The sequence below is a fragment of the Eptesicus fuscus genome, chromosome 6, assembly GCF_027574615.1.
Source record: "Eptesicus fuscus isolate TK198812 chromosome 6, DD_ASM_mEF_20220401, whole genome shotgun sequence".
Lineage (NCBI taxonomy): Eukaryota > Metazoa > Chordata > Mammalia > Chiroptera > Vespertilionidae > Eptesicus > Eptesicus fuscus.
In genome coordinates this window covers 82,833,667-83,122,024 of record NC_072478.1, presented here as the reverse complement: position 1 = coordinate 83,122,024, position 288,358 = coordinate 82,833,667, and the positions used below count along the sequence as shown (strand labels likewise).

The following is a 288,358-nucleotide window of genomic DNA, read 5'->3' as shown; positions in this document are numbered from 1 at the left end:
GTAAGGTAGCCACAGGAAGACAGGGGATTATAAAAGTGAGGAGGGACTTCATCAGGCAGAAGAAACAAGCCTGTGAACGTAAGCATGGCAATCCTGAACCTGTTGCATTTAGGAAGGTGCTCCTTCTCTCGTATTCCCTGTTTCCATGAATGGCTTCATTACCCACCGAAGGTAATGAAGCCATTCATGGAAACAGGGAATACGAGAGAAGGAGCAAGTTCAGAGAAAGGTGAGAGACTTAAATATAAAGTGTTCAGTATTGATAAATATCGTTTAGCAATAAGATCTACATATGAAACTTCTTTTCTGAGGCAAAGCTTGATATTCCATTAGTTCTATGGAAAAACCATATGTTTTCCTTGGACCTGCTGTTGTTTTGGACACCTAAAAAGTATTAAATTCACTGAAAAGTGTAAGTACAGCATGGACGTGTTATTGTAAATTCCCTGTTCTACTTATACATCTTGGCAAACTGTTTTGCAACCATGTTGACTTTAGAAATAATTATGGACTGTTCCCCCAGTTTGTTAACTGAATTTTTGAATGGCCCTGCAGACAAAGGTCAAAGCTAAGGTTTTCTGTACATCACATATACTACTTTCCACTGCTTGGGCGGGACAGAATTATTTAGGGTGCCCATTTCTGCAAAAAGGAACTAAATTTTTTTAATAAAAATAAATAATAATTCATTCAGGTCAATAGAGCTGTAATTTGATCATCTTATCCACATTTTCCAGACACAAAAACCTACAGAGAAGAAAGGTAATTTTGTTGAAAATATGGAACACAGAGAGAATGTGGGGCAAAATCAACATCTCCAGAGTTTGTCTTGGTGCACTGAATTCCATAAGAAATGGGAGAGTAACACAACCCGTATAATAAACCTTTGTTTATAGTTCAATGAACATATAGTTCAGAGAGACCACATGTCTCTCTGTATCCAGAGCAATTACATGTCATGAATAAAACGAAGGTCAAATGTGCAGATTTCATGCTAATCAAAGTCCTGTACGAGATCATTTTGCATAGTTTTTGAAGGGAAATTTATCTCAATTTGTCAGGCTTTTAACAATGTTAAGCTGCACATGTTTTTGAGTTTATCTTAAATTTGTCTGAATAAAAGATTCCCTCCAACATATTTGCAGCATTTTGCAATGTCAGATGTTGCTTCCAGCTGCAAGAAAATATATCCTTTATTCTTCTTTATGCTCTAAGCTACTTAGAATGTTTACATCTGTAGCTCCATGTGGAGTCCAGCACCCACGAGGTGGTTGTTTCTATACACCATTTGACTATATCAAACACAGCATTGTCAAATACATAATGGTTGGCTTTTCATGTGGGGCCCAACACTTCAACAGAACCTTTATTATTCATACCAATCTGGCTTTAGTTCATCTTCCATAGACACTCCAGATTAAATTGTCTTCATTATCATTACAGAACAAGATGAATAAGTGCCACATCTGCTCATGAAGTGGTTTATTATCTGTTCAGATGAGGTTTGGGATGAATAGCAAAATAACTATGGAGCAGACAAAAGCACCCAGGTTTATGCCCATTGTGAAATGCAGGACCAGCTATGCTAGCTCTCAAAATCCATTGGTCTCCCCCTTCCACTGAATGGGGAATTATTATTCAATGAGTTGATACAAGTTAACATGGGGAATAATGCAAAGCAAACAGGAATCCAACCCAAACAAATGAACAGAAAGCTGGCATGTGATGGGAGCCTAATGAAGACCTTATATTGTTCAATTCAATTTCTAGCCCATCCTTCTGAAAGAAAATTTGAAGATCTGTAAATATTTTACCAACAATCCCATATCAGATATTTCTCATGCAAAACAAGACTGTTCAAATAAATCTGTTGATTGGGAAGACATCAACACATTACAGCTGTGCCATCTACAATCGATCCTTTCTATTTCTGATAATCCATTTCAGGACTAGCACCAGGCCTATATAGTATGAAGAGCCTGTGCCATTCCTGGACTAGCTCCAAGTGTTTATCTGCAATATAACTTGATTGTGTCTCAAATCTTCCATCGGCCAGCCATGTAACTTAGTGTGGCTGAGGTCATAGACATGAATGGTTTGTTTCTGCCGATACCAAAATAATAAAAATAATAAAAAAGTAATAGCTTCTCTAGATTGTAATGTACAAATAAATCACCTGGGAATCTTGTTAACATGCAGATTCTGACTCAGTAGGTCTGGAGTGGGGCCTAACAATTCATTTCAAATAAGCTCCCTAATTAGCTGATGCTGCTGGCACTTGGAAGATACCAATGTGGAGGTAAACTCATGATATCAGCAGCCTGTGGCTACTACCCATGCAAACCTAGTCCCCAAATAGGCATGTGCTATGAGTACGAAATCCACATCAGATTTCAAAGATTTTGTACAAATATTGAAAAAATAACTATTAATAATTTTATATAAAGTAAATATTTAGAAGGTATTTTAGATATATTGAGTTAAATAAGATATAATATCAAAATGAATTTCATCTGCTTATTTTCACATTTTAAATGTGACAATTATAACTTTTTAAATTACATATGTGACATGCATATTTCTACAGCACCGAGATAATGTATGAGATTGCCTATGTTTTGTTCTTTAACATATGTCAAAAATGGTACTAGTATATATGTGAGTACATGTGTGTATGTATTATGTAGATAGATATGATATATATCTATATCTATATCTATATATATAGTATGTGACATCTCCATGTCTGATAAAGAACCTCTTTGACATGCCTGCATGGATGTGAAATAACTCTATTCTTCATTCTAACCAGTAAATGCTATCAACTATAAGAAAATCAACCTGTTTATTTACCTACTAGAGGCCCAGTGCACGAAATTCATGCACAGGCAGGTTCCCTAGGCCTGGCTGGCGATCAGGATTTCCTGCCTCCCTGCCTCCCTGCCTCGTCCTTCCCTCGCCACCCACTCACCACCACCATATGGTTCCCCTGCCTCCCCAACTCCTCCTTCCCTTGCTCCCTCAGGGCCCTGCCACCACCACTGGTCACCGGCCATGTTCCACGCCACCCCTGGTAGTCAGTACACATCATAGCAAGCAATTGAACTCCTGTTCTCCCAATTGAACTCCCAAGGGGACACTTTGCATATTAGCCTTTTATATATATAGACTAGATGCCCAGTGCATGAAATTCGTGCATGGGGGGGACGGGTCCCTCAGCCTGGCCTGCACCCTCTCCAATCTGGGACCCCTCGGGGGATGTCCAACTGCCAGGCCTAAACAGGCAATTGGACATCTCTCTCACAATCTAGGACCGCTGGCTCCTAACCGCTCACCTGTCTACTGGCCTGATCCCCCTAACTGCTCTCCCCTGCCAGCCTGATCCCCTAACTGCTCTCCCCTGCTGGCCTGATTGCCTCTGCCTCGGCCCCGCCACCATGGCTTTGTCTGAAAGGACGTCCGGAAGGTCGTCCAGAAGATGTCCAGTCTAATTAGTGTATTACCCTTTTATTAGTATAGATAGAAAAATTATTTTCTTGGGAAAAGGAGTAAAATAAGATTCTATAATGTGTAACTTAGGGTATCTTACTCCATTTATTTTCAGTTCTCTTTGCTCTGATTCAATGCTCAGGCCCATTGACAACTGAAAAAACAAATCCAGAGAAAAAAAGAGACAATCCCCTCCCCACTAAGTCTCTATTTAAAGAGCAAGGAAACTTTTCTAGAAACCACCAGTGAACCTTACTTCCATCTCAATGTTCCAAACAGACACATTCCCAGTCTTGACCCAGTCCCTGTGGCCTGAAAATTTGTCATGTTCTTATTATCTTGGACACCATTTCCTGAATCAATCACTGGTTAAAGCAAGGCATTAACAAAATGGGCTTGGACTAACCATGGCCCACTCCCCAGGGAGTGAAGTTGATCCTCTAAAGTTCAAGGCTGTCACCCAATGGGACAAAAAAGTAGGATGGAGGAAAATAAATTCAATGCCAACAACAGTAGGTGGGAACCCACTCCTGTTTTAATATGTATAGGGTTATTATCTTGAAAAAAAATATACCTATTAATGGTGAACATTTTAAACCCCCAAAATATATAGAAAAATTTATAATAGTACCCAGAATTGTATCACTCAGTAATAAAATAGTAGTAACTCTTCCTCTCATAGGAAGTTTTCTTTAGGCATGCACATATGCATAAGTTGTATAAACTATAAATACTCAATGCTAACCTTTTCTTTTTCTCCTTTTTAGCCTGCTGTTTATCTTATATCATTATTTTTTTCTAGCTACAAATATTCTATTGGGCATATATATCATAATTCTGGACTTCTCATGTGCCACGAGTAAGTTTCAGATATACCTCCAGATGTGAAAACACTCAGAATACAGCTGTGTTAGAGCATGGTGCTGATGGGACCCCTCAATGATACAGTGTCATAAGCACAGCCATTCACTCTCACTGTTTTTAGTGATTTATGCTATTTCCAAGCTTGTTATCAGAAACAAATCATTATAAACATTGTTAGACACATATATTTTCTGTGAGAGATCTGGTGGTAGAATTTTAGACACTTGTATCTCCAGCAGGTTTTTAAAGACTGTAAGAAAAATGGAGATGCAAGAATGTCATGGTTATAACCCCATCAGCTGCACTGTCATCCTTCCTAGGCCTACAAATTCACCACCCAGCAAGAATCATAAAGAACAGTCGTGTTCATTTGACACCCCTGGGGGTAATAATTAGAACTGAAGTGACCTCTTTCACTAGACTTGCTGGTAGTAAAATAGTGTTATTGTCAAAACAAGACAGAGGAGGCTGGCTTCCCTAATGTTTAGCTCACATATTGTTGCTTCAAGCCAGTATTTGATCCATGGATAGTACAGGAGGTTTTGTTCAAATTTCCCTGTGTGAAGAGGGGTGTGTGTGTGTGTGTGTGTGTATGTGTGTGTGTGTGTGTGTGTGTCTGCATGTGTGTGTGTTTGCATGTACTCATATAACAGAGGAAGAGAAAGGCAGATAGGCAGACAAAAAAACAACACACAGACATACAAGCAGCATTTTAAAAATGAATTTGGCTTTAGTTAGAAAAGTTTTTGTTAAAAACCTAAAGCAGCATTCTTCCCAAAGCAGCTATTATTAACCCCATTTGACAAAGAAGGTAAAGGCTCAGAGAGTAATAAAACTAGACAGTCTTCAGCGCAATCTTTGACTCAAAATCTCTTGCTCCTATTTCGAAGTCAGCACTACCTTCCAGAAAGAACTGCTAGCATGGTCTGATTACGGTCCATTTGGGAAATACATCGTAAAAAAAATACATGTTGATATGAATGAAAGTTGATCTTGATAAAGCAGGACAATTTGGTAAGTTCTCTCTATTCAGGAGCTGTGTGATAAAGGTGTCAGATCCACGTTAGCATCGCACAAGCACACTGGCTGGTAAGACAGCCCTCTTTTTAAACGGCAACATTAATCATTGCCCACAGACTTTGGGAATGATGTGCCAGCAATGTCCCCAAGATGCCCATGTGCTCAGCACTAGGTACTGCACAGCTTGGTTATTTTGCGGTACTTATCATTGCCTTATACATTTAAACCATGGGAAGATTACCAATAACCAGACATAGAATCAGCTGAGCCAATGATACCTTGATATTAAATTCTGTAGAAATTGATAAATAAGCTATGAAGTTGTAACGACTTATTGGGATGATTAAAAGCATAATTTTATACATCCTTGGTCTGATGCTGCTTCTGAAAGAAGCCGCCAGATCAGGAACTGGAGTCCCATTGGTCAACGGGAGCCAGAGCCCCAGTGGGGAATGTTCAGGAAACACTTCTACACACTCACCCACACCCCGACATCTCTGAGTCATATCTCTGGTGGGACCCACTCCAGTACCTCTCTCTTAGCATTGGATTCATTCTCTTTCAGTGCCTTTAGCTGCCCGCTTTTTAACTCCCTCTGTGTCCCTCTATACTTTTTCCTGCTTCTGGATAAAAATAAAAATAAAACTACAAAGCAAACTCCATTTGCATCTTTGCTACAAAGATGGGGACATACTGTAATTGCCAAAGCAAAATATTTGCTCACGCACCACCTAAAATCACCACACCCCGCACACTTCAGAAATCTCTGCCATAAGGAATTCTGTCCTAAAATATAGGCAAAAAGACTCAAAGACAAACAAGAAGTGAACAGCTGAAGCCCCAGTCCTCAGACACTGAGAAAGCAACACCTCTCCAAGCAGCCAAGGCTGATGACCAAGGACAAAGCTGTTTTTCCTATGGCAAGTCTTTCCACGAGTGATGATTGATGACCTTGCAGAATACACAATGTCCCAATAACGTGTGTACACATGCCTAGCACATTTGGCTTTCCGTATTTATTTGCCAGATTGTATATGTCAAGGCAGCCCTCGAAATGATCTTAATAAAGAAATGTGATTCATACCTGGATGGCTGCAGAGAACATTCAAAATATAAAATCCATTTAGTACCAATTAGTCTCAGAACATTATTTATGTAATCTGTCACAACGGCAGATATTAGCGAGAACATTTTTCTCTTTCCTTTGGAACAGTTTATCAATCACCCTTGCTCCTGACAAGCCCTGAGGAGGAGAGCATTTTTCAGGGTGCATTAGGAGACTCTAAAAATAAAAGGTGAAACTAGTGTTTATGAGAAGAATATGGGCTGATTGCAACGACTAGAGAAAAGACTATTTATTCTCCAGGTCACCTTAGTCAAGGGGAGCAGTCGAGCTTGCTCAGGCACTGGTAGTGCTCTGAGGCAAGGGGACAAATCTTCCAGGGGATTCTTAAACTTGTGATGTGCAGACAAGAAGGGGCTACACAACACTGTGATTAATACCTGGATTCCAACCAGCAATGTACAATGTATTGATAATTCGGTGCTTTTCAAATTTGCAAAGATCATAGGATTCAGGTTACCCAATGGAGTCAAACAAGCAATAAAATCCTTGTATGAGAAGTGATAATATTTCGTACTTACATAAGGTTGTGCTATTTTCATCTTGAAAGTGGGAAGTGAGCCGCATTTGGTCCTGAGAGCAGTGATTTTGAAAGTCCGGGACTCCCGTCACAGTGTTCTCTTGGCGAGTCATTCAATGCCACCAAGGCCTCCATTCCACTTCGGGAAAACAGTTTCCAGGCGTCACGTGGCCTCCAGGAGCTGAAAAGCAGAGTTTCCCAGGGCATATTACAATTACTTAGGAGGCTTTTCAATAGGCTGACTAACCTCCACCCAAAACAGATCAAATAATACTGTCAGAAGAGGTTAAAAGCAGCCCATACAGGAAGGGAGAGGAGAGACGGAAGATGGGTGAAGACTGCTCCATATCTGTTGGTAGCAGGTTTTTAACAAGGGCACTTCTTCAACAAGCTTGTCTTGGGCTCCCGCAAGCCAAGTAGCTCTCCGCACCCGCCTAACGAACCTTAAAAGTTTACATGGAGCCTAAACAGGGTTGAGTCACAGACACCGTCCAGCGGATCTCGACAACACGTTACCATCTCAAGGCCACGTCTTTGGAAGTAGCTCAGGCTGTCCCCATTGCTAATGAAGTAGCCATTGTTGGATGATTCCAGTGGAGGGACCTCTAAGGGACCCACACCATGTTCCAAGAAGGAAGAGTTAAGTTTCCAAAGCACAGAGGACTCTCAATGTTGGAATAAAACTACAGCAACCACCGAGTGGCCTAGATCCTGTGACACCCCATTAGCAATAAGCATACTAAGTGCCCAGATTCTGGTGTCTAATACTGTCCCCCTGCAATAGATATCAGGGCTCCTTGGATAAATGGCTAATTTTCAGGCCACGGCAGGAAAAACACAAGTTGAGCCTAGAGGATCTCTCAGTGTGTAAAAGTAAAGAATGCTAAAAAAATCAAAAGGATAGGGCTTGTCAAAGGGACACAAGAGCGCATCTGAAAAATATGCCAATGGCCAAAAGTAGAACAATTGAGTAAGTAAATAATGAATGCAATATTATATTACAAAATATAATACATATGTATGTATAAATATGAGTCCATCCTATCTAATAAAGGAGTAATATGCAAATTGACCATCACTCCAACACACAAGATGGCTGCCCCATGTGGTCAAAGATGGCTGCCCCAATGTGGACACAAGATGGCCAGCAGGGGAGGGCAGTTGGGAGGGACCAGGCCTGCAAGGGAGGGCAGTTGTGGATGATCAGGCCAGGAGGGGAGGGCAGTTGGAAGGGACCAGGCTTACAAGGGAGGGCAGTTGGGGGCAATCAAGCCTGCAGGGGAGGGCAGTTAGGGGTGACCAGGCCGGCAGAGGAGGGAAGTTGGGGGTGACTGGGTCTGCAGGGGAGGGCAGTTAGGGGCAATCAGGCTGGCAGGAGATCAGTTAGGCATCAATCAGGCTGGCAGGGGAGTGGTTAGGAGGTGATCAGGCTGGCAGGCAGAAGTGGTTAGGGGCAATCAGGAAGGCAGGCAAGCGAGCAGTTGGAAGCCAGCAGTCCTGGATTGTGAGAGGGATGTCTAACTGCCCGTTTATGCCCGATCCTACTGGGATTGGGCCAAAACAGGCAGCCGGACATCCCTCGAGGGGTCCCAGATTGGAGAGGGTGCAGGCTGGGCTGAGGGACAACCACTCCCCCCCCCCCCCTGCATGAATTTTGTGCACTGGGCCTCTAGTACTTATATAAATGGATGAAGAGAGGAATGGAGAGAGAGAGAGAAAAGAAACAAATCTTCACAAAATTTGAATTTCAAATTATTTATGTACTAGAGATTCATGCAAGAATGGCTGCCAGCACTGCCTTCGCTCTGGCACGAGCCACCTTTCCACCTTCCCACGCTGCCCAGAGGCCCAAAGTAGCTGGGACGGTGCGGAATGACTGCGTTGTCGCCATGGCAATGACACAAGTGTCCCGCCCTGCCCCCGGCCACTCAGCGCCTGTGCATGCAAATTAACCTTCCATCTTTGTTGGGTTAATTTGCATATTCACTCCTGATTGGCTGGTGGGCATCACGAAGGTACAGTCAATTTGCATCTTACTCTTTTATTAGTGTAGATATACACCAGGAAGTGAAACTTAGAACCTGCTCCCACCTTTTTGAGTATGGCTAGACTTAGTTACTTCCAAAGCATAGAGCATGGAAAGAAGGGAAACGCAACTTTACAATGCAGAAACTGGTGAATGTTACCTTGGCCAGATAATCAAGGTTAGCTTCAGTAATAAGTTATATTCATAGCACCTACCCTGAGATGATATAATGAGAGGGCATTTCATCTCTGTGGTCTTTTCAAAAAATTTTATAATTATGAGAAAAATATGAGACTAATTATGAGAAAAATATCTGACAAACCCAAATTGAGAGAGATTATGCAAATACCTGGCCAGTACTCCTTAAAACTGTTAAGGTTATGAATAACCTTAAGAAAGACTAAAAAATTTCACAGATCAGAGGAGATTAAGGATCTATGACAACTAAATGTAAGTAGTATCTTGGATATGAACCTAAAACAGAAAATGAACATTAGTGGGAAAACATATAAAATCTGAATAGAGTGTGAAGTTTGGTTAATAGCAATATAACAGTGATAGTTTCTTAGTTGTGACAAATGTACAATATGGAAATGTAAGATATTAAACTAGAGAAAATATTGGAATGAGGAGTATATGAGAACTCTCTGTATTATCTTTACAACTTTTCTTTAAATACAAAGCTATTTTATAAAATATGTTTTTTTCTGATTTTGAGAGAGGAAGGGAGAAAAAGAAACATTGATTGGCTGCCTCCTGCAATACTGGGGATCGAGCCTACAATGTGGGCCATATGCCCTTATGGGGAATCAAACTTTTGTTGCATGGGACAACACTAAACCATCTGAACAGCACCAGTCATGGCAAATATAAAGCTATTTTAAAATCTAAAGTTTATTTATTTTAAAAAAGGCATACCATCCATGTAGGAAACTACTTTTTCCCTTATTAGCTGCCTCCACATCTTGAGTCTGACCCTGAAGCACATAAAAAATGTGAAAGGAGCCCTAACCAGTTTGGCTCAGTGGATAAAGCATCGGCCTGCGGACTGAAGGGTCCCAGGTTCAATTCCGGTCGAGGGCATGTACCTTGGTTTCGGGCACATCCCCAGTAGGGGGTGTGCAGGAGGAAGCTGATCGATGTTTCTCTCTCATCGATGTTTCTAACTCTCTATCCCTCTCCCTTCCTCTCTGTAAAAAATCAATAAAATATATCTTTTTTAAATGTGAAAGGAGCTGGAAGCAAACAGAGAACAGGTTTCTAGCTACACAGAGCCTGGCACACAGAAGTTACTAAAATTTTTATTAAAGAAAGAAAAAAAATATGTTGACAGAAGGTTACTTGACTTTGGGTGATGGGAACACAATGCAATATACAGATTATATGTCATAGATATGTACACTTGAAACATATATGATCCTGTTAACCAGTGTCACCCCAATAAATTTAATTTTAAAAATAGATTATAGAAACAGAAAAAGGAAGAAGAACAATTCAAAATAATGCAAGGAGATGTGGAAGGAAGGTGTAGAGATGGAATAGAGATATTCTTAAACTGCTGTCACCGGTAGTCTGACAGAGAAGGTAGAGGGATGAAAGAGGGATGCAGAGAAAATGTGAGTTGTGCCATCAGCTCTCTGTGAAAATGTGGAGACATTTATTATTCTAACTGGAGGGTTCATTCATTATTTTAATAGTCTCATAAGAGTTCCTGGACAGATGTGAATATTTCCATTTCATAGTTGAGGACATTCAGACACAGGGAGGTAAAAAGCTGCACTTGAGGTATCCTTGTATACCTGAATAAAGATGCTAGTGGACTGCAATGAAGGTGAATTTGTTCTAGGCTTGTAACTCTTATGGAATCTAAATGACATGAGATTTCCCACCTCTATCACCTAAGGATGTATTAATTAACAAGTGGAGAAGCCGCCAGATTGTGTTGCTCTAAATGACATTTGGCAGGATGTATGAGTTATGACAGCAGAGAATGCTAAGCCAATCCAGGCTTTGGAAGTTTGGGAATTCATAAACAACTTGTGTAAATGTTAACAGGATTACCGAACAAGGCAGTCTGAATGCCCAGACTAATATCCATCCATTGAGCCAAAATTCCTAAGCCTTCTCTAGATCACAACACAAACTCAAGCGTTAATGTCACTGTCTTCTTTCCCATTAGCATCTCACTGATAGGCTGTCAGGTTCTCCCACAAGGATGATTCACCTCCTTTGAAGGAAGAAGGGCAGGGAAGGGGTGGGAGAGAAGCTCCCTTTTACAGGGTGAATGTCAATTCTTCAAACCTGCTGCTCCATAAACCAGTGCTGGATCTCCACATCACCCCCGTGTCTCTCCAGAAGGTACACCCCTGGCCAAGGACGTGCCAAGATGATGCCATAAAGGGGGCTTGTGCAATAGTGGTCACCAGCCTTGAAACTTCTTCAGTTTAACTGGCGATATATTTTAACCTATTTTTAAAATCTCTTTAGAGACCAGGTATACTTCCCTTATGAAAGAACCCTGGGTCCTAAAATTAAGCACTGTCTGGTCTGCCTCAGGTCCTCCTCTTCTCTTTGGTTTAAAAGGTCGCCCTCTTTATTGTCGTAATCTTGGTCTAAACCCTCTCATCATCATATCACCACAAGCAATCATAGCAATCTTCTGAGTTTTTACTCTGTATGAGGTGCTGTATTAAGTAGTCTATGTGCATGATCTCCTTCAGTCTCCATTATTATTAACCTCATTTTTCAGAGGGAAAAACACCGCCAGGAAAAAGCAGGACCTAATTCAAAGCCATATTCAGAACCTATGCTCTAACCACTAGGTAAATGTGCCTTCAAAGTTTAGGAGAAAATTCGTATGGTCAGTTCTCCACCTGGATTGGGTTAGATTGGACTGGATTGGATTAGATTAGATTAGATTAGATTAGATTAGATTAGATTCACTCTCAGGGCTTTTCTTACTCAAGCATGTAACATAAACTCCATGAGAACAGAATTTTCTCTTCTTTTTCTGTTTTTTACTGCTGTGTCTCAGTGCTGGGCTAATGGCTGGCACAGAATTTGATATGTAATCACTCTTTATTGAATGAACAATCACAACACTCTTTGGAGATAGTAGAATATATTAGAAAAATTTGAAATTTGGAGTTAGGAAAACTTTTATACTTACCAAGTAAATTGATGTTTGTCAGATTGCACAATATCTCCGAGCCAGGAAAATGAGCACAGTGATTCCTTCCTTATAGGCAACTCTCGAGGACAAATGAGAAAACCCACACAGAGCACCACAGAGCTGGCACATCCTGAGATTTGACTCTTGGTATATGCCAATGGATGTTTCATTTTATGGCCTCTTTCTGTCTTCTGACTAGTTTTCTTACTAGAAGTTATGTGTGTAAATTCAAATTAGCCCCTTGATGAAGTCTGGCTTCCTCATTCATTGGCCAAACCCCATCTGTGAATGTTCTAAAGACACTTTTGGATTCTGCTTTCATAAACAAAAATAGCCTTGCCAGAATCATCCACGGGATCTGTCTGAATGCAGATGACAAGCCTGAGTGCTGACTGATCAGTGGAGAGGAGAGATGGGCTGGCTTTCATTTTAGGCAAGAGGGGACAAGTGCATTCATGGGAAACAGAAGTTATTGGTTTAGAGAAAAGAGCTATTGCAACAAAAGAGGCTATTATGGTTGACGACATGCTTCTACTGTAAAGTGCCTCAGAGGGTCTGCTCCCTTTTTTATTCCTTGAAAATGAAGCAAGATGTGCTAGTTGGAGCTCTCCTCAGAAATGTGTATGTGTGTATGTTCCAATCCAAGCTTTTGCCAAATGAAAAAAAAAAAAAGTTTCAGCACCAATATTCTCTAAGGAGGGAATAGAAAGCTAAATTTTCCACCAAGATTTCTTTTTATGGCCAAGCACATCCAAAACCATTTGCCTTCCCCTGCACCAGTGTTCTCGGCACCAGCCCAGTAGACCTGGAAACCAGTTCCCAGTGGTCAGGAGCTGGCACTGAGTCTACCAGTGTAATCCAGGCGGCTCATCACCAGGCAGTTTGTTGACTTTCAACAGATGTTGCAAAAGGCAGTCAGATCTGCCCTCCTTTCCCTGGCAGCTTTCCTGTTCTCTCTTCTGAGGGCTGATGTTTCCTTGCAGCACACAGTCTGCCTGATGTGTTGGGGAGGGCTATTTTTCTAAGCTAATCCTCCGCTACCATTTGCTGATTAAATCCCAGGTAGTTTCTGAAGAGGCTTCTCACAGAGAGGAGGGAACAGGATTTATTCAAAGCTGACTGACATCCCACAATTTGAAATTACGCGTTTTCTTTCCAGGGGGGAAAAATAATAAAAGCATTTTGTTTTGCAGCTAAAGTTATTCTGCTGATAATGCAGTAAGGGGCCCAAAATATGATTTATCTTTGGCTGAAAATACTGAAATTGGTCTGAACTACATTTAAAGGTAATTTTGGGTGCCTACAAAACATGCTAGATATGCTACATACAAAAAAACAACCAACCAACCAACCACAAACAAAACTCTGCCCTGTCTGGTGTAGCTCAGTTGGTTGAACCTCCTCCTATGCACCAAAGGTCACTGGTTCGATTCCTGGTCAGGGCACATGCCCAGGTTGCAGGTTGGATCCCATCCCTGGTCCAATGCATATGGGAGACAACAGACCAATGTTTCTCTCTCACACTGATATTTCCTCTCTCTCCCCCTCTCCCTTCCTCTCTCTCAAATCAATAAAAACATATTAAAAAAAAAAAACTGGCAGATGACACTACTTTGTCTATCTCTCAAGATTACTCTTCTCTCTGCATGACTCCTCCACTTCCTCCCTCTGCTGGATTTTCCCCATTCTCTGTCCTGGAGCCAAATTATGCCTGGCTTTATCTTATGCATATTCATCTCTCAGTGCTTCACACATCCGCACAGAAGTGAGCATAGGATGGGTATTTTGAAACTGCTCTTCTCTCAGTCAGTTTCAGTTTCCAGGTGCCGCCCATGCCGTGATGAACTCACAGCAGCAAGTGCAATTCTAGTATTTAAAGAGCCATATTTTCAGTAAAACATGGCTCCTAAATGCAAGCCAACTGCTTCATCTGATGCTCTATCAAAGAAGCAGTGATATTTTTCAAAGCTCCAAAGCTATAGAAAAAATGATGCTATGTTGAGCTTATCAGGAAGCAATATGCTGGCTCCCCAAGTGGTATCTTCATAAGGGGTTTCAGAGTAAATGTGACTGCCTATAGCACCAGCTGGCTTTAGGGGCCAGCCTCTAGGACATGACTCCACTGTGCAGCTTTTATGCATTCTTATACCTCTGGGCCCTGATGCACTCCCACAGTCTCATTTGGCCTTCCAAATAACATCTCAGCCTCACAGTTCTCAATTCCAAATTCTGAAGGAGAATCAGATTGGCTTACCTCATATTATTATTCCAGATAATAGACTATAGTTTACTGACCAGCATCAAGATTGCTTGTCAAAAAGTTAAATATGGAACTGCCATTTGACTCAGTGATCCTTCTTCTAGGAATATATACTAATAAACCCAAAACACCAATCAGAAAGAATGTATGCACCCCTATGTTCATAGCAGCATTATTTACAATAGCTAAGATCTGGAAATAGTCCAAGTGCCCATCAGTAGATGAGTGGATAAAAAAGCTGTGGTACATCTACACCATGGAATACTATGCAGCTGTAAAAAAGAAGGATCTCTTACCCTTTGATACAGTCTGGAGGGACCTGGAAAGTATTATGATAAGTGAAATAAGCCCAGTCAGAGAAAGACAAGTATCACATGACCTCACTCATATGTGGAACCTAATGAACAAAATAAACTGAGGAACAAAATAGATACAGAGACATAGAAGCATGGAACAGACTGTCAAATCTCAGTGGGAAGGCAGGGGTGGGTGGGAAGAGATCAACCAAAGAACCTGTATGCATATATGCATAACCCACGGACACAGACAATAGTGTGATGAAGGCCTGGGGCAGGGGACTGGGTGGGCTAGAAGAGGTCAATGGAGGGAAAAATGGGGGACATATGTAATACTTTCAACAATAAAGATTTTTTTAAAATATATTTTTATAGATTTCAGAGAGGAAGGAAGAGGGAGAGACATAGAAACATCAATGATAGAAACATCAATGATGAGAAAGAATCATTGACCGGCTGCCTCCTGCACGCCCTGCACTGGGGACCAAGCGCACAACCCGGGCATGTGCCCTTGGCTGGAATCGAACCCAGGACCCTTCAGTCCACAGGCCAATGCCCTATCCACTGAGCCAAACCAGCTAGGGCCAATAAATATTTTTTTAAAAGAAATAAACTATTAAATAAAGATTGCTTGTCCTATATCAAGGATTCACCTCCAGTCCAATCTCCTGGGACATAGGAATAGAGGCACGGATATGGTTGCCTGAGGTGAGGAATTATAAACAGGGGCATTTTCTATAAAACCTGTGTGAAAGGCACATGTGATATCATCAGCCAAAATATATCAGTTTTTAGAAGTTTTTAGTACATCACCAATAAAGTGGCAATAAGACCACCTCTAAAGGTAGAAATGTGTTTATTTCATAGAAAGGTTGGCAGCTCAAATTATTGTGTTCAATGGTTCCATCTATGTAGAGAAAGAAGCTCAGGGAAATGGCAAAATGGTCTTCATATTTAAATGCAAATTAATTTATAAAATAACTACTTAATTTGCAAGCCAATACTAGATTCCACAGGGAATATAAGAAATATTAGAGATGTAACATGCCCATGAGGATTTTCTTTTCCCACCTTTACCCTTCTTTTGTTTTTCGGGATTTCCAGAGAATGATGAAGCATGTATTAGAGATGTATCAGTGCTAGTACAACATAGGACCTGAGAGCTGTGCAAACAGAGATACAGATCGATGGGATATCAAACATCTAAACATTTAAAAGAAAATTCTATCAATTAGCCAGATGTTTCCAAATGCTTAACTACTTGGCATTGTATGTACAGCTGGTTCCAGAGCAATCTAATTGATTGATAGAGCCTTTTTACTTTTCATCCACATGTTGGGTGTCAGGTAAATACATCAACCTTCACTGTAATACCTTTACTAGTTCTATGCATGTAATCAAACAAGTGAAAACTAAAGCTTTGGATTAAACAATGCAGGGCTGGTTGTAAGTAATCACAGATGTTACTTTAAGCCCATTAACTCACAGATCTAGTGAAAGAACAGATTTTTCTAGAAAATAAATCTAATTATCAGCTGCACTGTTTGTTTGTTTTTGTGGTGTATGTTTTTTTATATTGATATTATCATAGTGTTACCAAGTCTGCATTCAGATTTTGAATCTTTTATTTATGATGTTGTCCGTTGGCCAAGTGACAGTAACAATTTCATTAACTGTGCTAAGTTCCAGCCTAAATTTGTCCATATAACACACATGTAGTGGTTGCACTGGAGTAAACTAAATACATAACACAGAATGAGGGATCTAGTGCTTCCACTACAGTAGATTACAATTCAGTTGACCTATAGAGCTAGCTATAGTCTTCACATTGGAGTAGATTTCAACAAAGATAAAAGAATTAGATAGTATGTGACAAAACATAAGCCTGCCTGTAAATATATAGCACAATTCATATATAAGAATTGAACCAATGCAAAGTATATTAGTCAGGGTTCTCCAGAGAAACCGAACCAATAGGCAATATCTATATCTATATCTATATCTATATCTATATATCTATATCTATATCTGTGTCTGTGTCTGTGTCTGTGTCTGTGTCTGTGTCTGTGTCTGTGTCTGTGTCTGTGTCTGTGTCTATGTCTAATCTATCTATGAGAAGATTTATGGTAGGGATTGGCTCATGCAATTATGAAGGCTAAGAAGCCCCACAGTCTGCAAGCTGGTTGGTGGTGTAATTCTGTCTGAATCCGAAGGCCTGAGAAGCAGGGGAATGATGGTATAAGTCCCAAACTGTATCCTGTGGGGGCTAACAATATTAATACTTCTCCTTCCACCTTCTAAGTTTTTCTAGCTGGGCTAATAATCGAATTATCAGAGGTAGGTTAACAGGTAAAAATCAAATTTTAATACATGCACATGGGGAATTCACATAAGCATGAAAATTCCAAAGACAATCAAAAACTAGGAATGGAATTAGTGTTTATTTGTTTAAAGGCTGATTTTAGCTTTTAGGGCTCATGGTACACCTTTGTACTGCATCTTTCTTGGTAAATCAAAGACACTGGGTCTGAGCACTAGCCCTGACCCCTTCACACCTTTATTCCACTGCAGCTTCTGGGCCCCTAGGTTCCAGTTTCTTAATTTCTACAACTTGAAATTCATTTTGACCAATAAAATTTTGCTGCCCTTTCTGGTGTCTACTGCTACAGTCTGGCCTGGATAGGTCAACTGAAAGAACCATTGTATTAGGATGCCCAAGAAATTGAGGGTCACTGCCTGCCCCAGTGTTCTGACCTATGGGCATGTTAATGGTAGCATTAGATTTATTTTTATGGAGGTACTATCTGCAGTGACAGTAGAGTCCACCTATAGAAGCAGGAGCATCTGAAATAAACTTAAGTTTAGTCCATCCCTGGTGACTGAGCCTCCTGGGCTAGCCAAACCAGCAAAATTAGGAGCAGCTACAAAGAGCAGTGAGCCAACACCCTCCTCAGATGGGACACAGTATGGAAGACAAGTCATTAGCAGCATAACATACTCCAGGAGAGCAGAAACCAGTCTTCTTACAAGGAGTGACCATGACATTGTGATGCATTGAGCAGATTCTACCATTGAAACAATCATGCTTTTGTGCAAAGCACAGATACAGCTCAAAGTTATGAATATGGCTCTTCCCAGGTGACTACAGCTGCTGGTTGGTGGGAAAGTCTCATCCTCTAGGAACCACTCTAGTGGAGAGAAGAGAATTATCCTTTCAATGTGTATAATCCTCTTCTGAACTCAGGGTCAGCCCTCTCTTAGAACAGAACATCCTATCCCTGAATGTTCGCTTAATAAAAGCTGACAACTTTAAGAAAAACTCAAGGGCAAAGGTAAACATAGATTGATGGAACAGTCATGGGAGGCCCTGAAAAAAGAACATATATGTAAAAATAAAATAACTAATTTTTGAGCTCTTGGCATGTGCCAAGCACTGTGCAAAATGCTTTCCATAAAACATACCATTTAAGTTTAAAATAATGCAGCAGAGTAAGTATAATTATTTCCTCTACAGAAGAAAAACCAATGCTCAGACAGTTTAAGGAATTTATCTAAAGTTGCACAGAAAATTGGTTTTGTACTGTGTCAATTTAGCTATGCTGGGACTACATTTCCCACAATTCCCTTCCTTGTATGAGTTCTGGTTAGGGTTGTCCACAGGAAGCATTAGCTATAATTTTGGCAACAAAATGACAGCAGCCATTTTACTTTAGAGGTCCCTGTTGGTTAGAGTAAGAGGCTGAGGGTTCCTGTTTGTCCGTACTCTTCTCCAATCTGAGCCCAAACCCTCCTGATTGGGGTCCAACATCAACTCCAGGGGCATCACCTGATGTTTCACTGACATCTCACAGAAGCTGTACCCACAAAGAGGCAACAATCTCTCCTAGTCTCCTACCATCCTGTCACAGTCCTCTCCAGCATCTGGATATGCCTGCAGGCTCCAACTCACCCACTTGACCCACACTAGTTCCCCTGTGCCAGAGACCTCTCTCTGATTTTTTTGGACCTTTTGTTCCCATATCCTCCCACCGCTGAGTAAGGTAAACTTCCTATTCCCTAAAACTTATGGCGGTGCTGTGTCTCTAATTAAGCAGTGACTGACTTAGCAAGTGGTGGAGCCACGGGGTTGAGCTCCAGGAGCACCAGTTAGGGACATGCCGCCATCTAAGGCAATATTAGGACTGGTTAGAATTCCTCTTTATTTTACTAAGAAGAAAAAGAAAGTATTTATAGCAATTTTCTCCCATGACTATCTGGTCACACACAAACCTTCCTAATGTTTCTTTAAGACCTAAGGGTAAGAGCAATATTTTGGTAAATAAGGTTATAAAATATACAAGCAAGGTGCCATGAGTGAACCGCACCTAAAGATTAAACCTTCCTGAGGTGATATAAATGGAAATGCAGTGCCCATAGCGGAGCACGCATATATGATTCTATTGGTATAAATCAGGTTTCTCTTACCCCAAAGCATGCACAAAGGCGTCATGCCTGCAGTTATAATGCCAAATGCTCTTATGCACAGAGGATTCTCCTGTGCATTGCACAAGTCCCTGCGAGTACTAGAGCTTGATGGGGGCTGGTAGGCAGAAACAATGCAAGAAAATTTGCTCGTCACTTGCAGAAGGCCTACATTCTCTCCCATTCACAACCATTTCTGTGATTGCAAAAGCCCATTTTTCTGATAACGTGGCATTTCTTATATGCATTACCTTCTCCTCTTCCCTGCGTCTGAATCATGAAGAATGAACCTTGAATCAAGTCTTCTTGTGTTCCAGGAACACACCCTGCCTGGCAATTGTGTTTTAAGCACACATTTTTGGTAATTATCGTTATCCCTAAAAATATCAAAGCCATAAATATTAAAAAAAAAAAAAAGACAGAGCTAGCAAACTATATTGCCTCTCCAGTCGATCATAGGTGTTATTAGAGGAAATAAGAGAAAGCATTGGAATATGGTACAAGATAGAGGAATATTTTGATGTGAGACGTGGTTGGACCCTCACTCATCTTCCTAGGGACTGACTTCCTTGTTGAGTATGTCTGGCCAGGTAGACATAGTCAGAATAATCCCAAAAGACAACTGGTGGACATAGAATTCTTGCATCCATAGCATAAAGCCAATCTCGGAGACCTGGACAAGAGGACTTAATATAAAGCTTGGTGTTCCAGGCTTAAAAGAGACTTTTCAGATCCATCAGGGGAACTCTTATGTTTTGAATCATAATAGCAGCTGTCATTTATGTGATTCCAGTCATTTACTACACGCCACGGTAGGTACTGGACACTGTCTACAGTCTGAGTGGTTGATAATTTTGAAAACTGCAGATGTGTCCAACTTAACAAAATAGCTGTAAGAATATGTTTCCATAGCATCCTCCTGAGAAGCATGTGACCATCTGAGAAGACAGGCAGTGCCATTGTTATTTTTAAGACTTTACAGGTAAGGAAACTGAAACTGAAGCTCAGAGCCATTTACCTCATGTCTGCTAGGGTGCCATAGCTCAGCAAAAGACATCTGTCTCAGACCCAGCTTCTTAGACTACAAGTTCCACACCCTTCAACACTCCTCCTCTATGTTGCTAGAAATGCTCTTATTCGTTTGGATTCTCAAAGATTCGAGCATTAGATAAAATGCATTATTTGACAATTAAAATTTGCAAGCTATTGTCAGTTTCACTTAATACTCTGTACCCTGTTGGTGATTCTACATTCAAAGCTACAGAGGAAGAGATAGCTCTTGTGCTTATGACACCCCTAAAAGAGAATATTTACACACAAGGTTGAACACATAATCGCTACAATAATAAGAATATTAAGGAATTATCTGTGCAAACAATGTCATGATTCCTCTGCTTTTCGAAACTCCCTTCCTTATTATCCGATGCAGTCCACGTTAGCTAACCATTCCATTTTGATGAGCTGTTCTGGTGAAAACCATGACAACTATCACACTAGGTTATTACACTAATAACTATGTAAATATTTCTTCAGACAAATAATAAAAATCTCATGAAGATTTAGGATAGAACTTTTATAAAATAAAATGTGGATAGAATAGAGATCATTTAACTTCAATGTGGTGAAGCAATAGGTTCTATCATCTAAATATCTGATCTGGGACTTGCAAAGGTATACCATAGACAAGGTTATTAGTCATATGTCAACAATGACATCAAAAGCACAGAATAACATTGCAGGATTCTTCAAAAATATAACGATGACAAGCTTTGACCTATAGAATTTATAACAAGGCATGTCAGTGAGCTATGAGACTTGACTGCAACTCCCATGTCTTATTGCTGTATCCTCAGACATATGATGACTATTTTATAAATATTTGATAAACAAAGTGAATGGGATTTTAAACAAAGTTTGTAAAATCTGGGAAACAAGGAAACATTTAAGGTTCAAAAAACTACATTTCACCATATAAATTAAATAAAACATTAGATATAAATGAGTTCCTTATTTGTGTCATAGGAAGTCAGAATACTATAACGAGGGATGGGGGGAAAGGTTTAAACTTTGGAGTCTGAAAGACCTGGATTCAAACCCTAACACCACCACTTACTACATGTAAGATTTTAGACAAGTTATTATGTCTGAACTTCATCTAAAAAAAAAAAAAAAAGGAATTGATTTGCAAGACAAAAGGGCCACACCACTAACATCGTACACGAAAGAACCATAAAAAAAAAAAAATTAGAAAACTGAACTACGGACTTTCAGACAAGCTGGAGAAAAAGGATTCCCATAAATTCAGTAAAATATCTTCCTGCTTCTATTAGATCTATTAGAGAGAAAGAGTGTTCCCTGCAGGATCCCAGAAAATAGTGGCTATAAACAAGGAGATAGAGCAGATTGAAATTGGGTCTGTGGAAATTCATTTAATGATACTTGGAGTTATTTTCAGTAAATTGGCAGATGTGTAGGTTCAATCAATCCTTAACAGGGGACCCAATCAAATAGGAAATACCAGTGTCTTGACTTTCATTAGTAACTCATGAGATAGTGTTTTAATAAAACATACTACTTCCAAGTCTTTGCCCTACTGACAGATCTTTATTCTGCCATTTCCTTTTCATACACTAACAACTAGCATTTGTTGAGCCAGAGGTACTCCCTCGAACTAAGCTACTCCCAGAAGAAGAAGGGCATCCTGGGATGCTGCCAAGGAGGCAGTCAGATGGTCCAGCTGATTCCAAGCTAGTGATGACCATGGTACCCAGACTGGCTGTGGTTCCTGTGGCTTCGTTCACCCTGCAATGAGAACTATAGAATGCCTTAGAACGGCTCAGTTGGGTTGCATACTGTGTACACAGCTTATGGGGGAATGTCTACAGTTAGCTGTCTGGGTTTGTATCCCAATTCTACTCCTTAGGTACGTGCTGGAAGTGGAATTAATTTCCTAGAGCATGCCTCCATTTTATCATCTATGAAATGAGAGATTGTCATATTACCCACATGGGGTTGTTGTGAGAATTAAGTGAGATGATATAGTCTATGGCTTAGCACAGTTCCTGGCACACTGTAAGGGCCCAACCAAGGTAAGATGCTTATAGAAGTGGTCGTGGTGCTGGGGGTGGAGGTAGTCATGGTGGACGCCATGGCAGAGGTGATGGTGAGGGTGGTAGGGATACGTTATTGAAATGCTATGATATAGTATTAAATATAATGAAAAGAGTAAGGTTCTGATCAGTTAGATGAGGATTCAAAGCCCATTCCTTCAGCCTTTTGACAACACTAAGATTTTTAAGTAAGTTGTATAGTGTCTGATCGCCTCAGACTTAGCATAATGGTACTTAATACCCATCTCAGAAGATTATGAAGAATTAATGAATTGATTGATTATCTCTGCCATATATTTTAAGTGTACTAGCTCATTTAACCATTTTTATGCCATAATCATCTATAGAGGTAAGCGGCGGACCTTTTTAAATTAAATTCAAAATACCGTGGCAGTTAACTGGTTAACTTTTACTATGGTCCAGCAAGGTATTGTCTCCACTTTGTGATGAGAAAACTGAGGCTCAGAGAGTTTAAGTGATTTTCCCTGAGTCACAGTAGGGGGATATGGTAGGTTTTAAACTCAAGATAATCTGACTTCAAATCCTGAATTCTTCCCATGAAACTACTACTCAAAAGCCTTAATATACATAAGAGTGCCTAGTACAGTGCTTGCTCCTAGTAGCTTCTGAATAATAAACACAAACTCTCTTCCCTAAACCTACCTTACCTTGGGCCTATGGAGGATTTGGGGAACACACACACATGCCCAACACAGCTCACTGTTACCCGTGAGGACTTCCTGGCTGCATGTAGTAGAAATCCATTTCAAACTACCTTTGTCTCTGGCTTGTTACTTCTTACAGCTTGAAGTTCTAGTCACTTAATTTACTTTATATTTATTTTTCTTGTCTTTCTCTCAAAGTAAAACATAAGGGCAAGGACTTGCCTCTTGCTCTCATCTACACCCCTACATAGTGCATGGCACACAGTAGGTACTCAATAACTCTTGAACAAGTGAATACTTTGTTTGAAACGGCATTAATAGATCAAGGGCAATCTTTTTTCCAGGTAACTTATACAAAACACGCTAGCTTGACAGAAGGTGCACCACAACTTAAGCATCTTCGTGGTGAGGAAATGGTGAGGGGAGCCTATAATGTGCTTACAAACTATGCTTAACTGTGCTTAAAACCCCTCCACCTTGAGCATCTCCCTAACATGTTGGAATATTTCCCCCCTCGACGTTGTACACCAGCAGCTTCTCAGGCTCACTTTTTAAGGTCAGTAAGCAGGACAGATTTACATAAACCCCACTCCCAGTTTGCTCATTGCTCTTTCCTATTATTGACATGACTGACGTTCAGTCTGGGCCTTACAGAGAGAAAACTATTCCTTTTTCATCAGTAAAAACCTGGCCTGTGACTTTACAGAGATTATCTATTGTCTTGTGGGTACTATCTTCCCGAGGATCCATTTTGACTCCCAGCAGTCCGTTTACTGTATATTTCACTCAACTTGATGGAGTGCAAGTAGGTGAGTATTTACAGATGATTTGTCAATATCAACTGATGTTTTCCTGTCACAGATAAACAGCCTGTGCCATGAATCAATAGTGTGTCGGCAATGCTGTCACAATCCCCGCTAATGTGTGTGCGGCATGTTGACAGCCGATATATGACCGTGAACGTCTGCAAATGTTAAACAGCTAAGCTATTTGTGTGTCACCACTCCGTGCCTCTAAGAAGCAGAGCTTTTGTTTCAGGGGTGGCCAGGGAACGTGACAGAGGCTCGTCTGCCAGCACCAGGGCAGACGGCTCCATTCCATCCCATTCCAGCTGCGAGTTTCTGCTGAACGAATGAGCTGAAATCCATCTAGGCTGTGTGGCTTTGATTACACAGCTGTGCTCAAGACAAATGCGGATGTTTTCATTGACAGCAAAGTTTTACAGTATCCTGAGCCACGGCCCTCAGAATCGGCACTCACTCTGTATCTCCCAGCACAACTGGCAACATGCAAGTCAGGCCAGGCTGCTCCCTACACAGACTTCTGGGTCAGACAGTTTCTTTAAGGGCTCCAGACCCAAGAGCTATCAAGACAACATCACTAATTCCAGCAGAGAAGTCAAGAGCAGGCGAGTCCAACCTGGAATCCAGGTGACTGACATCTTCAACAATCTCTATAGCAGACAGTACTTTGCAGTCATGTAACAGGGGTGGGGCACATCCAGCCCTCAGGCCACATAGGGCCTGTGAAATCATTCGGTCTGGCCCTGCCGAGGCATTGGGGGTGAGTCCATTAAATGTTAGACCAAATATAGCAGGCTAATTTTGAAGCTGATAATTTTGTATGGGTCACGGATATATTATAAATATCCAAATGGCCCTTGGCAGAAAAAAGGTTCCTCTCCCCTGATTTGGAACTTGAGCTTCGAAATTAGACTAACCTTGTTTCCAGTCCTTTCACTCAGATGCAGAGCAAAAACATTTAGTTTGTTTTCCTATTTTAGAATTGTGGGTGGGGGAAGGGTTCATAATGATAGGACCTGATTATTATGACGACTTAATGAGATGCTGCATCTAAAAGTTTAGCCTAGGGTCTGGCACTAAGTATGTATTCAAAACATGGAAAGTATTAGAAAAAATGAGCACGATAAAGAAATGACAAGGCAAGATTTCAATGAAGGGTCTGTCCCAATGAAAGATGGACGTGATAATGTTTTCATCATGTGCCAATGAGCAGCCAAACAGTCATGACTTGACTTTATGGGATAAATGTCACCTCTGTTTTACTTTGTACAGATATTAGAATTCTTAATGTGCTTTAGGATATCAGTAAGGCACAGAATAAAACCCACCCTCCTAGAATCCTATGAATCAAGGCCTGTCTTAATAGAAATTGCTAGGTGATTAACACACTATGTGGTGATAATATCTACTTACTTCACTGCTTCCTTTGTTCATACAAACACACACAAAAAAAACACAAAAATCCAGCCAAACTAACTCTTCCTGTGTAACAGTTTATGCTCCTTCAATGCCAAGTTTTTAACAAAATTATAAATAGAGTTTAGGTATAATTCATACATAAAAAGAGCACGAAAAGCACTCCTTTCTCAAGAACACTATTAGATAAGTAGATCAGCAGGTAATGTTCCCATTTCTCAAGTGAGAGGAGCAATGCTCAGAAAAGTACTTGCCCCAAATCCTGTACATAATAAACACACACAAAACAGATTTAAGAGTGCATAGGCACTTTAACACTCACAATCCAGCACCCACACCTGGCAAGGTGTGACTGAATCCTAAATATCCCTTCTCCTGATTAATACTGCTCAGGCCAAAGAAACATTTCTCCGTCTCTCTTGCCCTATTTGCTCTAAAAAGGCAATTATGTCCCAAAGCTGTGAGCGTCTGTGGTTGTCCGCTGCTGGTGTTGGAGACAGACACTGCTTCAGAGAGAGTGCAGGATTTGAGCAGGAGGGGCGCTTAGGTGAAAAGAAAAGCAAATTAATTAACTTGTCAAATCCTCTCTCTCAGGTAGTATGAAAGCAATAGATCCTTGCACAATGAAGTATTCTTTCCCTAGAGTGTGTCCGTTTTCTCACTTCTGTTTTCCAGCTCATAGTTCTAGAGGTACTTTAGAAATTTCATAGTTCAATATTTGTCCCTTGGTGGCTGAGAAATATTTTGCAATATTAAACAGCTCATGTCATTCTTAAATTCCCATTGCTGCTGCTGACTCTTTACATGTCAACCAGACGATTGAATGCTGGAATTGTAAATAGGGTGTAATTAACATTAAACTACTTCATAAGCGGTAATGAAATTTTCAATTAAAATTAAATTACAAGTTTTTAAATAACTATATTTAAGTGTTAATGTTCATTATTAATAATTTGAGATGTTCCTTTTAATTTTTTTAATTTTGCCTAATTTACAAAAAATGACTGAAAACACACCTAAAATATTTTCCTTATTTCATGACTTATTACATTTATTATAATTTACTTTTTTGAGGAAACTGTAATCAAATTATGGACATTTGGATACAATGATATTTTTAACCTTTAAAGATTTACTGTTAAAAGGCAAATTGTGTAGGAAATTTTAGGTATTGTTAGTACTTGACTGAATTAAATCAAGGGAAAACTTGAGGGAATGAGTATTAAGCATTTGTTAGTTATGCATGTTTTTGTTTTATTACTCATTCAAATATTGCTGGCCTATTGAAAAACACTCAGATGTATGCAATCACAGTGAAATCCAGACTCTTTGGTATTTTGAAGACTTCCGGTCATATAAAAGACAAAGCTGTACACATTTTCATTGTGTCATTATGAAGGTGAAGCTAGGATGACAGGATATACTTAATGCAGTGGTCGGCAAACTCATTAGTCAACAGAGCCAAATATCAACAGTGCAACGATTGAAATTTCTTTTGAGAGCCAAATTTTTTAACCCTTTGCACTCGCTTGCTTTTTTCTCGATTCCTTTATTCTACTCGGGATTTAATTTTTTAAATACCCCAGATTTTACAAAGCACGGCAGTAGAATAAAAAACTGGAGTTTCTTTTCATACAAACTTATTTATTTGGATTTTTTTATATTTCAAATTATTGATACATTCAAAGAGTAATTTGCACTCGACATCCGAGTGCAAAAGGTTAAACTTAAACTTCTTCTAACGCCACTTCTTCAAAATAGACTCGCCCAGGCCGTGGTATTGTGTGGAAGAGCCACACTCAAGGGGCCAAAGAGCCACATGTGGCTCGCGAGCCGCAGTTTGCCGACCACAGACTTAATGTAACGGTTTTTAAGCTTCGTTTATTCTCTTTAAACATTGGAACATATGGTGTGCTGACTTCCATGTGTCCCCTTGCCCAGGTCTTACAAATATTAGGGGAGGCCTGAGACCACATAACTGCCTGAATGAAGTTTCAAAACCATTAAATTTGAATCTGAGTCCAGGTCCTTTTTCTAGCAATTCAGTACCTACTATGTGCTGGGCCCCTCATGGAAGATGTTGTTTATTTTTCAATTACAGTTTACAACCAATATTACTTTGTATTGGTTTCAGGTGTACAGCACCGTGGTTGGACAATCAAATATTTTACAAAGTGTTCCCCCTGATAATTCCAGTACCCACCTGGCAACATACATAGTTATTATAATATTACTATGTTCCCTATGCTGTATTTTATATCTCATGACTACTTTGAGACTACCAATCTGTACTTCTGAATCCCTTCACCTTTTTCAATGCCCTTCCCATCTGGCAGCCATCAGTCTGGTCTCGGTATCTATGAGTCTGTTTCTGTTGTTTGTTCTTTAGATTCCACATATAGGTGGAATCATATGGTATTTGTCTCTCTCTGTCTGACCCACTTCACCCAGCGATTCCACTTCTGGATGTGTACCTGAAGAAACCTAAAACACTAATCTGAAAGAACATATGCACACCTATGTTCATTGCAGCATTATTTACAATAGCCAAGATATGACAAAACCCAGGTGGTACATATGTACAATGGACTATTACCCAGACGGTATTATGCTAGTTAGGTGCTTTTTAGATTGTTACACAAAAGAAAGTCACAGTCATATAGGGTCTAGGCAAGAGTCCAAGAGGTGGCAAATCTCCTCTAAGGCCAGTCTCACCCTTCCCCTGCCTTTGAGGGAGAGGATGGGGCCAAAGGCAAGGGGTTCCCCCTTTGCAAAGGACCAGGAGCCCACACTCAAGGCATATTGCTTCTTTCCAAGTGGCAGTCAAGTCACAGCGGGTTCTGGATCCAGGACCACCTCACAGCTTGGCCCCTCCCCTCCCACCTCACTCTGAACTATGCATGCGTTCCCACCTTATACCTATCTCCTTTGAATGAAGGCAAAGTAGCTTGTCCTCTTAAACTCAAACCTTGTCAAACCCCAATCTTCTAGTTCAAGTACCGAAGTCCACGCTTTTCTTCTCCGTGCCTATTGCACACCCTGCCTTCCTACTAACAAGCTACTGAGCTCCTGGCATGGAATTTAGACCCAGAACGTCCAGCTTTCAGTAGGGCCTGCTCCTTCCTAGTCCTGTGACCTGGGACCAGTTCCTAACCTCTCTGGGCCTGGCTTCTCGCCAAGCCAGGAGCAAGTGTGTAAAAATTGAAGGATGTCTTAACACATCTCTCTTAAGCTCCAAGTAGAGACCCAACCTGGCTGAGTGGTCCTTCTGGACATGGATGCAAATGCAAAATAGCTTCCAATCCCCTGGGATCTGCTCTTTGAAGGACAGCTACACAGATAAACTAACAGTGGTAATATGTGCTAATATAGTCATGCATTTATTGCTCCCCAAGTAATGTTTGCCTTCTAAGGAGAGCCTTGGAGGCCTGGACAGGAGGTGTGATTCTCAGGTGGGAGGTGGGTGGGTGCTGATGGGATGGGGTGCCTGTGGAGTACAGGAGTCTAAAATCACAGACAGGTTGCGGGGGAGGAGAACTTGCCTCTGAGCACCACTGTCCCAGAGCGTCTCTCCCACACTTAACTGTTTCCCCCAAATTTACTGCTAACACTGAATTATTCATCCTCCCTAATGGGGATTATTTATTCTAATAGTTAAGAATCCCTGGAGAATATTTTGAGAGAAAAATATATCTCCTAATAACCAAGGAGAGTGGCAACTCCTGAGCTCTTGGTGGAGGTGCTTAGCTTAATGGCTTTATTGTGGTTTCATTTACCCCACCTGCTTGCCAAGGGGCAGGTGAGGCCCTGCTGGGTGAGAGGGGCACTCAAGGACAAGCCTGATGTCTGCCTCTAGGCCAGGATTGCAGTCCCAAGACTCTTGGTTCAGCCAAAAACGAGAAATCAGGCGAGTTTTCATTCCAGTGGAACTTCGTACATTTCCTTCGTAACTGGTATCTAATGAGTGAATTTCATTTCTAAGCAGCTGTTTCTTACAAACGAAAGGATGTTTTTGGAACAGGAGCTTCAAAATAATAACAATAATGATATAAAAATAATCCTTGGCATATACTAAAGGTCTACTGCTCTTCCGAGGCTGTGCACATTAAACCCATACATCTTCACACAAAAATTCATGCATCATGTTTTACAGGTCGAGGAAACAGGCTCAGTGGAAAGATGGAAACTAAAGGCCATCATGACTCTTAAGTTGAAACCTGAGGCCCTACGACTTTCTAACTGGGTGATACTGGGCAGGCAACTTGACCTCTCTGGGCCTCATATGTAACATGGAAATACTAATGTATATTTCATCAAGTCCTGGTGAAGGTTCAATGAAAGTTAGGAAGGTACCTAGCATGTAGAGTCATAATAAATATTTATTTTCTTCCCCTCTCCTCTGTTTTACAAATAGAGGAGAAAGGTGTAGAGCTCTTAACTGACCTGCCTGGAGTTCCCCAGTGAGTCCTGTGTGCAGCAAAGAGAATCTGGGTTTCCTGGCCCTCAGCACCTTTCCCGGTGCACCACCTGTCCCTGTCTGCTCCGACCTCAGTGTCATCTCGGCTGAGCGGCTCTTTCTCCCGGGTTCTTTCGTCTGACCTTACAAGGAGCATAGGTGGTGTCTGCCCGTCTCTGTGGGATAATCAATTCATTTGTTTCCCACAAGACTGCCTTGGTTGACATTTTTTGACTAACTTTGGCCGACTCTGAATATATGTGTGTGCTCCCACTCTGCAACACAGTGCCAACTGATTCCACTAATGTGAGTTTTGTGCCCCAAATTATTGTGGAATGAACCGAACCATTACCTGCACTCTCCATCAAGGAAATTTCCTTAGGAGTGAAGAAAACTGGTCAATGGCTGTTTATTTACACACCTGTTTGGAGGCCTGAGCTGAAACTAACCCCTGGAACACACACACTTATCCACTTGTAGCAACATCTCAACCTCGGCACTTCTGGCATTTTGGACTGGACAGTTTTTGTTGGGGGCTGTCTCATGCATTGTAGGATGTCCAATAGTAAACCTGGCACCCACCCAGTAGGTATCAGTAGCAAGACCTCCCTCACTCCGGCTGATGGGCAACTTTGCACCCAGTTGAGAACCACTGACTCTCAAGATTTCTAAGGGCCTTTTGTGCATTGTTTTTCTGGGAGGGTCCATCTCCACCAGAGCAGAGTGGAACACAGAGTGGAAGAGGGAAGATGCCCCTTGCATGCTTCTGTTTCGGTTGGCATTTATATAAGAATGGAAGAATAACACAAACTATGGGAAACAGCTGCGCTGAACATGTTTCTATGCCGTCCCCTTCACTGGTATGCTGCTTTTTCCCAGCATTTCCTCAAGTCTCAGAAATATCAATGCTAGGCACCCGGTCGCTATCAGACCCACGCAAAGTTGGTTCAAAGGATGGCTCTGAGAGGAAAAGGATGCGACCCTTCCCTCACCCTGCCCTTTTGCTTCTCCCCTTGGACACTTCGGGGGAACAGGCATACTCACTGTGAACCTCAGGTGCCAGCTCTCAGTGGGCTTCGTCCCAAGGTGATGTGGAAACTGGGCTCTGCATGGTGACCTTCATTCAGGTAGCTGCCCGCTGAGGAGGAGCTCAAGAGAATTGTGACACAATTCACTTTCTCCAGCAGGAAAAAAGTTCTCTCACCCTCAGGTACACAGACCTGCCCTTAACATCTCTATCCATCCTCATGGTAATGGCAGGAGCGGAGCAAGGACCATCAGCCAGGTACAGAAGGGTCACCAGGGCTGAAGGCCATGCAAGAGGCAAAACTGGGAAAACAAGGACCTTGCCCTCAGGGTAACCTATCCTCCTTTAGTATATTGATGGTCACGTGTTTAAACCCCCTGACCTTTTCCACCTGAGAGATAACATCTAGGCCTCATTTGTATTTCAGCTCCAGGCAAGCAGTGAACCCTGATGCCTCAGGACCAGCTGCATTCACTAATGACCCTGCCCTGGGGCTGACCAATCAGTGAATACCATACAAGGACCCTGAAAGCTCACACCTGGAAAACTGAGAAACATTCTTTTGAGACCCTCCCCTAAGACCTCCCCTAAGATTCCCACATGCAAGAGAGGTAAATACCCTCAGACAAAGGATCCAGCTTGGGCTCTCCCTCCCCCAGGGGAGCACCCCACGCCATTCTCTTCCCCCCTTCAACCCCACAAGTCTTGCAACCAGGGAACCAATGGGCAGGGGTTAACCCAGGACAAGCAGCCTAGGCTCTCCTGTTGCTTCTTCTTACAAAGTAAATTATTACTTGTTTTGCTGCACTTTGTCTCTTGATTGAAATATTTCCTTCAAGAAGACAAGAATCAAGGTCTTGTCATCTCACTGGTAACACTCATACCCTCTGGTGTATATATACTAATTAGAGGCCAGGTGCACAAAATTCAAGCACTGAGGGGGTCCCTCAGCCTGGCCTGTGCCCTCTCACAGTCTGGGAGCCGTCGGGGCAATTCTCAGAGGCGGGAGAGGCTCCCACCACTGCCACTGTGCTCGCCCACCATGAGTCCGGCTCAGGACTTCTGACTGAGCGGCACTCCCCCTGTGGGAGCGCACTGACCACCAGGGGGCAGCTCCTGCGTTGTGTGTCTGCCCCCTAGTGGTCAGTGCATGTCATAGCGACATTCAGTTGATTTCCATATCAGCCTTTTATTATATAGGATGTCACGTGGCAGAGAGAGTAGAGCATTCATCTCCTTATAAAAAACCTTGACAGTTTATTTCCTGGCACCGAGGGACACTCTTTACAGGGGGCAGGGAAAGGAAGAACACTCTGCAGTGGGCCTAGATGTTATCTTTCAGGTGGAAAAGGTCAGGGGGTTTAAACACGTGACCATCAATATGCTAAAGGAGGAAAGGTTACCCTGATGGGCCCTTCCATCCCCAACTCTAATTATTTCACTATTTGTCCACCCTGGCAATCCCTTCCCATCTCTCCATGTGGAAGACAACATGGGAACTCACACTGGGCTGGCTGAAACACAAGCTGTGTCAGGCAGGGGATCAGGCAGGGGGTGAGTCCCTAATCTGGGCTCTGTGGAAAATGAAATAAAATAGGCTTGGCATTCACATCACCCCCTGGGAGTCCATTGTCAGAGGGAAGAGTGAGGACTTATCCATTCACAGTAACTTTGGAACAACACAATTCAAAAGGATCCACCAGCCAGCACCCAACTAACCTCCTTCTTGCCCTTTGTTCTCTCTTAGGTAGACCAGCTGTTCTTTCTCAGACAATCAGAAATGGTCAACCTGTGGGAGCCACCAAAGCCTCCCTGCCCCTCCCCCCATACTCCTACTTGGGAGACCAGGCAGAGCCAAGGTGAATATTAGCAGTGAAGAGGGATGGCCAAATGATGCATAGAAGCCTGTCCTCCAAGTCCTTGATTACAGATCAGGAAACTGAGGCTTAGAGAGAAGTGTGGGGTGGGACTGGGTGTCAGATAAGGGTTTATTAAACATGTTTACTCTGAATATCAGATATACAATAAGTAAACAGAATAAAAAGAGAGAAACAGAAACACAAAGATGCACACAAAACTGGAGAGGCCAGGAGTGGAGAGAAGAAATGCTTTATCCGTGTCAGAGGTGCATGTGGCTTTGTGATTCTCAGAGGTGTCACATACACTAGGGGGGACCCAGGTTCAGAGAACACGTTGGAGCCTAAGTCTGCTCTCAGAAAACAGCAGTCCCACTCAACGTACCAGCTCCCTTTGCCTTGTATAGTGTTTTAGTGCCTGTTACCCTAAGGACAGGGATATGGTGAGCCAGCAGAAAGGGGAAGCAAGCCGAAGACTGAGTTTGTTGCCTAGACTTCCTTTCTGACGCTTTCATGGCAAGGTTTCTGAGTCTCAGCTACAGCCCCTGGTGTTCCTGAAGCTCTTGGAGCATTTGGAGAAGCTGCCCTCCTGGGCCTTTGCTGCTGACACATTGTGGTGTTATGCCTTGCAAAGTGAGTCTGGCCTAGGTGAAGCTGAAGGTGCTCTTCCCAGCTAGGAGTTGTCACCTGCCCCTACTGGGTTAAACAGCTACGGTGACTATTCTCAGAAGAAGCTGCCACTGGGGCCAAGATTGAAGGGTGCTGCATGTTCTGTAGGCATGGGAGGGAAGGTTGCCTTGGGGTTGAAATGAAAGGAGGGAGAAGTATTATCTGAGAAGGTGGTATTTTCCCCTATTTCATTACCCTCCTTCCAAAAGCTATGATTCTTCTGATCAAGTCCTGTTCGACTCACTTTGTCAGACAGATGAGTTGTGGGATGATGGTTGTGGGCAGTCACTGGTTCTTTGGACCTATGGTGCTGAGATGGAGAAATAGACCATACACGTCTCTCCAAAGCACTTAAAGGGGAGTCTTTCTCCCAATCCACCAACAGTATATTCCTGGATAGGGCCCACACACAACTTCTTCTCCATCCAGGCTCTCAGGTAAGTAGAGAGAGCAGCCTTGGGTCCTCACCACGTACATGACAGAGGTTCTAGGGAATGTCCTTGGGTCCTTTGGTTTGTGGAGAATTTACTGCAGAACAAAGGGGATAAATTCCTCGCTGTCGCTCATCCTTTAAAGCTGTAGCCTGGAATCCTGCAGCCGACTTTCCTCCTGATGTTGACCCTCATGGTCCCTATTATTCTGGGATAGTGGAGGCAGAGCCTTTCCCTGTGGTCTGCATTTGATGTCATTTCGGCTCTCCTCAAACAATTTATCAGCACGGGGGGTTTCTCTCTAAGTTTTGGGGAGGAAAGTCCAGTTTCCTACATAAGAATCCAGAAGAAAATTCTCCTCCAAACCCCTCTCCCACTTTGGTCTACCTAAGCTCTTATTTTTCTGGTGGCTGAGAGACACCATGGTCCAGCATCTGTGTCACCATAACGACCATCTCTAATAATAGCTCAGGGAGCCCCAAGCAGGCATCCCATCTTTGCCTGAGCAATCTCAGGGATAACTGAGTCTAGGGAAAGATTCCTTACCCTGGGTCCTCACCTTGCTCCTGGTTGGCCTTTGGTACCTCCTGGGACTCTTACCTTGGGTCTGTGCCAGACAGATGTGAACTTAGAAGAGTTTTTCAGAGCAATGACATTGTCATTGTCAGTCATCTACACGAGAGTGGCTTAGGAGGAAGTGTCCTAGCCTGGGTGAGAGATGGGGCTCTAGACTCAGGGCCACACACCTTCAACACATCCCTTCCCCCTATCTGTGTCTCAAGGAGGAGATTGGGCTAAATTTCCCAAAATGTATATCTCAAAACTAGAAGAATCCTTGGTGAGGGGAGTTCTGGGAGATTGTGGGTTAAATAAAGTCTGAAATCACCTTTACTGCATAAATCCCAGGGCTTTAAATATGATAAGGTGCATTTTAAAATTACAAAGTGGAGGGTGTAAAAAGGTCATCGTTCCCAAATTGTACTCATCCAATTCCCTTCCTGTTTTCAGAGTGTAGCTTGAAATAAGTGTTCTGCCAAATATACCCCACAGCAGCGGAAGCTAAATTATTTCTAAAGCTCACCCAAGCTGTAGAATTCTCTTTTTTTCTCTGCAGAATTTTCCCTTTTGATTAAAAAAAAATACTGAATACTTAGCTCTATAGGCAATGCCCCAAAAGGCTAAAGAGAAAAATGATATACATATATTAAGATAGTCCAAGTATTGAAGCCAAATTCCTCTTTTAAATGTGCATTTTGGATAATAGTAAAAAGAATGGATAGGGCATCATTGAACATTTATTTAATATACTAGCTACTGTTCTAAATGCTTTACTTTGGGTTATGTAATTTAATTCTCACAGGAACCTTATGAGGTATCTATTATTTATATTTCCTATTTACAAATGGGGGAACGGAGGTTTAAAGAGGCTTGATAGCATAAAGCCACCCAATTAAGAAAAGACAGAGGCAAAGCCTCAACTCCCTGAAATTTCATTCTAAGAATTTTAAATAACCAACTTATTAAGTCTTTCTTATACCCAATCCAGTAAGCTGCCACAGCAAACCAGAAATAAACTAAATGATGTGGTAATTACCTTTCATCTGAAATTCTTGAGTTAGCATGAAATAATGTTGAATCATCAGTCTCTTATGTATACTGAAAATAGATATAGATATATAACAACTAAATGTTACCAAATTATTTATTATGATCAGTGCTAAATTACAATGTATATGAAATGGAGTCATTTATGGAAACACATAAAAATAGTTACCTATGTCTGTAATTATTATATTCACACAAGAATCTGAAATATAGTTTCTTGTCTGCCTTTTAAAATATATCCACAGAATGACTTTTGCAGTGTTCACCACACAATTTTACAATACTGATACCGCACCTGTATCATTTACCATATTATAACAACTGAACATAATATGAAAGCAGTTAATAGCAAATTAATTTTTTATATCCATCAATGAGTCCAAATAAAAGAGTAGTTTGTGCCACTGGCAGTGAGAATAGACAGTAGTAATTGGCATTGTCGATATTGCATACATAGATATGTATGTATATATGTATACATTGCTCAGGGCCATTGCTCCATCAGAAGGCAGTTAGTTGCCTTTTGGGTGGACCAATGATCACCAAAAATGTGTGCAATTCCATTGGGACAATTAGTAGTACTATCATTTACCATGTTTCTCTCGCAAAAACAAGTAGGCAAGGAAGAAATACAGCAGGCTAAAATCTACAGTGTTACATACCAAGGTAATAACAGTTACTGAGTTATCAGAGTCACGTAGTTTATGCATACTTGCTATTCACAGACTTTTTGCTGAATAACCGAGCTGCTGGGAATTGACGACGGGTAGACATGCATTCATGTGAGTCCATAATTAATGATGTTTATATTGTAATAAGCACATTCATTTTAACACCATTCATTGAACAGATTCTTTTAAAGTCTGAGCTAAATCTGCTATAACAACTACACACAAAGAGAACCTGTAAACAATTTGACATTACACTTATGTACAAGTGAACTGCATTGTAAAGGAGAAGAGGTAATTTCAGTGGGTGTCACTTGGTATACATCAATGTGCCACTAACTGACCCAAGTCGTCAAGCACTTGAATGAGGTCAGGAAAAAGGAACATGAGCTCAATTCCGATTCTTCTAGCAAAAGAGGAGCCTGAGAATCCCTGACAAATTCATTGGAGATCTCTATGCAACCTAAGCAACAGGGTCTTTATAAATGCCCAGGGTGGTGCTGATAATATTTAAACATGTCGACTTAATTTGGACCAATTATTTTGTTAGGTTTGACCCAATGCTCAACTGGTTCTGACAGATGAGGGGAACAGGAATTCAACTGAGATCATTAGTTCAATTCCTTCAGGCAACACAAAGATTCTTGATTTTACTAAGTTCCTATAAGAGAAACAGCCGAATGCCATCACTCATCTAAGTGGTGACCCATTTACAGCAGCCCCCATGGACAGCCTGCAGTGGGACTCAGACATTCAGCTCCCCACCCTGTGTTTGTGTTTTAAGTATGATACTATTCCAGTAATTCACGAATCCACTTCCTTAGATCAGAAACATGGTAATGAGGGGTTGGTACCCCCTTTCTACACCTATTCCCCCCCCCCATGTGAGTTACAAAAATATGAGAATCTGTCCTTTTCTAAACTAAGCAGAATATTTTAAGAAAAATTCTCCTGATTCAACATTCTCCTTTGGATTAAAAATAAATAAATGACAGAAAATGACAGAGGAACTTGAAGCCAGGGATACTGTGAAAACTTCCCCTTTGCTCCAAAATTTATGGGGGGGGGGGGGAAATCACTCCTTCTTCAAGAGTCCTTAAACCCAATTAGAACATTTAATTGCTACAAGGTTGATTTTCTTCATGTGTGCTTTTAAGATCACATCTGCAGGGAGCTTATGGCAAAAAATGATGACCATACTGGATTAGTTTGCAAATGCTTCTGATTGTATGAGCAACTCTGACAGGCCAGGCCCCTAGGAGACGGACTCTGTGCTTGGACTTTGAGCTGAGCCCTGGACTGGGAGCCAGGCTGAGTGTCTGATAGTTTGGGCTTGTGCACAGACATACTGGTCCCAAGGAGCACTAAGGAAGCTCTATTTGCATAGGTTGACTAAAAACATTTTTCACATTCTTCAAAATACGCAAAGCACATGGCTATGACTACAAACATAACTTACTGTGTCCTTAAGAGTACCCAAATTTTAGTCATTTGGTTATTACGTCTACAGGATGCCAAAACAGATCATTAATATTTTCTTTTATTTCATTATGTTGTTCCTTCTTCAAGCAACCATTATGGTATCTATAACACAAGCTTAAAGTGTTATTTGCAGGAGTCTAGAAAGTGACTGGTTATTATTACAATGTGCCCTTGAGCTTTAGTATATATTTACAATGTACATATAAATTATTTACTATAGTTTTAAAATGATTAAACAGATAATGAGCTCCACCTCCAATTTGTGTAGGGCCACAGGAACCCCATGATTGATGAAGTGAAAATCAGTGAGTAGATAGTAAATTAACCAATGTGTTGGTGAAGTACCATTAGCGTGATAACCATTGGATTTGTGTTATCATAGACTTATGCGTTCTTATTTTTTTCCCTAAACATCTGCATGTTCATTTGGTGAGGGTGTGTGTGTGTGTGTGTGTGTGTGTGTGTGTGTGTGTTTGGGTATTGTTGTTTTTTTAATGAACATGTTTAAAAACACATAGTTTGAAATTCCAACAAATGGTTTAAATAAGAAAGCCAGTTTATAAAAGTTTGGCTTTTCTTCAAATGCACCTTTGTTTGATTTTGTATCCACAGGTGTTAAACCAAGGTATTTTAATCATATTTTCTCTACCATAAATAAATACATACACTCATAGTTAAAGATAATTTTGGAAAATATAACTATATTAAATTATCTAGAAAACCAAATCTAAATAATCATTATTATCATTAGCATCATCCCTCAAACTCAAAATTTCAAAGTTTCAAATTATGAAATTTGTTTATATGTGTATACATATGTATAGATATAGATATATACATTTAGATAGATGTACAAACATATATACATATATATATACAAAATTTTATACATAAACACACATATGCAACACACATACACACAATTACACACACACACACACACACACACACACACACACACCTCTCTCCCACATATATTTCAGTGCAGTTTCTTTTTTGTAGCTGCCTCTCATTTTTCCAACTTAGAACAGTTATGATGAGATGCTGGGAGCAGCCAGTCATATTGGGATTTCTGACCTGTCTTGAACAAAGTCCAAGGTTGTTTAAAAAGCCAAAAAGGTTAAAACAGAAGATAGATGTGTGCACACATACACACAGGCACACACACCTATCTACTCCCATGAAGTTTGCCCTGGTGACCTGGAAACAGCACAACAAGCAGCTGCAGGCGCAGTCCTCCTGGCATGGGAACTATCTTGCCACATTGGAGTCCATGCATAACAGCACGTACCAGATACTTGGTCCACAATATTACTGCCCCTTGGAAAGGCTTGTGCCATAAGGCACAGTCTGTGGGAGGCAAAACTACTCCTCCGGATCTGTCTCTCCTTTATCTCCTAGAGCAGTGGTCGGCAAACTCATTAGTCAACAGAGCCAAATATCAACAGTACAACGATTGAAATTTCTTTTGAGAGCCAAATTTTTTAAACTTAAAACTTCTTCTAATGCCACTTCTTCAAAATAGACTCGCCAAGGCCGTGGTATTTTGTAGAAGAGCCACACTCAAGGGGCCAAAGAGCTGCATGTGGCTCGAGAGCCGCAGTTTGCTGACCACGGTCCTAGGGCGATGCCTCCTCTAACGGAATTGGCAGTATAAAATAGCTAATAACTTAATAACTTTCATGAGGGCATTGGCTGGATTCTTCCTTGCTACCTTTTGCTTGGAGTAGAAGAAAGAGAAGCAGAGAACAGAGGGAAAAGGTTATATAGTGAGGTGGGTAAGCCAGCAGCCTTTAGATGTTGCTTTTATAATAAACATATTTAGCTGTTAAGGTTTACGACTTCACTGAAGTATCCTTTTCAGAAGGAGAATGAGACTGAAGCAGAAGACAGAGATGTAAACCCCAGGCCTGCCCATCACTACTGAAACCCTGGAAAACATTACACATTTCTCCCTATAAATCTCAATGTTCACATCTGCATAAAGAGATCATTGTTTTTAGCTTCAAATAAACCCTATGCAGATTTAAGGTGGTAATAATCATTCTTCTATTTCATCCTATCTTTTGTCCAAGAGGTCTTCATCTATGGGGTAAGAATTCCTTAAAATTTTGAGCCAACCCTTAACTCAAGGTACCCAACCTCAGTACTATTGACCTTTGGGGCTGAACAGTTCTTTCTTGCAGGGACTCTCCTGTGCATTGTGAGACCTTTGGCAGCATCCCTGGTTTTTATTCATTGGATGCCTGTAGCACCTCTCAAGTCATGACAATAAAAAAGGTCCCCAGGCGTTGCCAAAAGTTCCCTGGGATGCACCCCCTGTGAGAATCACTGCCTTAAATGCACAAAACCCACTCAAATCAGAGAAGAGTACTATCTCCTGAAATTGTTTCCCTCAGATACAGGGATAAACCACTGACCACTGGCACACTGAGAAAAACTGTGATGATCAGGGTTAATCCTCAGTATGGTTTAGACTTCAAGGCATTGTGGGGGGTTTTCCTTCCTTCCTTCCTTCCTTCCTTCCTTCCTTCCTTCCTTCCCTTCCTTCCTTCCTTCCTTCCTTCCTTCCTTCCTTCCTTCCTTCCTTCCTTCCTTCCTTCCTTCCTTCTTTCTCCCTTCCTTCCTTCCTTCTTTTCTTCCTTCTTTCCTTCCTTCCTTCCTTCCTTCCTTCCTTCCTTCCTTCCTTCCTTCCTTCCTTCCTTCCTTCCTTCCTCTTTCTTTTTTCTTTTTTTGAGTTGACTATATGAATGAACATGAGTTTGATTTTTACCCAGAAATCTGGATTGTTTGAATGTCACACCAGGAGATAAGCTTCCCTAGACATTCTCAAAGACTGACACCCTCCTTACAGACCACTGTGCTGAATTAAAAGCTGTTAAACTTTGTAACCAAAAACTTTTTCCAGGCTCTTGGATATTATTACCATGGACATTAGCCACTGACTCAACACAAATCTAAAAACTGCACATGTGTATACACACACACACTCACACAATTATAAAGCAATCCTTCTCCACTACTTGTGCATCAATCCTGATTCCTCTCGATGAATGGAGCCCACATTAGCACGGAGGCAGTCTGAAGTAATGTGGATTTTTATTGTGCAAATGCAGGGAAATTAGCTTAAAGATCAACATTAAGAATAAACTGACAAGATGGAAGAGGTTGCTGGAGGAAGGAGACTTATTAAATCCTCCAGTTGGCCTGGAAGAGCATTTAGAAGGCTGATTAAAAGGAAAATCACCGCCCCCTGCCCTAGGACAAACCCCTTGATAGTTGCTAGGCCTGGGCACATTTTTCTTTATCCTTTTCACTGTAAATAAAGCAAGGGTGACAGTTAAGGAACTAACTATTTTTTAGCCAATAAACAAAGCACTTTGTTCACAAACAAGAGGAACATTGTTTTTAAAGGTTAGGAAGCAGGGGCATTAAAGGGATTGACTTGGGAAGTAGAAGAAGGAAGGCAAGCAGAATCAAATTTAACATTTAAAAAGAATTGTGGCCCGATCACCTTAATTAGCAGCTCAAGTTCATTAGTGTCATTAACCATTGTCCACTTTCCTTTAGCAGCAGCCGTACTTAAATACTCACTGATGATCCTGACAAGCATGAATTTAAGCCATTCATTTATTTCTTACAGTGAATGGATGTGGGGAAATGGTACCTCTCTAGTTATTCGGTGATAAGGACAGAACCAACTGGACCGTTGAAACCTTCCAAAATTTTTCTATCTGAATAATTAGAGTACTACCATCTCCCCTGGTTAGAGTGACTGGAAAGTTACAGAACTTTGTGCCATGTCACATGGAATATGACCACTTATGAACTCACTTCTTTATTTTTCTTTTCTATTTATTCATTCTCAAAGGTTTTGCTTGAAGTGTGTAGTTAATGTTGGGGATCAGGATCTTCAGCTCTCTGAGAGCTTCATAGTCCTGCTTGAGTCAAATTGGACAATGACTCAGGATTTCATTGAGGAAATACAGTTCAATTCACTGATCATTTTATATTAATTTTGGTGATGTTAGTATGTGAAGTTAATGCACCCACCCTAGGGGCCTTACACGTAGTTAAATTATAGTTCACTCTCAAGTTCCTCTGGCTCCAACTGCATAAGGGCCTGGAGATGAACAACTCTCCTTGGGTGAGGTCACTATTTTTATTTCCTGTTGGGCATCATTAGGATATATCTCACTCAGAGATGTGTTCCCCTCTACCCAGAAACAAAATTATATTAATGCAAGTTTTTAGTTTGGTAAAAAATAAATAAATAATAAATAAATAAATAAATAAATAAATGGCACAAGCACATGCAAAATGGAGAAGAGGTTATGGACGACAGACAGATGAAAGGACAAAAGAATCATGGAACCTACTCTACCCTGGTCCTGGGATGGTCTTCTTTGGGCCTTTTCTCTTAAGATAATACACACTGCATACTTTGAATTATTTGCAGTGAAAAGGAAGTGCCACTAGGAAGTGAGAGAAAAGTTGACCCCTGTATGGTCTCTAAAATAGCAGAGTTTCTCAAAGGAAGGCCACAGATCATCCCATCCAACTCATTAAGAATATTAGCCCCAAACAGACTCCTCGGCCCTACTTAAAGTTTCTGAATCAGACTTTCTGGGGCTAGGGTGAATGACTCTCCACTTTAACAAGTGCTACACATGACTTTAGTTTTAGTACACACTGAGTATTGAAAAAAAAACAACTGCTAAACAGTTTGCAATGGATCAAAAAAGAATCTCCATTCAATGTGTACAGCAAGATGAGAAAAACAGACATTTAAAACAAATAAGCTCTGTGGTCGCATCACAACGCTGTGATTATTAAAGTTTAAGACTCTTTTCTTTTAGCATGGGTGGAGAGCAATAACCATTTCATCAAAACCCAGAATGAGGAAAGCAATATCAATCAAACTCATTCCAGTAGGTTCCATTTGGTCTAATTTCTCTGCAGATATTAATCATTGCACAGTCCTGTGCAAATGACCTCTAACTCCATCATGACTCAGAACACAAAATGCTCATTCTGATTCTTCCTCCAGTGTGTTATTTTGACAATATAAACGAAAATAAATAAATTGAAACAGTGGGCCATCGAGATTGCAAGATCCAACAATATCAACACATTAAAGAGAGAAATGGTCCATGCTAAACCTATAACCCAGCATGCAAATTGGAAAAAAAAAAAACCACCACAAAACACATTTATCTGCCACAGAGTCCTGGAGGGAAGGTGGGGAGAGGAAGTAACTGCCTTCATTTTTCCTTTGAAAATTGCTATGTTTGGTGGAGGTAGCTAAGAATTCCACCTAAAAGTTTACAGAAAGCCTTATTAATTCTACTAAAGGTCACCTAGAAGATCAAGGTTAGTTAGAGTCCACGGCATGGTATCTTCCAGGGCATGGCAGAAATACCAGCACTCAAGTAGGAACCACAGAGTTGGAAAGTTGAAATTGTAGCGAAGGAAAATGTATGAGAATCAAAGTTTGGCTCCCATTATGGGAGCTGGCATCAAGCAATTTTGCAAAATGCCAGATATGCCTTTCATTTTCTCACTGGAGCATGTTTTGCTTGGCACAGACAAAGGATAATCAGAGAGGAATTTAAAACCCAGAGAAGCAAAAGTAATCCAGAAGCTCAATCAGTGGTAACTAAGAGGACCCAGAATGAACAACACACATCTGTGCCTATGGACAAAGCTGCCTCAGAATCACATCAGGCCAATCGAAAAGTGAAAAACACCATGGTGACTCCCCTTTATTCAATATGCCTCCCCCCAAATGATTCATTTGGGGGGAAGCATAGCTATGGAGGAATGAAGAGTGAAGGGAACGCTTAGGATTTGTACATTGTTCCCCTTTTATTTTAATTCACCATGCATGTGTTCCCAGTAAGGTAAGTATGCCTACATACAAAGGACAACATCACTGCACATTCTGGAAGCCACTTTACTTTCTTGTTTTATGGCCAATCTCCATGCAATTTCTTCCCAGCAGGGGGAGAGCACACAGCCTTCATGATCTAACAGTTTAATTTTCATGTATTCCGCTCTTTTTTGATGAATGCAGATCACTCCCTTTTTGATGGTGGGTAAGAATACTTTATGAATGTGTTTCTGACTTCAGGAGAGCCACATACTTGTAGGGAGTGGCCTCCTCAATTACCCTGGATTTTAGAACTGCAGGATTTCCCAGGAAACAACTCAAGTTGGGGCTCTATACATTGGACTCCTGATTCAATTGACCCACTGGATGCTATTAGTTTCTTCATATCAGCAAGTTTTGGCCCTTGTCATAACCAATATTCAAGAAGCAAACCACAATGTTCTGTCCAGAATTGAGATAAAAGTTCTTAAAACAATTTTAAGTTCAGGAAACGGGCCTGAATCACAGTGACTGCCAGGGCTACTAGAGAATTTAATCTCATAACTCCCTTACCCAGAACTCATGTCCAGTATTGCAGGCTGCATAGACATCACTTGATAACTCCACTCAAACCAGGACTGAAGATTTCCATTTACTCGGTACCTCCTTGGAGGTTTTCCCTGACCACGTCTACATCCATCTCTCTACCAAGAGTCAAGCAAATGAACACATTGTTGTCTTAGTTATTTGGACCATATGGGGTAGGCATCAGTCTAGAGCTGACCCAGATGAAATGTTGTTTTCTAAAATAAATTTCCTACCATTAGTTTTGTTCACTGGGGTATAAAGAGTGCCTAAGCAGAAAAAAACAAAACAAAACAACAACAAAAAACACTTCATGACAGGTCAATGGACAGAAATAATGCCATGAACATATTCTTTGAAGTGTTTAATATACTATTTAAAGTATGTAGTCAAAGTAGTGGGTTGACCACCGTCCTTACTCATGTGTCTCTATCTGGATGCCATTAGAATCAGCTCTGAAATTTAAGAAAATTGGGACTTTGGCCATTTTATTTAAGCCCCAACTCTTTGAAAGCATTTCCAGTAGGATCATAAGGGTCATTTGACCTAAGTAAGTTTGAGGTTATCTTCATTCAATTCAACTTGTTCTTCACCTATTAAGTTCTGTGACTTTTTGAAGGATCTTCTATTATTAGTAGGATGGTGTTTTGATGTGGTAAGAAATATTGAAAAGAATGAAGATATATTGGTAGGCTTTACAAAGCTATGTTGCAGTTAAGATAGAATGTATGCTACTATATAAATACATAAAAGAAAAGCAATTAACTTCATAAATTATAATTCTCTTGATAACTCAACTCCCCAATAAACTTTCTTTTTCAGTTAAGTAAAACTTTAAACTCTATTCAAATCATCACAACAAGGAAACATTGGCTGAGTCTGTCGCACTGGTATAAAGGCAAGAATTTCAAAAATTCAGAAAGATATCCATATACTAATGGACACTAATAACAGGAATTAAGACAGAACCTCTTACAGAACAAAGATGTATCAGTGAAATATTTCAAAAAGAAGCAATTGGTCATTGTGTTCCCTCCTACAGACACCATCCAGTTGCCTTTATTACCTGTGATGATACATATAGATACACACAAACACACAATAAAAAATTAGGAGTACTTGGCACAAAAATAATGACTGACAAATTATTTTTCAGTTCCCACCGAAATGCATGAGGAATGCTAAAAATAAAACCTGGATTCTTAATCTTCATTTACCACAAGTCTATGAAAGAGCTATTGGTACATTAATAGAATACAGTCACATGGCTGGGTGGCTAGTAACAGTTTCTTTTTGGCTGTGTCTACAAAGGTCAAGGATGTAATCAAGAAAGATAGTTAGAAAGCCAAAACCTCCGTTTTGGAGCTCCAGTTGTCTAGTTGGGTTGTTCAGAGATGAGAGAAATGACAGCCAATCCTAGTATGGACACAGCCAAATCCCAAAGGTAAACACAACTGGCTACCAGAAAGTGACAATGTATCGCTGTAGGTGTGAAAAGCTGTGAGTAATTATTAAGGAGGTGTTTAGAATAAAATCCCCTCAGAAATAAAAAGCTGGACGCTGATTCAGCTGTGAACTGTGTGGTGTTCTTACTTCCATGACCACGTGGGAACGCAGAGAATCCAATGTGGATTTTGTGGCAAGGCCACACCATTAAAGCCTGGGCAGTAAGAACTTGGGAAGCATTGAGAGAAGGAATGCTCAGCTCAGAGTGGAGAAGGCTGAGTGTGGGGCCATTTATTAGTGATTTTTGTGGATATGAATGTTTATTTAAAGTCAAAAAATGTCTGACTATCTCCTCTCACCCTCTCTGATTGCAGAGAAAGAGCAACACAGTAAAATGGAGCCTGAGGGTGTTAATTTTGAAAAAAGGGAAGACAGTTTCTTGATGACGAGGGTTATTTGACATTAGAAAGTGTTGCCAAGAGAGGCTGGGAAATCTTCCCAGAAGGGTTTTCAGAAAACAGCAGAGGCCCTCTGCCTGAGCCAGTGCTGTGGGAGCAGGCAACCCCGTGGCTGTGCAGGCCCTGGGGTCACGTGCACTGTGTGTGCACACACTCCCTTGTATTTGTGTCCCACAAATCCTCACGCATGTGGAGACAAAATAAACTGGCACATAATAGATTTGAGTGAAAAGTCATATAAATCTGCCACCACCACCCCCTTTCCCCATAAACAAGCAGAAAAGGAAAATTAAAAAAAAAATCAAACATATGCCATTCAACCAGATGTCTTTCTACCATATTCTGGTTCACAGGAGGGAGGTAGAAGATGAGAGAAAAACCAGTTTGGGATAAATGACTCTCAAGGCCTCTCAGCTCCTCTCACAGAGCTGGCTCTCATTATATCTAAGGTACTCAGCATATGGGACCAAGTGAACAAACTAACACATAAGAAAAAAAGGTGTTCTTATACTTCCCCACCTGGAAAGAAATCTACCCTGTGGATGTGCGTGTTAAGGTGAATTAGGTAAATAGGCAGTAGTATATCGATGGGCACTGTGTTCTGACAAATGTGTACTTGTTGTTTTTCTTAGCGAATATGAGTTTCTCTTAGGAGGTCAATTGCAAAATGCTCAGCGTTTGTTTCTCCTCCCACCCCCGCCCTGCCCTATAGACGGTACTTCCGTAACAGTTCCGACTGCCAAGGGTGTTTCCTCTCGGGGAACCGGTCTGGAATTTTGATCTTGAGGAAATCCTGGATGCATTTCTCCAGCTCTTCCTCAATTGAGAGCTTTTCCTTAACAGCTTTTTTTTTGCTGCTCATGTTCGACTCCCTGGAGCCGGAAGTCAGAGTCCGGAGCAGGTCGCTCTTCCTCCGCATCTCCGACTGCTGGATCAGCTGCACCGGGCCCTTCTTGATGGGACGGTCCAGAGTCTGGATGTTGGTCTGGCGTGTCACCGGCCCGCAGATGACCGTCTCCTGGGGAGAGCTGCCCTCGGACTGGCTGTCACAGCTGGAGGTGGAGAGGTCGTTGCAAGACGTGCCGCTCTCCCCTTCTTTGTCACCCTTGCCGTTCTTGCAGCAGCAATCACAATGCGAGGATGACCACCTAGAAGGCTCACCTGCAAGGAAGCACAGGACCCAAGCGATTAATGCCCAGAGTAGCAGCGTAGCCCTAAACACACACACACACACACACACACACACACACACACACACACACAGAGCCATGTGTTTAGATGTGGTGTGGCACTCAGAATGGGCTGCAACAATGCACCCAGAAGCCAGGCCCGTGGAGGGAAAGGTTAATAATGGCCCGCTGTGTAAGAGGAAATACAGTGTAATTAATGCTCACGTCCACAGCACTGGAGTCAGATAGCCCTGGGTAAGGCTACTCGGCTATGGCATTTACTAACCTGGGTACATTGGCAGACCCCTTCAATTCTCAAAGCTTCAATTTCCTCATCTGTTGGATGAAGATGATTTTCCTACTATCTGGAGTTGTAGGGAGGATTTAGATAAGTCAAATGACGTTCTGAATGAAGTATGTGGTATACAGTAAGCACTCAATAAATGCTAGTTGGTTTTACTGTGGCTGATGTTAAACCCTAATTCGAAGCTCTACATGAGAGCAGTCTATGAGTGGAATGACAGCTGTCAGTCAGGGAGGAATTCCTCATGATAACTATAAACGTAGTACCTCCATACAAGGAAACTAAGACCCTGAGGGTTTAAGCAACTTCCCATAGTTTGCACAATTAGTAGGTGGCAGGGCTAGTATTCAAATACAGATCTCCCAGATACCATATTGAAAGTAACTAGCCTTTTTTTTCTTTAATTTGCCTGTCTGTAAAATACCTGCTTCTCCTTCCAAACAATGTTTAAGATTTCACTTCACCCTGAAGTCCTTGTTTACCTCTCCCCAGAAGTATTTGTCAACGTTTCCTCTGAATTATGGTTTATATTTTGTGTCTCTATTTTTGCCCTTAACACATTCATTAGAATTATTTTTTACTTTCTGCATCTAGGCTCCTATATCATGAGCACTCTTAGGTGGGTACAGTGACGTGTCCATTGTTGTAATCCTAAGGAACAGTGTAGGAATTCAATAAAAGACTGTATCTACATAGTAACTTTTAAGAACCTGGATCTAGCCATACCTGAAGCTAGTCCTATCTGGACTTTTCATTGAAGCCAGTGTGAGTCCTTCTCTCCCTATTCCCCTGAGTCTTGACTCCCAGCACTGAATTTGGAGATATGGAGGCACAGCCATTTTTCAGATACACAGTTGGTGGTTCCCTGAACTAGAAAATTCAAGATTATGGCACAAAGCAATTTCCTAAACATATCAGTAACTGTCCCAACCTTGCACTCTAAACAGCCAGTCTTCTTGGAGTCATGAACCTGATACTATTGCTGATCATATACTATCACTAGGCACTTCATATAGTTCATTGCACTTACGCCATAAAAAACAAAGGCCCTTTCTGATACTAGTATTGGGGACAAGGATAATGTGGCAACTTTCTGTGTTTTATAGGAGACCTAGTTTTGATGTGTACCATATCTTATTCTCATATACAATGGGTTACTCTGTAATAAGATTCCACTTCATTGCCATTTTCAAATATGGTCAAAGTAGAAGAAACCCAGAATGGAAATTATAAGGGAAGTTATGTCCTGTCTTCTGGGACAATGCCTGTTCTCTACATACCTAAATAATTTAATTATTTATAGCAACACATGTTGATTCAGTTTTCCAGAGGGAGTAAAACAAAAAAAGTCCCCATAATCACAACTCTAAGAGTCTCTTCTAATGTGAACTCGCTCTTTCAAACAACTTTTTAAAATGTGGCTGAGTAATCGTTGTATTTACTAGCATATACCCATTAAATGAACTGCAACAATCCAATTAGGCATAAGGAATGGCGGCAGAACAAATGTCCTAGCTGTCCTGGGCTATTACAAATAAATGCCTTCCGTGCAGCAGAGAGCATCCCACATGTACCCGCCGGTGACGTGGGAAATGGCTAATGTCTGCCAGCCGGGATTCTGAGATCGTCTCTCTCCTCAGAGAGAGAATCTGCCTCAGCCCCTGCCTCTCCAGACCTGGGCATCCCAGACTGACATTACTCGATGGAGAGATGGCTACAATGATTTGGGTCAAGAATAAGTAATCACATCAATCCAGAGTTGATCTACTTTGATCCCTTTTGAGAAAAGTTCAGAAATTGAACTTAACCTTGAAAGAAAGAAAGAAAGAAAGAAAGAAAGAAAGAAAGAAAGAAAAAAAGGAAGGAAGGAAGGAAGGAAGGAAGGGAGAGAAGGAAGGAAGGGAGAGAAGGAAGGAAGGAAGGAGGGAAGGAAAGAAGGAAGGAAGGAAGGAAGGAAGGAAGGAAGGAAGGGAGGGAAGGAGGGAGGGAGGGAGGGAGGGAGGGAGGGAGGGAGGGAGGGAGGGAGGGAGGGAGGAAGGAGGGAAAGAAGGAAGGAAGGAAGGAAGGAAGGAGAGAAAGAGAGAAGAGGAAGAGAGGCAAGACATAAAGGAGCAGAAATATATGCTGTGATATGCCTGCCTATTATGTTAGAACAAGACAAACTATTTTGAATGTAAACCTGCTGAACCAATAGAAATGCAAGCCCTGGGTTTTTCTGCCCCAGAGATGCCTTCCCCATGGAAACGTCATTCCAGGCAGTGGACTCGGAGGGGAACCTGAAGCTCTCCTAAAAGCCGCTTGACAACACCAACGCCCTCATGTGAGGAAGCCCTGTGTGTTCCCCTGGGAAACTGCACGCAGCCCTCCAGTGTGCCCAAGCCAGGAGCCTGGCACCGATGCAGCTACTTCTCCCTGAACAGCTGAGATGATCATGGATTTAAATGTCAGATGGGATCCTCCAGCTTCCAGGCAACTGGAAGTATTACTTTCCACTTATCTAGGCACTAGCACTATTAAAGGGAAATTGAACAACTTCATTTTAGTGAAGCCTGTTAAAGCACCACATGCTTCAATATTTTATGAGAACATTTGAATGTTTTAGCATTTTGGCAAGATAATTCATAGGATGGCTTCTGGAGTCTATATATTATGTTGAAATCAAGGAAGAAGATGGGATTAATACAGTCTGGCTGGAGGTACTGTGTGTGAGTTATAGTGAAATTTGAAAAAAAATGAACTGTGAGGAGATAACTACCTATATCTTTTCTGGAAGCACTGTCTGTCTGACTTTACCAAAAACTTAACCATGGGCTGAGGTTTTAACCGGAATGCAGAAATACCATGCATGTGGGTCCTGGACACTTCGTCCCTGCAGTTCCGCTGACATGTGCTCACCAGTCCTGGAAGGTGTGGAAATTGAAACACACTTTTGCTCTCAATTTTCTGAGGTTTCAACACTGACTATAATAACTCTCTCCATTTGAGGAGAAAATAGGATATAATTGATTAGCCAGATGTAGGGAGAGCACCATTTCATTCCAAGAAAAGTCTGATTTATTAATATCAAGAAAGCAAATAATTTATTGCCTTTTGGGATTTATTAAGTAGTTGCTCATCAAAGGAACTCATAGTTCTACCTTATTTGAAAACAAAATACTGCTGAATCTGTTGGTATCTGGCACACGATTTCCTAAAATGCTTGATGTATGAATGAATGAATGAATGAATGAGCCAAACACAGATGTTGAATTGCATCAGGTTGATCACATAGCAGGGCAGAGTTCAGGCTCCAGAGTTAGGACTCACAATTTGTCATCTTTGATAAACTACTCAGTTTCCTCATCTGAAAAATAAGATTAATAGTATCTTCCTCATAAGGAGTTTTAGGAAAATGAGATGAGATAGTTAATGTGAAGGTGTTTCCTGATTTGTGGTACCCAATAAGCATTCCATTCTTTCGTCCCTATTTGTTCTACCATAAGCCAGACACTGCTCTACATAAAACAAATCAAAAGCTTTTAGATGTAATTATTACGTTTCCACAACCAACTCTTCGTTCTGGTTGGAGCATCTTGTTAGGAAGGACACTGACGGGCATTTAGTAATATCTGACTTTGGTGTGGGAGTGACAATAACCATAAGCAGGTACAGTGTCTGGCACACAGTGTGTGACAGGGGACAGTTTTGGAAGGAGGTGCCTTTGCAGGACAATGTTCACAAGTTCACAAACAGATGAGTCTTCCAGAATAAAATTTTACTTGAAGACACATCAATTCAATTTGAACCCAGAGCCCGGAGGAATTGGTAGGTTGGATTAAATGGGGAAGGGCAGGAAACCCAATTGCCCCAAGTCCTTAAAGCCCAAATCTTCCAACATTTTACAACTTGGAAAAACTAAGGACCAATCAAGCAGACTATCTGACTGGATTTGGCCCCTTTCCATGATCTCCTCAAATGTGGGTATCCTTATTGATAAAGAAGAAATAAAAGAGGAAGGACGACAGAATATTTCTCCCCTATGAAAAATTCAAACCGAGCTGAGCGAAACACGACTTAGCAAACTCACAAAGTGCTTATGCATTTTTAAAAGAGGCAGCTCTGCATTCTCCCCACACCTCAAACTCCCCACCTGCTAATGGCTGGGAACACAATGTGCATCATTTACAGCGACATCTGGGAAAACTCTTTCCCTGTCTCCTCTGTCAATGATGTAGGAGCCTGCCCGTCTGGGAGCGAGGTGGCCAGATTTAATTTATTGGGGCTGCTAAAAGACTTTCTTAGTATCCCAGCTGAAAAGTCAATAATGGCCAAATTGATGTTTTTATAATGCTGCTAACCTTGGGAAAGATATTGCAGAGTGCAGATTGGAAGCAGGCAGGCTGTGCAAGCTTCTGAGAAAAATGAATCTTCAAGCTTGACAATCGTCATTTCTTGCTTGTGGTTGACCTTTTCCCCTTGTGGACATTTGGCCTTGGATGGGCCCGGCTGGGGCTCCTCATTAAGAGGAGGCAAGTTTGGGTAAGTTTGAGACAGTTAAACCATCCATGCACCAGTAAGGGCCTCGGTGGACACTGCCTGCTGGTGTTGCCATCTCTGAAGGGGCCTGGCTCTGGGATTACAGAAGAAAAAAAAAGTTGGAAACTGGGGCCAACTACTTCTGGGGTAAATAAGAGTTTGTTTGAAGCTGATGAGCCGAGAGCAGACAAGGAGCCCTCCTCTAGCACACTCCCTCATGGATAGAACCCAACAGGAAGCCACCTGACCAATGAAAAGTGTGGTTCGCTGAACCCCACCCCAGCAGCACAGTAGAGGTGAGAGGCGGCAGCTTACTGACAGCACACTTACCCTGCCTGAGATGCAAAAGACAAGGAAGACACAACTCGACCTGCTGGAACTCATGCTCAAATGGAGGATTTGGAAAATAGAAACAAAAGAAAACCATCACCTCGTTCCTGCCCTACCGCCCTATTTTATACCTTAGGGCGGTGGTTCTCAACCTTTCTAATGCCGCGACCCTTTAATACAGTTCCTCATGTTGTGGTGACCCCCCCCAACCATAAAATTATTTTCGCTGTTATTTCATAACTGTAATTTTGCTACTGTTTATGAATCATAATGTAAATATCTGTGTTTTCCGGTGGTCTTAGGCTCGACAGCAGTGTGGAAACAGACACTAAACAAATAAACCATAGTTACACTTGGTGGTTGTGAAAGACATGGGCGACCCACAGGTTGAGAACCGCTGCTGTAGAGCCTAAGACCATCGGAAAACACAGATATTTACATTAAGATTTATTAACAGTAGCAAAATTACAGTTATGAAGTAGCAACGAAAATAATTTTATGGTTGGGGGTCACCACAACATGAGGAGCTGTATTAAAGGGTCTCGGCATTAGAAAGGTTGAGAACCACTGCCTTAGGGCTTTGCATTTGTTCTTCTTCCTGCCAACAGCATTTATTCTTCTGATTTCCACCTCTTTAGCTCTTTTTTTTTTTTTTGTCCTCAACAGCTGGCCTTCAATGTCACTTTCTCAGAGGGGCCTTACCTATCTATTTCCAACCCCACTCAAGCCAGTCCCAACCTCTAGCCCATATCTTTCACAACCACCAAGTGTAACTATGGTTTATTTGGTTAGTGTCTGTTTCCACACTAGACTGTAAGGCCTGTGTTTGTCCCCTTCTGAATTCCAATGTGCATGCCAGGGCAAATAAATGCCAGGGTTCCAGGGCACATAGGAACTATCTTCAGGATAAATGAAAGGGAGACAAACAAATGATGTGTATAGGCAGTGAATTTTGGTTTAGAGTGTGTGTGAAAGCGTGCCCTGCCCACCGGGAAAGCCCAGCCAGGATGACTGCAGAGCGGCACTGTGAGCAGGCCAGACTGAACCATGCTATGAGACTTGGAAGAACCTCGGAGGCCACTGAGCACCCTAGTTCACAATGAGGAGAGAGAAAGGGGCCTAAGAGAGTCAGAGCCCAACCCTGGGTCTGCAGCCCTGTCTGGCACCATGCCAGGGACACAGATGAGAAGCTGCAGAGCCATGTGGGCAGAAGGTGGATAAATCAAACCCAACCAGAAAAGGTTTCACTTATGAAAAGTCCAACATCTGGGGGAAATAAAAGTTCTCAGGAAGAGTCCACTGTGGAGGACAGTGAAGATAAACATAAAACAGAGCAGTTTGGAGAAAGCAGATTCTGCCAATATGATGTGGCTAATAGAGAGAGGGAGGGAGAGAGAGAGAGAGAGAGAGAGAGAGAGAGAGAGAGAGAGAGAGAGAGAATACAAGTGGCCACAATGATGATAACACTGACCTGCATTTGCATTAACAGGATGCCGACACAGGACTGGGCATTTTACCTGCATCATCTTATTAAACTTTCATAACCAGTGAAGAGAGGTAAGAAATTATAACATCTAATTCCTACCTCCTAGGGTGAATAGAGGCCTAGAGAGGCCCAAACTTCCCCGGGTGCCAGGCAGACTGACATTCCATTAGAGATAACTCAGAATCAACATCTAAAAGGCCTTCCTTTAAACAGCATATGCCCATAAAGGAAGAATAAGCGTGGCATCTCAGCGTGAATTAAAGTGCTTGGGCTGACAGAGAAAGCCAGAGAACTCACATCAGTGGCCAAAGCCTAGCAAATGACATCAATGAAGTATGATTAACTTAACCATGTGTCATGTGTCTGCTAAGTGCTTTACAAACATTTTTCATTCTAACAGTAACACTCTACGGCAGAATTTCTCAATGTTGGTGCAATGACATTTGGGCTGAGTAATCCTTTGTTGTGGGGACTGTCCTGTGCTTTGTAGGATGTGTAGCAGTGACCCTGGCTTCTAGCCAAGTAGTTGCCATAGCACCTCCCCTCCTCCAACAAGGCAACTAAAACTGTCTCTGGATATTGCCAAATGTCCCTGGGGGCAACATCGCCTCTAGTTGAGAACCACTACTCTAAGGTAAATATTATTCCTATTTTGCTGATGAGGAAATTAAATTTCTTAATATTTTTTACTAATTTTTCCATGAGCCACAAGATTAGTAAAAGATGAAATTAGGATTTGATTTTAGGTAGATCTGACCCCAGGATAAATGCCTGTTTCATCACTATACTGTGATGTTCCAGGACAATGATGCCTTTTTGGAAGGAGCTTATAGGGCAGAGACCCAACCATTTCATTCATGGTAAGTTTCATGAAAAGGCCAATGAAAGGAGATAAAGGAAATTGAGTTGCCCTTTCACTTTTTATAAAATACAAAGAATGCCTCACTTTCACCGGGCTATGTTCAGATGATAACATAATAGATTTACAGAATTTAGCAGCTCTGCCTGAATCTCTGCTAACTGGTCAACAACAAATTACTATTCTTTTTCATTAGGTTTTCAAAATGAGACAAAGGTGACTCTAATTGAGGATGTTTCCCACATAGCCACAACTTCTATAAATACCACTTAATAATAATAGGCAGCAATAAATAGAGTGTTTAGGTGTTATTCTGCAGTTGCCTTGCAGAATCTCATTTGAGATCTACAACATCCCTACAAAGTGATTCTATTGTCATTCACATTTTACAGAAGAGCAAACTAAGGAACAGAGAGGTTAAGGGAGGGGCTAGCTGTAATGCAAACTGGGGCAGTTGACCCCAGAATTCCTACAAGTAGGGCAGTCTGCCTATTGGTTCAAAACTTGAGGTTTAGAGGCAAAGAAACAAGAATAGGACTCAGATCTGTGAATGATTTTCAATTTCTTCACCTGAAAGTGTTAGAAATAACAATATTTCTCAGGTAGGAAGATGAGAATTAAGTGATATTGATCCCCAGCATGATCCAAGTGCCTAGAATACATCCAATACCATTGAATAATGGTTTTTAAAAGAGAGTGATTACTTTTGATATCCAAATGACAACATTAATATTAATCACAGTGTGTGAAATGTTTATAAGGCAATCTCAATATGGGTAGTTCCTTGTCTCCTTTGCTTTTCTTTCAATAGAGAGTCGACCCAAAGCCCACCTTTATATTACTTAACCAATATCTCTACTTTCTACTCTCATTGGCTGTCTACCAAAGAATTGATCCCAATTGTATAAATTAATAATATTTTGAAAAACATCACTGATGAACAAATCAATTAATATAGGGTGCTCCAAAAATGTTTTCACACACTTTGAATAATTATAAAGGCAGTGTTTATTAAAATACATTTCATTTTCAAAATTGAGTTTTCAAACTGTTACAGTGTATATACATTTTTGGAGGACACCCTGTATAGTATATGTCTTCCTCCTCCTGGCTCAGGCATACTGGACCAGCAATGATTTTAAGAGCAACAAAAATGGCTCAAAGAGGGACAAACTATGCGATGTGATGATAGTTCATTGTTAATCCTTTATATATGATTTGCCTTCTTCTGTTAAATCCCATTAACTACACACAAATGCACAACCTCATAAGATTGCCCAACTCACCCTTCTCTTATGGGAAGAAATATCCTTCACTATGAAGACTACCATTACACCTCCAAGGTTAATTCACTGGACATAGTCATTCAAATTGGTTGACAGATGTATCACAGAAATAGGGAAAAAATCCTGAAATTTATATGGAACCACAAAGGGGCACTACCATCAGAAATTAGCACTAGTGTTTCCAGACCCCAGGCGATGGAAAACAAAAGTATGATCCCTGTGATAACCATGGGGAAGTTAAACTGGGAGATACTTGAGTTCTACATATTTTGGTCTCTGGTTATTAAATATATCCTTCTCTCTGCATTGGTTAGACCACTAGTAACACACTCTTCATTGTTAATATTTGGAAACAAATAGGAACGAGTTTTTATCAAAAAGAACTAAAGGAGTGATATAAGGGTCCAATTCATTCTTCTGCATGTGGTTATCCAGGTTCTCCAACACCATTTATTGAAGAGACTATCCTTTCCCCATTGAGTATTCTTGGCTCCCTTGTTAACTATTAATTGACCATATATGCAAAGGTTTATTTCTGTGCTCTTCATTCTGACCTTGGCCTGCATGCCGATTTTCATGCCAGCACCATAATGTTTTGATTACTATCACTTTGTAGTATAGTTTGAAGTTAGGGTGCCTCCAGTTTTGTTCTTTCTCAGGAATGCTTTGGCTATTCAGAGTCTTTTGTGGTTCCATATAAATTTTAGGATTTTTTTCCTATTTCTATGAAAAATAACATTGGCATTTTGATATAGATTATATTCATTTAAAATGCATGAAAGTCTTAAACATACGTGAAACTGTAAAACTCCCAGAAGAAAACATAGGGGGAACTCCTTGACAATTGGTCTTAGCAACAATTTTTAGATATGACATCAAAAGCACAAGAAACAAAAACAAAAATCAATGAACTGGTACTACATATAACTAAAAAGCTTTTAAACAGCAAAAGAAATAACAAAATGAAAAAGCAACCTACAGAATGAGAGAAGATATTTGCAAATCAGGTATCTGATAAGGGGTTAATATCCAAAATATATAAAGAACTTATATAACTCAATAGCAAACAAAACAAAACAAAACAAAAAACTGGTTTAAAAGTGGGCAGAAGAAGTGCGGACGGGGTTGCGCGCCTCTGGGCTCGGGAGTGGTCGCGCGCCTCCGGGTATGGGTGGGGCCTCGCGTCCCTGGGTCTGGGTGGGGCCGCGTGCCCCTGGGTCCAGGTGAGGCCGGATTCCGGGTCCGGGTGAGGCCAAGTGCCCCTGGACCTGGATGACGCTGGGTCCCATGCCCGGGTGAGGCCAAGCGCCCCTGGGTCTGGGAGAGGCCAAGCGCCCCTGGGTCCGGGTGAGACCATGTGTCCCTGGATCCGGGTGAGGCCTCGTGCACCTAGGCCCGGGTGAGGCCACGTGCCCCTGGGTCTGGGAGAGGCCAAGCGTCCCTGGGTCCGGGTGAGACCATGTGTCCCTGGATCCAGGTGAGGCCTCGTACACCCAGGCCCGGGTGAGGCCACGTGCCCCTGGGGCTGGGAGAGGCCAAGCGTCCCTGGGTCCGGGTGAGACCATGTGTCCCTGGATCTGGGTGAGGCCTCGTGCACCTAGGCCCGGGTGAGGCCACGTGCCCCTGGGTCTGGGAGAGGCCAAGCGTCCCTGGGTCCGGGTGAGACCATGTGTCCCTGGATCTGGGTGAGGCCTCGTGCACCTAGGCCCGGGTGAGGCCACGTGCCCCTGGGTCTGGGAGAGGCCAAGCGTCCCTGGGTCCGGGTGAGACCATGTGTCCCTGGATCCGGGTGAGGCCTCGTGCACCTAGGTCCAGGTGAGACCACGTGCCCCTGGGTCTGGGAGAGGCCAAGCGTCCCTGGGTCCGGGTGAGACCATATGTCCCTGGATCCGGGTGAGGCCTCGTGCACCTAGGTCCAGGTGAGACCACGTGCCCCTGGGTCTGAGAGAGGCCACGCACCCCTGGGTCCGGGCGAGACCATGTGTCCCTGGATCAGGGTGAGGCCTCGTGCACCTAGGCCCGGGTGAGGCCACGTGCCCCTGGGTCTGGGAGAGCCCAAGCGTCCCTGGGTCCGGGCGAGACCATGTGTCCCTAGATCCAGGTGAGGCCACGTGCCCCTTAGTCCGGGTGAAGCCGTGCCCCTGGGTCCGGCCGAGACCAAACCAGAGGGAGTCGGACCTCCGTTACCACCATTTGTCCACCATCCAGAGCTGAGGGGTCAGTGCTGACATGTACACATAAGGAACTGGTGGACATTGAAATTGGGTCTCAATAGAATTGTTGGTCCAGAAAGAAACTCACTACAGACTGATCCATCTGCCTGTCAGCATAACTATTATTGCCCGTCTCACATTCAGTTCTCATAAGTATATATCTAGTGACATATGATCTCACTCATCTAGGGGAAATGATGAACAACATAGACTGAGGAACAAGAACAGAACCAGAAGCAAGGAGGCATCGATCGGGCTATCGGGCCTCAGAGGGAGGATAGGGGAGGGTGGGGGGAGGGGGAGAGTTCAACCAAAGGACTTGTGTGCATGCATATGAGCCTATCCAACGGTTAAGTTCAACAGGGGGTTGGGGCATGCGTGGGGAGGGGGGGGGGATGGGAATGGGGGGATGAGGACAAATATGTGACACCTTAATCAATAAAGAAATTTAAAAAAAAAAAAAAAGTGGGCAGAAGAAGTGAATATACACTTTGTCTAGAAAAGACATATAAATGGATAATAGATATCTAAAAAGGTGCCAGGAGAGGAAGAGGTTATGGAGGGAGTGGAGGGAGATGAGGATGAAGAAAATGAGTTAAATTTGGGAATTCTATAAGCTTATAGAATATCCAAATTCATAAACCTTGTCTCTCTCCTCATAAACACTATTTCAAATTCCTTTTTTCTACACTTCTCCTCTAATTCTATAAAAATACTGTTGTTTCAATAATTCTATGTGACATTCATGCACCCATACGATTGCATAGAGTTGCACAGCACAAAACATGAAACTGACCTTAGCAAAATGAATACAGAATGCCTTAAAATTTTTCATAAAAAGTTTTATATACTCCTTTTGCTCATTTTGTCTTTCATTAAATTATGTTTCTGAAAAGTAAGTTGCCATTTGAAAGAGTCATTGGCTGAAAATGGTACTCATTCCAGTTTGACAAAGACTTGAGAAGAGTCATGACTTATTAGGGGAGAAGAAATTATGAAACCTAGTATTTGTACAATACTTAATAGAGTATAGAACCACCTCCATTCATTATGCCTCATTTGATCCTCCCATTTACTTACTCAGCCCTAAAATAATATTTGATTGCTCTCTGCTTGATACTCTCTAGGCTAGGCGTCCTCAAACTACGGCCCGCGGGCCACATGCGGGTGTTTTTGCCATTTTGTTTTTTTTACTTCAAAATAAGATATGTGCAATGTGCAAAGGAATTTGTTCATAGTTTTTTTTAAACTATAGTCTGGCCCTCCAACGGTCTGAGGGACATTGAACTGGCCCCCTGTTTAAAAAGTTTGAGGACCCCTGCTCTAGGCAATGGTTACATTGCTGACCACAGGGATCTTACATTCCAGTAATAAAGATAAACAATAAACAAGTAAAAGATAATAATGTTTTAGGTAGTGATGATGACTGCAAAGAAAATAAAACAGGATGATATGATGGAGTGAGCTGTGGTGAGAAGGTTGCAATCAATAGATAGAGTGGTCAGATAGCACTTATAAAGACATTGACATTTGAGTAAGAATCTAATATCCAAAAGGAGCCAGCCTGTGAAGATCAGGAAGAAGTCATTACAAGCAATAGAAACATCACATGCAAATGTCCTGAGGTAGGAATAAGATGGCATGTGCAAGGAACAGAATGAAGAACTTTATGGCTTGAATGTGCTAAGGGAGGAGGAATAGCAGATGATGATGTTGGAGAGAGAGGCAGGGGCCAAATCTTATAGGGCCTTAAAGCCTACACTCAGGGGTTATTTTTATACCAGAGCATTAAGAAGGATGATTTTAACTGGGGCATTACATGGCTTAATTAGTCTTTATTGCAAGCTTACTCTGGCTGTTCTCCAGAAAACAGATTATAGATGAGGGAGAATAGAAGCAGGGAGGCCAGTTAGGAGGCTACTCCAGCATCAGGCAGGAGATGATGGGAACTTCTAGGAGTGAAGGTAGAGAGCAGGGACTCTGGGGTAGCTTTTCTTATTCTCAATTAACAAATAAGAAAAGTGAGGCTCAGGAAAGCAAAAAGATTTGTCTAAGCTCAGTATTAGAGAAGATAATTTTTCTGTTTATAAGTCCAGTTCTTTTCCATTATGCCATGGTTATGTCAATGATTAAGGCATTGGAAAATACTAATTTTTTTCAAATCCTCAACAGTCCAACAGTTTTTGACAGAAGATGCTCTCTCTGTCTCTGGTTCTATCCTGTGCATCAGAACTCTTACTAGGTTAGTCCTTCTGCTGATCTGCACCTGCTGGGATTGTGCGATTTACTTCACAAAGTAGGGGCCTGGAATTGAATTCTACAATCAGGAATCATTATATTGTTTGTAAACAATGACAGACGACGATAAATATGCATTCCGGTTAATTACAGCCTTCCCATGTGCCGACTTCACTCTCTCATCTCCATCATCCTGTCACATCTTAATACCTGACTGCGTGCTCTCTACAACAGCAAGAGAGAACCTAACTGCACACACATTGAAATAAAGACGCTAGCTCTGTACTCTGTTGGGTTCTTAGGAACAGGAGCCCAACCTAAAGTTCAAACACTATTGAAAATTAACAGGCTTGCAGTATGTTCAGCTTATGTCATTCCTTTGGTTTATACATTAAGTTTTTATTCAAGGGACAGAGTTCCTAATAGAGTTCCATTATAGCCCAGGCCCTAAGCCGAATTAGTGAAAACAGAGTAAGTCAAGTTTGATTAGAACCTAAAGCATTTGGCCTCTCTCTCTCTCTCTCTCTCTCTCTCTCTCTCTCTCTCTCTCTCTCTCCCCTCCCCCTTTCCCCCTCCCCTGTCCTCTCCGCCTTACTCTCCCTCCCTCTCCTCTCTCCCTCCCCCACACTCTCCTTCCCCCTCTCCCACTTCCTCTCCCCCTTCACCCTCTCCCCCTCCCCTTTTCCCTCCTCCTCCCTCCCTTTTCTCTCCCCCTCCCCCTACTTCTCCCTCTCCCTCTCAACAGCATGACCAAGAATTTGCCATATGTTCCATTTCAGGATTATGCTAGACCAATACTCCTCAGGACATCTTTGAGGGTGAAAGGAATAATGTGTCTAAATGTGGAAACTGTACATCTTTCCACTCACTCTGCCCAATGGGGAAATATGTAGAACCAGCTAAGGGCTTATATGAGAGATAAGAGGGAAATGTCCATCCATAGTACCAAAGAGGATGGACCAAGAGAAATTAATGTGCTGCAACTCATACAGTTTCACTCCCAAGCATAACGTTTCCCTTGCTCCCTCCCTTCGAATATCCACACTGATAAGGGAGCTGTCTGGGTCCTTCTAACAGTTAATGAGCAAAGATGCTCAACAGAAGTTTCTCAGAAAACCTGCTTCCAAGCCAGGGCACTGAGGTGAGGAAACCCCGGGAAATGCAATGCCTCTGTGTCCCAGTACAAAGCCCCTCAAACTCGCTTTGAACGTTTGCTTACAGTCTAAATAAATCAAACCGAAAGACTTAATTATGAAATCCTAGAGCTGGCCATGAAGATAATAAAGTGCCCAAGTTTCTGTTTCAATAGATGTGTTAATATTTTAGCAGCTCCTAACTGCCTGTTCTATTTCACAATCTGTGATTAAAGTTTGATTTTAATAGAGTTTCCAAAAAAAAAAGCAAGACTGAGGTTTCAGTTCCTTGTTATTGCACAGGTTGGTCTGTCCTTTCTACCATGTAATTAGTATCTCCCTCTTAGCCATTCTCTCTTGGTGGGCAGAACCAGCACAGTCACAGCTGAGTTCCCTGGGTGACCTGATCCATACCCCCCAAAACCAGACACAGACTCGGCGCCTTTCCTGTCTCCTGAGCCGTCTATCACAGCCATGGGCTGGAGAGTAAAATTTAAATACATTTAATTTAATTTTAATAAATTGACTATTCTGCTCAAAAACTTCTCTTTCCTTTAATTGGGTGTTGTAACTTGAGACCTCCACAGAGCTGAGTGAAAAGAAGCAGCTAAGATTCTTTAAGAGACTCTTTAGTTTCTGCTATTCAGATGAAAAATATATAAAGAGTAATAGAGTCTACCGGCCCCCCAAATAGTCTTGAAAAAGGCAACCTCCACTATATCAGAGGAAAACACTCTAACTACATTAAACTTCTTTCAATGTATATATACATACAGATATTATAAGAAAATAAAAAAAATTATATTAAAACAATTAAAGGAAGGAAAACACCTATAATTCCACCACAAGGTAATTATTTTTACTATTTTGGTGTGAATGATTCCAGACTCTATACCATCATCTTTCCAAATGATGAAGATGAACCTATGACATTTTTTTAACAGCCTCGCAGTGGTTCACTGGTTGTACCAAAAGTTTATCTTATTTCAAACCAAGATGAGTTGTTTGGTGTCTACTGGGACCTAATGTGATACCATAGAAGCCATTAGGAAGAAGTGGTTTCTCATTTTTCCTAAGGATGGGAGCATTAAGAAAAGGAGATTTGATTAAGAGAATATGGGGACAAATCAGAATCTTTAATCCAGGGCTTAGCCTTTGGGGATCATGATTTAATCTAAAACAGGAAGGCTTCTTAGAGCTGTCATTTAAAAAATACGCTTGCTCTTGTCTCTGATGCCATTTTAATGCAACCGCTGATAAGAATCCACTCCTCACAACAACCGAGCCAAACCAAACATATTTTAAAGTGGCAGGTCTAATTTCCAACTTCAGCCTCAGTGTTATGAATATAAATCATCACCCAGAGGAGCAAATACCCTACAGAGGTCCTTGTCAGCAACTCATCCTTCTCAATAAACTTTCCAAAGACCAAAGCTTAATCTCCAGAAATTCACAGAGATAACCAGAGATTGCTGAAGGCTCACCTTCAAGAACTGGCTCATATTCTCACACAGTTAGTGTTCAACTTGGAACAGTTTAGAGGGGGAAAAAAAACCCAAATCTATAACATAATTGGTTATTTCATTTGCTGTGTTTAAACCAGATACTTGTAATACTCTCTAGATCTGCTACCTACAAGTTATATGCTGATTACCAGGTGACTAGTCATGTTAGGGGAAGGAGTAATTCTAGGCATAGACAACATATATGCAAAGAACATATATGCAAAGAGAAACAATAGGGTAATGCATTTTAGGACTACAGCAGTTTGATATGACTGAAGCATAGTTTACTGGTGGGCTTGTCAGAGGACATCAACATGGAAAGATGAAGAAATAGACAAGAGCCAAACCAGATTGTAAAGAGCTGAATTTACCAGACATTTAACCAAGGCTTAAAAATGTATGAATAATGTACTCGTAGGCCACATCTTTATGAGAAACAACTCCTCAATGAGTTAATTGCAAAATATACTTCTAAGTAATGGAAAGAGTTGGCTTGCTATCTTTTGGAAGATACCTATAAAAAATACCTTTTGTTTCAAAAAAGTCAAACTATATGTTAACTGTTTCCCAGTGTCACCAAGGAAGTAGTTGGCGGAGTGGGATTTGGACCCAATTCTGAGAGGAAAATCTAGGTCTCCTGACCCAAAGATCAGTTTTCTTCCCATGATGCCATTTCCCTAGGCCAGTGGTCAGCAAACCGTGGCTCACGAGCTACATGCGGCTCTTTGGCCCCTTGAGTGTTCTAACACCACTTCTTCAAAATAGACTCGCCCAGGCCGAAAACTGACTTCTGCGCATGGGCCACGAAGTTTCAATCGTACTGTACGTGCATGCCCGCACGTGGTATTTTGTGGAAAAGCCACACTCGCGAGCCCCAGGCCACAAACAATAGCCTTTTAAAATGAGGACAAAGGGTTTAAATAAAGTGCACAGTTTTCATATGGTCCCTAAAAATTAAATCCTAAGAGTAAAATGTTGGCGGAGCAGTATGAGATCCAGATCATCCTAATAGATGGCTGCTAGTCAAGTCCACATCAGGACTGCCTGTCCCAGAGTGCAAATAATTCATGAAAGCCCCACAGGGCTTTAGCTGTAGCCAACCAAGAGGAAGACAAGAGCCAAGACTCGGACAGCTTCTACTCTGGAGTCACATCTGCAGGACAGGTCATCTGGTTAAAATCAAAGAGGTTTCCCTGGGGAGCTAGATAGAGTAGCTCTATAAAGATGCTCCTGAAAACACAGATGCTTCTTGCCTTTTGGCTGTGTGATTGGCTGAAAGCTATGTGCCAGAGAGTGGAATCAGAATGAAACTATAACACACACACCTTACAGAGTACTCATGAGCGCATAATTACACAAAGCAACAGCCACAACCCAACAAAATCACCTCCACTGATGCTGGCAAAAGAGTGGGTGAAGGGAACTCTCAGATACTACTAACACAAGTGTAAATCAACTCAGCTGTTTTGAAAGACACTCGGCAATATTTGTAAAAGCTAAATACATAGATCCTTTGATCTAGCAATCCCATTTCTAATAATATGGAGGGGTATATGTATAAGGCAGTTCTATATGTGAGTTCTATATATGAAATGATATTCATGATAAATTGGTGCTGGGAAAAGCAAATGAGGAATGATATCATGATAGATATGTTAGATCAATAGACACGTAGATACATTAATCTGAAGTGACATTGCTATAAACTCTTTCCATACATTAATTCATTTACCAGTAAACCTCACAACAAACCTAGGACGAGGATACTATTGTTATCTTTGACTTACAGATAAAGAAATTAAGCTGGTTACAGAGGGTTAAATATATTAACCAAAGTTGGGTCTGCTCAGTAGGATAGAAAGGGTGAGGGGCAAACTATCAGTTTTTCCTTTATACAGTTCTATATGATTTTATTTCTCTTCAATGAACTATCATTTTTTTTAAGCTAAAATAAAGAAGAAGAAAAAACACTATGAAAATCTGTTTAAGAAATCCAAAACACTATAGACCCACGAATTCTCTTAGACTGACCTCAGGCCACCTCCCTCCTAAGCCCCACAGTATATTTCCACGTTCTGTCTTTGTGTGCTTCCCTGTCCCACTTTGAAAGGACAGAATGAACCTGGCTCCCCTTGTTACCCAGAGAGATGGTCCCACCAGCCTTCATCATGAGGAAATGTGTACTGATATTCAGACTAAAGGCTCCTTTGCTCAGCTGCATTCCACAATGTGTGCTACGGTAAAAATGCAGAACAAGGTATTTTATGTGACCCATTGAATAGTAACCACCACTATGATGCAACTGTGTTATGACATGTGTTATAGGTACTGTTTAAGCTAATATTCTAATCACTTCAACTAGAATGAAGAAGTTGGCTTTGGTGATTCTTTCAAAACATGATCCAGTTGCAATCAACATCCTGTACCATATCCCAAAGGGTGCAATGTATAGCATTACATCAAAACTTGAAAAGCATGGTTTAAAAATAAATGAGATGAAGCATGAGGCCAACGGGGCTTAATCTTTCCTCCCTCTGGCCTTTTAAGAGGATTACCATAATTCATTTCAGCATTATTATTTCATGGGCTGCACATCCTTCCCTCATTTAACATCCAGGTGCTGAATATTATGTTTATGAATATTGCCGTGTCCCCCGCGAAATACATTTAACTATCAGTTCCTGTGTCAACCATAAATACATAACTACTAATATCAAGTAACAGGAAGTCACTTATTAGCTAGGGAGTGGATTTCAGGTTTTAAAATAAGAGACAAAGATCACCCATAAAGTTAGAGCTGCCCATATGGTGAGCATTCACTCTTTAAGGTTTATTTTGTCCAAACAGTAAGCATTTCTTTAACAACCCCAGCGATAAGCTGACTGTCACAGGTGAGTAACCTCCCAGCTCAACAAACTGGCTCAGTGGACAGCTTTGTTTCATTGAAGAAAGCAATTAGGTTTTAGTGTGCTGGAAAGTGGGAAACAATTTCACAGATTAGTAGAGCTGAGGGCTCTGTGTGCCGGTGATGATGTGTGGCAAGAACCACTTTCCCCATTCTTTCTGGGCCAGCATATCAACAGATGACAGCATGCACGACATAGAGGCAGCCGCTTCCACTGACAGGCTCTTCACAACGATAGCAACTATTAACCCACACCTCCACTCTGTTCTTCATAAGCAAACAGCGTGAGGCAGTATGTAGAGCAGGAAAGACAAAGTTTTAAGAACTTCAAACAGCATTGTTGTAGACAAGCTAACTCTCCCGGGCACACAGGCAGAACAGGGGGTATAAGAAAGCAGGAGGAAAAGGAGGGTATCACAGCCCACGTGGGAAATCGGGAAAGCTGGATGCTACTTCATAAGTTAATTTTCTACTTATTTTAAAATGTCGAATACGTAATCATGACAGAAAGAGAAAACAAGTGGTCTAGAACCTACATTTGGCCTGCAAGCATATTTTTTTCAGCTGACACTTCAAAATAAAAAATAATTTAAAAAACATAGCTGATTTAAAAAAATTAGATGTTACATAAAAATCTAGAGTCCCAACTTGTCTTGAAAACTCAGAAAATCTGGTGCCTCTGGACCACTACCTTCCATGCAGCAGGTGGCTTCAGAGGAGTCTCTGAGCTGCTCCGATCAAAGACCCAGTTCTCTACAGTCCGCAATTGCAACACCCCTATTGCTTTTCAACACCAGGGATGAACATCGGTTGCACTTTATCACTGCACTTGACCTATCATTTTATAATAGCAGAGGAACATTTCTCTGTCCCCTGGTCCCTATACCAAGTGGGAAATCAGAAGAGTGGAAAGAGAGCCAAGACATTTCCTTTTTGACTCCTGACCTGCTACACTCACTGTCATGTCTGGTCTGGCTTCTGTGGGCCCCTGCTGTAGATGGTAAGTAGCTAGGAGAATGGGCTTTCAAAGTCAGGCAGATATGGGAACAAATCCTGGTTCTTCCACTTAATACTGTTTGGCCTTGAATGAATCATTTGATCTCTCTATAAATCTGTTTTTCTATGAGTAAAATAGGAATACTTATGGCTCTGGCTATCTCCCATGACAAATTATTAAGATTAACTGTAGGCATGCATGCACACACATATTAGCATATAATGAGAAGATAAAATGTATTAGGAAAAGAAAGCTGTGGTAATTCAAGAAAAATCGGGCTTGGCTGAAAATATATAATAAAATTAGATTAGCAGAGGAGAACAATTTGTTTGGATAAACTGAAGAGTCTTATCAGTAATCTAGTTCTTTCTCCAAAATATCCAGGAGGTTTATATATATTTATATAATCAGGCTTTTAGTCTTTGCTACTGGAGTATAAATCTGATCCAACAGAAATCATTCTCTCTGGCCCACATGGATCACTGAAAAATTATAGTCATCGATATTTCAAGTTTTTTCCCAAAGGAATTATTTGAGTAAGTCCTAATAATATGTGTGCTGGAAAGGGGTCATTAAAATGTTAGGTAAAAACAATTTCTAGTCCTACTGACTACTAGCTAGAGGACTTTAAACAATCAATCACCTTTACTTCTCTGATCTGTGTCTTCATCTGTTAAAGGGTCAATTACTTCATTTTTAATTGAATTTATTGGGGTGACATTAGTTAATAAAACATATAGATTTCAAGTGTAAAACTCAATAAAACATATCCAAAGTCAAGTCTCTTTCTGTTCCCATTTATCCCCTCTTTGCACACTTCCACCTCCCCCTACCCTTCCTTCCCCTCTGGCTATCACCATACTGTTGTCTGTGTCATCCTATCTAATAATAGACAAATATGCAAATTGGCCATACCTCCGACACACCCACAAGCCACTCCCACAAGCCACACCCACCATCAAATCAGAGTGGGTATGCAAATTAACCCAAACCAAGATGGCTACAGCCACAGAGAGCAAGGTTTCCTAGGGAACAGAGGAAGCCAAGCTTTCTGCCAGCCGTTGCAGGCCTAAGCCTCCACTCAAGCTACAAAGTTTCAATTATAGAAGGTAAACAAATTCAAACAAATGGCGGCAGAATGGAGCTTGAGAGAGCAGGCCAGGGTTGCCACCGGCAACAGGGGAAGCAAAGCTTTCTGCACACCCTGGCCGGGCCCACCCGCTTAAGGCAACAAAGTTTCAATTATAACCCCAACACAAATGGCTGCCAGCCTCGGAGGGAGCCCCAGGCTTGGCTCTGCTCCAGACTACAAAGTTTCAATTGTAGAAGATAAATAAATTCCAGATACCAGGGCCTCCGCTTGGGTTGCCAGGGGGCGTGGCCCGCCTGCAAACCACCACAGGCCCCTCGCTCAGGCTGCCCCACGCCCCAAGGGAACCCCACCCTGATCAGGGACACCCTTCAGGGCAAACCAGCTGGCCCCCACCCATGCACCAGGCCTCTATCCTATCTAATAAAAGAGTACTATGCAGATTGATCATCACTGCAACACACAATATAGCTGCCCCTATGTGGTCAAAGATCCTGCTCCCATGTGGACACAAGATGGCCACCACAAGATGGCCAGCAGGAGAGGGCAGTTGGGAGGCACCCAGCCTGCAAGGGAGGGCAGTTGAGAAGGACCAGGCCTGCAAGGGAGGGCAGCTGGAGGTGATCAATCCTGCAGGAGAGGGCAGTTAGGGGTAACCAGGCCGGCAGAGGAGGGAAGTTGGGGACAAACAGGCTGGCAGCAGAGTGGTTAGGGGGTGATCAGGCTGGCAGGCAGAAGCAGTTAGGGGCAATCAGGAAGGCAGGCAGGCAAGCAGTTGGGAGCCAGCAGTCCTGGATTGTGAGAGGGATGTCCGACTGCCCGTTTAGGCCCGATCCCTCGAGGGATCCCAGATTGGAGAGGGTACAGGCTGGGCTGAGGGACAACCCCCCCCTCTGTGCACGAATTTCGTGCACCGGGCCTCTAGTATATATATATGTGTGTGTGTGTGTGTGTGTGTGTGTGTGTGTGTAATTCATTTATTTATTTTATATATATGTTATATGTATATATAAATATTTATTTAATTTATTTATTTATTTATTTTGCTTAATCTCTTCACCTTTTTCACCCTCCCCTCTAACAGTTGTCAGTCTGTTCTATGTATCTATGCTTCTGTTTCAATTTTGCTTGTTAAATTACATGGATGGACCTGGAAATTATTATGCTAAGTTAAATAAGCCAGTCAGGGAAAGACAAATACCATATGATTTTACTTATACGTGGAATCTAATCAGCAATAGCTTCTTAAAGGGGTTGTGGGGAGGCTAAGGCGGCATGATGTCTGTGAAGCACATCTATGTTGCCAGCACAGAAAAGAAACAGAACACGTGGTGATTTCATTCACCTTTATTCTGGGATTCATTTGAAAACCTTCCCACTCAGATTTTAAAAAGAACAAAAAAGGTGACATTGGTTTTGCTTTTGAATAAAAACCAAAGTAATTTCAAACACTGATGAAATGGCACTAAGATGATCTAAATGTACATATTATCAAAAGCACCTATTTGCAAGATGCATTAGAATAATAATAAAAAAAGAAGTTACCACATCATCGATTTCATTTGTATAGAACGTACATGCCTCCTTACACAGGATTAGAAAATGAGCAGCTTAAAATGATCAACATATTGAAAAAACATCATAAAGAAAATTTCGTTGTGATTCCTAAGACATATGGCGTGGTGTTAACATTTTTCATTACTTCATATATTATGGTGTGTGATGCGCTGCAAAATGCTTCCAAGCTCAGGCAATTTTCCCAATGATTCACTAAAGCAGGAATAATTCAAGTTAATGAGTGCGTATTAAGTATCTATTTTGTGCAAGGTATTGTGTCAGATAAAAACAATATCGGATCCTTGCCGCACACTACATGTCTGCAGTGCAATGTTCCTGGGAGTGTGATCCTGGGACCTTCTGCATCTGAATCACCAGGAGAATGGTTTAAAACTGCATTGTTTTGGGTTTTTTTTGCCTCCTCTCATAGATTCAGGAATTCAAAATTTTACAGCCTGGCCCTGGCATCTGCATTTTAACATGCCAGATGATTTGTGTGCCCTAAGGTTGAAGAGCCGCCACCTACTAACACCAACTGAGTTAAAGAACTAAACTCGATTCCATAAGTAAATGGTGCACCAGTGAATAATCTAACTATATCCTAACCGTGGTCGGCAAACTGCAGCTCGAGAGCCACATGCGGCTCTTTGCCCCCGTGAGTGTGGCTCTTCCACAAAATACCACGGCCTGGGCAAGTCTATTTTGAAGAAGTGGTGTTAGAAGAAGTTTAAGTTTAAAAAATTTGGCTCTCAAAAGAAATTTCAATTGTTGTACTGTTGATATTTGGCTCTGTTGACTAATGAGTTTGCCCACCACTGTCCTAGAACATTGAAAGTATTAGAACAGACACAGACCTTAAGAAGTCATTCACCCAACCACTCCATTGTACTTGTGGAGAAATTAAAGCAAGTAGCTGTCAGAGGGAAGGGGTTGTGGGGCTGGGTGAGAAAAGTGAAAGTATTAAGCAAAGAAGAAAAAAAAAGACTCACGGACACATGGTGATTGCCAGAGGGAAGGGGAGGTAGGGGGAAGTGGAAGGTAAAGGGGGGATAAATGGTGATGAAAGGAGACAACTTGGGGTGGTAAACACACAGTACAATATACAGATGATATATTACAGAATTGTATATCTGAAACCTATATAATTCATTAACCAATGTTGCCCTAATAAATTTAATTAAAAATAAATAAAGTCCCTTCATTTCTCTAAAGTGACTACCTAACTTAATTGCTATCATACTTAAATGAAACAACCAGTCATCTGGAAAAGCAAATTCTGATTTTCTTTCTAATGAATGAACTAGCTATGCTATATGTATATGAAGGTGGGTTGCTACTTAGTTTTGACAGAGGCAACTTCATTTAAATACAGAGTGCCTTGAAAGGTGTGTATTGTGAACAGAGTGGTGCACTCCGGAGCATGAGAAGGGTTGGGTGGGTGGTGATTGTTTATTATTACTATTATTATTATTATTATTACTTTCTTTTAGTATTGATTTCAGAGAGGAAGGGAGAGGGAGAGAGAGAGAGAAACATCAATGATGAAAGAGAGTCATTGATCGGCTGCCTCCTGCAGCCACCTACTGGGGATTGAGCCCTCAAACCCATAATGTGCCCTGATCGAGAATCGAACTGTGACCTCCTGGTTCTTGTGTGGACTCTCAACCACTGAGCTCAACTACTGAGCAACACCAGCCTGGCTGACCAGAAGTTCTTGACAAATACACTCCTTGCCCCAAATAAGTGCTCAATAAAGATTTATGAAATTTATTTACTTTTAAATAAAAACCAAAGTAATTTCTAGGAAGGGTCTAGCAATTACTTGTTTTTTCCTTCCAAGTCAGTCTACTCCATTTTTTCACATCTCTGCTTCCTTAGATTTTAGCTTCCTTCCTGTCCAACCTTCTTGTCTTCTTTTCTGTTTCCTCTTTCGGGAGAAGCTCGTTTACTGCCCCTGCTGCAGATGTTTTCATGCAAGGTGTCACTGGCAGGTAGCACACAGCAAAATACCCAACCCTGAAAAGACATCTCAGGAAAAGAGAAATATTATCTTTTTCAACTGATATTGGCAGAAAACAAAAGTTGGGAGAGAGGAGGGAAAAGACATTGTGTTAAGCTTAAGAACAGCCAAAACAATCATTTAGGAAGCAGCATCTGCTCTTCCAGCTGGCCCCACCTCTACTTCCAAAGTGTAACGGGTGCTCCTTCAACTTGCCACTGTGCTCATGTCCCTGGCGCACTGCTTCCAACCCCCCCAGCACCTTGGGAGAGCATCTCCCTTTGGGAGATAATCACCTTTTGGCTTCAGCCTCTTTGACTTGGTATTTCCCCAGCTGTATCCTAACAACAGAGTAGTGAGGCTTGAAAACAAAATTGCTTATTATTCATAGAGGATATAAAGAATGGCTTGCCTTGAAATTTTGAGCTAAGGCAATCCTTGTAAAATGCCAGTTTGATTTAAGTCATTCACTCAGGCAAACATGGTTCTGAGAACACCCCACTGAAACCACCCAAGAATTAAAGGTCTTGTGATGGATGAGGGAGCAGGATATAATTGGTGTTTTAATAAATGCATTCTGACTTGGTAATCTACCTAGATTTATCACCAGAAAATGCCCCTGTCTAAATAAAATTACTAAGCTATGGTATAAAAACAATGACAAATGCCTTGTAATTGGCTGTTATACAAGTGCTGGCACCAGGAAGACAAGCAGGATATTGGGGTCTAGAACTGTTTTCAAAATGCTGAGTGACAGACAAGCAACAGAAAAGGATGGTTGACCATTATGTATCTACTTCACGTGGTCTTGAGTCAAAATAGGTAGCAAATCAAGCTCTCATTGAGGAAGCTGTACCTGGGGTACAGAACTTTGGGGGATATGGACAACTAAGTCAGCATCCTTCCATATGGTCTAAGGAAGAGAAAAAGACCTACCCTACCTGTAAATGAAGTATAGACAGCCTTAATGCCACCACATACAAAGGACTGGGAACATCACATATGGATATATGTATTCATTTATGTAACTAGCTTTTCACTTAGCATGACACTATGAGTATCTTCCCATGTCATTAGATATTCTTTTAAAACATGTCTTCATTTTAAATGGTATTCTTCTATAAAATACCATAGCCTGCTTAATAAATCCCCTGTTATTGGCTATTAGCTTGTTTTCTTTTATCTCTCCATTATGTTGTTTATCATTCATTGAGTAGATAAAGATGATGGGGGATTTGACTTTTGTTGTTCAATAATATCACTCATTTCCTCAACCAGACATTAAAGTTGAACACATAGGGCTGTACTATTTGGACACAGGGCTGAGATGGACCTGTGCCAAGCAATAAGAATAAATAGCACTTGCTAAAATTTTCCAGTGCAGCCTGTTGTATTTTTCATGGAAATAGGTGAACATAAATCTATTGTGGATCTATTTGAGATCATTAAAATATGGATGTTCTAACTTTCAAGCTGCCTAAGTAAGTGTGAAGATGAGTACATGGCACACCACATAAATTCCCAAGTCAACACACAACCAAACCAAAACATTTAGATGGAAATCAACAGCTCAGAGAGCCTGGTCCTGGATTCTTTCACAAACATTAGCTCACAGCCTTGATGATTATCAGCTTAGTCAAGTTAATGGCACTTGTGGATTTTATATAAAAAGCAGCCCAGAGTTTAGTCAGACAATTTGTTTCTAGTCGCACACTCTCTGCTTTGTTCCTCAGAAAGCAGAGATTTTTAGATGACTTTTAAGAGTCAGAGAATGTGATAAGTAGACAAGGGACATTGATTGAAATTCTATCAGGGGACTCACACCAGGTTTTTTATTAAAGTTCTACCGAGCATGTATACATATGTTTTCCTGCCCAGGGCTTTTATGGCTAACTCAATATCCTAGGCCTCACATGCTTTTCACTTCAAATAAGGTAAGATTACCCAATCCCTATTCACATTTTGTCCACTTATTTTAGGAGACTTTAGGTCCTGCTATCAGAGTCTCTCTCAGTCACTTCTGGGGGATGCCCAGAGTTTACTCAGCTATGCTCAAGAACAAGTATACTCATATTTCTCATCTGTAAAATTTTTACAATCAATGTCCATGCTTTGTTTGGACATGTATGTTTGCTCCCAAAGTTGATAGTTGTAAGAGTAATATCTGTTCAATGATAGAGACAGTGACCATCTCTGTGTCTCTCTGTCCTACTCTCACTTAAGTCTTTGAAAATAAATCCTTTAGCTCCCACTCACCCTCTTACTCCATTAGCATTCAAATACAGTCTAAGAAGCCAGGTAGAGTACTCATGGCATATGATTCTGTCTTGTTCCAGGCCATAGGCACCTAAAATCCTTCCTACTCCTTTAGCCAACACACAGCAAACCCCTTATAAGTCAACCCATTAAAATAGATGCCTGATTTACTCCCCAGGCCAACAGATTCACACACAGCTCAAGTATAAATACAAGTTTGGGTTAAGAGGAACAACATCCTCTCAATACATGTCATAAATCACATCCTTTCAGGGAGAAGCAGAGTTTGGGAGAATCATTTGATTTCACTTTGATATCAAATGGTTTGTCTGATTTTGAGAACCTAAGTCAGGAAACATCCACATTAAATCATTTGGAGTTAACAACAAAAATTTCTTTATGAATATGCTGAATAAGATTTTCCAATTAAAAATAAGTGACCAAGACTAGCCTAGACTTGCACTTGTGGCTTGCCTCACCACAGCTGGGAAATGGTCTGAGAAACAAAAATAATGAAGTGGAGCTTAAATTCACTGAGGAGGAGAAGGAGCAGAGAGATGCTTGAGATGATAGAACAGAACAGAAGCTAAAGCAGATTACACAAATCTCATTTCCTCTGTCCAGATCCCTTCCATTGATTTTGAGATGACTTGCACCAAGCATAAAAATCGTATTCAGAGGGGAATCTAAATCAATGAATTAAGTTACCTGGAAGGTTATCAGTGAGCACAAGACAGCGATTTTGCCCCAATGTCTCTCTTTTGATAAGGTCCCCAAGGAATCCCCTTCCAGGATATTATGAGGCTTCTATAAGTAAGTCATTTTCTCTTTGGATTTTTATCAATCTTCAAGCATCAGCCATAGATATACCCATATAGGATGCATCAGACTCCTAAAGTGCAGTGTTTCCCCATGATAAAAATTAAAGGCAGTTCCTCCTCCTCCTCAGGACACCCAAATATGGATTCAGTTCTCAGTCCCCACAAAAAAACTACAGCTGCCCTGTTAACCATGGTATCTGGAGGAGGACACACACACACACACACACACACACACACACACACACACTTACTTTGGTGCCATCTTTGATTCCTTCTTTTCCCTTATGCCCCAGATCCAATCAGTGTTCTCAATGCCACTTCCTAAGTATCACCATAATCTTTTTTCTCTATCGCATTTACTTTTGTAAATAGTAAATATATTAGTCTTTCACTAAGTTATTGCAGTAGCCTCTTTTTTTTTCCAAAATTTTTTATTAAGCTATTATATGTGTACATATCTTACCATTGCCCCCCCCCCCACTCCCATATATGCCCTCACCCCCCAGGGTTTTGCGTCCATTGGTTATACTTATATGCATGCATACAAGTCCTTTGATTGATCTCTTATCTTCCCCACCTCTCCCTAACCTTCCTGCTGTAATTTGACAGACTGTTTGATGTTTTACTGCCTCTGTATCTAACTTTTTGTTCAAGTTTATAATGTTCTTTATTATCCATAAATGAGTGAGATCATGTGGTATTTTTCTTTCATTGACTGGCTTATTTCACTTAACATAATGTTCTCCAATTCCATCCAGGTTGCTGCAAATGGTAAGAATTCCTTCTTTTTTATGGCAGCATAGTATTCCATTGTGTAGATGTACCACAATTTTCTGATCCAGTCATCTGCTGATGGGCACCTAGGCTGTTTCCAGTTCTTAGCTATTGTAAATTGTGCTGCTATGAACATAGGGGTGTATATATCCTTTCTTATTGGTGTTCCCAGTTTCTTAGGATATATTCCCAGGAGTGGGATTACTGGGTCAAATGGGAGTTCCATTTTCAGTTTTTTTAGGAAACTCCATACTGTTCTCCACAGTGGCTGCATTCCCACCAGCAGTGCATGAGGGTTCCTTTTTCTCCGCATCTCAAAATGGATACAGGACTTAAACATAAGACGGGAAACCATAAAAATATTAGAGGAATCCACAGGCAGCAAAATCTCAGACTTATGCCAAAAGAACTCCTTCACCGATACTGCCCCTAGGGCAATGGAAGCTAAAGAGAAAATAAACAAATGGGACTACATCAAAATAAAAAGCTTTTTTACAGCAAAAGAAATTATCAACAAAACAACAAGAAAGCCCACTGTATAGGAGAACATATTTGCAAATGGCATCACTGATAAAGGTTTAATCTACAGGCAGCTTATAGAACTTAATAAAAGGAAGATAAATGATCCAATAAAAAAAATGGGCAATGGACTTAAATAGAATCTTTTCAAAAGAAGACAGAAGGAAAGCCAAGAGACACATGAAAACATGCTCAAAGTCACTAATTATCCGAGAGATGCAAATCAAAACAACAATGCGGTACCATCTCACACCTGTCAGAATGGCTATCATCAACAAATCAACAAACGACAAGTGTTGGCGAGGATGCGAAGTTATTGCAGTAGCCTCTTAACCAAGCATGCCCTCTCCAGCCCATCCTCCACTTGTAACTAGATATTAAGCTTCAAATCTGATCAATATATTGTTCTGCTTAAAACCTTTAAGAGGCTCCTCATGTCTATAGAATGGAGTCTGTAATTCTTAGAATAAAATACCAGATCATGACTTGGCCTCTGGCCTGCAACCAAGCCACAGCTCTGACCACTTCTCTCCTCTCGCTGCTCAATCCAGCCAGCTTGGGCACTAAAATTCCTGAAACACCATGTTTCTTGCTACAATCAAGTCTGTGCATATATGGTACCCTCTAACTGGAATGCCCTTGTCACCTCATTGAATCCTACTCATAACTGTCAAAATTTTAATAGCTAACAGCAGTAGAAGAGTTTTACATTTTACAACAAACTCAAAAATATATTTCCTTTTTAAGAAATATTAATTGATTTGAGAGATTATAGAGAGAGATTTTGTTCCACTTATTTTTTTTCATTCATTGGTTGATTCTTGTATGTGCCCTGACTGGGGATTGAATCCACAACCTTGGTGTATTGGGACAACACTCTAACTGAGCTTACACAGCCAGGGCCAAAAACATATATTCAAGTTTGATCTTAATAAGCATGAGATATAGACAATCTAGTATAACTTTCACCATTCTCAGAGGGGTACTTGCCCATAATTAAACAGTTAAGAATTTGTCCATGGGCCAGGATTCTTTCCACTGCTCCTGAAAGTTTGCTCTGGGCCTATTTTTATAGCCATGTTTTCTGTTGCAAGTGACAGAAAATGCAACCCCAAATATCTTAAAGAACAATGAAATTTATTGATTCATCAAATTGGTAAGTCTAAAGAAAGGGCTAACTTTAGGAGTGTCTCAAACAATACCACCAGGTCCAAGTCCCTCCACATCCCTTGGCTCTGCTCTCCTCCACAATGACTGCATCCTTAAGCTCCATTGATGGTAATATGGTTGCCAACAGCTTGGGACCAATCAACATTCAGATCTAAGACCAACTAAAAAGCAATGTGTGCCTCTGTCCCTCAGCAGTGTCTGAACATAGCTATTCACACGTCTATACCTGAACCAGTTACTGTGGCCACAAGATACGATGCTCTAATTGGCCAGGCCTAAGTTACTTACCCATTCAATGACTAAGAAGACACTGTCCCTGGCCAAGTGAAGCCTATAAAATGAAAATTTCAGTTGGATACTTCCTATCTTTACACCATTACTGGCTCCAGCTTTCCCACTGTAAAAATAACATGAAACAGTTTGCAGGGACACACTGGGCATGTACTCTGAGTACACTAGGCAGGATAGAAAATGCCATCGGTTGCCATGACAACCCATTTGGATTCTGAGAGTATGTAGCATTTTTTATACTATCAATCAGAAGACAGATTTACTTTACAATGCTATACAACATTGACCCCATGGAGAGGAAAATATGGATGAAATAACTAGAGATGACATTGAAGAAACACAGTTTATATTGCCACTACTAACACCATAAAAGTTGGAAGCAGAGCTAAATTATTTTTACAAATTGAATTCTATAATTATAACTAGATGAATTCCTTTAAATCTACCAAAAAAAATGATTATGTGTAAAATGTTCATCAACCACATTTACCCACTGGAGACACATACTTTCATTGCATGTTGAGGATAGAATGGGCCTACAAGGTCATCTAGGACAATCCCATGAGCTCACAGATGAAGACCGTGAGAGTCACAGAGCACAAGTAGAGTGCCCAAGGTTTCACAGACCTCATGACAGACCTCACACCAGAACCTGGCTCTCTAGGTACCTATAGCAGTGCTCATTTAACAACACCAACTAGTTAAACCACTGATGCTAGGCCATTCACAAGAGTATTTACACATTTTGTAATCTATAAAGTATATTTTCATTCCAAAGCCTATGCTATAAATTCAGCTAAGAGTTCTCCATCTTGACCATGCCCCAAAGATGAGATGACTGACTAGTGTTATTATAATAGATACCACAATATAGTAAATACCTGATAATTTATTCCCTTCTTTGTATATGCCCTTATTTCCTACCCCAAAAGGTCTTGTAGACTTATCAGTAGAAGCTGATAACATTCTTTTTTTAAAATTTTTTTTTATTGATTTCAGAGAGGAAAGGAGAGGGAGAGAGAGAGAGAGAAGCATCAATGATGAGAGAAAATCATTGATCAGCTGCCCGTGCATGCCCCATACTGGGAATCCAGCCTGCAACCCAGGCATTGTGCCCTGACCAGGAATCAAACTATGACCTCCTGATAGGTCAAGGGTCAACCACTGAACAACACCAGCTCGGCAGAAACCTGATAACATTCTTGACAGCAAACACTAATACTGCATTCCTGAAAAAATACATGTACATATTTCCCCCAAAATCAATAAAAGATATACCAGGCCTAGTTCATAAATGAATGGATTACATATAATCTTCAATATATTTATTTGAAAAATGGGATAGAGCTTATATTAGGTTTTGAGGACTGTTGTAACCAAGTACCACAGTCTGGGTGGCTTAAACAACAGAAATGTATTTCCTCATGGTTCTAGAGGCTAAAGTCCAAGATCATGATGTCAGCAGGATTGTTTCTTCTGAGGCCTCTTTCCTTGGCTTGTAGTGGCTGTCTTCTCCCTTTGTCTTCTCACAGGGTTTCCTCTGTGGATGTCTGTACCCTACTCTCCTCTTCTTTTAAGGGCACTAGTTATATAGGATAAAGGTCCAGCCACATGACCTCATTTAACCTTAACCACCTCTTTAAAGACTATCTCCAAATACAGTCATGTTATATGAGGTAGTATAACACATGGGGAGGAGGGTGCAGCCTCCAAATGTTCCGTCCAGAGCAAAGCTGTACTTACAACTTAAGAACAAACATTTGTTATTAGAATTTACAAATTAGAACAAGATAACTTCTTTTGTTTTCATAGGCACAATCAAATTTCTTCAGAGAAAAAATATCTCAAAAATGCTATTTTCCCAAAAGTATATTGCCTAGTACCCAACCGCTGGCACCATGATAATGTGGGCTGAGAATCTGGGGAACTTGACACATCAGACCAAGCAGGATAATGACTAAATGTCACAAAACTAATGAATACACACATAAGGTTGTTATTGGGAATTGGCAAAGTTTGAAAATGCACTGTATTACCTAGTATAATTTTATATAGTCCATGGCAGGTGGGGGGAGGGGGGTTGATGGACATTCCCAGCAAATAGTCCTGTGGAATTATCCCAGGTAAGTAAGAAGATAAGAAGCTACGTGTAGGGTATTACCATGAGAGTCAAATGAAATGGCAAGGCAATACTAATCTTCTCTCTATCTTCTATAGAAATAGATTTAATATGCTAATGTCAAGCTTAAACCAAACAACTGGTCCTATTTTGGACCTTGTGTTTGAGAAAACACTAATGAAGGCTTCCTTCTTTAGGAACCAGAGCCCAGCAACCTAAGATGATCTCGCCTTTGCTTTGCCTAAGCCTTGTGCACAGCGATGCTCAGCTTACATTTCTCAGTCATCTTGCAACCTCTGCTCCTGCCAGCCTCACTGCAAAGCTTACTGGAAACATGTCATGCTCTCTTTCCCCTAGAGACATTCACACAAGTTAGCGCCTCTCCATGGAACACCCTCTGCATCCTCACCTGGGAAACACTACCCTTCTACCTTGTCAGAGCATCATAGAAATCTGCCTATTATAATTGTTGTCTTCTTGAGAATGTAAGAACCTTGAAAACAGAGAAGATCTCACTCATCGCTGTATTCCCAAAGCCTAATAATACTGTGCCTGAATCTCAAAGAATGCTTATTGAATGAATGATGGGTGACATAGTTGTTCCAAAACTATGTCAGAGACACAGTCAATGGGAACTATTTACAGATGTAAATATTATACACGTTTATGGAAATAGTCTTTTATGCCCATAAAGTGATATAGGATTCATTCAGTGAAGCACAATGTGAAAATGTCAAGTCAGATGTGAAGCTAACCTAAGAAATCTGGTTCACTTTTTTTCATTTTACAACAGTAAATTATGGAACACAACATAGATCTTTGACTCCTAGTTCATTCAACTATTCAGCAGTATTGATTAAGCATGTATATTTGCCCATCATTGGGAATCCAAGGGTGAATAAGAAAAGTAAGGACCCATCCTCATAAAGAATATATTCTGGTGAGGGAAGACAAGTAGTAAACAGGTAAAAAAGGAATTACCAAAAAAAGATATCATAGAGAGATTGATGCTATATAAATTAGTTAGGGAAGGCTTCTCAGAAGAGGTGGCATTTGACCTGAAGTTCAAGAAAGTGTCAGCCATGTGACAACCTCGTTGCAAAAAATGGAAGAAGGTTGGAGCACTGGTGTGAAAGAAAAGAGGTGAGAATGTTGGGAATGCAAGGAGTAACGAGAAAAATCACAGAAGATGAGGCTGGAGCCATAGGCAGTGGTTACTCAGGCAGGGCCTGGAAGGCCGGGGTAGGCAGTGTGGATTTATTCTGAATAATAAATCAGTGGGAAGCTCTGAGGTGGAGTGATATCACTGATATATCTTTAGCTCCAAGACCTTTTTCTCAAAGCACAGTGTCTTTGATTTACCCAGGCATTATTGTTAAACTGATAAATGAACAGGGTGAAAATTTTCAGAATTGACATAGCAAATGGCCAAGGATTCATTTCTAATTTATTTTCCAGGAACATTAGAAGTTTTGTAAAAAAAAAATATATACACACACACACACACACACACATATATATATATATATATATATATATATATATATATATATATACATATATATATATATACACATATATATATGTGTATATATATATATATATATATATATATATATATATATGATAATGCTTTCTGAGAGCAATCTCACTAGATCCTAAGTGCTTAAATCATTTAGTGAGCGAGGCCTTACAAATTAAACCAAATTATAGTCTCCAAAATGGGGTTCTAGTGAGGATTCTCTCTGACAGCAATATACAGAGACAGTGATGGTTTACAAAGATTATTCAGCTATCAGCCATTCTTCTCCTGGCTTGGTGTTTTATCCAAGCAAGTCCATAGACCAAAGAGCAATGATGAGAAATCATAGCTGTGATATTAATACCTTCCCTTAAACATACCCGGTTACTCAAGGTCCCCAACTTCCAGTTTATATTAAACATGAATTTAATGAGTTTAAGTGATAAATTTCTAAGGAAGCCCTAAGTGAAAATATATTCTGCTTTATCTATTCTAATATTTTCAACCCCAAATTTGGTTGGCAGAATAGAAAAAAAATAGGAGAAACAAGATGAAGTGTTTAGAAAGTCTAATAACCCTACACATGCCATTTTTCCAACTGCCTCCCTCCTCCCACACTTTCTATCAAAGACATGGACTTAACAGTGAAATGCCTACTTAAAGGCCCCTCATCAACTTTGCCAAAAGCCTTCCTAACCCCAGGGCCAAGGAAACCAAGTTCTCCTTTTAAAGATCAGCTAAAAATCCTGTCCTCGTGCCTGTGGGAGACAGTCAAATAGTGTCTAATAATAGTGATTGGTCACTTGAAAGTGGATCGGGAATAAGATCAGATCCTGATTAACCTCAAGTTTGAGAATGACCAATCAGTTTCTCTGCCATATAGTTTCATAGCAAGGTAGGTGGCAGGTAAAAGAAAGATTCCAGGGGCTTGTGTTGGCACATTACTGGCTGAGCTGGACTCGCCCTGGCTAAATCCTCTGCCTTTTACTCTCTCTAATAGCTTTCATCCTCCATCACCATCCACTGGTTGCTGCTGAATGAGTGTTGTTGGCCAGCTTTTGTGAAACAGGTGCCTGCTTGATTATTTGCACCAATGTAATGTGTTATTATGAAATGAGATGAGCCATAACTATTGCACCTGGACCCAGGATAATAAGAAGGGGTGGGGGGAATCTTGCCTTTTGACAACTAGGGTAAAAATCTGTCACTTATAAATGGACATTTTTAGAACAGATCATCGGAAAGGTATTCAAAAGATGCCCTATTATGGAGTTGATTTTTTACTTCTTTCCTCAGTTCAAGTCGTAAATAACTATCTGACCTTTAGGGACTTATTTTTTTCCTTCTTGGCATATCATAACAAACTAATGTCCTTCAGAGGCAATAAATTTGAGACAAAGTATGAAACTAACCAACTGTGCCTTGTGATGGGAAAACATCAATCACTGCCTCTCAGCCACTGCTTAGGGCTAGAACAACCTTTGTCCAAACTAAAACACTGTGTGCTTGGTGTGGGTTTCCTTTTATCAGGCTGAAATAGCGCTGGGAATTCTCAGGGTGCTTTCTCCTTACTTAAGTGAGTCCCACTGTGGTTAGGCAACAAGGTCTAGGATAGTGCAAGTACCCTGCAAATAGCCTTGTTTGCAGGGTACTTGCAATATCTTTAGGTACAACCAGCTCCCATAGTTCACCAGAATGAAATAGAATATCAATAATTTTCTGACTTTTCAGCAAATCCACCCAATAAGAAGAATCCAGATCAGCTTTGTTTTTCATCCACTCCCTCAGAAACTCAGATTTAAATAGGATTTCCCATGGAGCTTAGTACCACCAGTAGCTTCCAAATGGCTATTAGGGAGAAATAAGACTCACAGCCTGAGCAGGGAGCCCAGTCCTTCTACTAGAGATCCCCACTGACCCCTTCCATCCCAATCCATTGTGTGAAAATCAGAGCTGCCAACAAATATGGTGAGCTGCCAACAAAAGGCCAACAAAACCAGCAGCATCAGGGAAGCAACTCCCTACAGATGTGGTGCAGCTAGAATGGTTGGTCCTGGAGCTTGGAGTTCAGAGCTACCGATGAGCTGTGAAAAGCAGGGAATCTAAGTCCTCGCCTTAGCAGGATGAGGTTTCTCATGTGTTATGTAGAAAGGAAACTAAGACAGAGGTCCAAAGAAGTGCCTTCAGGCACAATGAAGGCTCATTTTGTGGAAATAGTTCCTGGCAGGTCTCCATCCCTACTGAGGATACAGAGGAATGAGGTTCGTGCTGTGACAGCAGGGATTAAGGCATCCTAGAAAGTAATTTTCTAAACATCACAGGGTCCTAGGAAGGTCTTTTCAGCTCATGACATTCTCATTGGCCTTAATCTACCCCAATATCCAGCAAAATATGGTGTGTAGGAAACCATGCTTAAACTTTTTGTTGATTTTACTATAATTTCCAAACTACATTTTATAAAGGCAATACCCAAACCAAATGGGTGTTATTTAACACTAGTAGCCCATCGCGCGATATCGTGCACTGTAGGCCGCCCGCCACTTCCACGGGAGCCTAAGGCCGACCGCCGTTTCCGCGGGAGCCAGCGGGAACCCCAGCACACTGCCAGGAGCCGTGCAGCTTCCGCTGGAGGTGGAAGCGAGCCGCAGGCGCCCACGGGAGCTGGGAGGGAGCTGCGCTGCTTCTATAGGAGGCGGGACTGCCGGCTCTTCTCCGGGCCTGCGCTAGGCCGCAGAGGCTGCAGGCTGGCCCCCTGGCCCTGTCTGTGTCCACTCCGGCACTAGGGGGCTGGCCCAAGCTGGAGAATGGCGTCTCGCCAGCCCCTCTGTCTCTGTCTCCATCTCCGCTCCAGGCCTCACCTGCACATGCAACCACCTCCTGTCCGGTAGTGACCTGTTACGGCATCCCAGCCTAATTTGCATATTTCCTCTTTTGATATATATATATATATATATACTAGAGGCCCGGTGCACAAAATTCGTGCATGGGAGGGGGTGTGTGTCCCTCAGCCCAGCCTGCACCCTCTCCAATATGGGACCCCTCAAGGGATGTCCGACTGCCTGTTTAGGCCCGATCCCGGTGGGCAGTCGGACATCCCTCTCACAATCCAGGACTGCTGGCTCCCAACTGTTCGCCTGCCTGCCTTCCTGATTGCTCCTAACCGCTTCTGCCTGCCAGCCTGATCACCCCCTAACCACTCCCCTGCCAGCCTGATTGATGCCTAACTGCTCCCTGCCAGCCTGTTTGCCCCTAACTACCCTACCCTGCAGGCCTGGTCACCCCTAACTGCCCTCCCCTGCAGGCCTGGTCACCCCTGACTGCCCTCCCCTGAAGGCCTGGTCCCCCGCAAGTGCTCTCCCCTGCAGGCCCGGCTCCCCCCCAACTGCCCTTCCCTGCAGGCCCGGTCACCCCCAACTTCCCTCCTCAGCCGGCCTGGTCACCCCTAACTGCCCTCCTCTGCAGGCTTGATTGCCCCCAACTGCCCTCCCTTGCAGGTCTGGTCCCTCCCAACTGCCCTCCCCTGCTGGTCATCTTGTGGTGGCCATCTTGTGTCCACATGGGGGCAGGATCTTTGACCACATGGGGGCAGCCACCTTGTGTGTTGGAGTGATGGTCGATCTGCATATTACTCTTTTATTAGATAGGATAGAGGCCTGGTGCATGGGTGGGGGCCAGCTGGTTTGCCCTAAAGGGTGTCCCAGATCAGGGTGGGGGTTCCCCTGGGGTGTGGGGCAGCCTGGGCAAGGGGCCTGTGGTGGTTTGCAGGCTGGCCATGCCCCCCGGAGACCCAAGTGGAGGCCCTGGTATCTGGGATTTATTTATCTTCTACAATTGAAACTTTGTAGCCTAGAGCGGAGTCAAGCCTTCTGCTCCCTCCGTGGCAGCAGCCATTTTTGTTGGGATTTATTTATCTTCTATCATTGAAACTTTGTAGCATTAAGTGGAGGCCTAGGCCAGCAAGGGCAGGTGGAAAGCTTGGCTTCCTCCATTGCCGGGGAAACCCAAGCCTCCCTCCTGCTCTCCGTGGCCGCAGCCATCTTGGTTGGGTTTATTTGCATATTTGCTCTTGATTGGCTTTGTGGGCATGGCTTGTGGGTGTAGCAGATGTATGGTCAATTTGCATATCACTCTTTTATTAGATAGGATATATATATATATATATATATATATATATATATATATATTTTTTTTTTTACTAATTTCCAGAGGCAATTAGAGTAAGATGGTTTAAACTTGGCCTTTGGAGTTAGAAAGTCTCAGGTTCAAATCCTGACTTTAGTATTTTATATCTGATGATCATGGCAATTTAAGCAAATTACTTAACCTCAGGTTCCCCATGCAAAAATTAAAGTGCTTAAGAGAGCACTCTTACCCTCAAGTACTTAATAAATATATACTAAGTATTGTTATTATTAGTACTGTCCATTTCTGAACTCTACTCATAATACAGGAAAGATCTGGCATAATTTGTTTCTGACATAAAATAGAAGCCAACTGGCTGAGTGTGTTGACAGCACTCTGTGCTCTGGCCAGCTCTGCATCTGCTAAAGGGGAGGGTAATTCAGCCAGTCCACATCCAGCTGTGTTGACCGAATCCAGGGACCAGGAAAACCTCCCTACCTTTGTCTCTAGTGTAAGTTTCTCCACCCTCCACCAACATAATGAATATCAAGCAAACCTGCCCCGTCTTTGCCACAGTGAGTTTCTGTAATAGAACACTCCCATCACACCATGATAATAAATTCCTTGTCCTGGCTTCTCAACAAAGATGAACACCTATGGGTTTTGCCTACTGAATTTTCCTCTGTAATAGTGCATTTCTGCTTTTCTCTCTCCAAAGCATGTCCATACCTGCCAACTCAGATATATTATGGTCTTAGTACCCCTGTGACACAGACAGAAAAGGAGATGCCATGCACAAAAGATGGTTGATGGATATTCTCCATCATCAGAATATTCACCAACCAGATCATATACATCTCCAATGTAGGAAATGGAGGATGACCAGATACTCAAACAACCAGAGTGTGGGGAAAGATAAAATATAGCTGTGAATATGATGATAATAATATCAATATTAGTTGATATTTATCTATTAGATGGTTATTACTATTGGTGGAAGTGGGGGCTTCTCCCCATTTCACTCTATGTTTCCATGTCAGTCCATAGAGAATAGCAGTTTTCTCTTCTTCCCCCGTCACCATTAACTAAGGAGGTTGTTATATAGAAAGTTTTGAAACTCTTTCCCCATCCTCCTACTCTCATTTCCCATAAAGAAGTGTTTTACTACATGGATCCAGTAGACCTGAGACATTTTTCAGGCTCTGTGTTCAAATGGTGAGAGTGCTGTGTGTTAGAGATTTGGTTCTATGCTCTGCACTCCAGGGTACACCCATGTGGTAAGGCCCCCAGGAATGCACAAGGCCTGCCTCCCAGGCCTAGCCCCTGCCTTTCATACTATTTGAGTTCATTGCGCAGGCACTTACCAAATCAGAATCAGAGGAGAATTTAGGAAGCCTCTCACACCCTTATTTCTACAACTGCAACTTAGCATTTGGTACATCTTACCAGAGAGCCCCGCATTGGAAGGGAAGGGAAAAAGATGAAGCAATATGTGTGGTAATTGCTGAATAATGTCCCCCAGGGATGTCTATGTCCTAATCCTCAGAATCTGTGAATATGTTATTTTACAGAGAATATTAATTTCCTAGGCCACCATATCAAACTACCACAAACTGGTAGCTTAAGACAGCAGACATTTATTTTCCTAGTCGTGGAGGTAAGACGTCCAAAATCAAGGTGTCAGCAGGATGAGCCCTTCTTGGAGGCTCAGTGGAAGACTCTCTTCTATGCCTCTCTCTCAGCTTCTGATGGTTGCTGATAATACAGTCCTTGCCCTTCCCTGGTTTGTAGATACATTACTCCAATGTCTGCCGGTGTTATCACAAGGTGCTCTCCCAGTATGTCACTTCTGTCTCTGTGTCCTCACATGGTGCTCTCTTCTGTGTGTCTGTGTCAAAATTTCTGTTGTACACCAGGCATTGGATTAGGGCCCACCCTCATCTAATGGGACCTCATTTCAACTTGATCCCATCTGTAAAGACCCTATGTCCAAATTAGGTAACATTCTCTGGTATTAGGGATTAGGCATTTGGCATATCTTTAAAGGGGCACAGTTTAACCCACAGTACAGAGTAAAAAAGACTTTGCAGATGTGATTAGGGATCTTGCAATAGGGAAATTATCTTGGATTATCCCAATGTAATGACAACGGTTTTTATAAAAGGCAGACGGGAAGGTCAGAAGTCAAAGAGAAGAAGACTATTTGACCATAAAGGCAGATATTGGAGTGATGCAAGCATGAGCCAAGAAATGCGGGCAGCCTAAAAGGCTGGAAGAGGCAAGGAATGGATTCTTCCCGGGAGACTCCAGAAAAACTCAGCTCTGCTGCTACCTTGATTTTAACATCTTAAGCTGCATGTAAGATTTGTGACCTCCAGAATTATAATATAATAAATTTGTGTTATTTTAAGCCACTAAATTGGTGGTAATTTGTTACAGCAGGAATAGGAAAAAGATAGGCTAGGTAATTTTAAAAATTAGAATTTTATATTTTGTTTTCCTCTAATACTTGGGGACACAGTTCCATTAACAAGGGGGAAATGAGTGATTGGTAGAATTTGAACCCCCAACTCATGGCACAAACCTGTACCAACTAGGGTACACTACTCAGCAAAGCCCTCTTGTGGGATGATCTCATGAACTCTTCAAAACAACCCCTTGCAGTAGGTACTCTTATTAGTCCTAATAGAAATCTGAGGCAATTGAAGTCAAGGGACATTAAATAATTTGTAGTCAGTAAATAGTGGAGTCAGAACTTGATCCCAGATCAATCTGACTCCAAGATATATTTTACTTTATCACTGAGCTATACTCTTCTCATCCATCTGTAGTTAGATCAATGACCTCCCTGAAAACAAGAACTAAAGCCTGGCCTACAAATGCTGCAAAAGTGCCACATTTGTCATTTCCTATTGCTCATCTAGCCAACTAAAGGGATGTGGTGAAAGAGAGGCCAAGTACACATCTTCCTGCCACAGACACTATTGTGAGATAATCAGTCCATCAGAGCCTCGTCAAAAGCCAATGGACAGTTAATGGTGCCAGTTTTCCAACTGGCAGAAGGAGAGTAACAGCCTTGGGCACCTCATATGCCAGGGAATTCTGGCTTGTGCACCAAGATGAACTGTCCTTCCAAACACTGAATAAGAGGAAAATCACCCTCTCTTCCCATTTCTTTGGGCTGTTTCTGAGACACTGGAAGACTGTCCATCAAAGACTGCAAGCTCCATGAGGCACCATGTCTGATGTCTCACTTCTGCTTTCAGGACCTAACACAGTCTCTGGGATATAAATGTTCTAGAAATACTTGGTAAGTGAATGAAACAAGAGTCAGATATGCTTAGATCCAGCATATGTTTAGATATCAGCTATGCTAAGCTCATTTCCACATCTGTGACACACAGATTTAAAATCTGGGCAGCAGTGATTTTGCCTTGTGCAGCATAACAGAGCTTAGTCAGATGTTCTGGACAGAAGTTATTTCTTAATAAGCATCCATGATTGAGTAGATGAATAGATGGATGAATGGTAAAGGTCAGCTGGAAACATTTTTGTTGAACTTGAGTGATGCTAATAGGGAAAACATTTACTGTCTGCAGAGGGCCCAGGAAGTCCTGCCTGCTCCCACTCCTCACTGCTGTTGATGGACTAAGGGTCACAGGTTCCCCAGGAACTACAAGCTAGGTCAGAGGTAGGTGGAAACAATTAAAAGTATGATTGGGATGATTTTACCTCCTTTCATGCACATTAGTTTGTGTGTTTGTGTTTGTATCTGTGTGTTCTTTATGTGTTTTGGTCTAACATAGGAATATGTATAATCCCACACCATGTAGAAGTAAGAAAATGATGCAAGTTTGCAGTATTTCCCCCTCCTCTGCGAGTGCTCTCATTTCTTTTATTTCTTAGGAATATTCCTGTTAAAAATTTCATATGATTGGTGCTATATCCCCCTATTATGACAGGAGAATCAGTGTTATATACAAGAATAAGTGAATGTACCTGTGGCAAGGGTGTGAGTGTGACACAGAGGTCAGAGCAGCCACGAGAGCCCAATCTGTCACTAATGACCTTGGTCAGGGCATTTTGCCTCTTTGAACTTGAGCTTCTTAATCTTTAAATAGGACGGATTCACACTTGATTTTTACCTTGGCCTATAAGTTCTGATGATATGGCTCCTACCCCCGTTTCCAAACTTTGGCCAAGCACTATTCCCTTCACTCACTCTGCCCCGATCACACTAGCCTTCTCTCTCTCTCTCTCTCTCTCTCTCTCTCTCTCTCTCTCTCTCTCTCTCTCTCTGTGTGTGTGTGTGTGTGTGTGTGTGTGTGTGTGTGTGTGTTTTTCCACAACTTATGGCCTTGCACTTATTCCCTCTGTCTGGAAATACTCTTCCCTCAAATCACTGGTGTGATGTTCTATATCATGTTAAAATCTGCTGCTACTCATTTTATATCTCTATTTGCCTGAAGTACTGTGACCAATAATGAAACTAGACAAACACATGATGTGTTACATGACGGTTCATGTGGTGGGAGGTTCCCTGCAGCTCTGCCTTGGACAAGAGGTTCTGGTACAAGTATTGGGCTTTGGAACTCTGCCTAATTGGCTGCTACAGAGTTCCAGCTGGCCACCTCCTCCCTCCCTCTCAGGCTCTGGATCCCTTCCTTGTTCCAAAGTAGTGGGAATATCACACCTATGTGAGGCCAGTGTGTGTGAGCTTCTCCCAGGGAGGCTGATCCATGTTCTCCCTTGATCCATGTGAGGCCCTCACCCTGTCCAGTGGGTACCTATTCCCATGAGAACTCTAGCTAAATCGCCTTCCCCTGCTTGAAATAGAGCTGAGAGAAGCTCTTCTTGTTATAAACCAAGGGTGAGTTTGTATCATACACAGAAAAAAATCAATATATTTATGAAGTAAAAATATTGAAAGTGGTGAAACACTGAGATCACAGCTGAAACAATAAAGGATTTGAACTAAAATTTACAGATTCTCAAAGCAGAAGTTCTGGCACCCAAAATTCCTTAGTTCTCCTCTCTGCTATTAGAGGTCAGAGTAAATAAATCTTAGAATAAATCTTGGATTTTGTCCTATGTTGAGTTTACAACACACAGAAGTACACCCCTTGACCCTTTGGGCTAGAAGAAGGATGGAGGATGAGGAAACAAGGTGAGCATAAGAACACCATAATAATTGCTGTTCTCTTCATGAGAAACTCATTTCTATGTATGAAATGCTGTTTGTTCATCTGAGTTATCAATCAGACTAGTGCAAATTACAATGAATATATTTCTAGAACTGGAATGGCTATCAATGAACTATACTTCAACAGTTCAATAAGATTTCTAGAATGAGGGAAAGCATTTATATGTTTTCACTATTCAAATGCATTTCAACAAATGTACTAGTAATTGATATAGCAGTCCCTACAAAAGGTAAAATGCAACTAACTTGCTTACTGAAAACTAATTCTATTTAGAAATGATTAGAAAGAACAAAGTACAAAAGCCAGAAAAGCTTAATTACTATCTGTTAAAAAAGTGATTTTCTGACTTTGCACTAAAGCTAGATCCTACAAAATTAAACACACACACACACACACACACACACACACACACACAAAAAAGAAAGAAAGAAAAATCTAGGATAATAATTCCCAGTTAATGGCAATTCAAGGAATGGAGAAAATAGCAATGACTGAGATAACATGGGGGCACAACGTAATTTCATGTGACTCATCTGTGTTAGATAACTTCGATAAAACAGTACATCTAATTCGTGAGTATTCCGCAGGCTCACTATGCAGAGCAATCATATGGTTTTAATCGTCACATCGCCCCGGGCACCAGGCATCATGCTTCACACATAGTAGGAGTTCAGTCAACCTTTACTTCAAGAGAACACAAATTGGCACCCACCCCTTTGCATTAGCAAACTTGCTGCCATTTCTCTCTGGTGCCCACAGATGCACATGGTGATTTTAGATCAGAGGAACCAACTGAGAATCTTTTATTTTCCTCTCCCAGCAAAGGTTTTAAAATTTTATGGTGTATAGAATATAAATGCAAGGAAATACTGAAATAAAACAACAAAAACATGGTTTTTTTATATTGTAGACCTTTCCTAAGTCTTGAAGAAATAAAAATATTCTGAAAAAAAATAGTACAAATACATAGTTAAAACATGTAATTCTATATAAGAATCTATCTCTGGAGTGAATTTGTATAAGTCAGTCTCTCTCTCTCCTCTCTCTCTCTCTCTCTCTCTCTCTCTCTCTCTCTCTCTCTCTCTGTGTCTGTGTGTGTGTGTGTGTGTGTGTGTGTGTGTGTGTGTAAGTAATATATCCGAAAGTATTTCTACTGGGAGCTCATTTATATTAGCTACTCTAAATCTTTTTATAGAAGGAGGCATTTTCACATCTAGTCAAGCTTCAAAACTTGCGAATAAATTTTAAAAACAACTCAGGGTTATAAGATAACTAATATTTTTAGAGCCCATGCTGAAGGAACTTAATGGGGAATTAGTCATGAAGTAAAGAACATTCTCACTTTCTCTTAACAATCTGCCTTGTACTCTGGCTATTTAAATTAACATGAGCTCATAATCATCTCAGGCTAAAATAAATCAGACTGGACAAAGACATAAGAAGACTGAGGAAAAATCAGGATTTAATAAAAATGTTAAAATATATATAATGGATGCAGGCAGTTCTCTTTACCACCTGATATTCTACCAACATTCCATTGTAAATATGAAAAATACTAGTAAACACATTACTGAATATTTTTAGAACAACAATGAGCAACAACTGAATCTATAAAACAAAATAAATAAACCAGGAAAAACAGACTTATAGATACAGATAACATTTTTTACAGTACCAGAAATCTAAAACAAAGGTTGGCAAATATTTTCTTGCAGATCCAGATTGTAAATATTTTAGGTTTTGTGATACATACAGTCTCTTTCATGTCATAGTGCAAAGGCAACCACAGACATACATAAACAAATGCACGTGGCTGTGTTTCAATAGAACTTTATTTGAAAAAACAGGCAGCAGGTCAGAGTTGGCCATGGGCCATAGTTTACCAGCATCAGATCTAGAAGCTGATAGAGCCTGACCTAGAGACTGACACACATCTCAGGCAGCAGACACACTCAAGACTGGCTGCTGCATTTTCAGTCAGTCTGCTTGATGGTTGCTCTTAGACAAAGACGCTTGAAGATTTCTCATATCCAGATTAGGACCATGTTGGGAAGAGAAAGCCAACCAGGAACTGCTTAAATTCTGCCTCAGAGGGCCACTGTGAGAGGACACTAGAACCTCAACAGGGAGATTATTGTGTAAGGGATTTTCAGAATGTAAAAATGTAAAAAGGGGATGCAAGCGCTGAGTCAAGAGGCTGTGAGAGAGGAAGAAAAAAATTACTTATTAGAGGTTTCCACTGCAGCCAGCCCAGCAGGTCTGAACAGAGGACCTAACAGCTGCATTAAACCTATTTTCCCTTAAAGCATCCACAAGACATTTATTGCCTCAGAATGCCTCCAGAAGGCCTCCAGGAGCTTCTGCACAAGGCAGGGAAGACCCTCTTTCAGTGAATATATTTTAAGGGAAGGTTGGCAAACAAAAATAAACTTGCATTTTGTTTACATTCCAGAAGCTATTCGGTTTACTGTAGCAGATGCAGAAACATCCCTCCCCAGGCCTGGACAGGGTGAAAAAGAAATAGATAACTGGAACAACCATCGGAGTTATCAACCTAATTAATAAGTAAACCTCCCATGACTGCACCAATTCTCCAACATCCATGTTAGTTTAAGTCCATGGTTCTCAGACTTTAGCGAGTATCAGAGTCACCCGGAGGGCTTCGTAAAACACAGGTTGCTGACCCAACCCCTGAGATTCTGATGGAGTAGGACTGGGGTGGGGCCTGAGAGGCTGCAGGTCTAACAAGTTCCCAGGTGGTACTGATGCTTCTGGTCCAGGACCACACTTTGAGACCCTGGATTAAGCCAAGCTTGACTTCCAGCTAAGACCTGTCATCTTATCAAGAATAGGACCTTCTAGTGTGAGTGGGGCACATCTCAACACATGAGTTGTGTGCGTGGATCATTAGTCACTCCAGATCTGTTTTCAGGGAACAGCTATGGCTACAAAGTGATGCATCGTTGTTGCCAACACCACCCAGCTCTACTAGTATCATGGCCAACTTTTCTCAAGGAACCTGGATTTTATGGACTTGTCTTTCCTTTGCTCACATATAACATGAAGGTAGTTGCCTGCCAGTATCAAGTACTTTACATAATGTCCCAATCTATCCAATGCAAAAAAGGATATTGAAGGAGTTTACTGACATATTGTCTGACATTGTCATGATCCGTGAGTGGCAGAAAATAGACACCCAGTGAGTAGGCAGATTTCCATCTGGCAAGAAGATGGCTGTAATGAGCACCAATGTGCAATGACAAATAGTAATAGAAACTAGAAAGCTGATGGGAAAATTAGCTTTCCCCATTTCACATCTGCACAACAGGGGGAGCTGCCAATCAAGGTCTGCAGAGAGAGAGAGAGAGAGAGAGAGAGAGAGAGAGAGAGAGAGAGAGAGAGAGGCTTATCTGGGTTCCCAACCACGTGCAAAGACATGTTCTCCTAAGTTTAAAAAAAAAAGAATCACGGGGAAAAAATAGAATCAGTCTGTTAGAGAGCTTTAAACAAATGTGGGGCTGTGAAACAAGCTGTCGCAAATTGGCAGGGAGAAGGCAGAAAATCAATGTGAAACGAAAGCTGCCTCTCCCAACAAAATAAAGCCGGCAATTAACTCTTTCTGTTCTTGCTGCAGCCTACAAACCACTTAAACACAGGTTGCTAAGAAATTCTTTAAATACTCAGCCTATTTGATCCTTTAGCATGGGTGGGGAAGTGGGTAAGAAATAGGCATGCAGGAGGCAAGGAAGAACCAACTTGGTTTTTATGTATACATACCTGAATATATATAGCATATATATTTTTTAAACATACACACAAACATATGCATGCATAAATACCAGGCATATATATATATATATATATATATATATATATATATCCATCCTAACACACATATAAACACACACATTGAATGGGCACATGAAACTAAGAACAGACACAAAAATCCACCAAATTATTGCCTCGGTGTCATAGAAATGACACAGGAATAGAAAAGCATCTCACAAGTGTCTTAATAATATTCACATAGAGAAACATACAAATTCGCCACCAATTTAAAAATCATATTAGAGAATATAACAATTTAAATTTCCCGTATGTTTTGGCTGTTCAACTCTACCTCTGTTCTGAATGAATGATATAAAAATGATAATGAATAAAAGGAGATAACTAAAATGATCACAAAAGTCCTGAAAAGGTACTCCTTAAAAGACCAGGCTATTAGTATATTTCATTAATTAATATTATAAGAATATTGCTCTGAGTTAGAATATGGTATAAAACAAGTGCAACAAAAATGAGCTGTAATTCTACCAACAGAATTCAAAAGTCATTCATTATAGTATCAAGATGTTTATAAAAATGGAAAGTTTATTTGAAAATTAATTGGTATGCTTATGTGTAAGCATAGCACCAGTCAAGATACTTTCTGTTGTAGTAACAAACAATCCCCAAATCTCAATGGTTCAGTACACAGCAAAGGTATACTCTGTGCCCACACTATATCCAATGTGGTCATCAGCGGGACTCTGTTAGTCACTCACATGGGGGCTCACATTGATGGAAGCTCCATGTGGGTTTTTGTTTCCATGAACATGAGGCAGGAAGATAGGGAACACAGTAAATCACACATTTGTTCATAAACTTTCTGCCCCAAAGTGGCACAAGTTACCTCTCAATTTCATTGAGCAAAGTAAGTTTTAAAAAGTTCATGCCTAACCTCAGAAGAAGTTGAGGAATGAAATCCTACAGTATTCCCAGATAAAAAGAGAGCTAGAAATAAGGGGTGAACAGCACCAACGACAACCATAATCACCCCACATCTTGCCCCCACTACTGCAATAAACTCTTAGCCAGTCTACCTGTTCCCACACAGGTTCACCTCTAACTTACTCACTTAGCATCCAGAGAGAGAGTGAAGTTTTCTTTATTTTTCTTTTTAAAGTAAATCTAGAAGTCCTATCAGTTTCATGCTTCAATACCCTCAGTGGCTTTGCAATGAACTTAAAGTGAGGTTGAGATCTTAACCATGAGTTACAAGGCTTCGGATGATCTAAGCCCTGCCTACATGTGTGACCTCATCCTTCTACCCAGTACTTGATCCAGTCAAAGCATTTTCTACTACCCACCTCCCTCATAACCACATTGGTCTTAACTAAGATTCCTGGATTATGAACTTTGTCCTTGTGCTTTTCCCTCTACATCCTTCTGGCATTGGTGACCTGGCTTATCCCTACTCATTCCTTCAACACCAGTCTTTCATTCTTCATCATCTCTCCCTCTGTTACAGATCTTTTTTTTTTTCCACAACAACTGACATGATTTCAATTACAAATGTACAATTATATAATTATTTATGTGTTTATTTAATATATTTCTCCCTCTATGAATTCCTCAAGGGGAAATATAGTGTGTTTCGTTTTGATTTTACCATCTAGACATAGCCCTTAGCACACTACCTGCCATATGGTGGATGCTCAATTACCACCTGGATAAGTAAGTTTGTCACAATTCTATTGCTAATTCTAATAAAGATCAACAACTCAGTTGAAACATGTATAGCAGAAAGCCACAAATCTAAGATTTAAAGTGAAAACCCAAATGTTAGAAATTAAGCATGTCTTTATGTGTTTGTTAACAATTCAGAGTTTGGGAAGAAGATTCATGTCCAGTATGACAAATGATCCTGCAAATCCACAGTAGATAGGTCAGTTAGTGGGGTTACCATCGTACAAGGAGAAAACAGACGCTGAGGAAAATGAAGAGACTTGCCCAATATCACATGGCTAGTAAGAAAGAGGCAGAGCCAGAGGGTGAATAGGAGACTTCTGACTATACATCTGATTCACTTTCTACATCCCATCCTATCTCCTGATTCAAGGAGGTCAGCCTTAGAAGTATTCATGTGGGGACAGTGTTAATGAAAGAAAATTTATTAACATAACACCTAGACCATATTCTGAACAGATATGCAAGGAATAACCTTCAGTCTCACTATGCATTTCAGAATCTCTGTTCTAAGGAATTGATTGGGCAAAATAACTTCATCAGGTGTGCAGATTTATAAATACAGGATGTCCCCAAAAGTGTACACACATTTTAACAGCTGATAGATGTAGATTCTATTACATTTTTAAAATGAAATGTAGCCCTAGCTGATTTGGCTCAGTGGATAGAGCGTTGGCCTGCAGACCAAAGGATCCTGGGTTTGATTCCAGTCAAGGGCACATACATTGGTTGTAGGCTCCTCCCCAGCCCAGACCCTGAACACATCGATGTTTTTCTCACATCTATGTTTCTCTCTGTCTTTTCCTCTCTCTTCCACTCTCTCTAAATGATCAATGGAAAAATACCCTCAGGTGAGAATTAACAACAAAAAATATATATGTAAAAATTAAATGTATTCTACCTTTATAATTATTCAAAGTATGTATACATTTTGGGGGGGATACTCCCTGACATCCCTGAGGACCTTGGAAACTCCACTTAGAAGGCATGTTTCTGAGAAGACTTTATAAATTACCTGTGGTGTTTGGTAGGGGTTACATATTAAGCTCTGACCATATTTATTAAAGAAATATATTGTGAGCACATACTCTAACCAGAGCTATATATATGTAATATACTAGGTTAGCTGGGAATGGACACAGAAGGCTTATGTTTTAATGAGAGTAAAAGCTATAGAAGTACAGGGGAGGTCTGGATACAATCCCATGGGAGGGGAGAAAGAGAGAGAGAGAGAGAGAGAGAGAGAGAGAGAGAGAGAGAGAGAGAGAGAGAGAGAGAGAACGCTGTAATGTTTGGGAGTAGGAGTGGGAGGAATTTCACCAAAGCACCATCAACCTTGGAACAAAAGAAGAAACAAAGGGAGGGAAAGGAAAGGGAAGAGAGAAAAGAGGATGAGGACGTGTCATGATTGTATCCTAGATGTGACCAAGCAACTGCGACCAAGAACACTTCTTCTAGCCTGTTTGAGTTTTTCTCATTAATTTATTTAATGATTCAACGACTGATTTTTCAACCACTGTAAAAATTGAGCTCCATGCCCAACTCCCATGCCCAAGCCCTTCCAATACCAATAGGAGCTACATCCTCTCCTTCTTTCTCCCTTTTCCCATGGGTTTCAACTCCAACCTTCCTTTTTCCCTTTGAACACATCACCATTTCCAGTTCTTGCCATACAGTGCCCCAGTGCATGCTTCTCCTTATTATCAAAGAGGAGGTTTAAAATCACCCAGCCTGGAGTTGTTTTGTATGAACTACAACAGGAAAATCTGCCTGACCATGCACATAGCCATGACAACTTATCACACACAGGAAAAGATACCAAATAGTTAGAGTGGCTGTAATTCCATTCACATCCACATAAAAGAGCTGCATGAAATATTAACTGTGTGTAGCCACTTGCTTCAGCGATAAATGATAAGACTCATTAGTCTTGACAAAGAGTTTTTAAATCTGAGATTAGGTAATAACTAGCCTTAAGAGGCTCCATAGAAGATAGTGCACATTCAGAGACAGTCCACTAGAATCCAGTTTTTATTAGGCCACAGTTCCAGCAATAACCAAGAACCTTTAGAAGAAAGAGAAACTAACTTTTCTATCTCCCTAACAAGGAAAGGATCAAATCCCTTCTGAACCTAAAACTTCCATAACCAACAGAAATGGCAACTGGATACAATCAAGATAATTTTTATCATCATGCCTACACATCACACTCTGCACATCCTTCTTACAATTCATCTGGCTGTCCCTTACAGGATGTTTCTGTCTTTGGCAATCATTAATTTCTAATGATTTGCTCACAGAGAAGAAATGTTCATCTACCCTGGGACCAACGTAGTCTGCTAAAATAGGCAACCTTACCCACTTGCCTATTGGGAAGGAGGTAAGGAAGCTACACTCAGAGGGTAACTTCCAGCAGCTCTCAGAGAGGGTTACCCTGCATAGAATAACCACATACTAGCCTATATAGAATACCCACATACATCTATTATCTCTCTCTCTCTCTCTCTCTCTCTCTCTCTCTCTCTCTCACACACACACACACACACATACACACACGCACACACACATACACACACATATTCTCACACATATATAGACATATATATATGTATTTAAATCTATTTATTTGATCTATCAGGATGAAACTTTCATGGGAACTAGGTCTTTGTTCAGTTCAGATATATTATCTGTGTCTTATACAATGCATCTCAAAAATTATAGATGTTCAATAAGTATTTGTTGAGTCATAATTTTTTTTGCCCTTGTTGCTGTCTCTCAGCAGAGCTGGGAAGAAAAGACAAAGTAATAGGCTAAATAAATAGCCTTGAAACAATTCCATTACATTCTACATCATGAAAACTGGCATATAAACAAAGATCTTCTTATGGTTTGCATAGACAGCTAAGACTGCATAAATGACAGTTCCAAGGTTAAGGTGGAAGTTTGCTTCTGGACTAAATCATGGATGTTCTTTGGTATCCAACTCTCAAAAGCCTAAAGTTGAAGATAAGAATCTCAAGAAACTGTATTAAATCCAAGACAATATTCAGAGTGAATTAATAAAAGATAAAGACTGTTAACCTTTTGCACTCGGATGTCGAGAGTGACTCGACACGGTTAGCATCGGTAGCAGCTCGTATGTCGAGCCACACTCGACACGTAGTTTCACCGCGGGGGGAAGGGGGATTTTTGTCTATTTTTCCAGTATCTTTTCTTGTTTTCATTAGCATGAAAGTACAAGTAAAATGTAAATGCTTTCTCAACTGATGCCACCACCTAAGCTTATCTTTTGCATAGGCAGCAATCTTGAGTAGGAGGGTCCAAGGCATGAGTCCTTGCATCATGCCTTTTTGAGCTTGCATCATCTTCTCTTGGTAAAGAACCTTCCTTATCTTTTCGTCTCCTAGGTTTGTTTAGGTTTCTATTAGCATATCACAGATGTTGTCATGACACAGGGTTTAGTTGGATGATTGGTTTGCCCCCTAGCAGTCGCACATTCTGAGTGAATTTCCCCTCCTCAGGATGGATAAGTTTTCCAAAGACATAGAAAGCAGCGATGATGAATTTTACTTCAAAAACAAAGAAAAAAGTGAAAAATGTAATAGTGACAAAAATGAGTTCTCCAAGGATGCGAGTGAAGATGATGAACAAATCGCTGGTCCTAGTGGAACTACAGAAAGGAAAAAGTCCCTTGCTTTGCCCAAAGATCTGGCTGAAAGTACTGACAGTGACAGTGACATTGAATTCATAAAGGCAAAACGAAGATGCACAATTGTTTATTCGAGTGAGAGTGATGGAGATATAGGTGATATCATTGAGAAATTGGGTATAAGACCCAGTGAAAGTTACGTTTCTAGAGGAAAAAGAAAAGTGGACATCTACATCTGTGAATGACAAAGAGCCTAGCAGAATCCCTTTCTACACTGGTCAGTTACATGTTGAACCTCAAGTTCCTTCTGGATGTGCCACACCAATAGACTTTTTTCAGTTGTTTTTTACTGAGACGTTGATAAAAAATATAACGGATGAGACAAATGAGTATGCTAGGCATAAAGCTAGCCAGAAAGAACTATCCCAGCGATCCACTTGGAATAATTGGAAAGATGTGACAATAGAGGAAATGAAAGCTTTTCTTGGTGTAATACTAAATATGGGTGTATTGAATCACCCCAACTTGCAGAGTTATTGGTCCATGGATTTTGAGTCTCATATACCATTTTTTCGATATGTTTTCAAAGGAGAAAGGTTCTTGCAAATATTTTTGATGTTACACTTGAAAAAGGACCAAAAGTCAAGTAAAAATTTGAGAACAAGAACCGAGAACGTAAACTGCTTCTTGTCATACCTTGAAATGAAATTTAGGGAGAGATTCTGTCCTGGAAGAGAGATTGCCGTTGATGAGGCTGTTGTTGGTTTCAAGGGAAAGAGACACTTCATCACATATAATCCTAAAAAGCCAACAAAATGGGGTATTCGTTTATATGTCCTCTCATGTAATGCTTCTTGCGTGGAAAGACAAGAGGATAGTCACAATGCTCAGTACATGGGACACTTCAGAGACTGAGTCTGTGGAAAGGAGAGTGCGTGGTGGTGGGAAGGAAATAGTTCTCAAACCCAAGGTCGTGACCAACTATACAAAGTTTATGGGGGGTGTTGATATAGCTGATCATTACACAGGCACATACTGTTTTATGAGGAAGACTCCAAAATGGTGGCGTAAATTGTTTTTCTGGGGGCTTGAGGTCAGTGTTGTAAATTCCTATATATTGTACAAAGAATGCCAAAAAGGAAAAAATGAAAAACCAATAACGCATGTGAAATTTATTAGGAAACTAGTACATGATCTTGTTGGAGAATTCAGAGGTGGTACACTAACTTCCAGGGGTAGATTATTATCCATTAACTTAGAGCAACGTTTAGATGGAAAGCTCCATATAATCACACCTCACCCTAACCAAAAACACAAAGATTGTGTTGTTTGTTCTAACAGAAAAATCAAAGGAGGAAGAAGAGAGACGATTTATATTTGCGAAACATGTGAATGTAAACCAGATCTTCATGTGGGTGAATGTTTCAAAAAATATCACACCATGAAAAATTATAGAGATTAAAATTACTTTTTGAATGTATCAATAATTTGAAATATAAAAAAATCCAAATAAATAAGTTTGTATGAAAAGAAACTCCAGTTTTTTATTCTACTGCCGTGCTTTGTAAAATCTGGGGTATTTAAAAAATTAAGTCCCAAGTAGAATAAAGGAATCGAGAAAAAAGCAAGCTATTGCAAAGGGTTAATAAAAGGAAAGCAATGATAAAAAGTTCATTTATTTTAAAGGCTTCCTCTAAAGTTGAAATCTGGCTTGTTTTTTTCTGATTAATAATAAATAATGTATTATATATATTTGATCTTAAAAAGTGAGAAAACTTAATGGAGAGAGAAATGCTAGCTTTGCGGCTTACTAGCATTGTGTCCTTAGGTATGTTGCTAAACCTCTATGACAATAGAACTGATAATTGGTTAAATAAAATGGGGGATGGGTCACTAATAAATTCCTAATGTATAGAGTTACGCTAAAGTACCTCCACCTTATAGGCTGGACTTCAGAGTTGTGTCCACCTGGTTGGTGGCAAAGCTCTTACTGGGTCCTGTTGTGAATAGTAAAGAAATCCACTTTGAAAGGTACACCTACAAAATCATTCATATGAGTGACAGAACTTTTCCCGAGCTCCTTTTGTCCTCAACTCTCACCAGAGACCTCCATGCCTAACTCACGGCTCAACCACAACTGGAGGCTTGGTTAATTTCCTTTCTGATGAACAATGAAGCACCCAATTTTTTCTTTATACTTTGAATAAGTAACAAGCACCATTACTCATTAAAACAGAAGATTATTACCCTGGGATAGTTATTTTAGTGTGGAAAAGTTCAGACTTCGATTCAGAAACACAGGGCCTGAACTTTGACTTCACAATTAAGTACATGACCTCGAAACAGTTATGTACTCTCAATGAACCTTCTTCATCTCTAAAATTATATAACAAAATAGCACCCTCCTGAGGTTGCTAAGAAAAGTGATTATATGAAAGTGAGTTGCAATTGGTAAAGGGTTCTACAGATATCAGCTATTTTAGTATGGTGAGCCTGGAGTTGTTTTGTGTGATAACAGTAATATCCCTTTACAAGTTAGCAAGTTCTCTCATGTTCCTTGATTCATTCAAATGAATATAGTCTGAGTTCTAAGATCACTTCTAATTCTCTGAGGAATAGCGAGTTTTTACTTCCAAATAAAGCTTAAAAAGCACTTTAGAATGTGTTTGTTTTCATTCCTTCCTTTGTTCATCCACTATATATTAATTTATGATCTTTTATAAGCACTGTACTATGCTAATAAACTTAGGATGTATAAAAAAAGGAAGATATGACTCCTTGTTCTTTGTAAACACACATTCATTTAGTAAATGTGTATTGAGCATTTATAATGGATTAGTCATATGAGCGAATACAGAGTTCAAAGTAAGAAGTTGTGCAATAAAAAATAAATGTGACCACAGTACCACAGGACTACCCAAAAGTGGTGAATACCTACCTAAGAACAATAAGAAATACATCAATTTCAAATTATCAATCATTAATCTTTTTACAATGCCTAGAAATCTACAGAAATGAGTCTAAATTCAAGAAACTCCTCTTGCCACTAACTTCATGAATGTATCTGGAATTGAGTGTAGTTAGTTACTGTGCAGCTGGGATGTTTCAATGGTGAAACTGCCATTCAGAATATGTGAGGTACCCACCCTAAACACACCCTCAGTTCACTACATAGGTTCTTCTACAATCAACCGAGAGGGAAAGTCAACAGCTATTCATCTCTGTAGAATAGAAGAGATTAAAAATTACTTACCTTGCTCTTAACTGAGTCTTTCTGCCAATCCAAGAGATGTATTTATTTTATCAATTTCTGTCTGTACACTTTTCTAGTGGTACTATTGCTCTCTGGCAGCTAGATGATGTGAAGGCCTCTAAGAACAATCTTTAAAATCCCAAACAATGATTACTAACAACTCAGTCTCACTCTTCACTAACAATATTTTTAATGAAGAGTAGATGGCATGTGATACTTTTTAAAGGCAACCTTTAGGCCCTATTAGGCACACATAGGAAGTGATAGACACCCTACTTTTGGAAAACCACTTCCTTTAAGGGAGTAACCTGTACCCCATATACTAGTACACACATACCCTTATATGATTTGAGTGGGAGCAACATTTTAGTGTAATTTGAGCACTACTCATGGGACATATCTGGTTCAGAGTTTTATATTCTTGCAAATTTGATCCAGAGATTTATATTCTTTAAAATTTGGGATTGGAGCCAAGACTTAATTTAGTCTCTTCTGAGTGGCTGGACAAGTAATACCTGAACTATTTTGGCCATATTTTCCACTGTGAAATGGGAAGCAAAGAAAATCATTCTCTAGTAATGGAGTGGCATGAAGCAGATGTCTGGAGGAAAAAGAGAGATTTAATATGGAACAAAGATTTTTTATTTGGCCCACTCCACCCACTATCAGTGAAGATGCAGTAACATTCCAAATAAGAAGAGGATGCTGCACCCAGCAAAAGCAGAAGTGCATGTGAAGGAAACAACAAAGCAAATGCCTATGGCTTGACCCCAAACATACTACTGAAGACTATTTACCAGTAAAACTAAGTATGGAAAAATAAGTAGCAAATAAATGCCATGTTCCTGATGATACTTCTGTTATCAAGGATTTATTAATATTATGCAGTCTGTCTTCACTGAAGTCATCATTACCTATGAGTACATGAAAATATTTTTTTGAATTCAAGTGCCTATTATTTTATTGGAAGATAATAGCCTCAATAAACATTTTCCTTTAGTGACAGCTGTAATCAAGGCAGAGAGTGTTAAGCTCATATATTATTCTTTCACAGTGGACTGTGAAGGGAATCATGATTCATGAGTTTGCTGACTGTTTATTCCCAGCTGCAGACATGTTCCCCTTCAGCTAAAACACAAACTACAGTGCCCCACTTATCTGAATGTCAGACTTCCAGCAATGAGTCCTAAAAGGAATGAGCTTCTAAACAGCCAAAGCATACATTCTCAAATGTCTACACTTTGTTCCATGAAAGGGTTCATCCCTTAATGATATTGACTCTTATTTCCCATCATCTTATTTTACACACCCAGTTATCTACTTATCCATCCTAAAACTTTAAAGAGTAGTCAAGTGACCATGATTAAAAAACAAAAGCTGGAAGCCAGAAATATGACCCTAAAAACTGGCCACAGTTATTATAAAAGTCCATTTGTTTAGTAGCATTTAGACTCTACACTAAATGAATAACACTGCAAACATTAGCAATATCTACTGAATTATTTCATGTTTACAAACTCATCATAAGTCATCAGAAAAAGGTTAAATTATGTTCAATATATTTTCCCTAAGATGCTAGCAAATGGGTAATATACATGGAGAGATTTATATTCTAAGTGGAATTTAATTGTAAAGTTACATAGAAAATACATTTATGTTGAGAATGTCATTGTGAAACGCTAATGCAGCTAGGAGCTGTTTCCAGCTGATGTTTGATGGGAACAATAGAGAAAGGATTTCAAGCATGGACTGGCCAATCTTTTTTCCCACCCTCTTCCTCAGCAACCAGTTCTGAAATCTAACTGCTGCCTCCTTACCAGCTTTTCAAACCTACTGAGGTGCGGGAAAATGCCGAAAATTTATATGCCCATTACAAGGGAATAATGGGCACCCATGTTGCAGAGGTTTGAATGCATTTGGAAATGAGCCATCACGTGCTGCCTGACCAGCATGAGAGAGAGCACAAAGTCACAAAGCACAGACATGCTCCAATGTAAGCATCTCTCACTTCATTGGCTTCTACTCAGCCTGAAAAGCAAGCCTAGTTTTTCCCTGGGAAAAAAAAAAAGTGTTATTTATTCACTGCACAAGGACTATTACTACATTAGGGGAAATCATCTTTTCATAACTGTCATTCATAGCTGCCACGTTTACTATTTTGGTGTTACTGATCAAAGAGATATCTACAACTCACCATTTTTATTGAATAGATTTTTGCATATATTTATCATAAGATTGGTTTTTAACCACGTATTTCAATCCCATCAGAATTGCTGCTAAGCCTCAAATGGTCTTGAGGGCAGATGCCATAAATGCAACCAAGTAGATGATGAACAAGATAACCCTACGGTGGTCACAATAATGCCTTTGAAAATTTCTAATGGGAGCCGCTCACTCAGCTCTGCCATGGAAAACTACCAGCTACCATTTGCTTTGCAAACACTGGTCCAGGAGCCTCATGGGCTATTGTAAAGAAAAAAATATATATATCTCCTGAGAAAAATAATGCAATTTTAGGAAAGCAATGTTTTCAGCTGCTATAAGCATTCTAATTACTTTAGAATGTTTCTTTCCCCTCACCCCCCCATTCCCTTCACCCTCCAGGGCCCTTTTGCTTTTGAATCAGCTACAGAAACAAAGCAATTTAGCAGAGTAAAAAGCTTATTAACACATGATGCAGTTCAGTGGCATGAGAAAATGCTGGGGAGAAAACAAAGAATCCATCCCATAAAAAAAAAGGTTGATCTGAATATTTAAAAGAAGAAAAGCTGAGAAGAAAGGTCAAGAGGGCAGCTCTGACTTCAGAGAAACCTCAGTTCCATGGGAGGAAAATGGCAGTTTAATTCCTCAACTTGCTCAGCAAGCGCAGTTTACAGCTAAGGTAGGAAATTTACTAAGTCCTCATTTATCATTTAAGAGAGTCCCCAGGTTCTCTTCAACTGTAGTTTCTTCTGCCTTTTTCAAACACCAGAGAAGGTGAAATTGCCCCCATTTATCTGTGGAAAGTGAATTTGAAGGTTTTGGCTTCTCTGCAGGGGTAATGGTAAGGAAGGGTGAGGACAGAGGTAAAGTGCCAAAACTTTTTTATCAGAGTTCAGTAAGAAAAACTACCTGATGCCCCCTGGGTCCATTTGAGGCTTAGCAGAAATTCTGATGGGATTGAAATACGTGGTTAAAAACCAATCTTATGATAAATATATGCAAAAATCTATTCATTAAAAATGGTGAGTTGTAGATATCTCTTTGATCAGTAACACCAAAATAGTAAACGTGGCAGCTATGAATGACAGTTATGAAAAGATGATTTCCCCTAATGTAGTAATAGTCCTTGTGCAGTGAATAAATAACACTTTTTTTCCCCAGGGAAAAACTAGTGCTCAGAGTATGTTGAGCACTTGGAACAGAAAGGAAGTAACATATGGAACAGTGTGCAAGATATGCACGAGTTGGACAAAGCAATGTGGAATTTAGTGGTGACTTCATTGCCAAAGTCTCATTTTCTTGATCCAAACAGACTGTACCTTGAACAACTCAACTTGCCTCCAAAAAACAATCTAAGAAAATCCAAAAATAAAAGAAATGAACACTGAGGGTCTTGCAGTGGATACAAGATGCTTTGAACAGAGACTGCCTCCTCAAGAATAAACATTTATTCATTCACCATTTGACTATTGTGTACTATATGTTGGGAATGGTGCTGGACATGTGAATGTGAATAAAATAAATTTCCAGGTTTTTTGGTGCTTGTAGTCTAATATGGGATAAAGACTACATATCCATTCAGTGTTCATTCATTCAGTACATGTTTATTGAGCAACTAAATACAGTTAGCTCAATAAGAGGAGCTTAAGTATGAAGTCAGAGAAGAGAGTGTGGCATCCAGGAAGGCTTCCTGGGATTGCTGATGCCTGAGCTGGGTCCTAAAAGTGAATTCTATATTATGGTGAATGGCATTGTAGCAGAGGAAACCTCACTCACAGATGCATGTAGGCATGAGACTGGCACATTGCTGGGGCATAGAGATTGTATCTGAGGAAAATGAGAAAAATTAAGGATATAGTCTACTTTATGATATAGTGCAGATAAGTGTTAGAAACACTCAGATGATTGGTTTACTTTTTAACTACATTTTTATTTGAATATACTCCCTTGGCATATTTCTCAAGGCAGTGATGAGGATTTGAAGCTATAATCACTGGTTCACTCTAGCTAAAATTCTCAGTATCAGACACTAACCATAGGGAGGAAAGCTTGGATAATCTTCTACGATGCATCGTGCAGGGGCTATCTTTCTGGGAGGAGTAAATAGTCCCACATTGGTACTTTCTGTCCTGGCTGTACAAAAAAATCTATCTGAAGAACTGTCAGCAGCATTATCTTTGAAAATAAAATCACTATATTTAGGACTGTGGCATGCCCCAAAACCCCCTGATGACTTCCTTGTCTCTAATCTGTCATGATGATGTATTAAAGGTATCCTCCGAAAGTATCTTCCAAAGCCTCCCTCAGTAATGCACTCTGTTCTCTCATGGCCATTATGGTCACAAAGCTTCCTTATAGAACACCTGAATTCATCTTATTACAGTTCTAAGCCCATCTTTAGGACTTGAGAGATCTCTTTATCTTTTAATACCCTAATCCTCATTCAAAGTCCAAACCAATGTGTAAACAAAACTAAATAACAAAAAAGCCTCCTTACACATGATTTTGTTGTCATCAGTGGAAACACCTGAGGAATGTGGTCACAGAACAGTCATAAAAAATGGAAAACCCACCCAGCTTGTGTGGCTCAGTGGTTGGGCAACCACCCATGAGCCAGGAGGTCATGGTCCAATTATCTCCTAGGGCACATACCTGGGTTATGGGCTCAGTGCCCAGTAGGGGACAGTGGGAGGCAGCGATCAATGATTTTTCTCTCTCCTCATTGATATTTCTGTCTCTCCCTCTCCCTTCACTCTGAAATCAATAAAAATTTTTTTTTTAAAAAAAGGGAAACCTAGTGGGTAGTAGAGAAAGAAAGGGTGAATAATGGTGAAGCCATATAACTGCCTTGAACATTTCATGATAAACAGGGTCTCCTTTGGAGCACAAACATACTAAGGACAAAAAGTTCTGGCAATACCCAAAGTATGCATCCCTCTCTCTATGGGGGTAAATGAATGTTCATTCTGAACCCAGACACCTAAAAGAAAGCCTGCAATTAATACAGTAAAATCCCATTTCATGGATGCTTGCATTTTCTCCTATGATGAATGTTTAAGATTAATGCATTATGAAAAGTCATCTAAGATAAAGCAATCAAGTGTCTACATGCAGTGAAGCCAAGAGAACAGGCAAAATAATACATTGGTCCAGCTCAATCTATGCCCGGTACATTAGCTGTTTACCTGAATAACACAAAAACACAAGTGTATTCTGCTGCCTTGACCAGAGCTAAACCTAATGAAGTTAATCTGCCATCGGTGATACATGTGAAATTATTTTAATACACTTAAAACATATTATTTAAATGACACATAAAAGTAACAAAGGCATAAAAATATCTGTCAATACAATTGAATTCTAAAGCTGTTAAAAAAAAGAAAAAGCACATAAGATTGGTTTTAGAGTGTCTGCACACATCTGAAACTAAGTAATTATTTCTTTAACTTTATTACAGAAATGGAAACTACTTTGTGATAAGAGCTACATACAAACTTTCAGTAAAATAAGAGCTTATAATGGCTCAGATGTAGTAGCTGAGAAATAAAATAATAAGATCAATTTAATCCTATAAACCACTTTTCAATGATCTGACAAAGCAAGAAATTGGATTTGGTATATTTTTTATTTGTTAATATATATTGATTTATCCATATAAACATCAGTCTTATTTCACTCCTGTGTTTGGACTCCCTTAGCTCTAAGTTATTTTATTATTTTTCACTACAGTTTTCCTACAGCTCTAAGCACACCTTCCCACCCCAGCCTCATGGCCAGTAGTGTTTCCTCTCCCAGGAAGAAGATGCAAAATAAAGAAGGAGGAAAGGCCACGCCCTTTGAAATTCATAAAAACAACCTCAGAACTCCAAACAATGCATGGAAATTTGTATAGATGAGGATTTAAGTTATTTTCTCCCACAAGATTATTGCCAACCTCCTCCACCCCAGCAGATTCCATGTAATGATTCCATGAGAGGATGCAATACACACACACACATTTTCACCTAGTTTTAATGGAGGGAAGAAAAACAAAGTCAGAATAAAAAGATAGGAAGAACAATTGCCTAGATAATTGCACAAAATCCTGTCATCGTGCAGGTTTATCAGGTGTTCTTAGATGGAGGGTATTGTCTGCTTTCCATGTCCTTACTCAATTCTTGAGTCTGGGGACTTAGTGAACCTGACATGACACTTGTAGTTCAATAGCCTGCAGAAGACTTATCAGCAGGATGTTTTGTTCCCATTATGAAAGGGTTGATTGATTTTTAGATAATCTTCCTAGAGGCCTAAACGTAAGGAGGGCTTCTTCCTTCTTCAACCTGAAGAATCTTAAATGTATGTGGCAGCTTAGAGAAGACAGGATTAACCAAGGGTTATCCACTGATGAACTGTGGACTGATTCTTGCCCCACAGATACCTTTTTAAAATCGTACAATGTAAAAAAATTAGTAAGTATCACATACAGCCTCTAATTTCCATATTCAGTTGAAAAATCAGGAAATTTGGCTACATTCGCCCACTTTCCTGCCTGGTAGCACTCAGTGGAGTTGAGTATCAGCTGTCCCCTGTAGTCAGCATACAGATTCTCCAGTGTGTCACAGTTGTCACTATTCCTTATAGCATGGCATCCAGTCACTTTACTCACAGGTGTTCTTTCCAGGATCTCCATAAACACTGAATTTGAGGATGTTATGGTTAAGATCATTAAAGAACCCAGGGAGAAGTAGAAATTCAACAGGGCATATTTCTCTTTAAATTGAGAAATACTCTATGAAGGATGTCCAACTTTGGAGAGCTAAGATTGAAGGTCTCTTGGATGAAGTGGGGTAGGAAATAAGTGGAAGAAATGAGAGAAAGCCCTCCCTAAGCTCCACCACCTCATCCAATGTTATCTCAAATCAGAAGGCACAGGTATATGCACTCAAGCCTCCAATAAAGGATATTCTGCTGGATTTATTCTGTGAGCTTGAGTGGCTAACAGACTGCTCAATTATGATTAGCACAGAAGCACAGCACTGTGATCATATCAGAACATCAATCCTCTCTCATCTTTACTTTGTTAGGGACAACAGCCAATGAGATGAAAATTCCCAATTTATAACTTTCAACATCTTACTAACCTTAACATACAATTCAGCCTTTATACTGGCTTCTCCTAAAAAGGCAAACAGACCAATAATATTGCAAGATTTAAGTGAAAAGTAGGACTCCCAGAAAGGAGGCATATCTTACTGCATACTGCATTTCACTTGGGAAATGAACTGTGGTATACAAGTCTTCTCTCAAGAATCTAGGGGTTTTCTATAAATCAGGGTCCACAACTGATCTCATCCTGTTCTTGTCCCTGGGGGAACCGGATCCTCTCAAACTTCCTTTCACTTCATTATTACACAGAGTAGCTTCCTTCTTTTGCATGAAATCTAGGTGTCAGGCTTACCTTGAACTCAGAGGCTTATTTCTCCCTTATGGAGGTCTTATCAAAGCATATTTCCAGCAAAGCCTGTATCACACTATAATCGCTAGACCAACTACCAAGATTATAACCTTTTATCCACATCATTACACGTGTACTCAGTATATTTCTTTTTTATAAAGACTATACCTTCTACACATGCAGTGTAAAATGGAAACATATCTATAATCAGTTAGCTATCAACCAGCAGGAAGCTAAATCATAAATGAAGAGTATTGGATCCAGATGTCCCAAGGAAGGGAAGTGAATTTATAAAAAGAGAAAAGAGAAAGAAGTAGAAATGAGTCAGAATGAAGAAGGTGTTGCTAAGAACAAGGGTTTGATGTGGAAGTTCTAGGATATTGGCCCTAGAAAGCACCTCTTGGAGGTTCCACTTCCCCATTTTCAGATGGGAACACAACAGCCAAGTTCTTTGTAACTAAGCCACACAAATACACTTGCTGAAATAAGGATTTTCTTTCTCTATCATAATAGCAGGGGCAGTTCTATTCCATGAGCCTTTCCAGTATCTATGTTCCACCCATCTGGAAGTTCCACCATCACCTAGGACAGTGATGGGCAACCTTTTGAGCTTGGTGTGTCAAACTTCGCCAAAAAAAACTGAGCATAACTCGGGTAGTGTGTCACTTTGAGGAAAAAACTAACTCCAAGACTCTAGTCGCAAATGTTGCATCCTCAGGAGCAGCAAATGTTTCATCCTCGGCATGCGGCCACGTGTATCAGAAATGGCTACGCGTGTCAGTGCTGACACGTGTGTCATAGGTTCGCCATCACTGACCTAGGATGTCCTCTTCCGCAGGCTCAGAATGGCATGTGCCTGGTCATAGAAAGGGAGAAAGACTGGCAGTCCCAATCAAACATCTTCCTTTTTATCACATGTGCTTATATGGGTGAGAATTTCCCCACTTAATCTACATGTGGGATTATAGGTTCCACTCATTCAACTGGCATTCCATGATAATGGAAAAAGAAGGAATTATACATTGCGAGGGACTATGAGAAGACTGGTGTAGGTCTCAAGAAGGTAAGATGCTTGTCAGAGATCATGTGCTAGTGCAACCATGTTAGGCAATCTTCAGACTATGGCAATCTTCTCCATTATATTCATCTTCTCAAAGAGCTGGCCAAGAAGACCATGGACTGGGAAGAAATCAGATTTCAGGAAGTGGATGAAGGGATTCTGAATGAAGGCTTTCTCTAGCTGGCCCATGTAAATGGAGTCAATGCTCTTCTCTGGAACAAAAAAGAATTGAAGTTTGCTACACAACTGACCTAAGAGGTAGTGTTTTGCAATACATGCATCATTGCTGGGAAACAACATAGAAAGCAGAATAGATTAGAAGACAAAAGCAGCCCCAAAAGGACAACCCCTGAGAAGGAGACTTCACATGTTTTTTATTGGGTAGAAGCTAAGACAGTAGAGTCCAAAAAAGTGCATCTCCGGTGCAAATCCTAGCAAAGAGACTGTGGCAATGAGGACTACAGGCATATCATTCACATTAGCTGAGTAGAACATTATAAAAGATAAAGCTATTTTTGTCTCTTGGGAGAGCATAAAGACAACAATATTGGCCACAGACCATTGGAAAAAATGACTCAAAGGGGTTATCATCCAATACTCTTCTACTTTCTTTTCTACCTCACACAGGCATATTCTATTTACATTAGAAAGAAATGAAAAATTAAAAGTTCTAGTATGAAATCTAATTCTAGTAAGAGAAGTGAGACCTGTAAAGAAATATGAATTCTTTTATCTTCTCCCTTCCATATAGCTTTCATCACATTTAACAGATGATACTATTTTATTGTGTGAATCTTTCTACCATTTCCAATATTAACCTTGTTATCCAGCCTCACTTTCACCTTCCCCTTAAAAATACTAGACTTTAATGTCTTTAGAGGCTGAAATTATCTCATAATCTCCATTATATCCCAGAGTACCTGGAAGAATGCTTCAGACATCACTCAAAGCATTAGGATAGTACAGGTCCTAATTTAGATGATGCTTCTAATCTTAATCATTTCTTACTGGAATTTTGTTTTTGAAATATTTACCATATGGTAGGCTGAATTAGGGCACCCCAAAAATATCCACATACTAATCTCCCAAACCTGTGAATATGCTACCTTGCATGACAAAAGGGACTTCTCAGATGTGATTCAGTTAAGGATCCTGAGATGGGGCTATTCTCCAGGATTATCCACATGGGCCCTACATGTAATCATAAAAGTCAAAAAAGAAAGACCAAGATGGAAAATGTGGTCTGATGACTGAAATAGAGATTGAAATGAGGCAATCAGAAGCCAACGACTATTGGAAGCATCTAGAACAGTGATGGCGAACCTATGACACGCATGTCAGCACTGACACTCATAGCCATTTCTGATGACACGCGGCCGCATGCCGAGGATGAAACATTTGCGACTAGAGTCTTGGAGTTAGTTTTTTCCTCAAAGTGACACACTACCCGAGTTATGCTCAGTTTTTTGGCGAAGTTTGACACACCAAGCTCAAAAGGTTGCCCATCACTGATCTAGAAGCTAGAAGAGACAAGAAACAGATTCTCTCCTGAAGCCTCCAGAAGGAACCAACCAAGCAGACATCCTAATTTTAGATCCTTAAGACTCAGTTTGGAACTTCTGACCTCCAGAACTTGTGCTGTTTTAAGCCACTAAGTTTATGGTAATTTGTTACAGCAGCAATAGTAAACTCATACATGTATCCTCTCAATTAGCAATGCATTCACTGGGCTAACTAATCTTATCTTGCCAATTATCAGATATAAAGCAAATAGGAAGATTTAATTTGCCATCTGTAAATGCCTGAGCCAGCAAGTCTATGTCTAGGAATATTTCCTAAGGATATTTACACAATAGGATTTCAAGCACCCATTAAAAATAATGAGAAAGATCTGCAAATATTGACCTATATTCTGAGATGATATATTATGTAAAAAAAAATAATAAGCAGCAGCATACATGTAAAGTTGAGTATGTTTCATCTCAATAAGCTGGGAAGAATATACACCAAATTGATCAGTGTATTTACTTTTAGATGGTGGGATTTCAGGATGACCTTCCTTTCCTTTAATTTCATTGGTCTATTTTTCTTTTTACAATGAACATTTATTAGTGTAACCATCTGAAAATCCAGGGAGATTTTTCTATCTTGGACAAAAGAAAGGTTTTATTTGCCCACAAATATTTTATCTAGCCTATGACTTTCTAGGATTGCTGTACCTGCCACCTGTCTTGGTCTCTTCCACCACCCTTCATGTTATGGTCCTTCTGTTTCTATCACATCAATACCAAAAGCACCAAAAGTCCATTTCATGGGATAAATAAAAGCAAACTCAAGAGTCAGGAGTACCACAGAATTTAATATACGTGTCTACGTTTTTCTCCCTTACCCAATTCTGTCTCCAGTTTTCCCCTATTTCTGTTAATGACACAACCACCTACCCAGTTGCCTAAGCCAGAGCATCAGGGTTGTTTTTAACTCCACATCCCAAATCCCATCAGTCACCAAACCCTCCCATTCAATACCCTCAATTTCTCTTAAATCTATCCCTTGTTCTCCGTTCCCATTGTTAACAAATTTAGGTCAGGTTGCCTGATCATTTCTTCCCCAGTCAAATGTAATAAATACCCTTCTAGCTGGGTTCATTGACTATAATGTGTTCACCCAGATCTTCTCCTCAGAGGCAAAACCATAAAGCTTCACAGGCTCCTCATTTGGAGCCAAAAGCCCTCCAAAGGGCCTGGCACAGACTTTCATGATCTGTACTTGCAATCTTTCTTTTTCTTACTATTTCCTGCCAAGACTATTGGATCCAATTGTTACAATAACACAGAACTTCCCTTCACAGTGCCAAACCTTTAGACATGCAGTTTTCTGCCTGGCACACCCACCTTGTCTATCCAATGACACCTCTTTACCCTGCAGGATTTGGCATCTATGTCACCTCCTCTGTAAAGACTCACCCAAGTTAGGCTTCTCAGTCCCTAACCTCTCATAGTCCTCGTACATATCATGGATGTAGCTGCAGAGGAGAGCATTCACCATTATACAGTGATTAATAACTTGTGGAATCTGTAGCCCCATCTTGATCCAACCATGAACTCCTATGGTAAGCACTGCCTTCTATTCATTTCTGTATCCTCAACATATGGCACAATGACTAGCACAAATGCAAAATTTGCCAAATAGAATAATAAATGAATAGCTAACTTTTATTGGAGGCTTACTCTGTAATAGGCATAGCATAAACATTTTCTAACTGAATCCTTACAAAAACCCTTCAAGATAGGTGCTAATATTATTTACAGTTCATAGATAAGAAAATAAAAACACAAAGGGGTTAAACAAATTTCCTAAATTTACCCATTTAGCAATTGCATAGAAGTTGAGGCAGTCTAACTCTAGGACATTAGCTTCTATACTGGAATGAATGAATGAATGAATGAATGAATGAGCAATATCCTGACCTTTCTTGTTAGTGTTCAATATGTAAGGCTCTGGCCTAATCCTTAACCTGTTAGTGAGACATATGTGTCCAATCCACTGTCCTGTATTCCTTCTTGCTTTGATAATAGAGTGAGAAGGTGAGGAAAGATGTTATTAAACAGCATAAGGTGAGAACCCCCTGGCAGCTAGTGGGAGGAGAGAACGGGAGGCTTTGGGTAATTAAATAGAGTGTTAATTATTCATTAATAATAAGTTGTGGCTCTTGCCTGTAACTCTCCTGTAAAAGGCATGACAGAAGAAATGTGTTTGATCAAGTATTTCTTAGATCTGAATTACAAAGACAGTCTCCAAGATGAATTTCAATTCCTCATCACATGGTTAGTTTCCTTGCAGTTTCCCCATGGACATCAATGCCATGGAACTTAAAGAGGATGTTTTTCATTCCAGCAACATTCACTAACCATTTCTGCACAGTGACATATGTGGAGTCACAGCTTCTAGTTGCAGTATGTGGTGCCTAGTAACATGGAACATTCCAGAAACCTTCCCTGGTAGATATGCGGGAGAAGCAGATAATACATCCTCGTCTTGAGAGAGAAACAGAAGGCCTGAGAGGCTGTCATTTGGGCAAAGTTGCCTGGCAATTTAGTGTTTGCCTCTCCAATCCCAAAATAGTCTTAAACTATATGCCTCTCAGTCACAGTAGAAATGGCAAAACAGGGGCAATTTCCATTATGCTGTACCACTGAAATCATTATTTCAGATCAAGGTTTTTAAAAAATGCTTTCCCAGAAATATCTCAAAAGCTTAAAACCACTGTACAGTAGAGAGAATTTGGGTAAGAGTAGATAGATATGAGCTTAGTGTGCTCATCTTGTCAAACCGGAGTGAGGCAGGGATTTTTGGTTGCAGGGGACTAAAACCACTCTAAACTGTCTTAGCCCCAAAAGGGAGAACTTAGAAATTCATATCTCCAGACGGAAGGGAGAGAGAGGGCAAGGGAATCCCAACCAGACTCAACTCTAGTAGAATTTTCTCCATCTTTGTTTCTAAAATGAAGGCATCCATGAGGAAATGGAAGTCCCCATTTTTATTATTAAGACTGTGATAGATGGCTGATGAAATAATAACCTTTCCTGTAGCTTTTCGGCAACATTTGTATTCTCTTGAAAAGGTATTTGTTTCTGAAGTATAATGGAGGTAATGTCAGTAAGCAAGGGATCTGTTACAGGTCATTAGCCAATTCACCTTCGATCTTTATTGCCTTATAAATACAATTTATATTCCCATAAATAAGAATTTGTGTGATACCTAATCTCCAAATAGATGCCTAAGGATAGGCAGATTCTTCCCTTTATATACCACTGTTCCTACAAGCTGAAGGACTCCAAGCCTCTTGTGTATGGGAAAGGAAACCATGGAGAAAGCATAGCAGAAAGAGTATTATTTCTTACAGGACTCAGTCACACTCTAATTCAAGTTCCCTGGCTCATGGAGTTTTTTAAAAACATCTCCCTAGACCTGGCTGGTGATGCAGTTGGGTGGAGTATTGTCCCATACACGGAAAGATTGTGGGGCTCTATTCCTGGTCAGGGCACATACCTAGGTTACAGGTTCAATCCCTGGTCAGGATGCTTACTGGCAATAGCCGATTGATGTTTCTCTCTCACATTGATGTTCCTCCCCTGCCCCTCTCACAAGTCAATAAGCATATCCTCAGGTGAGGATTAAAGAAAAAAACCTCCTCCCAAATATCATATCCAACAGCCTTTAAACAAAGTTTTACTAGGGCAGATATGCAGAACTGTAACTAAGAGGATTGTGGGAAGAGCATTGCCTACTCTGAGCACATTCTCTGCAAGTGAATTTTCAACTATTTAAAATATAAAATATTTAACAGTTTGTAATGGTTTTTAAGACTAAGATGATGGAGCATAAGAGGGAGCAGCATAAAAGCAAAGGCTGAGAAAAGAAGTCAAGGATGGAACCCTTCTCTGTGTCGGTTCCCTACCAGACAATGCAGGGCCTGAGGTTAAATTCCTTTTCTGCCTCTGACAACATCGGCCTCAGGGCAAGTGCATCTGAGGAAGAGCCACAGGCAGGACAGAGGTCTGACCTTGGCATCAGCTATCTGTGGGACCTCAGAGCGATCAGTTAACTCCGCCGTGTGCCAGGTTTCTTGTCTGTAAAGTGATGAAGTTGATCAGTCTCCCCTGGCACCAAATTTGGTGAAGACTATTGTTCCATCAAATGGAGCCAAAGAATATTTTTCCATCAAAAAATAAATAAATGAATCTCTCAGTGCACAGACTGCAATTCTGTACTCACAGGTACAGCAATTTTGAAAGCCACACTCACTCTTTTAGGCCAATAGAAATCACATTCATTTTTCCTTCAGTCTGGTTAGAACTAGAAAAAAATTTGGCACGAATGATCTCAAACTTCTTTGTCAGGGGCTTTTCATGACCTCTATGACAGGTCCTAGCGGCCTTGACACTCACCTCCAACCCTTCTTATCCTTCACAGGGCCAAGATCTTTGTCTCTCTTCTCTCAATGTCCTCTTTGGAACTCACCTGGTGAACTGAGAAGTCACACTAAAGCAGAGATTCCCAGATATGTTACCCACAAACTGCCTTTACACTGTCTCCTATCTTTGTACTCCCTGTATAATTCTTTATGTAATGTTTTCTACTCAATAGATAGACAGTTTTTACCTCCAGCTTGAGCCTCGTTAGGAACCATGCACTTAATGTATTATGTCTGTTTACTTCTAATTCATCTTAAAACATAGCTATTAAAATCATTTGTCCACCTGTGAAGCACCTAAAACCACTTCTCGTGCCCCGTGGTGTGCATTTTACACCTGCGAGATGCTTTATTAGAGTATGAATGACAAATGTCTTTTTCCAGGGGTTTTATATTTAGATCGAATGAAAATCCCTGACACCTTTTAAACTACCTGCTATTTGCTCACAACAATGTGTATTTCAGAGGTGTCAGGAGATGGATGACAACCGTAAGAAAACATTTTACAGGCGATTAATCTTAAACCAAAGGAATGGGAAGATCCCTTAATTGCAACTCGAGACATTTTGGAGGTCGGGAGCTTCTCTCCATGTTCCTGAAATAATCATATAGTAACAGCCATGGTAATAACAAGAGTGACGGTGCTTACTGCATGTTGACTATGTGCTGGGGTTCTGAGAGCTGGCCTATCTTCCTTTCTCTTGTATTCCTGCCTGCACCACTGGCTGCCACACCGCTCAGAGGACCTGGGAGACGTTTTTTATGTGTGCCCCTATTTCATCTCAAAAAACAAACAGCACAGTGGGGGGTGGGGGGAGAGGCGGGGAGGGGCGGGGGATAGCCAAACCAAACTCCATGCACTGTCTCTCAGGCTTCAGCACAAAACCCCATTTCATGCTTCAGAGCCCTGACGATGACACGGCACTCAGGATGCCAAGCAGGGCGGGAGCCAAGCCCCAGAGGAGTGCCCGCCACGCACTGTGAGGCTAAATGGGCCCTGCAGGGCAGCCTGGCCGCTTCCTGCAGGTACAGAGCTTCTGTCTGGCTCCTCTGCTTTCTCAGACAAGCAAGCAGAGAGGGGGAAATGTGAATTATATACCTGGTCTTTGAGGGTCACTGTGTCTTCCAGGATGATGGGCAGCTCTCAGTTCCTGCTGGGGAACAACTTGCTGATAAACCCGAGTTCAAAGGCTGGCTCCACCAGTTACTGAATGTTAGATTTCTGAACCAGTGGCTTAACCTCTCTGAGCTTTAATTTCCTCATCTGTCACCGAGAGATGCAAGAGTCTACTTCCTAGGGGCTCTTGCTGATTCTGGTGGGATGACTGCAAAGCACTTGGCACTGTGCTTGGTGCATAGCCTGCTGGTCTCCTATAGCTGCCATAACTCATCATCAAAGACACAGTGACTTAAAACAGCTACTTAGTATCTCCCAGTTTGCATGGGTCAGAAATGCAGGCACAGTGTGGCTCAACGAGGTTTGCTAGCCAGGGTCTTACGAGGCCAGAGTCGAAGTGTTGGCTGCATTGAGATTTTATTTGGAGGCTCTGGGAGAAAGTCTGCTCCCAAGTTAATTTGGGTGGCTGGCAGAATTCAGTTCCTTCTGACTGGATGCTGAGGTCCCCATTTTCTTGCTGGCTATCAGCTGCGGCCACTTTCTGCTCCTAGAAGGCACACCCATTCCTTCTCCTGAGCCGCTGTCCTTTCAGAAGCCAGCAATGCCACATAGTCCTTCTCAGTCTCCCCTTCTCTGCCGTTCTCTTCTGGGCCCATCTGAATAATCCAGAACTTTAATGACACCTACAAATTCCAATTGCCATGAAACCTAAGATATTTATAGAGGGTAACACCAGGGGAAAGGCCATGGGGGCCAAAATTCTGCCTACAATAATCATTCTATATTAATTATTGTTCAAAAGTCAGCCCTACAAAGGAGCACAATTTATGTACTCCAACTACCTATAATGCACAGAGATTAAAAAACATAACAATAATCCCTCACTTTGATCTTTACAGTAGCTTCTGAACAGCAGAGGTATCATTGTTATTCCCATTCTACAGATGTTAGACTGTATTAGCAGGGTTGAACATTTGGGGAGTTAAGAAGATTCCAAGGAGTGATGAAAAAGACATAGATTACTTTCCTCAATGGGGATTTATGGCAGGAAACATTGGAGCTATAAATAGTTGCCTCCTTGTGGGCATGCAAGGCTACCCTGGGTCTCTGTATTCCCAAGACTGAGATGCACAGCAGTGATCATCATAGAAGCCAGGTCTCTTAGTCATGGCTCTCCTGGTACAAGCAATGAAAGCCTCTTGACAAAACAGAAACTAAAAAGGGAAATATGTTTTAAGACTTAATAAGACTCTCACATAACCCATAACCAAGGACTGGAACAAGGAACAAGCAAGCCTGAGAAAAATCCATGCAACACTCCTGCATGCTCACTCATCTTTGTGGACCTGCTTCATTCTGTACTCTTAGCAAATCTGACATTTTGCCCAATCCCATACCCACTCTTCCCCCACATCCAGAGTTTATCTCCCCGCAGTTTAAGGGACCAACTTGGACAAGGTTTCCTAGCTGGAATTCTAAAGTCAAGGCATGTAGTTTAAGTCAGTTATCCATCTGTTCTAATCATTTATAATCAAGGGAGCAAAATCATGCAGAAAGGACATGATTGTCAGGCCCAAATGTGTGTGTGTGAATGTACAGAGCAGAGGACAGCACTCAGAGAAGCAGCAACCATGGGGTGAACACTGCCCAGGGGTTTGCTCAGCATTCTTCATGATAGAGCCAGAACTCAATGGATCCTCTCTCTCTCTCTCTCTCTCTCTCTCTCTCTCTCTCTCTCTCCTCATATATATTTTCTGAGTAATCACACTTCCTGTAGGTGAGGATCTGTTTACATTTGACTGCCATCATCCATCTAATCAGTCCAAAGACTAGTGCTGAGGAGCTGTTAGGGGACAGGTAAGTCCACATATGGCTGTTGGCTTGCACCCCTGCTCAGTCACTTGTGACTCAGGTAGCAGGACTGGTTTCCTTTAGGATACACAGTATAGACCCCTGAGATTATACTCTAAAGACCTCCTACAGGCTCTTTCCTCAGAAGAGGGCAAAGGCATAGCAGCATCTTAAAGCTTGATAGATTGCTCACAAATAGAGCTAGCTCTTAATTCCAGATGCTGGGACTCCAAATCATTTACTCTTCCAATTCACTCTTAGAAAAGTTACTGAAATTCAAGGAAACGTTTCACAACCACATGCTCCATTTACAGCAAATAATGGCATCAAAGGATATCAGAGGAGAGAAGACTTACTTAAGTAACATCTGGCACATAAAAAACAGTGGCCAGGCCCTTTGACATCCTTACACTCCTACGTGGGATTTACAGCTCAACAAGGCTGTGAAGATGATTTTTCTGAGCACTGGCGATTTCCAGAAGGTAAATCTTTGGTAGAGTACTTGAGATTGAAGGGGTCATCATTGTTGCCATCATAAGCCACCTTTCAGATGACCAAGTACAATAGCAATAATAGGTTGTCTTCACTGAACATTTATAAGTGTCAGGTTCTCTTCTAATTTATGTAAATACTAGAGGCCCGGTGCATGAATTCATGCACCAGTGGGGTCCCTCAGCCTGGCCTGTGGGATTGGGCCAAAACCGGCTCTCCAATATCCCCTGAGGGGTCCCAGATTGTGAGAGGGTGCAGGCCAGGCTGAGGGACCCACCAGTGCACGATTGGGCTGGCGAGGGACACAGGAGGTTGGCCAGCTGGGGAAGGACCACGGGAGGGCTCTAGGGCATGTCCGGCCCGTCTCACTCAATCCTGATCTGCTGGACCCCAGCAGCAAGCTAACCTACTGGTTGGAGCATCTGTCCCCTGGTGGTCAGTGCACATCCTCATGAGCGGTTAAGTGGACTTAGCATATCATTAGCATATTATGCTTTGATTGGTTGAACGGATGACCAGACACTTAGCATATTAGACTTTTATTATATAGGATATATGTGGATGTATGTACTATTTTGAGTAGGTAAAGCATGTATATATATATATATAAATACATTAATTTAAAAGTATACTTCCATCCCAATCCCATGATTCCTTCCCAAAGGCCAACTATGTTACCAGTTTCTTGGGTTTCTTTCCAGCAATAATGTTTGTATCAACAACCATAGGTCAATAACCCATATGGTTTCACCTGCTCCACAGACTAATCTTTTACTGGGTTGTCCACTGATTGAAACTTTTGCAGACAAACACATTCATTTATACCCTGAGGAGCTCCACCATTCTGTCTAATTGCTGTTCACATCCCACTGCCTTTCACATTACCTGCCACACCAAAATTTTTTCAGGAAAAATAATAGGCTACAGTAACCTCAAGCAAGTAATAAAAAGCATTGATCCTTATTGGTTTAGTTCCTGAAGATACATGCAATCATGTTACCAAATGGGAACAGGTAACAAGTGGGAAAATAAATGTTCTGCCAATGTGGGTTTAATTAGTATATAGATGTCTTTCAAAACCAAAAAACAACTTGAGAATAACAACATAAAAGTGTCTACTGGTCTAATTAGAAATAGTGGTAAAATATATAAATAAATGTTAAAGAAATTGCACATTTGTAGAACACAGTTTAGAAGACTTGTTTGAGTAAATGAATTATCTATCTCTAACTCCAGCCCTCAAGTATCAAATAAAGTAGTATCTATAGCAAATCAGAATATCTCCAAGGAATATCTTCTAAACCCTCTTCCAAAAAGAATATCTCACAACAAGGAAGTTTGGGTATAAAAAAAGTTGTCCTCGCAATTATTAAAAATAGCAAATGGAAATGCTCCCAGGTCTGAAAAGCTCACTGCTGCATTTGTGGTAATGACAGCTTGTCATCAAGGAAACAACTAAGGGAGATGCAAAAAAATTATAATGGTAAGGTTTTTGCTCTGCTCTGAATTAACTTGCTCTCAGTTTTGAAATCAACTTCTAATGATAACCACTCAAAGAGCCTTAAGTATGATTTATTCTATGGAAATTATTCTGCTGCTCAGTTTACTTAAAGTAAATAAATAAGTAAATAAAAAGAGCATGAAATTTGTCTTGATATGACTGCAGGGCTTCTGATAGCTAGCTAGCATCGCTTATCAAACGAAAGACAGACCTGTTTATCTCCAGGTGTTTTTTTTTTCTTGGAACAACTCCTTTCCAAAAATAATTATAAAGCAATTACTTGCCAGTTCTCACTTTATTGGTTACTACTTTTACTCAAAGAATAGCAATTACTACATAATTACAGTACATGATTATTTGGACAGTCTCAACTGTGTCTGACCAACGATAAATTATACAGTCAGTGTAGCTCTAATTATGTATTCTATAGAGCATAAATATGTAATGATTGTGTAGTTACATATTAATAAGCCCCTCTTTATTCTTCAGAGCCCCGTACAATAAAATGCCATCGGATCAACCTCCATGTGTAACCTCTGGAGTTGTTCTGCTTGGCTGGCTACAGAGTGCATTCCGCACTTCCCATCACTTCTCAATCTCACCCTGGTTCAGTCACAGGGCAGAGAGAAAATAAAAATTGAGAAGCAAAAAATGTGTTTCTAGCTTTCCTTTTTAGGATGTGTCCTTTTTGATGGCAACTCAGCAGCAGTGGCTTAGATTCAAGAATTGCAGGTGCAGAAGCTTGGAAGCGCCACCGCCTCACCTACACAGAATCACTGCACACAGAAGCCTGGATCCAAAGCAGAAAAGAGGCTTGAATTTGATTTTGGACCATAAATTTGTTGTTTATGATCTAAGGATATTATTTTGGTTCCAAAAGTGACTATCAGGAATCAGGTATCTGAGGAAAAAGAGCTTAGAGATGCAAGCCTCTACAGAATTTTTAAAAATTTCCCTTTATAGAACCAGATTTTATAAAAGTCTGAATTGCATAAAATAAGTTTGTCACCACCAAACTGAAGCCCATCAAAATGAATTATACCTGGGCTGCTCTCTGAGAGGTGTCGTGCTGAGGGACAGATGCTGACATTATCAGGTGAGGTGAGGATGAATGAGAGTGGACAACTGAGCAACATGCCCTCTGCTACACGCCTTCATTCTCTGCAGAGGCCATCGTTCTCTGAAAACTCACTCCTGTGCAGTCTGCCCTGATGTCCTTGGGGCAGAGATCATGCTGACTTGTCAAGTGTTCATCTCGTGGAGAAGAGCCTGTCACAGGAGCAGGAAGAGACAAGGGCAGAGAGAACACATGTGCCGAGGTACATAGACAGCTGAGGCCACTAACACTGGGGCCACCACCGCAGAGAGATGGCGATGAGATAAATCAGATAAGGCACTGGTCCTAGTCTCTGGCCTTGAGGTCTGGGTTCAGGTTAGTACACAATAAACATTTTAAAAATGAGTAAGTAAATGAGTGACTAAGGGGCTCTATGGAAGTTTTTAGTCAAGGAGCAATGTAACTCAAAGAATGAAAGGAATTAAGAAAGGAGAGACTTCTCAATAAATTATTACAAAGTACCAATCTCTTCACATACACCACCTCCTTCAATCTTTGCAAGAATTCTTTAGTTAAATTATTCTCATTTAACTAATAAGGATCTGAGACTGGGACTAAGGAAGTCCCTTTCCCAATTATCACACACTTAGTAAGTGGCAGGGCTAAGCTTTGTACTCAAGTTTGCCAGACAGACATTAATACCCATTCAACTAGGATGCCCATATCCAAAAACACCTGCTAGTACTGTTAATAAATACTAGTGGCAGGTGCTTTACACATGTCATTTTATTCAAGTCTTATGAAATAATCCTATTAAATAATCAGTGATAATTCTGTTATCAATAGTAATCCACAGATGAGGAAACTGTGCCTTAACAAAGTGAGCTCTCTTGCCCAACATGATAAAGTAGCTCCTAAAGCTGGGATCAAACCCTGATCAAACAGCAAAGCCTGTGCCCTAAGTCACCTTCCTCAGCCACTCTCATACCAGAAATCCTGCCCAATAAGGGCTTCTAATCTAGGGGAAGAGCCCTGCCTTCCCACAGGAATGCATTCCTGAGTTACAGTCAGTGGTAAATGAGCACATTCTCCTCTCCTGGTCTGGATCACCTTTCTTTTCCCCCTGCTGTGCTTTCACCTCACACTCTCATAGCAGCCTGGATATGGACTTGTCCTCATTCCCTAATGGGCCCTGATTCTTCTGAGGTCTAAAAGGGAAATTCTTATTTCTGTACCCCCAGGGCCCTGTACAAGACATGGGTAGGAGCAGGTGCTCAACCACTTTGGAAAGTTGAATGACTAAATGAATAAGTGAATGAGTGAATGGATATGGAATTCTAGAAAGGACTTTAGAGAAAATTTATTCCATCTATTTCATATTACAGAACTCAATTCTTGGATTCAGAAAAAATGTTAATTGATTTGCCCAGAAGCAATTTCTAGGTAAATATGTAACACATAGGCACACACACACATATACCAGCCTCATAATTAAAGTAAAATATATAAAATGTGCTTCTTTGGAAGCAAGCTTTATGCATATTTTAAATTTATTACAGGATTTTTTTAGCTATATAGGCCAGAGATTGTGATGAGAACACACCCTAATTTGGCAAGTGTTTTGTATCCATAATGAGATTTCTAAATGTTATCTGTTTTAGTATAGAAATATGAGTAAAATATTTAAGGTAATTATGACACTAGTCATATAGTCTTTCCTCCTCTAGCCCCCAAAAGCATTACATAGCCTGAGGTGATAGTAATAAAGGGGATCTAGATATTTGTGTACTTTTCATGCACGGATTTTTTTTAAACCTGAAGTCTATGCCTCAGCAGCAATTCCTGAAATCATGGGAGACTTGAAATGGACACAATACATCTGACTGGTAACCTTATAACTTACCATCCAAACCAGAACTAGACACATTTGAGAGTGAAAGGGAATGTTATCAATAACTAGAGGCCCGGTGCATGAAATTCATGCATGGGGGGTGTCCCTCAGCCCAGTTTGCACCCTCTCCAATCTGGGACCCCTCGAGGGATATCCAACTGCTCGTTTAGGCAGGATCGGGCCTAAACAGGCAGTCGGACATCCCTCTCACAATCCAGGACTGCTGGCTCCGAACTGCTCGCCAGCCTGCCTTCCTGATTGCCCCTAACCGCTTCTGCCTGCCAGCCTGATCACCCCCTAACCACTCCCCTGCCAGCCTGATTGATGCCTAACTGCTCCCCTGCCAGCCTGTTTGCCCCTAACTGCCCTCCCCTTTAGGCCTGGTCACCCCTAACTGCCCTCCCCTGCAGGCCTGGTCCTCCCCAACTGCTCTCCCCTGCAGGCCTGGGTCCCCCCCCCAACTGCCCTTCCCTGCAGGCCCAGTCGCCCCCAACTTCCCTCCTCCGCCAGCCTGGTCACCCCTAATTGCCCTCCCCTGCAGGCTTGATTGCCCCCAACTGCCCTCTCTTGCAGCCTGGTCCCCCCCAACTGCCCTCCCCTGCTGGCCATCTTGTGGTGGCCATGTTGTGTCCACATAGGGGCAGCCATCTTTGACCACATGGGGGCAGCCATCTTGTGTGTTGGAGTGATGGCCAACTTGCATATTACTCTTTTATTAGATAGGATTAGGTCTGGCAGGTCCCAAGCATCTCAGGACAGATGGCTGCCTTACTCACATGGACACATTTACAAAGCAATGCTAACTAAGTTTTAAATAAAGGTGAGCGGCATGGTGAGGGAAAACTTAGTGGGGAAAATTCTTGGTATGGGAAATGACAGGGACAGAGTTTTGACATGTAACCTTTGAGAGCCCTGAGAATCTGATGGAGATCATAAACCTTCCTTAGACAATATACACACAAAATTCTGCACAACATTTTTGGAGGGTTCATAAATTCCTTAAACCCCATCCACGGACTCCAGGACTATTAACTAAGTCCCCCCAGATTAAGAGTCCTGGTTCTACAGTGGGACTCTCAACCCTGGCACGAATGACATTTTGTGCTGAACAACACTTTGTCATTGGGAGCTATCCTTTGCAATGTAGGACATTTAGCAACATCCCAGCCTCTACAAACTAGATGCTAGGAGCACCCCAGAACCAGTTATGACAATCAAAAATGTCTCCAGGCATTGCCAAATGTCCCCTGGGAGGCAACACTGTCCTCTGTTGAGATTACTCTTCTAGAAGTAGGAACATGAACATCTCACATAAGGAATAAGTAGACATAACTTACTAGTATACAACACACAGCAAACTAGAGTTTAATAAAAAGTGAAGCCCTGCAATATAAAAACTGCAAAACTGCCCCCTTTGAATCTGTCTACACTCCTACTTCACCAGAGATGTGACCATTCTCTCCACAAAAAGAGAGCTAATGACACTGACTTGGGGGAATCTGGCTCCACAGAAGAGTTCCTGGGCCCCGCATCTCATGCCACCGTCTGACAGGTGTTGAGCGGAAATGATTCTGCAGAAAACATTCTGAAGTGTTTATAATGAGGAGAACCTGTAACCTAAATCAGGAGAAACATTCTGGAGGCTGTTCCGTTTATAAACAATTCCACAGACACAGGGAATAGTACGCACCTGGAGAAGTGTAGCTTCCAATTGAGTAAGTATTTATTAGACACACTCTGCCTCCTCAGCATATTCTTCTCATTTGGAAAATGAGGAAACGGACATATGATTTCAAAGATCCTTTTAGCCATAAAGTTGTGTGATTCTATTGTGTGATATAGATATAGGTACAGGTATATATACAGGTGTAAAGATATGGATATGGATATGGATATGGATGGACACACACACACACACACACACACACATCCCTTTTTCTGAACTTTCTGAGTCTCAGTTTCCTCTGCATACTAAGGGCGGACAACTACACAGAAAGTCCCAAAAGTAGGTGTTCAGATGATCACCTGGCAAGCTGGCAAACTGCCTAAGATACCCCTGAGGAATTGGTTAATAGGCCTAATGGGGGAGGGGAGAGGGGCTTGGTGTGTCATTTGCCCCAGGGTTCCACATTTACAAAGAGCCTCAAGTGTTAACCACTTGTGCTATTATCAATTGAGATTATTTACATTTACACCTATATATCACACACACACACACACACACACACACACACACAGAATCATAAAATTTTGAACATGCTAAAATAATGCACTAAAGTAAACATATTAAAAATCACACATTTGGTCCTCCTACTGTGGCATTTCTTCCATTTCAATGTACCAGAATATTAAAAAAAGTAGAAGCATCTTAAACTCCTCACCACCTCTGTGTCTCCACTTATTATGAAATTAAATTCCTGTGCCCAACGCCTATAGGTTCTATCTCAGAAGGTCTGGGTGGAGCCTGAGACACTGCATTTTAACAAGCACCCTGGGGGATTCTGAGCAGATGTCTTGGGAGCATACTTTCACAAGCAGAACTTTAGTTAAAGAGAGAAGAAAGAAAAATATATCTTTCCCAGGATATTAGACAAAGGGGAATATAGAGAATTGTGGGTGACTTGGAAAGTAAAAGCCAAAAACATTTTCCTTCGCTTCCTTCTCAGCTAACACATTCATGCTTAGTCTTTAAGGCCCAGCTCCAATGTGACCTCCTTGTAAAATCCTTTAGGCAATCCCCTGTTCCATCAGTTGTTGCAACATCCATTGAGCTGTGAGCGTCCAAAGAGACAGAGTATACCTTGGTTATAACTTATTTATTTAATGCCTGATACCAGACATATTCAATAAATGTGATGGGTATAGTATTTTATTTTATCATTTTCTTCTCTGTTACAATTTTGTTGGGAAGCATGAGACTTAGTTGGAACATTTGTAAGGAGGACATTCTGATCAAAGGGATGTGTGTGGAAGGCCACTTGCCCTGTTTATCAGCATTCTGACTTAAAGGAGACTTAGAGGAGTGCTGAAGGTGGCACCCCTAATTATTCCATGACCTCTCCAAACAAGTCCGAGCATGTTCAGACCCCCAGGTGTTTACTGGAATCCTTATGCTTAATCCCTGGATGCCCTTGCCTAGAGGACAATGTAAATACATGTGTCCTCCCAAGATTACTCACCCTATTGATTGTATCTAAAGATAAAAACTGTAATAAAAGGCTAATGAGGCAGGCAATCGAGGCGGCCTGGAGGTGGCCTGGCTCCTTCAGCTGGACCATCCCTTCGCCCTCTCCCCCACAGTGAAACTGTACCAGAGGAATCTGTTCATCCATCATTCAAGGGCTGCTGGTCAGCCCCGGCACAATTTATCCCAGAAGATTCCAAATTTCAAGAAAGGCCATCACTTCTGACCCTACATCATCTAAGATGACATTCTGGAGCAAACCTGAGATGAGAGGGAATTGCCAGCACGGTCAGGTGAGGAGACACAGAGGTGGGGATGAATTTAAGATGCTTCTACTTTTTTAATATGCTGGTACACTGAAATTGAAGAAATGACACAGGTATATCTCTAGAGAACCTCTATAAGAGCACTAATCCCTTCATGAGGTTCTACCCTCATAACTTAATCACCTTTCAAAGGGTGATTACTACCTTTGAGAGTTAGGATTTCCACATATGAATTTTGTAAGCACACATTCAAACCACAGCACTTACATATTTCATTGAGTAAGACTGTAATCAATTATAGCATGTTAAATAATGTGGGAACTATACAAATATAAGACATTTTCCCTGCCCAATCGTTGCAATCTTCTTGTGAAAAGGACACTCACATCTAAAACAAGAGCACCATAAACAGAGAAGAGAATTTAATTGTGTTCTACAGGCTCCTGAGAGGGAGGTCAACAAGGGCTACAATTTCTCCTTTCAATGTATCAGAAGCTAGAGTTATTTCTCCCAAATGGGCTGACCTTACTTGACTTAAGCTGATTTATAAAAATAAATAAGATTTTAATAAAGAGAACAAAACAGGAAGGGCATTCTAGGCAGGGGGAATTGCTAGAGAAAAAAGAAAGAAAATAAAGCCAGAAATCAGCGTGGCATATTCCTAATACATACCTGAGATAAGCCTGAACAAATCTGGGGTCAAAGAAAAGAAGAGACAGAGTGGAGAATGGTTACAAAGAACCAGTTTTCAGAAAATAAGGAAGATGATAGGTTAAAAAAGAGATAGGTAGGAGGACACATTGATTTAAGAACTGTAAGTGGATGTTGGATTGCATCATCAACTATTTTATGGAAAGAAACCAAGGCCCACAGAGAGTGAGAGACACACCATGTTTAGCAGGTCTTCTTGCCAACTCATCATGTCCACTACCTGTCTCTTCCCAACGGGTGCCCTTCCTCTGGAATATTCACATTTCCTAACATAAAAATTAAATTTGAGATTTGATAACCCTCAAATGCAAATGGCCATCTTCTGCACATTCCTTCTACAAGCTTCTGAAATTAATAGCAAGAACATGAATTTTAAAAACATAAACATATTTTTCTTTTTTGATGTAGTTTATATTTTATTTTGCTCTGCAAATTTAAGGCCTTATGAACAGCAGGTAACTGGAGAACTAGGTCTCAAGAAACATGTTCCACATTTCTGCCATCTGAAAGTGGACATCAGTTAATAGCATGGATAGAGGGCAGGCCACAGACATGGAAGAAGGTTTGTTTTCTAGATGTGTGGCATTGGGAAATTCACCTAATCTCTATAAATTATGTTCCCTTGTCCGAGTACAGTATATGGGGCATTATCCAAGGCATCCCTTGAGATAAACTTAACCGTGCAGGATTGGACATTAAGTAGTTGCTAGCGAAGAGACTACTCTAAGCAAGTAGGACTGAGGGTAGGCATTATCATCTGACCTTACATTAATATAGTTAAGACTGCCAGAGGAATTACACCACACAAGAATATGCAGTTGCAAATCACACAGCACACTTTAGTACTCACAAGGTTCCTGGTGCCGTGGGCTCAGACTTAACGGGGTTCCCAGGGAAGGGTGCCATCCTCTGCAGGCAGCAGTGGATCCGTCTTTGGGTGGCTGACCATCTGGTTGGGTCGAGTCAGTGGAAGGAGGGCGACCAAAGTCTCCCGATCAGAGGTTTGGCTGTTCTTCTGCTGTCCTGCGTGGAGCAAGACAGTGTGGAGCATGGATCAAGAGGATGATCGATGTCTGAAGTTGGGGACCCATTTAAGCCTGTTCTGGCCCACAGCAGTCCAGGTGGCTATCAGTAGCATATGTCATCACACAAGTGTTAATCAGAGAACAAGTTGATTATCAATCATAGTGCGTCAATCAGAAGGTGTCTATTAAGTTTACATACATCATTCCTAAGGGTAGCATTCAGCTATGGTCTTATCTATATGGTGCAGTTAGGGCTTGGCCAGAGTGGTCATTCTCTGTGCTCTTTAATATTACTCTTTAATATTTCACACAAGTATTTCACAAAAAATAATTTTTCTATAAATTAATTTGTGACTAAGACATCCCTCAACTATAAAATTCAGGTGATAAAATCACCTACATCCTGGCAGTTTTGTAGAGACCAAATAGGACAAGGCATGTAAAGTACTTAATAAAGCCCCTAGAATATGTTGAGTCCTCAGTAAATGTTAGCTATTATTAGTTACAATACCTTCAAACACATAGTGCTTTAAAAGGAAATCTGAAAGTTATAACATGGAGTGGCAGAATATGTACTGATTTGTAAATCTTAAATGAAATTTACTTAGCAATTTCCTGGACGTGGAAAGGGGATCCCACAGCAATTCACTTTGCTCTCTGATTCGCACGTGCAGTTTATTTTTATACTAGTAGCCCTGCACAAGAATCCGTGTGCCAGTAGCTCGCTGCCACCCTCCAGTAGCTCTCCTGTAGCTTTCCCCAACCCCCCTAATAGTTTTCTGCCCTGCCCCCTCCTGTAGCTCTCTGCCACCCACTTGTAGCCAGTAGCTCACTGTCGCCCTCTTGTAGCTCCCTCCACCACCACCCGCCACTCCACCCTCATAGCTTGCTGCCCTGCCCCCTCCTGTAGCTGTCCACCACCCACTTGTAGCTCGCTGCCCCACCCTCCTGCTGATCTGTGATCTGGTTTTTACACTTCACGGCATAACGGCCATTTGCATATTACATCTTTATTATATAGGATTAACCAATAGATAGACTGAACATATGCTTCAGACCCAGAAAAGCAGAAATTCCCATAAAAGACATCATTCTGTTTCAATGAGTGTATTCTGAATTTTGCAATCATAATATGCAGAACTAAGATAATTTAATTTCAACATTCATTAAAGCTTTGTGTTTTGCAAGTTATTATTGTTTTTATGTGGGATTACATATGGCAAAAAATTTGTGCTAAGTTTAAAGGCTTCAAGGGTCTTACCTGGCCATATGTGGGCACACTCCTGGGATAATATAGAGTCCCTGAAGGTGTATGCAAAACTTGGATGCTTGAAAAAAGCCATAGCTGTAATGAGATTCTCAGAGGAGTCCATGATAATAAAAGCTTAAGAACTGGTGGACAATATCAATGGTGGAATGAAAAATTAATAACTGAACACATATATCATAATCAGTAGTGGTAGTTATAATTGAGTAGATCTATATATTATAAAATTGATAAAAAGTCAATGTATATTGTGATAAAAGCAAGTTATAGAATAATTTTTAAGTTCTAAGAAAGGTGTTTATGGCACATATTTTTATATATACTAAATACATGTAGTATTTCAAAGCAGGCATATTACAGCATGTATAGTACATATTTTATAAAATAAAACTGTGTATACTGGTATACATTTGTGTACATGTATACTGGTATACATTTGTGTACATGTATTTTTTAATCCTTACCTGAAGATATGTTTATTGAGAAGAAGGGAGAGATAGATGAGAGAAACATCTATTGGTTGCCTCTGGTAAGCACCTTACTGGGAATGGAACCACATCTGGGTATGTGCCCTGACCAGGAATTAAACTCATAACCTTTCGGTGTATGGATGATGCTCCAACCAACTGAGCCACCTGGCCAGGGCTACTATGTATATATTTTAAGGAGCTTAGAAAATATATTCTAAGTAATATTGGTTAATAATGGTTATCTTTAGGTAATAAAACTAATATATAAGGTCTTCATTTCTAACTACCCTATTTTCTCAATTTTAAGTTGCTTTTTCTCTACATTTTAATATTTATGAAATCAGAATTCACCATATAATCAAAATATGCATCAAATTAAGTATTTCTTTGCTCCCTCTCTCCCCAAAGCCCTTATAATAAATATATGATGTTATCATTTTGGAGGTGAGTCCAAATCAAGAAGATATAGCAGGGATAACTGGAAGTATCAGGAAAACATTTTGTAAAGTATCTGATTGTCTAACCACTATGCTGTACAGCTGAAACTACTACAAAATAGTGAATGTAAACTATAATTGAAAAATGAAATTAAAAAGAAGAAATAGTCTGTATATACCTCTGAATTGCTTAAATTCTTTTTATGAAGCAAATATATTTTTTTATGACTTGTTTCCCTCTAAAACCACCAGAGTAGATAACTTTTATGCCCTTTACTTTTGCTCCATATAATATGGGATAAAATAAACTAGGCCACAGGAATGTGTATCTACCTATAGAAATCCAATATTTGCATATATTTGCATATTATTCAGTATCATTAAATGCTATTTTCTTAAACATTGGGAATCTCTCCAGTGGTAAATTAGTATGACCAAGAAATGTTGAAGCTAGAGGACTTTCTCTCATCTCTCAAAAAAACTATTTCACACTGATACAAATACAGGATAATAATATGTACATTATTGTAGCATTCTTACAATATGTGAGACACTGATCTGAGCACTTACATGTATTATCTTATTTAATTTTCACAATAATAACATAAAATAAGTTAGGTATGTCAGCCCAATCTATGAATAAAGAAACTGAAGCTTTTGGTTGAAAATTATGCTAAATCCTATAATTAGTGTAAGCAACGGCAGAAATTTGGTAGATTTCCACTTCTCATCAACACCTTAATTTTTAACAGTTGTACTATTCCCTCTCCTTGACTGAAGAAATAGTATAAATGTACCTGGAAATTACTGTTTTTGTTCACCAGTGATTAAGCCGAAGTGTTCCTCAAACAGGGGACGAATGAGCAATAACACAGACCAGTGTAAGAACTTCATTCAAAAATCCTGCCAAGGGAAACATGCTCACTAGCCTCTGCTTTCCCTAGAGCGTTCAGGGTCTGAATACAGCCCTTTGGGGCAGGTACCATTTTCAAGGGTTTCTTCAGGTTTGGCAGAAGCAGGTGGCAATCATTATCCCTGGTCTACATCTAATTAAGATTTTGTCATGTTTGTTCCTATTTAGATTGCCAAGGTTTGTGCAGCTTAAAAGGCATGCTACCTTCTTAAAAGCTACGTGGAATGAACAAAGCCTAATTAAATGTGACTTGCTGGTGGATTCAGTATTTATAAGCAGACAGTTCGCTGGCTTCAAAAGTGAGTGTTGGTAGCCGCAGAGCAGAGGGTATTCAGAGAGGTTAAAAATACACGGCTAGATGATGGGACTCAAAAACAGGTTAGAACCAAGTCAGATGTATTTCCATAAATCACTCCAGTGTTCAGATTTCATGTGTTAAAATAATTCAAAAGTAATTTTGCACTGCCTTTTGTTCTGAAATCATAGTGAGTGCTGACATTGGAACAGATGAAAAATTGTGTGTCTCCCTTTCTTCAGAAATAGGGCACAACCAAATTGCTCTATCATAAATATTTTAATATATTTTTTATTGTTGATAGTATTACAGATATCTCCCATTTCCTCCCTTTTCCCCCCTCCTCTCAGGTCATCACTACCCTATTGCTCGTGTCCATGGGCTATGCATATAAGTATATAGGTTCTTTGGTTTATCTATTCTCGTACCCCCAACTCCACATCGAGGTATGTCAATCTATTGTAAATATTAACATCCACAACTCAGCGCTTGATTTGCTAGGTTTTGCTACCACAGAAACTGAAGAGCAACTAGCTATAGGACAGAAAACCTGAAATGAAAACCTTGCAAACAAAAAGAAAAATCAAAAATTTCCAATTAGCCCTAATTTTAGCAGCAAGAACAAGAGAGTATGGGTGGCAGGGCATATCAGTTGTTACCACTGATTTCCTTACATTTGCTCACCTATCACCCTCTGTTTGTATTTCCTCTCTTAGTACTGAGGATGAACCTTAAAGTTTTCTATCATCTGCAGTCCCTCTCCATTTCCCTTTGATTACCTTCTTCCTATCCCCCATACCAGTCTCCAAGCTGTAGCTGGAATCCATAGCCAAAGGTTATTTACTTGTCATTGGCATTATATTTTTAGGAAATAGACATGATAATGTTAAGCTCTTATTTTCAAATGTTTGCTAGCTCTTATTTCCTACAAAATAACTACAAATCCACAATCATGGCCTAGACAAGGCTTTATATGGGTCTTAATCTCCATTTCCAGATTCATTGCTCATCACCATTTATCAAGACACTCCTTCCTTTCTTTCCACAATGAACAAGTCCCTGGTCTCCAAACATGTTATGCACTTTCATGCCTTTAGATAATTGTTCATGGTTATTCTCTTGACTTAAAATTCTCTTCTCTGCCTTTCCTTCTATATCTGGTAAAGGCCCATTGTCCAAGGACCAAGTCCAATATCAACTCCTTGGAACAGCTTCCTGGAAAAGTATTAAATGGCCCCTATCTTTGACCAAATAACACACTAATCATATGAAAGCTCTTGTGTTTGTTACATCATATTATACCATTTGCCAGCCTGTCTGTGTAGTGCCTCTGTTCATTAGAGAGTGAATGCCCTAAAGTAAGGGTCCTATGTCTGCTTATCCCTATACTAGAGGCCTGGTGCACTCAATTCATGCATGGGTAGGGTACTTAGACCTGGCCGGTGATCAGGGCCCATCAGGTTCCCTGCCTCCCTGCCTCCCTGCCTCCTCCCTCCCTTGCTCCCTCAGTGCCCCACCACTGCCACTGTTTGCCCTCCATGTTCCATGCTGTCCCCTGGTGGTCAGCGCACATCATAGCGAGCAGTTGAACTCCTGTTCTCTTGGTAGAACTACCACTTCGCATATTAGCCTTTTATATACTAGTATATAGATAGTACTGGGCCTTGCCCAGGATGATCAAGATATAAATGAATGCAAACATGAGAGATGAGGACAGAGATGAACAAGAAATCTCCATACAATATTTTGAATGGAATGGAAGTAACATGAGTTGTTGATCATATTATCCATCAGATGCACATACTCTATTCCACTTTGTAACCTATTTTTAAAGCATATTTTACTTCAGTGGTGTCCAGACCTTAATTTTAAATGTAAATACAATTGTCTTGCTTCTTATCAATTAATTTTTCTTTCTCACCTGGATTGGGGGGGTACCTGTATTTAGCATGGACAATTTGTACAAGCTGCATGCCACTCAGAATTATCTAATAAGCAAAGAAAATAACTGAGGATTTCAGCACAAACTGCCAGGTGTTATAGAGAGGACTAATAGTAATTGTTGACTGTGGAAATATCAGAAGAATAAAAAAGAAGAAAAACCTGAGCCAGCCATGCAGATTTACCTTAAAAGAGAAGTACCATGATGTCAAGATACCAATTGCTCAATATGAGAGTAATGTTTCTTTCCTAGGCATGCACATCCAGAGCTCTGAGTACCAAGATTCAACAGCTCCACATGACGTGGCTCTAATTAAGAAGTTCTCACTTGCTGGGGATTTACTACAACAAAGAGGGGCAGCATGGGTTACAAACTCTACCAACTACCAAGCAATTTGGGGCAAGTCACTAACTTTATATAACTCAGACTTCTGTAAATAATTAATGCCAGCATGTTTACAATTAAATATTAAAACTCTCTTATAATATGTATCTCTGTCCTATGCCTTCATCACATCAGAGTAGACATCCCAAGAACAAGATAATATTTAGCCTTCCTCTTAACAGAGCAACAAGTCTTTGTGCTTGGAGTTCAAGACTCCTTTCCCTAGGAAGCAATCAATATTTTGTGGTTTGAAAACTAAAAAGAGGCCTTGGCATGGTGAGGGTAGGGAGTGAGGTATTGCACACTGCAGAAAACCTCCACCAGGTCTTTCTTTGTTGAGGAGGATTTAGACCAGTGTTAAAAAACTAAAACACCTATAGTGGCTATGACATGAATGTGTGAGCTATTCTGGATGTAAAACAGTCTTGGTAGGGCCTGTGATCCAACCTGGAAATTTCAAGTTTTGACTTAAGGCTTTGAATTTTCTGAAATAACCTTTCTAACAAATCGGGCTGCATTAGGCATTTGCTGCTTGTTTGTAGTATCTGCTGGGTCCCACCAAGTGGAAAAAGCTGGACTTCCCTGGAGGTTGTGTGGCTCTGAGGTTCAAGATTAGGCCAAGGTGCTAACTACATAGGGAAGAGTTTGTAGGTCCAAGAGCAGGGTTTCAGGGTTCCATGGTCAGAGAGACCAGGACAAACATTGAATATAGTAGAGGAGGTGGTTGCTCAAGTGGGGATGACCACATAGTAGCCTTGGGACATGTGATAAAACCCCAGTGCAAGGCAGAGGCTAATGAATGGTAACAGACCAGCATTCAGTATGGCAGACATGCAGTGGGAATTCAGGTGAGCAGCACAAACTGGAGACTCTCTCCATCTTCTGAACCATATCCTGGGGCAATTTAAAATACAAAGGGTTGCGAAGATACATAAAAGTGTTCAATGTTGGATGTTCTTGGTAATCTTGGTGAATGAGGGTTTAAGTTCAATTTAATTTAGTCCAGGTGGAAAAAAAGACAAAAAACAGTGGTGACATTCTTACATTATGTAGTATGAACCCTGAGAAAGAAGACACCTACCAAGAAGGGCACCTGGTGGTTAACTGGGCTCAGATTAAAAAAAAAAAAAGAGTCCAGCAGCCATTTCTACATAGGGGCCTGCACTTCTGGGAGAGGCCTGCACCGAACTACCTGCTTCTGCACTGAATTGCCTGTCTGCACTGCGTTTCTGCCATCTGAGCCAGCCCTTATAAAGGAGTTCCTGGAATCCTATTTCAACCAGGACTGAGGCTTTCCCCATCCAATCTGAGTTACACAGCTCCAACCAAACAGAGCTGCCCTATTCTGACCAATCAAAGCAGTGTCTTTTGGGCTAATCAAACTGCAAGGGTTTGGAGTCCTCATTTGCATGAGGACGATCAATCAGGGACCAGGGATGGGGACTTCTATCCATATAAGCCAGTTCCCTTCTGGCTCTGAGAGCACACTTTCCCTTTCCACCAAAGACTGAAAACTGCCTCCTCCTGGCCAGAGCAGAACAGAGCAGACCAGTGCAGGCCAGAGCAGACTGGCACAGAATGGAACAGACCAAAGCACAGCAGTGCAGACCAGTGCAGTGCAAAGCAGACCTGTGTGGTCCACAGAGGAGCAGATCATCACAGAGCAGAGCTTTCTAGTTGAAGAGGGACCTCATCAAAGTTGTGCTGTATCACCATTGAGCTGTTTTGCACTGAATAAAGTTTCCTTTTTCACCACAGCACCCCAAATTGGGGATTCCTGTTGGCATTGAATGGCGCTAACAAACCATCAGTTGACAATTGCAATCCAAAACCTTTTCAGAAATAATGATAACAGGTATAATTTTTCTACCACTTATGAGCTTCATTTAATACTGAACAATCATATGTGATAAGAACCATTACTATCCCCACTTTACAAATGAGGAAACTGAGGCATAGAGAAGTAAGCCTGACCAAGGTCACATAACTAGCTAAGAGCTACAACCAGAGTTCAGATCCAGGCAATCAAAATACAGAGTCCACACATATAAACAACACACTGCACCACCCTCTCAGACTTAATGTCCATTCCTTCCTCCCAGGATGTTTTGAGTTTCAATGTGTATGAATGAATTAGAGTGCTGTACAAAAATGTTGATTAGTTTTATTATTTGGATCCATAAGCAGGACCACAGTCTGATTCTGCTAGCCCAGACTGACATAAAGTCCACAATTATTCTTCCTGTGAACCACAGCCTCCCAATGGACAAGGGTAAGAAGTCACAGCCCAGCTTTTTAAAAATATATATATTAAGATATATTTTTATTGATTTCAGAGTAGAAAGGAGAGGGAGAGAGAGATAGAAACATCAATGATGAGAGAGAATCATCAATTAGCTGCCTCCTGCACAGCCCCACACTGGGGATTGAGCCTATAACCAAGGCGTATGACCCGATCAGGAATTGAATCAGGACCTCCTGGTTCATAGTTTGAAGCTCAACCATTGAGCCATGCTGGCTGGGCTCAGCCCAGCTTTGAAAGCAAAAAACTGCCTGAAGACCCCAGTCTTCACCTTTCCACAGGAGTTATCAGCCCCTGCAGCTGGGCTACTCTCACGTCTAACCTCTGAACATTGCACTTACAATAGGAGATAGTGGGGCTGATGGGTGTTGGTAGGGTTGATGGAGAAGGGTTTATCTTCTCTGAATAGGGTGTGGACCAGAGTAAACATACAAACACAAATCAGTATTTCTCAAGCTCAAGGAATCCACCAAAAAAAAAAAAAAAAATGAACTTGGAGATCCAAGAGCCCTTTATAAGAGACTTTAAAGTTTAGTGTTTTAGTACCAGTTAAACATTTTTAAAATAATAAAGCATTGTTTAAATTATCCTGATTACCACCTCTTTGTAACAGACCAGGACCATTAGTCCTGGTGGCTATTTAAATGTAAATACATTAAAATCAAATAATTCTCAAAGTTAAGCTCCTCAATTGCACTAGCCATGTTTTAAGTGCTCAATAGCCACATGTTGCTAGGGGCTATTATATTAGACAGAAAATCCTTCCTTAATCTAATCTAGTCCCATTACAACATTTTCATCATCAGAAACTTCCGTTGGAAAGTACTGATCTAGAAGGTATGTTTCATAAGAGCAGCGCCCTTAGCTATATTGCTCACTGCTGTATTCTCATTGCCCAAGACAGTGACTGGCATAGATAGTTGCTCAGGACACATCTGTATAAATAAGTGAATTAATAACTCCAAGATCTTACATCCATCTTGGGTAAGAGTAAAACAAAAATAATGTGGTTTCGGAAAATGGGCTTGTGGACTGAAATCACCCAGGAATTCGCCATATCTAATCTGCATGCAGTCTTCAAAAATTAATGTGTGGCATGTGTGTTATATTTCATTTTCTGCTAATTAAACTTCTTATCATAATGTAACTTTGTGGCCAGTCCCATATTTCAGATATTCCCAGGAGATCTCTGAAAGGAAGGTAAAGGCAATAATACACTACTGGAAAACTTCTGTGAAATAACTTACATAATAAAGTGCATGGAACCAATTTATGGATCCCATTGTTACACAAATGTGTGCCATTCATGAGTGGCAAAGAATGAGAGAACAGCACTTAAATTTCCTATGGGGCTAGGCATACTCAGCTTGTTCATTTAAATAATATATGAGCCAATACTACAGGAAAATGGGAATCCCCTGATCCCTAAAATCCATACTCTATGTCCTACCCTGGCTGAGAATTATTAGTTTAGAGTTGTAGAGGGCCTCTCTCATAATGCATTAGATCAGCCAGTGAGTGGGTGAACTTATGCAAGCTGTCCAGCTTTTTGAAGTTAACGATCAACAATGTGCATACTCTTTTTAAAGTACTTTTAGTGTGTAATGAAACTAATCCACTCTAACCAAGTGGAGTTCATTGCAGATGTTCAGATCTCTGTTAATAAAATAGGTCTGCTATGTCCTCAGTTCACCATAGAGAAGGGTCCATGGGTAGCCTAAAGGCAGGCATGAGGAAGTGTCTACTGTCACGTCTCTATCAGAACTTCTCCTGATGTGTGTGTGTGTGTGTGTGTGTGTTTGTTTTGGAAAATATTGTTTCTCCCAGTATGCCGCTTAGGATGATGTCCTGTGATCCCTCTACTCCACCAACCTATCTACCCAGAGGCAAAAAAGAGTGTTGTCTGTTCAAAAATGAGTGTTAGCCATTCCCAGAAGCCGTCTGGTCATGTTGCTAGAGAAATTTGGACACAGTCATGCTGGGCACTTTATGACCCAGAGAAGCCTCATCCAGCTCCCGGGTCCTCATCAGGCTCTTCTTTCAAATTCTGCCTCTTAGATCCAAATATGTAAGCATGACTGTAGGATCCCACCTGCCCTGCTTCAGAATGTCCAGTGTGCGGATGGAACCGAATGAATAAAAACTACCCACCACTCTCCGCCCCACAGCGTCCTCATTTAATCTCTTATGCTGCCCTTCCTAATAGTTTGGTCCTGTTTGGGATTTTTATAAAAGGCATAAATAGAAGCATCACCTTACTAATTATTGAGTTGGTGATCCATGCTGAGCAGAGGCCCAGGAGACGTGCTTGGCAGCCTGACAGTGAATTAGAAGCATGTTTCAATTATTATCACCTCACTGTGCCTTTACCTGTATCTCTAGTGCCAGCACAGTATTTGGTATAGAACACGCATATGACTAATATCTGTGGAAAGAAGGTAAGAGGCCAGAGAAGGCGAGCAGGCAAATAGCTTCCCATCTTTGGGAGTGTCCACTCAAATAACCTGCATTTCTTCAAGTCCTTGAAGGCATTGCACCACACCATGTACTTATGGCACTGCATCAGGCATTATGGGGAAATACAAACACAGAGACACAAAATCACTCAGCAGGTTGCTTGGCACACTGTGTGTGTTCCATAAGCCTTGAGAGATGGAGTATAAGAGCCAGAGCTTGGGCAAGGGCAAGAGGAGGAGGGAAGGGGGTGGGAGGAAGCAAATGCCATGTGCTGGGGGAACGGAGGGGAGAAAGGAGAGAAGGCAGCAATTTAACAGTAATTGTTCAAAGAGATAGTGTGAAGCTCACGTTAGAGACTACAAAGAGCAGTAATCTGGGTTCAAAGCTGGCCTCAGCGCTTACTAGTTTGTAAACTCTCCAGGACTCAAGTTTCCTCATTTGTGAAATGAGAATAAAATGAGCACATGCATTTAGGGTAACTAAAAAAACTAAATGAGGTGATGCACATAATGTACTTCAGTACCTAGTACAGAGTAAGTGCTCCATAATGGTGGATGATGAGATTGATCAAATGGGATGCTAACTGAGGTGGCTCACAGTTGTCCTATGGATTTGTCAGAGAATTCCTCTGGAACAATTCTTGTCTCAGCCCCAGGGAATGAGTAAATGGAGGTGATCTCTCTTCAATATTTGATAGAGCACAATGCTAGCCTCTCTCTTGTGAACCACCAGCAAATTGTTCTGTGCTTTCCAAGGGCCTCTTTGCTCTGGTTCCAAAGGCCCTAATGTAAGTGAAGGGAGACAGGATCATCTCAATGCATCTCAAAGAGCCACCCTTTAGGTTTCTGTCATAAGAACCCAACCCTGACCTTCAGCTCATTTTTCCATCACTCCTAAACCTCAGCCTTAGATGATTTTCATGCCATCGTCCCCCATAGGCCTTCATATTCCTATGAAGAAATCTTGGTTCATGTCATGCTACCCCAAACTGAAGGTCTGTAACTTAAGGATCAGTTCAAACTCACTGGTTCTCTGAAGAATAATTATTTTTTCTTTTCTCTGGACATAACAGAAATCCCACTCGTCCCAAAAAGAATCACTCATACCCTCTTTTCAAAACTAATTATTATAACTTATTGAATGTCTACTATGTGCCATGTACATTATATATATATTTCCACTTATTAAATTCTCCTGACAACTGCCAAGGTCTGGCAACTTGCTCAGAAAGGTCAAGCAACTTGCTCAAGCCTACCCAGTTAGTCTATAATAAAGACTAGATTTGAACTCAGATTAATCAGTCTCCAAAGTCCATGCTCTACCCACTACACCATGCTATTATTTAACATGTATGTTTATTTCTTATCTCTTGACTCAAAGTCTTTGGAGGACTCCTTTTTTTCACAGTGATTTGATATAGAAGATTTTTGATCAATGTTCATTAAAGTACAAAGCAGGAACATAACCAGGAAGAACAGAACTGGGGGGAAAAAATGGGAAGAGAGTCACAGTCAAATTTTATTTCCTTATCTTTTCTCCACCCATTAAAAACACAGGTATTATTTCCTTCTGATACTCATACTACTAAAATAACAATAACAACTACATTTATATAGTTTCTACTTTCAGCCAGGCATGGTTCTAAGTAATTTTCTTGTATCAATCCTTTTAATCCTCACAACAGTCCTATAGAGTAGATATCATTATTATTGTCCCTGTTTTTTTTTTTTGTTTTTTTTTTTTGTTTTTTTTAAATCATGGATCGGCTGCCTCCTGCAAGTCCCCCACTGGGGATCGAGCCCACAACCAGGGCATGTGCCCTTGACCGGAATCGAACCTGGGACCTTTCAGTTCGCAGGTTGACGCTCTAGCCACTGAGCCAAACAGACTAGGGCCTATTGTCCCTGTTTCACATTTCCCCATAGGCACAGAGTAAGTGGCAGAGCCAAGATCTAAACTCAGTTAGTCTGGCTCAGGAGCTCTTGTCTCAGAGTCTTAACCTTATACAGGGAGGTCAGAAGCGCTTTCTCTAAAAAGCTGCCATTTGAGAGAGAGCTGATTGATGATAAGAAGCAAGTCTTGCAAGATTTTGGATAAGAACATTTCAAGGAAGCAAATCATTACTGGGTACAAATGTCTAACATGACATACAAGTTGTTAAAATTTACACCATTTAAGAACTCATTAAACTACATGAGAGAAATCCACAGGCACTAAATATATAAAAGATGTAAAGAAACCATGTATATAGGAGAAAATGTGAATGTAGGCTTGGGAAAATGTTCATGCTTCCTACTAACCATGACATTTCAAATTAAGGCAACTTTGCCCTACTATTTTACACCTAATAGATTTGTAGAACAAAATAAAAATCTTAAAGTCATAGCACACTACTAGGAAAGTTCTGGAGACATTGGAATGATCACTCTCCTAGTGACATAAAAGTTTCACCGTCTGTTTTGGAAAGCAACAGGGAAGTAACTCTTAGGAGCTCTAAAGTCTTAAATAGATTTAGTATCATAGACAACAATTCCACTCTAGAACACTTATCCTGGAGAAATCATTTTGCAATGAACAATGCAAAGAAGTACATTATAGCTTGTTTATAATCACAAATACTTGGAATTGAAATGTCCAAAATTAGACTACAAGTAAAGTGAATTATGATACATCAACCAATTGTGTAGTAGCCATTGAGATAGCAATCATGAAGGCAATGAAGAAATTTGTGAAATGTTTATGAACATTATCTGAATAAAGCAAACCATAAGGTTATATATACAATAATGATTATCATGTTATTAATATTAATATTGACACCCACCCACACCGACTTCTCTCCTGAGTTCGATATGACTGAATTCCCCAGATCTCAGTAACCTTCCATGTAGTTTTGCGAATGGAGGGGACATGTATGAGTGTGTGGGTTTGTGAGTGAGTATGCTGTGTGTGCAGGCTTCAAAGGGAAGGACGGAGCATATGAGTTCAATAGATCCATAACATGTGAACAAGCACTTTCTTTCTTTTGACTTTGGTAGAACAGTTTGCCTTTTTCATCCAGAAGAAATCATAGAAACAAGTTTACCAAGTGCCTATTGCTGAAACCTAGCAATGTCCTCAATAATAATAATAATAATAATAATAATAATAATGTGGGAAATTCCCATAGTTTTAAAAGAATGCCCTGGATGTAACCAGAGCATACCAGTGATAGCGTCAGGTCTTCAGTCAGGGACCAGGAGCTGAGAGGCGTCTAAAGTATGTTCAGGCTGACAGCTGCACAGGATGACATTAGAGGAAATCCACAGTGGCAGCTTGCTTACTAATTCACAGCATGAAAATGCAGATGCTCTTCTTGGCTTCCGGACTGCCTCATTCTTTCACAGCCTGTTCCAGTCTCGGAGTAGCAGCATTTGTGGGCTGGGCTTCAGGCTTGCACACACCTTTATGCCTTGCTCATGCCCATACTGCTGTCACAGGTGCCAGAATGGGGTCACAGCTGTGCCAGGAGCTCATTTCTTCAGCCCCAGAAAAGAGGAGGAAGAATCAGAAGTTCTCAGGAGCAGATTTGTAGCAGCTCTGCCTGGGCAAGGGCCAGTGCACAAAACAGCCTGTCTGGCTGCATTCTGTCAGCATGGGGATACCATGTGGTCTCCCAGGAGACGGATCACATGGGCCAAGTGGCAGTCCCACCCTATGCTTCCGCTAGTCCTTTGGAAAACAGAGGCACACCCTGCCTGACATGAGTACTGACACATTTTACCATTTTAACTTTACTTAATAATGGATTTTTTAGATTCCTCAAATCAAAGCCTCCAATTTTCTGAGGCAACGTCTCCTTTTTCTCTACATGGCCCTTCTGGATATGTCCTGCCTGCCTCTGCACATTCTTTATCCATCATGTGTGCCTTCACCCTCCAGCTCTACCAGGGACCTGCTATGGTCTCATGTCTCAGCACTTTGCATGAAGTAGAATAGCCTTTCCCACTATATGGTTTTCTTTCTGAGGACTTCCTCCCATTCATTATGATAGAACTCAATTGTCACCTCTTTCATGGAGCCTTCCCTGGACTCAGAGCCTTTACCCACTCGTCACATGCAAACCAAAGTCAGTCACATTATGGAGCTCTCCATTAGAGCCCTTTGCCATGCTACAGCACGTGGTATGTGTGTGTGTGTGTGTGTGTGTGTGTGTGTGTGTGTGTGTGTGCTTCATTAGACCTGAGCTCCTTTAGGGAAAGGCATGCCTTACTCATTTCTTGATCCCCTGAACCTTCCTTCCTAATAGACTTTCAATATCTGATTGCTGGACAAGCAAATAAAAGTCATTTTCACATGTACAGCCCTCCGGTCTCCTCTCAAAGCATCATTCCCCTGCCCTCCACCCATGCTGGCTGTGAGGTATTTACTCTCTTAGGTATGGACCACATATTTTTTTTTTTTTATTGATTTTTTACAGAGAGGAAGGGAGAGGGATAGAAAGCTAGAAACATCGATCAGCTGCCTCCTGCACACCCCCTACTGGGGATGTGCCCGCAACCAAGGTACATGCCCTTGACCGGAATCGAACCTGGGACCTTTCAGTCCGCAGGCCGACGCTCTATCCACTGAGCCAAACCGGTTTTGGCTGGACCACATATTTTTAAGTCTTCTTCATTTGTATTCTTATCCTCTCCCTTTTAGCAGCATGCCAGAGAATAAGGTCAGTATTCTTAATGCACAGTAAATCTTAATAAAGATTAATAATAGCACCATCACATCTACTTAATGCAAGCTGCTACCTGGTGGGAATTAGTTTTGGGGTGAACACTTTGGAGGGTGCACAAGGTTCACAACTGCACAGGATTGCCACCATGTATAGCACGAGAAGAATGATTAAGGAGACAGGCTCTGGAATCTGCCTGCCAGAGTCCTTTCATTACACTCCTTTCAATACCATGTGAAATTGGGTAAGTTATTCGACATTTCTAAAACTCGGTTTTCTGTAAAACAGGGATAATGGCATTTCCATCATGATTAAATAAAATTATGGAGGTAAAGTGCTTATCATAGTGTCTAGCACATAATACACAGCAAATGAAAGCTATTACTTTGGTTTTAATGCTGTGGCAGGCTAAGTTCAAGTTTTTGCCATCATGATAATATAACCATTTTTAATTGGTCTAGAATTTTATATGTTTGGATAAGTGCCACCACCCCCTTGTGTCGTTTAATCATTAAGTCTACAAGGTTGGATGGGAAGAAGTTAACCAAATAACTTATATACACACATGCACAGCCCATGGGCACAGTGGGGTGAAGCCCTGAGGTGGGGTAGGGGCTGGGTGGAGGGGGACCAAAGGAAGGAAATGGGAGACATCTGTAAAACTGTCAACAATAAAAAAATATAAATTGAAAAAAAATCCTAAAAATAAAAAATTAATAAAAATAGAAAGGATAATCACCACACTTCCTCAGAAAAGGAAGCAGTCAAGTGATTTTTCAAGGTCAACCAGCTTAGCCCTGAAACAAGTGCTGAGATATCTCCTCTAACAGGATGCCACCCTATATGTGGTCTAAGGGTTTGGACTTTGAAGATGGATCAGAGGAAGCTCCAAAGTGATTCTGTTACTTCCAACTCTGAATGGGAATTTGTAAATCCAGTCCCATGTTGATCAAATCCTTCAAAATCACACTTCAAAAGAACAGGAAGTCTATTGTACAGACTGGTTCCCTTCAACCTCTGAGGGATTCCTTCTTATATCAGTGGCTCTCTGAGGCAAATGTGTTCTGGTTTCATGCTGAGTTGTATATTTAAGTAAACTGATAAAAGTCTACAGCTCGAGGTTCTTTAAGCTAAGAGTAAATAGTTGGGTGAGATCAACTCCCAAAATCTACACTCCCTAAATTGCAGAGTGAAGTCAATATGCAAAGGAGAGATGAGAGGATAAAATGGAGCTAGATGTGGCAGGCTGATGGCATTAGTAGACTCAATTCTTCAACTGCCCTTGATTCTGGACTTAGCCACATGGCATGCTTTGGCCATTGGGACATTAACAATCAAGATGTGAGCAGAGGTATGAAAATCACTTACACATTGAGGCTTGCTTTCACTCTTGCTCCTCCCCCTTTGCCATGAACATGCCCAAACTAGACTGCAAGATGAGACACATGAGGCAGTACTGAGTTGCCTACGATCATCCCAACCTGAACAATCCTAGACCGGCCAATATCCAGCTGACCCCCAGATATGCAGAGAGACTCACATGTACCATAGGCCAAAAAAGAAGCAGAGTCACCAGGCCCCCCTGCAGCTAACCACACACAAATGAGTTGAGTGAGCCCAGCCAACACCTCAATAACTACCTAGCCAACCTGCACTCTTAAGCTGTTTAAGACTTATTGTTTTAAGTCATAAGATTTGAGGTGGTTTCTTATGCAGCATTATTGTGGCAATATATAACTGATACACCAGGGACCAAGTGGCAAGAACAGAAGAAAAGCCACAAACAAACAGTAAATATATATTATTTTTCAATATATTTTGACAAGGGATATTGTAAGTAGAAGCTCCTTTGGCACAACTGCCCAGTGATTCCAATGCTGTGAAGTAGATTACTGAAATGTCTAATATTAACTATCTCCTCTTATAAATCCTAAAGTACATAATGCGATTACTTTTAGAAATCTTCTTGGTTAGGAAAAAGGACACATAGCATTACAACATATTTACTCACAGGTTTTGCAGTCACATGATCAAATGGAGAAAGACATGGCTATTTCTTTGGGGAATGTCAAGTGTTAGTATTTGTAGTGTCCCCCCACTCCTTGTTGGGCATATTGGTTCCTCTAGAGAGGAATCCTTCAATTTCTTGCCAAGCTAGTTAGCGTTCTGGGCGGTATGCAGAAGGCAGAAATTGAAGGTCTTATGAGTCAATGTGTAGATTTTAATTTAACTCCCCATTTTCAGTATAGTATTTCAGGATTGTCCTCCCTGGGTTTGTTGTCTCTGAGTCCAATGCCTCACTGCTTCAGTTATCTGATTACAACAGTCCCTGCACCTGCCAGGGCAGAGAGAGTGGGTTGTTCATCTGCACATAGTGGGTGATTTATCAGTGCTCCTTATGTGTGTGTTTTCAGCCCTGTCCCTTCTGATGTCATCAGCATCCTGGACCCTTTGGTCTCTCGGGCCTCGCCAGGGAATTGGACTCAGCTTCTTCTTGGTGTCTTTCCCCTTCGCTCAGGCTCAGCCTTCTCTTCCCTACTAAGTTAGTTATCACTTGTCCATCCACTCTCCCAAGTTCCAAGATGATATTGACATTTCTCATCTAGTGCCATCTTCCGGACCATTCTCTTGATCCTTGTGGTTTTATAACATTTTATTTCTCTTTTGCCATTTTAGGGGTGTTTCATAAGAAACTGAGGGGGGAAATCCTGTGTATTCAATTTGCTGTCTTTTACAAAAGGAAGCAGGTCAGAAGGTCACAGTTACATATGCTCTGAGTATAGGAATTACACTTTTTAAAAAATTATTTTTATTGATTTCAGAGAGGAAAGGAGAGGGAGAGACTTAGAAACACCAATGCTGAGAGAGAATAATTCATTGGCTGCCTCCTGCATACCCCCAAATGGGGATCGAGTCCACAACCTGGGCATGTGCCTTGACTGGGATTCGAACCATGACATCCTGTTTCATAGGTCGATAATCACACTCAATGCATTCCAGAAAACTGTGGGTCTTTCCTACTGCTCCTTAAGTATACAGAATACTCCCAGGATATGGCTAGGATTGCCTCAGACTCTCAGTGATATTACACCAATATTCATGAATGACAGTAACACCATACTTCCAATTAAGAGACCTCAAATTCTTCAAGTCTGGAGAGAAGTGGACAGACCCTCCACCCCTCCCACCTTGAAGGAGACATCAATCATATCTAGGGTAGCACATTTTTTGACAGCTGACACCTCTCATTCATCCTTCTCCTGGGTAATTACTCCTTGCTTTTCAACCTGTGCTCCTGTCTCTCCTCTGTGACTTAGAGAAAGACTTTAAGACTTTTTTGAATATTTAAGTAGCAATTATCCCACTGTGGAGAATTGATAAAGACCAATGCATTGAAATTCATCAGCTCAGGATACTGTTGTGTGCTACGGAAACACCTACTCCACTAATTGTACTGTTCTCTGAGGCCTCATTACTGTAAAAGTTTGATGAGTTCTTTCTAGCTTAAAGCAAGAGTACTAACAGGACCATGCCAGCATCACAGTCAACACCTCAAACAGCTGAAATAGTACCATGAACTCCATGAGGATTCACTCAAGTTCTGATAATCAATGAATACTCTCCATGCAGCCCGAAGTAGAAACCCTTAGATGTGACTCCATGTTTTTGTTTTCCTTTCCTCCTAGAATGTCTTCTCTCCTTTGCCTTAGAAAATGTCTATGGCTATTTTAACACCCACATTATGTTTCATCTACTAAGTCCTCTCTAATTTTCCTCACTTTGTGTCCCACAACTCAACTTTTATTCTTTCCTTTGTTTATGAACTGCTCCCAATTTATTACTAAGTATTCTGTTCCTATGTCTGACCATGAGCCAGGGAACAGAGCATGGGAAGGAAGAGTTAAAGAGACTAAAAGTATAGGTTTCTGTCACATAGTGCTTACCTTGGATATGAGCCTCAATTACCTAATCTGGAAAACAGGGATAATAAGAGAACCTATATCATAAGAGGCTGTTAGGAATAAGTGTTGTAATGTGTCTTAAGTGACTAGCACATTGCCTGACATATCATAAGCTAGCATCCATAAATATTATCTAATATTGTTATTATTTTTAAAAGCAGGGCTTATGCATTACAGATGTGTTTATCTACTATAGTACAATGCTTGGTACATAGAAAACACTCAGTCAATTTTAAAAGAATAAATAAAGGGATACATGAGTAATCCTGTAAGAATCAAATTGTTTTTATAATCCAGGTAAATAAAGCACCAGATGACTAGTTTTTAAGAGATTGAACTACCCATATGAATTGTCCATATTATTCCAATAAGCTTAATATCTTACAAATGGTGATTTTATTTTTCATTCCAGATGCTCAGTGTACTTGGTGGAATCAGAGTTGAAATAACTATAGTTTTGCTGGTAATTTTGGAAGCCATGGAGTGTAACACATGAGAGACACCAAAGCCACTCATAAAAATTTCAACCTCACATCACTCAATTTCTCTGAACTTCAAATGCCCTCATATCTAAAATGGAATTACTATGAATTACACCTGCTCATTCCTAGGGTTCAGGGATTGAACATATGACATATGCCAAAATATTCTGCAAGTGTGTGAGACCTATGCAAATACTGATGTCTGTGTATTTATTTATTTGATTGTTTATTTGTAGAAGCATATTTCTTGGCACCATGTGAAAATTCTGCTCCAACTTCACTAATATCCATACTCCTTCAGATATATCTAGTAGATTGATTTAAGGCCACTAACAAAACCTGTTGCTGTGTTGGTGCATGATAAGAGATTTGCAATTTTCTGTAGTAAAACCCAAGAGGGCCAATAAGATGCTTTCATTGATTGCAATGTCAGTGTTAAATGCTGCAGTGGCTTTGAACAAAAGGCATTCATTAGCACTCTGCTCTGGATTTATTTCTTATGGTCCTGGGTAAATGTGGCTATTAGGTAAATACAGGCTTCTGCATTAACTCTAACCTGAAGAGACAAACCGCTCAGGAGGACCATCTCATCTTTATGCTTTTCCAACTCTTGAGCCATAGATCTACAGGTCTGCAGAGAAGAGGCATCCTAAAGCTTACAGAGGCACAGAAGTGCTCTTTGAGTGAGCCAAGCTGATAAAAATTAAAGTTCAAAGTCACTGGGTAATCTAAGACATTTATTATACCTTCACTGAGCCAGGCAGGGCTGATCAGCCAAACAGACATCAGCCAGGTGAACAGTAAAGAGAAAGTAGTAAATGCCTCTAAGATTCACCTTGTTTTCTCCCCTCCCCCGCAACAGGTGTCAGAACTGTGGGATGCACATAGTATTTCAAAACAATGTGCCTTAGATAGCGCTGGAGGTCTTAAAAAAAAACAGTGTCTCCAGGGCACAATATAGATGGGTGGCATATTTACAGTTCATTCATTAAAAAAATGGGTACAGATTAAAAATCACTATTGCAGCCGATCTGAACTAGGAATGACAGGTATCAAAGAACCAGGCAACAGGCTGGCAAAGACCACAATAGGTCTCCAGCCATCAGGAGTAGCAGGGAGTAACTGAAGGTAGCTGGGAGTAGCAAGACATACACTGGAGGATGATGGTGGAGGGCCTTGACAGTCAGGCTGGAGAGTTTGGAGTCTATCTGTTTGGCCCTTTGGATTCCCAGCCAGTTTCCACATGCATGATAGAATACACATGAGAAATGACCACAGGAAAAGTTTCAGCCCTTGTCTAGCAGGAGTACACACTCCCTGCTTGGGGCCAACAAGAGAGTATTCACCCCTCCCTTCTTGTTTCATCTACACAGTCAAGTCACCTAGCAGCTTATCTTGCTGGCCCCAGCAGACAGTCTACTCTAAAACCCTACAAAGAGGAGATATAGATTGACTCTAGAATTATCCCTTCTTCCTCTTCCCAAGCCTCTAAGATTAATGAGGGGATTATGTCATTGCCTGGTGAATTCACAGGCACATACACACCTCTCCTTGAATTATCCAACATATCTGAGTGTCACGTTAACGTGTGACTGTAATACTGCTTCTGACATAACTCTGACAGTGTTAATTCAGGCTACCATATGAGCAGAACTTTTCATTTGTCACTTCTTCCTTCAGCAAATATTTATTGAGCACTGTGCTAGATGCTTCAGGGATTGAGAGATGAAAAGCATAGCTCTACACTCAATTTTCTCACCTGCTAGGTGGAGGAAGAGAAACACAAACTCATTTTATATACAGTGTGATGCTGCTATTCGGAGACTAATTGATGTGAAACATTTCTGGAGAGTTAATCTACCAATATTAAATTGCAATGCCCTCTGACCCTGAAATCTCACAAGGATATATCCTGAAGACATAGTCACAGATATTCACAGTTCACAATCGAAGACATTCCTCACTGGGGTGTTTGTAAAAACAGGAAGATGCACTAAATCAATGTGCCTGTAATTGGGAACCTGGGTGATTATAAATTCTAGAACATCCATAAAATGGAATTATTACACAGCTATTTAAAACAATGAGGCAGTCCTATATGTGTTAACAGAAATATATCCAAAATACAGTCAAGTAAAATCAGAGTGAAAAATATTGCCCAAAATATATTTATATGATTTTTAAAAGCCATGTTTACTAGTATATTTAGTTACATGTGCATCAGCAAAATGCAAAATTTATGTTTTATGGAAAGAAACACAAGAAACCATTAACAGTGATTATCTGTAGAAAGAGGGATTGAGGCATGTACCAGGTGTATCAGTTAATAATGCGGATTTTGTAATCAAAGAAAACACAATAATTTCAAGAGAAACATCAAAAGTGCTTTATTCAAAGTAATGTCCATCGCTAGCTACACATCTGTTCCCCCATCTTTCCGGTAATTTGTGGATACCGTCCCAATAGAACTTTTCTTGTTTTAAGGCAAACCATTCAGAGACTCAATTTTCCAGTTCTTCGTACGTTTTGAAATGTTGCTCAGAAAGTGCATGTGCCATTGATGTGAACAAGTGGTAATTTGAAGGAGCAAGGTCTGGTGAATACAGCAGATGGGTTAATACTTCCCAGGCAAGATCTTTTAATGTGTCTTTAACTAGTTTTGAAGTGTGTGATGGTGAGTTATCATGAAGCAAAATTACTTTGCCGTGTCTTCTGGCACATTCTGGTCGTTTCACAATCAAAGTGTGGTTCAAATTGATTATTTTTTGTCGGTAGTGATCAGTATTAACAGTTTCACCTGGTTTTAGAAGCTCATAATACACCACACCTTCCTGATCCCACCAAACACAGAGCATTGTTTTCTTTCCAAAGCGATTTGGCCTTGCAGTCGATGTTGATGGTTGACCTGGATCAACCCATGATTTTGTGCATTTGGAATTCTCAAAATAAATCCACTTTTCATCACCAGTCAAAATTTGATGCAAAAAAGACTTTCTTTGTGCTGTTGAAGCAACATTTTACTGATGACTTTTCTGTTTTCCATTTGTCTTTCGTTCAGTTGATTTTCCTTCCTTTAAAATCTTTCCCATTGCTTGTAAATGATTGGAAATTGTTTGTTAAGCAACATTTAATCTTTCTGCAAGTTGTTTTTGAATTTGACACGCATCTTCATCCAATAATGTTTGTAATTGTTGGTCTTCAAACTTTTTCAGTTGACCTGGACTTTCTTTGTCTTTCACATTGAAATCATCACTTTTAAAGCAGCGTTCACAAGTATCATGAGATGGAGCATGCTTACCATAAGCATCCCGAAGTATACGATAACTTTCAGCAGCACTTATCCTCAAAATAATGAATTAAAACTTCCCACAAATGCTCTCTTTTTTTGGCACGAAATTCGACATTTTTAAGCGTAAAAATATCTATGATGTTAACACCTTCACAAAATTTGACATATGAAGTTTTGAAGCTTGCTGTCAATACAACAAAATAGCATACATATCAAATCGCATATATATCAACATATGTGTAACTCCATCTATTGAAAAAGATCCACATTATTAACTGTTACACCTTGTATATAAAAACGCCAAATAAAATTAATTATTAAAAAATACAGTGCGGCCAGAATAGAGAGCTCTACTGTGGATGCCATGGAAACAGGTTCTTGAATTCTAATGGGAAAGGATAGGAAAGGCCAACACAGCTATCCAAAGTAGGTAACAGTTGGAGAGCGAGCCAGTATTATACTTGAAGAAACAAAGTTCCCAAAGGTACTAGAATATGTATTTTTGAGGAAATACTGAACTTTCAAGCAAGGAAAAGTGCTATATTGGAAACAAACTTCCAAAATCTGTAAATCACTAGAACATGTGCTCTTAGCTGTAGCTCACCAATGTTATTCAGCTTTAGAAACTACTCTATATTTCTGTCTGAGGAAACAGGGTCATGCATGGACCTACAGGTAAAATCTCCACCGTGGCCCAAACTGTCCCTTCCTGCTCGAAATACTTTTGCTTCCATAAATAGATCAACAGTAGATGGTTTCATTCTCTCACTCTATTATGCTCAGTTTTTCTCAAAACTATACTTCCTCAAGCCTTCCTAACCCCAACCCTAAACAATACTAACTTTAACCATACCCTAAAGTCCAGTGGTCGGCAAACTGCGGCTCTGTTGACTAATGAGTTTGTCGACCACTGCTAGACTAAATGTTACCGTGTAGTTGGAAGCTGTGAGGATTAGACAATTGTGGCATATTGTATGCAAAGAGGTAAAGGATAGTATATCCTAAACAGTTCCAAAAGCATTAAAGGCTGACTATAACATTATATGATGAGAACAGGAAAGCTTTTGATTATAAGCATAACTTAACTCTTTTGTAGACTCTGTTACTACCAAATTAAAGATTTTATAAAAACATTTTGTTAACTGCTTGTTTTCTGATATTCTTTCTTAGGATAATTTATTCTCCCAAAGACAAAGACATAGGCCCTGGAGGCAGATTAAAAGAACTGGATATTTTTCTCTTTTTCTGCGTGAATCCAAAGTGATTTTCAAACAGTGAATGTCTGGGTTGGAAGCACCCATAAAAATCTCCTTGCAGTCATCTATAGTCAAGAAGAGAATAGCAGGCGGTATTGAAATTAGGAACAACGTGAGTTACAAGATCAATTGGATCTGTGACACAAGTGTTTCCATTTCAATTTAAATACTTGGGTCACACATATTGATTGGAATTTGATAAGCTAGGTGAAAAAATATTTCAACTCATCACAAACTAGTATACTTGATAGAAAAGGCTATAAACATTTTAAAAATCTTACAGTATAGATAGATGTGTTTGTTTCTCTATCAGATAATTATTTTCTATTTTTCTCCTGCCTGTCTCTGACATCCATCATCTCTGATCACATTGATATTCTATATTTACTGCTACTCCCTGAAAGTCAATTTACCTCCTAGACTTTATTTTCATAGATATAGGCATTCATCTTAGAGATATTTTTGTGGTTTTTTTATTTGTTTTTGTTTCTTTTAAAGAATAGTTTATTGATTTTTATTTTATTTATTTTTAATGTATCTTTATTACTGAAAGTATCACAAATGTGCCATTTGATGTCCCCCCTGCATTGACCCCTCCACTCCCCACCAGCCCCTCCCAGGCCTTCGCCACACTATTTTCTGTGTCCATGGGCTATATGCATATAAGTTTCCCGGTTAATCTTTCCCTACCCACCACCCCATCTCTGCCTTCCCTCTGAAATTCGTCAGTCTCTTCCATGCTTCTATGTCTCTGGATCTATTTTATTCATCAGTTTATTTTGTTCATTAGATTCCACATATGAATAAGATCATGTGATACTTACCTTTCTCTGACTGGCTAGTTTATTGATTTTTAGAGAGAGGGGGAAGGATAGGGCCAGAGAAAGAGAAACATCAATGTGAGAATTCAACATTGATCGACTGCCTCCTGCATGCCCCCAATAAGGGATCCAGCCCACAATCCGGGCATGTGCTCTTGACCCAGAATCAAATCGGTACCTCCTGGTGCATAAGAGGACGCCCAACCAACTGAGCAACACTGGCCATAGTGAGAGGGTGTTTTTGAAGGAAGATATCCCATGGTAACTGATGAGGGAAAATCAGCCACATATTTGTACCATTTGGTGTCTTTCTTTTAACAACTGCAGAACATTTTGGAAAATATAAAGGCCTTTATGGATGACCTTTGACAGGACAAGACATTTCACCATATCATTAATATAACCATATTAGAAATGACTTTTATTTGATTGAGTCTTTTATTATCATTTTATTAATACTCTTCTTATAGTTTTCTCCATTAAATGAAATACTTATAAAATTCTTCACATATTGCAGAGTCTCTATACAAACTGTTTTATTTTTGAACAAGCACTTATTAAATACCAACTGTGTCTCAAGCCTTATTCTAGACACTGGTGATTTGGCCATAAAATGTCATAGTTCCTAGGTTCATGGTCTTCCCAGCTGCAAGGAGAGGGGAAACAGGCAAGTCAAGAGACAGTTATGACAGTGTGACAAGGGCTTAGAGGAAGGTAGTTGGTGTTATGGAAGCTCATTGGCAAGGAGTTTCTTCATGATGTGTTGCCAGTGAATGGTTCCTAAAGGTTGTTATGTCCAAGCTCAGACTTAAAGAAGAATAATCTATAGCAGTTCTGAAGGGAAGAGAGAATGAGAATAGAAGGAAGAGAAGAGTGTTCCAGTCAAAGAGAAGAGTTTATTCAAAGGCCCAGAAGTGAAAAAGCACATGGCCTGTACTTCAGTGTGGCTGTGGCATGGAATCTAAGATGGGAGGAAGAGGGAAGCGGGAGGGGCACGAGGAACCCAAGAGCATGAAAGAACTCTGAATGCTGCTGAAGCTCTTAGACAATATTTAGAGAATAATGAGGACACTGCAGGACAGAGGTCTCCAGATTGCCCAGGGACAAAAAATCTAGAGAGGAGCCCATCACAGAAATCCTGACAGGCGATATTGGTGACCTGCACTATTATACTTGTATACCTCGAAGATATTGCAGGTTCGCTTCCAGACCACCACAATAAAGCAAGATTGCAGTAAAATGAGTCCTAATCATATTGCTGGTGGAGCATCTTGCCTTCAATTTGTAAAAAGCACAACATCTGTGAAGCTCAATAAACAAATGTGCAATGAAACGAGGTAGGCCTGTAGTGGGAGGGGAGGAAAAGATCCATGTATGTGCCTGTGTCTGTGTGTGTGCATGTGTGTGTTTAGTATACGCACCATCACTTTTTATCCAAGTTATCAAGGGAAGAGATCCAGTCTATAAAACTGCAATTGCACCCATGAACAGCACACTAAAGCAGTCTTTTTGGTGAGTGCTTGAAAAGTCTGATTGACTGGTTATTGCTGGCAAATGTAATCATCAGATTAGATTGCCTCATAGGTGAGAATTAAACAGGCACATTGACGCTCATGCTGCTCAGAAATTGCTAGCTGGAGCCTGTGGTCCTATTAAGCTACATTATAGCAAATGTGGGAGATGGGAGGGGGCAGTTGAGAGAGAAGACAGTGTTGCATCCTGTGACCATTTCTCTACAGAGCATTCCCAAATTTCAACCCATGAGAAAAGACTGACTTTAGAAGCAGATGAGAAATAAAAATCACACAGAACTTGTTTGTCCGTAATATGGAGAAGCACATTAGAGCATTAACCTAGTATCCTGAATCCACAAACACGGCCACTTTCATTTCAATGGTCGTGTTGCCTTTGAACTACAAGAGGACAGAACTATCAACCATTAGTGAGGCATCCCTAAAACTTGAAGTCTTGCACTCCCATATTCACTGCAGCATTATTCACAATAGCCAAGATATGGAAACATCCCAAATGTCCATCAGTGAAAGAAAATGTACATAGATACAATGGAGTTATTATTCAGCCTTAAAAAGCAGGAAATACTGCCATATGAGACATCATGGATGAACCTGGAGGACATTATGCTAAGTCAAATAAACCAGTTATAGAAGGAAAAAATACTGCATGATTTTACTAATTTGAGGTTATCTAGAGTAGTCAGACTCATAGAAGGAAAGAGTAGAATGGTGGTTGCCAGGGGCTGGAGCCTGGGTCAAATGAGGAGTTGTTCAATGGGTAATAGTTTCAGTTCTACAAGATGAGTAAGTCCTAGAGATCTGCTATATGACATTGTGCCTATAGTCAATAATACAGCATTGTGCACTGAGAATTTGTTAAGAGGGTAGCTCTCATGGTAAGTGTTCTTAGCAAAACAAATAAAAATAAACAATGAATAACAACAATAAAAATAAAAGTAGGACATAGAGTTCTTTGCCCTGAGAACTAGTCAAATACCTCCTCCTTTTTATGGTAATATGTTGCCAACCTAGTTTCATGGCTCAGTCTCCAATGAATCAGACACAAACAATTAATTGACAAGGACCTGATTATTTTTGAGTAGATTATTCATTTAGCTAACAAATGTTATTGTGTTTCAAGTTAGCACTGCAATAGGCATTGAATTTAAATTGAAAGCAAAACAGGCATGATCCTTGCTCTCACATGGGAAAGATGACCATTGATCAAATATGAATAAATGTCTGATAACTAACAGAAGTCTTAGCTATAAAGGGAATGCAATTTTAGTAGCACACTTCTTGGAGGCTACATCAAAAAAGAACCTTGATTATACTGTGGGGTCAGAGATGTCTTACCTAATTAATGTATTCTTAAACTGAAACCAGAAAGATGAGTAGGAAGAAAGTAGATAAAGGAGAGGAGTGGGGAATGTCATCCAGATGGAGGAAATGCTGAATGCAAAGGCTCAGGAAAGGCACAGAGAAGGATGCCTTTGATGTACCAAAAGAAAATGAGACCAACTGTAAAGACTGTGCCCAGTCTGGCCAGCATGGCTCAGTGGTTGAGCGTCGACCTATGAACCAGGAGGTCACGGTTCGATTCCTTGTCAGTGCATATGCCCTGGTTGCAGGCTCAATCCACAGGAGGCAGCGATCAATGATTCTCCCTCATCATTGATGTTTCTATCTCTCTCTAACCTCTCCGGCTCTGAAATCAGTTAAAAAAAAAAAAGACTTGGCCCAAACTCCTAAGTGTTATAAATTAGTCATTTTAGATCTATAGTTTGGATACAGACTCTGAAAATATGAACCTATGGCTAAAGGTCGGTTTTTCATAAAGTCTTCATGTTTGTCATTATCATCACTAACAATTTTTGAGCATTTGCTATATAGGCTATACAATCTAAGTACCATGTATAGCTTATCTCATTTAGTCTTTACAACAATCCATGAGGTAAGGGCTATTGTTATGCTCATTTCCTGTATAAGGTACATTGAACTCAAGTGATTTGCCCACATCCACATAACTACTAAGCAGTAGAGCTAAGATTTTAATAGGGCTGCTCTGATTCTTAAGTCCATGCTTTAATCACTAAATTAAATTACGTAGATAATATTTTTTAAAAGTCTTGAGGGGGGGGGTCACAAAAATATGCCTAACAGACTTCCAACACAGGGAGCAGAATCAACCAAGGGCCTCAGCTGCTGCACTCTGAAATCCATCCCTGTGTGCGACAGAGTGAATGTTTGTGTGCCCTCCAAATTCATAGGTTGTAACCTAATCCTCATTATGATGCTATTGGAGGTATGGCCTTCGGGAAGTAATTATGCCATGAGGGCAAAGAGTCCTCATGAATGGGATTAGTGACCTTATAAAAGAGATCCCAGAGTGCTCCCTCACCCATTGTACCATGTGAGGACCCAGCAAGAAGATAACCATCTATGGACAGATAGCAGGCCCTCACCAGGCAAGCATGTCAAACTCACAGCTGGCGGGCCGCATGCCTGCCTGCCGCAAGTTTGACATGCTTGTTAGAGACTTGATCTTGGACTTCTCAGCCTCTTCAACTGTGTTTATAAGCCATCCAGTCTATGTTAATTTGTCATAGCAGCCAAACAGAATAAGATACAGCTTTCATGGGATCCTTTCCAGACTGAGAGCAGCAGGCATACTAGGTAAGGGCAATTCCTGGGAGACATGGGACTTCTCTCACATCTAACTGAATTAAGGACTCCCTGACAGCCTTTCAAAATCTAGGACACTTCCACCCACTCTTTACTCCTCTCTCCTTCCCTCGGGGTCAGACTTGCATTGCAGTCTAATTGTTTTCCCATCCTTTTCTGGGTTTTCTTTTTTAAACTATATTTTTATTTATTTCAGAGAGGAAGAGAGAGAGAGAAAAATCAATGAGAGGGAATCACTGATGGGCTGCCTCCTGCACGCCCCCTACTGGATCAAGCCCACAACCCTGGCATATGTCCTGACTGGAAATGGAACCTTAACCACGGAGAAACACCAGCTGGGCTTTTTCTGAGTTTTCTTCCCATTTTCTCTCATGGAGATGTTTCCCTAATAAAATTTTTACACATTTTATCCTGTTTTGCCATCTGTTTCTTGGAGGACCCAGGCTTAGATGGTACCCAATAAAACATTTATATAACCAAAAAAGGCTGATAGAAAAGGAAAAGGTCCCAAGATGCTTTAGCACTCTGGTTGGTCCACATTCTCAGATGGTTAGAGTATAGTACTAAGTTACAGATTCTAATCCATTTATTTTCAGTCTATTCCATACAATCAATCTCAGTCTTTCTGAGAGAGTCTTCTTCCTTTCCTGTCCCCTTTCCCTCTCAAAATTTTATACAACGAAATGATGGGATTCACTTCAACATAATACTGGAGGTGGAAGGAGCTGATGGGATGTGACTGAGGCAGGATTGGCCAATGCATTGATAGTTCTAGAGCTTGGTAACAGATAGATTCATTGGTTGATTTTACTATTCTGTTTACTTTTATATGGATTCAAAATTTTCCATAATACAAATGTAAGGGGGGAAAAGTATTCCGATTTGAATAACACATGATGTAGTCACCCTACCTCTAACACAGGCCAGCTATTAATCTGTTCCACTGTTCACAATGAAGACTCAGTAGGACACATGCAGGATTCAATGCACACACATTCCCATTCCAGGAAACTCAAGAGTTTAGAAAGTTTTAAAAAACTTATAGTGCCTTGTTGTGGTTGCTGCAAGTTACAGAAACCAAACTCACAATGGCTTAACAAACAAACAAAAACAGAATATTTTGATTGCATAGTGAAAAAACACACCACAATAGTAGGTAACTTAAGCTTGGATTCAGGGACTTAAATTCTGTCACAAGGAATTGGTCTCATGCCCCTCCCCTCTTTTATTCTATGATGGTAGACTTTCCTTTTACAGTGGCAAGATGTGTGTCCGTTTCCCAAAGTTTATGCCCCATGTTCTCAAGTATATATCTCTATTGCTCTAGAAAATCCTAGGATGAGCTCTGATTGGACCAACTTATATAACATGCCATCTTTAAGCCAATCACAAGTCACAAAAGAATGGACTACACTGATTGAACAGTCCTGGGTTGACTGTTGAAATCGGATGTTGAGGGTAGATTCCACATAGACTAAGGAAAATGGTTATTCTCCATCACAGCGCTATTGCCAGGAAAAAAAGAAATGGATAATGGGCAGGGGGCAGGCAGATAAAACAGGTGTCCACTACCTTCTCTTCTGCCTAGGTATCAACTGCTTTATCATCATGAAAATGAGAAGGTTGTTTTTCTTAGGTGAGGAAATGTGACTTAAAGTACACTCAAAAACTCAGACTTATAAAAAATTCTACTTAGAGTTATTCTTATCCCTTGAGATTCATTATAACTGATACAATTGCACAAGATTTATATTGCTCCTACTTTCTCCTTCTTTATCAGCAATGACTGCTTTGATTTACCTGCATTTTAAAAAATGAAATGAAATTATATTTTTACCTCACTAATTAGGTACACTATACAGCTAATTTGCAAGGACAGAGTTAATAGCATAATAAAGGGGAGGTGTCTTAATACATGTATTATTCTTTTTTTCTCTGAGAAGACATGCTTGAAACTGAATTTTAAACACTCTAGCACTAGTGAAACAAATTAATAATGGCTCAGAGGTGTTGCATATTATTCATGATCTTGAAATTATTAATGTAACACTGAACCATTATTACCATATATTGCCATCAGAGTAATTAACACATCTTATCTAATAGAATAAGGCCGTCAAATCAAACTAAGAAGTAATTAAGTTACATAGCTACACAGCTGAGGCAGAAAGATGCATTCAAATGAATTTATACAATTGCATGTCACCTAGGTGATTTTGAATAGCCAAGAAGGGTGATTTGTTATTTACTATCTAGTTTGCCATTGATGTCATTTCACTATATAGAGACTCAATTTCTATGTACTGTGAGGAAATTAGAATAAAGTGATTACCAAATGCTAGTGTTCCTACAAATCACCTAGGGAGATTCTGAGAAATCTAAATTCCCTGGTTTCCCGTGGAGACACTAATTCAGAGAGTCTAGAGTGGAGGCCAGAGCTGTGTGTTCTTTAACACACCCAGGTGATTTTGAAGTTGGTGATCCATAACCCACAATATGAGGAATTTAAGAAAAAAAGATTTTCAAAGGTCCTTCCAGTTTTAATGATCAATGGTGAGGTCACTAGATTTCCCTAACATGATAGATTTTTGTTAGGAATTGACATTTGTTTCATATATGAAATGCCCATGATATCCATTATCTACTTATAGTCTCACCCTTCTCTTCCATGAAACTAGCATTGAAAAAGTGAAAAGCAAATGAAAAGAAAAATAACCATTTTCAGCTTTTATGTAATGTTACTCAGCTCTGAAATTACTCCAAACCATAACACTCATATCCTATCCTATGTAGTAAATGAGTCACACCGAAGAAATCATAAATGTGAGGAACAATTTATAATTTTAAGAAAACTCTATGATGTATTCTTCTTCCAAATGCCTTTTCTCTTTTAGCCCTCTGATTTCACAGAGTGGGGACTACTAATAGAAAATGTGCATAGTCGGGGAGGAACCAAGATGGCGCCATAGGTTAAACACCTAACCTGCAGCCGGGCACAACAATTTCAAAAATACAACTAGAGGTCAGAACGGACATCGTCCAGAACCACAGGAAAGTTGGTGGACTGAAATGCCCACAGCTGGGGGGAAGGAGAAGGCCACGGGGACAGTCGGGGAAGCTGTAAAAGCCTGAGGTATGGAGAAACGGGCGGAGACACGAGCACACACGCCTGCGGGGAGGATGGAACCGGAGAGGAAGGGGCGGCTGATGACCTGGCCTGCGTTCACTGGCAGGAAGGAGATAAAGGCTCCGGAGTGCGCTGAGCGCCGGCTCCAATTGCACTGAACCCCATTCCGGGTGAAACCCTGGGAAACTCACTCGCTTTCGCAACTCCGCCGCCCCCGCAGGCCGCCCGGCCTGGGACGCTGGGGAAGCCGCCGCAGCGGCGGCGCCCGGAGCCCTGCGGCCTCCCAGCACCCGTCCCTGCCACGCAGCCCCCGCGCGCCTGGTGCCGCGGGCCGCGTGCCCCGCACACCGGACGGAGGCCTGGGTGCCCTCTCCGTGCACCTCCCGGCGGCGCTAGACTTCAGTAGAGTTGACTGAATTCAAGGGATTAAGAAGCACAAATTGGGGGGACGCCGCGGCGGTGACGCCCGGAACGCGGCGATGGCGGTGCCTGGAGCTCGGCGGCCGCCCAGCGCCCGTCCCCGCCGCGCGGCTCTCGCGCGCCTGGTTCCGCGGGACGCGCGCACCGGACGGAGGCCCGGGTGCCCTTTCCGTGCACCTCCCGGCGGCGCTAGACCTCAGTAGAGTTGACTGAAATGAAGGGATTAAGAAGTACAAATTGGGAAGTTTGAAAAAGATGGTGGCGGAGGTTAAAGGCTGTTCTGTTGCCTCGCACCCAGCGAAATCGGAGGGTATGAGGTGTGGAGGCGCGTGGGTCTGGCTGGTGGCGGGGGAAAGGGGCTTTTGTTCCAAACCTAGGGGAGATTAGCTCTCCATCACCCTGAAATCCATCTTCTGGCGAACCGCGGGAGACCCAGATGCCTGCGGGGAGAGGCGGGACTCTTGCGGAGGTGCGCCCAGCAATCAGTGTTTGCTGCACTGGAGTGCGGAACGAGGGGACTTAGATACGTGGAAGGCAGAAGGACCAGACTCACAGCCATCGCGGCTCGCCGCACCATGGCCTGTTGGCGCCCTGAGACCCCGCCCCGCCCTGGGACCCGCCCCGCACGTTTGGAAGACCTGCCCCGCAAGTCTTGCAGGCACACCTGCGCCCCAAGCAACGGCTTATGCATGTGGGTGGCCTGCCCCCTGGCAGCGGACCAGATGAACTGCTGTTCTAGTCGGACTGCTCCAGGGCCACTCAGACAGGAGGAAGAAACTACAGTTTTTGCTGTAATCCTTGCTGAGTGCCTAAGGCAGTAGCTGATCTACACCCCATTGGAGACCCAGAAACGAGGGCATCTAGTGGTCTGTGGGAGATGACACCAGATTTCAACCACGTGCATAAGGGTCACATTCAACAGGAATATTCAGTGAACGCCAAAGCTTTGCTGCACCAAGACCTGGCCCATAAATGTGTCTCCTGCACAGCAACTCTTCCTTTATAGACAAAGAGAGCCCCCCAGTGACACCAACAACAATCAAGACTTAACTATACAAAGGAGGACCAAGATGGAGGCATAGGGCGGAAGCCTGATTGTTGCCTACCACAACAACTTTGAGACTACGACAAGAGAGCAGAGCAGACACCATCCAAGACCACCATAGGGCTGGCTGAGTAGATGCTCTACAACTAGAATAAAAGAGGGGTATGTGGGATGATGCTGATGCCGGTGACCCAAATACCACACTTTAAGAACTACGGCTCAGGCGACACAAAAGAACTATGGCTCAGGCGATACAACAGCGGCCTAGAACGTGCTCGGCGCAGTTCCCCCGGCGGTCTCCGGCTGAGGGGACGGCTCCACTGGCAGCCAAGCACGGACAGACGAGCCCCTATGAGACATGGGTGGGAGACTCCGCGCTTGCTGACCTCCGAGTCCGTCAAGAATCTCAACGCCCCGGAAGCAGCCAGGTGCGCATGCTCGGAGACCGGCCACCGATGCAGACCCAAGGGCCGACGCAGCGATGCCAGACCGGCCCACCACCCTGCACCGGGCGCACCGGAGCTTCGCCGAGCCGCCGCCCGACGAGTTCTGCAGCAGCCATACTGGAGCTCTGGAAGGATGGCCAGGGGAATTGCTGAGGGGGGATTGACCGGCAGGAATTGGGATCGGGAAGACGGGGCTCCGCTGAGACCCGGGTGCGGGAGGGGTTGCGCGCCTCTGGGCTCGGGTGTGGTCACACGCCTCTGGATATAAGTGAGGCCTCACGTCCCTGGGTCTAGGTGAGGCCACATGCCCCTGGGTCCAGGTGAGGCCGGACTCCGGGTCCGGGTAAGGCCATGTGCCCCTGGACCCGGATGACGCTGGATCCCGTGCCCGGGCGAGGCCAAGCGCCCCTGGGTCTGGGAGAGCCCACACACCCCTGGGTCCAGGTGAGACCATGTGTCCCTGGATCCAGGTGAGACCTCGTGCACCTAGGCCTGGGTGAGGTCACGTGCCCTTGGGTCTGAGAGGCCAAGCGTCCCTGGGTCCGGGTGCGACCATGTGTCCCTGGATCCGGATGAGGCCTCGTGCACCTAGGCCCGGGTGAGGCCACGTGCCCCTGGGTCTGGGAGAGGCCAAGCGTCCCTGGGTGCGGGTGAGACCATGTGTCCCTGGATCCGGGTGAGGCCTCGTGCACCTAGGCCCGGGTGAGGCCACGTGCCCCTGGGTCTGGGAGAGGCCAAGCGTCCCTGGGTCCGGGTGAGACCATGCGTCCCTGGATCCGGATGAGGCCTCGTGCACCTAGGCCCGGGTGAGCCCAAGTGGCCCTGGGTCTGGGAGAGGCCAAGCGTCCCTGGGTCCGGGTGAGACCATGTGTCCCAGGATCCGGGTGAGGCCTCGTGCACCTAGGCCCGGGTGAGCTCAAGTGGCCCTGGGTCTGGGAGAGGCCAAGCGTCCCTGGGTCCAGGTGAGACCATGTGTCCCTGGATCCGGTTGAGGCCTCGTGCACCTAGGCCCGTGTGAGCCCAAGTGGCCCTGGGTCTGGGAGAGGCCAAGCGTCCCTGGGTCCGGGTGAGACCATGTGTCCCAGGATCTGGGTGAGGCCTCGTGCTCCTAGGCCCGGGTGAGCCCAAGTGGCCCTGGGTCTGGGAGAGGCCAAGCGTCCCTGGGTCCGGGTGAGACCATGTGTCCCTGGATCCGGGTGAGGCCTCGTGCACCTAGGCCCGGGTGAGCCCAAGTGGCCCTGGGTCTGGGAGAGGCCAAGCATCCCTGGGTCCGGGTGAGACCATGTGTACCTGGATCCGGGTGAGGCCTCGTGCACCTAGGCCCGGGTGAGGCCACGTGCCCCTGGGTCTGGGAGAGGCCAAGCGTCCCTGGGTCCGGGTGAGACCATGCGTCCCTGGATCCGGATGAGGCCTCGTGCACCTAGGCCCGGGTGAGCCCAAGTGGCCCTGGGTCTGGGAGAGGCCAAGCGTCCCTGGGTCCGGGTGCGACCATGTGTCCCTGGATCCGGATGAGGCCTCGTGCACCTAGGCCCGGGTGAGGCCACGTGCCCCTGGGTCTGGGAGAGGCTAAGCGTCCCTGGATCCGGGTGAGACCATGTGTCCCTGGATCCGGGTGAGGCCTCGTACACCTAGGCCCGGGTGAGCCCAAGTGGCCCTGGGTCTGGGAGAGGCCAAGCGTCCCTGGGTCCGGGAGAGACCATGTGTCCCTGGATCTAGGTGAGGCCTTGTGCAACTAAGCCCGGGTGAGGCCACGTGCCCCTGGGTCTGGGAGAGGCCAAGCGTCCCTGGGTACGGGTGAAGCCAGATCCTGGGTCCAGGTGAGGCCGTGCGCCCCTGGATCCATCCGGGTGAGGCTGGGTCCCAGGCCCGGGTGAGACCACGCGCCCCTTGGGTATGGGTGAGGCCACGTGCCCCTTAGTCCGGGTGACGCCGTGCCCCTGGGTTCGGCCGAGACCAAACCAGAGGGAGTCGGACCTCCATTACCACCATTTGTCCACCATCCAGAGCTGAGGGGTCAGTGCTGACATGTACACATAAGGAACTACTGGACATTGAAATTGGGTCTCAAAAGAACTGTTGGTCCAGGGGGAAGCTCGCTACAGATTGATTCATTTGCCTGTCAGCATAACTATTATTGCTCGTCTCACATTCAGTTCTTATTAGTATATATCTAGTGACATATGATCTCGCTCATCTAGGGGAAATGATGAACAACATAGACTGAGGAACAAGAACAGAACCAGAAGCAAGGAGGCATCGATCGGACTATCGGGCCTCAGAGGGAGGATAGGGGAGGGTGGGGGGAGGGTGGGGGGAGGGGGAGAGTTCAACCAAAGGACCTGTATGCATGCATATAAGCCTATCCAACGGTTAAGTTCAACAGTGGATTGGGGCATGCGTGGGGAGAGGGGTGGGATGGGAATGGGGGGATGAGGGCAAATATGTGACACCTTAATCAATAAAGAAATTAAAAAAAAAAAAAAGAGCACATGCCCAGGTTGTGGGCTTGAATCCCAGTGGGGCGTGCAGGAGGCAGCTGGTCAATGATTCTCTCTCATCATTGATGTTTTGTTTGTTGTTTTTTTAAAATATATTTTGTTGATTTTTCGCAGAGAGGAAGAGAGAGGGATGGAGAGTTAGAGGCATCGATGATAGAGAGACATCGATCAGCTGCCTCCTGCACACCCCCTACTGGGGATGTGCCCGCAACCAAGGTACATGCCCTTGGCCGGAGTCCAACCTGGGACCTTTCAGTCCGCGGGCCGACGCTCTGTCCACTGAGCCAAACCGGTTTCGGCCATTGATGTTTTTATCTCTCTCTCTCTCTCTCTCCCTCTCCCTTCCCCCCTGAAATCAATAAAAAATATATTTAAAAAAAAGAAAATGTGCATAGTCTTCAACTTTAAATGTTTACGATTGAAGTAAATTAGAAGCTACTGGTATCCTGAGATTTCCCAAAGATCTGAGAATGGCTTTCAATGAAACCAGGTTGTATTTATGAGGTTGTGAGACTTACTAGTAATATTTAGCCAATTCCTATTACCCTAATAGGTCATTGTGCCTGACAGCACAGACACACTATAGATATAAAGCAAAGTGTTGGGAAAGGAAGGTCTTGGTCAAATGTAATGTATAATTGTTTAGCATTAAAGTAGAGAAATAGCAACTTACAACATTTAAGTATACATACATATGTAACTAGGTATGGTGTCAGGTGGGTACTAGACTTACAGGGGGATTGCTTCATAAATTATATGTCTAACCACTGTGCTGTACACCTGAAACTAAAATAATATTGAATGCCAACTGTATTGAAAAAAAATAAAATACAAACAAAAGAGAAAGTAAATAAATAAATATACAATCATATGTAAAATCACCAACAGAAAACAGTGTAGCAATTTTGAAAAAAATATTTCACTCTTAGAGTCTGCACAAGCACCTTGGACATTCTCTGCCTGGTGACCATCAGAGCTCCTTTTTGAGTTAAGCAACACAGTTGTCTGAAGCAGAGTGCATCGTTGCCTGCCGGAAACAAATCAGTTTCACTAAAAAGAGAGATGTTGACAGGAAGCCAGGAAGGCTGGTCAACAACCTTAATTGCTCTAACCACTCACCCTTTAGTTGAGATATTGTTAGCTGAAGCAGCTTCCACCTTTGTTTGTCCCATGTAAGTTTCTGTTATTTCCTGCCTAAGGGCTACATGTATATTTCTGTTTATCTTGCCTAAGATGTTTTCCCCAAAGCCTTAATAAAAGGGATGGCAGAGCCAGAGCAGTCGTGAGTTCTCCCACTAGAGGTGGACTACCGCCTGGCCCCCCATTTCGCCAAATTGAATTTCTTCAAGTCTCCTTTCATTTGTGTGCGGCCCTTCTCCAGAACCCGAACCCTGAACTGGAACCCTGGACCACGCGGGACGTGGAAAGGGATTCCTACAGTTGCCATAATACTTGTTTAAGGTAGAGTAGTGTTTGGTGAGCATATGATGAAGTCCCTGGAAACCTTTCTTAAGCCACGACATGGACAGTGAAGCAGGCAGGAGTTATAGAAAATGGAGCAGAAGAGACTAAAAGTCCAGTTTGTTCAGGGACTTATAAGACTTCACAAAATACTTGCTGTTCAAATGGCAAGTGCCAACATAATTTATCAAACTCACAATCTTTACAGCACACTCATCACAACAGAGCTAAGCTGACCTTTAACACGCTGGAATATATATTATAAAAGGCCAGTGGCTGTAATGCTGTAATGACCAAACGCCCGGTCACTAGGAGGTGCATGGAGCACCTCTCTGGCCCTCCCTCCACCCACTCCCAGGGTGCCAGCAGCATCCACAGAGCATCTCAGGGCACCAGCAGCATCGTGGAGCATGTGGGGCACTGGCAGCGTCCGCGGAGTGTGCGAGGCATCACGAGGTGGCAGACATGGCCCTGATGGCAGGCTAGGCCTAGGGGACCCCACACACCCACACACACACACACGATTTAATCATGTGCTGGGCCTCTAGTATATATATTTTTTTCTCACCTGAGGATATTTTTTCCATTGCTTTTCAGAGAGAGAGTAGAAGGGAGTGAGGGAGGGGAAAGGGAGAAAGAGAGAAACAGACAAATTGATTGAATGCCTTCTGCACATGCCTGAACAGGGACGAGGAGCAAATCACAACCCAGGTACATGCCCTTGACCCGGAATTGAACCCCAGACCCTTCGGTGTGCAGGCCAACGCTCTAATCTCCAAACAACACTGGCCAGGGCAACATGCTAGAATATTCTTATCACCTTAGGAAACCCGGGTATAACTGGAAATAAAGACTCCAGTTTATCTTTTAGTATCTGTTCTCTAGGAATGTATAGAAGCACACTTGGGGCTTGGAGACAAAGAGTAGACCTCGCACCACTAGCTGTGTGATTTTGTATAAGTTATTTTCTACGTATAAGTTCCTTCATCCATAAAATAAATATAAAATGACCAATTACAAGTCACAATCAAATGGCATATTGTATGGAGCACTTCTGGCCCAGTGACTGGCACAAAACAAGCATATAACAAGTTTAGCTACTATTTACAATTTTATTATCCATTCATTCTTTTAAATAAATATATATTATGCACCTACTATGTATCAGAAACTGTACTATATCACAGTATTTCTACACTTTAGTTATTGGAATATCACTAATTATTTTAGCCATTTCCTCAAATAATTTTTAGTACTATTTCTTAGATTTTTTCCTTTTTTATTGAGGTATAATTGAGATAAAAATCCTATTAGTTTCAGGGATACAATTTAATGATTTCAATATTTATATATATTGCAAAATGATAACCACAATATATCCAGGTTAACATCCATTACCATACATACAGTAGTCCCCTTTATCTGTGGAGAATACATTCTAAGACCCTTCGTGGATGCCCCAAACCAAGGATAGTACAAAATCCTATATATGTTTTTCCTGTACATACATACCTATGATAAAGTTTAATCTAAAAACAGGCACGGAAAGATTAAGAATAACTAATAATAAAATAAAATAATTATAATATACTATAATAAAAATTATGTGAATATGATCTCTCTAAATATCTGATTATACTTTAGTCACCCTTCCTTTTGTGATGACATGAGATGACACAATGCCTACGTGATGAGATGAAGGGAATGATGTCGGCATTGTGATGTAGGCTATTACTGACCTTCTGACAACATCAAGAGGAGGATCATCTAGCCATAATAATGGCATCTCTTCAACGCAAAAATTTAATGTTTTATCTATTTTAACTAAGAATTTATCACACTTGTGGCCATCCATAAATTTGAAGTTTGATGTACAACAGCAAAACTAGCATGAATTTCTTTTTTCTTTTTCACAATTTCATAGAAAGAATTTTCATTCTTACCATAGATCTTAGTAACCTCAGAAACAATATTTTTCTTTTTTTATTAAGTAAGAAAACTTCCATCTTTTTTAAAAAATATATTGATTGATTTTAGAGAGAGAGGAAGGGAGAGAGAGAGAAGTCAATTTGTTGTTCCACTTATTTATCCTTTCCACTTAATAAGGTGACCAGATTGTCCCGCTTTTGGCGGGACAAAACCGATTTTTAACAATTTGTCCCGCGTTACAAATTGGGACAAATTGTTAAAAATCGGTTTTGTCCCGCCAAAAGCTGGACGATCTGGTCACCTTAACTTAAAAGAAGCACTTTACGGCTTCTCTTTGGAATATCTGAACTGCCAGCATCACTACTCTTGCATTTTGGGGCCATTATTAAGTAAAATTAGGGTGACTTGAACACAGACACTGTACTACAGTGACAGTCCATCTGATAACCAAGACAGATACTGAGTAACTAACAGGTAGGAAGCATTACCGTATGGAGACACTGGACAAAGGAGTGATTCACATCCTGGCAGGATGGAGCAGACAGCATGAGGTTTCATCATGCTACTAGAACGGTGTATACTTTAAAATTGTTTATTTCTGGTATTTTTCCATGTAAATTTTTGGACCATGAAACTGCGAAAAGCAAATAGCAGGTAAGGGAGGACTACTTTAGCTACACATTTTTTTCTTGTGATGAAAACTTTCAAGATTCACTTTCCTAGCAACCACATAGGGCAGGCCTAGGCTCTAGCTCAGAAGCATTTAGGGTCCAGCTGTCAGGCAGGGCCAATGAGATGCCTGGCCTGATGGAGAGGTGACCACGGGGAAATAGTGCTGAATGTGAGCAGGATTCACACAGCTGATGGGAGCTCAAGCATCCCCTTAATGAATCTGAAAGTGGCCAGGTAAAACAATTACCTTACTCTAACAGAAATCATTTGCTGTGATACCCCAAGAACCACATTATTCATGCAGACCAGTATCTGCTGAGAATACACTACTCCTAATGAAATAAACCCATACATTTCAGCATCACTTGCTGTCACACAGATGGTCCCCTTATTGCATTATATCATAGTCTCATTGGCAACATACTGTGAACAAGGCACCAGGCACATCAACCAAGTTAGATCAACATCTGTGGTCATGTATATAGAAAATCCTCCTCTTAGTCCCGAGCTGCAATGGCAAAGTACTAACAAAGGTTTGAGCAGGCAACTCAGGACTGTGCCTTTGATCCCTCTTCCAAGGCTAGAAGGAGATTCTGAAGAGGATGGCCACTGCAAGAAGCCTCCTTCTTCAATCTCCCCTGCTCAGGGTTGAAGACAAGCCTTACAGTAAGGGGTATGCACTGCATCCAGGACCATCCATGCCTTCAGTCTTGGTGTGGTGGAAGACCAAGCACACTTCCCCCAGATTATCTGTTCACTCATTCATCAAGCATTTGTTGAGCATTTACCAAGCATGGGGCTAGCCTCTGGGGAAATACAAATGAATGAAACCCCATCTCTGTCCTCCTGGACTTCACACTGTGGTAGGAGTGACATACAAGCAAATTGGGTGATCAGTGCTAAATAGAAATACAAGGCACAGTGGGGGCAGGGTGATGAAGTGGGAGTGAAGGAACCACTCACTTTTAGAAGGAAGGGATCAGAAAGAAAAGAGCATAGGCAGGAGGGATTGAAGGGATTTTCTTAGTGGGGTAGTGATGGAAAAGGTGAAGGTTCACTTTCCAAAAAGGATCAGAAACAGCATGGCAGGATGAAGGCTGTTTGGCTGAATGGTGAGGCAGGGCCAGATCATATGGGGCCCTATAGGCCCTGCTAATAAGTTTGGGCTTTCTCTGGTTCGGGGAAGGTGGGGGGTGGGGAGACTGGGAGGAGAGAAGGCAGTTCTTAATGCTGGATTTATGTTATTAATTTCTTCATCAGTTCTATTTCATTTTTCTAGTGTCAGCCCAGTCTCAGGGGAGCATCTTTAGAAATTCTTGGGGAATTCACTGTACTCTTCAATGTTCGTGTTTTAAGACTTGTTTTCCAAGACTAATTAAAATTAGAGAGGTATATGAATTTATATATAATAAATGCAAAAATAATGAAAACTATAGCTATTACTATGTATTTGCCTGGGTAAACAGGCTTTGATAAGCACATACCCTTAGATGTATGGGGCATGGAAAAAAGAAACAGATTTCTCCCAGTGAGTAACTGTGCCTCTCAGCATTCTTGGTAATTCCATTTTAAAAAAGTTGTCTTGCTGAAACCGGTTTGGCTCAGTGGATAGAGAGTCAGCCTGTGGACTGAAAGGTCCCAGGTTCCATTCCGGTCAAGGGCATGTACCTTGGTTGCGGGCACATCCCCAGTTGGGGGCATGCAGGAGGCAGCTGATTGATGTTTCTCTCTCATCGATGTTTCTAACTCTCTATCTCTCTCCCTTTCTCTCTGTAAAAAATCAATAAAATATATTTTTAAAAAAACGTTGTCTTAACTGAACTTAACTTCCCAATGTACCTACAGGCTCTATTTTAAAATTCAGGCTGATATCCAGGGCAGGCACATTTGGCCTCACCTGTTATATTGTTTATGTTGTCAGAGGGGCAGGGGTTGGGAGGGTGGGAAGTTGGGGGATAGGTGTAAAAGGTAAAAGGATTAAGCAGTACAAATTGGTAGTTCAGAATAGCCACAGAGATGTAGGTTACAGCATAGGGAATATAGTCAATAATATTGTGATAAATATGTATGGGGCCAGGTGGGGACTTGAAGCAGCATGGTGGACCACTTCGTAGAGATTTTCTAAGCACTTTGCTATACATTTGAAACTAATACAGAATAATGCTGAATGTAAACTGTAATTGAAAAATTAAATTTTAAAAAAGACAGTGGTTTTTGTCCCCAAACTTGTTAAGGCCAGTTTTATGTATATTGTTGCATGACCCAGTTTGTTTCAAAATTACACAGACTAGTAAAATACAAGAACAAAAAGAAAAATAGTTGCTTCTTCTATGACATATAAATTAATTGCTTTGGGAGGCCTCCATAAAAAATAAAGACACTCTGAAGAACACTCTGACCGCCCACTGTAAAGGTGCAATAGTTGAAGTTATATAATGGGTGAGGTTTATTTAAGAAAGGCAAAAGCCATCTGGTGTAGCCATACTTAGAAATGGCCTTGGTGTCATATCAATATCTAAATAATATACATTTAAGTTAAAATATTAAATTGTGCATAGTTTATTTTTTATGATTTCTTTCTTTAATGATCTGGCTTAATGTAGTAATTTAGTGCATACCATAATTAAGGTCCGGCTTCACTGCTGACTACCTGATGGGATGGGTTACTTTAACCTTTTATCCTTCAGTTCCCTCATGTACTAAACTGGGAGATAATAGTAACTACCTCACAGAACTATAATGAGGGATATATCTGCTAAAGCTACAGAGTATAAGAGCGTAGCTGGGCTATAGCACTTCATGATGTGTTGTTCTGATTTTTATTATAATCATGATTATATTTGGGATGAGATGGCAAGGAACTTCCATTTCTACTTTATATACTTCTCCATTGTTCACCCAAAATCTCTACTGAAGCTTTAGTAAAACTGAAGTCTGGTTTGGTCCTTTTCATGAGCCCATCAGGTTTTCAGCATGAATTTTCCAAGGTTTAAAAGTTGTTGTTTTCAGTGTTTGTGTGTGTGTGTGTGTCCACATGCACATGTGTTAAGGACAGTCAACAAATAAATATAACAAAAAAGCTTTGTGTGTTCAAATCAAACAATGTCTTCTCTATTTTTAAAAGAAGTGCAACTAAGCAAAGAGCATAGTCAGATTTTTTTTTCATACATAACCCTGATATCCTTCCCACCTCTGCCCCCTTCGCCCCCATTATGCCTAACATGATACTAGCCAGGTAATAAACCAAGACCTGGGCACAGGGTGCTCTCTCAGTTTGTGGTCCAGTCTTTAGCAGGTTTTGCTTTTGTGCTTCCTGACCAACCTCTCCTAAGCCAGAATAGAGTGCACACTTTCGTGGTTCTTCACCATGAACAGCAGATAACACAGCCTAACAACTTGTGCAAGAAATTTCTTCAGCCCAAGTTTTCATTACTCCCAAGACAGTGATCTTTTATCTCAATTTGCTATGGTTGAGTATTCCCCAGTGTTCCAAAGACTATGTCGCCCAGTCAAAAACACAAAAAAAGAACAAAATACTTCCATTACCACCCAAATACTTCGGGGTTTGAAAATAATATTTGTATTTTACACATCACCATTGGTTATTAAACTTGCTAATTGCCAAATCTCTTTTGTTCCCACTGAAATAAAAGAGGAAAATTATTCAGACAATTCCAGTGTCTTGCGATCCCTGTAAATGCATGTTTACATAGTGCCTCATATTAGACTTTCTCAGTCAAATCCCCTTTCTAACTCTGTATGGTCTTAAACAAATTAACTGATCTCTTTTAAACTTCAGTGTCTGGTCTATAAAATGCAGAAATTATAAAAGCACAGACCTGAAGGCATTACTATGACAAAATAAGATGATAACACATACCAAACACTACTTCCAGAGTCCTTTCAATGGTGAAAATAATTGACAGTGCCAACAGAAAATAGTTGACATACTGTGGGCTCCATAAATGTTTATTATTTCTACTACCACTGAGTGATAAAAATACTTCTGGAGGCTCTGAATATTCCAGTTAAATTTTCAGCTTGCCACTCTGAGGATGTCATGACCATAAAGGAGGTAGTCATCACTTCCTGCTTTCCAAACAGTAGAGGGTTGTACTGTTTATAAACTTTAACTACATCTTGAGTGCCATGACATTAAAGTAAAAACATTCATAAACCTGAAGCAGTTGCTTCTGTTATCATAATCTTAAAAAGAAACTATAGCTATAATTAGGTATGGTGCCAGGTGAGGGCTACGGATCACTTCTTACCAGTACATTATATAAATATTTAACCACTATGCTGTACACCTGAAACTAATATACTTGAATGTCACCAGTAATTGAAAAATCAAAGAATAAAAGTAACTATAGCTGCACTTTCTAAATTCTGATCTAATATCCGGTAACAAAACCTTATGCTGAGTTCAGGGTTTTCATGTCCCATCATAGGTGACAACCTAAGGCATATTCGTGCATCAGGGGCCCCAAGACCACCACAGTGACACCTCACAGCTATAACTTACAATGCTGCCAATAGGCTGAGCTTGGCAGAAATTTTCTGTCGGCAGAAGTTGAGATTTTATGAATAGTTATGTCGAGCAGCAGTTGGATGTATATGAATCTGACCCATTAACGCTAATGTGCTTTTTCATTTTAATATATTTGACAGTTTTGCTTTTAGTTGTCTACTCATCACCCATCTCATCATAGCCATATATAATGAAACCCCAAATACCCCCACTCACTTTTGCCACCAATTCAAAATCTTTCCGGTCAGCTTTTCTCCGTATCCTAGAAATGCCCTGGAGATAGGCTGGAGCCCTACTGCTATGCTTTTCATACCTTTTCCCTTCACGCCTCTTTCATGTGTCCACCTGACTCTCATTACTGCCCTTACCTCTCCTACCTACACTTTTCAACTTAAGGCAATTGGTGGAGGAGAGTTATTAAAAACTTCCTTTAAAGCCCACTTAGGAGAGATAAATGTGACAGGTTTTCTTAAGAATCAAATCAAGCTTCCTTTGCCCTGGCACTTCTGGTCAAATAGTGTTGCCATTGTGTTTTCACAGTGAGTTCCCACACCACCCCTTCCCAGTGCAGGTTCCTCGCACTTGCCCACAACGCATTATCTACTGTAAGAACAAAATCAAGACAAGGAATTTTTCTTCTCTCTTTCTGTGTGCTCATGCTGAAAACTGAGACTGAGAGAGGACAATTTAGGTTGCTACCTAAATCTGTCTCTCCTAGGTTAGTTCCTTTTGCTCAAATAAATGCTTTCTAAAATGAAAAAATAAATAAATAAATAAAAATTGAGACTGCAAATGGTATTCCATTCTGAGGACATATCTATGCAGTGAACAAACTGAACTAGCTGGGCCTTGACTTCCTCCCACAGGAAGAGAGGCAGCTCCCGAATTTCCTAATGGGAGGGGCTTAGGAACAACAATCTGATTGGAAGGGGAAGTTAGGGGACTTACCTGGAAGCTGTATTGAAAGTCACTTTTATTTTTATTTCGATTGTAGAGGTTTAATCAGGGTGACCAGTGCAAACAAATAAGGCTGATGGACACTATTGATGAGGCTAAGTATTGGGGCAGCAGCCTTTGGCTCAGCCCCTGGGCACAGGGCAGGGTCAAATGGGGAAGGAAAAGTTCCCAACCCTGTTAACACAAACAACCAAGTCCAATGTACTTCCCTTTTCCTTGCTTTGGGTTGATTTGATAGTCTAAACTCTAAGAGAGCAGACTACTATGTTTTTGTGAACCACCTAGCCAAGTGCTTGGCTTCTAGCAGGCTCTTTATAAATATTTGCCAAATGAAACTGCATCAGCATCTCAGCAGAAATCTGCGGCAAGTGATTTAACAATATATATGTTTGGTAGCTTAAAGGTTATATATGCTATGTGTGTTCATAGCAGAAAGATTTGAAAACGCTATTAATAGAAAAGAGAAAATATAAATCATCTTTTAAAATTTAAAAGTTATTTTCCCCAGATTTTTGTTACTACTTTGTAAAATTAGAAGTGGATTTATTTTTCTGTCTAGTATCTATATTTTTGTCTTAAAAATATAGCTATATATGTATTACCTGCATAATTTTTAAAACCTATAATTTTTAAAAACATCGTTCTGCCACTTTGGGTGGCTATCCTGCCTGTCTCCATATGCCTGTATTTATACAGAATGTCCCAAAAAATGTAGACACACTTTAGCTGATAGGTCAAATGATGTTTCTTTCTTTTCAGCCAGACTAAGCTTTGAACAAAGGAAATTCATCCTAAAATGCTACTGGAAGTTTGAAAACGCAGTTGAAATACAAACACTGCCTGTATAATTATTCAAAGTGTGCATAGTTTTTAAAACCTATCTTTAATAGGTTTTTAAAAAAAATATCTTTCTGCTACTTTGGATGGCTCTCCTAACTGTATCCATATACCTGTATTTATACAGGTTGTCCCCCCAAAAAATGTATACACACTTTAATAGCTGATAAATCACTTAATTTTACTCCTTTACAGGTTTAACTGATTTGAAATAATGGGTGACACCAGACTAAGTTTTAAACAAATAAAATTTATCCACTAGACTTTGTCATTGGGATACATAAAATATAAAGTTTATGGTACAAAACCTGCAACAATAACAAACTGATGGTGCACAAATACTGAAGGAAATGATTCTTGATGTTTGCAATTCTATTGCTGCACGATATTAGCAATGCCTGGGCCAGAACAGTCATCAGTTTGAAAGCAGGCACTAACAAAAATAATTATTCAGTTCTATAGATTCTTTAAATTTTGAAAATGAACTACATATTAATAAACACTGACTTTATAATCATTCAAAGTGTGTATACAGCCCTAGCCGGTTTGGCTTAGTGGATAGAGCATCAGCCTGAAGACTAAAGCGTCCCACGTTCGATTCTGGCCAAGGGCACATACCAGTTGCAGGTTTGATCCCCAGTGTGGGGTGTGCAGGAGGCAGCCGATCCATGATTCTCTCTCATCATTGATGTTTCTATCTCTCTCTCCCTCTCCCTTCCTCTCTGAAATCAATAAAAATATATGTATTTTTAAAAAGTGTGTATACATTTGGGGGGGGATACTCTATATATGTATTTGTAGTTGTTTATATCTCTATCTTTGAAAAACAACCTGCTTTATATAAGTAATATGAACTACTTTTAATTTCACTAAATAAAATTCTAGTACACAATTTTTAATAGTTTCAAAGTATTTCTTGAAGTGGAGATTTTATTATTAATTATTTTTTTTCAATTTTTTTATTAAGGTATTATATGTGTACATATCTTACCATTGCCACCCCCCACCACACTCCCATACATGCCCTCACCCCCCAGAGTTTTGCATCCATTGGTTATGCTTATATGCATGCATACAAGTCCTTTGATTGATCTCTTATCTCCCCCACCTCTCCCTAACTTTCCCCCTGTAATTTGACAGTCTGTTTGATGCTTTACTGTCTCTGTATCTATCTTTTTGTTCAAGTTTATAATGTTCTTTATTACCCATAAATGAGTGAGATCATGTGGTATTTTTCTTTCATTGACTGGCTTATTTCACTTAACATAATGTTCTCCAATTCCATCCAGGTTGCTGCAAATGATGAGAATTCCTTCTTTTTTATGGCAGCATAGTATTCCATTGTGTAGATGTACCACAGTTTTCTGATCCAGTCATCTGCTGACGGGCACCTAGGCTGTTTCCAAATCTTAGCTATGGTGAATTGTGCTGCTATGAACATAGGGGTCCATATATCCTTTCTGATTGGTGTTTCTAGTTTCTTCGGATATATTCCCAGGAGTGGGATTACTGGGTCAAATGGGAGTTCCATTTTCAGTTTTTTGAGGAAACTCCATACTGTTCTCCACAGTGGCTGCACCAGTCTGCATTCCCACCAGTAGTGCACGAGGGTTCCTTTTTCTCCGCATCCTCGCCAACACTTGTCGTTTGTTGATTTGTTGATGATAGCCATTCTGACCGGTGTGAGATGGTACCGCATTGTTGTTTTGATTTGCATCTCTCGGATAATTAGTGACGTTGAGCATGTTTTCATGTGTCTCTTGGCCTTCCTTCTGTCTTCTTTTGAAAAGATTCTATTTAGGTCTGTTGCCCATTTTTTTATTGGATCATTTATCTTCCTTTTATTAAGTTGTATAAGCTGCCTGTAGATGTTGGAGATCAAACCTTTATCAGTGATGCCATTTGCAACTATGTTCTCCCATGCAGTAGGCCTTCTTGTTGTTTTGTTGATGGTTTCTTTTGCTGTGAAAAAGCTTTTTATTTTGATGTAGTCCCATTTGTTAATTTTCTCTTTAGCTTCCATTGCCCTAGGGGCAGTGTCAGTGAAGAATTTCTTTTGGCATATGTCTGAGATTTTGCTGCCTGTGAATTGCTCTAGTATTTTTATGGTTTCCCGTCTTATGTTTAAGTCCTATATCCATTTTGAGTTTATTTTTGTGTATGGCGTAAGTTGGTGATCAAGCTTCATTTTTTTGCATGTATCTGTCCAATTTTCCTAACACCATTTATTGAAGAGACTGTCTTGACTCCATTGTATGTGCATGCCTCCTTTGTCAAATATTAAATGAGCATAGTGGTTTGGGTCAATATCTGGATTCTCTATTCTGTTCCACTGATCTATATGTCTGTTCTTGTGCCAGTACCAGGCTGTTTTGAGAACAGTGGCTTTGTAATACAGCTTGAAATCTGGTATTGAGATCCCTCCTACTTTATTCTTCTTTCTCAGGATTGCTGCGGCTATTCGGGGTCTTTTTTTATTCCAGATGAATTTTTGGAGAGTTCTTTCAAGGTCTGTGAAATATGCCATTGGTATTTTAATGGGGAGTGCATTGAATCTATAGATTGCTTTGGGTAGTATGGACATTTTAATGATGTTGATTCTACCAATCCATGAACATGGTATGTTCTTCCATCTGTTTACGTCTTCCTCTATCTCTTTTTTCAGTGTCCTGTAGTTTTCCGTGTATAGGTCTTTTACCTCCTTAGTTAAGTTTATTCCTAGGTATCTTAATTTTTTTGGTGCGATGGTAAATAGAATTGCCTTTTTAGTCTCTCTGTCTGTAAGTTCACTATTGGTGTAAAGAAAGGCCATAGATTTCTTGGCGTTAATTTTGTATCCTGCTACATTGCCAAATTCATTTATTAAGTCTATTAGTTTTTTGACGGAGTCTTTCGGATTTTTTATGTACAATATCATGTCGTCTGCAAATAAAGACAGCTTTACTTGTTCTTTTCCAATTTGGATGCCTTTTATTTCTTCTTCTTGTCTAATTGCAATGGCTAATACTTCCAGTACTATGTCAAACAGGAGTGGTGAGAGTGGGCATCCCTGTCTTGTTCCTGTTCTTAGGGGAAATGTTTTTAGTTTTTGTCCATTGAGTATGATGTTTGCTGTGGGTTTATCATATATAGCTTTTATTATGTTGAGGTATGAGCCTTCTATTCCCACCTTGTTGAGAGTTTTTATCAAGAAAGGGTGTTGGATTTTGTCAAATGCTTTTTCTGCATCAATTGATATGACTATGTGATTTTTATCTCTCAATTTGTTTATGTGATGTATCACGTTTATTGATTTGCGGATATTGTACCATCCTTGCATTCCTTGGATAAATCCTACTTGGTCATGGTGTATGATCTTTCTGATGTACTGCTGGAGCCGATTTGCTAGAATTTTGTTGAGGATTTTGGCATCTATGTTCATGAGTGATATTGGCCTGTAATTCTCTTTCATTGTGTTGTCTTTATCTGGTTTTGGTATTAGGGTGATGCTGGCTTCATAGAAGGAGCTTGGAAGTGTTCCTTCCTCTTGAATTTTTTGGAATAGTCTGAGGAGGATAGGTTTTAGTTCTTCCTTGAATGTTTGGTAAAACTCTCCTGTGAAGCCATCAGGCCCCAGGCTTTTGTTTGCCAGAAGCTTTTTGATGACTGCTTCAATTTCTTCCATAGTTATTGGCCTGTTGAGCTCTTTATATTCTTCTTGATTGATTTTTGGAAGGTTATATTTTTCTAGGAATATGTCCATTTCCTCCAGGTTGTCCAGTTTGTTGGAATAGAGTTGTTCGTAGTATTTTGTAACAATCCTTTGTATCTCAGCAGGGTCTGTTGTTATTTCACCTCTTTCATTTCTGATTTTGTTTATTTGGGTCCTCTCTCTTTGCTTCTTCGTGAGCCTGGCTAGAGGTCCATCAATCTTGTTTATCCTTTCAAAGAACCAGCTCTTGGTTTTGTTGATCTTTTGTATTGTTTCTTTGGTCTCTATGTCATTTATCTCCGCTCTGATCTTTGTTATTTCCTTCCTTCTGGTTACACTGGGCTTTTCTTGCTGCTCTTTTTCTAGCTCTTTGAGTTGTAGGGTTAAGTAATTTATTACCATTGTTTCTTGTTTTTTGCAATAGGCTTGTAGAGCTATGAACTTCCCTCTCAAGACTGCTTTCGCTGTGTCCCATAGATTTTGGATTGTTGTGTTTTCATTGTCATTTGTTGCCATGATGTTTTTTATTTCTTCCTTGATCTCTCTGGTGACCCAGTCATGGTTTAATAGCATGTTGTTTAGTCTCCATGTGTTTGATTTCTTTGGATTGTATTTATTGTAGTTGATTTCCAGTTTTATGCCACTGTGATCTGAGAAGACGCTTGATATAATTTCTATCTTCTTGAATTTGAAGAGACTTTGCCTGTGACCCAGCATATGGTCTATCTTTGAAAATGACCCATGTGCACTTGAGAAGAATGTATATTCTGTGGCTTTGGGGTGAAATGTTCTAAAGATGTCAATTAATTCCATCTGGTCTAGTGATTCATTTAGGATTGCTGTTTCTTTGCTGATTTTTTGTTTAGAGGATTTGTCCAGTGGTGATAGTGGGGTATTAAAGTCTCCTACTATGATTGTATTGCTATTAATCTCTCCCTTGAAATCCTCCAGGAGTTTTTTTATGTATTTGAGTGCTCCTATATTGGGAGCGTATATGTTTACCAGAATTATTTCTTCTTGTTGGATTTCTCCCTTTAGTATTATGAAGTGGCCTTCTTTATCTCTTGTTATGGCATTTACTTTGAGGTCTATTTTGTCAGATATAAGTATTGCTACCCCAGCTTTTTTTTCATTTCCATTTGCCTGAAAGATATTTTTCCATCCCTTCACTTTCAATCTGTGTGAGTCTCTTGTTCTGAGGTGGGTCTCTTGCAGACAGCATATATATGGGTCGTGTTTTTTTATCCATTCAGCTACTCGATATCTTTTGATTGGAGCATTTAGTCCATTTACATTTAAAGATATTACTGAAAGGTATTTGTTTGTAGTCATATCTATTTTTGTGTCTATATTCCTTCTTACCTGTTTATTTCTTCTTTTTACAGTATTCCCTTTAGTAATTCTTGCATTGCTGGTTTGGTGGTGATAAACTCCTTGAGCCTTTTTTTGTCTGCAAAGCTCCTGATTTCCCCTTCAATTTTGATTGATAGTCTTGCTGGATATAGTATTCTTGGATTCAGTCCTTTGCTTTGCAACACTTTGTATACCTCCTTCCGTTCACTTCTAGCTTGTTGTGTTTCTGTTGAGTAATCATTTGACAATCTGATGGGTGTTCCTTTGTAGGTAATTCTCTGTCTCTCTCTTGCCGCCTTTAAGATTCTCTCTTTATCATTTATATTTGCCATTGAAATTATGACATGTCTTGGTGTGGGTCTTTTGGGGTTGATCCTGCTTGGGACTCTCTGTACTTGCATAACTTTTATCTTTCCCATATCCGGGAAGTTTTCTGTCATTATTTCTTCAAATAGATTTTCTAATCCCTGCTGCTCTTCTTGTCCTTCTGGCAGCCCTATTATACGCATGTTACTTCGTTTCATGTTGTCCCGAAGCTCCCTTAGGCTTTCCTCCTGCTTTTTAATTTTTTTCTCCAATTGCTGTTGAGATTGAGCTTGTTTCTGTACCTGATCTTCTAACTCACTAATTCGGTCCTCTGCTTCTTGTAGTCTACTGTTGAAACTTTCCATGGTGTTTTTGATTGTAGCTATATCACTTTTCATTTCTTCCTGATTCTTGCATAAGTTGTTGATTTTCTCATCCATCCGATGTATAAATTCCACGACCATTACTCTAAACTCCTTTTCGGTCATGTTGCAAGCTTCAGTTTCACTGATTTCCTTTCTTGGCAACTCCACATTTTCTTTCCTCTGTGAGTTATTTCGTTTCCCCATTCTGGCTATCACCAGAAAGCTCAAGCTTCTGTTTGCGTGGACCTGGGCCGTGTGCTGTGGGGACTTCGCTCCACCCGAGTTTCACTGAAGTGTTCTGACACTAGGACGTGTGGCTGCCTTTGGTTGGTGGGAACCAGACTTGCCCAGGGTCAGTGTCCCCAGTGTTCCGTGTGGTCTCGTGTGCACACTTAGAATCAGGGGCCCTGTCTGCACCACACTGTTGGTATGTGCCGAAAATGAGATCCTTAGCATGTGCCAGGAGTCAGAGTTTCCCTGAGTCTGCACCAAGACTAGAGTGTCAGAGTCTCTGTTGCCTTGTGCGGTTTCTCGTTGAGAATCAGGGTCCCTGTGTGTGCATGCACCAACAATTGGGGTCGCTGGCTCTTAGTGTGAATGCGCTGTGAGTCAGGGATCCCAGGCAGCTGTGTCTGGAGTGCCAAATTCCCTGAAGTGGAGCTGCGACCTGTGTGTGCTCTCTCTACTGAGCCAAACCGGCTAGGGCGCGCACTCTTAATTTCCTGAAGGTGAGCTGGCTCCGTGCACTCTACTGGAGTCCTGGAAGGGGGGCGGAGTCCGTCCTGCGCGCCAAATTCCTCAAAGGGAAGCCCCTCTGTGCAAGCACTAAGATTCCCCGAAGGGAGAGCTGTGACCCGCAAGCCAAATTCCCCCAAATTCTCCGAAGGGGAGCCCTCTGTGCGCACTGACAGATTTCCCCAACGGGGAGCTGATTCTGTCCCGTGCGCGCGCCAAATTCCCTGAGGGGGAGCGAGTCCCTGCGCAAAGCTCTGCAGCCTGGGCGAGGGGCGGGTCTATCAGATAAAATGGCGCTGTCTGCGCGCCTGCGGGAAGGGGGATAGGCTCTTTGACTCACGGAATTCTGTCGGGAAGTCTGGATTCTTGTTGTTCGTTGGTCTGAAGCTGTGATAGCAGTTCTCTGTCCCCAGTGGCTGCAGGGTCCTGGTTTGTGTCAGAAGCCAGGATCCGAGTCTCAGGCTGCTCTGTTTCTCAAGATGGCGTGGTCTCCGCGTCCGCACCAGCCTCGGAGATGTGTCCGCTTTGTGCGCGGGGCTCCGCCGTCTAGGACTGCCTGGTTAGGCAGCCCCTTGGAAGACGTGCAGAATCTAACTGACCCTAGCTCATACACACACACACCACACACGTCTACACTCTTCTCTATGGTTTCCTCACTCACACTCTCTCTCTCCTATTATTATTTTTGGACAATTCTTGGATAACCATAAATAACACATGGTGAATATCTTATCTATATCACTTTATTTTCCTATGCATCTTCAAATATATTTTCAACAATAGTTCCTAGAAGTAGAATGTCTAGATGTCTGAATCAAAAGATGGGAAAAATTTAAAGGACAATAATAATCTTTTTACTGAGTGCTTACTATGTGCCAGGTACTTACCAAGTAATAACTAAGCCTTTACAAGAACCAGTGTGTTATACTAGTATACTACTACTGTCTCTACTTTACATATGGGAAGACTAAGTCTCAGGGAGACTGGGGTCTCAAGAGCCTCAGGCAAATCTCAGATGACCAAATTGCCCTGGTCTGCCCTAAGCCAATCAATGGCAAGGGAGATAGAATTACTGTGATTGACGGGAAAGGTCAACCTCCAATGGACATTGGAAAATCAATCACGATGCACCCTGCACTGCTATTTAAAGAGACCAGGATGCCAGTACTGCAGTCTTGTGAGAATGAGTGGGCCTTGCACTCCGGGGATACACTTTCCCATTCCCCAGAGCTGCCCAACAGGAATGAACATTATGTGGAGACAGGGGCAAGGGAGGAGGGAAGAAACCCTTTCAGTGCATTTAAATTTTGGTAATTTTCAATTTTCATCAACCAATTCAGCATTAACTCCTCAGAGCCACATAAAATGGGAAACAGAAAAAGAAAAAGAAAAAAGCCAAACCAATGAGCTTGATTCTTAGATTACAGAACTCTTCTGTATGTTGGAGAGGTGAGTCATGTGACTCAGACTCTAATATGCACTTTTAATCTTAAGATGGCAAGTATTGTTTAAAAACAAAACTTGTGTTTCTGCTGGCTTAAGAGAAAGAACATTTGGGAAAGAAGAAAAAATTCATAAAAGACCAGAAAAGATTTCACAAATTATTTCTTACATACTCACAATGATAACACACAGAACTAAAAATAAATTAAGCTGCAATGTGTACAAATTTTTCTGTCCTCCTCTCTCCTCCCACCCTTCTTCTGCTTCCATGTCCCTGCTAAATTCCCAAGGAGATAAACTCTCCCAAATAACTGTGTCTTCGCATCTTCCACCAACCACACCCCAAAATGGTTCGTTGTTTTAGCGTTTCCTTGGAGGCTCTTGAACTTAGGACCAGCATGCGAGTTATTTAAAAAGCCACAGCTCGCCCTAACTGGTTTGGCTCAGTGGATAGAGCATCAGCCTACGGACTGAAGGGTCCCAGGTTTGATTCCAGCCAAGGGCATGTACCTTGGTTGCCGGCACATCCCCAGTAGAGGGTGTGCAGGAGGCAGCTGATCAATGTTTCTCTCTCATTGATGTTTCTAACTCTCTCTCCCTTCCTCTCTGTAAAAAAATCATTATATATATAACTTTTAAAAAGCCACAGCTCTGGGATTGGCTAAACAGATTGTAGCCTCCAGAATATGCCTCGGGGGTCTGTTCTGCCATCTGCATCCAGACCTCTAGAGGATTAAGTACTAATATTTTAGCCCAAAAACAGTAACAGAAGTTTGTCTGGTCTGAGGATTCTGTCATCAGGATTACAAACTGTCCTGGCCCATTTCCCAATCTAACAATGGTTGGAAGACTCAAATATTAACAACCATTCAAAATGTTAATTCAAAATGAATTAACAATTTCATTCAAAATGTGCCAAGAATGTGTCAACTCACATTCAACCTCCTGGGTTTTATAAGCAATTGGCTTGGCTTTGAACCACTATTATCTTTCCTGTCTGAAAAAATTCAGAGGAAATATAAATGCTCTAGGTGCCTAATCAAAAGGATGTTACTACCAATGAGTACCTTCCCTCCTGGAGTTGTCTCAAAAGTTTTAATTTTGGGTGCACTAAGAGTATATGAAGTGCTTTGGGCAGTTGGCAAAGAATTGTACATTAAGCACAGCCATGAAGGAGAATGTATTGATTCTTTCTAACATTTCACCTCCTCTCATAACTAACTGGGTTGTTTCAGAGAAGAGGCAGGATGAAGTGTGTTGAGAAATGTGACAGTTCATCACAGCAAACAGAGGTGAGCATCAGGATCAGATAAGCCCATGTTAGATCCCAACCCAGCATTTACAATGTCTGTGATTTTGGCTGTGTTACTTACTCTGGCTCTCAGAATTCCCTTCCGAGAAAAAAGGACAAAACCTCTGTCAAAGGCCTAGTGACAGGACTCAATGAGACCCCATGTGAGTGCTGCCCAACACTGAGTAGTGCTGATTACTTTATTCTCATTGCTATTAAAAAACAAAAAGGAGGAAGGAGAGGCAGTCACACTTTGTTTTCTTTTGCTTTCACTATTTTTTTCTTTATCAAGTTTTCTTCTCTCACCCTAGCCCACCCCCAAAACTGAGGATGCAGGCAGGTTTATCTATCTTTGTGTCTGACTAGATTTGCCCATTGACTTTACTGGACCTTGGCATGCAAGATAGATAGATAGATAGATAGATAGATAGATAGATAGATAGATAGATAATAGATATGTATACAGATATCAATATTGATTTTTAAAAAATATATTTTATTGATTTTTTACAGAGAGGAAGAGAGAGGGATAGAGAGTTAGAAACATCAACGAGAGAGAAACATCGATCAGCTGCCTCTTGCACACCCCCTACTGGGGATGTGCCCGCAACCAAGGTACATGCCCTTGACTGGAATTGAACCTGGGACCCTTGAGTCCGCAGGCCGACGCTCTATCCACTGAGCCAAACCGGTTTCGGCTCAATATTGTTATATAGTTACTAGAGGCCCAGTGCACGAATTCATACACAGGTGGGGTCCCTCAGGCGATCGGGGCTGATCTGGGCTGTGGGAGGTTGGCCAGGGGGAGGGGCCGTGGGAGGTTGGCCAGCCAGTTGGGGGGAGGGACCGTGAGAGATTGGCTGGCTGGCCAGGGGCTGGGGGGGCCCCGCAGGAAGTTGGATGGCCAGCCCAATAGGGCCAATCAGGGCCAGCCAGGTGGGGGGGGGGGCATGGGAGGTTCCGATTGTGGCCATAGGGGCTGGCTGGCTGGGCGGAGGGCTGCGGGAGGTGTGCTGGCCATGGGAGTTTGGCTGTGGGAGCACACTAACCACAGAGGGCAGCTCCTGCATTGAGCATCTGCCCTCTAGTAGTCAGTGTACATCATATCAACCATTCATTCACTCGCTTAAGATTTTATATATATACACTGAGTGGCCAGATTATTATGATCTCTGAAAGCAAAATAATCTGGCCCCTCAGTGTGTGTGTGTGTGTGTGTGTGTGTGTGTGTGTGTATTAGAGGCCCGGCCCGGTGCATGAATTCATGCTGGGTGGGGTCCAGCCAGCCTGGCCAGGGAGAGGGGACATGGGTGGTTGGCCTGCCTGCCTGCTGGTCGAACTCCTGGTCGAGGGGAGAATTTGCATATTAGCCTTTTATTATATAGGATATACACTGAGTGGCCAGATTATTGTGTTCAGAGATCATAATAATCTGGCCACTCAGTGTAGATGGTAGTATTCATCTTTTCTTGTGGCTGAGTAGTATTCCATTGTATATACAGGTTGTTCAAAAAACGTATATAGACACTTTGAATAATTATAAAGGCAATATTTATTAAAATACTAGAGGCCTGGTGCATGAAATTCATGCACGGGGGGGTGGGGAGGTGTCCCTCAGCCCAGCCTGCACCCTCTCCAATCTGGGACATCCCTCTCACAATCCAGGACTGCTGGCTCCCAAATGCTCACCTGCCTGCCTTCCTGATTGCCCCTAACCGCTTCTGTCTGCCAGCCTGATCACCTCCTAACCACTCCCCTGCCAGCCTGATTGATGCCTAACTGCTCCCCTGCCAGCCTGTTTGCCCCTAACTGCCCTTCTCTGCAGGCCCGGTTGCCCCCAACTTCCCTCCTCTGCCGGCCTGGTCACCCCTAATTGCCCTACCCTGCAGGCTTGATCGCCCCCAACTGCCCTCCCTTGCAGGCCTGGTCCCTCCCAACTGTCCTCCCCTGCTGGCTATCTTGTGGTGGCCATCTGTGTCCACATGGGGTCAGGATCTTTGACCACATGGGGGCAGCCATCTTGTGTGTTGGAGTGACAGTCAATTTGCATATTACTCTTTTGTTATATAGGCTATTTCTCCATAAATGAGAGGTCAGGACATTGTCAGTCAGAATCCCAGTGCAAGATGGGATTCATCAAGTTCCCAGACACCCTACCAAATGGAACTTGAGTTTCCTGTTGAGGTGCTGCCAGCCTGGAATATCTGGATGCTCTAGTGATTCAAGCAACCCAGTCACAGGAATCAACACCTGCCCACCAGCCTCAGGCAGGCTAAATTCTGCCTGGTTCAAATTAAAATCTGCCCACTGAGTCAACAGAAATAACACCAAGGGACAGCAAATTTCCAGCTTATATGCTTACCTGACTGGTTGGTGGTAGCCATTCTCAGTGCTATGTGTGAAGCTGTAACTGGGAATCATCCCAAGTGTGGGACCAGAATGGGAGCACATACTTTAAATGGCACTGACCCGGGGGTGGACTTCGGTGATAGAAAGAAAAAAGGTCAAAATCCTGGGCAAGTAGAATAAAGGCAATTAAAATGTCAGAGAATCTAACCTAATCCTCTAACTATTACTAATGCTGCCCTGGTTCCTGATGTAAACCTGTATCTTATATTATTCCCTTCAGACTAATAAGTACACAGCAGTGGGTTTATGTGATAGGAAGAGTCTGTTGAAAAGCCCAGCCAGCCAGGCAGACCATCTGTCAGCATGATTAATGTGCTGGTTAACATTCAGCTGTTCTTTCCTTAGCATGGCAAATGCATCCAAATACATCACCTTTGTTTGGCTACCGCATGGCTAGGCCAAGATCAGCAATGCACCTTGATCTCTTAATGACACTCTGGGGCTCTTCAGCTCTCTGAACCTCTGCTAGGCAATCTTCCTGACTGGGAATTACAGAAGGAAGTTGACAGCAGCAGCAGTAGCTGCAGCACCAGCAATCATGGCTGGGGCTGTTCCATGAACTCACCTTAACATAAGTAAGTCCTTAAAATTGAAAGGCTATTTCATTCAAATCAACTCAGCATGAATATATTGAATGCTGAAAGTCAGCATTATATACTAGTATTGAGAAGTGGGAGAAGTGGATTCCAATTCTGCCTCTACCATAGACAAACAATGTAATTTGGGGAAGTTACTCAACCTCTCTAAGTCTTAGGGGCTTCATTTTTTAAAATATTGCTATTAAGTAAAATAATGTAGATTGAGCAGTTAGCACACAGTTTGGCACATAAGAAATTCTCAATAAATAATAATCATTATTCTAAAAGCACTAGATGGATCCTGGGGAGAGGGAGTGTAGATCTATAGGATATTGACTGTGCCTCAGTCCTCAAGGACTTTAGTGGAGGATTCTAAAGATGGATAGAATTTAGAGATGGTGATGAGAGGAAAAGGCACCTTGGATGGAGAAAAATAGCACAAAGGGCAGCATTATTCACAGTGACCAAGACATGGAAACAACTAATATCCTTTGTTAGATGATTGGATGATGAAGATGTGATGCATATAAACAATGGAATATTAGTCAGCCATAAGAAAAGATGAAATGTGATCATGTGAGATAACATGGATGGATCTTGAGAATATCATGTTAAGCAAAATAAGCCAGACAGAAAAGGTTAAGAACCATATATACCAAATATGTGGTATATAAAACTGAAAGCAACAAATAAATAAACAAGCCCTAGCTGGTTTGGCTCAATGGATAGAGTGTTGGCCTACGGACTGAAGGGTCCTGGGTTTGATTCTGGTCAAGGGCACATGCCCGGACTATGGGCTTGATCCCCAGTAGGGGGCATGCAGGAGGCAGACTATCAATGATTCTCTCTCATCACTGATGTTTATGTTTCTCTCTCCTTCTCTGTTCCTCTCTGAAATCAATAAAAAAACATATTTTAAAAAATGAACAAATAAGAAAAACAAACAAAAACTCATAGACACAGACAAGAGTTTGGTGGTTATCAGAGGAAAGGTAAATGGGCATGGTAAAGGGTAAAGGGAGTCAAATATATGGTGACAGAAGAATATTTGACTTTGGGTAGTGGGCACACAATACAATATACAGATGACGTATCACAGAAATATATGTATCATCGTGATGTATCACTTGAAACCTATATAGTATTATTAACCATTGTCACCCCAATAAATTTAATTTTTAAAAGGCATGTGAAGTAATGATTGAGCAACACAAGTAGACTTGAAGTCTGATTAGAACACTTTGGGTTCCACATTAAGGAATGGGGCTTTATTCTGTACATAGTGGAAAGCCATCAACCACTTCAGGATAAAGGAATTACTTGCCTAGAGGAGATCACAGGAGACAGAATTTTTCTTTGGCTCGCTCTGGTATGTGTTAAGAATAACTATGTAATTGAATAGGTTTGCCTACAACACAGCAAGGAAGCTCCCCAGAGGGATAAACTCTGACCTCCATAAATAACAGCTATAGTGTCCAATCCTATTTTGGTGCCTTTTGAAAGTATTTTTAGCAAATAGGTGAAATCCTGAGGGCAAGTAGAGTTGCAGGTGAGATTCATTAATGCTAACAATTGCCCTAAACCACCAGCAAAACCAAGGAAGGTCCCCACAGCCCAAGTCAAGCAGCAAATTGAGAAAGTAATGTGAGCAATTCAGGCCAAGAGTAAGTCACTTAGTTCTTACAGTTCATATCTGATGAGGAATTTGTCAACCCACTGCCTGGTAAAGCCAGTCCCAAGTAGCAATCACTGGCATAAAGTGTGAACTTACTCCACCCTGAGCATAGTGGTAATCAGAGGTAGGGAAGCAGAGAGGGTAGTTAAGACTTGCAGTGCCAGGGATTCTAGGTGTGGGCAGTAAGGATGGTTCTAGTGTGAACACCTATCAGAGCAGCCAAGGTTGCAAAAGCACTTCCCCTTCTCAGAAGTTTCTGCCCCAACCAAGAACACACTACAGAATACTCACAACGATTTAGGAGAAAGGCTCAGCTGCTGTACTCTCCATTCCAGTCTTAGGAGAGTGCAATACTTGGAACCAATTATAAACTCCTAGCAAGGGGAGGACTATAGCTACACAGGTCTCTGTATAATCATTACTTATTGCTGATGTAGGTGATTACAGTGATACAGCAGATTTCTTGGGATGTCTGCTCAGCTTACAGTATATTTTATTTCTCCCAGAACTACACTGACCACCTGCATTAGTTTGCTAGGGCTGCCATAACAAAACACCACAAAATAGACGGCTTAAACAACAGAAATTTATAATCTCACAGTTCTAGAAGCTAAAAGTCAAAAATTAGGGTATCAGCAGGATTGGTTCTTCATGAAGCCTCTCTCCTTGTCTTTTAAATGACCACCTTCTTGTTCTTTCCTTGGTGCACATGTGCCCCTGGTTTTTCACTGTGAATCCAAATCTCCTCTCCTTATAAGATCACCAGTGGAGTCAGATTAGAACTCACCACACTAACCTAATTTTACCTTAATTATCTCTTTAGAGACCCTAAAGAGAATCATATTCTGACATGTTGGTGCTTAGGACATCAGCATAAGACTTTTTGGTGTGATATCATGCATCCCATAGCACCACCTATGCTGGTAGTTCTTTCTACCAAATAACTCTCACCCTACCTTGAGGTATAGTTTATTAAATGAAGACAAACCCTTGCACCAAGAGAAACAACAGAATCTTCCTCCTGGGAATTTGGAATTGGGATTAAGAGATGGTCAGTCCCTTTGATATCCTGCTCTAAATAAGGAGTTTCACACATGCCAGGTAACCATACAGAGCAGGTGACCAGCAACCACACGCCTGGTGAAAGGAGGCACTAATGCTCTAATGACACCAATTATACAACCGAACACTAAACAAAATGGGAGAGAGGGAAACCCAGATGAGTGATCGATAAAGGTAATTAGATTGCCCCTCTATAATATAGAAATGATTTACATATTCCACACGATCCCACTGCTCGTTCTGTAGATGGCATTAGCCAACCCAAAGGGATCCAAATTAAAAGAGACAGAACAATGAAGAAGGAAGAGGTGAGTGAGCTTTTTAATCATTCTGCCTGTATCAGATATAAAAAACTCTATCCTTCATAAAACTGTGGCATAATCTCTCATGTTATTTTAGAACAGATTTTATACACCAGAGCAATTGCTTTTACTGGCTATGAGAATCTCAGACCCAGAATCAGAAAAACAGGCGGTTTTACAGTAAAGTTATTTTTTCTTGATACTGTATTTGAAGTAATAATAAGTATTCAGCAAGCTAGAGTCATTTGAACTGATTCTAACCAGAAAGAAAACCAGTGGGTGGAAGATTTATGAATTTGTTAACAGTACCAGAAATAGCCTGGGAGTAAGTAGAGCTTCAATCAACAAAATGTTTATACTCAAGTGCACAGTTCTTCTGCACCAAGGATGAGAATCAAAGCAATGGTTGGGGGGCCCTTTTTCACTTCCTGCCCAAAAATCCTGCTTACATTCAAAAAGAATTTGCTACACACTTCCTCTGAAGTATATATTTTTACTTTTAACTCATTCTCTTTCTGTGTTCTACTACCTTTCTTCATTTTCTTTTTCTTCTTCCTTAAGCCTGCCAGAATCTTTCAAATCTATCCTGTCACCACAATGGTCCGGTTAGGGCCCCAGCCTTTGATGACTGTATTAGGCCAAGTCTGCCTGGCTCTCATGTTTTTATGATGAGGAGTGTGCTTTGGGGTTAGAGAACATGGGTTGGTAGCTCTTCTGCCTCTAGCCACTTGCTCTTGGACAAACTACTGGAGCTGCCTGTTCCCTCAGCTTTAAAATCGGATTGTAACAAAACATACCTCATAGCATCTGCATAAAAATTAGGTGAGTACTTGGATGAGTGACGGCCCCAGTGTAAGTATTCAACAAATGAAACACATTGTTATTATTAGAGATGCCAATAATAAAATCAAATAAAATGAAAAATGAAATAAAATAATGATTTTGAGATGTCTTGGTTTCATCTCTATGAATCCTTAAAGTATCTAAAACTTCAAAAACTACTACGTTAAAGATCCAAAAATAAATAATTTTTTTATGGCAAATTTCTGGGAACTTTGTTACCAAGGGAAGAAACATCAAGATACTTTCTTATTCATTAAGTGATTTATGAATTGGCAAATTCCATGTTGTTATTTTAAAAATGACAGTTTAACAAAGACTGGGTCAAGAATACATTGTGCATATAAATTTTTTTAAAGTAGAAATGGATTCCTAATACTCATAAGGCAAGTATTGTCCAAGCATCAACTATGTATGTAGAATTGTACTAGAAACAAAGAAAGATAGAAGCAAAACATAATTTATGCTTAATAGTCCCCCAAGGAGGTTAAAGCCAAGACATACACTCTTGTCCAGTTTAAGAACTCACCATCTTCTTCTTACCTATTTAAATAATCTAAAACTGTTCTTACCTCTGGTCTTAATCCCTTTCAGTTCAGTCTCCATGGGGCTCTGATCAAATCATTTTTCTGTCTAAAATTCTTTCTTCAGAAGAAAATTCCACCTCCTCTAGCATTGGTTTGAAGATCCTTCACCATCTAACAGATTCTATCTTCCTTGCTCACCTCAACCCTCCATCATCAGCATGTACTGTAGTCAAGTTCCCCACTGTTTCTTGAACATGGTTTGACCTCACTCTGTACCTGCTGGGTACTCCACTTGGCATACAGTTCTCCTCTTAAACTAGCGAACTTCTGCTCAGGGTTTAAGATCGAGTACCTAATAGGGTAAAATGCTCTGGGAAAATTATGCTTCACCCAGACACTCTGCATAGTAATTATGAGTGTAGATAGCTATAGCTTTCACCACCAGGGGTGAATATGCTTTCACAGTCATGGCGGGTCTTCAATAGTGGGATATATCTCTTTCCTCTCATAGCCCCTGTAATTTCCATAATGCCTGCCATGAGTTGAATGTTCAATAAGTATTTATTGCATAACTGAGTGCAGAAAATCAATTATCACTTATATATTACATACATATAGTAAATCACATTGCAAACTACCATGTGGATTATAAGATGCTTCCTGCTACATTATCTCAGTGAAATAGTACAAAGCAATTTGTGACCTATTAAATACTATAACTGGTAAGTTGTAAAACTTAGCAGCAGCATTCAGGAAATGTTGAAAAGATCTGAGAAAAGAGATAAACAGTAAGGATTTTTAAATTTATTTATCCTTCCCCGAGGATATTTTCCCATTGATTTTTAGAGAGAGTGGAAGAGAGAGGAAAGACAGAGAGAAATATCGATGTGAGAGAAATACATCGATTGGTTGCCTCCTGCATGAGCCCTGACCAGGGCCCGGGCCGGAAGGAGCCTGCAACTGGGGTACATGCCCTTGACCAGAATTGGACCCGGGACCCTTCGGTCTGTAGGCTGATGCTCTATCCATTGAGCCAAACCGTCTAGGGCAAGATTTAAAGGGTGACAGTGAAACAGGGATCTTTTGTGATGCCAGACATAACAAATCTAGATCTATTTTGGCAAAGAAGTAACTGTCTACATCAGGAATCTTATAGGCTTACTTCCCTACGCTTTCCAAATGAATCCATAACTTCTTTGATTCAATGTTCTTCCATTTAAGAGGTTGAAAACTGCTCTGATAATAATACAAGAATGGGCTCAGGTCATAGCTGAGTGTGGCCAAGTGGTTCCATTAAAGTGAACCCAGCCACTAGGCATGACTGGTTTAGAAGCACTGCAGTTATATTGATCATGAAATAATCTGTATTGATTAGTAAGATAGCCTGCCAGGAATCATTACTGACCAGGTGACATCCCTGTATTTCTACATGTACAATACAACTTTATTTGGGGCTGACAATACCAGCTTTATAGGTTTCTTATTTTTCTTTTGAGACAGATAAATACATGTCATTGTAATTTTTGTTATTGTAAAAAATGAAATTCTAATTTTTGTATTATGCTTAGTTGCAAATATTTTTCCTTTCCATTTAAATGTTCCCCAAACCCTCTATTTCTTTCTATTATTCTAATCCCAGAATATGCACATTATGCAAAATAGTAGGCCAAGGGATGTGGTTGTAAAAAACAAAAATTTACCACTTCTCAATATTTGTACAGTTGAAAACAACAGGACATTTTTATTTTTCAGTAGAGGGTTCTAATGAATCAGATAACCTATTGATATGTGAATGCTCTGGTCCTAGAAAATGAATTTCCTAAAATGAAGACATCTGTATTTCATTACATATTTTCCAGCATCATTCTCCATAAAGATGTTGATATATTCTAACAGCATGTTAGGGAGGGCATATGATATAATGGTTAGGGTCAGCTGTGTGGCTTCAAACAAGTTGCATAACCTCTCTAATGCCCTTATCTAATCAATAAAATGAGAATAATCTCTATGTATAAAACCCTAATATGCAAATAGACCGAACAGCGAACAACCAAACAACCAAACAACCGGTCACTATGACGTGCGCTGACCACCAGGGGACACCTGCGGAACATGGCAGGCATCGGCAGCAGGCAGCAGAGCACAGAACATAGCAGGTGTCGGCCGTGGCGGGATGGTGGAGCAGGTGAGTGGGGACACCAGACCAAGGTGGGGCACCAGTCACTGTCAACAGGGCAAGCCTCTGGTGGTTACTGAAAATTCTTTGCTCTCACACACCATCGTCCCGCCCGGCGCTTGGACCTGCTGCTGGCGCCAGCCCCCCTCACACCCACTGCCGGTACTGGAGCTGCCACTCACACCCGCTGCTGGTGCCCAGCACCAGCCCCAATTGCTCGGCACTATCAGCAGGTGCAAGCGGCAGCTGCCAACCCTGATCGCCGCTCAGGGCTTCTCCACCTCCCCAAGCTCCTGAGGGGTGATCAGGACCGGCAGCCACTGCTCACACCCACTGCCAGTGATGGCTCTGCTCATACCCGCAGCCGGTGCCAGAGCCGCTGCTCACACCCACTGCTGGTGCTCAGTGCCGGTCCCAATCACTTGGCACTGTCAGCAGGTGCAAGCAGTGGCTGCTGTCCTGATCACCCCTGAGGGCTTATCCACCACCCCCTGCTCCTGAGGGGCAATCAAGGCAGCACTGCTGCTCACACCCATTGCTGGAGCAGGCCCCAATCGCTCCATGCCATCAGCAGGTGCAAGCCGGGCTGGCGCCGTCAGCATGTGGAAGCAGCGGCAGTGGAAGCAGGGCTGCTGGCAGACAGGGGACTGGGGGCCCCAGCGGGAGGGGCCAGGCAGGGACATAGAGGATGGGCCAAGACCTGCCCTGCCCACCACAGCCTCACGGCCCACAGTTCCTTTCAAGGTGCACAAATTCGTGCACTGGGCCCCTCCCTGTATATGTTTATCCTATATAATAAAATCGACCAAGCAGTGGAACGACCAGTCACTATGGCATGCTCTGACCAACAGGGGACACTCAATGCAGGAGCTGCCCCTGGTGGTCAGTGCGCTCCCACAGGGGGAACACTGCTCAGCCAGAAGCCCTGAGCCAGGCTCACTGCTGGCAAGTGCATCAGTGGTGGCAGGAGCCTCTCCTGTGGGGAGCGGGCCTAAGCCATTAGTTGGACATCCACCGAGGGCTCCTGGACTGCAAGAGGGCACAGGCTGGGCTGAGGACCCCTCCCCCCAAGTGTACGAATTTTGTGCACCAGGCCTCTAGTCCTATATAATAAAAGCCTAATATGCAAATCAACTGAACAGCGGAACGACCGGTGGAACGACTGGTCGCTATGATGCACACTGACCACCACCAGGGGGCAGATGCTCAATGCAGGAGCTGTCCCCCAGCCCGCAGGCCCTAGGGCAGCCAAGGCGGGTACCAGCGGGGGCCCCCTGATTGCCCCACCGGTCACCCTGCAGAGGGAGGCGACCAGCCGTGAGGCGATTGAGGCGCAGGGCCAGCTAGAGAGCAGGCCAGCCCTACCCCCCCAATTGCCCCACCAGTCGCCTCCAAGGCAGGTGCCAGTGGGGACCCCCTGATTGCCCCACCAGTCTCCCCACAGAAGGAGGCAACCAGCCGTGGTGGTGGGGGCAGGGCTGGTGAGCAGGCGGTGCCAGGCCGGCCAAGGTGGGTGCCAGCGGGGGCAACCCCGATTGGCCTGCCGGTCGCCCCACAGATTGGCCCTGACCGCTGGCCAGACCTAGGGACCCTACCCATGCACGAATTTCGTGCACTGGGCCTCTAGTAGTATAATAATAATGTCAAAGTCAGAGGCTTATATAAAAACCACATAATATAATTTATGTGAAAAGCTTAGTATAGCAATTTTTTTGCTACTGTTTTTATCAACATTACCTGAACTCAAAATAAAACAAAAAGAATCTGTTTCATTCCAATACATAGAACTGCCCCAATTCCTCCAGTGAAAGAGCACTTTCAAGCAGACACAGTCTTAGATGAATAAAAATCTGAAAACTCTCCCGTTTGCCTGGTAGTCCCTCATCCACATACATCTTGTGCCTTCCTTCTGTCTTCTATACTCTGGTGTGTGACCTTGGTCTCAGGACCATTATCAAGAGAAATGGTCCCAGACTTCTCTTCCAGCCATTCTCCCTGCTAAATCATGGCCAGAAATGGGATCCGCCTTCTACCTTGTTATGTAGAAAGCAAATAAAAGCCATTCACTTTTCCCTCACATGCCCACTGCTTTCCAATGAAACAACATCTGACTCTGAAGGACAGACCCTTGGCCTTCAAAGGAAGCCAGTGGAGACATCTCTCTGTTTAAGATCAAATTCTCCTAAAGCAGTAAAAGATATGAGTGAAGAAGTTTTCACGCTTAAAAAAAACGAACAAAACAGGTTATATAATGTATCTGACAAAAAGGGACCTGGACCTGGATTTTCTACTCAGCCTCTATTTGTATTGATTGGAGTACCCCTCAAAGGCATAATCAGCAATATTGTGCCCAAAGTACAGGCTACTAGCTGACTTGTTTCTGCAATTAAGTGTCTGTCTGAGCACTTGATTTCAGACAATACACACAAAAAAATAAAGTGATAAAACTAATGGTGGGTGTAACTAATTCTCCTTTCAAACCTAGAGGGCAGCTGGTACAGTTAGGCAGGTGGCAAAAGAAAAACAAAACACTGTGAGACAATTCCACTTCTGGGTATTTTTCCAAAGAAAACAAAAACACCAATTTGAAAAGATATATGCACCCTTATGTTCACTGTAGCATACAATAGCCAAGCTATGGAAGGAACCTAGGTATCCATCAATAGATGAATAAATAAAGAAGACAGACATATGTAATTAATGGAATATTATGCAGCAATAAAAAATGAAATCTTGCCACCTCAGCCAAAATGGATAAACTGAGTATTATGCTAAGTGAAAGACAGATAAAGACAAATACCATATGATTTCACTTACATGTGGAAGCTAAAAAAGGAAAAAGAAAAAAGAAATTATCAAATAAATCAAAACAGAAACATACTCATAGATTCAGACAATAGACTGATGGTTGCCAGAGAAGAGGGGGTAAGAGGATGGGTGAAAAATGTCAAGGGGACTAAGAGGTTCAAACATCCAGTTATAAAAAAAACCACAATAAAATAATGTCAAAGGGATGTAGTGTACAGCATAAAGAAAATAGTCAATATTTTCATAGTAGTTTTGTATGGTAACAAATGGTTACTAGATTTATCATGGTGATTATCACATCATAAGGAATAAAAATATTGAATCACTATGTGGTACACCTGAAACTGATATGACATTTTTGTCAATTAAATTTTAACTTTTTAAAAAGCTATGAGAAAGACAGAAAAGAAAGAGTATGTTTAAGATCAGTGGGATCTCTTCCTTCCCTGTAGTTAGACAAACTATTTTTATGTAGGTCACTGGTGTTATTCTAACAGATCAAGCCTATCAGTAAAGCAGGGATGAATCCTTATTATCAATGGCAACGTGATTTGCATTCTTGGTTCTCATATATATATATATATATATATATATATATATATATATATATATATATTTCTAATTTAGCCATAAGAAAGATAAAGTTGAAGGTTTTTGCCAAAGTGTTAGTGGTCCACTCTGTAGGAGCTCTAAGCAACATCAAATAGGTCAGTGATAGGAGAAAAGAAAAATGCATTGGTCCATTTTATTTACTCATAGTTCTACTCTTATTCCAGTAATAAAAGCATTCCTAAAAATGGGGAAGAAAAAAAGAAAAAGTCACTACAAAATGATAAAAGGGGGAGCTAGAGTGAGAGAACTGATCTGACATTTCTAGAAGCATTTCACAGCCTGGCTCCCACATTCTCATTTCCAATCTTAATAGATTTAAAGCATCTCTTGGGTTTAGGTGATCTGAAACCATGTATAATTAAGAAAATCATGCCCCAAAATTCAAGACATTAGCAAATTCATTTCTATAAGTTGATATTCTAATCAGCTGTCTTTCTCTGACTCCTGAATACATAGATATGGAATCATTTATAAATATATTTCTAACTTAGCCATAACAAAGACAATTCTTGCCTAGGAACAAAAGGTGGGAAAGAAAAGTAGGGAGGGAGGTTAACCATAGAAAAATGGAAACTATTCCTTTAGGGCCTAAATATCTGTGTTTTCCGATGGTCTTAGGCGACCCTGCTAGCGGTTCTCAACCTGTGGGTCGTGACCCACAGGTTGAGAACCACTGCTGTAGAGCCTAAGACCATTGGAAAACACAGATATTTACATTACATTTCATTAACAGTAGCAAAATTACAGTTATAAAGTAGCAACGAAAATAATTTTATGGTTGGGGGTCACCACATGAGGAAATGTATTAAAGGGTCGCGGCATTAAAAAGGTTGAGAACCACTGCTTTAGGCTATTTTTCTTAAACTTGAATTCCCAAAACAGTTGCTTCTCAAGGCCGATCCTTTTCCATTTCTAAGTAGATTTGTTTTTCTGCCAAATGCTCCATAGGATGATGGATTCTCCAGCTGGTTAGTTACAGCAGTTCAAAGTCAGGTACTTTGAATGCAATGAAATTCTCCAAAGAATTGTTGAATTTTCTGGAGGATTTCTGTAGCATAGGCATAGCTTTAACGTTTGCTTATTTTTATTGTGTCTATAGAACAGTTTTACTTTTCTAATCCACTGGCCCCTTGGAGAACCTGAAAACAAGGGAAAGGCATTAAATGTAGAAGAATGTTTTGATTGCCAAATACTCTGTTTAAATGGGAACTGCCAATATGCCTATCTGTGACAAGAAGCCATTTCTTGTACAACCTCTCTGCTCTGGCAGTTTACATAAATTTGTCCATTTAATCATTCACTTATCCAACTATCTATCTATCTATCTATCTATCTATCTATCTATCTATCTATCTATCTATCTATCTATCCATTCAGTTAACAGATACTTACTGAGCACTGTAGCAAACACTACAGTTGGTTTTTGGTTATTGATTCCCCAGATCTCCTGGGGTCCCCTTTACCATTTCTGAGTTCATTCTTCTCTGCTGTACATTTGCTCCAATTCCTGTACCTGCAACTATTCTTTGGAAAACCTCCCTTAGGTTACTGGAGTTGCTTGGCACATAGAAGCAGAAAACAGAGAGCTTGAATTGCCTAGGAGTTTATGACCCCATATTACTTTCCTATTGCTGCCATGACAAATGACCACAACTTAGTGGCTTAAAACAACACAAACCTATTACTTTACTGTTCTGTAGGTTACAAGTCAGACACAGTTCTCACTGGGTGCTGACAGGCTGTATTCACCTCTAGAAGCTGTAGAGAAGAATTCATTTTCTTCAGCTTCTCAAGGCCTTTGACATTCCTTGGCTTCTGGTCCCTCTTCTCCATTTTCAAAGTCAACAATATCACTTCTGTCTGACTCTTTTTCTGTCATTATATCTCTCTCTGACGTTAGGTACAAATGTTCTTCACTTTTAAGGGATCATGTGACTGGACTAGGTCAATCTGGATAACCCAGGTTAATTTCCTTACCTGAAAGTTCATACCCTCTAATTACATCAGCAAAGTTCCCTTTGCCACCAGAGGTAATGTTTTGGAAATCTTTGGGGGTCATTACTCTGCCCATCACAGTCCCCTATGATGCTCTTAGTCAATAATTGACAGGGTTGGAATTGCTCTGATTTACCCTCCAGAGTCTCCTGAAGCATCAGGTCACTTCCACTGGAGTTAGCCTGATTCCCACCCTTCCCTGGCTTCTTCTGCTTCTCCAAATTCCTAATCAGTTTCTCCTGGGAGAACTTTCTTAATCATTTGCATACAAATTCTTACCTTGGAGTTTGCCTCTGATGAACCCTGCCTATGATGAAAGCCTGACAAATGCTTAAGAAGCATGGTAGGCACTGGAATAAGACAAACAGTGGCTGGTAGGAGACTTATAAACTACTAGTAACAATAATATTTTTAAAATACCAACCATTTATTAAACACTTGATGTTTGGCACTTTACTTAGTGCTCCCTTGACTAGTATCAATTAATTTGCATAAATTTATATGATGGGTGCTAAATTATCTTCTATTTACATGTAAGCTCCATCAAGACAAAAACCATGTCTATCCCTAGCAGTTTACATAGTGCCATCTATATGGTAAATACGCAACAACTGGTAGTTGAGTGAGGGACTGAACAGTATAAATACTGTTTATAGTTGGTGTGGCTCAGTGGTTGAACATCAACCTATGAACCGAGAGGTTGAAGTTCAGTTCCCAGTCAGGGCACATGCCCAGGTTTCGGCTCAATTCCCAGTGGTATCTCTTTCTTCATTGAAGTTTCTGTCTCTCTCTCTCCCTCTCCTTTCCTCTCTGAAATCAATTGAAAATATATTTTAAAATAAATAAATAAAAGAAACTGAGGTATGAAGAGGTTGAGTTAGCATATGTGAACCCAGTTATGCCAACTCCAAAGCCCATGCTCTACCTATACTATTTTGCCACCTAAATCTACCTTTTCAATTCAAAAAGAAATTAGGGCTGAGGACTTCACATAGAAGGAATGAGGAAAGGTTTAATTCCCGAAAGATTCCTCCACGGCTTATGGCCCTTAAGATTCTGATCAGGAACAAGCATACTTATGATAAATTCTATCAATTGTGGATGTATTTGCAAAATTTGAGTCAGAGAATCTGATAATATAAAAAAAATCTCCCCTATAAGAAAAGATAATGTTGATCTGCAAACATGCCCACGTATACCCAGAGAGTTAGGTATCCTGGGAATTTGTCCATAAACATCTCTATGCATCCTAGAAAATATACAGCTTAGACATCTAGTTAAAATGCAAGTGCATCCATGAAATAATGGATAACCTGGATTTCATTAAAATTAAAAACTTCTGCTCTGCAAAGGACAACATCAAGAAAATGAGGAGACACACCAAGATGGCAGCATAGGCAAACGCCTGTACTCACCGCCTCCCATAACCAAATCAAATTACAACTAAAATACAGAAAAACCATCATCTAGAACTGCCAGAAAGCTGGCTGAATGGAAGTCCTATAACTAGAGAAGTAAAGAAGAAAGCACATAGGAGAACCAAGATGGCGCCATAGGTTAAACACCTAACCTGCAGCCGGGCACAACAATTTCAAAAATACAACTAGAGGTCAGAACGGACATCGTCCAGAACCACAGGAGAGCTGGCGGACTGAAATGCCCACAGCTGGGGGGAAGGAGAAGGCCACGGGGACATTCGGGGAAGCCGTAATAGCCTGAGGTATGGAGAAACGGGCGGAGACACGAGCACACGCGCCTGCGGGGAGGATGGAACCGGAGAGGAAGGGGCGGCTGAGGACCTGGCCGGCGTTCACTGGCAGGAAGGAGATAAAGGCTCCTGAGTGCGCTGAGCGCCGGCTCCGATTGCACTGAACCCCATTCCGGGCGAAACTCTGGGAAACTCACTCACTTTTGCAATTCCGCCGCCCCCGCAGGCCGCCCGGCCCGGGACGCTGGGGACGCCGCCGCAGCGGCGGCGCCCGGAGCCCGGCGGCCCCCCAGCACCCGTCCCCGCCGCGCAGCCCCCGCGCGCCTGGCGCCGCGGGCCGCGCGCCTCACATACCGGACGGAGGCCCGGGCGCCCTCTCCGTGCACCTCCCGGCGGCGCTAGACTTCAGTAGAGTTGACTGAATTCAAGGGATTAAGAAGTACAATTGGGGGGGACGCCGCGGCGGCGACGCCCGGAACGCGGCGATGGCGGTGCCTGGAGCTCGGCGGTCGCCCAGCGCCCGTCCCCGCCGCGCAGCCCTCGCGCGCCTGGTTCCGCGGGACGCGAGCACCGCGCACCGGATGGAGGCCCGGGCGCCCTCTCCGTGCACCTCCCGGCGGCGCTAGACTTCAGTAGAGTTGACTGAATTCAAGGGATTAAGAAGTACAATTGGGGGGGACGCCGCGGCGGCGACGCCCGGAACGCGGCGATGGCGGTGCCTGGAGCTCGGCGGTCGCCCAGCGCCCGTCCCCGCCGCGCAACCCTCGCGCGCCTGGTTCCGCGGGACGCGAGCACCGCGCACCGGATGGAGGCCCGGGCGCCCTCTCCGTGCACCTCCCAGCGGCGCTAGACTTCAGTAGAGTTGACTGAATTCAAGGGATTAAGAAGTACAATTGGGGGGGACGCCGCGGCGGCGACGCCCGGAACGCGGCGATGGCGGTGCCTGGAGCTCGGCAGTCGCCCAGCGCCCGTCCCCGCCGCGCAGCCCTCGCGCGCATGGTTCCGCGGGACGCGCGCACCGCGCACCGGATGGAGGCCCGGGCGCCCTCTCCGTGCACCTCCCGGCGGCGCTAGACTTCAGTAGAGTTGACTGAAATGAAGGGATTAAGAAGTACAAATTGGGAAGTTTGAAAAAGATGGCGGCGGAGGTTAAAGGCTGTTCTATTGCCTCGCACCCAGCGAAATCGGAGGGGATGAGGTGTGGAGGCGCATGGATCTGGCTGGTGGCGGGGGAAAGGGGGCTTTTGTTCCAAACCTAGGGGAGATTAGCTCTCCATCACCCTGAAATCCATCTTCTGGCGAACCGCGGGAGACCCAGATGCCTGCGGGGAGAGGCGGGACTCGTGCGGAGGTGCGCCCAGCAATCAGTGTTTGCTGCGCTGGAGTGCGGAACGAGGGGACTTAGATACGTGGAAGGCAGAAGGACCAGACTCACAGCCATCGTGGCTCGCCGCACCATGGCCTGTTGGCGCCCTGAGACCCCGCCCCGCCCTGGGACCCGCCCCGCACGTTTTGAAGACCTGCCCCGAAAGTCTTGCAGGCACACCTGCGCCCCAAGCAACGGCTTATGCATGTGGGTGGCCTGCTCTCTGGCAGCGGGCCAGATGAACTGCTGTTCTAGTCGGACTGCTCCAGGGCCACTCAGACAGGAGGAAGAAACTACAGTTTTTGCTGTAATCCTTGCTGAGTGCCTAAGGCAGTAGCTGATCTACACCCCATTGGAGACCCAGATACGAGGGCATCTAGTGGTCTGTGGGAGATGACACCAGATTTCAACCATGTGCATAAGGGACACATTCAACAGGAATATTCAGTGAGCGCCAAAGCTTTACTGCACCAAGACCCGGCCCATAAACGTGTCTCCTGCACAGCAACTCTTCCTTAATAGACAAAGAGAGCCCCCCCAGTGACACCAACAACAATCAAGACTTAACTATACAAAGGAGGACCAAGATGGAGGCATAGGGCGGAAGCCTGATTGTTGCCTACCACAACAACTTTGGGACTACGACAAGAGAGCAGAGCAGACACCATCCAAGACCACCATAGGGCTGACTGAGTAGATGCTCTACAACTAGAATAAAAGAGGGGTATGTGGGATGATGCTGATGCCGGAGACCCAAAGACCACACTTTAAGAACTACGGCTCAGGCGACACAAAAGAACTATGGCTCAGGCGATACAACAGCGGCCTGGAACATGCTCGGAGCAGTTCCCCCGGCGGTCTCCGGCTGAGGGGACGGCTCCACTGGCAGCCAAGCACGGACAGACGAGCCCCTATGAGACATGGGGTGGGAGACTCCGCGCTTGCTGACCTCCGAGTCCGTCAAGAATCTCAACGCCCCGGAAGCGGCCAGGTGCGCATGCTCGGCGACCGGCCACAGATGCAGACCCAAGGGCCGACGCAGCGACGCCAGACCGGCCCACCGCCATGCACCGGGCGCACCGGAACTTCGCCGAGCCGCCGCCCGACGAGTTCTGCAGCAGCCATACTGGAGCTCTGGAAGGATGACCAGGGGAATTGCTGAGGGGGGATTGACCGGCAGGAATTGGGATCGGGAAGACGGGGCCCCGCTGAGACCCGGGTGCGGGCGGGGTTGCGCGCCTCTGGGCTAGGGTGTGGTCACACGCCTCTGGGTATAAGTGAGGCCTCACGTCCCTGGGTCTAGGTGAGGCCACATGCCCCTGGGTCCAGGTGAGGCCGGACTCCGGGTCCGGGTGAGGCCATGTGCCCCTGGACCCGGATGACGCTGGATCCCGTGCCCGGGCGAGACCAAGCGCCCCTGGGTCTGGGAGAGCCCACACACCCCTCGGTCCAGGCGAGACCATGTGTCTCTGGATCCGGGTGAGACCTCGTGCACCTAGGCCTGGGTGAGGTCACGTGCCCCGGGGACTGAGAGGCCAAGCGTCCCTGGGTCCGGGTGAGACCATGTGTCCCTGGATCCGGGTGAGGCCGCGTGCACCTAGGCCCGGGTGAGCCCAAGTGGCCCTGGGTCTGGGAGAGGCCAAGCGTCCCTGGGTCCGGGTGCGACCATGTGTCCCTGGAGCCGGATGAGGCTTCGTGCACTAGGCCCGGGTGAGGCCACGTGCCCCTGGGTCTGGGAGAGGCCAAGCGTCCCTGGGTCCGGGTGAGACCATGTGTCCCTGGATCCGGGTGAGGACTCGTGCACCTAGGCCCGGGTGAGCCCAAGTGGCCCTGGGTCTGGAAGAGGCCAAGCGTCCCTGGGTCCGGGTGAGACCATGTGTCCCTGGATCCAGGTGAGGCCTCGTGCACCTAGGCCCGGGTGAGCCCAAGTGGCCCTGGGCCTGGGAGAGGCCAAGCGTCCCTGGGTCCGGGTGAGACCATGTGTCCCAGGATCCGGGTGAGGCGTCGTGCACCTAGGCCCGGGTGAGCCCAAGTGGCCCTGGGTCTGGGAGAGGCCAAGCGTCCCTGGGTCCGGGTGAGACCATGTGTCCCTGGATCCGGGTGAGGCCTCGTGCACCTAGGCCCGGGTGAGCCCAAGTGGCCCTGGGTCTGGGAGAGGCCAAGCGTCCCTGGGTCCGGGTGAGACCATGTGTCCCAGGATCCGGGTGAGGCGTCGTGCACCTAGGCCCGGGTGAGCCCAAGTGGCCCTGGGTCTGGGAGAGGCCAAGCGTCCCTGGGTCCGGGTGAGACCATGTGTCCCAGGATCCGGGTGAGGCCTCGTGCACCTAGGCCCGGGTGAGCCCAAGTGGCCCTGGGTCTGGGAGAGGCCAAGCGTCCCTGGGTCCGGGTGAGACCATGTGTCCCTGGATCCGGGTGATGCCTTGTGCACCTAGGCCCGGGTGAGCCCAAGTGGCCCTGGGTCGGGGAGAGGCCAAGCGTCCCTGGGTCCGGGTGAGACCATGCGTCCCTGGATCCGGATGAGGCCTCGTGCACCTAGGCCCGGGTGAGCCCAAGTGGCCCTGGGTCGGGGAGGGGCCAAGCGTCCCTGGGTCCGGGTGAGACCATGTGTCCCAGGATCTGGGTGAGCCTCATGCACCTAGGCCCGGGTGAGCCCAAGTGGCCCTGGGTCGGGGAGAGGCCAAGCATCCCTGGGTCAGGGTGAGACCATGTGTCCCAGGATCCGGGTGAGCCCTCGTGCACCTAGGCCCGGGTGAGCCCAAGTGGCCCTGGGTCTGGGAGAGGCCAAGCGTCCCTGGGTCCGGGTGAGACCATGTGTCCCTGGATCCGGGTGAGGCCTCGTGCACCTAGGCCCGGGTGAGGCCACGTGCCCCTGGGTCTGGGAGAGGCCAAGCGTCCCTGGGTCCGGGCGAGACCATGTGTCCCTGGATCCGGGTGAGGCCTCGTGCACCTAGGCCCGGGTGAGCCCAAGTGGCCCTGGGTCTGGGAGAGGCCAAGCGTCCCTGGGTCCGGGTGAGACCATGTGTCCCTGGATCCGGGTGAGGCCTCGTGCACCTAGGCCCGGGTGAGCCCAAGTGGCCCTGGGTCTGGGAGAGGCCAAGCGTCCCTGGGTCCGGGTGAGACCATGTGTCCCTGGATCCGGGTGATGCCTTGTGCACCTAGGCCCGGGTGAGCCCAAGTGGCCCTGGGTCGGGGAGAGGCCAAGCGTCCCTGGGTCCGGGTGAGACCATGCGTCCCTGGATCCGGATGAGGCCTAGTGCACCTAGGCCCGGGTGAGCCCAAGTGGCCCTGGGTCGGGGAGGGGCCAAGCGTCCCTGGGTCCGGGTGAGACCATGTGTCCCAGGATCTGGGTGAGGCCTCATGCACCTAGGCCCGGGTGAGCCCAAGTGGCCCTGGGTCGGGGAGAGGCCAAGAATCCCTGGGTCCGGGTGAGACCATGGGTCCCAGGATCCGGGTGAGCCCTCGTGCACCTAGGCCCGGGTGAGCCCAAGTGGCCCTGGGTCTGGGAGAGGCCAAGCGTCCCTGGGTCCGGGTGAGACCATGTGTCCCTGGATCCGGGTGAGGCCTCGTGCACCTAGGCCCGGGTGAGCCCAAGTGGCCCTGGGTCTGGGAGAGGCCAAGCGTCCCTGGGTCCGGGTGAGACCATGTGTCCCTGGATCCGGGTGAGGCCTCGTGCACCTAGGCCCGGGTGAGCCCAAGTGGCCCTGGGTCTGGGAGAGGCCAAGCATCCCTGGGTCCGGGTGAGACCATGTGTCCCTGGATCCGGATGAGGCCTCGTGCACCTAGGCCCGGGTGAGCCCAAGTGGCCCTGGGCCTGGGAGAGGCCAAGCGTACCTGGGTCCGGGTGAGACCATGCGTCCCTGGATCCGGGTGATGCCTCGTGCACCTAGGCCCGGGTGAGCCCAAGAGGCCCTGGGTCTGGGAGAGGCCAAGCGTCCCTGGGTCCGGGTGAGACCATGTGTCCCTGGATCCGGATGAGGCCTCGTGCACCTAGGCCCGGGTGAGCCCAAGTGGCCCTGGGTCTGGGAGAGGCCAAGCGTCCCTGGGTCCGGGTGAGACCATGTGTCCCTGGATCCGGGTGAGGCCTCGTGCACCTAGGCCCGGGTGAGCCCAAGTGGCCCTGGGTCTGGGAGAGGCCAAGCGTCCCTGGGTCCGGGTGAGACCATGTGTCCCTGGATCCGGGTGAGGCCTCGTGCACCTAGGCCCGGGTGAGCCCAAGTGGCCCTGGGTCGGGGAGAGGCCAAGCGTCCCTGGGTCCGGGTGAGACCATGTGTCCTTGGATCCGGGTGAGGCCTCGTGCACCTAGGCCCGGGTGACCCCAAGTGGCCCTGGGTCTGGGAGAGGCCAAGCGTCCCTGGGTCCGGGTGAGACCATGTGTCCCTGGATCCGGGTGAGGCCTCGTGCACCTAGGCCCGGGTGAGCCCAAGTGGTCCTGGGTCTGGGAGAGGCCAAGCATCCCTGGGTCCGGGTGAGACCATGTGTCCCAGGATCCGGGTGAGGCCTCGTGCACCTAGGCCCGGGTGAGCCCAAGTGGCCCTGGGTCTGGGAGAGGCCAAACGTTCCTGGGTCTGGGTGTGACCATGTGTCCCTGGATCCGAGTGAGGCCTCGTGAACCTAGGACCGGGTGAGGCCACGTGCCCCTGGGTCTGGGAGAGGCCAAGCGTCCCTGGGTCCGGGTGAGACCATGCGTCCCTGGATCCGGATGAGGCCTCGTGCACCTAGGCCCGGGTGAGCCCAAGTGGCCCTGGGTCTGGGAGAGGCCAAGCCTCCCTGGGTCCGGGAGAGACCATGTGTCCCTGGATCCAGGTGAGGCCTTGTGCAACTAAGCCCGGGTGAGGCCACGTGCCCCTGGGTCTGGGAGAGGCCAAGTGTCCTTGGGTACGGGTGAAGCCAGATCCTGGGTCCGGGTGAGGCCGTGCGCCCCTGGATCCATCCGGGTGAGGCTGGGTCCCAGGCCCGGGTGAGACCACGCGCCCCTTGGGTATGGGTGAGGCCACGTGCCCCTTAGTCCAGGTGACGCCGTGCCCCTGGGATCGGCCAAGACCAAACCAGAGGGAGTCAGACCTCCATTACCACCATTTGTCTACCACCCAGAGCTGAGGGGTCAGTGCTGACATGTACACATAAGGAACTACTGGACATCGAAATTGGGTCTCAAAAGAACTGTTGGTCCAGGGGGAAGCTCGCTACAGATTGATTCATTTGCCTGTCAGCATAAATATTATTGCTCGTCTCACATTCAGTTCTTATTAGTATATATCTAGTGACATTTGATCTCGTTCATCTAGAGGAAATGATGAACAACATAGACTGAGGAACAAGAACAGAACCAGAAGCAAGGAGGCATCGATCGGACTATCGGGCCTCAGAGGGAGGATACGGGAGGGTAGGGGGAGGGTGGGGGGAGGGGGAGAGTTCAACCAAAGGACCTGTATGCATGCATATAAGCCTATCCAACGGTTAAGTTCAACAGGGGATTGGGGCATGCGTGGGGAGAGGGGTGGGATGGGAATGGGGGGATGAGGACAAATATGTGACACCTTAATCAATAAAGAAATATAAAGTAAAAAAAAAAAAAAAAAAAAAAAAAAAAAAAAGAAGAAAGCACACTGAAACTGGTAGGAGGTGCAGAGGTGTGGAACCAGCTGGTCCAGCACCCATATATGCTACTTTTTTAGCGGAAGGGAGATCATCTCTGTGGAGGCTGCCTGGAGGAGCAAGGGATCCCAGTCCCATACCAGACCCCCAGCCCAGGGTCCAGAGCTGGGAAAAGAAGTCCTTAGAGTCAGTAAGAACTACAGGCTATAAAAACCAGTGCAGATTGGGGTTCGGTGACACAGAGGCTGCTGGAAACCCAGCTGCTCCTCATAAAAGGCCTGCACACAAACTGAACTTAAAAGATCTCACTTCCTCTGAGTTCAAGCACCAGGGCGAGGCTCTGGGGAACACAGACACATACAAGGAGGAACTGGGTTGTCTGGCATCCCGGCAGGAACTCGGGGGCAGCTTTCTTCAGACGGAAGTGCTCACAGGGATTAATGTTCCAATGCTCAGGGATCAATGTTCCAATGCTGGGATCTCCCCAGTTGCAGGGCTGGCTGGCGACCATTTTTGTTTGCTCCACCCTGGTGATTCCCTAAAACCCAGCCTCATCCAATTTGCAGCCCCACCCAAGCTGTGTGCAGTGGATTTTGTATATGAATGGCCTATCCTTGCTCAGGCTAAAATCTGTCAAATAAACTGCAGCTGGGTCAGGGAGCCCCAAAGCTATCAATAAAAGGCCCAAGACATGGTACCAGCATCAGCCTGCCTTACTTCACAGCTTCGTCTGGGCACTTCCAAACCAAATACAAAGAGGAGGAATCTACAGATCTCTCTGTAGCTCCTGCTGGGTGGCCCCAAGCAGTAGCTGATTTTGAAACTTCCTTTTTTTTTTTTTTCATTTGTGACGTTTCTTTGTCTCTGCATTTTGGCTGCATCCCTATATTTGTTTCCAAGTATTGGGTAGAGCTTCTATGTCTCCTTGATTTGGTAGAATGGCCTCATGTAATAAGAGTTCTATAGGGCCCAGTGGCTTAGCTTCCCCAATCACCTGAGCTGGGCACTCTAGGTGCACCCCTTTGTGGGATGTGAGCACAGTCTTGTTGTAGTTGAGACTTGATTGCTGTTGGTGTCACTGGGAGGAATTGACCTCCAGGCCAGTTGGCTGTGAGGACCAGCTGCGATTACAGTGGGCAAGCTGCTGTGCAGGAGACACCCCTATGGAGGAGGACTTGCTTCAGTGGGGCTTTGGTGCTCACTGAGTCCGCCCCTTGAGTGTGTCGCTTATGGATGTGTAGAGTTGTAATCTGGTATGTGCTGGAGACCAGGTGTAAGCTGACAGAGTCCTTGCACCCGAAGGGACCGACAAGAATTAGTCCCTTCCCACGCAATGTCCACTGACTTGTTTTGATCTAACTTGTTTTGATGGCACTTTCCTATTGTCAGCAGATGAGTAGAATAAGAGAGACCTTTCATAGCTTATCAGAAGTTTGTAAATATTTACTGAGAATTTGGCCTCCTGCTTTATCTTAGAGATTAAGAATAACAGAGAGTACATTCCTCTTTGTTGACCTCCTATTCAGAATTTGTGTATAAAAGGCATTGCGTAGTTAATAAAGCTAGTTGCAGTCGGTCAATGACCACCTGCAGACTCCTCCCGATCCCGCTGTCCTGTCTTTCTTTCTTTTTTCAATTCCCACCTCCCTACCTCAGCCCAGTTCAACCGTCAGGCTGGTCCCTGACAGGTATAGTCTGACACTGACCACTGGGAACTGGGTGGAGGGGGCAATGAGGGGGAAAAAGAGGGACATCTGTAATAATCACAACAATAAAGTTTTTTTAAAAAAAAAGAAAAGAAAAGCCACAGCTAGAAAAAACATATTTGCAAAAAACACAGTTGATAAAGCACTGTTACCCAGAATATACAAAGAAAGTCTAAAGAGGCAGGTTAACAAATGGGCCAAAGACCTTAAAAGATGCTTTACAAAAGAAGATATACCGATGGCAAATAAGCATATGAAAAGATCCTCCACATCATATATCATCAGGGACATACAAATTAAAATAATAAATACCACCACACACCTATTAGAATGGTCAAAATCCAGGCCAGTGACACTACCACATGCTGGTGAGGATGTGGAGTAATAGGAACTCTTATTTATTGCTGGTGGGAATGCAAAATGGTACAACCACTTTAAATACAGTTTGGTGGTTTCTTACAAACTACACATATTCTTACCAGCAATTGTGCTCCTTGATATTTACCCAAAGGAATTGAAAACTTGCATCCACATGAAAACTTTCACATAGATGTTTACAGAAGCTTTATTCATAATTTCCAAAACTTGGAAGCAATCAAGATGTCCCTTCAGTAGATGAATAAATGAATAAACTGTGGCACACCCAGACTATGGAATATTATTAGTGCTAAAAACAGAAAAAAGAGCTTGCAAGCCATGAAAATATATGGAGGAATCTTAAATGCATATTTACTAAGTGCAAGAAGCCAATCTGATCCCAATTATACAGCATTCTGGAAAAGACAAAGTTATGAAGACAGTAAAAAGATCACTGGCTGCCAGGAGTTGTAGGGAGGGAGGGATGAATAGGTGAAGCACAGGGCAGGGCAGTAAAAATAATCTGTAATACCACAATTATGGATACATGACATTATACACTTGCCCAATGCATAAAATATACAACAGCAAGAGTTAACCCTGATGTAAACTACGGACTTTGGTTAATTATGATGTAGATTCATCATTTGTAACAAATGTATGACTGGTGACAGATAATACATGGTTATACATGTGCAGCAGCAGGGGACATATGGGAAATCTCTCTACATTCTGCTCAATTTTGCTGTGAACCTTAAACTGCTCTAAAAAGGTAAAGTCTTTAAAAAAGCAAGTTGCACTGAATTATAGAGCTCTCAGCATATCTTTGTTAGGTACCAACTAAAAGTAAGTCAATAGGTGTTTAAAAATTCATGATAATCTGTTTCCACTTATTCTGTCATTATTTTCATTTCAGCATCAGCAAAAGCAAAATAAGCTATGACAGTGATATTCATTTAAAAAACACCACAGTTTTAATTTAAGAGGATGCAGGGTTTATATTCTAGTTAAATTACTAGATAATCTTCTAAAAAACATTCAACATTATATGCAAAATGTAATTGGCTCCTTGTTTAATTCCATACAACTGATTAATGAAATGAAATGGATATTTTGTTTTATTAAACTATGCTTTTATGGTTAGTTCATCATTGAAATTGGCATGGACCCAAGAAGAATTGGTATTCCAGATGCAGTCTACTAAGTAGGTTACTATCTTTCCTGCTTAATATGAATGCTTTTGAAGGTCTCTATAGATAGGTCAGGTATAAGGTTACTTCAGCCCAGCTGGAGTGGCTTAGTGGTTGAATGCCAACCTATGAACCAGGAGGTCATGGTTTGATTCCTGATCAGGGCACATGCCAGGGTTACAGGCTCAATCCCCAATAGGGGGCATATAGAAAGAACTGTTCAATGATTCTCTCTCATCATTGGTGTTTCTATCTCTCTCTCCCTCTCCCTTCCTCTCTAAAATCAATAAAAACATATAAAAAATATAAGGTACTTCAAATTAAATTTCAGCAATGGATGGGGCCAGAGACCATAATGACATATAAGAATCAAGCTGCAAAGCATCTTTGTAAGAGCAAACATTTATAAACAAAAATATAAACTTCTAGAAAAGCCACAATAAAAGTATCATAGGAACAATAAACATGAACCATTAAATGATAGGAGGTATGTTAAATAACAGACATCTGTAGGGTTCTTTAAACATTCACAAAAGGAATAAATTAAATAAATAAATAAAAGAATGGTTTCATCAAACCAAGATCTACTCAATAGTATCCTGAATTACCCAGGCCTCCAATCTGAAATTCATTAGCACAGCAAGGACATACTTACCATATTCCAAAATACCGCTGCCCTGAACTGGACTGGCATGGACACTGCCAACATTCCTCCCAGACCCTGCCCTCACTGAGCATGCAATTCCAGTGCGCCTTGTTATTTGATGCCAAATATCCCCTTCAGTAATCTGAAGAGCCCTCGAACCTTTTCTCATAATAAGGTTTTTAAATGCATAAAATCAAACACAAGCATTACAATTATATGGAAAAATACTTAAAATAATCATTTAAATCTATATAGAAATATATAAGCATCTTCACTGATGCATTAAATAGCAAGATCTAGTAGCACTCTAATAATTACTGTAATTTTGAAGAAGGGCCTTAAACATTTCAAGAATCGAAAGTAATTGATAGGATACAAAAATGTTTATAATTTCTGCATATGCTAATATTACAGTGCTTGGTGAAAATTATAGCTAAAATAAGTAATAAATTGAAGATGGTAATTAATTAAAATTTATACCAATCAAATTCCCAGATTCCCTGAGTTTTATTTCATTTTTAGAGTCCTTGGTCTAATGGTTTTAAGGTACACTCAGTGGAGTCCCTACAAATAGACAAAACTTGCCTCTCTAAAAAATTAGATCTTATTTTTAATATGTCATGCTCAATGCAATTCAATTAAAATATTTAGCAAGCAACTATTTACCATATATAAGGCATGAAATTGAAGACATAAAACCTGTGTTTAAAGGTCACAGAGTCTCCTGGGGGGGAATAGACCATTAAACAAATCACAGAACAATATGCTGGTTGTCATGTTATCAGTACTTCTTGAGTTCTAAAGAGATTCTAAGGAAATACAGGAAAGAACCATAAACTGTGTCTGGGAGAGCCGAGCAAGATGTCACAGGGGACAATCGGTCTGAGCTGAAGATCGTAGAGCTGAAGGGTATTGGCATAGCGGCAGTTTAGGGTGTTTGAAAGGAATGAAGGTTTAGTAGATTAGTAAATTCTAGAGGTATACTGCACAACATAGTAATTATAGTCAACAATACTGTATTATAAAGTTCAAAATTGCTAAGAGACTGGGACTTAATTGTTCTCAACACAAAAAAATAAATAATTATGTGATGTGATAAAGGTGTTAGCTAATGTACAACGCTACACCCTGACTTATTCTCACTGTTAATTTTTTAAAGGGGCCATTTTTATAGCCATGAATAAAGGGGGGAATTCACCAAGGAAATGCCCTTTCAAGGATTCTATTTTCAAGCCACTCACGTAACCAGGATGCTCTCTAAAGACATAATATAACTTACTGCAGAACTAGAGGAGAAATGACTTCTTTGATTTACTGACTACTTTAAAGACATTCCTCTCCATCTCACTCCACCTCACCTGGATTCAAGGGCGGATATCAAAGATGCTCAAATCTGAGACACATGACATTCCCACACACACGGCCAGAGTCCCCCACCTCTGGTGACACAATCAGAGAGTGATGCTATTGCTGAGGGCACTGCTGCCAGCAGGAATTGTTAGGGCAAGCATTTGGACAATGCTCCCAGATTATCAAGCAATGCTTTCACATCTAGTCCAATGGGAACCAGGGTTCATAGTGATGATAACAGCAACAATTGACTAAATAGGACTCACCAGGTCTGCTATAGATACCCATATGGTGCTTCATAATTTGTAGATCATTGTAGAGGTTTTTGATTTAATAACATTAAACACTATTAAAGTATACCTTGAGAATTGTTCTAGTGATGAAAAGGGTACAATTTGACACCAGATGCATGAGTTGGAACCCTGGCTTTCACTTACTAGTTGTTAACCCGGGGTAAATTACTAGTTTATCCATCTGCAAAATGGACTTGGAAGGTGTGGTGGCTGTAAGAATGCACCTACAGACTTCCAACCACAGGGAATGTAAGTGGTCAGTAGACCAAGGGCCTGGCAGTTGTGCTCTGAAGTCCACAGCAGCATTTGCACTGATGCCCCACCTCGCACAGACTTCCCCTGCCAACGACAGAATGCAGGAGGGGTATGAAGGCAGGCCCATTGCCAGATGACATGAGATGGCTGTAATGGCTAATATTGAATCAAGGTCTCCCTGACGCTGCTGCATAACCTTCCTCAGATGGATGGCTATCTGGGAGACTTCCACATAACCTTCCCTCTATCTTTCAGATGAGGTGAAAATCACATCATAACCTGACAGACCTTCCACCTCTTCTGGCTCCCTCCCCATTACTTTTATCTCACAGGTATTTCTACTAACAAAATGCTTGCATGTCTAATCCTGGCTTGGCATCTGCTTCTGGGAGGACTTAGACTAACACATAAGGACAAAGTGAGGTAATAAAACATATTTAGACTCATACCTGGCACACAGTGAATGCTCAGTAAGTATCTGACATAATATTATGCTTACTATTGCTACTACTACTACTGTCCTTACCACCATTATCACAGGAAGGAAGTATCATTCATTCAAATCTACATGAAAGGAGGTTGCAGATATTCCTAATATTAAGATTATAAATAAAAGCATAATTCCTCCTCACAAAACTTATTTTTGAGTAAAAATAAATCAAAAACTCTAACGCACAATACAGATGTCCATTAGTAATAACATGTTTCCCCACCCTTACCCCCTATCCTTGGGGACAATGTCTTATTCATCTTCTCAGCACCAGCATCTCTCACAGTGGCTGGATCATGATAGGTGTTTATAACTATTTATTGAATTGTAAAATTGTACAGCTTGCAGTGTAAGAGATAGAAGAGTATATTATTTATTAGGTGATCTGTTTTCTATCACAAATCGTAGAGCCTTTTGAAATTGGACACAGACTTTTATGAATTAAGTACAACTTGATCAATTCCCCATAATAACAGTGGAAATTACAATGATGTCTCTGCTGGGGAATCTATGGGCTCATCCAGACTTACATCTGTACCTCCAACTAACCAAATTGGGATGGGGGGGAAACTAAAGATATTTTTTAGAGGGAAAAGACATATCTTTACTCATTCACTTGGGATGTGTATGATGTTTGACTATGTTCTCAAATAAAGCATCCAAGACATAAAGACATCTATTAAAAACAAAACAAGCAAAAAACCCTCAAACCTCCAGATTTTATATTAAACTAGGGGCCCAGTGCACGAATTCATGAACCTTGAAAGGAACTGTGGGCCGCGAGGCTGCAGTGGGCACAGGGGCAGGTCTCAGCCCATCCTCCACACCCCTCCCTGGCCCTTCCTGGCCTCTCCTGCCGTGGCCCCAGGTCCCATGCAGGCAGGCAGCCCCACTCCCACTGCCACAGCTCCCACATGCTGACAGCACTGACAGTGCTGGCCCCACTCACACCCGCAATTGGGGCTGGCACCAGCAGCGGGTGCGAGCAGGGCCTGCGCTGTCAGCGAGTGCAAGTGGCGGCTGCTGCCCCAAATCACCCCTCAGGAGTAGGGGGAGGTGGAGAAGCCTTCAGGAGAAATCGGGCCGGCAGCCACAGCTTGCACCCACTGATGGCGCCAAGCGATTGGGACCGGCACTGGGTGCCGACGGTGGGTGCAAGTGGCAGTGTGAGCACCAGGCAGGACCATGGTGCATGGGAGCAAAGAATTTTCAGTAACCACTGGAGGCTTGCCCCGATGACAGCGACTGGTGCCCCGCCTTGGTCTGGCACCCCCCATTCACCTGCTGCAGCACCCCGCCGCAGCCGACACCTGCCATGTTCCTTGCTCTGCTGCCTGCTGCCAATGCCTGCCATGTTCCGCGCATGGCCCCTGGTGGTCAGTGCACGTCATAGCAACTGGTTGTTCGGTTGTTCCACCGTTCGGTCTATTTGCATATTAGGGTTTTATATATATAGATTAGGCCTGGCAATTGGCAATGATTCAAAACAAAATAAAAATGTTCCTGCCTGAAGCACCCAGTGAGGATGCCAATGATTTAAATCCTTTAACAGGAAAACAGAAGTCATTTATCATTACCATTAACAGAAGGCTTGAAGGGGAGAAAGAGATTAGTATGACAACCACTATTATAAGCACATTTTCCACTCAGGTCTGTGACTAAAACACAAAAAATAAATTGTGCATCTAAAAATCATTCTATCTGATGCTCTGAGGTTTGAAGAAATGGGCAGACACTTACAAAGGGATTGGTCCTTTAATAAAGAGTTTGCTGTCATGTCAGATGATCAGACTACCAGCTCCAAAGTACTATCATTCGAAACCATAGCCCTGCAAAACAGACAACCGTGTTGAGTGCACTTTTGAATTATAATAGAAGTGCTTCTTTCGTGATCTAGTAGTTTTATCTTTTGGGGTGAAACAGCACAGGGGAGAATGTGCATCCATGTTGATATTTGCAGCATACAAATCATACTGAAGCCCCTTGACTACAGAAGTGAGAGATGGGGAAAGAGCAGCAACAGGCGAGAAAGCCAAAGAGAATACAGGAAGGGTAGGAGAAATGACAAGAGAACATTAACACATTGTGGACGAATCACGAGAATTCTCATGTTTTTTGTTCTAAGGTTTGTGGCCAATCATGAGAATTATTTAAAAACATACTAGCTTGTAAGAACATGTAATAAATAACTTGAAAATGCCATGGGTATTTAATTTTAAAGAATGCCTTTAACATTTACGTAAAACGTTTTTTGTACTCGTTCAATAGAAACTTATCTGGCCACTGGGTAAAGCTAGCAATAACACTACTGGTCTGTGCCCTGACTGGTTTGGCTCAGTGGATAGAGTGTCGGCCTGCAGACTCAGGGGTCCCAGGTTTGATTTCAGTCAAGGGCATGTACCTTGGTTGCTGGCACATATCCAGTGGGGAGTGTGCAGGAGGCAGCTGATCGATGTTTCTCTCTCATCGATGTTTCTGACTCTCTATCCCTCTCCCTTCCTCTCTGTAAAAAAATCAATAAAATATATTTTTTAAAAAAACTACTGGTCTGCAATGTGTTAAGAAAGTTGTGCATAATAGTTTCATCTATACCAACTAATCCACATATCAGATTTTGAATAAAATGTTAAAGCATTTGATTCCTTATCTCTCATTTTCTTCTTATCCATAACAAAGATGCTAGGACTAATTTTAGGCTCTCACATTTTCTCCAGTGCTAAATGGTCCCCCTGCTATTTGCAGTGATCTGAGAGATTTGCCTAAATCCCAGGTCTCTTTCTTATTTCCCAGAACATGTTTCTTTTGTGGGGCAGCTGCTTCAGCAGCAACCACATGTGACTCCTGTGGAGGCCGTTTTCACACCTCCCTCCACACAAACTCCCTCTGACGGGTGGAGACTCAATCTTCTGAGAAGCAATGTTGTCCCCAGGCTGCTCTGCTCCATGCCTCTGCTCTCCACCAAACAGTGATGGTGCTTCTGCGATGGGGTATCTCAGATGATCACCTAGGCCCTAGGGGTTGGGTTCTGGCTGGGACACTCAGCCCGGAAACCTGAGGAAACCAATTTAAGTTGAGAGCTGTGGAAGAGGAGGGCGGAACAACCATAACTTTAGAAATGCCTACCCTCTTCACTTCCCACATTCTTTTTTTCAACCAGTGTTCTGCTTTTCATTCTTAGTGATTCCCCCCACCATCCCCCCGCTTGGCTATAAAGATTTTTACATTAAAAATTGTATCTGATATACTTTTTAACTTGAAAAGCAATCCTTTAAACTTGAAATCTGTTCCTTAATTTTTTTTATATAAGTAACAAAATACAGCAGGTAGCAATTAGTGAAGAAAAAAAAAGAGGCATGGCTTGTCTTTTGTATGTGCCATTCAGCCTTACTGGAGAATGGCATTGACTATACATGTCAGTGCTAAAATCAGCGACTACAAAAACAGCATATTCACTCACTCCCCTGGAATCAATAGAATTGTTACCGTCACTGAAAACCAGCTTTTAAGCTTTCCTTCTCACACAAATAGGCTTCTAAGCCACACTGTGAAGCAGAAAAGGTTTCTTTCATAGCTTCCATCCTTCCTCAACATTGCCTACATAGTGGGTAGCTCTTGTTTTGCTTTCCTAAAAGCAAGGCTTTCAATCCCATGTTCACAGGACCTCAAATTTTCTGCGGGATATGCTTGTTCCTTACTGGTAGTCTGTGCTGTATCAAGGGCTGAGCCCACTTCCTGGTGGATTTGTCAAAATTCATAGAACTGCCCTGGCCAGTGTTGCTCAGTTGGTTGGAACATCATCACATAAAGCAAAAAGAAGGTGGCAGGTTCAATCCCTGATCAATATCTGTCTGTCTCTCTCTCTCCCTCTCCCTCTCCTTCTCTCTCTCTCTCTCTCTCTCTCTCTCTCTCTCTCTCTCTCTCTCTCACACACACACACACACACACACACACACACCTTCTCTCTATTTCTCTCTCTTTCCATTCTGCTCTCTATAAAATCAATGGAGCCCAGCTAGCATGGCTCAGTGGTTGAGCATCCAGCTATGAACCAGGAGGTCACGGATCGATTCCCGGTCAGGGCACATGCCCCGGTTGCGGGCTCGATCCCCAGTGTTGGATGTGCAGGAGGCAGCCGATCAATGATTCTCTCTCATCATTTATGTTTCTATCTCTCTCTTCCTCTACCTTTCTCTCTGAAATCAATAAAAATGTATTTTAAATAAATAAATAAATAAATAAATAAATAAATAAAATAGAAACATGTCCTCCTCAGGTGAGGATTAAAAAATCCATAGGACTATATACTTCTAAAAAGAAAAAAAAAGTGAATTTTACTGTATGTAATATTTTAAAAGTAAAATTTTTAAAATCTTGTTTATAATGTTGGTCCTGACACTATCTTGCTATGTGGTCTTGGACAGGATAAATCACTTCTAATATTCAGTTTTCTTTGATGAAATATGAGGTTATTGGTCTAAGCTCTTTTCCAAGTTTAGCTGTCTGTGATTGATATTACACCATGCAAGTGCCTGTCTGTTCTCTAAGTCTAGCATGCACTCTACACAAGGAAGTCATTCAGCAGTTTATGGTGCTTTTCTCCTCAGCAAGGATTCTGAGGAGCCCAATGGAGCATAAGAATCATCAGCAGCGGCAGCAGCTTTGAGCTATCTCATTGCCTGAATTCACCAGCTAATTCAATACTGCCAGACTATGAGACCCACCAAAGAACACAAAGAATTATACAATTGCAAATTTTTATTTCTGCCCTACAACAAAGTTTCCAAAGAGAAATAAAACACTTAGGGGAAAAATATATAGTGAGTTTTTCACCCTCAGGGAAGAATAGAGAATCTATGGATATGCAGCAACACTGCATAAATATTAACTCTATCACTCCTAGTTCTGCTTCATACCCTGTCATCTGCACTGTGGATAAAACACAGGATATATCTGTCATTGTGATGCAATTTCTTACAACATTATTATTTTTAATTACACGGGTATATGGAATAGAAGTTCAATATGGAATAAGATCTCTCCTTCCAGAAAAGCTCAACCTACTAGTCAAGGAGGAATGTTTCTAGGTCTCTGACAGATGCAGAGAGCTAAGAGAAAGGGGCAAATCCTTTGACAAATTAGGATCACAGTAATTCCATTTATAAGTATCTAGCTAATATAAACCACATGTAGCATTATTTGTAATAGTGAAAAAGTATAAGTAATCTAAATGTCTATTATCAAGGGGCTGGCTAAATCAAGTGTGATATAATCATGTAAAATAATACTAAAAGCAAATAAATTAAAGCTGCAAACAGAAAAATTGATAACCCCCTAAAAATATTGAGAGGCAAAAATCATATTGTAGAATATCATTTCTTTTTTAAAAAAGAAACACAATAGTTCCATATATCATGAATAGATACATACAGATAGGGCAAAAGAAGGTTTACATTTGTGAATACACAAAATACAGAGTTTATTCTTGTATTATTATTTATTATTGTATTATTTTCCATATGGATAACTGTACACCCACTGCTCCCCTACCCTATATACTTACATATATATATAATTTCTTTGAAGGGTACACACTCAATTCACAACGAAGGTTAACTTTCAAGAGAAGAGGCAAAGACTGGGTTTAAGACAAAGGAGTTCTTGGGGGAGAATATATTCATGTATTATTTGTATAATGAAACATTACTTTTAAACAGAGAATATAATGAATAATATCAAAGAGACCGCCTTCATCAGGGCATTTTCCCATGGCCATGCAGACTGGCCCTAAAAGCACGTTGTCTGGAAAAACAAGGTCAGAAGATGGAACGATCAGGCTTGTTGAGAAAGGCTCTCCTCCTAGCCCAAGCTATTTTACAATATTAGTCTATGAACTACGTTTATGAATTAGGAGTACAGTCTACATTGTTCTTAAGCAAACACACAGTCCTGAAATGATCTCTAATATTAAATGTTCAAGTCTTGTGAGCAAATCACTATTTAATTTCCTTCCTACCACCCCCTTTATTCCCAGCCCACATCCTCCACCACCCACGGGCCCCAAACCACAGAATGACACATATTTACTTTCAAATTTAGAGTGAATTAAAACTAATTTAGTTTGAGGATCCTGTGATACCCTTTGGCATAATGAGTAGGACCCAGCAGTGTCACAAAAGCAGAATTAGGAAAGCATGGGCTTGTATGGTTGCCATGGGAATCTGTTCCCTGTAAAAATCCAGTTCTAGAGAGATCAGGAAAAAGGAGAGAAATCTCAGAACAGCTGTAAATAGGACAAGGCAGAGTCACAAAGTGAATAATACCCATGGGTTAGAAGGTTCGCCTTCCCCTGCCTGTCTAAGCACATGGCATGTGAGGAAGGAAGAATGAATCTGTGCTGGTTGCCAGGTTGCAATAAGTCCACTCTGCTCAGATCCATTCTACAGAATTAAGTGCAGATGGAAGAGTAGTGCCTGGGAGGTGGGAATGTGTCCCTCCACAGTTGTCTGGACCTGGTCACTGACTGGCTGTGTGATTACAATGCAATGGGCGTGGACCACTGCTGTCCTCTCTGCTGTTAAGACCGTGGACCCACCCCTCCATGGCGGTGTATTATGTTTCCCAATTTTAATTTTAGCATCTACACTTCAGCAATTTGCATTTAAATGTGTTGTCAGAGAACTTCCAGAAACCTTTAATAGGAAGGCAGATTTGCATTTTAATATGCTGTTAAAGAATTTCAAACATCTTTTTTTAGTGTGAATACAAATTACCAGGGGAATGGCCACTGTTAAAGAAATTATAATTACCTGGGTACAATTTAAACAGAGTTGGCTTTCAGAAGCACCTTGGCTTTGTTGGACTTTATTTAAAGTTCCTTGTAAAACAGAATCTGAAAGAAAAAGGAAACCTTCTGATCCAGGAGATCTTAAAGGCAGAATTGAGACCACCAGTAGAGAAATCCAAGCAGAGAGGAGAGGACACAAGGGTTGGTAGGTTATAAGAAAGATCCTCTGAAGGAGGAAATAGGAAGGTAGAATTTTTTTTGTTGTTCCTTGCCAGTGCCCCACCCTGTTTCTTCTCTGCAGAAGTTTAAAGGCTAAATTCAGAGATAGGTCAAGTCCCTACAAAGTGTAGAGTGAATGTTTCTATCCGTGCTTTTCAATTAGTATTTTCGCAAGAGTAAATAAGCAGGACTTTGAATGGATACATCAGTTTTTGTGGATTCTGGAGAAATACTGATGATGTCACGGCATCATGTTCAGAATGATAAAAAATAGTACACATCTCATTCTCTCTCCTCCTCATCTTCAGTGACTCTGGGTTACCCTGCCGTGGCCTGCCATTTCAAGCTTTCTTGAATTATCCCCTCCCTACTTTTCCAAATATTAATTTCCCCATTATATAGTAACCTTTAACTCAACCAAATTACCTGTTCCTACACACCATGGCTCGTTGAAGATTTCCCACCATGAATGCCACACACTTTGAGCTCTATGAAAGAGAGAGAAGGGGAAGGAGGTAGAAAATGGAGGAAGTAAGGAGAAGGAGGATAAAGAGAAAAAGGATTGGGAAGAATGAGGAGGAAGACCAGGAGAAAGGGAAACGAAGAAAGAGGAGAAGAAAAAATTCAGAAATTCTCTCTTGAACTATCTTTTAACATTTCTCCTTAAAATGCCCATGTGGTTTTAAAAAACTAATGTCTCTTTTTATTGAAAGAAATTCCCTTTAGAAGACTCCAGATGAGCTTATTTTGCAAATAGTGCTTCTGCATCATTAAAAAATAAGACAACTAGGAGACAAACCAAGATGAACTTGCTGCCTCGCACAACAACTTCAAAACTACAACTAAAAGACAAAACGGACATCATCCAGAACCACAGGAAGGCTGGCTGAGTGGAAATTCTACAACTAGAAGGAAAGAGAAAAGCACAGTGAGACTCAGAGGAGCTGCGGAAGTAAAAGTGCAGAGGTATGGAGGCGCACTCACAGAGAGGCTGGCAACTGAGTACGCAGCTGGCTTTTTCAATCTGGAGGGAGACACAAGCTCCTGACTGCTCTGAACTCCAGTTCCGGGCAAGACTCTGGGGACTCAGACTCATACGGGGAGAAACTGTACTGTCTGGCAGTGGGTGGAACGCGAGGGCGGCTTTCTCTCAGAGGTGCTTGCAGCGTTTACTGAGGGACACTGAGACCCAGGGGCACCTTATGGCAGGGCTGACGGGAAGCCATTGCTGTTTGCTCTACCCTGAGACTCTGCCCCATCTAAGCTGTGCACAGAGGCTTTTGCATATGAATGGCCTGATCCTTAGAAAGCTAAACTTACCTAACAAACTGCAGCTGAGTCAGAGAGACCCAGAACATCCAAAAGAAGGCCCAAGGCCCCACAGCAGCTTACAATGCTTCACAGCTGGGCCTCATCTGGGCACCTCCAAAACCCAAACAAAGAAGAGGACTCTGAAGATCTCTCCATAGCTCCTGCTGGGTGGCCTCAGGCAGAGGCTAAATTAGCACCTCCTTAGAGATCCAAGAGCCAGTGTACCCAAGGTCAGAGTAGGACCATCCAGATTATAATTCCTCAGATCCATAAGGGACACACTCAGGGGGCAGACTCAGTGAGCACCAAAGCCCCACTAAAGCAAGTCTTGCCTCAAAAGGGTGTCTCCAGCATAGAAGTTCTCTCATCGTAGACACAGCTGATCCTCACAGCCAACTGGCCTGGAGGTCAGTTCCTCCCAGTGATACCAACAACAATCAAGGCTTAACTACAACCAAACTGTGCACACAGCCCACAAAGGGGTGCACCAAGAGTGTCCACCTCAGGTAACTGGGGAGGCTGAGCCACTGGGCCCTATAGGACACCTAGCACACAAAGTCACTCTATCAACTCAGGGAAGCAGCCAAAATGCGGAGACAAAGAAACAGGTCACAAATGAAAGAAATGGAGGAAAGCAAATGACTGGATATAGAGTTCAAAACCAGGGTTATAAGGTTTTTCAAGAATTTTCTAGAAAAGGCCAATAAATTCAGTGAGACCCTTGAGGATAAGAAAAAGGACCAACTAGAAATTAAGCATACACTGACTGAAATAAAAAATAATATACAGAGATCCAACAGCAGACTAGAAGATCACAAGAATCAAGTCAAAGAATTAAAATACAAAGAACCAAAAAACACCCAACTGGAAAAGCAAAAAGAAAAAAGAATCCAAAAATATGAAGATAGTGTAAGGAGCCTCTGGGACAACTTCAAGCGTACCAACATCCGAATTATGGGGGTGCCAGAAGAAGAGAGAGAGCAAGATACTGAAAACTTATTTGAAGAAGTAATGACAGAAAACTTCCCCCACCTGGTGAAAGAAATAGACTTACAAGTTCAGGAAGCACACAGAATCCTAAACAAAAGGAATCCAAAGAGGACCACACCAAGACACATCATAATTACAATGCCAAGAGCAAAAGACAAAGAGAGAATCTTAAAAGCAGCAAGAGGAAAACAGTTACTTATCTACAAGGGAGCACCCATACGACTGTCAGCAGATTTCTCAACAGAAACTATGCAGGCCAGAAGGGAGTGGCAAGAAATATTCAAAGTGATGAATAGCAAAAACCTACAACCAAGATTACTCTACCCAGCAAAGCTATCATTCAGAATTGAAGGTCAGATAAAGAGCTTCACAGATAAGAAAAAGCTAAAGGAGTTCATCACCACCAAGGCAGTATTATAGGAAATGCTGAAAGGTATTCTTTAAGAAGAGGAAGAAGAAGAAAAAGGTAAAGATAAAAATTATGAACAACAAATACATATCTATCAACAAGTGAATCTAAAAATCAAGTGAATAAAAAATCTGATGAACAGAATAAAGTGGTGAATATAATAGAATTAGGGGCATAGAAAGGGAGGGGACTGACAATTCTCGGGGGGAAAAGGGTGTGGGGGGTGTGAGAGGTGACTGTACAAAAATCGTACAACTATGGATGAGGACAGTGGGGGGCGGTGCGGGTAAGGGCAGTGGGTTGGGTGGGAACCAGGTGGAGGGGAGCTATGGGGGGGAAAGGGGAACAATTGTAATAATCTGAACAATAAAGATTTATTAAAATAAAAAACAAGACAACCAAATCCAAAATGGAGTCGCCAAGCTAAGCCCCATGTCACCAAATGGAGTTTAAATTACAGTTTCAGCCTCATAGAAGTGAAATCTCACACCAATCAGAAATTACCTGATCAGCACTAGTCAGGTAATCTGTCTGATAGACCCTGGCAATCATCTAAACGAAAGGAACCGTGTGCCCTGGCCAGTGTACCACAGTGGTTAGAGCGTCAGCCCTCAGACCAAAGAGTCTCCAGTATGATTCCTGGACAAGAGCATGTGCCTGGGTTGCAGGTTCAATCCGCAGCCAAGGTTGGAGGGGGCATGTGGGAGGCAACCAATTGATGTGTCTTACATCCATGTTTCTCTCCCCCTCTTCCACTCTCTCTTTAAAAAAAAAAAAAGATAAGAGAGAGAGAGAACCTTACAATAACCAAGCTGCTCTTTTGCCTAGTACACATTCTTGTACTGACTCCCTTCTGCCTATAAAAATCTTTCTGCACAGCTCCTTGGAGTTCCTTTCTATCTGCTAGATTGGGTGCTGCCTGATTCAAATTGATTTTAGCTCAAATAAACTCTTAAAATTTTAATAGGCCTCAGTTTATCGTTTAACAATTCAGAGATATATCTGTTTATAAGCAGAAAAGTAAAAACTCGAAGTCATGTCAACTCAAATTGATCACTATAAATCTGTCACTTCAGGGAAAGAAAGGCACCTAATTTGACAAACTGCCTCTTTGCCATGCCCATCCTCTGTGGAATCATGCATAGCAAGTCAAGGATACAGGAGGAGGAGAGCACCAACCCCTTAAATACAACCTGCAATGATGGAAAGCAGAATGAAAAACAGAAATATGGTATATACAGTCACAGCTTCAGGGTGGAAACTTCAGAAAGCATCCACTAACCTACTCAATTAATATTTGCTGCATTGATCCTGCATGCCAGGTAGAAGGGCCTCACATAGCAAATGTATTAAGACAATAGGAGAACTGAGAGCAGCAAACATTTTAAAGTTCTCCCTGCGGGCCAGCCCTGCCCTAAGTACCTTCCATTTATTAACTTACTTAATCCTCACAGTAGCCATCTTAGGTAGGAACTACTGTATCTACAGTTAATAAGCATGGAATCTGAAACACAGAAAGGTTAACGAAGGTGCTGTGTCATGCAGCTCATATACGGTACAGCTTAGACTCAAACCAGGCCATCTCACCCTGAGCCCACACTTTTACCAGTAAGTCAATTCTATCCCATCTTCTCTGAAAACCTACCATCTTTGGCAAATTTTTATAATCTCTCCTTGGGAGTGATGATGGAGTTTCATAACCTATCCACATTTTTCTGGCCTGTTTCACTTGTGACTATTGAGAAATAGACTTTAGAATTAGAATATTGAGAAATAGACTTTAGAATTAGGATATTTCTGTATCTCAAGAAACAGAAATCAGTGGATAACCCAGTAATCCCACTTCTAGGAATATAACCCAAGAAAACAGAAACACCAATCAGAAAGGATACATGCACCCCTATGTTCATAGCAGCACAATTTACAATAGCTAAGATTTGGAAGCAGCCTAAGTGATTAGATTAGATAATCTACTCAGCCTAAGATGAGTAGATTAGAAAACTGTGGTACATCTACACAGTGGAATACTACACTGCTATTAAAAAAGAAGGAATTCTTACCATTTGCAACATCATGGATGGAACTGGAGAGCATTATGCTAAGTGAAATAAGCCAGTCAGAGAAAAATAAATATCACATGATCTCACTCATTTGTGAAATATAATGAAAAACATAAACTGATGAACAAAAAAAGAACCAGAGACACAGAAGCATCGAACAGACTGTCCAACCTATGAGGGAAAGCAGGGTGGGTAAGAGGGTAAGAGATCAACCAAAGGACTTGTATGCATACAAATGAGCATAACCAATGGACACAGACAGTAGGAGTGAGGGCATGTGCTGGGGGATGGGAGCGGCCGGGGAGAGTCAATGGGGGGAAAAGGAGACTCATATAATACTTTAAACAATAAAGAATTTAAGTTAAAATAATAATAATTTAAAAAATTAAAAAACATATATATACCTGAAACGGAAAAATATACAATTTTACTAACCAATGTCACCCCAATAACTTCAATTAAAAATTAAAATTAAATTAAAAATATAGACAATAAATAAAATAAAATGCTATGGGGGAAATCCATACTTAATAATGAGCAGATGGACTAAAATATCTTTGTCATTGGACAGGGAATGTAAGTCAGCAGAGAGGTTAAATAAAGAACTGATTCAATGACTTCTTCCCAGAGACACGGTGTCCAACTGTTGGCCAGTAAAGAAAAAGAAAAAATAGAAATTTCCAGTGCTTGCTAGTTTCATATACTCTGTGCACATTGCCTATTATTAGCATGACACTGAAGCTAAAATTGTACACATTAGGTGGGCAATTACAACAACCTCATTTGCGTGCTACTGATTTTTTTCCAAGAAGGAAAAAACACTGAGGTTGGAAAAGGATGTCTGGTCAAAGCCTTGATGTTTTTTGTTAGAATTTTTTTTATCCCATTTACCATCACACCAAAAAAATTAAGATACCAAGGAATAAACTTAACTAAGGAGGTAAAAGACCTGTATGCAGAAAACTACAGGACACTGAAAAAAGAGATAGAGGAAGAAATAATCAGATGGAAGAACATACTGTGTTCATGGATTGGTAGAATCCATCATTAAAATGTCCATACTACCCTAAACAATCTATAGATTCAATGCAATCCCCATTAAAAATACCAACGGCATATTTCACAGACCTAGAACAAACTTTCCAAAAATTCATCTAGAATAAAAAAAAGACCCCGAATAGCTGCAGCAATCCTGAGAAAGAAGAACAAAGTAGGTGGGATCTCAATACTAGATATCAAGTTGTATTACAAAGTCACTGTTCTCAAAACTGCCTAGTACTGGCACAAGAACAGACATAAAGATCAATGGAATAGAATAGATAATCCAGAAACTGACCCAAACCGCTATGCTCAATTAATATTTGACAAAGGAGGCAAGAACATACAATGGAATCAAGACAGTCTCTTCAATAAATGGTGTTGGGAAAATTGGACAGATACATGCAAAAAAATGAAACTAGACCACCAACTTATACCATACACAAAAATAAACTAAAAATGGATAAAGGACTTAAACATAAGACGGGAAACCATAAAAATACTAGAGGAATCCACAGGCAGCAAAATCTCAGACATATGCCGAAGCAATTTCTTCACCGATACCGCTCCTAGGGCAATGGAAACTAAAGAGAAAATAAACAAATGGGACTATATCAAAATAAAAATATTTCACAGCAAAAGAAACCATCAACAAAACAACAAGATAGCCCACTGCATGGGAGAACATGTTTGCCAATGTTATCACCGATAAGGGTTTAATCTCCAACATTTACAGGGAACTCATACAACCTAACAAAAGGAAGATAAACAATCCAATAAAAAAATGGGCAACGGACCTAAATAGATACTTTCGAAAGAAGACAGAAGGAAGGCCAAGAGACATATGAAAACATGCTCAAAGTCACTAATCATCCGAGAGATGCAAATCAAAACAATGCAATACCATCTCACACCTGTCAGAATGGCTATCACCAACAAATCAACAAATGACAAGTGCTGGCGAGAATGCGGAGAAAAAGGAACCCTCGTGCACTACTGGTGGGAATGCAGACTGGTGCAGCCGCTGTGGAGAACAGTATGGAGTTTCCTCAAAAAACTAAAAATGGAACTACCATTTGACTGAGTGATCCCACTTTTAGGAATATATCCCAAAAAACTAGAAACACCAATTAGAAAGGATATATGCACCCCTATGTTCATAGCAGCACAATTCACCATAGCTAAGATTTGGAAACAGCCCAAGTGCCCATCAGCAGATGAGTGGATTAAAAAACTGTGGTACATCTACACAATGGAATACTATGCTGTGGTAAAAAAGAAGGAATTCTTACCATTTGCAACAGCATGAATGGAACTGGAGAGCATTATGCTAAGCAAAATAAGCCAGTCAGAGAAAGATAAATATCACATGATCTCACTCATTTATGGAATATAATGAACAACATAAACTGATAAACAAAAACAGATCCAAAGAAAGAGAAGCATTGATCAGACCGTCAAACCTCAGAGGGAAGGTAGGGGAGAGTGGGGATAAGGGCGAGAGATCAACCAAAGGACTTGTATGCATGCATATAGGCCTAACAAATGGACACAGACAACAGGGGGGTGAGGGCATGAGTGGGGGGTTTGGGGGCAATGGGGAGATAAGGACATATATATAATACCTTAATCAATAAATAAAAAATAAATAAAAAGGTTTTTTTTAAATGCTATTAGATCCTTAGGCTTTCAAGGCGATGGTGCAGTTCTCAGTAAAACATCACCCACCTGAATTATTTATAAAGCTTCAGGAAACTGCAAACTCTGGTGAACAAACCTTTCTGATATTCTCATCTTCTGGAGGGCTGTTTTGGTGTCTCCCTCTGCTTTTCTTCTGCAGACATTCTGGGCTCTCTTTACTACAGCTTCCCATTTACCTCATAAGCCAGCCCAGCTGCGAATATAGGCAAAGGATGGGAAGGAGGAATCCAGTCCAGGTGCTCTCTGAGCCCCTAGTGCCTGCCCCCAGCTACCAGATGGGTGAAGATAGGTTAGACAAGTGACAAAAGAAGATGTAAGACAATGGACACATATATACATATACATATACATATACATATACATATACATATACATATACATATACAAGCTGTCCATTCTAACAGAGCCTAAAAGTATTAATAATGTCTGTCACTTACCAAAGGCTCATATCCCCAACACTTTAGAGGCAATTCTTATTCAGAAAATAACTTTTTCACAATCCCAAGAACATACGTGGATTCTTTTTTTTTTTTTCCCTATTTGTCTTTTAAGTAATTTTACTATTATCAGACCACAATACTGGAGTATGAAGCCCTTTATAAAGTCATATAACTATTTCATTCTATAGGAGAAAAAAAATGAAGCACTGACCTCAGACATTTGTAGCTTTGAATCCTAGTCCCATCACTGAGCGAACTTGACACATTACTTAACATTTCTGAGCTTGTTTCCCCAATGAGACAATTCAGATAATACTAACTACTGGAATTGGCATAGTAAATCATAGCACCAAATACATACTGGATATCTGGCAATACTAGTTATTATGATGGTGGCTCATTCATTCAACAATGTTAAGGAGTCTTTTAAAAACCAAGCACTGTTTAAGGCACAGAGAATACAGCCAACTTCATGGAACCCCAGTCTTCCTGGAGATTACAGTCCTTTAAATTGGTAGTCAGCCTGGGAATACCAGGTGTTGTAGGCTTAAAAAATAAAAATAAAAAAAATTGGTAGTCAGGTTGAGTGGAGCTGGTGGGAATGAACAGGAGTTTTGTTTCAAGATCATGAGCTATCCCCTTGCCTTCATTACATTTCCTGACAAAGTGCTCTAATAAGACCACATAATCCCAATCTCTCTCACCTTGTAACCTCAAAATAAAGTAATTTTCTCCTGAATAGAGAAACCCTTAGGGCCAGAGAGGAACATGCAGCTGTGGGTGAACAGCAGTTTACTATCTTGGTGTGGAATGGTTGTTGTTGCTGTAGTTGTTTCCTAACCACCTTGTCTGCTTGTGATTAAAGTGATAATGTTATACCATGCTGATGTTCTGCTTTGGAAGAAAATGTAAATAGATATTTTCAGCACCTGTAACATTTTTATAAGTAAAACTAGAGGCCCGGTGCACGAAATTCGTGCACGGATGGGGGTTGTCCCTCAGCCCAGCCTATACCCTCTCCAATATGGGACCCTTTGAGGGATGTCCGACTGCTTGCTCCCAACTGCTTGCCTGCCTGCCTTCCTGATTGCCCCTAACCGCTTCTGCCTGCCAGCCTGACCACCCCCTAACCACTCTGCTGCCAGCCTGTTTGCCCTCAACTTTCCTCCTCTGCCGGCCTGGTCACCCCTAACTGCCCTCTCCTGCAGGGTTGATCACCTCCAACTGCCCTCCCTTGCAGGCTTGGTCCCTCTCAACTGCCCTCCCTTGTAGGCCAGGTGCCTCCCAACTGCCCTCTCCTGCTGGCCATCTTGTGGTGGCCATCTTGTGTCCACATGGGGGCAGGATCTTTGACCACATGGGGGCAGCTATATTGTGTGTTGCAGTGATGAGCAATCTGCATAGTACTCTTTTATTAGATAGGATAGAGGCCTGGTACAGGGGTGGGTGCCAACTGGTTTGCCCTGAAGGGCGTCCCGGATCAGGTGGGGGTTCCCTTGGGGCGTGGGGCAGCCTGAGCGAGGGGCCTGTGGTGGTTTGCAGCCTGGCCACGCCCCCTGGCAACCCAGGCAGAGGCCCTGGTATCTGGAATTTATTTTCCTTCTACAACTGAAACTTTGTAGCCAGCAGCGGAGCCAAGCCTAGGGCCCCTCCGAGGCCGGCAGCCATTTGTGTTGGGGTTATAATTGAAACTTTGTTGCCTTAAGCGGGTGGGCCTGGCCAAGGTGTGCAGAAAGCTTTGCTTCCCCTGTTGCCGGTGACAACCCTGGCCTGCTCTCTCAAGCTCCATTCTGCTGCCATTTGTTTGAATTTGTTTACCTTCTATAATTGAAACTTTGTAGCTTGAGTGGAGGCTTAGGCCTGGCAAGGGCAGGCAGAAAGCTTGGCTTCCTCTGTTACCTAGGAAACCTTGCTCTCTGTGGCTGTAGCCATCTTGGTTTGGGTTAATTTGCATAGTCGCTCTGATTGGGTGGTGGGCATGGCTTGTGGGTGTGGTTTGTGGGTGTGTCGGAGGTATGGTCAATTTGCATATTTGTCTATTATTAGATAGGATAGAGGCCCGATGCATTAAATTCGTGCAAGAGTAGGATTTCCTTCCCCTGGCTGCCAGCACCAGCTTCCCTCACAGCCCTGGCTTTATCTGGAAGTTGTTCCGGAAGGACATCAGGAAGGATGTCTGGTCTAATTAGCATATTTATGCTTTTATTATTATAGATAATTACTTCCCTATACCTGTTGGCTTTATAGGGCAATAGAACCAAAGCTGTTTCCTCTTATGTTTTTACTAGAGGTCTGGTGCATGAAATTCATGCACGGGGGGGTGGGGCGTGTGTCCCTCAGCCCAGTCTGCACCCTCTCCAATATAGGACCCCTCAAGGGATTTCTGACTGCCTGTTTAGGCCCAATCCCGGTGGGATCACCCCCTAACCACTCCCCTGTCAGCCTGATCGATGCCTAACTGCTCCCCTGCCAGCCCGATTTCCCCTAACTGCCTTCCCCTACCAGCCTGGTCACCCCTAACTGCCCTCCCCTGCCAGCCTGGTTGCCCCTAGCTGTCCTCCCCTGCTGGCCCAGTCACCCCTAACTGCCCTCCCTTGCCAGCCTGGTCGCCCCAAACTGCCCTCAACTGCAGGCCTGGTCACCCCTAACTGTCCTCCCCTGCAGGCCTGGTTTCCCCCAACTGTCCTCCCCTGCTGGCCCAGTGACCCATAACTTCCCTCCCTTGCCAGTCTGGTCACCCATAACTATCCTCCCCTGCTGGCCCGATTGCCCCCAACTGCCCTCTTCTGCAAGCCTGGTCACCTCTAACTGTCCTCCCCTGCTGGCCTGGTTGCCCCAACTGCCCTCCACTGCTGGCCTGGTCACCCCCAATTGCCCTTCTCTGCAGGCCTGGTCACCTCTAACTGTCCTCCCCTACTGGCCTGGTTGCCCCCAACTGCCCTCCCCTGCAGGCCTTGTCCCCCCAAACTGCCCTCCCCTGCAGTCCTGGTCACTCTCAACTGCCCTCCCTTGCAGGCCTGGTTGCCCTTAACTGCCCTCCCCTGCTGGCCTGGCCACCCCTAACTGCTCTCCCCTGCAGGCCTGATCACTCCCAACTGCCCTTCCTTGTAGGCCTGGTCCCTCTCAAATGCCCTCCCCTGCTGGCCTGATCGCCCACAACTGCGCTCCCCTGCCGGCCATCTTGTGTCCACATGGGGCAGCCATCTTTGACCTCATGGGGGTGGCCATCTTGTGTGTTGGAGTGATGGTCAATTTGCATATTACCTCTTTATTATATAGGATTCTTCCATAGCAGAAAGGTAAGAGTGCAAAGAGCTGGAAAGTGTGTATCTCTGGCAAGTAATAAAAGCGGGCTTAAATGCACAATTTCCAAAAGGAAGCTTCACTCATCTCATTATAACTGACTGAAATTATATGAACTTTTATTTAGTAAAGATGTGTCTTAAATTACTGAATAAGTATGGGGCTAAATATTACATGTATATTAACTTTGAGTAAGTTAAACTTTTAAGTACACAAGGGAAGATTTAATACTTATAGTCATTATATTGTTAATTTTTAATAAAAAAAACACATTTACACATGTATTACCCTTTTAAAATTCAAAGTTATCATATTTCTAAAAGAATTAAATAAAAACCTTACATGTTAATTGTTCTTCCCTGAATTGTGTTATTCTGTTTCCTTGTTTATTACTTTTAAAAATATATGTTTTTATTGATTTTAGAAAGAGGAATGGAGAGACATCAATGTGAGAAACATCGATCAGTTGCCTCCTGTATGCAACCTGACCAGTGATCAAACCCACACAAAAATTTATCTTTTTGCCATTATGAATTTTCCAGGATCATATTTCATCAATAAGCATGCATAATCTTTATAATAAAAAATACTATAAAAATAAATAGAAGTGATATATACTCCTGACATATGTATTTTTCTAAATTACTTTAATTTCCTAATGTGAACCTTCAAGGCTTAGAAATAGGCTGGAAATCATCTGATCGAGTTTCCCAAACTTCAGTCATTTGCACATCAACTTTATGCTTTTTTGCAAAATCTGTGTATGACCTTTATCATATATATTTTAAAACTTATCATTTTTACTTCAAAAGATTAATTGAAAATGAAATTCTATATCTCAATCCTACCTGGACAATGACCATAATTTACCATGAAGAAAAGGAAAGCATAAAATAATTAACATAATAATATTAAATGCCAGCCAAATACCATTTCATATTCAATGATCCTGATCCTGAGGTTTGTTCCCTTTTCATTTAAAAAGGAAGATTAATGAGAGTTTGTGAGGGTTAAAGATGCTCTAGCATCAACTGAGAGTTCCTCCCTTTGTCATAATTAGAAATACTAACATAGAATTGAAAAGGGAATCATACTATGAAAGTGTGAATTTATATTACTTAATCTTGATGCCCTTGCTACTTATAAACATGTCTTATGTTATGTCTCTCAAGCTCTAGGAACTACTAGCCTAAACCAGCTGGAGCAAATGAGTCCTACTGCCTCCTAGGAGATCCCCAGAATTGCAGAGTTCACAGTTTTATTCATAGTTCTTTACAATGATCATCCAGGTGACCATGCATCTCAATAAAATCTGAGTCTAACTTTACACTGTTTTCCCCGCATGGTGATTAATCACATTCCCTTTTACACTCCAATGTGTCCTGGTTTGGGACAATCCACCATATAGTCACCAGGTGGATTGTTCACCTGTCCATCATTTTCTGAGCACCTACTCTGGACCTGGCTCTGTGACAATAACTGCAAATACAAAGGTGAGGAAGTTCCCAGTCGTCAAGTACTCGGGAATGGAAGGTCAGGGCAAGGAGGAGAAGGGAACCACTTAATGACAACAAAGTGATGAGAGTCCCACAGATGTCTATGCCACGTGCTGTAGGGATCACAGGGAAGGAGGGCAGATGAGTCAGAGGAACACCACGTTCCTCTGGGAAAGGGGCAAGCAGATCAGCTCATCAGTGATGCCAGACAATGAATCAGTTTGGGAGTATTATTTCTTAATTATCTTATGCACCCAACCCCACAACCCCACTCCCTTCTGACCGCTGTCAGTCTGTTCTCTACCTATGAGTCTATTTCCATTTTGTTTGTTAGTTTATTTAGTTCATTAGATTCCACATGTAAGTGATATCATAAGGTACTTATTTTTCTCTGACTGGTTTATTTCACTTAGCATAATGCTCTCCAGGTCCATCCATGCTGTCGGAAAGGGTAAGGCTTTTTTATGGCCAAGTAATATTTCATTGTGTAAATGTACATCTTTTTTATCCATTCATCTACTGATGGGCAACAAAATACAGACATAGACAACTGTATGGCAATTACCATAGGGAGATGGGAGTGGGAAAAGTAGAAGAGGGGATGCGGGGGAGGGGTGCTAAATGGTGATGGAAACTTGATTTGGTGTAGTGAACACGCAATACAGTATACGGATGATGTATTAAAGAACTGTACACCTCTGCTGGGAGGGGGGGGGTGGCAGGAGCAGCCAGGGAGAGGTCAATGGAGGAAAAAGTTGACATATGTAATACTTTCAACAATAATGAAATTTTAAAAAAAGAATTGTACACCTGAAACCTATATAATTTTATTAACCAATGTCACCCCAATAAATTCAATAAGAATGTAAAAACAAACAAAAAGCAATGAATCAGCACCATAGAGGCTACAAAAGGTTTTTTCCCTTTTAAAACAATGTATTCATTTACATTTCTAGGTGCTCAGGGAACTGGTGTGGTAAGGATTAAAGTGGGAAAAACAAACAATTCCCAGCTCTTATTTCTTCAGAGATTATAAGAAAACCTGTCCGGCCTGGTGAATCATGTAATATGTAGATAGATAAAAATGTTTGCAGAGGGAGAATATTCTCCACAATTTAGTAGTTTTAAAACATAAATCGGATCTTATCACTTCCTTGCTTAAACCCTTCATGGGTTGATCACTGTTCTCAGAATAAACTGCACACTCCTCCCTTGGCCCACACTCTGCCCTTCGTCTGCAGCCACAACTCCTGCTGTTCTCACACCAGCTCACTACGCTTTGGCCACCTTGAAAAATTTCAAGTTCTTTCCCACTTGGGCTCGTTTCTTGAGCTTTGCTGTCCCCTCTGCCTGGAGCATGGTTCCCCCAGTATGTAAAAGTCTGACATATATATACAGGGAAAGCCCACCTGAGAATGACTCCAGCACAGAGGGAAGTGAGCAAAGCCAAGAGGTCAGGCGAGGTGACTCCTGCTGAGGTCATAGACACCCAGGCCATCAGCTGCATGAGAATGGAGACCTCTACCTGCTTCGCCCACTGCTGTGCCCTGGTGCCTGGAACCTGCCCTGCATGCTGGGCGCTGGCCTTTTCCGGAACCACACTTGTTCCTGTTGGGAGTTCCCCTTATAAAGTCCAAGTACTATTATCACTACACACTTCTCAAACTATAGGATGCACAGTCCCAGTTCTGTGCAGAGGAAGAAAAACAGAGTATCCAATACACTTTTTGGAACATCAAGTTTATTACAAAATTCTAACAAACCAAGTACTTTAATAAGAACCCCCATAAACATGGGAGCAAAGAAGGCAGGGGAGGGAGAAAGGACCCAGGAAAAAGTCCAGTCTCTGAAGTCTCATTCAGGAGCCAAGGGGTGGACTTCAGTAAAGGTGGCCTCTCCTTTAGGCCCCCAGGGGGCTCCAAGTAGTCCTACGAGCTCAGCAGGTATTTTGGATAAGATTCTTCTGAAGACCATGGAGCTGCTGGATACTCTCCTGATGTAGATCCCATGCAGTCATCCATCAGACCAAGTCCTCTCACCTTGTATGCACAGCGTGCATTTCAGGCACCTCTCTCACCAACAGTTATTTGCGTCCAGCCTCTGGCTCTTCTCCCACACCAATGGGAAGCCTCCCTGGAGCTCAGCATCAAGTTCAACATTTAAAATGCAGAGAGTGATGCTTGATTTCTCCAGCATTTTTTACTGTGGCCATACCTTAGCGTCCACAATTTTAAAAAATTATTTTGGCTTTAGTCCTGTCCTTTTGAGATACTGCTTGTTGGTGCACAGCCTACAGCATGTGAATATTAAGAAAAAAAATGAAGACCCTCCAAACCACTCCCTGCTGACCATGGCTGTGGCCAGCGGGAGAGGCTGGGTCCCACCATCACGCTGCCCAGCTTGGATGGAGGCAGTTTTCATGGGTGGCTCCCTCTGGGGCTCCACCAACTGCTGCTGGTGCTGCTGCTACTGTGGGTGGTGAAGAAGCCCCCAGGGCCACACTGGAGGACTAGGCTGGGGGTGGCAGTCATCAACTATAGGACAAATGGGGGAGTGGTGATCCTTGATTCCAGGCTGGCTGGGGAAGTGGCCATCCTCATTTCAAGGCTACCTGGGGTATTGTACCTTGATGGCTGAACCTCTTGGCTTGGGGAAGCGCTGCTGTTGGGGAGGGGCAGGGCATTATCCTGATGGTTTGCATGGCATTGCCCTTCAACTTGGTTTTTGTGGTATCTAGAATCATGTACATCCCCATATTATTATTATAGTTTCTTCCTCTTACTGCGGTCTGGATCTTGTGCTACCTAAATCCCAGGTTCTTCATTATTTCTGTTTCCTATGGGTCCAAGTCACCCAGGGGTAGCTCAATGTACAGCCTTGGTTCTTCCTCCTAACCCATGTTGAGCCAGGGTCCTTCATTATATCTTCTGGTCTTTTGCTGAGGTTGAGGGTCATTAAAGTTTTTTACCTCCACTTGACATAAGGTATGGTACATGGAACTGTCCACTCAGTATTTCCTTCTTTAGTTTCCTAAAGTTGTCCCCCACAAATGGACAACCCCATCACCATCCTGTACAAAACTAGCCCTAGGCTCCATACATCAACTTTGGGGCCGTCATAGGTTTGATGCTGAAAGACCTCTGGGGCCGAATAGCAGATGGTGCCCCTGAAGGAGCTCAGTTTCTTGTCGGTAAATTCCCTAATGAAGCCAAAGTCTGCTAATTTGATGGTCATATCACTGTCTCTAAGTATGTTGCCTGGCTTCAGGTCCCTATGGACGATGCCCCTCTGGTGGCTGTACTGTACCACTGATACCAGCTGATGGAACATGGCTCAGGCTTCCTCCTCGGTCATGCATCCATAGTCCACAATTTTCCAGATAATCAAATAAGTCCCCTCGGCTCACATGCTCCATAAAAAGAAACAATTTTTCCTGAGTGACTATCACCTCAAATAACTTTATGATATTTGGGGGATTTTCCTCTTAAGACAATAAAATCCTTGGAAAAATCTAGAGAAGCCCCACTGACTAATGGTTTTTACAACTACCTCTGTCTCTGCCAGCAAGTGCTGGGCCAACCTCACCTAAGCCCCGGATCCCTTGCCAATGGTGTTCAGGAGGAGGTAATCGCCAATATAGCACTCCTTGTTGGCAGAGTGGGCTGCAAAATCATGAGACATGGCAACTTCAAAGTAACAAAAATTGAGAAAAATATAATTTTAAAATATTTTTTAAAAACAGAGTCAAAATAAAACACAATAAAGAAAGGAAAAAAATAAAAGAAAAATGAGGAAACACAAAATGGAAATAAAATGGGAAAAAGAAGCTAACTAGTCTAAGTGCAACAGGTCACCACAAATCAGCTTTCTGGGCTATCATGGACAAAAACCTCAGCCGGGCCAGGGTCTTACACAGGAGTGCTTTGTAATTCCCTCTCAATGGTATCTTTTGAGGACAGAGCAAGAAATGGACCAATCACAGGTGGGCATAAACCACAGTGGTTTTCTCACTTTTTGGGCTCACGATCCTTTTGTTTATGTGGTATATTAAAGATGAACATTTACTTTATTAGAAATAAAAATATGTAAGATACAAAAAATAATATAAGATAAAAATGAAAAGTCTGACTTATTCTCATGCTCCAGACCTCAGTTCAGATATCACTTGCTTAGAGACAATGTCCCTGATCCATCCATTCCTACCTGCCAGCTGGTCAGGTTTGTCATCTTCATAGCACTGAACACAGTGTGGCTGATTCTTGTTTACTGTTAGTCCTTCCCATGAAAGGAGGAACATGACTGTAGTGTTCTGTATGTCTAGCACAGTGAGTGGCAACAAAATCAATATTAAAAAATAGAAACGTTTGGGGGAACAAAAGAAAATATTGCCAACTACTTATTTAATCAAAATGATCCATAAAAAATATCTTTTAAGAAATTCATGTTCTATCCTTACTCAGCTTTTGGGGCAGATAAGATAGGAGAGAGGAGGGCTGAAGTCTGGGTTTTCAGGTATTGGGTGCTCAGTGAGGTTGAGAAAAGACCAACAGGTAGGAGCCTTGCTGTAAAAAGTAAAGAAGATGATTCATCCCTCCAGTGGTACTTGCCAAAGGATATAATGAATTTGGATCTGCAATGAAGCTGCTACGTATTTTACACTTGGAGTATCCATTGCCAGGTGACACAAATGACTTCTCAGGTGACCTTGAGCAGGCCATTTAGGTAAATTTCTGTGTTACTTAAATGAACCATCTCTGTGGAGAGAAACAATGATGAGGCTTGTTAATTTATATTTATAAACACATTGAAATTTCTGGATGAAAGAATTTCTGCAGAGGTACAAAGAATAAGGTAATATGTTGGAGCAAATTCTACCCTTTATGGAGGCAGAGGGGGAGCAGGCAGGCTTGGGGACACATAGGGGGAGCCTTTGGCACATTATGTTTCAAACTAATCTTCGAAGAAAGATCCCTACTTTCAGTACATCGAGTGTGTTAACCACATGTATATGTTATTCTAGTAATTACTTTCCTTTAACACTTTCCTCCTAAAGTCTCAGCTTTAGGGAATCTTTAGAGGGATTAGCCTGTGAGTTTTCCCCTCTACAACACTTTAGTTACTTTCACCTACATCAGTGACACTCAGCTCCTAAGTATGACAGTCTCTGTTGTTCAGTTGATTGGGACCCAAACAAGGTCATTTCATTAATTCTAGACAGATGTTCACAAGTTCCAGTCAGAGATTAAACTAAGTTCAGAAAGGAGAAAAGGGAAAATTTCAAAAGAAGCTGCCAGTCTACTAGTTAAATATATCCATTTATAAAAATGTCAGTAGATAATAATATCAACAACATAGGACATTTTCTGATTTTTTTCAGCAAGGTAATACAGACTCAAAGATAAGACATTTAATGTAAAATTGTCAAGGCAAAAGCCAAGCTCTAGATAACTCTAATTTGAGGTATCCTACAGGCTGGGGTGTTCAATCAGGTGAATGAGCTGCAAGTTTGGGGGCCTTTTAAAATGAAAAATAAATGCATGGATCAGTACCTGTTAACCTGGCAACTCAGGGATTAGTTAACAATATCCTGTATGGTCCACTCCAGTGAGGCTGGAGGGAGTTCTTGTGGAGATGTTTTTTTGATGGACCATGTATCTGAGTTGTAGGCCATGGTGCTCGGTGCCTGTCTCCATGAAGTGTGCTGTGAAAAGATTGCCCTGTGAACTTGCATTAATTTTAAGAACGTTTATAAGTTCTTAGCAATAAGTTAAAAACTCTCAATAAGGCAGGTTTGCACATTCCCTGATCTAACCTCACAGGATAGGCCTTCCAGTAAAAACTTCAGAAGGGGACAATTGATGTATTCCCAAAGGAATTGATCTTAAGTTAACAACATCAAGGGAAAGACTTTAGGCCAAGGCAAATGAAAAGATTCAACAAGATTACCATTTGAATTTCACCTATTTTGTCAGTTTGTTCTATGAAACCAGAGGACCAGGGATGATACATGCAATGGAAATGCTATAATATCAGCCAAGCTTTGCACACCTGGTATAGAATTTGTCTAGTGAAACAAGTTCTCTGATCCTATGGGATTCTGTGGGGATTTTCCAAGCAGCAAAAATGCTTTCTACAAGTATTTTTTTAAAACTTCTATGACTATAGCTCTACCCAATGAGAATGCATATGGATCATCATTATCACATTTTTATCCTGGAAGGGGTGGCAGCAACTGGATTGAAATCCACTTTCCAAACATCTAATAGGCCTTTTGTAAAGAGAGATTCCCTTATTTTAGCTATTCCTTTAATCTTTCATTTTAAAAACTTTAAAAACTTCACAAGGAATTACAGGAAGTTAAATGGTTAGAAGTAAAATTTAGCTCTTTAGATATTAAGGTTTGGTTTACCTTAAGTAATCACAGACCTGATGATGCAGAATGCATCTTACCCTTCCTTCATAATTTCTTATTAAGAGCATATCAAGAATATATATATAAAGCAACCACTATTCTTTTAACAGGGCGAGAACCCAAATTCCAATTCTGGATCAGCATACTTAAACTTAAATAAATCCATTCCAACCTTAGCTTGGCCACACATAATATTTCTTTTTCAAGATTCCTTTTCCATGAACCTTCTGAAACTTTCGTAAATCTTTTATCTTTTGTTCTTTGTCCTTTTTTATTTTAGAACATCATTTACTTTAGGACAAGATTACTTTCTTTTCTTCCAATTAAAGTGTGTTTCCATTGCCCATACTTTCTTTTACCAAACACACATCTTATTCTCTATACACAATCATTTTCAATCACCCTAACATCCTAATCAGGCTTTATCACAAATGTCTGGATCTTCATCTGAGGCATTTTGTGCCCTTCTAGCCTTGTAAATGACACATTAAGGCTCCAAGCTCATTACCCTGGTTTCCCATCTGGTCTGTCAGCTCCAAAGTGAGAGAGTAGTGGGCAACTGCATGTCCTTAATTAAACCAACATCCTTAAGTTAGTTTTTATTTACTAAAGATTAATCCTAGATCGTGTGCACTTTAAAAGCAAATGTACTAGTTTCTATTATTTCTCTAATTTGTATGAACACTCATTTGTTTTAAGCCAATTGAATAGAACCCTTTTACAATCTAAATTTGAATTTACAAATCAATTTTTGACAGTACCATCTAGCAATGGTAATATACTGCCTATGTCTGTAACAAACATAGACACACATACACAGACAGCACAATATAAAACCCAAAAGAAAACTTATGGATCCAAATGTGTTTTCTGGCAGCTGGACTAGGCTGAGGTTTTGCTCAGATGGTCAAAGAGTTTTCATGCTGTCAGAATTTCCGTAAAGCTGTATTTTTTGTTTTTTAAATACAAGAATGCATCCCATTATCTTAGAGGTTTGAGATTCTCTTTTTTTTAAAAGTTTCGCTTTAAGGTGGGCTTATCAACAAACATAAAAAAATAGAAAGCAAATGTTCACAATGAAGTTGGAAGCTCCAAGAGTAAAAGGAATTGGCACCAAAGGCCTGAGTTTAAAGAGGAGCAGATTTTCCTTGGGGAGGATTGGAAAATGGCTCCAAAGGTGCAGCCTGAGCATCAGGTGGCTGCTGCCCATCTGGAGATGAAGATGGGGGAAAGGAAAATAGGTATAGAGGGTTGGCAGGGCGATAGGCAAGAGGGGAGGCTAGAAAGTGAGAGATCTTCCAAGGTTTTATTTAGTAAACCTGGTTTTTGAGTAGCAGGCACAAGGGTCAGAAGAAAAGTTTTCCAACGATCTCCCTTATGTTCCAGTTTCATGAGTACTGGTTTCCTTCTTCATTTACCAAGGCATTTAGCCAGTTTATTTTTTTTTTCCTAAGGGAGGCGATAGTAGTGTCTTGATAGTAGTGTCTTGATTTTAGTGTCTTGATTTTATGCAAGGTAGCAGTTTAAAAAATAAATAAATAAAAAAGCTTCCCATGGTTTCTGGGAGGCCCAGTATTTTCTTTGTTCTTACTGAGCACACACAAAAACAAGCTTTGGGGTTGCAAAGGAACCCAATCTTGACCAACTAAGCTTGGGAACATCTTGTGTGGTCTTTGCCCAGAGGCATTGCCAATTGAAATACTCTGGACCATAATTTTGGTACATGTAATCAGCCCAAGTCCCAAGCGGTGGCTGATTATATGTAAAAACTTAGAGCATGGGTTAGTCATGTTGTACTCCTCCTTATGGGTGGGGCCCCCGAGGGCCCATTACTGTGTGCGTCCTCTCAGACCTTATGGACAAGGCCTAGTCCTAATCTGTAGGATACCCTCTCTGATGCCAAGTGAGACTGAGAGATACCCTTCCTAGGCACCAAACCCAAATTACGTGGAGGGGCTCTTCTCAGTCCAAGCGTGTGAACTGAGGTCAACAGATGAGGGCCCCCTACCTGAATGAATAAAGTCTCCGAGACCTCAACTACAAGCATGGGAGATCCTGGATCTGAGAGGACTTACCCGAGATCCTCTGGCACCTCTGGGAAGAAAACTTGAACATAGTTGGGCAAGTGCCAGATATGTTGGTTTGCTTCAGAGTCCCATCCTCATCACCATGGAATGTCAACAGAAGGGCACTGAAGTCAATTCAACACCAATAGGAATCCCCAATTTTGGGTGCAGTAAAGAAGGAAACTATTCTGTGCAAACAGCTCAATTGCGACATAGCACAGCTGTGAAAACAGCACAGTTGTGGAGCAGCTTAATTGTGACATAGCATGGCTATGAAACAGCTCAATTGTGACATTGCATGGCTATGCAAACAGCATAGCTGTGCAGCACCTTCATTGTGACATAGCACAGCAGTGAAAAAGCTCAATTGTGGCTGCACGGTTGTGAAAACAGCACGGCTGTTTCTGCTAGTTTCTGTTATTTCTCCAATTTGTATGAACACTCATTTGTTTTAAGCCAATTGAATAGAATCCTTTTACAATCTAAATCTGAATTTACAAATCAATTTTTGACAGTACCATCTAGCAATGGTAATATACTGCCTTTATCCTTAACAAACATAAATAGATACACATACACAGACAGCCCAATACAAAACCCAAAAGAAAAATTATGGATCCAAATGTGTTTTGGGCCAGGCCAGTTCTTTGGCTAGGCAGCTCTGCTCCATAGAGGTCTAGTCCGATATGTTCTGCCCATGTGTTGGTCTGCTCCACTCTACTCTGGTGAGACATCAGTGTTTCAGCTCCAGCCAGGAAATGCAATCTTTAGCCTTAGATTGAAAGAGAAAGTGCACTCTCAAAGCCAGAGGGGAGCTGACAGAAGTCCCCGCCCTAGTCCCTGATGCAAATGATGACTCCAAATCCTTGGTCTGATTGGTCCAAAAGACACTGTCCTGACAGGTCAAAATGGAGCTACTCTGATTGATCAGTGAAGAAGTTGATGAGGAAATAGCTGTGTGGCTCTCAATGGATGGGAAAAGCTTCTATCCTATTGATTGAAATAGGATTCCAGGCTGGCTGAGATGGCAGAATCACAGTGGAGGTAGGTGGCTCAGTGCAGAGGCAGGCAGTTCAGTGCAGGCCTCTCCCTGAATGTAGTTTATGTAAGAGGGCCCTGTGTAGAAATGGTTGCTAAGCTCATTGTTGCTTTTTGTTTTTGCTATTATTATTTTTTTATTATTATTTGAGCCCAGTTAAGCCACCAGGAGCTTTTCTTGATAGGTATCTTTTTTCTCAGGGTCCACAAAGGATAATTCAGACTGTCACTTAAAAGCAGAGTAAGCACCAGGAAGTTATCTGGTACAGAGCCTCATTTTCATATGTAAAATGGGCATAGTATGACCTATTGATTTCCCACATGAAATACTTCACAATTTATAAGGTCTACAACATAAAATGCACTTATCAATGGAGACAAAATTATAGCCAACATAACGATCTATCTATCTATCTATCTATCTATCTATCTATCTATCTATAAGCCTAAGCGACCATCACAACTAAATGGATGACCGAACAGACTGCATGGAGCTACCAGGCTGGCAGGGGGGTCAGTGAGGGGAGACCAAACAACTGAATAAGCAGGCTGCCTGGGGCGACCAAGCCGACAGGGGGGTCAGTGAGGGGCGACCAAATGACTGAGCAGCAGGCTGTGTGGGGCGACCAGGCTGGCAGGAGGGTTAGTGATCAAACAACCGAATAGCAGGCTGTGTGGGGTGACCAGGCCCGCAGGGGGGGGAAGTTGAGGGCGACTAGGCTGGCAAGGGGGGGGGGGACAACCAGGCCAGCAGAGGAGGGCAGTGAGGGGTGACCACGCTGGCAGGGGGGGAAATTTAGGGGTGACCAGGCCAGCGGAGGGAGGGGAAGTTGGGGGTGACCAGGCTGGCAGAGGGGCAGTAAGGGGCAACCAGGCCAGCAGGGTGGGGGGGGGGGGCAGTAAGGGGAGACCAGGCCGGCGGGGGGGGGGGAGCAATTGGGGGCAACAGGCAGGCAGGCAGGTGAGCAGTTTAGGAGCCAGTGGTCCCATATTGTGAGAGGGATGTCCGACTGCCGGTTTAGACCCGATCCCCAGGATCAGGCCTAAACCGGCAGTTGGACATCCTCCGAGGGGTTCCAGATTGGAGAGGGTGCAGACTGGGCTGAGGGCCTCCCCCATGCACGAATTTCATACACCAGGCCTCTAGTTTCATTATAAGAGAGGATAGGGTTTTCTCCGCAACATCCTTTTCTTCCTACTTCCCAAGAACAGAATGGAAATCTTAAATTCTGAACTGAAACATGGTTGCCATGTCATATCATAGACCTGGCACCAGTTAAATGAAGCAAGACACTGGCATGAGAACTTTTTAACATTTCATAGAACACGGGGATTTGTGGGGTTTTGTCCCTGGGGGACAAAGATTGAATGTAGTATTTCAATCATACCCAAAAGAACATAGTTAATCTTTCACAGCTACTTAAACCACTCATTCAAAAACAGTAATGCAAATGTTCAAAATGTTTATGCTTCATAGGCAAAATATGGCACCTTGAATTATTGTCCTGCGCTCTCATATGCCACTGACTTACAATTAATTTCAGATCAGGTAACCAGAAAATCACTGTGTTCAAAGGGAAGCACTAGCAATAAAGTCTTTATACTCACAATCCTTTCATTTTTATTCACACACAAAGCTTATTTGCTTTCAAATAAAGTAAAATAGCCACCAAAATCAGTGATTAAGGTAGGGATTAGTACTGTCCCTTTAACTGATTGATGTGATCGTAATTTTCCATCTCCATTATGGTAAAATTCAAAGGCTCTTTTCAGAAGAGTGATTCTATTGTAATATCCTGTTATGCCTAGACTTAATGAGAGCCTTCGATATAAACTTTCCACCTCAACTATAATAAAACATGTATGTCGGGTTTTCAACCCTGTCTTTTAATGCTTCTTAAAAGTGTTTTGAGAGCATGAATAAGGTCAGAGGGGAATCACATTATTTGGAATGCTGTCTACTCATCTAGTGCCTGTCTTTCTACTATCACTATCCCCAGGCTATGGAAGCAGAAAATCAGGTTCAAACAAAAGCTTAGATCCTTTAGAGTGATTTCAGAGTTAGGAAGGTGCGCTCAGGTACCATGGATGACTTGACAGAGGAATCTGTCCTTTTGACACTGTAGTAGCTGGGAAGAGGGGAGGATGATACACAGGGAGGAGAGCTCATCACCTACCACTTCCAACCCCTGTATCCCAACCCAACTCTTGTTCTCTTTAAAGATAAATTTCCTCTTTCATCTCCTCACTAGCCTAAACAATCTAGCAGCCCTGAGGGACATTGTCAAGGATGCATTATCATCAAGAACCCCTTGATATGAAGCATTGACAAGGACACATCACCACTCTGGTATCCTTTCCAGTAATGCATAATCTCAATCTAATCATTAAAAAACATCAGATATCAAATTGAGAAGCATTCGTCAAAATAACTGGCCAATACTCTTCAGAAGTGTCAAGGTCCTGAAAGACAAGGGAAGACTTCGGCACTGTCTGAGACCGGAGGATAATTCAAAGATGCGTCTATTAAGTGCAATATAGGATCCTGAATTAACAGGAAAAGGATCTTAGTGAAAAAACGGGTGCCATCCAAGTAAATCCTGTACTTTAGCTAACAGTATTGTACTAAGGTTAACATCTTAGTTTCAGTAAATGTTCTATGGTTATGTAAAATGCTAATGTGGAGAGGCTGCATAAAGGGTATGTGGGTCTGTACTATTTTTTTCAACTCTTGTATTAGAATTATCTCAAAGTTAAAAAATTTAACTGTTAAAAATACAGAGAATAACATATTATGAGAAAGGAAGGTTATGATTTCAAAGAGATACTTGGGAAGTTTCAAAAATGCTGACTAATTCCTCAGTAGATGAAGAGTTATTCATTTGAAATCCTTCTGATACACACAGTTCAAAAGTTACATAATATGGTAGTTAATAGCCTGGACTTTAGGATCAGATATATCTTAGTTTAAAACCTGATATTACCAGTTTTTAGCTATGTGTCTAATGACACATTATTTAATCCCTCTTTAACTCAATTTTTCATATGTAAATTAGGGGATTCAAATAGTACCAACTTCATAGGATTGTTCTGAGGAATAAATGAGTACATGTAAAGCTAATCTTAGCACATGTCTAGCATCTAGAAAGCACTTAAATGGGAGCCATTAATGTTATCACAGAAACTGGCATTATTCACTCCATCAGTTTCCAAATTTTATGCTTTCCTTTTACTTAGAAACATTAGTAATTCCCCCATTTCATTCATCCTTTTCCAAACGTTATCCATCCTCCAAGTGCCAATGGAATCTCAATGCCTTTTTTAAACCTTTACTCCCAAAATTTGCATATAATGTATGTATTGTGTATTTATCACTCACTATCATTTTATGTGTGACAGTCATGTCTCATCGATTAGACTATACCTAAGACACTTGATGGTAAAGACCACCTTGTTTCTTCTTATATTTTCCTCGGCATCAATGTTGAACACATAGTAGGTATTCCAGAAAGCAAGGTGGCCTATGATTGTGATATTTTAAATTTTTCTAGGGGAATATGATGACCCCATGAATTTAATCATTGGAACATTAGAGGTCTCTCAAAACAGGACCAGAAGATGTATACATATCCTTAAAATCCATTTAGAAAAGAAATAAGAGCCTCTCAAAATCGTCTTCTTTCCAAATGCAAACTAAATTCTTCACTCCTGTCTCTGGGATTTATGTCATGTGTTTTTGTCTTGTAAAAAGAAACTTTACAATAGTCTCTCTGGGACTTCCAGAGACACATTTCTTCGGCTGAAATCCCAAAGTCTTAATAACTTTCACATTAGATACCATGACCACACACAACACCAAGAAGAGCACATCGTTTCTTTTAACAATGCCCTCATATAGTATTGTGATTTCTTAAGTGTTCATAAGTGTATTGTTTTAATTGATTTTCATAAAAACTCTGAGAGGCCATCTGGAAAGTATTATTATCCCCAGCTTGCAGATATGATAACTGAGGCCCAGACTTGCCCAAAATCACAGAAATAGTAAATTGCAATTTAGGTCCCTTGTCTTGTTCAACAGCATATATTGAGTGTTTCTCATAGGCCTCCCCTGTCCTGCATGCTCCCTCAGCCCCACATGCTTGTTTCTATCATAGTGCTGTGCTTATCAAGAAGGATTTTAATCATCTACCTACTTGTCTGAATCATCCTCTGAACTATAAACTCCGTGTAGGCAAGTATCTGTCTTGTCCTAGGTGAATCCCAAGAAGGCACTCAATAAGCACTTGGGGAACAGATAAATGGGGACAACTCAAAAAATGATGCTGATAGATATGCCAAAGAGCTTAAGTTAATTGTCCTGGATTAATTCAAATTTCATCATCCCTTTTCCAAGTGTTAGCATTTTATAACTCAATTTTTCCCAAAAGAGAACATGGCTATTGGGAAATTAATACACTACAATCCTAGGGAAGAAATAAAGCCTATCACTGAGTTGAATCACACTCTCCAGATAAAGCCCTTTATCCCAACAACTCTCAATCCTGACTGTCACACTCCCTAGGACAAATCTCACCTCCTCCAAAGAATAGAAGTGATAACCTTTAACTTAAAGGGAACTAATATTCCTAAATAATAGTAAGAGGAGCTCACTGACTCTCAGGGTGGTGAAATACTGAAATAGATTCCCAAGTGTCATTGAGAAGCCTTTTGTCATTGAAGAAAATCTTCAAGAAGACAAAAATATATGTGAACTATTTGCCTCCTGAGCCTTTATTTTTAAGTTGTAGCATCCTTACTTCTCTTGTTATCCTATATTTTATATCGACATTATTGCTCCCACCTCCTTCATCTCATCATCTCCTTCTTTCATTCCATAGCCATCTGGTTGTACAAGTCCCACCTTCAAAATCAGAACCATGAAACGTTTGCAAACCCGTGATTTTTCAGAAAGTTGGCAGAGAGTTTGTTCTCCATAGTGATGGCATCAAGTTCCCCATGTGGAAAAATGCCAGTCACTAGTAACAGTATCTGATACTAAGCAATTGGAGTGGTTCCAGGAGGCTGTGAGTTGTCTCAAAAGAGCACCAAACAGGAATTTGAAATACATCTGGCCTTGACTCTTCCACACACTTCCATGCAACCTCAGATAAATCTCTCTGTTTCTCTAATGCTGTTTTATTTTCTTGTCTCTAGAGCGAGCCTGGGTCATTACAGAGACTGGTGCTAAGTTCTATTATGCTACTGACAACCTTCACTGGGGGGAGGGGGGTTGAAGGGGGTCAGGGGTACATGATCATGAACTCTTAACCACTACAGAGCTTTTTCTTCCAGACTTATTAACAGTGTGGACTTTTTTACCCCCTGTTCCAGAAAAACTGAAAAACAGAACAGGTTTAATGGAGACAATCTGGGTCAACATTGAAGACAAATACGTATTAATTAAAAAGTAAAGATAAAGATGAAGAATAAGAGAAACCATTTGTAATCACTAAAAAGACAAAATAAAAATGATGCAAAGTCATTTATGTTTAACCTGCTATAAACACAAATAACCAAGAGAAAAGTTCACTGTTGGGACCATCTGTGTCTGATAAGCATAAGTTTAAATCTTGGTACCATCTGCTCAACTGGAATTTAATACTAAATCAAATATGCCAAATCACAATTATGATAGTAAGGATAGCAGTCTTGTGGCATTTAATCTAAATACCGACCATTCTTTAATAGGATGAGAAACTAGAGCCAAACCAACTTGGTTGAAAATTACTTTAGTGCTTTCTATTCTGATTAAGACCAAACAGAAACATATAATTGGCAAAGTGACAAGCTATGAGACTTTCATAGTAGGATAAACATTCTGGGTAGAGACCAGAATACCCTGGAACATAGGAATGATGAGAAGGTACAATGAAGGCAGAGAATCGAAGCAGAAATTTAATAGTATTTCCATCCATCTAGGGCTAGTCACTAGTACCTAACCACCTGACCTACTGTCACATATTGCCACAGAGAATTTTTCTGTGGGGAGCAGGCAAGCCATCAAAACATAGTTTAGTACTGAAATAGCTACTGCCAATATGATAAATTGTTAAATTTTGAGACTTCTAAGATCACCTAGCCCAAAGCCTTTATTTTACAAATGAGGAAACTGGGGCCCCCAAGGTTAAACATCAATCTCCTTTCTCCCAGACCAATGTTTATACCATCCATGATGTTTCCTCCAGAATCCCAGCAGCCAACGGCTTTTGCATAGATCTTCCCCTTTCTTACCAAATAAAGTCATGTGCTTTTCAAGCTACACCCCCTAATGCCTTTCCTAAAATTTCCTGCCTATCTTACTATCCTAGAAGCAAGTTTCTCTAAGAAGGCATCTTTTATAATCTTAAGCTCTATTTCACAAAATATGGGTTATTTATATTATCTCCACATCACTATGGGAGAGGTATGTCATGGTTTTTAGGTAAGTGTAATTAACAAAATGATCTCTATTATCCTTTGTTCTGGACATACAGACTAACCACCAATTCCATAAAATTCCAAGGAATCATCCTTTCAAAGTTCTGTGCCTTTGCACATGCTGTTCCTTCTACCTGGGTGATCTTCCCCCCTTCTAAACCCGAATCCAGCAGCCCAATCCCTGCTCATCTTCAAAGACTCAACTCAAATGTTGCCTCTACTTCAGAGTTCTCCCTCTGCATTTTCATTTTGCCTCAGCTATAACACTTACAAATGATCTAATAATTATTTGTATTTGTGTTTGTATCTCTACTAGAGCATTAACAACTCATAGGCCGAGATAGAGTTTTACATATCTTCAGCATATAATAGGCAAATGTTTTGTTGTTGAATGATGTCAATAGGATAAGAGAGTCATTGCCAAGATCTACACCATTTTTTTTAATCTAGCCTCCATACACTGACAATGAATAACCTTTTGGTATAAAATTTATTATGGTCTGTAAGTATTGGGTCAGTACCCATAAAGTATTATAAGATTTGTGGGTACAGAGAAAAAATGAGAATGGTTATACTCTCAAGTTACTTAAATTCTTATGGTGGGTTTTATGCCTTTTAAAATAAGAATCAGACATTAAAATACTTCCAAAGGGCATGAGGTTCATTCCCATGAGGATAAATTTTCAATAGTGAATCTCAAAGACCTGTCTGAAGTTTAATAAGGAATAGAGAATATTATACTATAATTTTTTCATCTAAAAAGCTAAAAAATTATCTCATTTCTATAATAAAAATAAAACCTACTACTTACTGGGGGCTAACCATGAGCCAGGTCTTTCATTAAGCACTTAATATTCATAGTTTCATTTAACCTTCTCTGCAACACCATCAATAGATACTGTCATCATTCCCATTTTATAAATGAGGAAACTGAGGCATCAAGAGTTTAAGTTGTACATACAAAGTCAAACAATGAGTGGTAGAATGAGGGTTTGACTCAGTCAGACTGATTCCACAGCCCCTGCTCTAGTTAAAACAAAACAAAACAAAAACATGGAAGTCAAGAGCTCAACAAATTCACTGAAGCTCCCTGGGCTAAACAAAAGATAGGGGATTTTAGCTCCTCTTAGCGATGGACAAAAGACCCACACCCTTGAGAGAGGCACTGGAACCTCCAAAGAAAGGGGAAGCATGAGACTTTTATCAACTCAGAAGAATGAATTATTAAAAGTTTGAAATCACTGAATCAGTAGACTAAGCTCTGTGCATAAAAACAAGATTTTATCACCATGCAAAATGACTCCATCTAAAAGCATAAACTGAGAACATGTTATTCCATCAACTGGGTGTGCTTGTGTACTTTCATAGGGTATAAATTGAACTTGACTTTAGTGCGGCCAGTGTATACATTTCCTGGCAATTATTTATTTATAGGTTATTGGACAGCTTTTAGCTTTCATCTAAAGAGACAGTTAGTGATGTATTCCTGTTTTCATTAGGGGAGAGTGGAAAAGGCTGAGGTTCCTTTAGGAGAGATCAGTTTCTGGCCCATCTTAGGACCTCATATTTTATCATAATAACTTTTTTCTATAGAAAAGGTAGTGATTGTGATGTGTATGGTTTACATATAAATTAACAACTTCTTTGTATAGTGATATTAGTTTTCCTACAGACGTCATCTTATTTGAGCCATGCAAAAACTGGTGAGGTGGATCGATTTGCCGTCATTGTTTGCAGGAAAGCCCAATCGTTGCCTTAGCTCACAAAGCTGGTTTAGTAGCACAACTGGGGTATGAAACCCTAGCCCTGTGATTCCAGGTCCACGCTCTTCTACTAAACAGCCACCTATCTTTCTAAACTCGCTTACAAATTACTTCATTGGCTTAGTACCTCTTTAAATAACTTGTTATCCTGGATGGAAAAGGATACACAGTAAATATGAGCGATTTGACCAAGACAGACTAAATTTTTAAAAATGTGTGAAGCTTTTATAGTTTACATTTTTCAAAAGAGGGCTAAAGTCTGCAGTTTTTCTTGTGGAATGAGGCTGGGGAACTAGCTTTAGAGATAGATGGTCAGAGTCTACCAAATAGGGAGGTTTGAACAATTCATCTTCACTTTTGAATTTGGAACATTCAAAGGCAACATCAAAAGCAAAAGTAACTCATTTCCTCCCCATTACTGAAACTGGCTGCTAATATGGCACCTGTTTGGCATCCGATGACTGAAAATGCAAATGCTTCTGTACATAGGCAAAATGCAATAATTGAAGATTATATTCTTTACAATAGATCATCTCCTCCTGCTGCTATTTATTTTTTCCCTAAGGGGGAAATATTATGATTGTGTTTTAATCCTTAGAGACATCTGTCTAATAAATACTAAAGTTTCCTAGGTGCAAAGCAGATACTATGGAAATTAAATGAAGGGGACTAAATAGTGTTTTTTTAATTCTTTCTTTTCTCCCTCTCCTTCCCTAGGACTGACTGCCAGGACAGGAGAGGATTTATCACAACTAGATACAATCCAAACACCTGAGCAATTTTGCCTTATCTCCCTAGGTAAACTGGGTTCTTTTATGTTTGTTATCTGTCCTGTTTATGAAAGATCTAAAGGGTGTAAAACCCAACTGTAACAATGAATTCCATTTAAAGTGCAAATAATGTAACAGCACAGACCTTTGGGGAAAGGACTATGATGGACAGGACCTGAAGCCAAATACTTTGTCTTTTTTAAAAATACATTTTTATTGATTTCAGAGAGGGAGAGAGAGATAAAAACATCAATGATGAGAGAGAATCACTGACTGGCTGCCTCCTGCACGCCCCACACTGGGGAATGAGCCTGCAACCAAGGCATGTGCCCTGACCTGGAATCGAACCATGACTTCCTGGTTCATAGGTCAATGCTCATGCTGAGCCATGCTGGCTAGGCAAACGCTCTGTCTTCTACAATAAAATAAAATAAAATGGGGTGAGATGGAGAAAAGAAAAAAGAACTGTGAGGAGGGCTGACATGCCTCCTTCAGTCTCATTTCCATGCTGTAGCACCTGCTTGTCCTACTGCCTTTAACATTATTCTTTGCCTAATTAGTATTGTCTGCCTGATTAACTCCTAAGTTTTCATACTTTGCTTAAGAACTGCCACGTCAGGAAAGACATCCCTAATCATTCCACTGAATTAAGTATTTTCTCTTCTATTTTTGCCAATACCCTTATCATTTCTATATTATAGAAGTGTTCCATATATTCATACATACCACATTCCTTAAGTCATGTATAAAGATTTAGTTGCATATATCAAACTGTAGATTTACACGTCCCATGATGGATACTGCTAAATAAGAAAAAAATAATAAGTCTAATTGCGCCTCCCATTTTAGACAGTTATTTTCAAAATAGAGTTCTTACATTTGATATCCTTTTCAACTATGAATTTTTTCCCTTCCTAGTTGAAAACTCACTCAATTGGCTGAAATCCAATGGTATCCATTTGAGGCTAAGAATTTGCCTCTTTCAGCATGCTTAAAGATTTCCATCTTTGTGTCAATTATATGAAGCTTATGAGAGATATGCTTCTTGCCATCAATATCAGCACTTTCACTTTCTATTCTCTACCCATTTTTTATAAAATAATAAGGGCAAGATGCAATAAAGTATTCAAATAATTATTCAAACATATTCATTCTGACAGATGATAATTCAGTGGAACTGAATTCTCAACTGCAATTCCATACAACACTTTTCATCCTTGTAGCCCTGGAATATGGAACAGTGCAGTGCACTGGGGATTAGTAGGTGCTTAATAAATCTATATCTATACTGGTGAATGACAGGTATGGTACACAAATGACACAAACATTTGAGAATTCCCCAACTCTCCCCCTTTGTTTTTTAAACTTGACCCAAAGATATATTTTTTATTGATTTGAGAGGTGGGGGGGGGGATATGTGAGAGAGAAACATCTATCATGCCTCCCATATTCACCCAGTCCAAGATTGAACCCAAAATCTATGTATTTTTCCTTACGGGGATTGAACCTGCGTTGATGTATAGAACGAGTCTCCAAACAACTGAGCCAACCGGCCAGGGTCCTCCAATTCCTTTTAATTAGAATGGCTTAAAGGCAGTGGAACATACCATACATAGAAGCCATTACAATCAGTGGGTAAGAGAGATGAGCCTTACGAATAGGATTCAAATGCCAGTGCTGATGCCTCCTACCTTTGGGATTGGACTTATTTACCAACTCTTAGCTAGCCACAACTTTTCATTCTAAAAGGAGAATAACAGAGTTGTTACAAAGTTGAAATAACATAAATATTGGTGCTTTCAACATATGTACAGATGATTTTTGAATATTCCTAATCCCTCTCTCTTCTAACAATCACATTTTCCACACTCAGCCATTCACTTCCAAGGTCATATCCTCAACTGTGTCATTATTAATTGTTCGACCCTCTGTGAGCTCAGTTTTAAACATCTCATCATCTCATCCTATCTTTCTAGCTTATTTTTTCCAGTACTAGATTCCAACTGCCCTTTGATTCTATAGTGAACCTCAACCCATCAATACTATGCCTTTTCATGTCCTTCATCTCCTTCATGTCCTCATTGCATTTCTTTCCCAATTGAAATTCAATGGTCAATATTTTAATAGCTCTATTGGATATATTTTCAACTCTTCTGGCCCTCCTTTGCAGAAACCTAATGCCTGCTGGTTAGGATGAAATCTGAGCCTGCTTCCCACCTGCATCCAGGCAGCTGGACTTGGCTGGAGAAAAATGTACAATGTACAACTGTGCTGAATGATCTCACTTTCAATTCATGGCCACTTACTTCAAATGAGTCCTTAATACTTTCAGTCAATTCACTCCCCTAGTTCATTCACTCTCCCACAGGCCTAGATAACTATTTTATATCATCTTTTCTCTCTCCAAACCTTTAACACTTCCTTCTCCATCCTCAGTCTTTCAGCTTATCTTTCTGAGCAAACAGAAGCTATCTGAAGGTACCCTCAACAAGCTCCCATCAAAGCATATCACCTAACTGTTTCTATACCCATATGTTCTATTACCGCTTGTCATATGTGTGTGTGTGTGTGTGTGTGTATACACACACACACACACACACACACACACACACACACAGATGAACTGACAAGGCTCATAAAGAGTAAACTCTTTATGTACTTAATCCCATTTTTTCGTATTTATCCAAGGATATCACTCCAGCTCTCTCTCTTCTGTATTGTTATTTTTTCCTACCTACTGGAACCCTCGTATCAGCATACAAATATGCTATTTATTCTACCATCTTAAAAAATTCCTCTTTTGATCTCATTTTTTATGTTTCTAATTTCTTTATTTCACTTTATATAAAATTTCTGCATTCTCTGTACAATCAGATATAACTTCGCAACTAAAAAGCATTCACGGTGTTCAGAGTCAGACAGACTTAACCAGAATCTGAATCTTGACTTTATTAATTCACTAGCTGTGAACTTGAGTAAAGATTTCCCTAGTTCTCAATTTTATTGTCTGTAAAATGGGAAAACTAATCTTCACCTAAGATTGCTCTAAAGAGAGAACATTAGAGTATCTACAAATCAATTACCACGGTGTCTGCCATGTGATTTGCACTCAATCGGTAACATTTATAATTAATTTTGAGAAAAGTAAACAGTTAAGTGGAAAGAAATAAAAACTGTAAGAAATGGGGCAAAGCAAGAGTCTATGCTTCCCCATCTCTAGGGTTCTATGATTTTTATTGAGATTTCCAAGGGAAAAGGGCTGAGAGGGTCAACTGGTTTTAAAACCAAGAATCATGTTTCTTCTTAGTTTTGTTTGTAGTGTTGCTGTTGTACAATGGAAAGATAATTCTAAAGTAACATAAAATACTTATACCAAAATTATATTCTTAAGTAACTCTCCCCAAATTTAAAACTAGGCAAGCTGCTAAAAGTGGAGCTCATTTGCAGTATGTTTTATTATTTTAAAAGTTTTGGCTTAGTCCCAGGTTCATGCTTAAAATGGGCCACTTTTTTTTCTGGGGACCAACAATGCTTATCAGGACATCTGGATTAATCTTGTTTAAGATTACCTCACTCATCTCCATTTTGCTACTGATTCTAGAACCAGAAACTACTAATACATCTTTATAATTTTTATTATTTTTATTATTTTTATTCTTTTCTTGGGTATTTGGTGGCGTAGAGGAAGACAAGGCTAGAACTTTTCTATTTCATTTCAAATACTTTTGACATCTTTTTGTACTATGAAATCCTGTGCCTTTTCATATCTGAGGTACCTAGGAAATCAAATTCTTAAAAATAATGCTGTGTAGGAGTCTCTGAGAGAAGAGATTGTATCCCAGAAGTTGTGTGTGGGTAACTGAGGACAGATTTGCAGATTTCAGCCCAATCTGGTTTAATTTTTTTAAAGCTGTATCATGGGAAAATCGTGTTCCTAAGGCTTGAAATTTGAAGGGGAGAGAGAATGGGAAATCAGGCCTGTCCAGCACCTTCTGCCATCCCACCCCCTGCTGGAGGCTATGTGTGGGCTTCTCACTTAATCATGGGAGGCAGTTCTCTTGAAGAGCTGCTTTTGGCAGTTTGAGAAAGACAGCACTGCCATCTGGTATTTCTGTGTATGGCATGACAGTCAAGAGTGCTGGGATTGGGGTTAGGGCAACAGGGATGGAATTCTGCTTATACCAATTGGGATATCACATAGCAGTAACTTGTGTCTGTGGGATAGGGAAGGTTCTTTTAAAGTTCACCCCCATCTATCACCCACACTTGATCTCCATCAGCCCATGGTTACCACATAAATGAATGAACTTGACATAAATGAATGAACTTTTCTCAAACTCAACACTACTCGTTTTTCCCCATATGGAAATTCTGAGACAGCCACTTCAGTTACCTTGAACAAGTGAAACTTCTCTGAGCCTCAGTTTCTTATGTAGAGGTTTCTTGAGGATTAAATGAGAAGCATTTGACATGATACCTGACATAGAGTTCAATAAAGGATAGCTATGATGACTGTTAACACCTCAGAGTTGAAATAAATGCCATTACTTGCCTACATTTATTTGTCTGGTCAGGAGGACCTCAGATGCAAATTAAGATAGCAATTATTTAATTACATTGCATCTGCTTATTTGGAAGAAAGCTTGTTTTCCCATATAAGGAAGCAATTCCCAAGGCAAATCACAGGCTATAAACAATATGAAAATATACCTATAATAAAAAGAAAGTGTTCCTACTGTTTTTTATAAAAGGCTGGTATGGGGAATTGTTTGCAAACACCCCCAAACTAGATTTTTTTTGTTTAGAATTAATTCTTCGATAGAAAGCACCATTTCAACCAGTGATTTTACCATAGTCCCTTAAGCTCTGTGGAGGAAATATAGATTATATTGATGTAGTATAATAATATACTAACCTTACGCTTTATTCATAGGAAATAATTTAGTATAGGAAACAATTCCAAGTTACTAGGTAGAAAGCATATAAGGTTGGTTGTAAAGACGATTTTTCCAAAGCAATAACTCCCATTGCTTATGTTGTTACAAAAATAAATAAATAAATAAATAAATAAATGGGATAATTAAGGTGACTATGTCTGTAACATATCACAAATTAATTTTTGCTCTTTATATTTTCTAATAATTGATTTCTTCCAGTTCATCCTTCACTGAGACTTGTTCTGAGTACTAAATGCAAGTCAGATGAAAAGAAAATAAATGGAAAGGAATACAAAGCTAAGAACCTGACCAAAAACGCAGAAAGGCAATTTTTCAAAAAATTTAAATTCACCATTTGATTAGAATGTCTGGGTTTAGGAATTTTCAAACATTCACAATCAGCCCTATGTTTTCTGGAATTGTCCTAAGGGCTACCAGAAAAAAAGGAAGAAAGGGGGTATAGGGAAGAATGCCTTACTCACACCCAATTCCCACCACAAGCAAAACACCACCACTTTAAAAGATTCTGTATGTTGGCTTCAACCTAAGTTGTCATATAAAGCTGGGAGACTCAAAGAGAGGAAACAATCATGAAATCATGACATTCCCCTCACCATCCAGGATACTCTGATTTTATAAATCAAGCCTCCATCCAGCATTACAGTTTATGGGGCTCTATTAAGGGATCTGTTTGTATCCATTTGACCAGTGCCTTCAGACCATAAGTGGATGATAATTACACAAGTGGAGAAGACCAAAATATACCCAACATGTCTTTGATTGTAGGCTACTAAATAATAAAAGTGCTGGTGCTGCAGGCCCACTAAAACCTGTTTGCTTATTGTGACCACTGGTATCTAAATACTTTACAACTTTCTAAAAAATCAAATTTAATTTCTCTCTTCTTGGGTGTAGTTACCTTTCCTAAAGACGTTCTCTAGAAGTTCACTCAAGCTAAGATAAAATCTGCTTTAATAGCAGACATCTAATCAAGCAACAGAGTCACTTTTCATGTCATATCACTTGCTACTCAGTGTCCTATGGGGCAATTAATTTAATAGATCCACTATTCCTGTTATATAATTGAGGTACCAGAGGGGCTGGAAGAGTTAAGTGACTCATCAAAGCCAGTTGCCCTAGATACTCTTGTATCCTCTGTCTCCCGGATTTAAAGTTTTTCTTTTCTTTTTTTCCCCACATTCATTTCTACTATACTCATAAGAGATTAAAAATCTACACCTGCAAATATATATGTATATACCTATATAGATATAGATATAGATACAGATATAGATATAGGTATAGATATAGATATAGATATAGATATAGATATAGATATAGATATAGATATAGATATAGGTATAGATATAGATATAGGTATAGGTATAGGTATAGGTATAGATATAGATATAGATATAGATATAGATATATAGATATAGATAGATCGATCTATACTCACACACACAGAGAGGGTGGAGCAAAAGTAGGTTTATAGTTGTTCATATGAAAAATAATACAATAATTAATAAACAAAAATACAAGAATAAAGTCTGTGTTTTGCATACTCACAACTGTACTCACAATTATATATATTATCAGTTACTTTCACCATGAAAATGAATCCTACTATTATAATTTTACATGGTGGGGTGGGGAGGATAGAGAAAAAAAATCACTAATTGAGTGCCTACTATGTGCCAGGCACTGTTCTAGGCACAAGAAATATAAGAGAGCAGAACCCATGAAGTGTGAAATATACTGGGAGAAGGGGGGAGAGAGAGAGAGAAAAGAAGAAGAAGAAAGTACATCAATCAGGTAATTACACATGTAAACAGTGCTCTTTATGCTGCTAACACAGTGACTAATCTATACTAATAAAAGGGTAATATGCTAATTAGGGCAGATGTCTTCTGGAAGTCCATCTGGACAAAGCCACAGTGGCTGCGAGGCTGGGGCTCAGGCAGCCATGAGCCCTGGCGGCTGCGAGGTCCAGGGCTCAAGTCTCGCAGCCGCCACTGCCGGCAGTGGCAGCAGCAGCGGGATGATGGGGGTGATGCCTTCCCCTGATCAGTCTGGTCGCCTCCCGCAGAGGGAGGCCAGACTGTAGCTTAGGCCCGCTTCCCGTGGGCAGGCCTAATCTGTCAGTAGGACATCCTTGAGGGCTCCCAGACTGTGAGAGGGGGCAGGCCTGGCTGAGGGTCCCTCCCCACCCAGTACACAAATTTTCGTGCACCGGGCCTCTAGTAGAGAATAAGCAGGAAGACATTGGCTACTTCAGCAGAGATAGTAACAGAAGGCCTTTCCAAGGAAAGCCCATTAAAGCCTGACTCTGAGGATGAGTAGGACTCAGACAAGGAGTTAAAGGAAGAGTGTTTTGGGGAGAGGGAACACAAGTGTAGTATATTAAGGTGGGAAACACACTGGCCTTTTGTAAGAACTGTCAAAAGGCGGGTGTAACAGAGGGATGAGTGCCTTTAACCCTTTGCACTCGCTTGCTTTTTTCTTGATTCCTTTATTCTAATGCTAACCGTGTGGAGTCACACTCGACATCCGAGTGCAAAAGGTTAAAAGGAGCAAGAGAGGTGAGCATAATAACAGGACTACAGGAATTGGTGTTATATGCTTTTCCTTTCTCTAAGGTCTTGAGTGTGCATACCAATAGTCCAAAGTGAAACCAGTAGGCAGAAGCTTGACTTCTGTTCTGATAGTGATCAGGATCAGCTCTAATAGATCCATATTCTCTCAGTTTTTCTTCCAGCTACTTGTAAGATGAACCAAAACTGCCTATAGATCAAGTAGTGCCTGGTGAAAAAAAGCTAATAAGATGATATGACCTTGGCTTAATCCTCACAGCACTACCGTGAGAAAAGCTTCCTCATTTCCCTTTTACAGGTGAATGTTCTGAGGTATAATGAGGTTAAGATGCTTGGCTGAGTAGATCCTGGTAAGAAGTAACACAACTACAATTTTTATCCAGATAGATCCTATGTTGTCAGTGTATCCAAACATATTCTCTGCATTCCTGGTTAAAACTTAATATCAAGCAAAACTAGGGGCAAATTTCATTCACTGTTTTTACATTTCACATTTTCTTTCTTTAAAATGTAGCATTATGAATTTCTGTACTCATCCAACAAATGCATATTAAGCATACCCTGTGTTCAGCACTGTGGTAGTAACTGAAAATGACTTGTGTATGAGACTGACAAAGCAAATAAATAATCCGCAGTTAAAGTTAAAATAATAATGATACATACCATTTTGAAAATCATAAAAGGAGACTACAGACATAATTATAAATTCCTTTTAAAATCAATTATTTGGTCATCTAAGGCTATCATTTGGCTTCTGATTTTACACAGGTACTTTCATAAGACAAAAGTTTGAATGAAAGAGAGAACTAAGAGTTTAAAAAGAAAGATACTGGTTCCTGGAGTAATTAAATCATTCACATGGCTATGGCTGGGGAAAATCTCATTAATAAGAAATGAAATGATTGCTAATGATCTTAAGATTCCTCTAAGTCATCCTAGGCTATAACTTGTATGACTTCATCAGCCAGCTAGTATCTTCAAGTCAACAAATGCATTAAAGATTTAAGCATTTTCTCTTCTCTCAGCTTTAATATAAAACCTGGTTTAATTTTCTGATACTCCAAATTCAGATTAGGAAGCTCCCTGTCTATTCTCATATTAGTTTACACTTGCCCATCACAATTGATTGAAGTTGCCCACTTACTAATATTTTCCTAAACCATAAGGTCCATGAGTATACTGTCCACATGCTTCTGTGGAGAAGTGCTGGGAAATCATTAGCATAAGGACTTTGTGAATCAAGATCTTGATTCTTAGAAAAGCAACCCTCCTGCACCTTTGGTGGAACTGCAAACTGGTGCAGCCTCTATGGAAAATAATATGGAGGTGCCTCAAAAAATTAAAAATAAAACTACCATATGACCCAGCAATCCCACTTCTGAGTATTTACCTGAAAAAAATCCAAGACATTAATTTGAAAATATATATGCATCCCTATGTTCATCAATGCATTATTTACAGTAGCCAGGATATAGAAGCAACCTAAATGTTCATTGATAAAGAAGATGTGGCCGTAATTGATGGCAAGAAGTTTGTATTAAATATAAGAGCAGTATAAGGCAATAAAGAATTTGAAGTAGAACTATGACATGGTCTGATTCACATTAAAAATCTCACCATGTTTGCAATAGAGAGAATAGATCCAAATGGGACAACCCCCAAATGTGAGGTGGAAAGGAAAATTTAGCTTATTTGCAGAAGTCTAGAAAAGCAATGCTGGTGATCTAGGCCAGAGTATCATCAGTGGAAATGAAAAGAAATGGCTGGAGCCCTGGCTGGAGCATTAGCATGGGCACTGAATGGTCAAGGGTGCAATTCCCAATCAAGGGCATGTACCTGGTTGCAGGTTTGATCCCCGGCACTGGTCAGGGCATGTGCAGAAGGGAACCAATTGATGTGTCTCTCTCTCTCTCTCTCTCTCTCTCTCTCTCTCTCTCTCTCTCTCTCTCTCTCTCTCTCTCTCTCTCTCTCTCTCTTTCTCCTTCCCACCCTCTCTTCCAATCTTCCTAAAAATCATTGGAAAAAATATTCTAGGGTGAGCATGAACAAAAAAAAAATGGATGGATTTGAGAGAGATGAAAAAGAACCAATAGGACTTGTCATAGATTGAAGAGAGTGACTCGGGAGAAGAAAGAGACAGGATGACATCCATGTTTCATTCTTCCCTGGGAAACTGGGAAACTGAATTGCCATTTACTGAGATGAAGAACACAAGGAGAGAAGGGGTTTGGGAACAGCAGACAATGAACTCAATGGAGCTTCAGCACAGTTGAAAGAATCCCCCTGAAAAAAATTAGAATAGCCAGGATGCAAACTTTCCTACCCAAAATAATTCCTCCAGTTGACAGGACACAGTGCATATCTGGGTTGGCTCACTGCACCTGGATGGCAGCCCTGTCTACTAATGAGAACAGCAGTGGAATACTAGACAGTTCATGAATGACTGAAAAGACAAATAAGGGTTTCTTTTATTGCCTGCCATATCATCAGATTCAACTTGGGCAATGGAGATAATAAATAGATTCCAATTGCTACTTATCTATATGATAAATATTAAAAAACTAACAATAAAAGATGACCTTCCCTTGACTCCATAACATACTGCATTTCAATCTGCCAAAGCAAATTAAATGTGAACTTGCCATCACTCATGAAGGTTACTTGTCAAAAATAATGGACTTGAATCTGATCAAGTCTCTAGAATCTACAGTCTAGATATAACAAAATCACAGAAAATACAGGGGTCAGAAAAATATGTGTTTATGGTGTAACAGAGATCACAGAGATGGATCAGCCAGACCCAGAATGTGGGACAGTCAACATGACAAACAACTTGGTTTCTTCAAACAAATTGAAAAAGGGGGTGGGAGAGAGAAGAGAAAAAGAGGGAGAAGGGGAGAGCTTAAAAGATATTTAAGACATATATTTTACCTTTGTTGCATATAAATTATATGTAGTATTTTTTTTCAAATTTTAAAGAGAAAAGAAATTATAACCAAAGGTAATGAATGCACCTCATTTGGATCTTGACTCAAACAAGCCACCTTTAAGAAAATATTGTGAGGCAATCAAGTGTTTGAACATCAACTAGATATTATAGTAAAGAATTACAAGCCGAAACCGGTTTGGCTCAGTGGATAGAGCGTTGGTCTGTGGACTGAAAGGTCCCAGGTTCGATTCCGGTCAAGGGCATGTACATTGGTTGCGGGCACATCCCCGGTAGGGGGTGTGCAAGAGGCAGCTGGTCGATGTTTCTCTCTCATCGATGTTTCTAGCTCTCTGTCCCTCTCCTTTCCACTCTTTAGAAAATCAATAAAATAAAAATAAAAAAAATAAAAAAATAATAAAAGAATTACAACTAGTTTTCAAATGACATTTTTTTCAATGTAATCTCATTATAACATTGATGAGATCCCACAGGAACTTAACTCTTATTTATATAAATTAGCCTATGGTAAAATTGGTCTCCCTATATATTTTTCATAAAGTTGCAGAACCTATCTATGATGTTAAGTGAGGATTTACTGTATTAATTTTGCATGTAATAATTGCATTTTGTTATTTTTTTAGTTCATTTTATTTTGGAAATATATTTTAGATGAATAAAATGATTGATGTATGAAATTTGCTTTAAAATAATCCAGTACAAACAGGAAGGAAAGTAGGTAGGACTATTGATGAAATAAGATTGGTCTTGTAAACCTTGGGAGAGAAACCAAGATGGCGGCATAGGTAAACACCTAAATTGCTGCCTCACACAAAAATTTCAAAACTACAACTAAAAGACAAAACGGACATCATCCAGAACCACAGGAAGGCTGGCTGAGTGGAAACTCTACAACTAGAAGGAAAGAGAAAAGCACACTGAGACTCACAGGAGCTGCAGGAGGCAGAGGTACTGAGACGCGTGGAGAGCACTGGCAACTGAGTGCATGGCTAGCTTTCTCAAGCGGGAGGGAGATAAAAGCTCCCAACTACGCTGAACTCAAGTTCTGGGCGAGATTCTGGGGACCCAAACTCCTACGGGGTGAAACTGGATTGTCAGGAAAGAGAAAAGAACACTGAGACTCAGAGGAACTGCGGAAGGCAGAGGTACTGAGGTGCGTGCGTGGAGAGGGCGGGCAACTGAGTACGCGGCTGGCTTTCTCAAGCGGGAGGGAGACAAAAGCTCCCACCTTCACTGAACTCCAGTTCCGGGTGAGACTCTGGGGACCCAGACTCATTCAGGGAGAAAGTGGACTGTCTGGCAGCGGGCGGAACTCGAGGGCAGCTTTCTCTCAGAGGTGCTTGCAGCGATTACCACGGGACATTGAGACACAGGGGCCTATTAGGGCAGGTCTGACGGGAAACCAATGCTGTCTGCTCCACCCTGAGACTCCACCCCATCCAAGCTGAGCACAGAGGCTTTTGCAAGTCTTCTCCCATAAGGGTGTCTCCAGCACAGAAGTTCTCACAGCGTAGACACAGCTGATCCACACAGCCAATTGGACTGGAGGTCAATTCCTCCCAGTGATACCAACAACAATCAAGGCTTAACTACAACAACACTGTGCACACAGTCCACAAAGGGGTGCACCAAGAGTGTCCACCTCAGGTAACTGGGGAGGCTGAGCCACTGGGCCCTATATGACACCTAGCACACAAAGCTACTCTATCAACTCAGGGAAGCAGCCAAAATGCAGAGACAAAGAAACAGATCACAAATGAAAGAAATGGAGGAAAGCAAACGACTGGATATTGAGTTCAAAACCATGGTTATAAGGTTTTCCAAGAATTTCCTAGAAAAGGCCGATAAACTTAGCGAGACCCTTGAGGATATGAAAAAGGACCAACTAGAAATTAAGCATACACTGACTGAAATAAAAAATATTATACAGAGATCTAACAGCAGACTAGAGGATCGCAAGAATCAAGTCAAAGATTTGAAATACAAAGGAGCAAAAAACACTCAACTGGAAAAGCAAAAAGAATCCAAAAATATGAAGATAGTGTCTGGAGCTTCTGGGACAACTTCAAACGTACCAACATCAGAATTATGGGGGTGCCAGAAGAAGAAAGAGAGCAAGATACTGAAAACCTATTTGAAGAAATAATGACAGAAAACTTTCCCCACCTGGTGAAAGAAATAGACTTACAAGTACAGGAAGCACACAGAACCCCAAACAAAAGGAATCCAAAGAGGACCACACCAAGACACATCATAATTAAAATGCCAAGAGCAAAAGACAAAGAGAGAATTTTAAAAGCAGCAAGAGGAAAACAGTTACTTATCTACAAGGGAGCATCCATACGACTGTCAGCAGATTTCTCAACAGAAACTATGCAGGCCAGAAGGGAGTGGCAAGAAATATTCAAAGTGATGAATAGCAAAAACCTACAACCAAGATTACTCTACCCAGCAAAGCTATCATTCAGAATTGAAGGTCAGATAAAGAGCTTCACAGATAAGAAAAAGCTAAAGGAGTTCATCACCACCAAGGCAGTATTATAGGAAATGCTGAAAGGTATTCTTTAAGAAGAGGAAGAAGAAGAAAAAGGTAAAGATAAAAATTATGAACAACAAATACATATCTATCAACAAGTGAATCTGAAAATCAAGTGAATAAAGAAATCTGATAAACAGAATAAAGTGGTGAATATAATAGAATCAGGGACATAGAAAGGGAGTGGACTGACAATTCTCGGGGGGAAAGGGGTGTGGTGGGTGCGGGAAGAGACTGTACAAAAATCGTACACCTATGGATGAGGACAGTGGAGGGGGTAAGGGTAGAGGGTGGGGTGGGAACCAGGTAGAGGGGAGCTATGGGGGGAAAACAGGGGAACACTTGTAATAATCTGAACAATAAAGATTTATTAAATTGGGAGGAACCAAGATGGTGGCAAAGTTAAACAACTAAGCTGCCGCCTCGCACAACAATTTCAAAAATACAACTAAAAAACAAAATATCTACCACCCAGAACCACGAGAAAGCTGGCTGAGTGGTAGATTTACAACTAAGAAGAGAAGGGAGCGCAAATGCTGGAGAGCTGAGGTACAGAGGCGCACGCGAAGCGGGCTGATGGTGGGCAACTGGGCGCACGGCTTTTCTTCAAACCGAAGGGAGACAAACTCCCGATCACTCTGAACTCCAGTTTATGGGGACACGCAGGGGACCCAGACGCCTACGGGGAGAAGCTGGACTCTCAGCCATCGGTCGGAGAGTGAGAGTGACTTTTCTGCAGAGGTGCGCCCAGCAATCAGGATTTGCTGCGCTGGAGCACGGGACACGGGGACTTGGAAACGCGGAAAGGCAGAGACAGCTGAAGGCAGCCATGGCTGTTGGCCATGCCCCAGCCTAGTGACACTCTGAGACCCCGCCCCGCCCTACCCTGAGACCCAGCCCCCCACATTCTACAAACCCGCCCAGGCTCCACACAGCGGCCTTTACATATAAATGGCCTGTTCTGTGGCAGCTCAACCAAATTAACTGCAGTTCCAGTCAGACTGCTCCAAAACCACCCAAGCAAAGAGGAGAAAACTGTAGCTCTTGCTGTAGCTCCTGCTGGGAGGCCTCAGACCTCCACCCCATTGGAGATCCAGACACTAGGGTATCTAGTGGTCGGAGTGGACAACACCAGATTTCAACCACTCTCATAAGGGACACATTCAAGAGGCAGACTCAGTGAGCACCAAAGCCCTACTGTGTCTCCAGCACAGCAATTCTTCCATTATAGACACAGCAGGTCTTCACAGCCAATTGGCCTGGAAGTCAATTCCTCCCAGTGTACCAATAGCAATCAAGGCTTTTAACTACACCAAGATTTTCCACTCAGCCCACAAAGGGGTGTACTAAGAGCGACCACCAAGAGTGATTGGGGAAGCTGAGCTACCGGCCCCTATAGGTCACTGACCACACAAAGCCACTCCATCAACACAGGGAGGCAGCCAAAATGCGGAGACACCAAAGTATGTCACGAGTAGGAGAGATAGAGGAAAGCAAACTAATGGATGACACAGTGTTCAGAACCACATTTATAAGGTTACTCAAGAATCTTCTATGGGGGGCAAAAAGGAGAAACAAAAACCGCTGAGAAACTTGAAGAGACCTTCAAGGACCTTAATGAGAATACCAAAAAAATGGAAAAGGACCAGTCAGAAATTATGCATACACTGTCTGAAATAAAGAATATACAGACACTCAACTGTAGACCACCGTACCCGAAGAGTCAAACCAAAGATCTGGAATATGAGGAAGAAAAAACACCCAACCAGAGAGGCGTAAAGAAAGAAGAATCCAGCGGGCGGCTGCTCCTCTCAGTCAGCACCGCAGCCGGGGCCATGGGCTCGTGGGCGCCGCGGCAGCTGCTGTGGCGGCGGCCGCGGACTCGGCGCAGCGGCTCTCGGTGAAGGAAGAGACCATCTTTCTGCAGGAGGGGCTCATCCACGCCACCGACCTGGCCGAGCTGCGCAGTGAGATCCTCGGGGCCCTGGAGGCCGCCAACACCGATTTGGAGGATTCTTAGGAGTTCTCATCTTACATTCAAGTCCTCTAGCCATTTTGACAGAGGAGAATCAAGAAGGCGGCTAAGATAAACAAAGGAACTGCGAACTGCACCGCGCACAGCAATTTCAGGGGCACGACTGGAGGACAGAGCATCTGCAGCCCAGAACTACAGGAGAGATGGCTGAATGGTAGATTTACAGCTAAGAGGGAAGAGGAATCCAGAGAAATCGGAGGGGACGAGGTGCGGAGGCGCGTGGGTCGGGCTGGTGGCGGGGGAAAGGGGCCTTTGTTCCAAACCTAGGGGAGATTAGCTCTCCATCACCCTGAAATCCAGCTTCTGGGGACTCGCGGGAGACCCAGATGCCTGCGGGGAGAGGCGGGACTCTTGCGGAGGTGCGCCCAGCAATCAGTGTTTGCTGCACTGGAGTGCGGAACGAGGGGACTTAGAAACGTGGAAGGCAGAAGGAGCAGACTCGCAGCCATTGCGGCTCGCCGCACCATGGCCTGTTGGCGCCCTGAGACCCCGCCCCGCCCTGGGACCCGCCCCGCCCTGGGACCCGCCCCGCACGTTTTGAAGACCCGCCCGCAAGTCTTGCAGGCGCACCTGCGCTCCAAGCAACGGCTTATGCATGTGGGTGGCCTGCCCTCTGGCAGCGGACCAGATGAACTGCTGTTCTAGTCGGACTGCTCCAGGGCCACTCAGACAGGAGGAGGAAACTACAGTTTTTGCTGTAATCCCTGCTGAGTGCCTAAGGCAGTAGCTGATCTACACCCCATTGGAGACCCAGAAACGAGGGCATCTAGTGGTCTGTGGGAGATGACACAAGATTTCAACCACGTGCATAAGGGACACATTCAGTGAGCGCCAAAGCCTTGCTGCACCAAGACCCGGCCCATAAACGTGTCTCCTGCACAGCAACTCTTCCTTTATAGACAAAGAGAGCCCTCCCAGTGACACCAACAACAATCAAGACTTAACTATACAAAGGAGGACCAAGATGGAGGCATAGGGCGGAAGCCTGATTGTTGCCTACCACAACAACTTTGAGACTACGACAGGAGAGCAGAGCAGACACCATCCAAGACCACCATAGGGCTGGCTGAGTGGATGCTCTACAACTAGAATAAAAGAGGGGTATGCGGGATGATGCTGATGCAGGTGACCCAAAGTCCACACTTTAAGAACTACGGCTCAGGCGACACAATGGCGGCCTGGAACGTGCTCGGCGCAGTTCCCCCGGCGGTCTCCGGCTGAGGGGACGGCTCCACTGGCTGCCGAGCACGAACAGACGAGCCCCTATGAGACATGGGGTGGGAGACTCCGCGCTTGCTGACCTCTGAGTCCTTCAAGAATCTCAATGCCCCGGAAGCGGCCAGGTGCGCATGCTCGGCGACCGGCCACCGCTGCAGACCCAAGGGCCGACGCAGCGACGCCGGACCGGCCCGCCGCCATGCACCGGGCGCACCGGAGCTTCGCCGAGCAGCCGCCCGACGAGTTCTGCAGCAGCCGTCCTGGAGCTCTGGCAGGATGGCCAGGGGAAATGCTGAGGGGGGGTTGACCGGCAGGAATTGGGATCGGGAGGACGGGGCCCCGCTGGGACCCGGGTGCGGGCGGGATTGCGCGCCTCTGGGCTCGGGTGTGGTCACACGCCTCTGGGTATAGGTGAGGCCTCACGTCCCTGGGTCTGGGAGAGGCCACGTGCCCCTGGGTCCAGGTGAGGCCGGATTCCGGGTCCGGGTGAGGCCATGTGCCCCTGGACCCGGATGACGCTGGGTCCCGTGCCCGGGTGAGGCCAAGCGCCCCTGGGTCTGGGAGAGGCCAAGCGCCCCTGGGTCCGGGTGAGACCATGTGTCCCTGGATCCGGGTGAGGCCTCGTGCACCTAAGTCCAGGTGAGGCCACGTGCCCCTGGGTCTGGGAGAGGCCAAGCGTCCCTGGGTCCGGGCGAGACCATGTGTCCCTGGATCCGGGTGAGGCCTCGTGCACCTAGGCCCAGGTGAGGCCACGTGCCCCTGGGTCTGGGAGAGGCCAAGCGTCCCTGGGTCCGGGTGAGACCATGTGTCCCTGGATCCGGGTGAGGCCTCGTGCACCTAGGCCCGGGTGAGGCCACGTGCCCCTGGGTCTGGGAGAGGCCAAGTGCCCCTGGGTCCGGGTGAGACCATGTGTCCCTGGATACGGGTGAGGCCTCGCACACCTAGGCCCGGGTGAGGCCACGTGCCCCTGGGTCTGGGAGAGGCCACGCGCCCCTGGGTCCAGGTGAGGCCATGTGTCCCTGGATCCGGGTGAGGCCTAGCGCGCCTAGGCCCGGGTGAGGCCAAGTGCCCCTGGGTCTGGGAGAGGCCAAGCGCCCCCGGGTCCGGGTGAGGCCACGTGTCCCTGGATCTGGGTGAGGCCTCGTGCACCTAGGTCCAGGTGAGGCCACGTGCCCCTGGGTCTGGGAGAAGCCACGCGCCCCCGGGTCCAGGTGAGGCCATGTGTCCCTGGATCCGGGTGAGGCCTCGCGCGCCTGGCCCGGGTGAGGCCACGTGCCCCTGGGTCTGGGAGAGGTCACGCGCCCCCGGGTCCGGGTGAGGCCATGTGCCTCTGGGTCCGGGTGAGGCCTTGCGCCCCTGGGTACGGGTGAAGCCGGATCCTGGGTCCGGGTGAGGCCGTGTGCCCCTGGATCCATCCGGGTGAGGCTGGGTCCCGGGCCCGGGTTAGGCCACGCGCCCCTTGGGTATGGGTGAGGCCACGTGCCCCTTAGTCCGGGTGAAGCCGTGCCCCTGGGTCCGGCCGAGACCAAACCAGAGGGAGTCGGACCTCCATTACCACCATTTGTCCACAATCCAGAGTTGAGGGGTCAGTGCTGACATGTACACATAAGGAACTGGTGGACACTGAAATTGGGTCTCAAAAGAACTGTTGGTCCAGAAAGAAACTCACTACAGACTGATTCATTTGCCTGTCAGCATAACTATTATTGCTCGTCTCACATTCAGTTCTCATAAGTATATATCTAGTGACATATGATCTCGCTCATCTAGGGGAAATGATGAACAACATAGACTGAGGAACAAGAACAGAACCAGAAGCAAGGAGGCATCGATCGGACTATCGGGCCTCAGAGGGAGGATAGGGGAGGGTGGGGGGAGGGGGAGAGTTCAACCAAAGGACTTGTGTGCATGCATATGAGCCTATCCAACGGTTAAGTTCAACAGGGGGTTGGGGCATGCGTGGGGAGGGGGGTGGGATGTGAATGGGGGGATGAGGACAAATATGTGACACCTTAATCAAGAAAGAAATTTAAAAAAAAAATAAAAATTAAAATTAAAATTAAAAAAAAAAAAAAAGAAAGAAGAATCCAAAAGGATAGCTAAGGAGCCTCTGGGATGGCTTTAAGCGTACCAATATCCGAATTTTTGGGGTGCCAGAAGAAGAGAGAGAGCAAGATACTGAAAACCTATTTGAAGAAATAATGACAGAAAACTTCCCCCACCTGGTGAAAGAAATAGACTTACAAGTTCAGGAAGTGCACAGAACCCCAAACAAGAGGAATCCAAAGAGGACCACACCAAGACACATCATAATTAAAATGCCAAGGGCAAAAGACAAAGAGAGAATCTTAAAAGCAGCAAGAGAAAAACAGTTAGTTACCTACAAGGGAGCACCCATACGACTGTCAGCTGATTTCTCAACAGGAACTATGCAGGCCAGACAGGAATGGCAAGAAATATTCAAAGTGATGAATAGCAAGAACCTACAACCAAGATTACCTACCCAGCAAAGTTATCATTCAGAATTGAAGGGCAGATAAAGAGCTTCAGAGATAAGAAAAAGCTAAAGGAGTTCATCACCACCAAACCAGTACTATATGAAATGCTGAAAGGTATTCTTTAAAAAGAGGAAAAAGAAGAAAAAAGTAAAGATAAAAATTATGAACAACAAATACATATCTATCAACAAGTGATCCTAAAAATCAAGTGAATTAAAAATCTGAGGAACAGAATAAACTGATGAACATAATAGAATCAGAGGCATAGAATGGGAGAGGATTGATAATTCTCAGGGGGAAAGGCGTGTCTGTGTGGGGGGTATGGGAAGAGACTGAACAAAAATCATACACCTATGGATAAGGACAACGGGGGGGAGGTAAAGGCAGAGGCGGGGTGGGAACCGGGTGGTGGGGAGATATGGGGGGGAAAAAGGAGAAACAATTGTAATAATCTGAACAATAAAGATTTATTTAAAAAAAGAAAAAAAGGATTTATTAAATTAAAAAAAAGATTGGTCTTGTAATGATAATGTAATTATTAAAGCTGGGTGTCTTGACATTTGGATGTATTTAAAGATGTCTGCACTAAAAAATGTTGACTGACTTGCAAAGAAATCCTGTACTTGAGGAAAGCTATAGCAAAGACCAAAGAAAAAGAGCAACTGTCTGCTGTGATGCAGAAACTGAGCATTCATCTACCAGTTTCTGAAGGAACTTTTTTCTATTCATTGTGCTATCACTCTCTCCTATGCAAGTCACTCCTCTCTACAGTTTGTGTTTGGAGGTTTTCCAAATGGAGATTTCTGGCACGTTATAAACTACTAGAAGCCCAATGCATGAAGATTCATGCTTAGAATGGGCTTTCCTTTCCCTGGCTGCCGGCACCGCCTTTCCACTCTGGCCCAGCCCCTTTCCACTCAGGCCCTGGAGCTGCCTCTTTCCATTCTGGGAGCCGCCTCTTTCCGCTCCAGCCCCACCTTCCCATGCTGCCCAGAGGCCATGGCGACGACGCAAGCATCCCATCCCCCTCCCCCGTACTCAACACCTGTGTATGCACATTAACCGCCATCTTTGTTGGGTTAATTTGCATATCACTCCTGATTGGCTGGTGGCATAGAGGAGGTACAGTCAATTTACATGTTTGTCTATTATTAGGTAAGATTTCCACCTCTAATTCTTTTGATAGGATTTAAACTCACTAGACTGTCAGGAGCATTTCGTCTTTTCTTTCCCTGTGTGTGTATGTGTGTGTGTGTGTGTGTGTGTGTGTGTGTGTATGCGCACGCGCGCACACGTATGTACATTGAGGCAATCTCAGAGACTTCCCTTTTCTGTCCACATGTAGACACTCCTCTTGCTGCCAAATCCATTCAATGATGTTACAGATCTAGGGAAAAAACTACTTTAATCACCTTCCACAAGAGATTGGGCTCAGTTAATACATCTTGTTTGACATGAAAAAGAAAACAATATAATAAAATATTTTACTAACATGCTTATATCACTGTTACATTGAGTCCAAAGCTCAGAATACAGCATCTTAAAGACACATAAGAAATTACATTCACTACCCCTGCCCTTTAGCATCGCCATTTAATTATCTGTGTAAGTACAGGTCTAAATTGACTTCATGATGAAGCTGTACACTTAAATTGTGCTTTTTTTTTACATTATAATTTAAAACACCTCAAGTCACCTGATCCACAACTATTAAAAGGTTTCTTATGTACAAAAATCCCTGAGAAAAGTAGCACCATGCCTTGAAACTTTTCTAAATATAATGACAGAACAGAATTTTTGCTGACAACAAGTCTTGAAAGAGAGAAAGAATTTGAAAGCAGGAATGACTAAAACAGAAGGATAAGAGGGTATCTAAGTAGATAAGACAGAAAATCATCACAGAAAAAGATGTCAGTGGTGGTAAAGTCCAAACCTTCACCATTTTTTACTACACTGTTCTGTTGCTTCATTTTGAAGGGCCAACCATCATATCTCTATGGGCAATAAAAATTTAAGTCATAATTGGTGTTTTTCAAGTAACCAAGAGAAAAAGAGCTAGAATCATTTAAGGACAGATGCATTTCCACCTGTTTTCCTATAAAAACACACCCTCTTATTGAAGCTTTAAAATATTTTTTTTCAATTACAGTTGACATTCATTACCTAGAAGTCCACTTCTGGGTATGTATCTGAACTAATTCAAAACACTAATTCAAAAAGATATATGCACCCTTATGTTCACTGCAATGTTGTTTACAATAGCCAAGATATGAAGGCAGCTTAAGTGCCCATTAATAGGTGAGTCGATAAAGAAAATATGGGACATATATACAATGGAATATTACTTGGAAATAAAAAACAATGAAATCTTACCATTTGTGACAACATGGATGGACCTAGAGGGTATTATGCTATGTGAAATAAGTTAGACAAAAAAGACAAGTATTATATGATTTCACTATTGAAGCTTTTTGTTGTTAATCCTCACCAGAGGATACTTTTTGCACTGATTTTTAGAGAGAGTGGAAGGGAGTGGTAGAGACAGAGAGAGAGAAACATCCATGTGAGAGAGACACATGAACTGGTTGTCCCCCAGATATGCCCAGATTGGGGCCAGGGATCAAGCCAGCAACCGAAACATGTGCCCTTGACTGGAATCGAACCCTCAATCCTTCAGTCTTCAGGCCGATGCTCTAACCACTGAGCAACCTGGCTAGGGCAGTGTTGGGTAATTCACAGTAGCCAGAACCATAAATTCCTTCCCAAAAGAGGCCACGCTGCGGAATTCTAAAGAGAAATCGTTTCCTGATCTACTTTTCTCCAACACCCCATCTAAGTCAATAGCCCTGAACATATATACTATGTAAGTAAAGCAATTTAGAGACTTTTGTGACAACAACCCTTTAAATTTCAGGAAATGAAATAAAGAGAAGAAAGGTTAAAATGTACCTACAAGAAGCAATTTAAAAAAAAAAAAGGTGAAGAATCGGTGTCTCTATCTGTAATTCACAGAACTCAGAGTAATCATCCTATGAATTAAACTCCCTACTTGTGGTCATGTTATCATGGCTTTATGAGAGGCAAATGCCTTTCAATCTGAGTGCTTTGGGGCATTTGTCTGAAGTAACTGACTCATAAATAGGATTAAGGAAATGTGCATAATTCTCTCCAACCAAGAACAATCTTCCCACTCTCTCTGGGATTGGAAGATGGCTCTAAATAAGAGGTTCATTTATTTCCATGCACCTGTGATTTTTGAGCCTAAGTGGTGTGAATGGCTACTGAGTATCTGGTTCAAAATCAGGACTTCTATTTTCTAAACCTCTTAGCTCCCATTTCATTCAGAGATGAATCAAGAAGGCATTCTCTGATGTTTATGACATTGCTTTCTATACAACACCAGAAGAGAACAGAGGTAATGACTTAGCTAGTTGGGTGGGTACGGAGGAAATGGAACTTTCTCATTGTTTTTAAATTATAACAAAGCAGTTATCTAAAATACTTTGTAAGGCAGTCATAGGATAAGCATTTCTATGTTCCTATATCACATTTTCTATGTTGCTGATACATAAATCATAATCCATAGCATCTCGCATATCATCTTGGTGTGTAAGCAATGCAGACAAACACATTTCTTATCCTCTTAAACGCATAGTACAGACACCTGTTAGCTTTTTAAAATACTTTTAAATATATTTTTATTGACTTTAGAGAGGAAGGGAGAGGGAAAGAGAGATAGAAACATCAATGATGAGAGAAAATCATTGATCAGCTGTCTCCTACATGCCCCCCACTGGGGATGGAGTCAGCAACCCTGCATGTACACTGACCAGAAATCTAACCCTGACCCCTGGTTAATAGGTCGATGTTCAAACACTGAACCACGCCAGCTAGGCATTTTTTAATATGTTTTTATTGATTTTGGAGAGAGAGGGGGGGAGAGGAAGAGAGAGACAGAGATAGAGATAGAGACAGAGATAGAGACAGAGACAGAGACAGAGACAGAGACAGAGATAGAGATAGAGATAGAGATAGAGATAGAGATAGAGATAGAGATAGAGTTAGAAACATCCATGTGAGGGAAAAACATCTATCAGTTGCTTCCTGCACATGCTCCAATTGGGGAGACTGGAGGTGGAACCAGCAACCTGGTTATGTGCCCTGACCAGTGATCAAATCGACAACCTTTCGGTGCATGGGAGGACATTCAACCAACTGAACTACACTGGCCAGGGCAATACCTGTTGACTTTAATTGTTCATAATTCTACATTAACTAAATAGTCAAAACTACCTGATGCTGACCATCAATTCTAGATTTACATGAAGATTAAATAAGGCAAGAATCTAGCCTTTTTAATAATACAAGGAATTTTGGTCTTCCCATTTTCCCTTGGAAAACGTAAAGGAAAAAGTCAGGTAAACAGGGGAAGAAGGGGTCATCCCCCATGACTGCCAACTACTATATACAATGTATTAATTTCTCGTTGTTTATTTTTTACTATGATATGGATCCAGGCAAAGTGATTCTGCATTATCCCTGGGTTATTAGAAGAGTCTGACTGCTTGGAGTTAATTTTATATATATATAAACTTATGTATTTATTATATACGATATTTAACCTAAGTAGTTGAATTTCTCTGTGAAGGACGCATGCGCGCATGTGTGTGTGTGTGTGTGTGTGTGTGTGTGTGTGTGTGTTGGCTGGTTTTTTGAGGATGCAGGGGCTCTCCCTGGGATTCGTGCTGCCCTTTGGAATCGGGCAGGTTGCAGCTCCTGCCCTCTGTGCTCTCAGCTCCACACCTCTGCTGTAGCCTGGGGCTCTGTACCTCTCTGTGGGGCTCACTGGGGCTAGATCTTGCTGGACAAAGATTGCATACAGTCAGCTTTAGAGCACCTCCCATAGTTTTGGTCTATTAACCAGAGTACAACAGTTTGATGAATTGGTGCTTATATAGGCACAGTTGGCAGCTTCTAATTAAATAATTATGGCTAAGCAGCTTCATGAAAGCTGTTATGGACCTTAGAAAGCCAGCTGTCAGTCTTGTTGGTCTTTAGACAGAGGAAGAGTTAACAGTGAACTCTGGGTATTAGGCACAAAGGGGAAGTATGTCATATGCAGCATACACGCTGTGCAATATAAAGTTGCTGTGTGTTTGTGCTAGCCTGACCAGAGGGATGGAGAGCAAACTTTTTGCTTAGCAATCTCTCAGCAGCCCAGCAAAGAAAGAAGTAATTATATGATCAGGAGCCCAGAACCCGTCCAAAGCATCCTAAAGAGGGCACACAGTGTTAGATGCATGAGTCTTTAATCAGTCTTTGACACAGAAATGTCACTGAGATAGTAGGTAAATACAAATCAGGTTCTGGGTCTCATTTAGAAGTACAAGTGATTAAAAACCTATTGTGGTCTTTTGGGGGATAGAGTTATTATGATTTTATTTGACTGAAGCTTTTTAAGATGCCATTTCAAATATTAGAAATCAGAGAACAAGATAAATATCACAAACCTAGATTTGAACTCTAAGGTGCATTTTTCCATAAAGTGAGAAGATATTTGTTCTATGTAATCACAGATAATATCAGATTCCTTTACAGAAGGCTAAAAAGCTAGAGTCTTATTTCTACACTAGTGGGAAATTCACCAGAAGGAAGAAAGCAGTGTCTGGTATCTGGCAACTGAGCTTCAGCACAGAGGAAGATATAATTATAGGTAAGTGCCATAGGTAGCGTTATTGGACCAAAACATGCTTATTATTGCACATTAGTATGCTACAGACCTGATTACTGATTTCACATATCTCCACAGGCTGTCCTTTCTACATATACATAGGACTTGACTTCTAAAAACCCAATGTGTGTTAACCCAAGACAGAACAATTCAGCTTCCCACTGACCAGCAATTCAGCAAGGCTCCCAGCACCACCTCCAAAGGAATAAACACAACTGTAGGCAAAACTGAGTCCAAGAAATTCATTTGTTCTTTTATGTTCAAATAAATTTGGACATTTTAACCCCCTAAATGTATGGGTTTGCCTTTAAATAAGAAGAGAGGAAATCAAATGTTAACCCTGGAAACATATTTCTTACGGAATTCACTTCCCAACTCCCAGGCCAGCTGAATATCAGCAGTTAAATCGAGCACTAGACTTTACATACTGACTTGCTATTCTCCTTTCAGAGGTCAATGGCTTACAATTTACCTAAAAAATGCTATTTCCTAAAGCAAAACAATCTGTATTGAAACTTTTAATTTAGGCAAATGGACTGACCTCTAAGAAACTGAGTTCAAAAACTTCAATATAATAGTTTCCTTTCCTTTTTCCCTCTGGTTTCCTTTTATGTCAGTAATTCTATCACCTCAGCTGCCTAGATGTTTGCATGTGATTGACAATTCTCAAGGACCTAACTCCTTCTAGGTGGATCTTAAATGAGGTTCAGCTTACGTTTGCAATGCAACTCAAGTCTCAGTACAAATTACTGAAGAATCAAATAGGAGACTTGTAAAGCCTATAAAAGAAAATTTTAGACTTGGGGGGAGGGTAAGAAAGGGAGTCTTTCGTCAGTGTATACTGCCATCTAGCCAAAATCTCATCATTCAGTATAACATCCATTTGTGTTTTCAAAGCCTCTGATGAAAGCAAGTCTTCAGCAACTAGCTTAATAGATCCCAAAGTTCAGATAAAAGAATAGACAGCAGCACTTCACCCACTCCAAGGCTACCAACCTCCATGAACCAACAGCCAAGTTCTAATCATCACCATAACTTCACAATTCAACATCTGCAAACAGATATACATGTCTGTTTTAATTCCACATAATACCAATATCATTTGCATCTTGTAATTTTGAGGCCTTTGAAAATTCTGTGACTTCACTGGAAAAACAGATAAAGTTGCCTTAGGTAACACACGAGAGCTGAATTATAAACTCTAATACTCTAGCTATACCTCAAGTTAAAAAATAAAAATCCCAAAGTAATATTCCTTAGACACCGACAGAACATGCAGACCATACACATCTGTAAAGAGAATCAATACACATGAACAATAAAAGAACCCTTTACACTTACGGTAGAAGACATATTCAGTGTAGCTTGACCAGATCTTGTCATCTGTATATTGGTTGAGGAAAGATGCTGTCACTGAGGAGTTACAGGCCACCATGTGGAATCCACACTCTGACAACATATCAAAAGCTCTTTCCAGATGCTTGAATTTGAGATAAAATCTGGAGGTGTATCTTTCTGGGGCTCGGTCAGGGTCTCTGCTCTCATTCAAAGTTTCTCCAAAGACCTCCTTTGCCAAGGAAATCCTTCCACAAACCAAAATCCGGGGAACTCTCCGAAACTTGGCATCTGCCTGCCCCTCTCTGCCCATGGTGCAGGACCCTCTGTAACCCACAGTAATGAAACCCCACTTGCGGTCAGCAGGGAGCAGTGAGGAAACAGGGCAGATTCTCGTGTCACTTCCTTGCGAGGCATCTTCGAAGTCACTATGGCAGAATTCCTCCGGGCTTTGCTTGATTTCATCAGGGGTCAGGAGTTTGACCAAGTCTGGGAGCAGGAAGTACTCAGCTTCCCTTTTCAGTCTTCCTCTCTCTGGAAAGTGATCAGGCAGGACCACCTGCCTATCCCTGAGATAGTCCAGAATATAACGGAACAAGAATCCATCTCTGTCAATGAAAAACCTTCCCTTGGAGTCCTTGGCTAGATCGTTAGCCGTGTCTCTCTTTGGGGAAAACATTTTCCACAGGAGGGAATGAGGGATGCTTATTAATGTAGAATGGCGAGTAAAATAAACTTGACCCCCAACATTCAGCTCCATGACTTCAGGGAAGGAGTTTGGAACTGTGGCCCCTTGTTCTCGAGGATAATAACGACTACAGTTTCCACTCAGAGCCATTGTCCCTTTCTTTTTCTCCTCCTCCTATTTTGATTTGAAGGTGCAATCAAAAGGAGTCACAGCCTTATCCTTTACATCAACTTGAAAGGGAGGGAGAAAGAAGGATGCTTACTTGTTAGAAATGACCTCCTCTTACCCCAGTATTTTTCCCCAAGAAAGCAAAATTTAGAATAGTCCACAGGTGAAGTAGTTGAAACCCTGGCTGGTGGTGAGCTATGACTTCATGGAATATAATCAACTCATCTCCATTCAATCTTCCCCCAGGCTCAGTAGACAAGGCAGGCCAAGTCCCCAGTTACTCAGAGATCTGTCTAAAGGAAAAGAGAGAAAATCATTTCCTCAAACCCAGCATGAGTCAGAAAAAGAGAGAGCTGATGGAGAGGGGAGGGGAGAGGAAGGGGAGGTAGAGGGAGGGAGGGATGATGGGAGGAAGGAAGGTAGAAAGTATTTTACATAAGCAGCCTTGGAACTACTGATTTTAGCCATTCTCCCAGGAAATAGCTTCTCTCAAGCTATTCTGTATCTACATGTTTATCCATACACCTCTGTCTCCAGCAATTAGTATTAAAAACATTTCTATTTGCATTTCTGTATTTAAAAAGTAATATGCAATTTTAAGCTTCTAAGATGGGATTTTTTTCCTTCTGGACAGTAAAATCAATAAGCCTCAGAACTTACCTTAGGGAGTGCTGGAAACTCAGTCCTGTGAATAAATACCCATTAGCAAAACGGTCAAAATGCACAGCCACACTGAGTCTATCAATGAAAAGTGCCAGAGAGATGTGCTCTTAGAAAAAAATTATATATATTTATATAAATGTATATTTGTATGTATGTATATATTCATTTCCAATCTCAAGTTAAAACAAGTCACAAAAAGTTAAACCGTGATGAGAGGTGACTGGCTTGAAGAAGCAGAGAAAAATATTCAATCAAAGCTTCTCCAGAGAAGTGGAGGGGGAGGCGGGGGGATCAAACCTTCAGCAAGAATCCTTAAAACGGAAGAGTTGCAAGAGGTATCAGGACTTAGCAGCTTTTCAGAAAGCCCAGCAGCAGCAAAACGGAGGTGCCCTGCTGGGGTCCCAGGTAGCCACCCCACCTGCCGGCAAGGGCGAACAGGCTCCCATGCTCCTAGCTAGGTGGGAGCCTTTGGGAGCCCTTGGGAGCCGTGGGGAGCAGGTACGAGCTGAGCTGGTGAAGCCGGCAGGAGCCGGTGGGATCTGGCACCTTCAAAGCGCAGAGAAGCCAGCGGGTCTGGGCTCCTGCTTCTCAGGCGGGCGGCGGAGCTGGGCGGTTCCACAGTTCCCAGTGCAGTTGGGCTGCTGTTGTTTCAGCAGTGCAGGCAAGAAACCATCCAGGGAAATGACTATTACATCATCTTAAAGGAATATGGCTTGGAGAAAACGGAGGCAGCTCGAGTCACGTCCTCCTCGGTGACAGGTTGCTGGGACGGCACAGGGACACAGTGCGCTTGCCTTGGGCAAGGGACTCAGGAGCGCTCGCTCAGGGCTTGGGGCGGGGACGCCGCGCGGCCACTTCCCTCCCTGCCCAGTCTGGAAGTCTGGAGTTTCCAGGGCCTTAGCTTAGCGCTTTCTTCTCTTTTGACCTCCACTGCCACCACCATCCCCCTGAAACAACCCCCCAAACCTGTGGAGAGAGAAACGCAAGTGATTTTTTCATTTGACAAATCTACAAACAAACCTTTTGCACGGGCACTGAATTTCAGCTGAAGGGCAAATTTTCCCTTAAAGCTTGCTTTAAAAAAAAGCACACCTAATGACCCCAAAGTTCTAACTATACAGTATTTGTTGTGTTTTTTAAACCAAAGGTACATTAAACCATGTTCTCTTAAACTCCTCCTCTTTTTTCTCCTCCTGTTCCATCCCTCTGCCAATCCCCCAATAAATAAATAAGTAAATAAATAATTAGTCTCTCTGGAATTAATGCCTTTTCAAAAGAATACATGAAGCAGAAGCACGGATACCCTCAGAAAGCCCACAGTTTACACCAGTTAGTCATCATCTTAGCTTACCTGTGAGAAATTGTAACCTGCAACCTTTCTCTGGGGCTGCTTCCTTGCTGAGCATCTCCTTGGATGTGCCACACCCCTGCCCACGTATCCCAGGAGGTCCCTGATGGAAGACATGCGGCTAAGAGATAGTTTACTCCTGTCCCAAAGGACTCCCTTAAGTGCATCATTAAGAGTTTCAGGAAGGCATTTCCAGGGCAACATAATCCACTAACTAAGTGCTTCCAGTTGATCCTGCCAGTCAATAATGGCCCGGCCAACAGTTTACAGTAAGTCTGCCATTTCCCCTTTAAAACACCAGTGTCTTAGGACTCACATTCTTAATAAGAATATAGTACTTCATCTATGAATAATATATGTGAGCCACACTCCATCCCAAACAATTACTATTAAAAAAAAACAAAAATGGAGAGTATAATTTAGATGCAATTTATGGGACACATGGGTTTATTGCCAACTTTCCCTCCCTCAAGATTTAGCTTGAAGGTAAACTTAGCAGTAGTATAAATTACTAGCTTAACAATCTTTTCTTTCCAAACTATCAGATTACTAAACACGTTCTAAGTTTTATCTAACACTCCAACACCTGAGTATGTTGTTTCTTAACTACTCTACTAATCTGTTCTGGCCTAAATCTTTGGGTCTTAATGCTGGACCAATCAAGGAAATGTTTAGTATTTGATGCACTTATATCGCCATCTACTGTCCCTAAGCTATTGGTGCAGATCTGTATCTGGCAATTTAATGGAGCCAAAAGTTAGATTATTTTTTTCTTTATTTTAAAGTTTTTGTAGTGGCTTGAATATTGGAAACACACTGTTCACCTTAATGACAAAATGAACATTTAGTTGCCACCAGGTAAAGGGAAAAATAAGTGTGAGTCCATGCCTATTAAGTATTGGATTTGGTTGTAGTTAGAAGTAAACAAATGTTTTATCTCTAACAGAGCAGGCCAGTATACCATGACAACAGCTTTGGAGACTGGATATTAAAATATTCTGGGGAGATTTTGTTTGGAGTAACAGGGTGGGGTTTAGACCATTCAGTCTGATCAATATCTTGTTTTTAACCTTCCATATACTAGAATAGCAATAGAGAAGAGGCAAGTTAAAAACAATAGTAAGTTCAAGATTGCTACATATTTGAAAATAGAAAACAGCAAGTCACTTAAAAGACTTTTTCACATTAAGTTAAATTGCAAGGCTAAAAAATTTACACTAAAAAGAGTATTCTGAATTTCCAAAATGAGGAGCTCTGATCATTGATCTGGGTTTCATAGATTAGGCTGTGCTTTGAGACTAGTTCTTAACCTTTTAGAGAATGGACTACTTAGAGAATCTTATGAAATCTAGAAAATGAACACACAAGCATAAAGGTTTGCATTCCATGTCTGGGGAGGAGCTGTAAAGAGAAGAACCAGGAGCCACAGGGCCGGGCATGCACATCCCTAGCAATCTGCAAACTTCTACAATGAATCTTCTCTTTGAAATTAGATTACACATACACTCAGAAACACACTCTAAGCATTGAAAAAAGAAAAAATTCACCAGACAACTTTAACCTTGTGACTCATGGTTGGACCACACAACCTGAACTGGTATGTTTTAATAAACACTGTATATCCTATTCTTTGCACAGTATTGCTTTATATTATTTTTGTGCTAAAATGTTCATTTATTATAGTAAATTGTAAAAAAAATAAACAATTATTTTGCTAGCCCCCTTTAGGCATACTTACTTTTTAAAAAATATATATTTTTTTATTGATTTCAGAGAGGAAGGGAGAAGGAGAGAGATAGAAAACATCAATGATGAGAGAGAATCATTGATTGGTTGCCTCCTGCATGCCCCCTACTGGGGATCATGTGCCCTTGACCAGAATCGAATCCTGAACCCTTCATTCTGTAGGCCGATGCTCTATCCACTGAGCCAAACCAGCTAGGGCTAGACATACTTACTTTTTAATCTACTTGAAGCCTCAAGAAATTAAGTATGTCGGGGCCTCTCTTCCATCTCTTCGAGAGACCAGGGATTTGGTTCAAGATTGGTTAACATCCTCTGCTCTCTACGCTTTCTTGTTTCTTTACTGTCTGGGAGGTAAACAAATGAAAAGTGAGATTTAAAAAAATAGGCTTGAAGGAAACAAAGCAATATAACATATAGAGAGATTTGAATAGTGCTGGAGTAAGCGAGCATGTCTCAGGGAGGTTGTCAGTAAGCCTTGCTGGTGCCTTAATAAGAGGCAAAAAGCCAAGTCTAGGCAGTAAGTGTATTCCTGTCCTTCATGTCAGCAGATAACACTGCTGGTGTAATGGTTCTCTTCTGGCAGCTCTCCGCTGAAACACTGAGGGATGCCACACTGGCCCGAAGGTTGAACATACGGCAACAGATTTCTCTTAAAGGCAGAGCAAGAAAGAATGTTTCATTCTGTTCTTAGTAATAGTCAAGCCTATATAGCACATCAAGACACACCATGGGTAAATTGTGGAATTCATAAAGTGTGTCTTAGCCTGTTTCCTGTTCTTCATGGGCACACACCCCCATAGCTGAATGTTGAAGAGTACATTCTCAAAAGGACAATTTTAATTTTGGAACAATGTGATCACTTCCCACATTTTCACCCCAACCCATCTTTAAGTTTCCTCTTCCCTCGAGCAGAGATAGCTTTTAGGCTGCCTATCTTTTTTATGAGGAAGGGAAGGAATTGATTTCATAAGCTTACTCATATTAAGATACTGTGCACTCATTGTGCTAGGTGCCCCATGGACTCCTGCATTATCCTAATAGCTACTGTTGATGGAAGGCCGGCCATTGAGCACTTAAAACAGTCATTACCCCTCTTCCAACTCTGCCTGACTGGCTGTGTGACATTGGACAAGAGACTCAGTGTCTCTGAGCCAGGTTAAAGTGCAGGTAATAAGACCTGACTTTCAGATGTGTTGTGCAGATTAAATACTGTGATGCATGTAAGACCCTCGAGCACATCCCCTGGCTCTAGGTGAATGCTTAATAAATAGCAGCAGGAGTAGTTGTTTTGTTGCTGTTAGACCCAAGTGGAGGCATGAAGAAGTTACCAAAGATGCTCAAAGATTGAAATTAGGTTCTACTTTCAAAATCTTTCCTCTTCTCACATGCAGCTTGAGTTAAAGATCATTGCTTATCATAGATGTATTTGTTAATAATGGGGTGATTTCAGGCTTTGGCAGGGAGATGAGGTGGCCAAATGAGAAACAGAATAATCAATTCCACAATGGTTAAAAATGAAAATGCCACCGTCTTCTGCCAGACAAGGCTACATTTCTGGTATCCTTTTGTTCATTCCACATGGCTCTATGAAGTACCTGTGTTATGTCCAGCACAGCGCTAGTTATTTAAAATGTTGAATTTTAAGATGGCAGCATAGGTAAACACCTGAACTTGCTGCCGTGCACAACCATATCAAAACTACAACTAAAAGACAAAACGAATATCATCCAGAACCACAGGAAGACTGGCTGAGTGGAAATTCTACAACTAGAAGGAAAGAGAAAAGCGCATTGAGTCCAGTAGGAGGTGCGGAGGTGTGGAAGTGTGGAGGTACGGAAGCGTGCACGAAAGGGGCTGGCAACTGGGTACGCTGTTGTCTTTTTCAATCTGGAGGGAGATACAAGCTCCCAAGTGCTCTGAACTCCAGTTCCGGGTGAGGCTCTAGGGAACCAGACTCATACAGAGAGAAACTGGACTGTCTGGCATCGGTATGGAACGCGAGGGTGGCTTTCTCTCAGAGGTGCTTGCAGTGATCATTGTTCGTGCACGGTGCCACGGGACACAGAGACCCGGGGCCTCTTCGGGGCAGGGCTGACGAGCAGCCATTGCTGTTTGCTCCACCCTGGTGATTCCCTGAGATGCCGCCCAACCCAATTTACCACCCCACCGAAGCTGTGCACAGAGGCTTTTGCATATGAATGGACTAGCCTTTTGCAATCTAAAACCTAACAAACTGCAGCTGGGTTGGAGAGCCCCAGAGCTTCCAAAAGTAGGCCCAAGGCTCCACAGCAGCTTGCATTGCTTCACAGCTGAGCCTCATCTGGGCACCTCCAAACCCCAAACAAAGAAGAGGAATCTGCAGATCTCTCCATAGTTCCTGCTGGGTGGCCTCAGGCAGAGGCTAAATTTGCACCTCCTTGGAGATCCAAGAGCCAGTGTACCCACTGGTCAGAGTGAGACCATCCAGATTACAACTCTTCACATCCATAAGAGACACACTCATGGGGCAGACTCAGTGAGTGCCAAAGTCCCACTGAAGCAAGTCCTACCCCATGAGGGTGTCACCAGCACAGAAGTTCTCCCATTGTAGACACAACTGGTCCTCACAGTCAATTGGCCTGGAGGTCAATTCCTCCCAGTGATACCAACAGCAATCAAGGCTTAACTATAAGACTGTACACACATCCCACAAAGGGGTGCACCAAGTGTGTCCACCTCAGGTAATTGGGGAGGCTGAGCCACTGGGCCCTATAGGACACGTAGCACACAAAGCCACTCTATCAACACAGGGAAGCAGCCAAAATGCGGAGACAAAGAAACAGGTCACAAATGACAGAAATGAAGGAAAGCAAACTACTGAATATAGAGTTCAAAACCACGATTATAAGGTTTTTCAAGAACCTTCTAGAAACCGCCAATAAATTTAGTGAGACCCTTGAGGATATGAAAAAGGACCAACTAGAAATTAAGCATTCAATGACTGAAGTAAAGAATAATATACAGAGATCCAACAGCAGACTAGAGGATCGCAAGAATCAAGTCAAAGATTTGAAATACAAAGAAGCAAAAAACACCCAACCGGAAAAGCAAA

At 41.9% G+C, this 288,358-nt stretch overlaps 1 protein-coding gene and 1 long non-coding RNA gene across 2 annotated transcripts; one reads left to right on the top strand and one right to left on the bottom strand.

Annotated features, from left to right (window-relative positions):
• Positions 1–46,486: 46,486 nt before the first annotated feature.
• On the bottom strand, positions 46,487–281,492 carry KCTD16 (potassium channel tetramerization domain containing 16). Its single transcript, XM_054718005.1, has 2 exons — positions 280,661–281,492; positions 46,487–46,941 (listed from the first exon to the last, which is right to left on the bottom strand). The coding sequence occupies exons 1-2, from the start codon at positions 281,490–281,492 to the stop codon at positions 46,487–46,489; spliced, it is 1,287 nt and encodes a 428-aa protein (XP_054573980.1).
• On the top strand, positions 245,535–279,545 carry LOC114231721 (uncharacterized). The gene is made up of 4 exons (XR_003617730.2): positions 245,535–245,840; positions 254,771–254,851; positions 279,187–279,301; positions 279,398–279,545. It is a non-coding gene; the product is annotated as an uncharacterized LOC114231721 (long non-coding RNA).
• Positions 281,493–288,358: the final 6,866 nt, after the last annotated feature.

What these genes read in the sequence shown, in the direction of transcription:
- KCTD16 (XM_054718005.1), bottom strand. Translation starts at nt 281,492, where the DNA reads ATGGCTCTGAGTGGAAACTGTAGTCGTTATTATCCTCGAGAACAAGGG. An exon ending in CACTGAATATGTCTTCTACC is followed by an intron (nt 46,942 to 280,660) that starts GTAAGTGTAAAG and finishes GCTTCCTTGCAG; the next exon opens with GTGAGCCTTCTAGGTGGTCA.